At 39.0% G+C, this 288,358-nt stretch overlaps 2 protein-coding genes across 11 annotated transcripts; both read left to right on the forward strand.

Moving 5' to 3' along the window:
- The first annotated feature begins 5,826 nt into the window (after positions 1-5,826).
- LOC114664956 (phosphatase and actin regulator 4-like) lies at positions 5,827-145,910 on the forward strand. Of its 9 annotated transcripts, none has more exons than XM_051918857.1 (16): positions 5,827-5,988; positions 35,414-35,599; positions 37,378-37,420; positions 98,747-98,923; positions 99,833-99,913; positions 108,862-109,563; positions 111,284-111,661; positions 114,118-114,210; positions 119,765-120,236; positions 130,244-130,485; positions 131,040-131,193; positions 136,091-136,146; positions 137,536-137,597; positions 140,704-140,841; positions 144,007-144,083; positions 144,491-145,910. In XM_051918857.1, the coding sequence occupies exons 3-16, from the start codon at positions 37,405-37,407 to the stop codon at positions 144,504-144,506; spliced, it is 2,664 nt and encodes an 887-aa protein (XP_051774817.1). In that variant the 5' UTR covers positions 5,827-5,988; positions 35,414-35,599; positions 37,378-37,404; the 3' UTR covers positions 144,507-145,910. The 9 variants fall into 9 exon arrangements, with proteins under 9 accessions (XP_051774817.1, XP_051774818.1, XP_051774819.1 ...); XM_051918858.1 differs by lacking the exon at positions 5,827-5,988 and adding an exon at positions 15,155-15,358; XM_051918854.1 differs by lacking the exons at positions 5,827-5,988; positions 35,414-35,599; positions 37,378-37,420 and adding an exon at positions 80,810-81,318.
- Positions 145,911-154,826: 8,916 nt separating this feature from the next.
- Positions 154,827-174,739, forward strand: rcc1 (regulator of chromosome condensation 1). 2 transcript variants are annotated; one of them, XM_028818886.2, is made up of 10 exons: positions 154,827-154,914; positions 159,659-159,737; positions 161,792-161,979; positions 164,516-164,695; positions 165,881-165,977; positions 168,376-168,498; positions 170,419-170,565; positions 170,700-170,819; positions 172,354-172,506; positions 172,824-174,739. In XM_028818886.2, the coding sequence occupies exons 1-10, from the start codon at positions 154,861-154,863 to the stop codon at positions 172,997-172,999; spliced, it is 1,317 nt and encodes a 438-aa protein (XP_028674719.1). In that variant the 5' UTR covers positions 154,827-154,860; the 3' UTR covers positions 173,000-174,739. The 2 variants fall into 2 exon arrangements, with proteins under 2 accessions (XP_028674719.1, XP_028674721.1); XM_028818888.2 differs by lacking the exon at positions 154,827-154,914 and adding an exon at positions 154,978-154,996.
- Positions 174,740-288,358: the final 113,619 nt, after the last annotated feature.

Below are 288,358 nucleotides of genomic sequence, written 5' to 3' on the forward strand. Positions count from 1 at the left end.
CGCTCCATTCTTCCCTCACTCGTGAACAAGACCCTGAGATACTTGAACTCCTCTACTTGAGGCAGGATCTCGCTCCCAACCCTGAGAGGGCACTCCACCCTTTTCTGGCTGAGGACCATGGTCTCGGATTTGGAGGTGCTGATTCCCATCCCAGCCGCTTCACACTCAGCTGCGAACCGATCCAGAGAGAGCTGAAGATCACGGCCTGATGAAGCAAACAGGACAACATCATCTGCAAAAAGCAGTGACCCAATCCTGAGTCCATCAAACCGGACCCCCTCAACACCCTGGCAGCACCTAGAAATTCTGTCCATAAAAGTTATGAACAGAATCGGTGACAAAGGGCAGCCCTGGCGGAGTCCAACTCTCACTGGAAACGGGTTCGACTTACTGCCGGCAATGCGGACCAAGCTCTGACACCGGTTGTACAGGGACCGAACAGCCCTTATCAGGGGGTCCGGTACCCCATACTCCCGGAGCACCCCCCACAGGATTCCCCGAGGAACACGGTCAAACACCTTTTCCAAGTCCACAAAACACATGTAGACTGGTTGGGCGAACTCCCATGCACCCTCCAGGACTCTGCTAAGGGTGTAGAGCTGGTCCACTGTTCCGCGACCAAGTTGAAAACCACACTGTTCCTCCTGAATCCGAGGTTTGACTATCCGACGGACCCTCCTCTCCAGAACTCCCGAATAGACTTTTCCAGGGAGGCTGAGAAGTGTGATCCCTCTGTAGTTGGAACACACCCTCCGGTCCCCCTTCTGCAGCTTACTTGGAGTCCACCTGTGGTAAATTCAGTTGACTGGACATGATTTGGAAAGGCACACACCTGTCTATATAAGGTCCCACGGTTGACAGTTCATGTCAGAGCACAAACCAAGCATGAAGTCAAAGGAATTGTCTGTAGACCTCCGAGACAGCATTGTCTCGAGGCACAAATCTGGGGAAGGTTACAGAAACATTTCTGCTGCTTTGAAGGTCCCAATGAGCACAGTGGCCTCCATCATCCGTAAGTGGAAGAAGTTCGAAACCACCAGGACTCTTCCTAGAGCTGGCCGGCCATCTAAACTGAGCGATCGGGGTGGAAGGGCCTTAATCAGGGAGGTGACCAAGAACCCGATGGTCACTCTGTCAGAGCTCCAGAGGTCCTCTGTGGAGAGAGGAGAACCTTCCAGAAGGACAACCATCTCTGCAGCAATCCACCAATCAGGCCTGTATGGTAGAGTGGCCAGACGGAAGCCACTCCTTAGTAAAAGGCTTCATGGCAGCCCGTCTGGAGTTTGCCAAAAGGCACCTGAAGGACTCTCAGACCATGAGAAGGAAAATTCTCTGGTCTGATAAGACAAAAATTGAACTCTTTGGTGTGAATGCCAGGCGTCACGTTTGGAGGAAACCAGGCACCGCTCATCACCAGGACAATACCATCTCTACAGTGAAGCATGGTGGTGGCAGCATCATGCTGTGGGGATGTTTTTCAGTGGCAGGGACTGGGAGACTAGTCAGGATAAAGGGAAAGATGACTGCAGCAATGTACAGAGACATCCTGGATGAAAACCTGCTCCAGAGCGCTCTTGACCTCAGACTGGGGCGATGGTTCATCTTTCAGCAGGACAACGACCCTAAGCACACAGCCAAGATATTAAAGGAGTGGCTTCAGGACAACTCTGTGAATGTCCTTGAGTGGCCCAGCCACAGCCCAGACTTGAATCCGATTGAACATCTCTGGAGAGATCTTAAAATGGCTGTGCACCAACGCTTCCCATCCAACCTGATGGAGCTTGAGAAGTGCTGCAAAGAGGAATGGGCGAAACTGGCCAAGGATAGGTGTGCCAAGCTTGTGGCATCATATTCAAAAAGACTTGAGGCTGTAATTGCTGCCAAAGGTGCATCGACAAAGTATTGAGCAAAGGCTGTGAATACTTATGTACATGTGATTTCTCAGTTTTTTTATTTTTAATAAATTTGCAAAAACCTCAAGTAAACTTTTTTCACGTTGTCATTATGGGGTGTTGTGTGTAGAATTCTGAGGAAAAAAATGAATTTAATCCATTTTGTAATAAGGCTGTAACATAACAAAATGTGGAAAAAGTGATGCGCTGTGAATACTTTCCAGATGCACTGTATGTTCTAGTTCCCTCGTACCCCCGAGTAAGATAAAATGCGGCCACTAAACAGATGAATATTGTAAAATGATATATCCATCCACCTATCTGTACATATTCTGCACCCACTCATGTTTGTCCTGTTATAATACATGTAATGCATATTATGTTATAATATGATATGTATTGCTGCCTCAAGACAAGTTTCCATATATGTAATTGCGAATTGACGTATTGACAGGTTAAGAGACTTGATCAGGGTCAAAGTATGAGTCAGTAGTTGAGGACTAATCATTCAACTGTGCAACTTGCAGTTCAAAGCTTTTGACACTAACACAACTCTCAAATCCAAATCTGCCAGTTTCTCTCTGAGAGATTTTCCTTCCAGTCAAATGCTGCGCTATCAGATTGATTGACAAATATAAACAGTCATAGTGTGATTGTTTTCAATGCATCAAGCAAGGAAACAAAGTACTCTTTGGTGCTGACTTTATTTTCCTCAGATAATCTGATTAAATGTGCATCAATTAATTTTCTAACCTGCTTGCTTACCCACTTCAGGGTCATGGAGAGCTGAAGACCATCCCAGCAACAGTAAGCACAAGATAAGAACCAATCCAGCACAGGACACCACCACAGATATATATCCAAAGAAAAAACTGTCAAATGTAAGGTGGCAATTTTACTTTAATACTCCATCCTTAATTTTCTTATCTTAATTTAGCCACCACCGGCTTAAGGAATTCTAACAGAATATTTTAATCTTGATATTCCTGAATGCTCTTTATTACCACATTGTGTCATTTCATACTTTTTGAAGCAGTATTTGTCTATGATATCTCTTCTGTTTTCATAATTTCATAGTCTGTTCAAACTGCTTTAAATCTAAATAGACAGAACAGTGTATATTAGGAATACTAGGCACCATGAAAATCTAAAGGATTATGTCAATACCTGTAACTGTACTCTAGAATTTTCAGTTTTGTTATAGGTTGTAAAAGGAACGAACAACAAAGAAATGAGAGTTGTGGGGTTCTGCAGGATGCCTCATTTAATTTGGGTATTGTGAAAAAAGGTAAGCACACTCGTGCAAAATTGGCAATCAACTCAATGCCATCTTCACAGAAAAGGTCTTCAGAGGCTTGAAGGTTGATGGTCCTCAGAAGCTGCTCTGTAACTGAAAGCCAACATCCAGTGGGACTGTAGATTGCAGAGGTATACACAGGGCTGACGACACCATTAAGGCAAAGTAGGCATTTGCCTTGGGTGCACATCATAAGGCAAGGAAAAACCCAGCTGCGCGGGTTAGCTACTGAAGAGTCGGATGGTGCACTAATAAGCTTGGCCTAGGGCACAAAATAACCTAGCACTGGCACTGGGTATACATTGAAAAATTTGTTTTATTTTATGTAATTTTTATATATTTTTGGACACTGACTTCAAAAATAAAAACCATTTTTCTCCAGCACATGTCCATTGTCAACATTTTTTAACAAAACACATCTTTTAGCTGTCAGTTATAGTTTTTTTTTTGTTTTTGCACTATACTTAATTACATATCAGTATTTTACTTTATGATGATTTGTTTGCATTTAATATTTTATATTACTAAAATAAAATCTCTGGTTAAAAATAGTTTTTTATTTTAACATATATTAACTACGTTGAGCACCATTGGTTCATATCTGGGGACCTGAAAGTTCTTTGTATTTTACTGGGTCCACAGCTAGGACAGACGCAATCCTCCTGTGTTTCCTGTGTGAGTGGGACAGCAGAGGACTGATGGCGGACCACCGCTGGATAATTCATAGGGACACGCCAGAAAAGGTGGACAAGTGATGGGCCACCAAACAAAGATTTGGATCAAAAAAGCTAAGAAGTGACAAAAGCTAGAGAATATCTATGTAGGTCATTGAAAATATATTTGTTGTGGACTTTCCCGGTTTCTCCCTGTGTGGATAGCGCTTTGAGTACTGAGAAAAGCGCTATATAAATGTAATGAATTATTATTATTATTAATGAATTATTAGGAGTCCCAATACGAAATCCCAATAATAGTCAAAAAACAGCAATAGGTCAAAAATCAAAAGTCCATCAAATCATTAAGCACAAGAAAAACAGAAGATCTAGCCACTCCAAAGCACATTCACAATGAACCACCAGAAATTGTAGAAGACCCTCTGGATTTATAGGGAGAAGGGCAGTTTCTGGTGGTGCTTGGAAGGTGGCTCCACCTCTTGGGGAACCACGTACAAAACACATGGAACATAACAAAGGTAGATTTTATATATATACATACACAAAACTGAAAATAAAGAATGATGCACAAAAACAACATAAAAATGATAAAAAGTAAGACATAAAAAATGAATTTGAGCCACTGCCAGGGAAGGAACCCTGGCTGAGAAATGACAGTATTGTTGTTTTTTTATACATATATGTTTAATAATATTAGATTGACTAAATATTTTCATGTTAAATTGATTTAGAACAGTATTGTATACATGAATATTGTGTAATTTGTTAAATTTTAATTGGATTTATTTTACATTTTGTAGTGAAATGTGATGGAAACATTCTAATTATATTTTATTATGTTCATGAATTCAAATAAAAATAGGTATTTACAATTAAAATAATTGTTTATGAGTTAAATTTTGCAGGCCTGTGTTATATTTCAACATGACTGGAAAGGGAGAGGCTTCAACCAATAAAGGAAGTTACCTCATTGGTCCTCCTCCTCCTCCTGGGTTTTCTCTGCCTCCATTCTAGTGAGACAGACAGACAGAACAAAGGTTAGCAATTGTGTCACACTTAATTTGTTCCCTATATTTCGCAAGCACAAACTCCTACAACACTCCATAAGCCCAAGTGAAAGACAAGGTACACGTGTAAGCTATAGATTGTACACTTGGACACATTACTCTGTACATTACTTTGTATATCACACCATATATAATTGTTTATGAAAACAATGTTACTGAATGGTGCAGAAACAATAATCTTTCCCTTAATGTCCTTGCAGATGTACTAACATCTACAGACACACAGAGCAGAGGGTATACTAATTTCACACACGCATAATTATAGCAGGAAATGATAACAGAATCTATAATCGGTCACCTCTGACTCTACATAACCCAGCACTCCCTGCCATTCACCGAGCAATATTGTGGCAATCATTGCAGTAACTTCAATGCACAAAGTGTTTTTTTATCCCTGGGCAATCTGCTTGATGTGATCTGTGACTAAGACTCAACTGCACTACAATATCAGCACAACTTGTTTGAACCTTATTTATGGAAAGAGCCCTGAATATATCGATATTCAAGCAGTATTAAATGAGGAGCATGGCCCCCTGTTATGCTGATAAGATTCTCAAAGGGTGTTTATTAGAATTCCAGTCTATAAGTTTGTACATGTAGACAACTTAATTGGAACCTCCATGTGAAAATTAGGCTCACCACATGTATAAGTAGACATTTATATTTAAACATGAAGAAAAACATAAAAGTATTTGACGTAGTGTTTTCACCTTTAAATATGCCCTTCGGTCGATCTTTTGTATCACCTTCGCTCACACCACGCCCAATGGCTTTCGTGCTCGCCCCCACGTTTAAAGGTACAGTTCGCGGAGCATCCTGGGGAATGTAGGTTTGCTGCCTTCCGAGTGAGGCGAACTACACCTCCCGGTACCCCGTATGCAAACTTCCGGTCGAAAAGGTAAAGCGCAAAGCAGCGGCGCTGGGCAACAGATTTTTTTTTCTCACAAAGTGGAAAGTGAGGAAGTGTGGTATCGTCTTTGTAATTGAGCAAATTTTGTAAAGAAAAATTGAAAAGCAGCAAACAAGGAACAGGAGGATACTGGTGACAGACATATCAAGTAAGTAATTCACTTTTTATATAAGAATGTGATTTTTAACCATAGAAACTAAGCGAAGAGGTTGGTCTCGGGAATTCTAAGAACACAAAGCAAAGTAAGTGGCAATAAACTCCTCTCTGCTGTGCATACATTAGCCGCTCTCCAAGTTGACCGCATTTTGGCAGTTTACAAAGCGCGGATTCTTCTCGGCCGGGTTTAGCCGAGCTGTCTAGAGCGATCGCTCGTGTCCCCGTGCGACCCACTTTTGTGCTTGTGGCGGTGGCGAGCTGACCCCCAACAGACTCCAGGCCAGATGTGCGATAGACAACTTTTATTTTATCTGAGTCTGAATTATGTTTTTAATGTAACTGTTAATGCTTATGACTTGAACATTATTCTTGCTAAGTATCGGGTCAATGTTTACGGTAAAATTAATTTTATCGTTATTATTATTTTAGATGTTGTGCACCATTTCATTTTAAATGATCCAATTTGTCTAGATCGTGAAATTCTTCAGCATAACTTTTTGTGGTAGTTGAGTTTATCGTTTTGCTTCAGTTTTGTTTGTCGCTGACATGTCTCGTATTCCATTTTTAATAAACAGCAGGTGACAGTCACACGTACTGAGACGTTATATCAGCCTCACTGTGATACGTACAGATGCATTATACAAGTATTGTGCAGGCTTCTACGTAGTTAACGTTTTATTATTGATATTCGACGTTGCTTGATGCATATTTTCTTTTTGCTTGTGTCCCTGAAACTGAAGTGAGTGCACACAAAATTAATAATTAAAATAAGAAATTGACAAACAGTCACAAAAGCTGACCTCTTTTTGGAATACTTTCCAAAATATGTTCACTCAATAAATGCATTTTTACACTGAAATCTGTACCCTTTAACTATTATATGTTTATAACTAATTTTTTTGTCATTGGTCCACTGATAGAACATCTTTGTCTCCCACCTTTAACACATTGCTTTTCGTTTTTTTGGTATGGAACTGCCGTCCGTTTAGTACACAAGTACCAAACTAATAAAAAAAATCTTGAAACCGGAGTATTCACTGCACCATTACATTTCTTATGTTTAATGCAATAGTTTTCAGTAGTAATTTTCTATTATTTGTTTCATTTAATGTCAAACTATCCTGCTCAGTAAGATGTTTACAACCATTCCTACTGCTAAAAACAGGAGATTGAGCTGGAGGTGGCAGAGTTAAAGATGCTAACATTTGCATTGGGTGTGACAAGATGGATATGATTAGGAATGAGTACATTAGAAGGTCAGCTCAAGCTGGACAGTTGGGATACAAAGTCAGAGAGGCGAGATTGTGTTGGTTTGGACATGTGCAGAGGAGAGATGCTGGGTATATTGGAAAAAGGATGGTAAGGATGGAGCTACCAGGCAAGAGGAAAAGAGGAAGGCCTAAGAGAAGGTTTATGGATGTGGTGAGAGAGGACATGCAGAGGACAGGAAGATATGGAGAAAGATGATCCGCTGTGGCAACCCCTAACGGGAGCAGCCAGAAGAAGAAGAAGTAGTAGTAGTAGTAGTACAGGTGCTTGATGGAATGGTGACATGAAGTACAGTTTCTGAAGCCGTGTAATGCCATGTTGTCTATATAATATGTTGGTATCCAGAAATTGTCAACTGTCTGTGAGATGTGATCTATATTGTTCTCAGTTCCGCCTCAGAAAATACTTCTGCTTTTTATCTCCAAATAACTGACAGCTGCATCTGTGCTTGTGCATCTTGTTTTCCCTAGTTAATTGCTTGTCTAGTTTTACCTCTTTAGCTCCATTAAGAACTGTACAATTTAAGATTTATGCGTTGCATTTTTAATGAGGTAAATATTAAAGTGAAGAGTGTTTGCTTCTTATAGCCTTGCTGTTGTGTCCTGGAAAGCATATCATTTAAGAAGATTATGATGCTTCTATAGTATGTATGTGTGTTCAGTAACACCATTAAGAACAGAAGGGTGCAAGAAGATCCTTGTTTATTGCATTATTCACAGAACTACTGATAATAGTAGCTTAATGGAACATATTATTATTGAAGCACAAAGAATTTCAAAATAAAAGCAATAAAAATTACACTTGCATTTTACTTAAATGAATGGGTAGCGAATTTAGTTTCTTTCCTGGGTTTCTCTGTACAATAATTCACTCTTTCTTCCATGTTGCTAGATCAGGTTTATCAAGAATTACACTACGTTCAAACTTTAAAAATGAAATTTGTGTCTTATCCTGTAATTGGGTAAATTATGTTTTGTAGGAGTTTACAAAAGCAGCCTAAAAGTGCAGCTGATTTGTTTCAACTGTTCCCCATTTGTCTTGTTTTTGGGCATTACTCATCAACCACTTGCATGTTCTTCCATACAGTTCTCCGCCACCAGGGCCTGTTTAACCTTTTACCAGAGCAGTGAGTTGCTACAGTTAGCTATTTATTTCTTAATGTGTTTGGAAGCCACCTAATCAATGCTTATGTTCATTGTTATCAAATGAATAAAAGTACACTTCTTACTTTGTTATGGAGCTTTTTCACATTTATGGACATTTAGGTCTCTAAAAGTTTTTTTTACCCATTTGTTTTCTCAATTTTGATTCTGAACTACATTCAACTTAGAATTTTTTTCTATGTGTTTTACAAAATTTAGTTAATGGAAAATATGAAAAGCTTTTTAGCAATGTAAAGAAAAAAAGAACTAATGAGGTTAAAAAGTTGATTGCATTTGTGGAAATTAAGGCTTGCGCTTACAATACCTTACATTCCTCACATAGTCATTTAGACTCTATCTTCAAAGCAAATTAGAGGATCACAAGTTTAAATGAATCTGTGAGCATAACAAACCCCCTGCTCCCATAGTATGGCCAAAGAAAATTTAAACACAACATTCTGAGCAGTTTATATCAAAGTGCAAGTCTAGGGAAGGAGAAAAAATTCAAAAGCGTGTGTCATCCTTTATTGTGCATTATCATCATCATCATCATCCCTTTGCCAAGATCTGTCCTTTAAACTTTGTTGCTGGAAAACAAGAACACATCTAATAACAGCCACTGCAAGACCTATGGTGACTCTGAATGTGTTAAAGTGGTTATTAGCTGCAGTGAAAAATGAGGTTCATTACTAAATAATCTCTAAGATATTCCATGTGAAAACGCATGCACACTGTTTAAAATTGGGCCTGGAGAGCACCAAAGTTTTCTGTTTCTCTTTGTTAATCATAGATGGGGAAGATGTGGAGGCGGTTTGTGACATTAGGGCCCTTAAGATTGCCACACAATCCCAGCCTCTGAGCTTAAATCCTGCTTCACCCTTCAGTTGAACCCCTAGGTTGATACCTCCCACTGGAACCTCTGAGACTAAAAAGAGCTCAAGAATCTAGAACATATTAACAGTTAAAAGCCTTGTCTCTTATTTATTTTTGAGCTATTGCTAGTGGGTGAAGATAGCTTGTCTTCCTTGCAATACTTCACTTCAAATTGTTTGTAAAATTTTACATTGAAGTTCAGGCAGATATGTAGAGAAAAGTCTTGTAGTCCAGTGAGGGTTTTTTTGCCCTCTATTATAAAAATGATATACAGTGCATCCGGAAAGTATTCACAGCGCATCACTTTTTCCATATTTTGGTATGTTACAGCCTTATTCCAAAGTAGATTAAATTCGTTTTTTTCCTCAGAATTCTACACACAACACCCCATAATGACAACATGAAAAAAGTTTTGAGGTTTTTGCAAGTTTATTAAAAATAAAAAAACTGAGAAATCACATGTACATAAGTATTCACAGCCTTTGCTCAATACTTTATCGATGCACCTTTGGCAGCAATTACAGCCTCAAGTCTTTTTGAATATGATGCCACAAGCTTGGCACACCTATCTTTGGCCAGTTTCGCCCATTCCTCTTTGCAGCACCTCTCAAGCTCCATCAGGTTGGATGAGAAACGTTGGTGCACAGCTATTTTAAGATCTCTCCAGAGATGTTCAATCGGATTCAAGTCTGGGCTCTGGCTGGGCCATTCAAGGACATTCACAGAGTTGTCCTGAAGCCACTCCTTTGATATCTTGGCTGTGTGCTTAGGGTCGTTGTCTTGCTGAAAGATGAACCATCGCCCCAGTCTGAGGTCAAGAGCGCTCTGGAGCAGGTTTTCATCCAGGATGTCTCTGTACATTGCTGTAGTCATCTTTCCCTTTATCCTGAGTAGTTTACCAGTTCCTGCCGCAGAAAAACATCCCCACAGCATGATGCTGCCACCACCATGCTTCACCGTAGGGATGGTATTGGCCTGGCAATGAGTGGTGCCTGGTTTCCTCCAAATGTGATGTCTGGCATTCACACCAAAGAGTTCAATCTTTGTCTCAGCAGACCAGAGAATTTTCTTTCTCATGGTCTGAGCGTCCTTCAGGTGCCTTTTGGCAAACTCCAGGCGGGCTGCCATGTGCCTTTTACTAAGGAGTGGCTTCCGTCTGGACAGTCTACCATACAGGCCTGATTGGTGGATTGTTGCAGAGATGGTTGTCCTTCTGGAAGGTTCTCCTCTCTCCACAGAGGACCTCTGGAGCTCTGACAGAGTGACCATCAGGTTCTTGGTCACCTCCCTGACTAAGGCCCTTCTCCCCCGATCGCTCAGTTTAGATGGCCGGCCAGCTCTAGGAAGAGTCATGGTGGTTTCGAACTTCTTCCACTTACAGATGATGGAGGCCACTGTGCTCAGTGGGACCTTCAAAGCAGCAGAAATTTTTCTGTTACCTTCCCCAGATTTGTGCCTCGAGACAATCCTGTCTCGGAGGTCTACAGACAATTCCTTTGACTTCATGCTTGGTTTGTGCTCTGACATGAACTGTCAACTGTGGGACCTTATATAGACAGGTGCACGCCTTTCCAAATCCTGTCCAATCAACTGAATTTACCACAGGTGGACTCCAATTAAGCTGCAGAAACATCTCAAGGATGATCAGGGGAAACCGGATGCACCTGAGCTCAATTTTGAGCTTCATGGCAAAGGCTGTGAATACTTATGTACATGTGCTTTCTCAGTTTTTTTATTTTTAATCAATTTGCAAAAACCTCAAGTAAACTTTTTTCACGTTGTCATTATGGGATGTTGTGTGTAGAATTCTGAGGAAAAAAACGAATTTAATCCATTTTGGAATAAGGCTGTAACATAACAAAATGTGGAAAAGTGATGCGCTGTGAATACTTTCCGGATGCAGTGTATGGCATGTGTCATATGTCATACCCTGCATACCAGCAGTATCATGCCAGCCACACCATAATGTATGGTAGATATATAGCTATAGCACAATATTATGGGAAAGATTTTCATTCATGTTAGACCTAACACCACAATACAAAAAAAAAAACAAAAACAATACTAGCAAATATTTCTGTTTTTCCAAGACAATTATCCAAAGCAGATAGCAGGATTAAGGTTGCATTGGACTTGACCTTATTCAATTGAAAATGGAAAGACCTCAAAATGTTGTTCATCACTTTTCATTACCTAGTCTATTAAAGGTGGTTCATCATTGTGCTTATCCAGGGAGGCACATTTTTCATAAATTCATTTGTTTTTTTGTGTTAGTTTTCATTTTTGTGTTTGCCTTTCTTTTTGGGAGGCAATGTATGAAGAAGAAGAAAAAAAAATGTGTATCTCAAAAAAATAAAATTTGCAAGTCTAATACATCAGAATCTCAGGCTGTGATAATCTTCAATATGAAGAAAGGTTTAAGAAGTGTTAAGAACCAGAAAAAGAGAGCTGTGATATCAGTGTTGCTTCTTGGTCAGGCATGCAAATAAGAATTTTATTGTACTCTGTGTACTTAACAATACTGCATGTACCACTACTATTGAAATAGAGGTAAACAAATTGTTTTTTCTATTTGTCCCTCCTTATTAATGTATTCTTCCAGCATAATTTTTTATCATTTTGTTCAATATTTAGTATTTCAGTGGAAATGGAGTGCAGGGTATTGCAGCAGACATAGATTATAAGCAGCATGTAAATTTAAATCTTTTTTTCTCATGAGATTAGAGAAAACAGATGATTGCAACTTCCTTATCTAATTAAAAATTAAAGACAAAAATAAATAGTTTATGTGCGCACTGTGTTGCAGTCTGAAGGAAAATTCTTTTACCTTTCATAGTGTCATGAAGCTAAATGTTTTTTACATAATTTTAGCTATATTTTGCTTAGCAAAATGTCACAAAGCTTAATGTTTGTGTGAAATTTTAGCTGTTTTATTTTGTGAAACATGGGATTAATGTTGAAAATTGTTTATTATAAATGGAAGCAGGCATTTAGTTTTAGAATTTAAGAAAATGACTATAATTATTTTAGATTCATTAAAATTATTTTCTGACTTTAATTTTATTGAGCAAATAAGTTATTTATCCAATGTTGTACTAAGCCATATCTATTGCATTCACCTTATTCTGAGTTCGAGCTGAAAATGTGATGTTGATATATTATGCATTAGGCTTTTTTTCTCTCCCCCTGTTTTGCACCTCACTGCCTCTTGCAGCGCCACTTCAAAAATTCTGTGAAATCACTTCGTTCAGCACTGATACGATGATGTCAATTAGTATATACATATATTTAATGTAAACTAATAATCCCTTTTGACATAAAACAACAATAACATTGTTAAGATGCTCTTTACATTTTTGTTATATTTGTTTTATGGGCTTATGTACAGTGTGTACGTACGTGTGTTTGTGTGTGTATGTATGTATGAATGTGTGTGTGTGTGTGTGTGTGTATATATATATATATATATATATATATATATATATATATATATATATATACACATACACACACATACACATACGTACAGGGATGGGCAAAAGAAAATTTTTATAATTGTTTGTATGGAAAAAGACATGCAGGTAATGATTATTACAATAGCTTTATTAACTCAAAAAGTCACAATGGTGCAGTGCACTTGGGTACAAGTTTGTACGTGCTCAAATTACTGGCCTCACATACTTGCAACTGTAAACCTAGTTTTGCCTATCCCAGTATATGTACACACACAGAAATATAAATGTATTTCTTTTATACATATATGGTATTTTCCCTTTTCTTTTGCTCACATTCTACCCATATAGCACAAAAGGCTTAAATGATAAATGTGATAACCACAGCTTTCAAATGAACGTACCATGCCTCTTCAGTCTCCATGCTAACAATGTGACATCATCAGAATCAAGATGAGCATCTTTAGCACTACATCGTTCAAGAGAGAATGGGTTCAGAATAGTCCTCCGGTGTAGAGGAGAGAGATTTAAAAATCAGTCATGTGCGGACCTTTTGTTATGTACGTACAACTGTGGACCCAGAGGGAGAGCCAGGAAATAGAATATCTCTTCTGATATACTTGTGGGTGTGTGTTGTGTGGCAATTGGACATTTTACTCATGCTCTTTAATGGTGCTTCTGATGACCGTTGTGTATAGCCGATAAGGTGGACTTAGCAACAATCTTGTCCCTCTTCAGTAAATAGGAAGTTGATTTTACAGGCTTAAAACTTGCTTGCATTCAACTTCTGAGTTTTTCCAGACTTTGATATTGACATTGTAGAAAAGGATTTTGTTGGGGGTTGTCATACACCAGGCTTGGATAGTGGATTTTTGTACTCCGTATTTACTATTTTATGTAAAATGCTGTACATAGTCAAGGTGAAATAGAGAAGGTTACTGAAATAGAATTCCTTCCCACAAACCGCGTCAATCATATAAGAGAGCTAGACATTATCTAACCATCTGTTTAGCTGTATCTATCTACCTAGCTATCTATAGCATATCCTTGGAGTAACTCTAAAACCGAAATTGTTAAAGTACTTCAGAATGAGATCTGGTTCTGTGTTTGTCATTGGCAAGATTTACTTATATCACAACCAGGCCTTGCCTGCTTTCAGAAGCCTCCATGGAGAGCTGTGTGACATCAGCTAAGTGCTCCAGGCACCTTGACCCTATTGATCGAGCACTTCTTTCTTCTTGAAACATGTAAATAATAAATGTCAGATTGTTGGTGTATGATTTCTTAAAGTAAAAGTGATCAGCAGGTAGTATAGTGTAATTTGAATGTTTTTTTGGGTAACTGATGCAATATGTAATTGTAGAAGATGCAGAATTAAAATATTTGATAGACAACATGGTTTGTGGCTCACAGGCACAGAATTAAAGTATTAGAAATGCAAAAAATGTGTATTTCAGTATTATACATATTTTCCCTTAAACAAATGCTCTCTACCAGATATATTGATTGAAAAATATCAGCAGTTGATTTCTAATTTAATGTTGTGTGTCCACTGCACACTGCTATAAACAGCACATATAGGGTGATCATCTATGAGAAATCCAGAAAGCTAAAATATCAACATCCCTATTCTGTAAAGTATAGCAGCTTGTTGTGAATAGCCTTAAACAACAAAAATGGCATTGATATGAATTTCATTTTGGCATATTTTTAACATGTGTTAAAATTTTTGTTCCAGCCATTGGCAAATTATTTATTTTTTTTCCCAGTGCATATTCCCTCTCTCCTGTTGCTAGGGTCACAATGATAAAAGAAATATGGACTTCATGTTCATTGAATTCCGTAGAATATTTAACCATAAGGAGCCACCAAAAAAGGCAGTATAGGGATGTTACTTGAAAAACCATATCCCACTTAATTTAAGATTGCACACAAGTATTTAAAGTGTCCTTTATTGCACATGCACTCATTTTCTTCACCCACTCCACCAGTATAAAAATCAAAGCTACATTTAGCACAAGGTAGAAAATTTACTTGGCTGGCGATGCCAATCTATTGTAGAACACACACTCGTACCTACATATACTCTCTTTGGCCTAATTTAGCAACTAGTCACACTAACAGAGTGTCTTTCCATCGTGCAATTTAGTAACCTATTTTTTTCCAGTGGTGCTTTAACATTTTCATACTTAAAAAGTCTTGACTTGAATGTGCATAACTTCATTGTCCTGATCAGTCAGATTTATTGGCTGTGAGTAGCTTTTGGATGTGTTGTGAATTACCAGTATGATCACAGAATCCCACACCCCTACCCAGCATACCTGCATGCCTTTGTGTCTCTTGTTGGTGCATGCCCCAACAAGCTAACTGAAAACTGACTTGGCATTGGCAGATGTTTTTTTCACTTCTTTCTTTTTACTGCAGTCTGTGTAGCCCTTCTGCATATTTTTCTGTCGTCCAAGGAGCGTGTCTTTTAGGAAAAAGTCTTTGTTTCTGAAGATATTAAATATAAGGTCAACACACACAAGTAGCTGCTTCTTCGTTAAAACGACTTGCAGAATGCTGCAGGATAATTCTCGAGTCAGACAGCCTTAAAGAAGCAAAAAAATCAAATTCTCCAGCAAAAGTATGTGTGCATCTCAGTCATTTTATATTTTAAATGTTGTTTCAGTCTTACAAGATTAGCTTCTGGGCAGTATAAGATGAGTTCTGATTACAGGTGTGTAGTGAAACTAATAACTGTTTAGCTAATTTAAAAATAAAAATGCAAACGTGATATAACTTTTTAAAGTGAGAGCATAAATAGAATACATCTGGTTTAAAAACAAATGAAATTTGTTTTCTGTTGATTATATATGTATTATATGTAATTTTAAGATCACTTTTACAGATGAGTCACAAAGTACAAAATGGCTCATCGTGTACTTTACAATAACAACAAAAGTATGTTTTCTGTGCTGTGCAGTTCCTGTTTACATGTGTTGGAAGTAGTTTCTTTATTCTACATAGGTTCCCTGTTGTAATTGACTAAATCCCTAAAATATTTGGTGCTTCATTAGACATGTGAGTGTCTATACCATTTAAATGAATAAGTCAGTATCTAAATGTAAGTGTAGCTCTACCTGTTGCCCATGTGAGTGTATGTGTTATGTATGTATCTATTTGTTTCTATTTATAATGTGCTAACTGAAAAAACAGAGTAAATGTGGGTAAATGTGGACTTTAATTTCTATTAAAACAAGGTAATCTAAAACAGTTGTGGTCATTGAGATAATACAGTAATCAACTTTATATCCTGATGTTTATTTTGTTGGCCACCCTGTCTCAAAGATAATATCACAGAGATTTTGAGGGACAGCTGTTTGGTAGGAACATCAACAAAGATATCTTCTCAGATTCCTTATTTCATGAGTAATAAAGACTAGGATTTCTTGGTTTTCTGGGGGTAAAAGAGCAACTTCTTTGGCAGTGATGTCCATGCATTGATTTGAGATTCAAAGGAAAACAGAGAAGCAACTCTTGATCATTTGAGTGAAATCATCATTATATGGCAGAATTTTTAATTAGGTAGTGATACCAAGACATCCACGAGTAAAGATGCTATTGTTAGCTTGCAGCTTCTAAAACTCCTATTAAACCCAAAAATAGTGTTAAACTGGGATGGTACTGCAAAGAAAACCAGCAGTTTGGTGAGCAACTGCAGAAACGTTGTATGGTCAAATGAGTCATGCCTCTAGTTCTTAATGTTTATTTTCACAGTAAGGCATGCATCCTCAAGTCCATTTAATGCAGTGGAGTTCAAAAGGGAGTCATAGATCATCTTGGCAGGAACCAATCCTGGCATGTATTCCACTTATCACTAGACCCACACACAGTCCCACACTCACTTTCATGTTAAAATACAAGTTATTGACATCTTCAGAAGATTGATCTTGTATACTTATAGTGCAGATCAAAAAACTTGTAGAATCTATATCAATGTGCACTAAAGCTGTTCTAAAGACCTCTGTTGGCTTTGTTAGGACACTTTACCTAAGTCTGTAAGTGTATTTATATGCATGTGTCTGTATGTTTGTTGGTCTGTAAGCTTGTGTGCATTAAAAGTTGATGATCAACTGAATCGGAGAGCAAGTGTATGCATCTAGTTTTGGGAAATTATAAAGTACGGACAGGTGTTGAATTTCTAACACCTTTTTTTTTATTTGTAACAGTCCTGGTCATCCATAATGAGCAACTGCTGAAACTGATAAAATTAATAAGCCATTTTTACCAAATTCTATATTTGCAGATGTTTTTTGTTACTTGTGTAATAAGTGAGACCTTGTGATTTACTGATAATGTTCCAGAATATTGGGTATCATTGATGATATTCATTTCCTCTTATTGTTTGTATGTGTTGCCAAGTTACTCAAGTGCTCAATAATGTGTTTTTAATTTCATCAGGGTCATGCAGTGCGTGTCAGCATTACTGATCCTGACCTGCTGATGCTGTGTAGTACATTTTACAGCATAGCCATGTCTCTGTTCTTCTTGCTGACTTTGCTTACTCATCCTTCCTAAATAGCACAACATTTTTAATCAGAATATAGCTATCATTAACTCCCCATCCCCCTTTTTTTAATCAGCTGCTGCAAATCTAGCTTCCAGACGGGTTAAGACTGACCTGATATGTTTTATTACATGAAAAGCAGGTCAGTCTCCTTAGAAGTCAAAATATAACTGTGGAGAAGTCTAATTTTGCTCCATTTGTAGTAGTTACTAGTGTATGCTTTTTATTTACAGGTTTGCATGTTATTGAAATATGTATATTTATTTGGGATTCTTCTTTACATTTTGTGTTGAAAATTCTCATAGTGAACTAAGATTCTCTTTGTTGTTGTGAGATACAGATGGTCATGCAAGTCAGAAGCAGCCATTGCGCTTTCTCTTTTGACGGAGTATTTTACTGCAGTATGTCTTAATCTTCTCACTTCATCCAGCTGGCATTAAATCTTTGCTGCCTTTGATGATCTAACCTTTGGTGGTTAGTTACAGTAAAAAATAAATGAGTTGCGATTGTTTTTTTTAAACTCTGATATGTGACTGTGTCTTCTGCTGCACTCTTAAACAATTACGCTAAAGGTCAAATGGTTTTCAGACCAGCGTAAATGAATGTAAAATTAGATTAATCCGTTCCATTTTATGTCTCTTATTGCAAAGGATGGTCAGAAAAATGGTACAGACCTTTGGTTTCATGTGATGACAAATGTTTATAATGCAGGATGATCGTATGGGGCAGTTTGAAAATGTAAGCTCTTAATTCATTTAGAGTTTAATTAAATTACAATACAGTAGTCAAAACAGGTGCATCTACTGCAGATCAACTTTTTTTTTTTATTTCAAACAATATATTTTTTTCTTCTGTATTTATTTTCCTGTTAGTTCCCTTTTGTACTATTTAAAGTTTATTTCAAGAGCATAATTACAGTTGAAATAGCAGGCAGACCTGTTTCTGTAGGCATTTGTTTCCACAGACAAGCTAATCTGGGAATGTAAAAGAACTCCTTGCTTAATTCCAGTGTCATTTGTCTTTTAGAATATTGGTACAGATTTATTTTACTAGGGTTGCAGAACTGGTTGTCTGTTCATATTTATTAACCATGCATTTATTTTAGTGGTGCATATTCCATTAGTTTAGCAAATTTTAAATAAAGTGAAATAGATGATACACAGTAACGATTGTACCACCCATGTCCATTTATCTGAATTACCCAGACTTCAAACATACCAGTGGTACAATCAAAACTAAAGTGAATGAGTAGAATCTTTTGATCTTCAACAATATTTTGTAATGTATGCGCAAGACACAAAACCCACCCTGCTTTGGTTTTAATAATTAGGTAAAAATGATGCATTGACTTCTTTACAGATATGGTGGACTGATTTTGAAATTTGCTTTGATGAAATGGTATATAGATGGCACATGGTTATCACTAGTATTGATGGACAAAATTGGCCAAAGCATTTTTTTGCAGTGGATTTTCTGGGTTTGTCAGGGTTTTTCCCTGAAAAGTCACGTTGCTGATGGCTTAGGCAAATGGCTTTTGTTTTTCCCCCAGTTCCCCATGATGCTTTGCGAGGCCAGCATGACTTCACAGAGCCATAGCAGCCAATGTTTTATAAGCTTGTGTCTACGTGATTTGTGCTGCCTGTTTGATTTGTGTTGTGCATGCACAAAACTTTCATGTACAGTATGTGTGTACTGTACGCTTCATGCATTTGTGAATAATTTATAACATATAGTACATATATGCACAATGTCTCTACTTGATCGGTACTCCAGTTGGATTAGCACTCCACATGCATTTTTGATTTTATATAAAAAAGAACACCTTCACTCAACATTGCACTTTATGGTGCAAGCAGATATAGAACTCACTGTATTTTCATTTGAGCGGCACATTAGTGGACCATAATGAGAATATTTATGAAAATACTTTGTTGTTCTGCATCAATCTTTTGTCCATTGTGTCTTTACTGCTGGATTAAAGGCTCCTTGCTATGTAGCGCAGACTGGGAACTGACAGGGAGAGCCCCCAAAGTTACAGTGATAAGAGCTCAGGAGATGCAGAGAGTGATAAAAGCCTTGTAGTATAATTTTATTTTGAGAAGGCATGGAGGTGCAGTGGTTAACAGTGCTGCCTCACAACTCAGGTCATACTTTTGGTCACAATAATCAGTCTAACATACAGTAGTTTGCAAAGATTTCCCTAGCTCTCTGAGACACTTTAAACATCATTGTATCATTATAATCCGCTCAAAACTAGTTCAGTGTCTCCCTTTCCATTGACTTCAATGCATTTTGACCAGTTTGATTACTGAACCTTTCCACGTTTCCACTGAACTTGAAGCAGAGTGAACTTAGTTGGGTTTCCTCTTTACTAGTTATCACTACTGCTTCATTGCTTTATAGAGACCCATATTCACCGATTCACCTGGAGCTGGCAGTGTGAAGTTTGCTTGTTATACCTGTTACCGTCCATATGATCAGAATTTATTAAAGTGGCACATAAAAATGTAGTGTATGGATAATAGTATCTGTATATATCATAGGTGATGAACTTGTACAGTCAGATTCATGAAGAGATGAAGGTTTCTGCAATGTAGTTTTATTTCCACAATTTCTCCTTTCACTTTTCTGCTGCCACTGATCTGTATCCAGAGGGCATGTCCTGCCACCCTTGTGAGGTGCTTATGTGCAGTCATTCTAAAACATTAACTTTAGCAAGGACAAATCTATGGGAGGGGGATGGAAAGTTTATGCACAATCTTTCAAGTACGTGCTGTGTAGCACTTCACTGTTAGCTCTTTTACAATGACTTGAGAAATATAAAGCTATTTAGTGTCCAGAAGAACTGTCAATGGAACATAGCTGTTAGTTCATAAACATGTAAATGTTTAGGTGTTAATTTAAAGCTGACGAAGTGTCTCTTGTACTTTGTAAAAAGTGTATTCATTATTTTCTTATGTTACTAGTTAAGATAACTTTCAGTATGAAAGAGCTTTATATACAGTTAAATTGCAGTTTGCCTTTTTTGTAGTCCTCTGGAATGTTGGCACCTTGTACAAAATGTTGTAAATATCAGCTAAAGATTATTCTTGAAAAATTGTAGGTCAGTGGTCTTGCTTCATAGTTTCTTTCACTTACTTTTTTAACATCGGTTACTCCAGCACGTGACTGTAGAATATAGTCATGTTGGTAGAGCATGTAATTTGCCACTGTAAATTATCCATGTGTAATGCATTGATGAATATCCTCTAGGACATTTATGTCCCAATACTAAAAGGTAATTTTTGATGGAGGGTGTTTGGTGGCTAAAAGACAATTTAGAGTATACTTCTGTAACAATTTTCAGCCGAAGACAGATTTCCTTCATTCTTCTTTAAGTATAGCACACTACTGATAAAGATTAAAATAAAATCCAGGTATATGTTTGAAAACACACTATACTATGTCAACAAAACCACAGATCTCTAGAAATTGCTGGCCTACTTAAACAAACCTGATGAGTACATGTTTTAGGCCAAATACCCTTTTAGAATCAAGCAAAAACGGACAATTCTTTCAACTACAGAAAAGGAGTATCTTGAGAAAAAAACACTGCATCCATCTAGAGAACAGTGGAACTCCAGACAAACGGCATCTGGGCTGGACCTAAAAAAAAAAAAAAAAGGCCAATAAGCTGTGAGGCAATACCAGCACTCTGCCTTGTTGCCATGTAAAATAAGTTTTAATTAGAATAGAACAGTAACAGATTTTTCACTGCTTAATGTGTCTGTTCTTCAGGTTATATGCAGAAGCAAAGGTGTGCACTTGGTTTAAATTCCATAATGTGGTATTATGAAGCAGTTGTGAATGAATGTGCAATACGGTACAATGCAGTTCTTTTCAATATACTACCAAATAACATGTTGGCATCACTTGTTAATTAAAATTGTTCAGATCATCATACAAAATGTGTTTGGTGTAATAAAAGGGAGCATTTTGGTATTGGCATGTGTTTAATGAACCGTTTCCAAGGCAGTCCTTGTTATAGCTTTACCTTTCTTTAGTTAGTCAAGGATAATTCCCCCAGTATTCTACTAAAGTAATGAGTAAGCACAACCAGACGGATCCCAGAACATCATTAAAGGATCAGTAGTGGTTGAAAGGGAAAGGGGCTTTATCAGCTCTAATATAACTGTTGATATTTGCATGGAGAGCACTTCTGCCTCAAGGTGCCCCCACTGGGCAACCTGGACATTAACTTGTGTCATGTCCTCCTTACAGAGAGCAAAAGTAACAGTCCCTAGCGAGCTGAGCCAAAGAAGAAGTAAACTGGCGGAAGTGAGTAATCGGGTTTCTTTTTTTTTTTTTGTAGTAAGCTCACTTCACTTAACCATTTGCCATGCTACCTTATTGTGAAATCTAGCAAATTGATATCTGGGATTCTGAACAAAATTATTGTAGAAAACTGGATCTTGATTAGTGCCACCAGTAACATTTGATCCAGATAGGAATGTAGTGTAAACGATTGGTCCAGATTAATGTGTTCCCAGTCATGGGATAGCATTGATCTGAATTAGTTTAATGCAATGCCATTTTAACCTTGTCAGATGATAGTAAACATACGCTTCGAAGTCATCTGAAGAAAGCCCAACAAAATTTCTAAGCTTCCACATTTCCCTGCTTTCTGTTTCTATGGGGGTGGAATTACAAAAATGATGTGTGCGTATGAACACGAACACCATTTCTCTTAATTGATGACATACTGTATGTACTCTATATGAAGACCAACACTGTTTTTCTTAATTTAACACACTACAAAATCAGGCAAATAGGTTTGCCAAAAGAAATCCTTTTTAGAATTATGTGATGCTAGTTACATTTAAAATTATTAAGCTTTTCTGTGAATTATTTTTTAACCTTTATAATTATCAAGACAAGTATTTTTTTATTATACATTTTATATATATCGGCTTTCAATTTTGTCTGGTGTTTTGTGTAAGCCTGCTGTGAGTACCTAAAGTTAAAACCCTCAATTAACATTAGTGCTGGAAAAAAAAATTGTTTTAGTGCTCCTAAGGCGCGTTCCTACTACAAGAACTTTTTTGAGAAACCAGGAACTTTTGTAGCATTCCCACTGCAGGAACATGGGTTATTTGTAGTTCCTGATACTTTTATTTTAGTCCTACTCCACGGTATGTACATCTCGTTCAACTAGCAGCTATCATGAGTGGGGCTTGGGCAGTGAATTGTGCTGATTGGTTGAGCAAAATGACTGATACCATCTTACAATTCTGGTAGTAGTTTGGACTTTGGAGAGTTATCTGTGAAGCGCTGCACTTCACAACATATCACTCTTCACAGCCGTCTCCTTGGTACGTCCCATCACACATTGCATTGATGTAGTAAGTCTCCTGTAAACTCCTGATCATATTGCACTTTAGGACTCTTTATAGCCACCTCCCTGGTACACCATGCCATGTACTGCATCAAAACAATAATCTCCCCCATGAACTCCCAAACTCATAACACTTTGCACTGCATAACTTTTCATAGCCACCTCCCTTGTATCCCATGCCATGAACTGCATCGAAGCAGTAATCTCCACCATGAACTTCCAAACATGCCTCTCTTGGCACTCCACATATTTTGCATAAAGGTTACAGTTCCTGTTGTATGGTGGGAACACAAGACACGCAATTGGCCAGAGACCACAAGTGGCCCATGGCCTGCATCGTACAGGATCTCATGTGTTCCTGAAAGCAAAGTTCCAGCGGTGAGAAAGCACCCCTAGATGTCATCCTATTTTCTGTATTTGGTTCAAAAGTTTAAGACTTGCTTCTGAATGCTGGACAAACTGGGCAGCCTCAAGTAGGAAATGCAAAAAGCAACCCATAACATATACTACCAGAAAGCCAGACTCAATTATTTTTAGTAGTTTACAACCAAAGAAATCAAGCTTACTAACTCATTGCAGATGCTAATATAGTAACTCTATGGAAAACACATTTCAGATTTCTTATCAGTTAATGAAGTATCACCTGATCCTGATCCAACATACAAGTAAGTATGCGTAATATACACACGAGTAAGTGTTTGATCACTTAGATACAACTGGTGAAGAGAGAAGGGGTGCGTCTCCAGCATAATAAGTACTTTTCCATAGTGACAGGAGCAGTGCCTTTTCTTTTTTCTCCATGCAATATTCACAATGAGCATGCTGATGGCCTCAAGCATTCTTTATTGTCAAGGCTGTTTTGTTAGGAGTGTTCATGTTTCCTCTTGTAAGTAAAGTTTTTCTTTTATTTTTTTTTTTTTTTTAATCTTGACCATGCATTTATATTTTTGGTTTCTTAGTTGAACTGCTCATGACAACTAGCTAAAGACCTTATTTGGTTTGAAGTTAAAAGGGACCCAATATGCTAGATTTAAGTCATAGATATTGCCTGCAACAGAGGTTGATCAATGAGTCAACCATGATATGCTGTGAATGACACACAGTGCCACTGGCCCTAACATGAGGACTTGCCTTCTTTACTTACTTAGGTGTGTCTTTGAAACTGGTTATGTATGTCAGTGTTGTTTGCTAAGACGAAAGGAAACTTTTTTTTTTTTTTTTTTTTTTTGCCACCTTTGCAAAATTAATGTGGCACCAGACATAGACTGCTGTGAATCGTCACCCCTGACACAATTCATTTCTTTATTCCACTTCATCTTTTTGTGATGATTGGTTTAGCATTTCAGTTTTTGTGGGTATTGTTCTGTTTTTGACGCCTGCTTATTTCACAAAATGTTCTTCCATTCCTCTGTGAATTACAGTTTTATTTAAAGGGTTTTGTACTGTGTTAGCCATTATGGATGCAATGAGAACTCAAGCAAAATTACATCTTTTATTGGCTAACTGAACAGATTACAATATGCAATCTTTCGAGGCAGCTAAGGCCTCTTCTTCAGGCAAGAAAAGGTGTCATTTTGCGTGACTTCTTATTTCAGTTTTATTAAAAGAACTACATCTGCACAGACATGATTAACAAAATAGAACTGTATTTGTCTGACAATAGATGCCTTGAAAATAGTCTAAATTAACACACTAGATTTAGTTAAAAAGCCTAGAGGTTTTGTTGTCCTCATATATAGTGTTTGATCTTTTTGGAATTGTGCTTTCACAGGTGTGTATATATAACCCTTCTGAAAATGAAGCTGTCAGATTTGTAGTTCAGTGTTGAACATTCACCGGCATTATTTCTCTTTCTTCCTCTCGGTTTTTCCTCACTTAACATCAGTCTGCTAATTAACACACTATCACTTTAGCTGCTATCTATAGCCAGACTGAGTTTATATTCCTAAAGCTTGTAGGTGACAAAAGAATTTTTCCCCCTCTCTGCAAATACCTTGATTTTAGCTGGATTTTCATACATGTTGTACTGAAGTTAAGATGATCCTTTTGAGTTTTGAATGTACAGTAAATGACCAACTAAAGTAAAACTAATTTTTCTATGGATATTAGCTTAGTGTAAAAGGATGAAAATAGTGTGTGCACAAAGGTGTTTTTATATTATGTCAGTTCATTTTTGTCTTTGTTTTGTGATGTATTCACATTCTTAATGAAGTTCTCTGACAGTTCTGTGAAACGTGTCTGACAGAATTAAGAACTGGCTGAAAGATTACACTTGGGAGAGGCCTTTGCTTGCTTTTTTTGTCAAAAATTATTCAAAGTGAAATTGTCCTTTTCAATTATTATCTGGGCTATTGTTAAAGCAGTATTTGTCACAATTACTGTGTTAGATTTTTTTTTTATTTGCAGAAATGTTTTTGTTGAGATGCCTTGTAATTTTAAATTTTAGGTGAAGTTTTAATTTTCCCACTTCTTTTTATGAAAAGGCATATAGCAAAGACAACACAGAACTTCATGCTCTGTTTGTTATACGATATTCCTTACTCACATCAGCATTTCAGCACAAATGCCTTCCTAATATTGCAGGACCTTAAATATAACCTGCTAAGAGATTAACCTAAAAGTTGAATCAGAACACAGTATTGTGTAAATGGCAGCTGATTAAATTGTTTTGAGTTCATGCTAACAGCCAGCATGAACAATGAACCTTGGACTGGAGTGATCCATAAGGCTGTTTTCACTGCTGCCATCAGTATATATTAGATTAGTTATTCATTTTATTATAAATTGTATTTCATCATTTTATGTGTTTTTGTTTTGTTACTCATTTCATTTAAAAGTATACTTGTTTAGAATTTTTAGAAGACTCTTACACTGGATTAAGCAGTTTCAGAAAATGGGTAGATTTACAGATACAGTTTGTTGTTGATTCCTTGCTTAAGAACATGTGGATTCTGCATTGCCAGGATGTTGGCCATGCCTGTAATGTGAAATGTGATTATTACCTCGGAGTAGGAACGAGGTGAATCATGTTAGCTGATATTAATAGTAAGTAACAATATTTAGGGAAGTTCGTAGAGGCCCACCATGTTCTTAATTAGTAAATGCAATATTCACGATGAAAGTTTGCCTTATTACTATTGTTTCTGCAGTATACAGTGGCCTTTGATGGAGTAAAAATGCAAGTGCGCAATCAAATTTTAGTGCCTTAACTATATTGTGTAGTGAATTATATTCACTTACATAGTAGATATCTTTTGTTTACATATCACACCTATCCTGGCAGTGGACTTTGAAACTTGGAACCTGGCTCTTTGGTGTTACTTTGCAAGCAGTTCTCAATAACAGAAATGTGGCTTTTGTATAAGATTGCACTTTCAGTATGTTTTTAAGGCTTTTGTTGCTTGCTACCTTAACAGTTTAAAGTAAACAATGTATAGGCAAGACTCTCAAAGTATAAGTGTTTTTAACTTGCTTTGTCACTATATACAGCACTTTTATAGTCATGTGAAAAAGGAAAGCATATCCCATGAATTGATTTTCTTTTTTAACACTAGGGGGCTCCGCCCCCTGCTCGCTTCGCTCGCCAACCCCTGGCGTTGGGGCATGATAAAGAGTGAGATGTATGAATTAGATATAGAATAGTGTGCAGGTTTGGATGATGCCTATATAAATACAAAATAGAGTGTTTGGCATAGAGTAATGTTTTATTGGAATATTTCTCTGTATACAACATTAGTAGTAAAGATGGTGTCTTGTCTTTGAATGAGTCTTCCTTGGCATGGATCATTTTTAATTTTAACTTTATTGTGAGATGAACGTCGAACACATGAGAAGGCAAAATAAAGTTGTGCATGTCCAAAAACGGGTTCAGAGAGGTAGATGCCAACCTTGTCCATGGTTTGTCCTTGTGATTTGTTGCTGGTCATGGCAAATGCAGGTTTAATGGGGAACTGTCGGTGTTTCAATGTAAAAGGTAATTCTAGGTCAGAACTCGTAAGGTCAATTCCAAGAATGAGAACAGTATTGTTAGCATGTGAATCTGAAAGAACTGTTGCTTGAATAACATCGTGTGTTATGGTGTTGACGACTAACCGTGTGCCATTGCATAAACCCTGTTTAGTGTTAAGGTTTCTTAATAGCATGATTATTGTTCCGTTTTTAAGGGTAAGGTTGTGTTGTGGTCATCCATCCGGGTTAATAGTGTTCAAATATTCTAATGGGAAATTCAGATGTTCATTGTCGTCATCAGAGTCAACTTTGTCAGAGCTTAGAAAGAGCCGTGTCTCTCCAGGAAGTAATGAAATGACCTGGTTATTAATGTGATTAACATTAATATTTTTTGGACATAATATAGTGCGTTGTGTTAACCACATATGCGAAAGCAGTATGGGCCATTGCCTTTTGGTGGCCTGATATGTACTCCGGTAGATGCAAAAGCAAATGAACTATTGTAGGATCTAATGTAGTTCATAAAGTTTTTACTTTCAGGCACATCCTTAGTTAGAAGCTTCTGTAGATATTCCGGATATGAATGTAAAGGCTTTTTAATCTGCCCCTTTTGACAACAACGTGTAAATTCATTATTTGTATTGCCAGTTGTTTCTTCTGTGAAGTTAAGTGAATGACAATGATTGCAAATGACATTCATTAATCCCAATGAATTTTCCTCAATAGTGGACTCATTATTGAAAGCGTTGTCAGCCAACTGGCGTAAGCGTTTAGCAGACGTCTGGCGTTGATGTCTGCGACGGGCATGTTTTGCTTGTGGTGTTTGAGTGCCGCGTTGTTGCATGTCCATTATTTGTGACGCGCTATTTTTGAGTTTTAATTGATCCGCCTCCGCTTTGCGCAAAGTCCGTTTCACTCTACGTCGTGCATTGTTTGTATCGTGCCTTGTTCGTTTTTGTATGTCGGTCAGTTGAGCTTTCTGCTTTTTGAGTCCTGCTTGCTTGTTTTCTGGCCGGTCATATGCGCGTTGCTTTGCTCCCTTTTTTGTATGTCTGAGACGCGAGCTCTTTCTTTTGAAATCGTGCTTGTTTTGATGCAGCACTTTGAGACGCGCGCTGTATGCATCTACGTTCAATGTGTCTGTTCATTTGGGCACGTCTCTGTAACGGGGTTACTTGAGCTTTGCGTTTTTTGATCCGAGACATTTTTTCTCACGTATTTTCCGAAGCGCATTGTATGCGCCGCCGTGTATTCTTTTTGTTTCATTCGTGTTCGTGTGTTTTGTTCCGTTATCCGATCCGAATAGTTTTGTACCCGTGACCGTGTATGCATGACTTGTTTGTTCCTCAGCGTGCGAAATATGGATAAGTATTTAGTAGGATCGCACTCACTGTTAATATGGAGCCTTTTGTCCAGTTGAACGGTTAATAGTGCTTTATTTTAATGAGATCCACCTATGCTGCCTAGTGTGAAGGTTTTGAGATGACGTATGTTTAATATGGACGTTTCCTTTAGATATGTGGCTTTGGGTGTCACTTCTTATTGATTGGATGGGGGGGGGGATGGGGGGTGTGTGGGTGAGGATTGTTGTTGAGCGAGCGTCTTCTTTCGTTTTGTGTTCCAGGGGCTTGTTGAATCCCCCTCTTTGTGTGTGTCCCGTCCGTTGCTTGTAGGGTGTGTGGGGCGGTTTTGTGTTCTTTTTTTTGTGTTCCAGGGGCTTGTTAAATCCCCCTCTTGGTGTGTATCCCGTCCGCCCTTTCTTGCGCCTGCGCAGTACGTCTTTTTGCAGCTACGGCCCATGGCCGGATGTGCCTGCGTCCATCATCCGGTTTAGCATTCTCGGTTAGTAATATGGATAGCTGGACATATCAAGATTTGATTTTTGTATAAACAGTATCTTTAGGTAAACATAATATAAGTAGGAAAACAAAATTGAAAATTTGAGTTTCTAATTATCTATATATATATATATATATATATATATATATATATATATATATATATATAAAAGTCTCTGTATGTATGTATGTATGTATGTTCCAGCATCACTTCTGAGCGGCTGGAGCGATTTTTATGGAACTTGGTACACATGTTTCTCATTGGTTGACTAAAAATACTGTAGGGTGAAATCAACCCTAACCCACCCCCTTCTGGGTAGGGTGGGGGGTGATCTTGCAGTCTTGTATGCATGTTATCATCCAGTTGACACTCTGAATGACCACCAGAGGGTGAACTGGAGGTGACTGCCACCATTCTTTGTTTGAGCACCACTGTGTGCCTGTTGGTTTTGAAATTAAATAGAGTTGGCTGGGTTGGAATCCCAATTATTTTTGTGACTCATTCTGTCTTTATGACACGAACAACCATATATATAAATATATATGTATGTATGTATATGTACATATGTATATATGTGTGTGTGTGTGTGTGTGTGTGTGTGTGTGTGTTGCATAGTTTACTGTCAAATAATGCTAAGAGTACGCATCACGTGTTTCACCCTCATTTGGGCTCATTGGGCGTACACACTCTACTGCTCCCCACTCGGGGATCGGACATCAGCGTCAGAGACGAAGCCCCTTTACGCTGCGCCACGGTGTGTGGTTCGTTTATTTGACATCCTGTAGGTCCAGAGTAATTACATTCATTGCATTCAGAGTCTGAGTCTCGACGACCTGAAATGTGTGGGTGGTTACCTACCAGGTAACGCTTTGTGGTTGGTCTGCCATTCGGCAAACATCCACCTCGATGCCCTCTTTCAGTTGCGAGAAGCAGATCATGGAATGTTGCATAGTTTACTGTCAAATAATACAAAGAGTACACGAATGCAATGAATGTAATTACTACGGACCTACAGGCTGTCAAACAAACGAACCACACGCCATGGCTCAGCGTAAAGGGGCTTCGTCTCTGACGCTGATGTCCGAGGTTCGATTCCCGAGAGGGAAGCAGTAGAGTGTGTATGCCTGATGAGCCCAAATGAGGGCGAAACATGTGTCGCATACTCTTAGCATTATTTGACAGTAAACTATGCAACATTCCATGATCTGCTTCTTGCAACTGAAAGAGGGAACCGTGGCGGATGTTTGCCGAATGGCAGACCAACCACAAGCGTTACCTGGTAGGTCGTCAGGACTCAGACTACGAATGCAATGAATATATATCTCTCTTATATATATTTCTCTTCTGGTTTGTCCTGCTTCCACTTCAAAACCAGTCCTGCCCACACGCAGCTGACACGGCATTTCTCGATTCCTATTCGTCCTCTTCCATGTCATGCACTATACTGGCCTGCTGAGCGTAATACATCCAACAAGTACTCGAGGTGCTGCCACAACGGTAAAGTAGCTTTACCTCCTTTGCGGGAGCCACCTGTCTTTACAATAGCTTCTTACACAGCAAACATCAGAAGCTAAAAATTATCGTGAACACATCTGAGAATACAACTCTTCTCTAGCGTTTGCTTCCATGGCTGCACAGATAACTCAACCTCCTGGCCACGGACCATACTGTTTTAAAATACACGAGCAAATTTATCACCAAATCTCTCCACTGTATGCTAACACTTCTACCTCTCCAGGATATGGACAGTTGTATGGTTTGACACAGCACAAGCTACTGAAGTCCGCTTACAAAATAAAGCAAACTCTGCATGCAGCGAAAATGTACTTCTCCAGCTGGATTCCATGCTCAGAACCATCAACCCCTTCGCTAAATCATACAAACACATGCATGAAATCGCTCAGTCCAATCCAACAGCATCTGTACGAATGGTTTTCAAGGAAAACCCTAGGCAGGATTTACGACGATACAATGCCGAAAGGGACATTTGCATCTATCCCATAGGCAACTCCTGTAAACAGATTTCCACGCTCAATATGAATTGTGATCCTATGGTTTACCCACTTTTATTACCCACTTTTCTTCCCTTACGGAGACATTGGCTGGCACAAAGATTTACAACATGTTCCCGATAAAAGAACCGCCAAGCGAATAAGGCTTACTCAATACCAATTTTTACGCGTACAGATTAGCAATGAGGAATACATTTAGTATTTTGCACTCCAGCGGCAAACTATTCCAACAGTACATCGTAGATGCATATGTTAAAACGGAGGGTGCGCGTCTCAACTATCTCAGATTACATCAACAAGATCTGTGTGTCGAACTATCAGACGCACTGCAAGCAAACGCTGAAAATAACAATGTACGTGTAGGCAAAATGATCATATTACCGTCCACATTTCCAGGAAGTCCAAGATACATGCAACAAAACTATCAGGATGCCTTGGCCATAGTATGTAAATTCGGAAAGCCCGATTTATTTATCACTTTCACATGTAATCCTGCTTGGCCGGAAATTCTATATGCACACTGCGTCTTTCAAGAAGTATTTATTTCTTCTTGATTTCCGAATTCCTTTCTCACCGTTTTCCGTTCCTATTCTTACACCGCCGTATGCTACAGCAGGCGTCGGCTATATATATATATATATATATATATATATATATATATATATATATATATATATATATATATAAGATAAGATATCTTATATATAAAGCAGACTGTAACAATCTTGCAGTCTTGTATGTATATGTATGTATCTAGTTGACGCTCGGAACGTTTCTGGTGTGCTCCGTAAAAGCAGTTTTACCATGAAAAATCTGTTGTATTATTTGTTTGTCGTTTAATGTTTGTTTTTGTTAATTATATTTACATTTTGCATTATTCTTATTTAAATAAAGGTTGTCCATTTTAAATGTTACTAAGTTGACAGCATATTACTTTGAAAAAATATTTAGAGTTCTGACTAATTCTATAATAATACTGAATAACATCCTACATTTTGCTCTCAGATATTTTTATTTCAAGGAACTGAACCACAGTTTCTTTTAATGTAACATTGTTTTATGTTAGAAAAAAATCATATGACTAGAAAACACATATGATGTGTGCAGTAAATATGGTTCTAACTTTGCATGCTATTAAAGAGTGATATTCTGAGAGGATTTGTTGCAAGTTGTCCACGTTGCTTGGATGACGTTTGTAAAACTATTTTCAAATAGTCGTAACGTACTCAGTGAATCGTGGCTTTCACTGGACCATTGCAAAACATTCACCTTTTCTCCATCAGCCACTCTAAGGTTACTTTGACCTTGTGTTTGGGATTTTTGTCCCACTGAAAGATGAACTTTTGCTCAAGGTTGAGTTTTTTAGCAGACTGATATAGTGCTCTTGTAGTGTTTTCTTATATTTTCAACCCTCCATTCTTAATTCTGTTTCAACTTGATGCCCATGAAAAGAAACCCCACAGCAAAATGTTACCATCCATATACTTCAATGTAGATGTGTGTGAGTAGTGTTTTATTTGTACCATGTATATACAGTATCTCTTTGAACAGAACGTTTTGTCTTTAGCTCATCTGACCACAGAGTCAATCTCATGCTTTCTGGCAAACTTAATACCTTTTTTTTTTATTACATCTTGCCTGAAGAAGGGGCCTGAGTTGCCTCGAAAGCTTGCATATTGTAATCTTTTTAGTTAGCCAATAAAAGGTGTCATTTTACTTGGCTTTTCTCTACATTCATAATGGCTAACACAGTACAACACCCTAGTACTACCTTTTTTCTCCAAAGAAATGACTTTCTACCTTACAGAACAATGTTATGCAGACCTGTTGTGCTGACTTGTGTACCTTCACTTTAGCCTCAGCTACCATACTTTTTACCTCCTACAAAGTTATTATTAGACTTTTTGTGGTTTTGTTGTTTACACAGACACTTCTGAGGCATGGCCTTTTGCTAGGCAGCATTTAGTTGGTTTGATGTACCTTACGCTTTCTGAAATTTAAGCCAAGAGTGCTTAATTAAATACAAAAACACTTGGATACTGTTTTGTACCCTTTTCCTGATTTATGTATTTATAGCTTGTTAGGAATGCTATTTAGTCTTTATTTTCACTGCTGTCATTCAAATTCAACCTGGATAATGACTCCTTAACTTTGAAGTGTTTATCACAAAATGTAACCATTATTTTAAATTTTAATTGGCAGGGGCCAACTGCAACACATACATGTCATTTATAATCCATTAGACTTGTGTGTAAACCTCTACACCAATGATTCAATACTTACAGTGCATCCGGTAAGTATTCATAGCGCATCACTTTTTCCACATTTTGTTATGTTACAGCCTTATTCCAAAATGGATTAAATTCATTTTTTTCCTTAGAATTCTACACACAACACCCTATAATGACAACGTGAAAGAAGTTTACTTGAGATTTTTGCAAATTTATTAAAAATGAAAAAATTGAGAAAGCACATGTACATAAGTATTCACAGCCTTTGCCATGAAGCTCAAAATTGAGCACAGGTGCATCCTGTTTCCCCTAATCATCCTTGAGATGTTTCTGCAGCTTAATTGGAGGCCACCTGTGGCAAATTCAGTTGACTGGACATGATTTAGAAAGGCACACACCCATCTCTATAAGGTCCCACAGTTGACAGTTCATGTCAGAGCACAAACCAAGCATGAAGTCAAAGGAATTGTCTGTAGACCTCCGAGACAGGCTTGTCTCGAGGCACAAATCTGGGGAAGGTTACAGAAAAATTTCTGCTGCTTTGAAGGTCCCAATGAGCACAGTGGCCTCCATCATCCGTAAGTGGAAGAAGTTCGAAACCACCAGGACTCTTCCTAGAGCTGGCCGGCCATCTAAACTGAGCAATCGGGGGAGAAGAGCCTTAGTCAGGGAGGTGACCAAGAACCCGATGGTCACTCTGTCAGAGCTCCAGAGGTCCTCTGTGGAGAGAGGAGAACCTTCCAGAAGGACAACCATCTCTGCAGCAATCCACCAATCAGACCTGTATGGTAGGGTGGCCAGACGGAAGCCACTCCTTAGTAAAAGGCACATGGCAGCCCGCCTGGAGTTTGCCAAAAGGCACCTGAAGGACGCTCAGAACATGAGAAAGAAATCCTCTGGTCTGATGAGACAAAGATTGAACTCTTTGTGAATGCCAGGCGTCACGTTTGGAGGAAACCAGGAACCGCTCATCACCAGGCCAATACCATCCCTACAGTGAAGCATGGTGGTGGCAGCATCATGCTGTGGGGATGTTTTTCTGCGGCAGGAACTGGGAGACTAGTTAGGATAAAGGGAAAGATGACTGCAGCAATGTACAGAGACATCCTGGATAAAAACCTGCTCCAGAGCGCTCTTGACCTCAGACTGGGGTAATGGTTCATCTTTCAGCAGGACAACGACCCTAAGCACACAGCCAATATATCAAAGGAGTGGCTTCAGGACAACTCTGTGAATGTCCTTGAATGGCCCAGCCAGAGCCCAGACTTGAATCCGATTGAACATCTCTGGAGAGATCTTAAAATGGCTGTGCACCGACACTTCCCATCCAACCTGACGGAGCTTGAGAGGTGCTGCAAAGAGGAATGGGCGAAACTGGCCAAGGATAGGTGTGCCAAGCTTGCGGCATCATATTCAAAACGACTTGAGGCTGTAATTGCTGCCAAAGGTGCATCGACAAACTATTGAGCAAAGGCTGTGAATACTTATGCACATGTGATTTCTCAGTTTTTTTAATTTTTAGTAAATTTGCAAAAACCTCAAGTAAACTTTTTTTCACGTTGTCATTATGGGGTGTTGTGTGTAGAATTCTGAGGAAAAAAATGAATTTTTCCGTATTCCATTTTCAAATAAGGCTGTAACATAACACAAAATGTGGAAAAAGTGATGCGCTGTGAATACTTTCCAGATAATAATAATAATAATTCATTACATGTATATAGCGCTTTTCTCAGTACTCAAAGCGCTATCAGATGCACTGTATACACACAGGATTTTTTTTTCTGTCTTCATGTTGTGTAGAACTTACTTTTTGAGTTCATTGCAATAAAGAGAAAAGTATATTTATGACTCAACATAGTGTCAGTTTGTTGTAATAAATTGATAAAATGAGTGCCAGCACTGTCACAATGAGTAATTACACACCACCACTTCAGAAAAAGATACACAGTGACTGTGTCATCATTTTAGTGAGTCAATTATGTTAACTGTACTGAACAAAACTAATATAAACATATTGTTCTTTATCTGCCACATATATTAACTTGATATTTAGAAAGTTGTTCAAGACGTTCTTTCGCATTTAATCTTTTTGTTCCTGGTATACAAAGGTAGACAGTGTGGCGCAGTGGCTAAGTATCTGGACTCTGACATAAGGTTGCTAGTTTAGTTCCCATTGTTTGCTCACTTTGTGACTCTTAGCAAGGCATTTAATCAGCTTGTGTTTCAAATAAATATAGTAGTCATGTTATGGATCTTTACATGTAAAATGCCTTGGCATGGTGTTCTGTATAAAAGGGACAATTAAAAGTACAAGATTTTGTTATTTATTAAAGAAAATAATAACTTTGAATATTTGCAGTATGTAAAAGGAATGAAATTTTAAATGACACTGTCCAAAAATCTAATTGATTGCAAGATTCTAGGTCAAAATTATTTTATTAGTCAAGAAATTAGCTGGGGTGCTTTAAAAAAAAAAAACGTGATTTTTCTCAGTGTAGTTTTTATTTCAGAGATAATGATGTCTTGGCTTCCTGCAGTACTGTCTTACTGTTGAAGTCCTGAAATAGCTCCAAAACAGAATAGTTAAATTAGGCTATTCTTATAAGGCAAAGTTTTCTAAGACTCCTCTCATCTGTCTCACTGCGTCATTTTTTCACTTGTGTGAAATATAGCTGATTAAAATGCTTTCTGACACAAGCACACTAATGCTTTGTTTTTCTCCTTTCAGAAAACAACACATCTCCCGTTGCCTAAGCTGCTACAGATTGCCTTTCTGCAAAAAGCTACATGTGCGGTGTCCTTAATCATTGATAATAATTTATCAAGCTGAACTTTTCTCTTGGAGGAGGGGAAATGCTGTAGAAGCTAAAGACAGCGACGAAGGAGGCAGTGGACTGAGATTTTCGTGTGATAGGTAAGCCATTAAGCTCATTGAAATAAAATGCTGTATGTTTTAGCACAAACTGTTCAATGTATTTTAAAGAAATTGTGGCATTATTATTATTTGTTTATAATTTGTTCTTTTTTATTAATTGTTTTAAAGATTTCTTTCAAATTTTAGGTGATGTTAATTTAATCAAATCCATAACTGTAATTATGAACTATCTTGGCTTAGTTGTTGCAACGTGTTTCATGGCTGTTAAGATAATTTTTTAAAGTAAACTTTAGGTGTCAAAAGGTTGAATGCCTTCAGATTTCTGACTACTTGTCCATTTCACATTGCCAATATTTCTTCAGATTTTGTTGAGATCTGGAACAAAATCTTTACAGTCTAAGTAATTAAAAGAAATATCTCAAGTAAATTTGAATAACTAATGTACTGTAAATATAGGCAGTGCAGCACAACTGTTTCATATTTGTCACATGTATAGAGGTACTTTGTGTAAACATGTTTGGGTACTTTATTTTAAGTACCAGCCAAAGTACCCTGCATTGACTGGTATATTTGTGGAATGTGTGAAGTAAAGAAAGCAAAGGTTTAAATGTTTTTTTTAAATGGTGACCCTATTGTTATTGATAGATGTCCTGTCTGTCATCCACACTGTCCCTCTATCAATGTCTCTGCTCATATGAGTTGAGAATTTGTTTCTTTTTGGGTCTGATTAGATTCCAGAATTGCAGGAACTTCTTGCTGGGTTGTCACCATAAGTACTTACATGTCTGACTAGTCCTCTTAGTTCATGGTGGACAGTTTTAAATTACAAAGAAAAATCGATAAAGCAGGAATTAAACAACAACCCATTTGACTCTCCTTTGTGTTGCGCAGAATTGGGATTTAAATTCAAGATGTCATCATATTTGGATGGTATTAAACACTCAGGGTAAATTGTTAATGTTAATTTAGCCTTTCATTTGTGTAAATTATTTATGTTGTGTATTTTCAATATAAAATGTAATGTCACATGCACAGAGTACAGTAATATTCCTCTTTCCTCTTGCAAACATTAAACTCAACAGTACTTCATGATCACTAAGCATGGACCTTGCCTTGAAACTTTGGGATTCTTCCTTTTCTCAATGGCACTTTAAAGATAAAAAGTCAATTAACAAATTAACACCCTTTAAGTATGTTATTTTACAAAGCAGACACTTGATGAGAAATTGTTTCTTCTCCTCACTATTAAGATTGTTTGGAGAATGGCCTGTGTAACATCATATAACTGCAGTTGAGTCTATTGTACCCATCTTAAAAGATTTAAAGTGATCTTAGAAACCTAAAACCTGTATCATAATGGATATTGAAAGATCTTTGCTTTCCAAACATTAATTTACAGTTAATGATTTTTCTTTCAAATTACATTTTTGATTTGTGTGCTATATGGAAATTGTTGGAAGATAATGATGCTCTTAATGGCTTTCTGTTCAACTAAGCTACTTTTAGTGATATAATTTGCAGTGAGAGTTGCACTTTGTAAGATTTATCCAAGAGGAAGTAAAATACTTGTGTGGCTAATATCCAAGGACTTGTTTAAATAGTCTCCCTTCTGTTTTGTTTATTTGCTGTTTGTACTTGTTAATTTTTAAATGAACTTGTTTGTACTTGTTAATTTTTAAATGAACTATATAAACTCGGGCAAAGATAAATGTGTGATCTCCTAATGTTAATTGAAAATACATCATAACCTCATTTTTAGAAATTGTTTTCAATATTATATAATTACATATTCTCAATTACATTTTATCCTTTCTTAGGTGCTGCTTGTATTTCTGAACCCTGTAATGGAAAAGCATGCTGGTAAGTGCTGTCTGATTTTAAAGGGATAATTTATAGGACCAGCCATAAGTCTAATGCATGCTTGGTTTTGCAATGAAATCGACATGGATGTACAGACATTTTAAGATCTCTTAGGTGCATAGCTAAAGCTACATCATCTGCCTTACTCTTTGTGCAGAGCAGAGCAGTGCAGTGCAGGACCCAGTTTTGCTTCCTTATCCAATTTTCTTTCCATTTATATACTTCTCCAATTTGATGTACTGTAAATGTTTTGTACTCTTTTGTTTTATGTGCTGATTACGAATATATCCTGTATATATCTCATAACTATAAATTAGTAAAAAAAAAAAAAAAAAAAAAAGAATAATGCTGAATAAAATCATTACCCAGTAATGACTTATTTTAGTCAGAATTTAGTTTATTGCATATCTCGGGATTCTACGGACAGATGCTATCAGTTGTCACTGTGTCAGCTAGTGACTGATTATAACTGGAACACTGTATAGTAGCTTCCTAATTGCATTGCTCTTGTGAATTAAGAGTTTGGTGAAATCTCAGAGGACAACAAGAAAACAATTTCTCATAAAGTATAAAAATTAAAACCATATTAAAGATATTTTTTTCTTATTCTATTGAGCTTATTTATTTTTTATTACAAAATCTTCACCAACAGAAAAACAGGCTGCCTTTATGAAATGTATAGTAATTTGATTTTAGTTTCTTTATTGATTTGAGGCCTCTTAGATGTAGGTTGTTCTTTTAAAAGTGCTTTGGCAGCAGACAAACATAGATGAAATCAATTTTTGGCAGGATCAAGTGATTTTCGGTTGGTAGGTTTTGATTAAAATCAAGGTTATGTGTTGGACTGTTGGATGCTTTTCTCAGAACATAGTGACACATTGTTCATGCTGTATGGGAATTCTTCTTTAAATTATGACTTCATTAAGAGATATATTTTAAAAGTTTATATAAATATGATGATGATAGGAAGTTGCATGCTTGAATCAGTTAATGTAATTTATTGTGAATGTCATATATTCTTCTTGCCCACATTTGTTTATTTTCTTAAATAAGATATCCTGAAAATAAATAGCTTTGACACACAAAAAAAGGTTTGGGGCAGCCACCCGTATACTTGAATCCTGGCTGCAAAAGGCAAAATAGGTTGCACAGATGTGTACAGAGTTGAATCCAAGATAGAACTGAATACTTGGAGGTTGCCTTCCTTTTAAGGCAGGTTGGCGAAATTGACGTCATCAGGGTCTGAAACCGGAAGTAAAGTTCTTTTGGGTTTGTGTGGAACCTGAAGTGATATTCTTGGGGGGCCTGGACCGGAAGGGATGTCATCAGAATCGGGCAGAATTTCCCATGTCTGGTCTGCAGAGATAAAAGAGGAAAGTTTACTGCACACTGCCACCCCCTGGCCTTGTGTCAAATTACCTTCTTTTGGTCCTTCTAGCTGCCTCCCATGCGCATGTGTGACAATATATATATTGTAATGAAACAGGGGTGTCAGAGAGCCCCAAAAGAAACACACCAGCACAGTCCCGGGTTTAAATAATGGAAGATTTATTACAAAATACCTCCAAAGTAGCACAAACACAGGTTTTCTTTTCTCCAGAAATCAATCCTCCTTACAATTCCTTTCCTCTTGCCACCTCAGTGCCCTCTTTCAGTTGAATGTTGCCTTCCTTCCTCCCAGCTTCCACTTGCCTGGTTAAGGGAGTGCGGCCCCTTTTATTGAGTACCTGGGAGTACTTCCAGTGTCAGGGCCATTGCCCGATGGAAGTACTTCTGGGTCATACGAAAGTCCCATGAATTGGGGAGCGCATCTCATTACAGCGCCCTCTTGCGGCACCAACAGTCCACAGCAGGTTCCAAATGGACCCTAATATGAAGGGCTGCTGCCATCTATCACCTGGGGGAATTAAATACGCCTCTGAGACAGTCCTTCCCTGTCTTCTTTTCTCCTGGCCAAGGAAGGTATTAGGTACATATCTGGTTGGGGTGCCTATCTGTTTGGTTGGGGCCTCCCATCTAGGTAAGGGACTTTCCCGACTTCCTGTCAGGATGCCTGTCCATCCTGTGTGACTCCTAAAAAAAATACATATAGAGAGTAATAAGAATGATTAAAGAGTCACAGAAAGGTTTGGGGGTGGCCACCTGTGATGGTGTGGGTCAGTCCCACACTACCAGGTCTCGCCAGGATGCCCTGAACCCGACACCATCAATAATCATGACCAGGATGAGCTTTGCTGATGAGGACAAATACACACATAGTAAGGGGAAGATGTAAAAAGTGCTCTAATGCTTCTATGAAATATCAACCAAACAAAATAACCAAAAAGAGTGCAGTGCAACAAAATGTTCAATAAATAAATAATCCAATAAAAAGAAAGTTGTCCATGTGGACGTTAAAATCCATCAATTAAAATATCCGTTAAAATATCTTTTTAGCTTATCCCGTTAAAATATCTTTTTAGCTTATCCCTATTCAGCCTCTTGCAGTGAAGGAAGCATCTATTCAGCAGTTCAGCCCACTCTCAGTGCTGCTCCTAGTCTTGGGCCCCTGCTGCTGTCTATGGCCCCAGCAGGGCACTACACCAAAGCCTCCAACTCCCACTGCCAGGATTGCTCCCCTGTGGTCCATGGCACCACCCGCAGGACGCCTCTCTGAGCCTTTCACTCCCCTGCAGCCACACTGCCTCTCTTCGGCCAGTCACTCCAACTAAGCAGCTCTTTAGCCACTCTAGCTCCTACGTCACTCAGCTGGAGTGGCCATCATCCCCCTGAGTGCTGTTCACATGCTCCCCTAGCAACATTCCTCACAGCTATCTGACTTCTCCACCTTTCATCCGCTCACTTGCACCGGATCTCTTCTCTTCCTGCCTTCCCTCGCTCCATCTTTAAACCTCTGTTGATCAGCACTCACACTTTCCTTTTAATATGGGGGGGGGTGTAGCACAGCATTGGAAATCATCAGCTCCCAGTGCCAGTTTGGTTCCTGGGCGATCCTACACCTGTGCACTAAGTGCAAGGCCGTCCGCTTCCACATCGCACACAGGAACTGCTCTCGTCACACTTCTACGCCCATACAAGGACGTAAGTGCGGCAATTAGAAGTATTTATTTAAAACTCCAACCAGCTGCGGACCCCACTTTACCACACTACCCTGTATACTTGGGGGAAAAAAATAAACATGTCTTAACAGACAAGAGTCCGAAACCAAACTGTCTTAACAGGTTGATAGCTGACCTATAAATATGGCTGAACGGAGAATGAGGTGGAGTCAGGGAGGCCAGAATGGGAACTGACGTGGCAGGCAGATGTATTCTGGGTACTGCATATGATGTCATCAGTGGCCAGACTGGTGGTGATGTCATTGAGAGGCAGGTTCTTCGGCTGGTCTGCAGCGGGACAAAAGGAGAAAGGATCGGGTGACAGTGCCAACCCTTGGTCCGACTAGAAATAACATTATTTGAGCCTGTAAACCATCTCCTATGCACACATGTGTGATACGAAGGGTGAACTCATAGCCCAAGAAGTAGTACCTCAGTTGTGTTACTGCCCATTTGATCGCCAAGGCCTCCCGTCCCACCACTGCATACATGGTTGCCCTGTCCTGCAATTTCCGGCTCGGGAACATGACTGAGTGTTCAACAGTTTCAACACTTTGGCTCAGCACGGCGCCAAGTCCTGTGCCTGAAATTTCAGTCTAGGATAAAAAGCCAGAGCGAAGACAGAAGCCATTATAACGGGTGCCGATATAACGGCATAAGACGTAACGGTGAGCGACAATAAAGATGTTGCTGCCTGTGTCTGAGTGCAGTAACCCTATAGCCATTCACCGCCACCCTGGATCCAGGGAAAAGGTAAGGTGTTATCAACAGCACAGTACCTTTCAGCTCTAGTCCAACTACAGTCCATTGGCACACTGAGTTGCAGGCAGTTGGGGATTGTGCACCCTGGCTCCCCGCACTTGAAACAGCGTAGGGTTGCTATGCGCTTCTCTTTTGGACAGGTTGTGGACCCCACATTGCAGCGAGAAAGTTGAGGGTTAGAGATACTCCTCTTTCTGCACGTTTTGACCTGACTGCCGTCCTATGCCTCTCCACCATATCAATCAAGGCATCCATGTTTTTATATGCTGCTTGTGGACTGGCTGGGTGAGGAAGTTGGGGAGGGCGTTACCAGGAGGTTGCAGGCAACTTGCTCAATGACTTGTTTTGAGTTGTTAATGTCTGGCCTTAGCCAGTGCTCTGCTTTTCCCCACAGATCATACACCTGAGGTTTTGTTGGCAGCTCTGGGTCCAACCACCACTCATGGCAGAGCCTTTCCTGCTGGTCTGCAGAAATGCCATACCTTTTTAGTATCTCAGCCTTGAGAGAATCATAGTTGGCAGCATCTTCAGTCTCGAGGTCATAATCGGTCCGTTGTGCTTCACTCAGTGTATTCCCAATGGTATCTTATAGCCGTACGTTCAAAAATTAAGAGAGATGACTCTATGTCATCATTCTCTTGTAACGGCATCAGCATTTGGGGAAACAGCCCTTGACTGATCCTGTTGGAGGGCGATGCGTGCTTGAGCCTGTGCTTCCGTCTCAGCAAGCTGGGTTTAGGTTTCACCCAATTGGACCTTGAGTCCCTGTATTTTTAGGGCCGTGCTGTGTAGCAATGAAGTCAGGCCTTGCTCTTCAGTCATTTTCAAGCAATACTCCTGCCAACTACACCAATGTAATAAGAATGATTTAAGAATTACAAAAGGTTTGAGGATGGCCACCCTGTATAGTTGAAAAACGTTTGAGGAACAAAATAAACATATCTTTATAGACAGGAGTCCAAAACCGAATTTACTAACAGGTTGAAAGCTGCTCTATAAATATGGCAGAATGGAGGAAAAGGTGGAGTCAGGAAGGCCGGAATAGGAACTGACATGGCAGAAAGACAAAAGGAGAAAGGATCAGGTGACAGCACCAATTCCTGGTCCAACTGAGAAATAACACTTATTATATAAAAGGGCTAAGAGTTGTCTGACTGTCATATAAAAACTTGTGCACCTCTGGCCCATGAAGCTTCATCTTGGTTTCAGTTGACAGCTTATGTCATGATGCACACAACACAACTCATGGATTAGACATTCTGCTCATGGCGGCCCCGAATTTGGGATGCGGCAAATTCTCATGGCCAGCGGAGATGTAACAGTGTGACTTGACTTGCACATGCAACGTAGCTGAAACGAAAACAATGGCTGAGGCTTCACGCCTCAAGTCTGGCACAAAAACAGAACGGAGGCATTGCTGACAGGAGCCACAACAAACACAGTGAAGCACGGGCATCTTTGAGTCCTTCTCACTACATCTGGCATTGTGGGCACATGCCTCACTTGCCATGGTGGTAATCAAAGCCACAACACAGTGGCCACAACTACACCTGCAACCACCATGGACATTGTGACTCGCATGTCAATGATACACACATCAACTATAGGTCATACAGTGTAGGCATGTTAAACACTGACAACTTCCTGTACACACTTACAGTCTAATCACAAAATAAAGTCATGCACACTGTTTGGTTAAGAGAAACAACTGGGTTTGCAAAATCAGCTCAGCAAAAGCCATTTCACTAATGATGTTTGATGCATCCGTGTTTACATGAGTTGAGGAAGAAAAAAAAAAAACAAACGCCATGCACAGACACCTGATAGGTTCAATAACCTATCGTGTGCATACTTGTTCACATGAAATGATTAAACAAACACTTCGATGGCCTGAAAATAAATGCATCTCTTCTCATTTGATTATAAAAGTACAGATTTCATAAACGTAAACAGCTCTTCCTCCCTGGTCTATAGAAACAGAAGTTGAACAAGAAAATAAATAAATACAAGCACAGATAGACTGGTTCAAGAAGTTACAAAGTGCTTCCCCTCTACTTTTTTTCAAGACCAAAGCTGTTACAATGCACACAGATTTGAACTTTAGGTGAGCACTGTTTACCTTCTTAAAGGCCTTGTAAGTTTCACAAAAAATGCAAGACATCACTGTTCACAATACACATGCAGTATCAACAGCTCATTATTTGTTGTAACCATGGCAGCTTCTATTGATAATTCCCCAGCCCGTGATGCTTTTGTGTTCAAAATCCATAATCAATTTGATTATATTGGTAGACTACACCCCTACAAAGACCAACTACCTTCCTGTCTAAGCTAATCTTGAAGTTATAGATCCTTATGAAGCGCTTACGAAAAGACTTTGAAAGCTTGAAAATAAACATTTCTGTCTTCATTTGCTTTGAACACTACAAGGTTACATTAAAGCTAGCAAAACAATTAAATATGAGAAAAGGTTGACAAAAATTACAGACACAGGGCAGACAGGTTCAGGACGTACAAATGTACTTCTAGACTGATTTTACACAAGACTTACAACATTATTATGTTCTAACATCAAATGCTACTACTGCTGTGTTCACTACAAACAAAGGATAAACAGTACATTTAATATTGTTTTTTGTATCGGTATACTGCTGCTGGAGTATGTGAATTTCCCCTTGGGATTAATAAAGTATCTATCTATCTACCACCAACAGATTTACTCATTTACTCTAAAGAGGACAGACTCTGACGTTTATCCATTTTAAGCCCTCATGTTGATCTAGTTGTTTTCTGTTCCTTTTTATTTGAGGAACAGAGGTCCACGTGTTAAATTGTGTTCAAAATAAGATTAGACAAAAAGTCGAAATTTTTTGTAAAATAAAATTGTGCCATTCACCCAGCTGCCAATAAATCTTCACCCTCTTCATCTATAATGAGCATACATATCTACTGTAACATAGCAACTGAAAAAGAGAAAAAATATTAGTTTATACACACACATTAATTTCAACTTAAATTAATGTTGGTTTGTTTAAAGCTAATTTTGATTCAATTTTTTATTTGCATTAGGTGCCATTAACAATGGCAACACTAACCTTTGTACGTTAATTTCCTTTAGTGCGACTTTATATAGTTTCTTTGTTTAATCTCATTATGTGATTTTTTTTTTTTTTCAACATTAATATTGAGTGTTTCTAGAAATGAACCGACATACCTATATTTGCAGTGTTAAAATAATTATTCAATAATTATTAATTATTTACATTAAATTTAGTCTATCATAACTGGAAAATACTTATGGTAGAGATCTGCAGCATAATGATGGGCTGCACAGAGAAGCCAGCATAGTAATTTCCAACAAGGAATTAAAAAAAAAAAAATACTGAAAGAGTCAAAAGATCGTTGTCAGTTTCTTTTAAATTCATATACATGTACTGGAAAACAGTATCAAAACACTATTCTCATCATCTAATAATGATATCAAGAAGAGAACCCTAATGCTTCTAATAAATGACAGTGGTTTTTACGGGATGAGTAAAGAAAAGGCTTCACCTTCCATATATCTGTATGCAGAAACTAAGACATTTTGTACAATTTCTGTTTAAAAGGATGTCCAAATCAAGGCCCATCCACAATCCATCTTCATCATCACCAGTTTAATGGCCATTTTCCAAGGTTGATCAGGTTAGCTGGTTGCCTCTGAAGTCTATTTTGTCTTCTTTTGTACAGTTCATTGTTCATTCCATACCACTTCCAGCCACGTCATCTTCAGGCTGAACATCTTTCCCTCTATCTCCATCTTGGTTGACCTCTTCAGCCAAGCATCCCATGACCTTTTCTTTTCAACCTAAAACAACCACAGTATGTTTTTTCTTGGATTAACACCTATTACCTCTTCCTTCTTCCTCTTAACTCTGCATTAATCATTTTCTCATACCAGGACACTCCACACATCCACCTGGTCATTCTGATCGCTCGTCTTTCCAGTTTTGCTTCATATCTGCCTTAATCAGCCAAGTATCACTGCAATTGAACATGCTCCCAAAGCTCCTACCTTATATGCCACATGGAGATGCACTCATCACTTTCACGCATTTTGCCCCATCACCTCCAGCCATCACCTTGGTCTTTCCTATGTTTACCTTGAAGCCTTCAGCTTCCAAACCATCTTTCAACTTTACTTTTTACTAACAATGCAACATCATTAACGTACAAGTATTCCCATAGAAATCCTTCATGTACTTCTCTGGTTACTACCTACATCACTATCACAAAAATTCAAAGGGTTCAAAATGGATTTATGGTGTAGCCCTAAATTTACCTTGAAATTTTCAATAAACCCATCTGCTGTCCTGACCTGTATGTGCTTCTTCATACATTGACATCACCACAGACTCATAGCCATTCGTCCATACCTGACTTTCTCAATGCCCATCTCACCATCTCCCTGGGCACTCTATTATACACCTTTTGCAAATCTACAAATACAAAATGCAGCTTCTTTCCCTTTGTCTATTGCTTTTTCTGGATTTGCCATACAACCAAGATCACTTCTGTTGTTCCCTGTATACCATACTGTATTTTGTAACTTTTATCAAGTGTCCCCTTTTTTTAATCTAGAACTCTCTCAACCACCATCATTGCCTGCTTCAAAAGCTTGATTACTCCATATGACCCACCTGCTAATGCTGATTTTACCTGTCTTCATCTTTATTCAGTGTTCTTGCCACCTCCTCTTCATAAAACTTAAAGCTTGGTTCTTCTGTTCTCTAGTAGTGAACATTCTTATTCCATTCATTCTCCTCATTCAGTAACTTGTCCATATATAGTTAGGTCCATAAATATTTGGACAGAGACAACTTTTTTCTAATTTTGGTTCTGTACATTACCACAATGAATTGTAAATGAAACAATTCAGATGCAGTTGAAGTGCAGACTTTCAGCTTTAATTCAGTGGGGTGAACAAAACGATTGCATAAAAATGTGAGGCAACTAAGGCTTTTTTTTAACACAATCCCTTCATTTCAGGGGCTCAAAAATAATTGGACAATTAACTCAAAGGCTATTTCATGGGCAGGTGTGATCAAGTCCGTTGTTATGTCATTATCAATTAAGCAGATTAAAGGCCTGGAGTTGATTTGATTTGAGGTGTGGTGCTTGCATGTGGAAGATTTTGCTGTGAACAAACAACATGCGGTCAAAGGAGCTGTCCATGCAGGTGAAAGAAGCCATCCTTAAGCTGCGAAAACAGAAAAAAACCCATCTGAAAAATTGCTACAATATTACGTGTGGCAAAATCTACAGTTTGGTACATCCTGAGAAAGAAAGCAAGCACTGGTGAACTCAGCAATGCAAAAAGACCTGGACGTCCACAGAAGACAACAGTGGTGAATGATCGCAGAATCATTTCCATGGTGAAGAGAAACCCCTCACAACAGCCATCCAAGTGAACAACACTGTCCAGGGGGTAGGCGTATCGATATCCAAGTCTACCATAAAGAGAAGACTGCATGAAAGTAAATACGGAGGGTGCACTGCAAGGTGCAAGTCACTCATAAGCCTCAAGAATAGAAAGGCTAGATTGGACTTTGCTAAAGAACATCTAAAAAAGCCTGCTAAAGAACATCTAAAAAAGCCAGCACAGTTCTGGAAAAACATTCTTTGGACAGATGAAACCAAGATCAACCTCTACCATAATGATGGCAAGAAAAAAGTATGGAGAAGGCGTGGAACAGCTCATTATCCAAAGCATACCACATCATCTGTAAAACACTGTGGAGGCAGTGTGATGGCTTGGGCGTGCATGGCTGCCAGTGGCACTGGGACATTAGTGTTTATTGATGATGTGACACAGGACAGAAGCAGCCAAATGAATTCTGAGGTGTTTAGAGACATACTGTCGTGCTCAAATCCAGCTAAATGCAGTCAAATTGATTGGGCGGCGTTTCGTGATACAGATGGACAATGACCCATCATCATGACAGCCAAAGCAACCCAGGAGTTTATTAAAGCAAAGAAGTGGAAAATTCTTGAATAGCCAAGTCAGTCACCTGATCTTAACCCAATTGAGCATGCATTTCACTTGTTGAAGACTAAACTTCAGACAGAAAGGCCCACAAACAAACAGCAACTGAAAGCCACTGCAGTAAAGGCTTGGCAGAGCATTAAAAAGGAGGAATCCCAGCATCTGGTGATGTCCATGAGTTCAAGACTTCAGGCTGTCATTGCCAGCAAAGGGTTTTCAACCAAGTATTAGAAATGAACATTTTATTTCCAGTTATTTAATTTGTCCAATTACTTTTGAGCACCTGAAATGAAGGGATTGTGTTTATAAAAAAAAAAAAAAAAAAATGCTTTAGCTGCCTCACATTTTTATGCAATCGTTTTGTTCACCCCACTGAATTAAAGATGAAAGTCTGCACTTCAACGGCATCTGAGTTGTTTCATTTAAAATTCATTGTGGTAATGTACAGAACCAAAATTAGAAAAAAGTTGTCTCTGTCCAAATATTTATGGACCTAACTATTTCTTTCAGGTATCCTTAATCCCATTACTATCACTCACAACATTTTCTTCAGTGTTTTTCAAGCAATTTTAATTCAGTACTTTCTATCTTTTTTGCTTTCCACTTTACCATCCTAAAACATTCTTCTTTCCTTACTCATTTTACAGCTAACCTGCAAACTCCTGTCTCTGGTCTTGTTATGCTCTTGCCATTGCTTTTCTAGTGTTTCACTTTGCTTCCTTTTGAATTCTGACACTCGTTATAAATCTCCACTTTTCCTCAATTGTCATGTTTACTTCAGAATTCCACCAACATATTTTCTTTTGACTTGGTGATTCTTTTGTCCAGTGGCACACTTCTGTTTGTTTTCAACCAGATACTCTTAATCACTTCATCAAATTTATTGCTCACACTCTCCTCCTTTAACTCGGGTTTGCAAACAAAGCAGGTTATCCTTGTTATCTTAAATGCAGCACTAAGTTTAAATCCTAACCACAAAGCTGCTTAAATTTGCTGTGTTAAAGAAATGAAAGAATCAGCACATCAATATAAACATAAATATATTAATTCACTACTCATGTTTTAATTCAAAGATGTATTATTGTTAATATTAAAATATTTTAGATTTGCTACAGTCAAATCATATGCATTGAGGGGGTCTGACACTTTGTCTGAGGTGTTGCCAAAGTGTTCAGTAGAATATACAGTGAAAATCCTTAGTTTCATTGCTATCATTGCATTGCTTTCCTGTTGCACTTAAAGTATTTTAAGAAGTTTTTAGACTGAAGTTGATATAATGTCTTATGTTCAGAAAAGTAGTTTACTCCTTCATGTATTTGTTCACCACCTACTGTGGTATTTGTGTTAGTGAAGTGGTATTTAATTAACATTATTTGTGTGTATGTTTGGAGAGCCCTGTGAAAAGTTCAGAATGGCCTAACAAATAGCAGGACACAAAAAATTAATTAAGAAGTAAGTGATTAAATTGTTAACACGTCTCTAAAATATTCCTTACCTACTGTTTCTTCATATTAAAAAAATCTGAAGAACTTTCTCTCCCTCGATCTTGGTACATCTTGTCAACCCATCTTTTAATATTGTATGTACAGTGGTGTGAAAAACTATTTGCCCCCTTCCTGATTTCTTATTCTTTAGCATGTTTGTCACACAAAATGTTTCTGATCATCAAACACATTTAACCATTAGTCAAATATAACACAAGTAAACACAAAATGCAGTTTGTAAATGGTGGTTTTTATTATTTAGGGAGAAAAAAAAATCCAAACCTACATGGCCCTGTGTGAAAAAGTAATTGCCCCCTGAACCTAATAACTGGTTGGGCCACCCTTAGCAGCAATAACTGCAATCAAGCGTTTGCGATAACTTGCAATGAGTCTATTACAGCGCTCTGGAGGAATTTTGGCCCACTCATCTTTGCAAACTTGTTGTAATTCAGCTTTATTTGAGGGTTTTCTAGCATGAACCGCCTTTTTAAGGTCATGCCATAGCATCTCAATTGGATTCAGGTCAGGACTTTGACTAGGCCACTCCAAAGTCTTCATTTTGTTTTTCTTCAGCCATTCAGAGGTGGATTTGCTGGTGTGTTTTGGGTCATTGTCCTGTTGCAGCACCCAAGATCGCTTCAGCTTGAGTTGACGAACAGATGGCCGGACATTCTCCTTCAGGATTTTTTGGTAGACAGTAGAATTCATGGTTCCATCTGTCACAGCAAGCCTTCCAGGTCCTGAAGCAGCAAAACAACCCCAGACCATCACACTACCACCACCATATTTTACTGTTGGTATGATGTTCTTTTTCTGAAATGCTGTGTTCCTTTTACGCCAGATGTAACGGGACATTTGCCTTCCAAAAAGTTCAACTTTTGTCTCATCAGTCCACAAGGTATTTTCCCAAAAGTCTTGGCAATCATTGAGATGTTTCTTAGCAAAATTGAGACGAGCCCTAATGTTCTTTTTGCTTAACAGTGGTTTGCGTCTTGGAAATCTGCCATGCAGGCTGTTTTTGCCCAGTCTCTTTCTTATGGTGGAGTCGTGAACACTGACCTTAATTGAGGCAAGTGAGGCCTGCAGTTCTTTAGACGTTGTCCTGGGGTCTTTTGTGACCTCTCGGATGAGTCGTCTCTGCGCTCTTGGGGTAATTTTGGTCGGCCGGCCACTCCTGGGAAGGTTCACCACTGTTTCATGTTTTTGCCATTTGTGGATAATGGCTCTCACTGTGGTTCGCTGGAGTCCCAAAGCTTTAGAAATGGCTTTATAACCTTTACCAGACTGATAGATCTCAATTACTTCTGTTCTCATTTGTTCCTGAATTTCTTTGGATCTTGGCATGATGTCTAGCTTTTGAGGTGCTTTTGGTCTACTTCTCTGTGTCAGGCAGCTCCTATTTAAGTGATTTCTTGATTGAAACAGGTGTGGCAGTAATCAGGCCTGGGGGTGGCTACGGAAATTGAACTCAGGTGTGATACACCACAGTTAGGTTATTTTTTAACAAGGGGGCAATTACTTTTTCACACAGGGCCATGTAGGTTTGGATTTTTTTTCTCCCTAAATAATAAAAACCATCATTTAAAAACTGCATTTTGTGTTTACTTGTGTTATATTTGACTAATGGTTAAATGTGTTTGATGATCAGAAACATTTTGTGTGACAAACATGCAAAAGAATAAGAAATCAGGAAGGGGGCAAATAGTTTTTCACACCACTGTATGTATGTATGTGTGTGTGTGTGTGTGTATATATATATATATATATATATATATATATATATATATATATATATATATATATATATATATATATATATAATATATAATATCCCGGCCGGGATGCCCAGGAGGACTGGAGGAGGGCTTGTGCCTCCTCCAGATCACGAGGGGGCGACCTCCCTGGTTGCTTTGGGGGCCACGGGTACAGGGCTTAGAAGCTCAACCCTGTAGGGGCCTGTGGCCACTGCCAGGGGGCATCCCCATGCCTGATGGACCCTGGACCCCAGCACTTCCGCCACACCAGGAAGTGCTGGGGGGAAGAAGAGAGGGAACACCCGGAGTGCATCCGGGGAGACAGCCGGCACTTCCGCCACACTGGGGCGTGTCAGGTGGACGATTGCCAGTGCACACCTGGAGCACATCCGGGTTTGAATAAAAGTGGCCGCCTCCCTTCATTCGAGGCTGGAGTCGGGTGGAAGAGGACGAGGTCTGGAAGGAGAGAGAAGGAGGCGGTCTGAAGGAAAGGCGTTGTGGTATTGGCCTGGACTTTGGGGGAGTCTGTGGGTTGTGTGGCACAAGACTTTGTAAATAGTTGTATAATAAACATGTGTTGGGTGAGAAAACGATGTCTGCCTGTCATTGTCTGGGCTGTTTCCCACAGTGGCATCCCAGATGGGACTCTCTGCCTGCTACAAGGCAGGGACCCCGTAAAAATAATTTTGTGGGCAGTCCGGTACAGCAGACAAACCCACACACGCGTCACGGGAGCGGCGTGCCCACAGCCCCGCGAGAAAGACTCGCCCCACAGACTGCTAACGGGCCATGGTCACAAGGTTCCCTCCTGGTGCGGCGGAAGATCGACGGGCCTTACCTGGGTGCAGCGGGCTCCAGGGAGCGTGCTGTTGCGGAAGGACAGACGGGACCCGTGAGGTGAGTGCCCTGCTTGTCGGCAACCGGCCCTGTGGGGCCGCATGTGTTCTATCTTTAGCAGGCAGGCACTGCCCGGATCCTTGTCGGTGGCAGACTCGCGCTGGTCTGCGGGGCTTCCAAGAAGCGGCAGCAGCAGAGGCTGCGGAAAGGGAGACGCTGTAACCCAAAGAGCCAGCTCGTCACCGCACTAGGAGGAGGAGAGCCAAAATGGCCACGAACCAGAAGTCCCTCCCCGTGACAGGCACGGGATTGGTCGGTGTGTCTTGGGCTCCCGCCAATGACTGTATAGAGGTGGGACCAAGAAATGCCAGTCTCGTGCCGGGGGGAGACCCGATTGGGCTAGAGGAAGTGGCCCACAGGAAGCAGTCGAAGCAAGGGGCTGACAGACAGGTAGGCTCTGTGCCGGCTGACTTCCTGTCTTTGCCAGTAGTGCTGCGTGTCTTGGAGGAGTTCCTTCAGGCTGCAGCGTCGCTGTTACAGGTGCTACGTACATTCTGTGCAGACCTGCCGGAGCTGGAGGGGAAGGCGAGCGCGTTGTTACAGACGCTGCGTGCTGTGGTGGAAGGGCGCGTCGCTGGATCCTTTGGCCGGAGTGGTACGGCCGAGACGGTGAGTAAAGCCAACTCCGTAAAGCATAAAGGAGAGCCCACTGAAATTGGCCGTGATCCAAATGACTGGTATCGAGTAGAGGGATCTCCGACAACAGATGCGGCGGTGCAGGCTGTTCACGAGGTGAGGGGTGCAACATCGAGAGGGCAGGCAGGACAGGGGCTGATGAGTGCCCCGGGTCCTAGCGCCCGACGCCCCGAGCCTACGACAGTCTCCCGTCATTCTGTATGGACGCAGACGGGCTTGGATCTGTGCGTTTCTCATGCGCAGACCCAGACCATCGGGGCTTCCAAGAATGATAGGAGGAATCGAGGGGTGAATGCCGGTTCCTCCGATAGGAAGGGACGTACAGCTGGGTGCGCACGTCCAGAGAGTGGCCGTCCTCTGCGGAGGCAGAGGGAACCTCCAAAGCCGATGGGGGAGACGACAGTGCGAGCGGACCCGTCAGATACCATCAGATGGGCAGGGAACCTGCGGAGGAGGTGCCGAACAGGCAAGTCGCGGGGTGCCGCTAAGGGGGGAGAGCGCTGCCAGTGCGTGGCACAGAGGGATGTCAGGTGGTGGCGTCCAGGCAGCGCTTCTGCCCCTCTTTCTGTTTTGGTTACAGGAACGGACCCTGGATGCGCAGTAGGGCCTGCTTCGTGGAGGACCTGCCCTCCCGGGACAGACTGCCGCACTGGAGGACTCTTTGTTGGCGATGGGGCAGCCCCACGACCGGCAGAGGCTACGAAGGCGCGAGTGGCGCAGCACAAAGGGGCGCGAAGACCTCGCAGGGGATGCCGAAAACACAAGTTCCAGGGTGCCAGATTGGACCCTGGACAAATAATAGGACCCACTTCGGGGTTGAACCGCCCTCACGGGTTGTGTCGCTCAGACCGACGTGTCTTCGCTGGCGATGGGGCACTGTGGCACCTGGACGGGGCTCATGCCCGGCCGGGTTGCACAGGAGGACCGGAGGAGTGCTTCTGCCTCCTCCAGACCATGAGGGGGCGACCGCCCTGGTTGCTTTGGGGGCCATGGGTACAGGGCTTAGAAGTTCAACCCTGTAGGGGCCTGTGGCCACCGCCAGGGGGCGTCCCCGTGCCTGATGGACCCTAGACCCCAGCACTTGCGCCACACCAGGAAATGCTGGGGGGAAGAAGAGAGGGAACACCTGGAGTGCATCCGGGGAGACAGCCGGCACTTCCGCCACACTGGGGCGTGTCCGGTGGAAGATTGCCGGTGCACACCTGGAGCACATCCGGGTATGAATAAAAGGGGCCGCCTCCCTTCATTCGAGGCTGGAGTCGGGTGGAAGAGGACGAGGTCTGGAAGGAGAGAGAAGGAGGCAGTCTGAAGGAAAGGCGTTGTGGTATTGGCCTGGACTTTGGGGGAGTCTGTGGGTTGTGTGGCACAAGACTTTGTAAATATTTGTATAATAAACGTGTGTTGGGTGAGAAAACGATGTCTGCCTGTCTGTGCCTGGGCTGTTCCCCCCAATATATATATATATATATATATATATATATATATATATATATATATATATATATATATATATATATATATATATATATATATATATATATATATATATACACACACACACGTGCTTTCTCAGTTTTTTTTTTTTTAATAAATTTGCAAAAATCTCAAGTAAACTTTTTTCACGTTGTCATTATGGGGTGTTGTGTATAGAATTCTGAGGAAAAAACTGACATAACAAAATGTGGAAAAAGTGATGCGCTGTGAATACTTTCCGGATGCACTGTGTACATACATACAGTACTGTGCAAAAGTTTTAGGCAGGTGTGAAAAAATGCTGTAAACAAAGAATGCTTTCAGGAATATAAATAATGATTGATTGTTGTTAACAATTTACAAAATGCAAAGTGAGCGAACAAAAGAAAAATCTAAATTAAATCAATATTTGGTGTTACTACCTTTTGCCTTCAAACCAGCATCAATTATTATAGGTACACTTGCACAAAGTCAGAGATTTTGTAGGATTATAGTCAGGTGTATGATCAACCAATTATACCAAACAGGTGCTAATGATCATCAATGTCACACGTAGGTTGAAACACCGTCATTAACTGAAACAGAAACAGCTGTGTAGGAGGCTTAAAACTGGGCGAGGAACAGCCAAACTCTGCTACCAAGGTGAGGTTGTGGAAGACAGTTTCTTGTCATGGCAAGATTGAGCACAGCAACAAGACACAAGGTAGTTATATTGCATCAGCAAGGTCTCTCCCAGACAAAGATTTCAAAGCAGACTGGGGTTTCAAGATGTGCTGTTCAGGCTCTTTTGAAGAAGCACAAAGAAACGGGCAACGTTGAGAATCGTAGATGCAGTGGTCAGCCAAGGAAACTTAGTGCAGCAGATGAAAGACACATCAAGCTTATTACCCTTCGAAATTGGAAGATGTCCAGCAGTGCCAGCAGCTCAGAACTGGCAGAAACCAGTGGGACCCAGGTACACCCATCCACTGTCCGGAGAAGTCTGGCCAGAAGTGGTCTTCATGGAAGAGTTGCAGCCAAAACGCCATACCTCCGACGTGGAAACAAGGCCAAGCGACTCAAGTATGCACGAAAACATAGGAACTGGGGTGCAGAAAAATGGCAGCAGGTGCTCTGGACTGATGAGTCAAAATTTGAAATATTTGGCTGTAGCAGAAGGCAGTTTGTTGGTCGAAGGACTGGAGAGCGGTACAATGAGTGTCTGCAGGCAACAGTGAAGCATGGTGGAGGTTCCTTGAACATTTGGGGCTGCATTTCTGCAAATGGAGTTGGAGATTTGGTCAGGATTAATGGTGTTCTCAATGCTGAGAAATACAGGCAGATACTTATCCATCATGCAATACCATCAGGGAGGCGTATGATTGGCCCTAAATTTATTCTGCAGCAGGACAATGACCCCAAACATACAGCCAAAGTCATTAAGAACTGTCTTCAGCGTAAAGAAGAACAAGAAGTCCTGGAAGTGATGGTATGGCCCCCATAGAGCCCTGATCTCAACATCGAGTGTGTCTGGGATTACATGAAGAGACAGAAGGATGTGAGGAAGCCTACATCCACAGAAGATCTGTGGTTAGTTCTCCAAGATTTTTGGAACAACCTACCAGCCGAGTTCCTTCAAAAACTGTGTGCAAGTGTACCTAGAAGAATTGATGCTGTTTTGAAGGCAAAGGATGGTCACACCAAATATTGATTTGATTTAGGTTTCTCTTTTGTTTATTCACTGCATTTTGTTGATGATGAAAATAAATGATTAACACTTCCATTTTCGAAAGCATTCTTTGTTTACAGCATTTTTTCACACCTACCTAAAACTTTTGCACAGTACTTTATATATAATATATATATATATATATATATATATATATATATATATATATATATATATATATATATAATATTTAAAATACAGTGCATCCAGAAAGTATTCACAGCGCATCACTTTTTCCACCTTTTTGTTATGTTACAGCCTTATTCCAAAATGGATTACATTCATTTTTTTCCTCAGAATTCTGCATACAGCACCCCATAATGACAACATGAAAAAAGTTTACTTGAGGTTTTTGGTTAGGGTTGCAAGCATAATCTCTCACCATTACAACTGTTTCTCCCCCAACATCTTTGCAAACAGCCAGCCACTGTTTCTGTGTCGTATTTGAAGCTGCACATATCAGATTTTTTTCAGTTATACCTTTTAAGTTTTGGCCTTTCCCCTGGCTTAGGGTTGAAGTGAGTGGTTGTAATCCTACTGGTTACTTAAATATCATAAAAAAAGTTGGATTACCATTTGTATTCAGTCTAAACACAATATTTTTTACCCATTTTAAATGGAGACAAAGGTGTCTAGAAATAATACCTAGACAAAGTTAGAGGCAGAGTGTTATAAAATACTACAGAGTGGTTTATTTATTGACAAAAAAACAGCAATATTCCGGTGGGATGGCTATCATACGTGCCATTTAAATAAAAGATCTTGGTGAGATACCTGCCCTTTACGTTTATCTTTTTCTTTAATCAAACATTTCTTTCACTGTTTGTGATCCCCAGTTGTCCTTGGAGGGGACATATTGTTTTTAGAATTTTTTTTTTTTTTTTTTTTTTTTGCATGAATAAAAAACAAACTGAATTGTACACAAATAACTTTTTCTGTACTAATGATAGGTATGTACTAAATGAAATAAGTTTAAGAATAAAACAGTTTGGCAATATGTAATTTGTTAATACTTTTACATTTCTACTTTCTTACCCAGGCAATGCCAGGTAACACAGCTAGAAACAATTAAAACGAGGGCAGCATCTAAGTTAAACACACCTAATTATTCTACCTTTTCTTTTACTAAACAAAAATAACTGAAGTTAGTGCTAAAGTTGGAACTCTGGATAGTAAACAGCATGTGACTTCTACAGAGGATTTCTTCACCTTGTTTGATTTTTTTTTTATTTTTGTTGCTGGTGGCTTAAACTGGGACAGGACTTGTTTACCTATGCTGATAAAACAGTAGCAGATTAGCAGGCTAGAATTGTACATGATAAAAATTTGCAAATTAGCAAGGCAGAGTTGTTTAGAAGTGCAGGTACGTGATCTGAGACAATTTTCTTTTAAAAGGTAACTGTTGCAATTTTGCATTACTACATACTGTACCTGTTATTTTTATCACTATGTCAAGCAGTTAAGTATTTCTTCATTATTATTAAATTATACTCATGGAATATTTATTATGAAAGAAATTGTGTAATTGTGCCATGCTCAAACCAAACATGTACTGTTTTCGTAAATATTAGATGAAAGGACCCCTTCTACCTGATGATTCTGTTTTTCCTTTATCATAGATAACTTTCCCATGACAGGCAAACAACTTGGCAGTAGAGCAGTGGCACCAAGTGCCACACGTGAGTACCGAGAAGAGAGACAGGATAGACATGTTAGTAACAAATTGTTTTTAGTACTAATGACTAACAGAGATGCAGTATGCACAGGTAATCGGCAGCTCTGCTCAGGGTATGCTAGACTGAAGTAATGAGTCTTCATCTTGATTTAAAAGTTGAGACTGAAGGAACACCCTTTATAGTAGCTGGCAGACCATTCTAAAGCTTCAGGGCCCTGTAACTAAAAGCTTGCACTGTTATTTTATTAATCCTTGGAATTATTAGCAGAATGGCATCTTTAAATCCTAATGTGCACTCTAGTTTGTAAGTAATGATAGTTTCAGATAAGTAAGCAGGACCTTGACCTTTTAAGGCTTTATATGTTAAAAGGAGGATTTTCCCTAAAGTTAATCAGAGTTATGTGCTCATATTTTCTTGTTCTTGTAATATTCTTGGAGCAGCATTTTGAATAAATTTAATTTCTCGGTATCCTGCATATGTAGAAAAAACCTTAATTACCCAACCTTTTTAAGATGGAAAAAACATGTTTTGGATAATTTTGTAATGTGCGCCTTAAAAGACATGCAGTCTCAAAGATAATAATACATTTTATTTATTTGTAGGTGCCTTTCTAAACTCTCAAGGACACCGAACAATAGATAAAGCACAGATTATAAACAAAACTAAAATACAAAAATTAAAATCAGACTGAGCAATTATAATCAAAGAGAAAAAGCAAATGAGTTTTAAGTTTAGGTTTGAAAAGTGAAAATGATTCAATATTTCTGAGTTCAGATGGTAGTGAATTCCAGAGCTGGAGAGCGGAGCAACTGAATGCTCTGTTCCCCATAGTGGTAAGACGGACGAAGGGGACCGACAGTTGGATGGAGGAAGAGGATCTAAGGGTACGGGAGGGAATGGCAAACTGGAGGAGGTCAGACAGATATGGAGGGGCAAGGTTGTGGATAGTCTTAAAAGTTAACAGAAGAATTTTGAATTGAATATGGAACTTAACTGGAAGCCAATGAAGCTGTTGCAGAATGGGAGTGATATGGTGAATAGAGTGGGTTCTAGTAATGATGTGGGCAGCTGAAGTCTGGACCAGTTGAAGCTTATAAAGAGATTTGTGAGAAAGACCAAAGAAAAGGGAATTGCAATAATCCAGACGAGAAGTCACAAGGCTATGAACAAGGATAGCAGTGGTGTGAGGGGCGAATACAGTGAATGTTATGCAAGTAGAAATATGCAGACTGGGAGATGTTATTGATGTGCCTAGATGTGATAATGCCTAGATTGCAGCCTGATTCAGTAAAACTAATGGTGATTCCACCTGAGCTAATTAATAAGAAAATATTGTTGCAACCAGCATCATTCCCTCCAATAATTAACATTTCTGTTTTATCTGTTTTCAAAGACAAGTAGTTCTCATCCATCCACTTCTTTAACTCACTAACATATCTAAAAAAGGACAACATTGGAGAAACATCATTTGGTCTAAAAGATTGGTGTAACTGGGTATTATCTGCGTATGAGTGAAAATTAACATTATGTTTTTGAATGATAGTTCCCAGTGGAACCATGTAAAGTGAAAACAGTAATGGTTCCAGCACTGAGTCTTGCTGGACACCATATCTCACATCTGTGTATTATGATGGAATACTGTCAGCAAATTTCTGTATGTACTGGAATCGATTTGATAAATAAGACCTAAACCAGGCAAGGACAGTTCCTGTAAGTCAAATGTCATTTTCCAGTCTTTGTAGTAAAATAGAATGGTCAGTGGTATCAAACATGGCACTTAAGTCTAACAACATAATTACAGTGGAATTTCCTTCATTTGCAGATATCAGAATGTCATTTACAAGAGGGTATTTGTGCCGTTCTGTACTATGACCGGTGTGGAAGCCAGACTGGAATTTCTCAGATTTCTCAAATAATCTCAACCTTTATTAGTAGAATAGTTTCACAACCCACTATTAAACCTTAGACCATTATAACCGTAACTTTCCTACAGGAAAGGATATTAAAAATATGATTTAAACACAAGTTGAGGCCTTTTCTCAGCAGTGATGAACGTTGGATTAAAAATTGTATTGAAAGTGTTAGGTTTTTAAAATATGATTAAAGTTGCTAAACATTTTTCGCTGAAATGTTAGAAAGAAATGATGCATTTAAAATGAGAATTCACATTGGATTCAAAAATACCTGTTTACAGATAAAAATGGCAACTTAACAGAACTGAGGACAATGCCTTTTAATAATTCTATATTATTTTCAGTATGGTCTTTGCAACTACTCCTTTTATTATAGCTGTAGCATAAATATTCTTGAAAATGTTTTTTTTTTTTTTTTTGGGTTGTAAAAACTGTTTTATCTGATCTGTGTTTATTTTGACTGCTGTTTGTCATGAAGCTTAGTGAAGTTTTCTTCTCCACCCAAACCCCCTCATACCCCCCAAACCACCAATATAGGTAGATACCTACTGTAATCATTAACAGGCTGTGTGGTGTTGTGTGCAAGGCACTTTAAGGCACAAAGATGCCTATTCAATTACTACAAGTGACTCACCTTGTGACCCTGGGCAAGTCACTTAAACAGTTGTAAAATATTGTAAACAAGTAAATTACCTTTTAATAAACTAATCATCCAAAAGTAATAATAGCAATCATAATGGTAAGTTGTTTATCTTAAACATATCCTAAACAGTCTTTTCCAACTCTGCTTTAAGACTAACTGAGGGTTTTAAAATAATCAACAGAGGTTGGGACACCTGTGCAAAATGTTTGCTTGAACTTGCAAGGGCTTAATTTACTTTAGTTGTTTCAGAACATCTGCTTGTTGTAACCTATTGATTGTTCCCTGAAGAAGGTGTATCTGTAATATTCTGAAATTTCCTTTTTTTATTGGGGTGTGGGGGGTTCTTAAACTAAACTAAACTTTAAATATAAACCTCTGGCAGTTTCCTGCTTACCTTTTCATCATTTTAGGTCACTCATTGCATTTCAACTGATAGAATTTGAAAAAGAAAGTGGAAAAACTAAAACATCTGACCAGTAGTTTATTTAAGTATTCTGTACTTATGAATTAGAATGGGTACAGGCTAAATGTGGACTTCCTGTATACAGTATATTCTTTGTGTACTGTACAGATGCATTTGATTATAAATGTATCACTTCCGTGTTTCTTTTAGAACAGAACCTTCTCCATGCATTATCTGCAGATAAAACAACTGCAGGTTTCTGTTCTCAATTTTTAATAAAACTGTATAGAGAAAGAAATAAAATTTGAAGATAGTTATCAGACTTCTCATAATGTATTCACATGTTTTATGAGGAATAACTTTTGTTCCTTTTTGTTTATGGCTCAATTAGAATTTCTAATTCTACTAATTCTGTATTAACAGTGAATGAATCTGTTATTCTGAGTCTGCTCATGTCTTAGCAGAATTAAACTGAATCTAATTTTAAATCATCTTAAACAAAAATACTTTTTTTTCTCAATTAGTGTGCCACTGCAAGAAAAATCATGAATTTTCTATATCTTAATACACAAATAGTTTTCCTAAGGTATGTTTCTATATAGAACATCAGCACATTTGACAGAATAATAGTAAACATGCCAGCCAACATCGCATTAGTATAAAATTGTGTTTTTGTCACTTTAGGCAATATATCAACTAATAGTTGATTTCATTTATATTGTTGATACTTTAAGATGGCTTTTTGAATAACAACAAACATACTCTCAACTTATTTAAACTAGTTAAGAGATGTGGTGGGTCAAAGCCTGTCCTAACAACATTAGACAAATTGCAGGAAACAACTTCAGCTACAGCAACAGTATTCAACAGGGACCACTTACATACACATCTTGTGGTCACTGACACAGGACCAACATAGAATTGTTAATTAACCTTAAACTGATGTCTTTGCAAAATGGGAAGAAAAACCTTAGGACTTGGGGCAGATCCCACAGAGATGGTAGGGAAAACACATACTTTCAAACAAACAACAACAGGTGTAGGTTTGAACATAGGACGCTAGATCTGTGAGATGGCAATGGTAATGGCTCTGTCACTGTTCCACACTTCTTTAAATAATGTAACGGGTAAGCCTGACTTTAAAAGGATTAGTGAATTACAGATTTCCAGTATTTATGGTGTATAGTGTAGGTCTCATGTTTCAGACCCAACTTAATTTTAAATGCTGAAAACAGCAAAATAAAGTATCATGCTATTGTGAAATTTCTAATGATAGAGAACTATATGCCTTTAAAGATTCTTCTCTCCTAGTCATTGTGTACCAAAACCAGTTTCCTAAATATGTCACAGTCCTGAAATGGGCTACAGAATTCCTTAATAGCAGAACATCTCCCGAAGATGATGTATGATCATGCTAGCCTTTAACTTCAACAGGAGAAATTCTTGCCACAATAGGGTGGCATAAATAATGATGTGGGAGACAGTTCATGATGATGTTAGAAGTTATTGATCAATTGAATCCATTCCTCATGAACAGTTTTAACACGATCAACGTCTGTGCACGCTGGGTGCCCAGCATGTTGGATCAGAAAATAAAGCTTCTCTGAAATCAATGTTCCAAGAAGAATCTTAAACTAATAAATTTGAAATGAAAGAAGCTTAAGCAGTGTTGCATAAATAAATCAGTCATTTCTAAGCCGCTTGGTCGTGAATAGAGTCTTCGGGCATGCTGAAGACTATCCCATCTAGCATAGGGTGCAAGGCAGGAACAGACCCAGGACAGGGTGCCAGTCCATCACAGAGCAAGCACACACACAAACCACACCCTAGGGCCAATTTAGTATCACCAGTCCATCTAAACTGCATGTCTTTATATGGTGGGAGAAAACTGGAGTATCTGGAAGAAACCCACGCATTCATCAGGAGAACATGCAACCTCCACACAGGGAGGACCTGGGATGCGAACCACGGTCTCCTTACTTTGAGGCAGCAGCACTACCACTGAACTACAGTGCCACCATGTTGCATAAGTCGAAATGAAATCTGTGTGTTTCTGTGACACAGAGTCCAAACGGCAATTAAAATAGTGGATGCATGGTGATTCTCTAACAGCAATAAATCTGAATTACATCCAGTCCCAGCAGGGTCATGTGAACAGTTTCTGTTAAGCTGAGGGTGCATTGAGGTGTATATTAAAAATGTCTAAAAAAGGCCCCCTTACCTGGTTAAGAATATATTGATTTGCTTTGTTTTTTGTGGCAGTTTGTAAAGGAAAAGTAGTGAGGAAAGCTGACAACTATGCAACTTCACCACAATGCCCCAGTTCACACCACAATAGATTGTAAAGACTGCTTAGCAAAACTCTGTATTTGAAGAGATGATACGCCCATTATTTCAATGATGAAAGAGCAGAACAAAAGAATGGTTACACAAGCAAGACAAAATGTTTTATTTGTGTGGCATACGTAAGTTTTGTGAACGGTAAAAACGAGCATATTAATGTTAACTGGGATTATATTGGGTGTTTCTCTTAATAGGTCAGGCTCAAAATATTTTGATCAGCCTCTTAATTGGTTTTAATCCCCTGCCATTTATATGTCTCTTGTAAACTCTAGAATATACCCAACCATATTATAAATGCAGAAGTTGAGACTTTTACTTCTAATGTTTTCTAATCTAAAACTGATGTCTTGTCTTGCAAAGCTTCCTCTTATTATCTCATGTATTCTTTTAGCTCCTGGCAGACACTGATTTCATTTATTTTTAAATATTTTAATGTGTTGTGTATAATTTTCACATCCATATGCCCAACTGAAAAGATTTATTGGTAATCTCAAAATCAGCTTTCCTTTTATAACCATATTTAATCTCTCAAAAGCCTTCCATCCCATTTTTCCCTTGTGTTTTTGCAGTTTTATTTTTCTTTTCAGTATTTCTAAGTGCTTGACCAAAATACAGAACGGAAAGATGATGATCTTGAGTTAGTTTTATTTTTCCTTTGTGCTTAAATAATTGTGTGTCTCAAATTGAACTATGAAAATACCTTGTATATAATGTTTGTGAACTGGAGTGTGTAGTTTAAATCATAACATATGTAAAATGCATGATTCCATAATGGTAAAGGCCAACAAGGGCAGAGAAAAATATTTAAAAACCCCAATCTTGTATGTTCACCTGTTCAGTTGCACCTTCTCTCATCTCCTATACTGTACAAGGAAAATATACTGAAAGTTGGTGTATGTTATCATCTCAGTAGTCTCTTCACATATACAGGCTGGTGCAGTGATAGGTTTTTTATGTATACATTTTAAAACCGATTAAATAATCCAAGGGCACCTTTCTGATTTTGTAAGTGGCCAAAGATTAGTTCCTAAGTACTAAATTATGTGGAAATTTTTTGGCATCTGTGGTTTATAGCAAATGTTTCTAGTTTCTGTGGAGCATCAGTGCTATCATTTTGCACCTTCATTTTACTGAAAGTAATTATAGAAAACTATTAAGTCAACAGCACAGTAAAATCCTGCTTTTTCCATCTCAGGCGAATTGCCAAACTCAAACCAATTCTGTCTTACCACCTCCTGGAATCAGTAATCCATGCATTCATTACGTCCCGGCTCGACTATTCTAATTCCTGCCTATATGGTATTAGTAAAGTCACTCTTTCTAGACTCCAATTGGTTCAAAATGCGGCTGCAAGGCTTTTAACTGGAAGCAGCAGAAGCCAACACATTACACCGATTTTAAAAACCCTACACTGGCTGCCGGTTAGATTCAGAATTGATTTAAAGATACTCCTCTTAACCTATAAGGCACTAAATGGTCTAGCCCCTGCCTATTTGAGTGTCTTGCTCCATCGTCACAATCCCCCTCGTGTTCTTAGATCCGCAGATCAGCTGCTCCTAACCGTTCCCAAGGCACGTTTTAAAGTTCGTGGTGAAAGGGCTTTTTCCGTCTGTGCACCTAGGCTCTGGAACTCCTTACCTTTAGTGGTTTGGCAAGCCGCTTCAGTCGCCACATTCAAATCACACCTAAAAATGCACTTCTTCACATGTCTTATTTCCACTTGCTTTTTGCTATTTCTCTGTTTTATTGGGTCCCCTGACCTGTTTTTAGTGTCTCTGTTTTAATTCTCTCTTAATGTTTGTTTTTAATATTTTGCTTTTAGTCTTGCTTGTTTTAACTGTACAGTGCTTCGGTCAGTTGTAATGCTGTGTTTTTAAGCGCTTAACAAAAATGGTATGGTATGGTAAAACCATTTTAGGAATATTCAGTTATTAGACAGTGAGCAAAATTGAACTATGGTTTTAGGACCCTTAACTTTTTTTAATGAAAAATAGATTAATTTATTTGTAGTTGTTTTTTGAATTGGACAATTCAAGTTTTTTCAGACTTTCCTTTGCACAACATTAACACTAAAGCCAGGTTTGGTTATTGTGTATTGGCTCCCTGCTTGTCCCTTTGATTGGATGTTGTGCAATAGGAGATTTAGGAGATGAAAAAGAGGCTCACTTCAATGCAGTTAGTAGCTTTAGAGAGGTAAATCATTGACTGTTAGTTTGCATGTTTTTACCTAAACATTATTTAATACATTGTACTTTTGTGTTATAGGCAATTAAGTGTTTGAAAGGACACCACACATTGACTGTTAACTCAACTTTCAGCTTTCCAGATGTTTGTGGGGAATAACAGAGATAATTGATCACCAGCTTTACTGATCTCAGTCTTTGTAATATTTTGTATTTAAATATATGTGCTAGTCATAGACTGAAAGCTCAATGTTATAACCTCTGTTATACTCTTAAATATCACTTTTACCACAGCACCCAAGACCCGAGGTTGTTCACGTATGAAGGATAATTTCGACCAAAATTAAGTAAATAAATAAATATGCAAATAACTAAATGTAGGGCAGCATTGGGGATCAGTGGCAGTGCTGCTACCTTGCAGTAAAGAACACCGAGGTTCACGTCCTGGGTGTGCCCAGTGTGGAGTTTGCATGTCCCCCCCCCCCCCATGTTAACTTTGGTTTCCTCCCATAGTCCAAATTACACTAAATTGCCCTGTGAGTGTGTGCATGTGCGCACATGTGTCTGTGTATGTGAGAGTGTGTGTGTGTGTGTGTGTTTGTTTGTCAGCAGCAGAGACATGTAACTCGATTTACAGCATACCATATGATTCATGTCCAGCTGTATATGTGTGAGAAACATCAAAAACAGTTGTCATATACAGGAACATTGCAATGCAGTTAGAAGAAAGGACCCACAGTCTCTGATTTACACATGTGCAAGTTCCACCTGCCACACATTAAAATGGGACTCGGTGCAAGTAAAATTCAAGGCTAATACTTGAACTGGCTGATGAAATGTGGCTATCTAATGAAAATGCCATTAACAGACATTAGGACATGAACCGAGCATATGCAAGCTTGAAAATAAGAACATGCAAATAATAAATAAGTATGACCAACACCCTCTGAACCCCACCTCATCAGCTTACATATATTTTGTCTGAAAAAATCATCCAAACTCGTCAAAGTTGTCCATGCATTATGTCCTTTAGAGCTTTCCTAAGGAAGAGGACCCTTTGCTGGACATGGTTGTTCCTGTTACATTTCTGAGATCTTGAACTACCATGTTTTTATTTCATTTTGTAATGTTTTCACATAAAATTTATTTGCCACTGGTATTTTCAGTGCTATCATTCAACTTTTTGCTTTCATTAGTTTTTTAATGACAAGTATTGTAACTTATTTGTGCACCATAGTCTTTTTGACATTAGAACATCAGTATTTTTCTTTTCCATATTTTGAAGGTTTGCTGGTTTGATTGATTTTTGAATCAGTTCATAAGTGTATGGGTATTTCTGTGATTTTGCCCAAAGATGGACTAACATGCGTTCAAAGCCTAAGACCTCTATTAGAACAGATAGTTCGACTTCACAAAACTCTGAATTGAAATAAACATATTAAAAAAGGAATGGAATGGGCAAATGCCAATTAATGTAAATAAATGCAAAATTGTATCACATAGGGAGTAATGCACTCCTTGGACCACATATGGAGAAGTTTTGCTCACATGTAAGGAACAATTTCTTCACACATAGAGTCGTGCTTACGTAGAAATATTACTAAACAGTGTAGACAAAATTAGCACAGTGGTGTCTTTGCCTAGACTATTATAATCAAGCTTGGTGAAATGTTCACTTCACCAGGAGGTCTGTTTTTAGGAGTTAAATAAAACTAAGAAACTCTTGAACATACCATACACATCCTCCACAGAGGAAACTAGAACCTTAATTGTCTACTGAGTTGCATTAGGCAAGGCTGTAGAAAGAATGAGATCTGACCAGACATTTTGAAATGGATATTGATGGGGAGACTTGGTTAACTCACTTTTTTTTAGTGTTGACTAGAAGGTATAAATAGTGTCTTTTTGAACCGATATCCTCGGTTATTCAATTCAGTTGTTGTCCTCTAAATTGACCACAGTTACAGTAAAGCTGCTTTTCTTGTTGTTTGAATGGTTCTAATATATAGATGAATCATATTTGTTCCATTAAAAGAATAACATATTTTTATACGATTATTAAAATGTCTTCTAAGCAGTCTTTACAATTGAAGACCAAATATTGGTATTTTACTTTGATTTATTATTTAGATTTGTCTCTGTGCAAAGCAGCCCCAAAGACTGCTTGTAAATGTGCAGAACTCAAAAAATATCTTAGACAAATTGTTGGTTACCTAGCACACTCAAGTTTCCCCCACAAGGTGGCAACATTTACTTCTACAGAGGAGTTATCAAACCGATCAAATTGGAATGCAAATAAGCAGTCAAAGCTATTTTCTTTTTCTATGCAGTTGTATTCTTTCATCTTTAGGGTACACTTGTGTAAGTTTTGCATTTCACTGATTTAGAATGAGCAAATTTGCACAAATATATCCCACTGATAAATGGGAGAGGTAAGATCTTATCTGAAAGCACTCATAATTCTGAATGCTTAAGCTGAATTTCTGCTTTGGCAGAAACATTATCCTTTGAAATTGATAATTACTTAAAATATGTACTATATCATCCCTTTCTTTGTTAATAGCATTATGTGTGAAATTTGTGTAATTGTATGTTTTTTAAATTACAATTTGTTTTTTTCAATCAGCAAAAATCAAAGTTTACGTCTATCTGATGCCTGTAGAGGAAAGCATACATCAAAGTTTGTCACTTTCTGAAGTGTGACTTTCAAAAAACTCCTCCTTTTTTCCCCAACCTTTAATGCAGATAGAAGTGAGGTTTCTGCATAAGCCTCCACTTTACAGTGAAGCGGCTTCATAAGGCTCCATTGTTTACTCTTTGGTGCAAAATCTCAACCTGCCAGGAAAGCAGCCAAGCCTGAATATTCCATGTGTGTAGTCACTTCAAAGGAGGACTGTTGACGCAGCTTAGGCAGAACTGTTTCCAGCTGGAACAAGAATAAAATGGACAAAAAAGCCAGAGGTTGAGCTGCCTTTTAAAATCGGGAGTGATTCAATTTTTCTCTCCTTCCTTTAGAAATTTAAGGATTTGTTATCCTGTACAAACAAGGAGCTAAAAGTCTAGAAATTGATGGAGATGAAAAGCAAACGTAGAAGTAAAATAATTAGCAGAGCATGTGTGATTTATTGAAACTTTGTTTAATGTTCTCTTCGTGTCTGTAGCAAATATAGATTACAAATATAGATTAATTATATATATTTAAACTGTAATTAGCTTTGAAGGACAATGTTTGAGGACTCTTTTTTTTTTTGCTAAGTACCTATGGCTTACACAAATATTGTTTGTGTATGTGATATTCCAATTTAAATATAGCATTATTGCAAATTTTATCCTAAAACTATATTATTTATCAAGTGAAATAAGGCTCTGAATACAAATTAAAATAGCATTTCTATGAATGTTTAAATTATTTTTGCACCACTTGGGTGGTACTTTTAGTCAAGGTTGGACTTACCGAGGTTGGGGGTATTTGGGCTTGAGCTATTAGTCCGGCCACACCTAACTGTTCTAAGGGAACCATGGAAAAACTAGTATGTAATGACTAGGCTTTGGAGTTGCCTAAACTTGAAAAGGAAGCACTGTGATTTTGTAAGAGATTGTCTGTATCTTAGGGGTCTGCCTTGTGCCCTGCAGGTCAGCAGATGGCAACTTTGAAAGTTACCCAGCACTCTTGTTATGTTTGTTGTCATAGTTTACCATTTGAGCAAAATCATTACCTCCATATGCTTTGCTGTCACTAAAAAATGCATTTTTCACACTGCCCGTGACCATTTCTGAAGAACTGTTACTATTACAACACAACAAACAGCTTTCGTCTTCAGGCACTTTATCTGCTGACGGCCTGTATTAAGCACACCCTGCTCTAGAATTCTGTGGTAACAAAACCTCAGTGTGAGCTACAGTTCACTGGAGACATGTAAGCTCCCGGATGATGATGGTGTATATGTGAGTAGCAGTGGCTGAGTTATCTTAGGAATAATAGTAAAAGGGTTAAAGAGGACTTGATCAATGAGGCTAGTGGCTACATACAATGTTTGAAAATCAAAGAACGAATATTTGTTTATACATTTTGAATTTAATTTTGTGGCTCCTGTGGCCATGCATAAGTCCAACCATGCTTTGCTTTTAATACAAAAAATTTTTGTTTTTGCCTTTTATTTTTATTTAAACTGATTCATACTCTCCTCAATGACAATATTTGACAGTATTTCAGCAGTGTTCCTCTACTAGAGAGTTTATTTAAATAACATTGTGTCTTTATTTGATAATTATGCCACAGTTTCTAGTATGCATGTTTTATACTTTGCAAGTCGCTTAAATTAATAGTACTTGATTTACGCTTTACAAGTTGCTTTGAATTAATTTGCCATCAATGCCTTTAAGTATATTAAAGAGTTAATTAAGCAGCATTAACTTTTAGCTTAAATGACTTTCAGAAGGATACACTTTTGAAAATCTGATTACAAATAATTGTGTAATTAATTTTGAACAAATTAAAAAAACATTTTTTTTTTAATTTATTAAAGATGTACCAAATTAATCAAAGTGGTTTCTATGTTATACTTTTTAATTAGTTATTATGCAGAATGAACAAAAAGTTTACATTCTTCGTTAGATTGATCAGATTGTGATGGATAGCTTGGCTGAATTTAAGATGTGGAGCTTTGGACTTATTAATATAAAATATAAATTTAGAATTGTTATCACTTCAGGAGGAGGGATGAAAGTATGGCACTTCTGGGGCAAAAAATGGCACTGCTTATTGTCTTCCTACAGCAACATGCCAAGACTGCCGCATACTTTACAGACTAGTGCCTAGGTTTACTGTTCTTTATTTGGGTGACACCACTGATTGAAATGACAAAGAGGAAGGCAAAGGTCTGTAATTTTCATCTCCGCGTGTACTATGCTTTGATGCAGAACATTTTCTAAATTGTGCTTACCTAATGTGGTTTATCTTTGAGTTAAATGTTGGCATTTCCACCTGCTGAGGAAAATTTCCTCTCTCCTTTTAATTGACTTGCTACATTTATCCTCGGGCTAACAAAGATGTGGCCCTTAATACTTTTTAAAGTCACTTTAAACACAAGTATCTAGAGGCTACCATTTTCGTGCTGGGGAACGTCAAATATTTATTTCAATAAAAAAAAATAATGTCAGCAAAGTACTTTCAGGGGAAACAATGTGTTGGGTGACAGATATTCCCTGATATAGGTGATATACAGTATCTCCTAAGTCAATTTAGCATATCTGACAATGTCTCTATTTTTTACTTATTATAAACACAAGCAGAAGGTTTCCAAGTATAAGATATATTTTCAATGTTGGTCAGAGGGCACTAAACAAATGTACTGAGATACTTCATGAATTTTAATAAATATACATTATCAGTCAATTTCTGTACTAATATAGTGTGGACAGCTGTTTGTCTATCTGCAAGATCTGGTATTATGATTTTCATATCACTCTTAAAACCATAGAGAGGGATTTCATTCCACTGATGTAAAACTGTGAAACAATATCACAAGTATAATCTTTGAATGCTAACAGAGGGACAAAAATGAAATATATGAAATTACATTTTACTCAGACCCAGATGATTAATGTTTGTTCCCAAAAGCTAGCAAAGTTCAGTCATGAGTCCTTGAGATCCAGATGTTTGTTTGTGGTGATCATGATGTGTGCAAAACTGATAAAAGCACAGATGTTTCACTCCACTTCCTATTAACCTTGGCAGATCAGCTAACTCCTGTATTCACAGACACTGACAACCTGACCCTGTCTCTCTTTGTTGTGCCTATGTGCTTTTAAAGGAAAAAAGAAATATTATTGGGCCAATACCCAAGAAAACAAAAGTAGCCAGCCTGAATTACTTCCACGCAGCACCATGCATTACATTGATCATGAAGTACTTGGTAAAGTTTGTTAAGGTCCACATAAACAGAACAATCCTTGACATCCTAGGCCTTCTAAGGATATTTTATAATGGGTACTGCGTCAATCTTTTTATTTATGCATATGCATGAGTGTACCCTACCCTGTCCAGTGCTGTTTGTTGCATTGTACCCAGGACCCTAAGTACCTTTTACAGAATTAGGTTATGTTACGTTTAGTTATTGCCCAACTTGTAAATTCAGCCTCATTAAGAGGTTAGTGTGTTTTTACAATCTAGTTTTACTTAACCAAACTGTCCACAGTATAAATATTATTTGGCCCTTAGAGTGAAGTTATTAATAGAGATGCATGGTGAAGGCAAAAAAAAATTTTCATGATCCTTCAGAAAGTCTATTTACTCTGTAGTTTTTGGCATTGGTGGTCTCAATTAAACCAGGGTGAATTTCTTTATGCTCTAAATATTGTTGTTTCCAGACACATTTGGAGTTCACCAGAATTAAATTTGACTTTCTAACATTATCTAAAATTTTGATTTTAAGTTTAATTTGATGTACAGTTTATAGCATAACAATCCTCTAGTACCAGTTTCAACCTTCAGGACAGCATGAATTTGTCTGGGCATGGATTTTGCAACATTCAGGATTTGTTTTTCAGGAATATTGTTCTTTGTGGTAATTATTGTGTTGTGAATTTGCTGTAAATTGGACAGCTACACTCTTTCTGCGAATACCCCTTTCCACTTTATTTCAAAGACACTTGATAAAGTCGCGATCTTTCGACTGTGCATGTCACTGAAGCATTGAAAACTCATGTTGCCAGAACCAATTGTTGACAAAATGTGCCTTCTGACATGAACCATTTTCCTTCTGGAAACGTCCATCCAATTGTGCATAGTAGCCATGAAGGAATGATTGACAACAATATTCACATGTGCCTTGTGTTTCAGACATGCTTCCATGAGTATGAGTGTGTCAGGAAAACATTTTCTACAGCACCACCTGCCTTTATTATTTACACTAAAAGGACGACTCCAAGGACTCATGTTGCTTGCACCAAAGTCTTATCCTTCAATCAGCATGATTCAAAAAGAACATGCAGGGGACTTTTTCCACATTTCAAGGGTCTAATTTCAAAGCATCTTTATCCAGTAGAGATACACTACATTATCAGCACCCAACATGGACTTTAGCAGTTTTTGTCCATTAATGAGAAAGTCTAGTAAGTGGCGAGTGTTTTGAGAAGACATTCTCCTTGCCAGTGTTGAATTTGGATGTAATTTACATTTTTATAGATCATTAATTTGCTTGTGTCATTCTCACCATTCTTTTTGTCCACAAAATCACCTTTTACTTGTGTTTTTTTGCTGTTTACATCATTTTTGGTAAAACCTTAAAACATTTACTATATGTATGAAAAGCCTATAATAGCAGTCATTTCGTAAATGCTTGAAATGGCACGCCTAGTACCATATATGTTGAAAGTCACTAATTTAATCTATTCCAACTGATCCTTGAAACCATACATTGCCTGATTTATTTCAAACACTGCTATCAAAGGGCACTTATACCATGTTATAATGTAGAGTTTGTGTAAAGGTGTTCAATTTATCTAATAAACTGATAACTAAGTGTAGATGTCACACAATTCTTCTTTCTTTAGTATGTTATTGTATTGGTCAGGACAGGAATAAATCAAGTGTATTTAAACATTGATCACAGGTTATTTCCTTTTGTGGAATAATACTTACATTTAACCTCAACACCATAAGTAATAATTGAATTGTGATTCTGATAATAAGTTGGATATTAAACAATCTGGCAAAACCATACAGAGTTTAGCAGGTGTGTAAAGTAATTGATAAATATATTAAAAAAAACAAAAAAACTATGTGATAATAATTTATATCAACTCCAGATACGTAAACTACTGAATATAGTTATGAACAATGAATATGACTCAGGTTATCTTTAAATTAGTACTTTAAGTGTGGTAGATTCTGTTTCTTCTCATAGCTTAGGTGCACACAGGTACAGATTTCCTCCTTAATGGTTACAAATAGCAATAAGGTGGTTTCGTCATCGAACTGGGAGTCAAATTTAGCCACAGTGCTAGAAACCTTGACATCTGGGAGACCTTTTAATTTACTGCTGGATATACAGTACAAAGTTTATAATTCCATTATTCTGCTCTTTTGAATTGACAATTATGACCATTGTCTTATTTTCAGCCCTGATGTGCTGCTGCATAGAAAGTACCAGTTCTGGAGCCATACAGTATTTGTGTCCTTGTTACCCATTCAACCTACTGCCAAATTTGTGCTTCTGACTTTGGCTGTGCACTTGCAGAAGTGCCTGGAGAGACTGAACTGAACCAGAAATGGACAAATTATTTGAACAAATCAAGTAAATCCAGTTTTCAGTGTGACTAATTGTTATCGGTTTCCTAATGCTGATCAAAAGCATGTAATGTTCCCACCAACTTGAGGTTATCTATGCATTTTTTTTTTGATAGCAAAGTTAACTTCTTCATATTGCACTACACACAACATGGAAAAAAGCCCCTCAACAGGTGTTGAAAAATTAGAACTACCCTTTAGCATAGAGTCCATTTTCAGCTAATTGTAGGTCTTGTAAGAGATTACCATTGATTGGCTGCAAGGCTTTTCCTTCAGGCAGACCACATGCATCCTACTCATTTATTGCTTTTTATTTTTTTTATTTATTTATTTTTTTCCAACTCCCACTGGTTTCTCTTGATTATCTGCTTTTTTGTAAAGTTATCTATGCATTCTGGAAAGTTAATGCTAGTGATCAGCAACCCAAGTGGCTGTCCATTTGTTCTTACAATTTTCTGTACAGCTGAAGGTGTCTAGAAGGCTGGCGTCCTTCAACATCTGCAATAAGATGCTGCAGATGTTCTATCAGACGGTTGTGGCGAGCGCCCTCTTCTACGCGGTGGTGTGCTGGGGAGGCAGCATTAAGAAAAAAGACGCCTCACGCCTGGACAAACTGGTGAGGAAGGCAGGCTCTATTGTTGGCATGGAGCTGGACAGTTTGAAATCTGTGGCAGAGAAACAGGCGCTCAGCAGGGTCCTATCAATTATGGAAAATCCACTGCATCCACTAAACGGTATCCTCTCCAGACAGAGGAGTAGCTTCAGTGACAGACTGCTGTCACTGTCCTGCTCCACTGACAAACTGAGAAGATCGTTGCTCCCCCAAACTATGCAACTCTTCAGTTCCACCTGGGGGTGTAAACATTAACAATATACAAAGTTATTGTCTGTATTTACCTGCATTATAATCAATCTTTAATTTAATATTGTTTTTTGTATCAGTAAGGTGCTGCTGGAGTATGTGAATTTCCCCTTGGGATTAATAAAGTATCTATCTATCTATCTCTCTATCTCTATCTCTCTAAAAGGGGATTCTGTCTGGAACTGTAGATTTAGATCTGAATATCCTGTAAGGACTCATTTACTTATACATAGGTTTCTTTTTGACAAAGTAATTTTTATAGGGAAGAGCTGATTGATAGATACAGTGCTTCCAGAAAGTATTCACAGCGCATCACTTTTTCCACATTTTGTTATGTTAGAGCCTTATTCCAAAATGGATTAAATTAATTTTTTTCCTCCGAATTCTACACACAACATCCCATAATGACAATGTGAAAAAAGTTTACTTGAGATTTTTGCAAATTTTTTAAAAATAAAAAAATTGAGAAAGCACATGTACATAAGTATTCACAGCCTTTGCCATGAAGCTCAAAATTGAGCTCAGGTGCATCCTGTTTCCCCTGGTCATCCTTGAGTTGTTTCTGCAGCTTAATTGGAGTCCACCTGTGGTAAATTCAGTTGATTGGACATGATTTGGAAAGGCACACACCTGTCTATATAAGGTCCCACAGTTGACAGTTCATGTCAGAGCACAAACCAAGCATGAAGTCAAAGGAATTGTCTGTAGACCTCCGAGACAGGATTGTCTTGAGGCACAAATCTGGGGAAGGATACAGAAAAATTTCTGCTGCTCTGAAGGTCCCAATGAGCACAGTGGCCTCCATCATCCGTAAGTGGAAGAAGTTCGAAACCACCAGGACTCTTCCTAGAGCTGGCCGGCCATCTAAACTGAGCGATCGGGGGAGAAGAGCCTTAGTCAGGGAGGTGACCAAGAACCCGATGATCACTCTGTCAGAGCTCCAGAGGTCCTCTGTGGAGAGAGGAGAACCTTCCAGAAGGACAACCATCTCTGCAGCAATCCACCAATCAGGCCTGTATGGTAGAGTGGCCAGACAGAAGCCACTCCTTAGTAAAAGGCACATGGCAGCCCACCCTGAGTTTGCGAAAAGGCACCTGAAGGACTCTCAGACCATGAGAATGAAAGTTCTGTGGTCTGATGAGACAAAGATTGAACTCTTTGGTGTCAATGCCAGGCGTCACGTTTGGAGGAAACCAGACACCGCTCATCACCAGGCCAATACCGTCCCTACAGTGAAGCATGGTGGTGGCAGCATCATACTGTGGGGATGTTTTTCAGCGGCAGGGACTGGGAGACTAGTCAGGATAAAGGGAAAGATGACTGCAGCAATGTACAGAGACATCCTGAATGAAAACCTGCTCCAGAGCGCTCTTGACCTCAGACTGGGGCGACGGTTCATCTTTCAGCAGGACAACGACCCTAAGCACACAGCCAAGATATCAAAGGAGTGGCTTCAGGACAACTATGTGAATGTCCTTGAGTGGCCCAGCCAGAGCCCAGACTTGAATCCGATTGAACATCTCTGGAGAGGTCTTAAAATGGCTGTGCACCGATCCTTCCCATCCAACCTGATGGAGCTTGAGAGGTGCTGCAAAAAGGAATGGGCGAAACTGGCCAAGGATAGGTGTGCAAAGCTTGTGGCATCATATTCAAAAAGACTTGAGGCTGTAATTGCTGCCAAAGGTGCATCGACAAAGTATTGAGCAAAGGCTGTGAATACTTATGTACATGGGATTTCTCAGTTTTTTTATTTTTAATACTTGAGGTTTTTGCAAATTTAAACTTTTTTCACGTTGTCATTAATGGGGTATTGTGTGTAGAATTCTGAGGAAAAAAATGAATTTAATCCATTTTGGAATAAGGCTGTAACATAACAAAATGTGGAAAAAGTGATGTGAATACTTTCCGGAAGCACTGTATTTGGTTTTGTGAATTAAACACAGTAGAGTTATAAGCAGTTTAAAACAGTGCAGTGAATCGATTAACAGCTACAAGAATAGTTTTGTGGATATGCTACATAAATACCAAAAATCTGGAATACTTTCTAGTTAGTCTGGGAGTAGTTTATTTTGTTATTCTAAACTGTATGAAGTAAAGCAATTGCTCAACATGAAACTGTCAGGCACTTGGTTTTTGAATAGCTACGGGTTGAAAAGGGTAAATGAAGGATTTAGAGACATAACAATGGAATGGAATGGAATGGAAAAAGGAAGAACATCATATTGTTCCACCCTTCTAAAAAGGCTCTTCAAGCATTCCTCCAAACTGCTTTATGTGTTATCCACAGCAACAAAAAAAGCAGCATGGCTCATTGACTTCATCTTTGTTACACTTCAAGACATTTGAGTCACTGTTAACAGTGGCATACATTGCAATCACACATCTTAACTACTGTGGAAACCTCTGTCCATTGTCCATTGTCTTACAGGTTACTCCTAAATATATACTTAACATTCCTCCATGGATACTGCTTTGCTTTTGCCTTGCCCTTATTTTCTGTTAGCTGAAATAGGATTAGACTTTTTTGCGAATGTATTATGTATATAGGTAGCTTCATCTTTATTCTGAAAGGTTTTCTGATAAGGTACAATAATAACATAATAATAACACATTGTTGTTCCTGCTAGATTTATAACACTCAATTGCTGTATATTTCTTTCTGTTTGGGATGCACCAGTACCATTACTTTTTTACAACCGATTTTTCCCCACTGGATTAATAAAGTTTATCTAATCTTCTAATAATACAAAGTATTTAAACACTGTAGGCAGACACAGAGTACTGAATGAGTACTTTTATCGGAAAGAAAATGATGCTGCGCTTTCAACTAAACTGCAGTAGGCTGGCGCCCTGCCAGGTGTTTGTTCCTGCCTTGTGCCCTGTGTTGGCTGGGTTTGGCTCCAGCAGACCCCTGTGACCCTGTGTTAGGATATAGAGGGTTGGACAATGACTGACTGACTTTCAACAAAAATATATGTGAACTATACAGTTTTGTTTAATTAGTCATAGTTAGTTAAACTTGTGATTTTTGTTTAAGAAACAATATATCTGTATAGTTTTTAGAATATATATTGTAATAAATAATAATTCTTGAACATTGTTTTATTATTTTGCCAACTTTAGACACACTCTTAACAAACTGGAATATTGAATAAAAAATATCTTGGGTGTAATTCTTGCCAAATGAAATAATATTTAGCTGAATTAGGCTCTCAAATATTAGAGGCAGGTTATATTTTAAAAAAAATAACATTACAGCTCTCTCACAGATCAGCCTATTTCTTCTCTTATCTATAACCCTAGGAGCTGCACTAAAAAGCCTTTCAATGACCACAGTTATACACAGTACTGATAGAAGCTTTCGTGCCAAGGTGGGTGGGAGGATCAGAATATTTTCCTTAGTCAGTAGTGGAGAATGCTCTCTGATCCCAGGATATTAGGTTCAGACAGGTACAGTATTATCCTATTTGCATATCAGCTCAAGATAGTGATATAAGACAAACAAAAGACACACACACACGCAGAGAAGAATCTCTACAAATAAAAAGTGGCTTAACCACAGTGAAAGTGTTCTGATATTTTTATCCTACTGTAACGGCACATTCTGCTGTCAGAAAACTGCTAGATTTACACTAATATAAAACTTTTTTTTATTGTTATAACTATAGTTAATTACATGTGCATCAGTAATGTAGGACACACATGTCTATGGCAGGTTGCTTCTCTAAGTCTCTTATGTATAAATTGAGACTCTTTGAATCCTTTAGTGCTTTACAGATGAAGTAAATGAATGTAGAAAAGATTTCATTGTGATAGTCTTACAAGTATTTCCTCCTTATTATCATTATTTATTGCAGAGAACAATAAAAGCTTAGCTAAACAATCAAAAACACAAATAGACTTAATCTAGACGTGATGAGCCATCTGATTGTAATTGTTAAGATTTATGGAATTGGCACCTCTCCTCAAATTTTCGCCATCACATAAATTATATTTTGCAGGATTGATTACTTTTGTTATTCGAAAAACCTCCAAACGGCATGTGTAACTTTTTTTGCATTTTAAATATATTTGGTGATTTGGTATATCTGAAGTGCAACTGGCAGAGAATTAAAGGCAGTGCAAGCAAAGGTTAAATAAGGGTTTGGAGAATAATAGCATGCAATAGTTGGAGTAGCAGCAGTGTGTAATATGTTGTATACAAGATGAAAGAGCTCTCATATATTCAAACACTTGTCAGTTCTGCCTCACAATATAGGAACTGTCATAGGGAATGTGACGAATAGGTAAAATAATCTTTTTTTAAACTTAGTTTTTAGCCTAAGTACGTTGTGGTCACTTCATCAGTAGTGGCATCTCTGAGTAATAGTTCAGTTACAGCCTGAACTTGATTATATACCTTCACGCACAGAGCATTCCTCCAGTAAATCACAGTGTCAAGTGCAGTAACATGACTTGAGGAATTTCAAACTTATTTTATTGCATATATTAAAGGGGTGTGTAAAATAAATTATTTCTTCAATTTTATTTGAAGCAGAACTCCACTTTCTACCCAGAATACCCCTAAATCAACACAAAGATCTAATACAAAGGGAAATCTGACTGCTACACTAGCATTTATATAACGTGGCTTGTTTTTAACAGCTAATGTTTTTGTTTTTCTATTGGGGAAAATTTTTATTTAATTTTTCCACTACTACATACTCTTTCTGCTTTTTGTAGGAACAAAAGATTCCAGTCACCTACTGATTTAATTCCTGGCTCATTACAGTTTTGCAACTTCTTGTCATTTTACCTCAATTCATGTTTAAATTATCTGCTGCCTGATCACTGAGTCCATTACCCTTTTGGCACTCGGAAAAGTCATAAGATGGAGCTGGTACAAAATATGAATACTGTACCAAGGGGACATCGCTGACATTGTATGCTTTGGAGTACTTACCTGCTCTGCTAACAAACCTGTGTGCTCCCAGTAATCCTTAGAATTGTATCTATTTTAAAGCCTACATGTGGAATTTTGATTTGTCATTGCTAAGTATGGGTCAGTTTTTGTTCAGTATATTTACTTTTGTGTATGCACTTACATTTGTACAGCATAGCATTCTCTAAACCATTTTAATCCAGTCTGGAGTTCAGGGGATGGTGTCTGCCTGACCATAATGGGAGCCCCTTGCACATTGTGCCTGTTCATTGCAAGGCCCACTCATACATATAATTACACAGGACTGTGATGCACAAATGGAGCCAGTTAGGAATCCTCAGTCAAACTAATCATCTGTGGATATGTATGGAAAATCCATGCATATAAGAGGAGAACATACAGTACAAACCCACTTCATCCAGTTAACTTTCTCAGAGGGCCAGGTACCATCCTGGCATCATTGGGCAAAAAGCAGCAGGAGTCAGACTGTAGCAGTATTAATGTATGTATAATGGCATACATTTTGTATGTTTGCATCATCCCACTTTATTTCAACTTTAAAGCAGGTAAGGGGGAAGGTGAAAAAGTTGAATTAATGTTACACTGCAGTCTTGGCAACTGGTCTGGCGGCTGGGCTTAGTAGTCCATTAAAGCCTGGCAAGAAGAGATTTTCCTTGTGAGCATAACCAAAAGGAGTAATTCAAATAACACTGTGTTTCTTTTTATGGTTGTATGTATTCTGTCAGCCTGGAGGTCCAGAAATTTATAGTGCCTAATTTCCAAACATAATTTTTTAACAAACTTAGTTAGACTTTCTATAAGATTCAGCCCTATGTGAAAGCAGGAGCTACAGGACAGAAGTAGAAAACATTGTAGCAGTTATTAGAGAAGATGCTTTATCAGAAGCATTTTGCCCTTTTTGTGATCATCCATGTGCTTTAACTGCTCAGCCTATCCAGATGAACCTGGCAGAGTGTTTGCACTTTTGATTTACGGTACACTGTATGTACAATATATATGAAATACACACACACATATATAAATATGTGTATATTCACATATTAAACAGATGAGCAGCTGAAAAACAACTTTTTTGCTGAAGATTCCTATTACTTCAATTTTTTTTTCCATTTTTTAATTTCTGCACACAGTAATTTAGCAAACTACAAGGTAAAAAATAAGATGATTGCTCCTTTGTCATTTTAAAGAAAATGACTTTTTACCAAAGAGACAGTTTTCTGGATTCTATTTTATTTTTCCTCTTTGCTGGACTGCTTTTAGTTATTTCAAACCTTGATGGTCACTACCCTGCAATTCACTGTAGCATGTAGCATTAGGCTGTGATTTTTGCTCTGAACTGTGAGATGGTCAGATTCCTGTTAGGGCTTTATTCAATCTTATATGAAGTTGTTATAGTCGTCTTTTTGTGAGGAAAGAAATCTACACAGTCAATATATTGGAAGACATTAGTGTATTTGTCAAGGTGTTAGACTTAAAAACACAAAGTTTCTGATTTTATCTCCCCATCTACAGAATAAACATGTTACCCTCGGCTACTCACTTTACTCTCACCTACTCCCACCTGGTGAAATTTAGGAGCAGTTATTACACTCTATAAACCGCTTTTGATAAAATATCTTTTTAACATACAGAAGGATAAAAAAGTCTTAAGTTAGTGACATACTATGTTTAAAAGAAAAAAATGGTCCACCTACCTTGGCAAACTCCATACTCCTTCATTATCTAAATTAAACTTAGTCATTTGACCTTTATCATTAAATTAGCTCGTTGAAATTTATAACCTTCCTAACACAAACTGTTAAGATCACAACAAATTTGAAAGAATTTTTTCTATTTGAAGCTGTTTACTAGTCTTGCATACAAAGATACCCATTCCTCAGATCTTTTGGTCATATACAAAAGAGTAACTGTAATCTGTGGCAGAATTAGTTAAGAAGCTTCCTGATTATTTTTCTAATACTAAAATGAATTTTAAACTAAAAGAAATGTGTTCTGGAAATGAGAATTTATAAAATCCAAACAACTTTACCATAAAGTATTTTCCCATAGAAAAAATAATTTATAATCTCTATGCAAAGACCGTAATATATCATTTGTTGCCTTGTAAACATTGTTTGTGTAATATTTTATATGGTATATAAAAATTGTATTCCTATTCTCGGATTGCTGTATCAGTTCGCTTTTTGTGCATTTGCTTACCTAGGGAAAGGCTTTCTGTAGCACAGAGAAGGCAGAGCAGCGTGTCGGTGAGAGCATTTCCTGTTACAGGAGGTCAGCTCCACCCAGGCTTTGACTCACCTGAACAGCACTCTTGTTGATCCCGACGGACCACTGTTAATAGCCCTGCCTGCTATTTATTTGTCACAGTGAGCAGACCAGAAAGTGCTCAACACGAAAAAGAGCGAAGAGCAGACTTTTTTTTTCAGCTGAAGCTACATTTTCTTCTACTTTGAAAGACGTTTGGCTTGCTACAAACGATATGCAGGAATGATAGGCATCCATCTGTTAACATCGCTGGCTTGTTACCTTATTTATGAACACCTTTCTGAGATCCAGGAAGAACACAGATGAGGGGGAGAGTGAGAAGGAGGCTTGGCTGTCTAAAGTTACAGCACACTGCCATGTTGCAGGTGGAAGGATTTTTTTTGTATTTATTTACCTAATTACTGTTTCCGCTTATCTACATCAAATTCTAGTTAGCTTGATCAATTACTGAGGACTATTAAAAAGACCTAAGTTATCATGGGACAGGCAATCGATTCAGAGCCAGCAGTGGAAGAGTCTGAAACCCCCCCTCTGTCATGTGGTGAGTAAATACTTTTAAAAACGAGAGAAGGTGGAAGGGAGACTGAATTAGAGTAGAACTGCCAGTATGGGGAGTTATGCAAGTGGTATGTGGCGATTGTGAAACTGCCAGGATTCGTCTCCAGTTACACCAGCTGGTTTCTTTCAGCTAGTTTATGTAGATTGCTGTAGAAACATCTTGGCAAATGGCATGCAAAAGAGTGAAACAACAATACCTCCCTTACCCTGGCAACATATGTTTTGTTTTTATCTGTGTGTTGTGTTTTTTTTTTTGTACTTTCCCATGTGATTGTGTCTCTGTCAAGTCAGAGCGAATTGCTGTAAAGTGACTGGGTGCCACATGAAAATGGATGCAGCCAAACCTGCTTGCCTTATTTTTGTTTTTTACTCATTAGTTTGTTTACATTACCATTCTTGTCTACATGTATTTTTTATATACACATGTGAAGTAAAGCTTTAAATCTAACATATGGTATATCAGTATTTACTGTATAGAAAACAACTTTGTTATTAAAATAAAATGTACTATACAATTAAAATAATTTGTAATGTATAATGTTTTGTGTATATATGGGCATATGTGTAGTTTTTATTTTTCAGTATAATTTGCATGTCCACAAATATATAGGTATGCAAGTTGTTTTTTTTTTTTTTACATATACACACTGTAAAAAAGAAATAAATACAGGCAGTCATGCTGTATACAGTAAATATTTAGCTGCATAGCCCCGTGTTTGTGTATGACGACCTACGGTTTCATCTGGGACCAGCTATTAGCCGAATGTCAGTAACAAAGTGTATAGGCCCTTGCAAATGAGGCTCTGTGGGTCTGGTGTGTGTTACCAGTATGCATACTGTAACTGCTGTTACGATGTAGCACAAACTGATTTGTACGTTTCAGAGGCCGCATGCTGCACCTGTGTAAGGCAATGTTTCTCAACCACTGGCTCGGGCCAACAGTTTGCCGTGGGTTGCAAATCGATCACCTAAGCCAGTGTTTCTTAAACCTTTTTTTTTTTTCATGACCCAATTTTGCCTTGTTTGTGTTTTCAACACCTATGATCAGACACCTGCCTAATGTTTTGTAGGTCCCCCTTGTTCCGCCAAAACAGCTCTGACCTTCTTGGGTCCATAAGACCTATGAAGGTGTCCAGTGGTATCTGGCAGAAAGATGTTAGCAGCAGATCCTTTAAGTCCTGTCAGTTGTGAGATGGGGCATCCATGGATTGGACTTGTTTTTTCAAGCACATCCCACAGATGTTTGATTGGATTGAGATCTAGGGAATTTGTAGGCCAATTCAACACCTTGAATGCTGTGTCATATTCTTCAAATCATCCATCCATCTATCCATTTTCCAACCTGCTGAATCCGAACACAGGGTCACGGGGCTCTGCTGGAGCCAATCCCAGACAACACAGGGCACAAGGCAGGAACCAATTCCGGACAGGGTGCCAACCCATCGCAGTCTTCAAATCATACCTAAACAATTTTTGCCGTGTGGCAGGGTGTATTATCATGCTGCAAGAAGAGGCCACTACAATCAGGGAATACTGTTGTCATGAACGGTTGTATTTTGGTGTGAAACAGTCTTTAGGTAGGTGATACGTGTCAAAGTAACATCCACATGAATGCCAGGACCCAAGGTTTCCTGTCCTCTTCCTATAGTGCATCCTGCTACCATCTCTTCCCCAGGTAAATGACACACACATAACTGGCCATCCACATGATCTAAAAGAAAGAATGATTCATCACACCAGACCACCTTCTTCCATGGTCCAGTTCTGATACTTATTTCCCATGGTAGGTGCTTTTGGCAGTAGACAGGGTTCAGCATTGCCTCTCTAATCAGTCTGTGGCACTGCAGCCACATAAACAGCAAGCTATGATGTGCTGTGCGCTCTGGCATTAAGTTTTTCAGTAATTTGTGCCTACAGTAGTTCTTCTGTGGGACTGAAACAGACGAGCTAGCCTTTGCTGCCTACGTCCATCAGTGAGCCTTGGGCACCCATGACTCCATTGCTGGTTCATCAGTTGTCCTTCTTTGGACCACTCTTGGCAGGTACTAACTACTGCATACTGGGAACACCCCACAAGACTTGTTGTTTTGGGGATGCTCTGATTCAGTCGTCTAGCCATCACAATTTTGGTCCTTGTCAAAGTTGCTCATATTCTTACGCTTACACATTTTTCCTGCTTCGAACACATCACCTTCAAGAACTGACTGTTCACTTGCTGCCTAATATATCCCACCCCTTGACAGGTGCCATGGTAATGAGATAATCAGTATCATTCACTTCTCCTGCCAGTGGTGCGTGTAAGTAGTGCTGTATGAAAGTGTTGTATACTTTATAATATTCTGCACTTAATGTGGGCATTCAGATGAGCATTTAAATATAAACAGACAAATAGTCATAGTAAATACTTATTAAATAAAAAGTTGAAGGTTAATATGCATGTTGTGTTAATTTTATTTATATAATTTTATTTATCTATACTAATAAAAGGTAAAGCCCTCACTCATCACTAATTCTCCAACTTCCCATGTAGGTGAAAGGCTGAAATTTGGCAGGCTCATTCCTTACAGCTTACTTACAAAAGTTAAGCAGGTTTCATTTCGAAATTCTACGAGTAACGGTCATAACGGTCGACAACATTCGCCATGTTAAACTTTCTTATTTATGGCCCCATCTTCATGAAATTTGGTAGGCGGCTTCCCTTTGCTAGCCGAAATCGATGTACGTACTTATTCGGTGGTATGACGCCACTGTCAGCCGCCATATTGAACTTTCCAACGGTCTTTGTTACTTATGGGCCCATCTTCAAGAAATTTGGTATGCGGGTTCCCAACACTAACTGAATCCTACTTACGTACATATATACGTCCATAGCCTGCAGCTCGGTCGCCATGTGAGGCGGTGTTGGGTCCCCCATCCCCACGCCTCCCACGTAGTTGGCTGCCTGCCTATATACTGTAAGGCCGTCTGTCGCTCCGGTCTCTTCATTCCCTTCCTTGCTTTGACATGGTATTCACGTCTCCCTGCTGATAACTGCAGCCTTTTTATTTAATCCACGGCTTCTCTGCTGTTTTATTGTTCGTTTATTATGATTATACAGTAGTTATTGTGTAGGTATTTTAGACTTAGTTTACATTGTTCAGGTGCCCATTTCCTTTATTGTTCCAACCGTACCCCCATTAACATGTCTATTGAGGTGATCACCATCGATCAAAGAACTGTCACTTACCGAGATGTTTCCATGCCCGGAGATGATGACTGCCTTTTCCATTCTCTGTGTTACATATTGCACGGCCATATCAGGCTCACTCTTGATATGCGGAGGAACATTGTGTCTTATGTATTGAATGACTGAGACAGGTTCAAGGTGTGGACTGATGACGGTACAGGAGATAATTATACTACACAGGAGCACTGTAAGAGTGAAATGCTTAAGCCCTTCACCTATGGTTCTGCATGTGAGTTGATGGCCAAATATTTTACACCTTTGGACAACCGCCAATGCCTCTTAAAGATCTTAGATTCACAGGTGACGATTTGAGTAGTGGACACTTTGATGTTTATGAATGTTTAAACTCTCAAAAGCTGGATGCGAAGTTATAGATGAAACCCATTTCAATTCAAACGCCTCCAATTTCCAGTAAGGCTCTGCTTCGCAAAGTCTCAGGGACAGACCCTACAAAATATTGGCATTGATTTGAGGCAAGATTGCTTTTCACATGGCCAACTAACGTATACGTTGCATGCTCAAGAGTAAGCTCAGCGCACAGCTTGGTCATATTACAACCGGAGGGCCGAACTGACAACGTGGTATACAAAGAGATCCTTAACAAATAATTATTGGTATATTTTCCCTCAGTTTAAAAAGGTTTACTTTTCTTCTTAATAAACATTTTAAAGCAGTACTTCGCCGCTGCGAAGCGCGGGTATTATTTTGCTAGTAATATTATATTGCAAAGGGCAGTTGCTTTTTTACCGTGAGACAGTAACCTTGATTCTTTCAAAGATATCTCTAGCATAATGTCAGATCCTTGTGATTTTTCAGCCCCTTTCTCATAAGCACCCCCACATTTCTGTAATCTGCTGCTGCTGCTTTTCCTGACCTGACCTTGGTGTTTTCTTTCCAAGTTCATTGAAAGAAAGTGAATTGTTTCCTTTATCAATGTGATAGGATCACACTTCATTGACTGTTGTTAACATGCACGAGTGTCATTTTTCTTGCATATTTTTTTTTTTCAAAAATAATATTAATAATACTGTAATAACCTACAATATTGAGTGCCACAAACGGGGAGTATTAATAAATCCCATAATAATAGACATTTAAAAAAGAAATGACATAGCAGTGTGTTGCATATTTAGATTATATTGGTATTAAATCCATTTCCATTTTAGTGAAATGTAGTTTGTTCAAACTGTTCTTATTCATCAAAAGTACTTATACCATCCATCCATCCATTTTCCAATCCGCTGAATCCGAACACAGGGTCACGGGGGTCTGCTGGAGCCAATCCCAGCCAACACAGGGCACAAGGCAGGGAACCAATCCTGGGCAGGGTGCCAACCCACCGCAGGACACACACAAACACACCCACACACCAAGCACACACTAGGGCCAATTTTAGAATCGCCAATCCACCTAACCTGCATGTCTGTGGACTGTGGGAGGAAACCGGAGCGCCCGGAGGAAACCCACGCAGACACGGGGAGAACATGCAAACTCCACGCAGGGAGGACCCGGGAAGCGAACCCAGGTCCCCAGATCTCCCAACTGCGAGGCAGCAGCGCTACCCACTGCGCCACCGTGCCGCCCACTTACACCATATATCCCGAATTTTATAATACATTAGAGTTGCACACTGGAAGATTTTTTTCATTAAATATAGCAGGTTATTAAGACCAAAAAAAAGAACAGAAAACACCAAGCGTCATCAGAAAGCATTATGATTGCTTACTTCTCTTATGAAATATAAATCTCGAAGCCTGCTATTTATCTCCTACTCTGTTGTATTATAATTGTTATCAGGTTAATATGTATGTGGCTGGTGTACCTAGTAATTCTTTGAAGGGCTTTATATAACTTCACAATTTCTTCTCTTTCAATCTGTGCACTCATCCAGCTTTCTCACATTCGTGTTGAGCTGGGCTGCATCCTGCTTGAAACTTTTTTGCAAAAGATGGCACTGATAGTTATCTTTCTGGCTTGTAATATTGTATTAATAAACAAATTGCCTTTATTTATCTAAACGGTTTATATCATGCCTTCTCTCTGTAGTCAGTTACACCAGTCATTCAGCTCCATCGTCTGGGTTGTCTCCTACTTCTGTTCTTATTTATCATTGCCAAATAATCACTTGATTTTCATTCAGCCTTAAGGACATTCTCTCTTATTTATTGTGAATCAGACAGGAGTCCTGGAAGGCCATATTTGTTATAGTTTTTCACACCAGTCCAGTTTTATTGGTAGGGGCTAGTAGTTAACTGTGTTATTTATTTATATGGCTTGTTTGAGCTCTCATTTTACTATGTTATTTATATCTATAGTAATTACTTACTGTTGTTGTGGATTGGAACAGAGTAGTACTAAATAGCTCTTGAGATTTTCTCTTATATTTCTCATATATTTAATTAGTTTAGGAAGGGTTGAGAATGTTATGCTGTTTTATTAAAATAGATACAGTAGGTTAGGATGAATGCACAGTGTATGTAATCAGTTGAGCTGGATAGCTTCGCCCCCCCCATCATTTGCATCTCATTGTTAATTGGCTACTGGTTAAAACAAAAAATGCCACGAGGACTCTGAATGTGGCTGTCTAATTGTATAACGAGCAATTAAGGGTTATGTATTATTAAAAGCAAATGAACTAAAATTTAGCAAAAAGAAGTGTTGTTCAATTAGCTACAATAATTGCTTAAAATTGTGAAATTAGCTGAGATGAGAGCATGCTGGCACTGTATCACTCCAAAAACTAAATTTTCAGATGTATATGCATATTTTGGGGAAGCAGTGCGGTCTGGATGATATCATAACATTTTGACCAAGCATCTGTCTGCAAGACAAAATAAACAGTTGATCATACAGCATAACAGTAAGCAGCAGTTAAAATTTTGTGATTTGGAATGGCCTAATTGAAATCCTGAATTTAACTGAACTGAATTATTGCAGCATAAATTAGAGAGCATATGTCTTAAGTCATACTCAAAAGCATAAATTAATTGAAGCAATTCATGATAAAACCAAATTGGTGAAAATGCCTTAAAGTAGCAGGATTGATAAACCAGTACTGCTAATATAGAAGATGCCATTAACTACTTAATTTAATGGTTTATAAGCAGTAATCTGTAACTGAGAGAGTAAATGGTAAATGAATGTGTTCAGTAAAAAAACTGACAATGTACAATTTTTGTAAGTTAATTTTTTTAAATTGACTTTATTATTAAGATTTAAATAAAAATCAAATACCATCAATAACATGCATCATCACAATGTACTTCATAAAGCAAGCAAGCAAGGTTAGATTAGTAGCAAATGTAGGAAAGTCATCTGATTACATAGCTTTTCCTTCACTACCATTCTAGTATAAAGGAAAACTGCTCCCTGCCCCTGTACATATTTGTTGAGGTTGTACTGTTCTTTACTTGTGGCAACTGTCGGCGCCCTATATCCTATTGTAATAAATGATTATCTTTCAGTAATGGGATATCTGTTACTGTAAAAGCAAATTAATTTATACTTGTTTAATTGAGTCAGAAATCTGAACTCATAAATATTGTTTATATTTGCTACCATCTGTCCCTGTCTCATAGGTGTACTATGCCATCAAGATGAACCACTTCTTGGGACCCCTTTCTTGTCCCAGGACAGCACAATTATAATATGAGCTACCAAGCCATAGAGCAGCAGCAAAAAGAAAAAGAAAAGAATAAATGATCCAGAGCATGAGTGACCAACTCTACTTCCCTAATAACCACACAACAAGTACAGAACGCACCAACATGATGTATGACTGTAGCAAAGTTATTGTAAACAAATAAATCGGTGATTTACAGAAATCCTGCACAGTAGCACACTCCCTCACACTGGTAGATTACAAGGCACTCCACTAATAAAATATGAATACTTGAATAACAATTATCATAAAGTATTAACTAAGAGACAGAAAAAAACACCTTTGAATGTCCCTTAGTAGAAATACTGTCTTTTTTTATGTCTGCTATTGCGAGCATTACGCCAAGCCATACCTCAACAATGGGAAAACATCTGTCCTGCACCGCCTCCTCACACAGACATGTTGGGCCCTCTCCCATGTTCCTCATAAGAAGGTAAAACGATTCTCTATGTTGCCAAGTCCTCTTGCCTTTCATGAATAAACCCGGGTTTACCTGACTCCCTCTGTAGGCAGCGTAGTTTTCCCCTTAATATCAACAACTTCCTCACTGGAGTTGTTCCTTGCCTCTCTTCTCACTCCTCTTTTGCTACTACACCTTCACCTTTTTAGATATGGTTGGTGCCTCCCTGTCTGTAGGTTTTATTAGCCCTCTGAGTCAGGTACTCCTTTCCAGGTAATTCATAGGTTTTTAATACAGTACCTATTTAGATTCTTTACTATAATGATAACAAGGTACAATCAGACACCTTGGAAAACAATTGCACTAAGTACACATAACAACTGTTACAGAGTTAGCATTAAGTTTAAGTGAACGTTTATTTCAGGCCTTCATTTGCAAGTTACTGAAAACTGGGATTTATCAATAAAAAAATAAACTTTGGTGCAAAATTCTATCAAATGATGAATGGTATGCATGAATGTTTTAAAATTTGTAACTAAAGGCTCTGCTAATAAAATGATATTATATATACAATATTCAATCACTAAACAAGTTTAAACAAGTCATTACATGATTAATCTGGAACAACTGTGTTCTGGTTTCATGTAAAGAAAATGAGCAAGCAAAAGTGGTGGGAACAATAAGATATGTTACAGAAGAGTAATAAAATGCCTAAAGTTTAAAAATCTAAATGTGGAAAAAATATGAATATATATTAATTGATATATACAGTATAAAAATGGGCTTTAAATTACTTTCAAATCAGAATAACAAACACTGAGAGATTCTAGACATGGCAACATAATATTCATATGGCAGTTTTTGCATATATCTGTTAAATCCAGATATTTCATAATCGGAAATAATGCCAGTTACTTTAAAATGAATTGCCCCTAACTATATATGTTAACAAGGGTAAAGGCTGTTATGTGTGCATGCTACATAGTGTACGAAGTACAACAATATCACACAAGCTGTTGCCTCTCAGAAATGTGTCCTCTGAATCTGTTGTGTCTTTGGTTTTGCCAGACCTGTTCTTGTCAGTTTGTTCCAGTTTCTAAGTTTCCTTTGATGGTGTAGGAAACTATACTTGCTGACACCTTGGCTTTCTTTGTAGTTTCTCCAGAAGAAAGACCTTTACATTTTAAGGGTTATAGTAGTCTGCCTCTCTTCTTTTGTTAATTTCCTTTTTCCTAGCCTTTAGGATAGCAATATAAATTGCAAAATTGTCCCAAGTAATTCTTCAGACTGTGTACCAACCCAGTTTAGTCCAGCACTGCAGTTACACAGACAGAGGGTTTGTTAGTAATCTACAAAAAAAAAAACTGGTAATATTTGAGGTTATGTGTGGTTATTCAGTAACCTTATGGCATATGCATTGAAACTGTTTGTAAATCTATTGGTATGAGTGGTAATGTTCCAGTATCATTTGGCAAAAGGAAGGAGTAAGAAAAGCAACTGTAGATGTCTGACATCTTTAATATGTTCGTTTTTTTAAAGCAGCGAGTGAGTGTTGTATATGTCCTCAACATAAGGCAGCTAGGTTTTGGCAATATTCTGTGCCTCCTTCACAACCGTCTGCAGTGTTTTATGATTTTCACCTGAGCAGGTGCTGTACCAGGATGTAATGCAGCCAGTGAGTAGGATCTGTACTGTACACCTGTGTATCTTAGTGAAAACAGATGGAGATATCTTCACTTTCCTCAGACATCTGGGAAAGAAGAGTCATTGGTGAGCCTTCTGCCCCATAGCCAGACTGTGTTGTGCCCACTTTAGTTATTCAGTGATTGTCACTCCATGAAATTTCGCATTGTTCCCAGTATCCCCTTCAATGTTGTTGGCAGTGTGATATGCCTTCTGCTCCTTAAAGTCTCTGAATAGTTCCTTGGTTTCGCTGACACGGAGTGCAAGATTGCTCTCTTGGCACCACTTGACAGCAGATGAGCCTGTTCTCTGTAAACTGTCTTGTCAGGCCTATGATAGTGGTGTCATCAGCAAATGTAATTATCGATATGCAGCTGTATCTGGCCATATGGTCCATATGTGAAGGAGGAGTACAGAAGGAGACTACTGTAACCACCCTACCCTGTGGAGTGCCATTGTTGCAGGTCAGCACAGAGGATGTGATGCTGGGATCAGTCATGCAACTTGTTTATCCGGGTTACAAAATCAATGGTATTTTGAAGATTGGATTACTTTCTGTCCCCTTACTAGGTAGCTTTAAGTATTCACATCTTTCTTGTTCCCTTACGTATGGTCTTAGAATAGGAACTGCCTTGCTAGGTTAGCAAAAACTTGTTGTTAATGAGAAGTACACATTCATGCAGGTAGACAGACAATGCGTTTACATACATAACGAGCTGTATATACCCGGCGTTGCCCGGGGCAGAAGTAACGTAATCGGTGAAACACTTACATATATACCAAAGTAAACCTAATCGGTCAAACAGTTACATATATAAAAAAACCGAACCTAATCAGACAAACAGCTAATCTATATACATAAGCAAACCTAATTGGTCAAACAGTTACATAAATACAAAAGCAAACCTAATCGATCAAACAGCTTCATATATACAGAAGCGAACCTAATTGGTCAAACAGTTATGCATGTGCAGAATGATTTTACAAACATTATGCGTGTTAACAATCATTAAAAAGAAAAGATTGAGGAACTGTTCTTCTATATGTGATGAAGCCACTAATAAGACAGATTTTTTTCAGGACCCAGCTGTTTCATAACTAAACTACTGCCACCCCAAAGTAATGCCTAATAGTGGTTTTTGGGGTAGCTGTGGAATAAAAAGGGTGTTTTTTAGTCAGTAAGAATCTGACACTACCCTTCAGTACGGGCTGAAGGGTGCCTATGTAAGGTTTTACATCCTTCCCGTATGGAAAAAAAAAACATACTAAACTTTTTTTTCATCATTACAGATAATCTCAGTCAAATCGAAGTACGCATTCTCAATTTATTTTTATGTAATTTTTACTTTTTCACAAAGCCATCCCATGCCAATTTGTATGAATAAACTTTTGCTAGAGAGTTAGCAAAAGTTTATTCATGCACATATTTTAATACGGATAATCTATCTGTAATCAAGGTTCTCATTTTCATTCTAATTTAAAATAATAATAGATACTCATTTTTTTCTTCTGTTTTAGAAAAACCAATCTATGCCACCTACGTCTTCGTCAAGTCAGCTTCATCCAGCTTCATCACATATAGAAGAAGAGTTCCTCAATCTTTTCTTTTTAATGATTGTTAACACGCATAATCTTTGTAAAATTATTCTGCACATGCATAACTGTTTGACCAATTAGGTTCGCTTCTGTATATATGAAGCTGTTTCATCGATTAGGTTTGCTTTTGTATTTATGTAACTGTTTGACCAATTAGGTTTGCTTATGTATATAGATTAGCTGTTTGTCCAATTAGGTTCGGTTTTTTTATATATGTAACTGTTTGACCGATTAGGTTTACTTTGGTATATATGTAAGTGTTTGACCGATTACGTTACTTCTGCCCCGGGCAACGCCGGGTATATACAGCTCGTTTCATATAAATATAAATTATTAAACAGTAAAATCTTCTTCTGTAATTTGCTACCGTGGCAATTTGTGTGTCTGTCCAGGATTTTAAATGACCTGTAGCTCGCAAACCGTTGCACCTATACACTTGAAATGTGGTACACATATAGTACGTCACGTCTACTATCCGCTTTATGGGTGATGATTGTTTTAGTCTTTTTATCTTTATTTTATTTTATTGTACAATCAAGTCCTATCTGCGCACAGCAGGGCAGCCGTGGGCGGATGCGTATGGTGTATTCACTCGATGTTATCGTGCATTGCGCTGTCAGTGGTATTTTGATAAAAAGAATTTGAACAACATATAAGAAGCGTATAAATTATTAAACAGTAAAACATTAACATTTAAGAAGTAAAGTTACATTAAGTACTACTGCTGTGCCTTCGGGTATACCTCATTTTTTGTTTGCCCATTACATGCTTAAATGTATAAATTTTTTGGTGCACCTACCCGAGAACACGCGACATATAACCGAGCGTGGGAGAAGCATGGATTTTAAAGACGCGTTGAGTTGATGTGCTGGTCTCCCTCGTGAAATAACTGGTAATGTTTGACTAAAATCTACAGCGAGTAAAACGACATTAGCTCCTATTTTTTTTTTTACGATCTCTGAGATGTTGCTTTTTTTCGGTTCAAGGCTTCATAAGCTCTTTTATGTTGTATGGTGTACTTATCCCAAACCATCATCTTTGAATGTTGCAAGACTTTCGCCTTGTATGTAGATCGGGGGTAATTACATTCATTGCATTCCTAGTCTGAATCACAATGTGATTGTATGGGTGGTTACCTGGCACTGTAGGGTTGCCACCCGTCCTTTAAAATACGGAATCGTGCCGCGTTTGAGAATGAAATTGCGCGTCCCGTTTTGAATCAATACTGGACGGGATTTATCCCGTATTTTTTTTATCATTTTTTTTTTAAAGCAGCGTCTCATGCAAATCATCCCACACGCATTTTATGAAGATGCCTCCTTTCCTACTTTTGATTGGGTAATACTTGATGTCATCGTTAGTTTGATTGGTGTTTTTAACTGTCCAGTGAGTAGGGCGTGTCTTTCAACCGTAAGCAGATTTTTTGCACTGGTATCACTGACCTCGACGACGGCGACGTTATACGTCAAAAATAAATTACGATAAATGACGATTTTAGCGATACTTTATTACGACGGCGGCTACATAGACACGATCAAATAAAAACAAAAAAATCAAATAATCATTCTACATTTTCAAAACGTCGAAAAAACGACGGAATGAAAAAAAGGCCCACCCGACGACCCACCCATTCCATTTTTATATATATAGATTGGTTTAAGATGAATAACCCGGTTAAGGCAGAGACCTGATTTTTTTTAATAATCCACTTTTCATGTGCAAGTAATCTTCTGGAGTTCTCCTTTGGAAAAACGATCCAACTTCAATAAACTGCAGAAAAGAGTTAACATCATCATCTGCTACTGTGAATTTGACGAGGCATTTTGTGTTTTATGAATATATTTAGTCAAATTGACACTTTGTTTATAGGTTTTTGTAAGGAGTTCTCACTGCAGACTCTTTCTGCTTGGCTATGCAATTGACCCCTGCAAAGGACTGGCATACATGTGCTTTTGGCTAGTGCTGCTAGAATAATAATAACCCAGGAATGTTTACTGCGGGGCGGAGTGGTGGCTCTGAGGCTAGGGATCTGTTCTGGCAATCAGAAGGTTGTCGGTTCAAATCCCATAAACGCCAAAAGTGACTCAACTTTGTTGGGGCTTTGAGCAAGGCCCTTAACCTGCAATTGCTCTGTCCTGGGTATGATGTTAATCTGCATCCAGCCCTGCATGTAGGCCCTCCAACCTCCAGGGAAAAACCTGGGGGTTGGTGGCAGAATTGGCACTCCAGCCACCATAAAAAAAACCTCGCACTGTTCCACTCCATCTGAACTAGTGTAGTGCTGAGGTGTCACCCATTGCATGGCTGCACTTGGGTCCTAATCTGGAATCCTGAGTTGGTTTGTCATGTGGTGGTTGCAGCAATGCGCTGTATCAATGTGTGCGCCTAACCTCTGAATGTTTACTTTAATGAGAATTATTGTGTTGGGTTACTCGTTACTTTAAAAAGTAATTGGACTACTTAACACATGTTACTTTCAAAGTGTTACCCTACTGCTTTCAAGATTATGTGCACTGTACATTCAGCACTTCAGCATAAGTTTATTGATTTCTGAAATACTGAGACAGATTATTTCATCAAGGAGGAAATATATTTTGTGAATGTTCCTACCCGTGACTGCTGAAAGTGGTTGGGGAACATGCCCTGGTACAGCGTATTACCACACCCATCTCACAACGAAACACCTTGGGTTCCCGGTCGGCAGACCCACAAGTAGACATGTGTTCCAGTCCCACCGTCCGGAAATGACCATCTATCTGCTGCAGCCAAGTGTTACGTGGGCGTCCCCTTGACCTGGTCCAGCTATTTGGATCTTCAACAATGAATCTGGGAATCAGGCCACATGGCCATAGTGCTGTAACTGATGCTCCCTCACAATGCAGGTTTCATTCAGGACTTCATGAGCAACTACTCATTCGACACAAAGTCAAATCAGAGGTTCCCAAAGATTCTCTGAAGAGACACAGTACCAAAGGAGTCCAGTCTTCGTCACAGGTCACTGGATAGCATCCATGTCTTGCGATCCTACAACAAACAGGAACCACCAAGACTCTAAAGAGTTGAACTTTGTCCTTTTACAGAGATATTGGGAGCTCCACACACCCCTTTCCAGCAACCTCATGAACTCCATGCTCTTCCAGTCTGTCTGTTGACTTAATAGGTAAAGTCACTATAGACATGAATTTCACTGCCGATGTAAGTAAATCTCTCGACAAGGTTGACATTCCCTCCTCAAACAGACACACTGCTGATGGCTGTGCCCAAGAGGTCATTAAAGGCCTGGATCTTGTTTTATATCCAGGACACTCACAAGCCCAGACACTCCTACTCCTCTCTGTCTCTAGAGAGCCCAGATCAGAGCCTCAATTGACTCCACAAAGATCACAGCATCATTGGTAAAGTCAAGATCAGTGAATCTTTCTTCCCCAAAAGATGCCCCGCTGACTCTGGACCTCACAACCCTGCCCAACACCCAGTCCATGCAAGTATTGCACAGAGTAGGACTAAGAACACACCCCTGACGAATCCCAGAATTAACAGGAAAAATGCAGAGGTTCTGCTTCCACTCTGCACAGCACTCACAGTGCCAGTGTACAGGCCAGCTATGGTATCCAGCAACTTCAGGGGGATCCTGAAGTCTCTGGATGTCCCACCGGGCAGCTCAATCAACTGAGAGACATACATTCTTGTATGACATAAAAGAAATATAATAACAAATATGGTTTTTAACTGAATTTAATGTGAATAGGAGGCAATATCATAGACGTTGTTGCCAGGTGATAGTGAAATTATATTGCATGATATTTGGATATTTCACTGTTTGTGTGTTAGTTTTTTTTTGTGTGTGTTTATTTTTTTTGTTCATGTTGTATTTGTATTTATAATTTTATCATGCTCATAACTATAATTGAGATTAATAAGAAATTTACATTTAATAATTGCTGTTAAATATTACATTTTTATATTGAGCCCCATTCCAAAGCAACGGACACATTCAGAACATACTGTTTTTGTATAGTTTTGGATTTAAATCAGTTAAGATGCTTTCCTATTATATTGCTACAGGGATATGGTGCTTTAAAAAACACATAACTCCTTTCATTAAATGCTCTGTACTACTAACTATTTTCCTATGTAGAGGTATTAGCATTAATATTACTGATTACTTCTACTACTATCCTGTAACAGATGTAGCAAGAAGTGTATGCTGTGCAGCAATTTATTGCAGCAAGGAAAAAACACATCGGCCTCTCATCATTTCCTCCAGCGTTATCCAGTTCCCAGCCAGCTCCCGGGGGGGTGGGAAGTTTGAATGGTGGGTGCGGTGTGGGATTTTATTGTGCAGTTTCCTGCAAGTGGTGTGCTATGCTACATGCATTTTCCCAAGTCCTGGTGGCTTTGAGGCATGCATTCAACTGCAGCCTGCCTTCGTTCTGATGTTTTTCTAGTTGATCTGGTTCAGCTGGATTTATCCCTCCATGGCACAGAGAATATTTTTTTCAGAATGCTGCTTTATTCCAGGTGCTGTACAGATTGTTTTCTTACAAATCTTTTGCTAGTTAGGGCTGTTCATACTCACCTGTAGTTTCAGTGTGAGTAAACCTGTTTCTTAAGACTCTTAAATGGAGAAGAACTAACTCGCAGTTCTTGCAGATTTGGCAGTTCTTAAATGCCATCTGCTGCAATATGTAGTTGCTCCTGTATTGGCAAAAATATAATTTTGTCTCTCAGCTTGAGAAGTCTGTTGTTCTGGTGATACAGATTTTAAGGAGGAAATTATTTAACAGTGACTACTGAAGCAGGTACATGTAGCGATATGGAGTGCCTCACAGTAAAGGGTTATGCAGCCTTCTTACTATTTAATCATTAGTTTTATATAACAAGGATTGTGATGTAAATTATTTCTACAGTAGTTTAACAAAAAAGTGGCTTTACCCTATTTAGTCCTTGGTCCAGTTTAAGTCTATTAATATCAATACTAAAAGCATGATAACTGAAAAATAAAGCTTCGGTTATAAACATATATGTAGTACATGTAGGTGGTGAAATATGATTTAAAAAAAAAACAAACTTTTTTTTGAGTAAATATACTAGTTATATTTGACTAATAGAATCTGTTGTTCATGCTTACCTTCTTCTTGCATTTAGCATGTTGAATTTTATTATTATTTATTCTACGATCACACCAGTTAAAGATTGTAATATCTTGCATTTTTGGTTTTACTCATGTTTGTTTGTTAGTTAGTTTGTTTAATTGAGCAAATTTGTAATAACTAACATGAGTGTATTGTTCAGTAGTCTTTGGGACAAAGGCTACGATTACCCATCCTTGCTTATGGTATTAAAAAAAAAAAAGAGCTTCTGTCTATTTTGATTTAAAATGTAGTTGCTCAAAAGATCCTGTTTAATTTGCCAGCCTAGCCTCAAATGTCTTTAAATAAAATGCTTTTTAAAGTTAACAGAAGTGGATGACGACCACAGACTGAATTTGGAGAAGGTGTTGATTCTTCTGGATTCTGGAATATTGTGCCCCGTGATCCATTGAAATGTTTGGCTAGATCAAGTATACTTTGCTTAGAACATCCAGTAATTGCTGATGCCATATTAAAACCTGGAGAAACAGGATGTTTGGATATACTGCAGTGAAACTGGACATGTGACACTTCCTGTTAATTATGTCTACAGTGTTATGTATTGGCTGTGTCTGTCACAGTTGAACTACCAGTCATGTCCCTTTGACATTGTCTTAAAATCTGGTAATTCCCCCCAAATTCAAGTGACTGACAGGCAAAAATGAGTTCTGACAACTGATTTGCATCTGTCACACATGACCCTGTATCCTATTCCAGGACCATACCTGACAACAGACACTTAAGCAAATACAAAGAGGCTCCTAAATTGCATACATTTAATTAACTACCATAGTGAATAGTTAATGTTTTTGTGAAATTTATGTCTTGTAAGTTTTTAAATTGTTGGCGTGCATAATGTTTTCTTTACGATGATAAGTGGGAGTAAATATTCTGTTTTCCTTGTGAAATATGACAAATAAAGAAACTTACATTTATTCAAGTCACTTGGACATTTTCTTTTTTGAAAAGTTGTCTTTTATTGTGAAGCAGTAATACAGAGTCACAAACATAATGTCCAGAATTTGAAAGAAAATTACTTTTTTCAAATACAGTACAAAAGTTATTTTTGTGACTTTTGTGGAATTGATGAAAATTGTTATTTTGGTCTCAGTGGGAGCAACATTAGAGGATTAATCTCCCTTTACCTTCTAGTGAATGAAATGAGTTATTCTGATAGTTTCTAATGTAAGGTGACTTTGTGTTCATCTCCAGAGAAATATTGTGCATCAACAATCAAGTGTGGTTTCTAGCCTTGCTCTGGGATTGTGAGAATGAAAAGTTGAGAGCTTTCATTTATTTTTGGTAATGCTTGCTGGAATAGGTTCCAACTTCCCCATGACCAAGCCCTGAACAAACAGGCTCAGAAAATGGATGGATAACATTATTATATGTTAAAAATACACATGTATATGTAATATATATGTAATGAAGTCTCTTATATCATTTCGGTAAGCTGCGAGTCAATGTTAACATGTGACACAGCTCATTAGAAGAAGTCCCAGGACACAATGGAGACTGGGAGTGTCTGGGTATTCCCTATTAAATGCTTAATGGAAGTTGCTAGAAACAGGGAAATGTGGTCAGCCCAGCTCAGCGTGTTGCCACAACAACTCACCAGAAACACCAAATTCAGAATGATAATGGTGATTTTTTCTTTTTCAACCTTACAGCATCTGTTAAAAATTAATTTTATTTTTTGGTCCTTTGTCATAGATGATGAGATTGACAATCATCATCCAGGATCAGGTGTGACAAGTGAGGAGACTGTTTCAGGAGATGGCACCCCCCCGACTAAGCGAAAAGGAAAGTTTTCTGGTTTTGGCAAGATATTTAAGCCATGGAAATGGAGAAAAAAGAAAACAAGTGAAAATTTCAAGCAGACATCTGAGGGTATGTTTCTTTTAGTCTTTCATTCATACAGAACCCCACTTATTTTATAGTATTACAATCTTGCACTTCCATGTATTAACATTACACCATGAAACATAACTGTGCTTTCAGTCAATTTACTTTATTTGAAAATTATTATTAATAGAAAAGAGTTTATGCTATCAGTACATTTAAATACAAAATTTAAAAATAATCTTCATGGTTTGCCTTTGTGATCACAGCCAGTAGTTGGAATCTGGTGAAAATTGCTGGTTATGTGGTCAAGGTCAGCCTTTCCCCATTTCTTTTCAAAACTTTGCTGTCACATTCTGTTCATTAGACTGATCAAATACTACCTGAACGTGATGCCTTTTGAAATGTGTTGCTTTTATTCTTGACAGCAGGCGGTTTGTGCATTTTGATAGGTGCTGATTATGTGCTGCCTGGCACCTGCATATTTTGTCCTCCATAGGATGCTTCCCTACACCATGCCAGCATGTAGTTAGTGTGTGTTCATTGGACTTGGTTATTCATTTTCCATTGTCACAACATGTTTTAATCCAGGATTTTGAGAGGCAACTTTCCCCAAACCCATACACACCCCTCTGCATAGATAAATTATACGTAATGAATGGGCATATGATTTATCAATTATCTTTACATATCCTTAAGGAATCATTAATCATAAAAAATAAATAACCAAGGGTTTATGCCATTCTAAAAAAACAATATTTTTACAAGATTTATGTAATGTTTAGTACCGGTTATCTTTAGGGCTGGGCTCTATATTATTTCAACATTACATGAATAGGAAGTGACATTTCTTATTTGTTTTAACAATGTATTGATTTCATTTTTCCACGTCTGCCTTTGTTCTTTGCTTGCATATGGATAGAAAAATAAATGCGTATTTATGATTGTATTTAACAGTATTAGAAAGGAAAATCTCAATGAGAAAGCCCAGAGAAGACCTTATCAAACAAGGAGTGCTAAAGGAACTGCCAGAATATGGTCAGTAATGTGGTTTACTTTGAAATATTTTATAACATGCCGCTTACGAATTTTAAATGCAGTACTTGGAATGAAAAAAGAATTTATGCAATATGAACCACTTTTGTTTTTGTCTGCTTATGACAATGCTTTGCACCAACTACGACTTTTAATAACTCGAGATATGAACTTAATGTTATAATGAAAGTAAAATAAAAGTATTGTAATTTCTGTATTTAGAATATATGCAGATGAAGACCAGGGGCCTCATGTATAAATGGTGCGTACGCACAGAAATGTTGCGTACGAACGTTTCCACGCTCAAATCGCGATGTATAAAACCTAAACTTGGCATAAAGCCACGCACATTTCCACGGTACCTCATACCATGGTGTACGCAATTTCTCTGCTCGGTTTTGCAGACTGGCGGCACCCAGTGTCAAAGCAGTGCTACTGTTCCTGTATGATCATCCTTCCTTTCTTAGATTCACATTCCTGACGCGGCTTTATAAATACACTGAAACTAACTGGATATTGTTTATTAGTGTAATGCATCTGATTGTAATTAATCTGCAGCAATATAATGGTCCAGGGAATAGCCATAGTATTCCAAATACCATAACTGCTTTAGCATTGTAACTCTCACTGCATCTTCTTCCATATTACTCTCACTGCACCACTCAGAGTGTTTATATCACTGTATCTGAGTGGGGAATCACAGCAGCAGCTGATCGGAAAGAGAATTATCGGTACACAGCATGAAGCAGATGCTGCCTGAGCCACGGCAAAACGCTTCAGAGACTTCCCTGTACGGACTTCGCGGTTTAGAAAAAGTTTCACAACAAGAACTATAAACGCACTTAATCAGTCCATTAAGTGCTCCTTGTAGAACTGTTTGTACTTATAAGTACAATCACCTCACTGTAAACTTGCACTACAGTTATAATATTGCACAACCTGCGCCACTTTATAAAGCGCGTATTTACATATGATGACGATATCATTTTTAAGATGAAATGCAGCAAAATATGTTGATTATATTATACAGATAAAACTTTAACTTCATTTAAATAATCTGTATTGTTAATAATTAAACATGTGAGGACACGGTGCCACAGTGCTAGCTAGTTCAGGGATTGTTCCTGCATTGCGTTGTATTCTTGCTGGTGCTGACACGACACTGGAAGGATAGACGGATAGAATAATTAAACACGTACTACGAAGATATTTCAATGTTCCTTAAAAGTTTTGAAGAATCTGTGTTTTAAGCTTACAAATGGCTTCACGTCTATTACATAGCTGATTGTGTGGCGATTGGGTTTTTGGAGAAAGAAAAGTAAGGACAGGAATTGGAGGTTAGTACGTTTGAAAGAGACAGTATGTAATTAATTATTTCATCGAAGGTCGCGCATGGCGCAGCAAGCCTCTTGCGTGAGACATGAACAAGCACTGCGCCACCGTGTTCCCATGTTTAATAACATGCTTTCATTCCTGTCATCATGAAAAAGATATCACGTATGCATCTCAGTATTTTAATTATTCAGAGAGCTGTAATATCATGAATGTAATGGATTATGTGTCCTGTCGGAGAAAGAGAAAGCCTGTTTAAGAAGCAGGTAGTGATTCTCACACACACAGAGCACATAGAAGATCAAATACAGAACAAAGCATTTAACGTGCCACTTTAGTTACAATGGGATTTGAGAAACTAGTAAATTAAACGATTTTAAGATGAAGTTTATGATGTTCTACTTTAATGGCAAAATAAACTACATGATTGAAGTGGAAATTTCGAGATTAAAGTTGACATTTCGTGCTTTTTTTCCCCACTGTGTGCCTATTTTTTTGGTCTGTACCCTAATAAGCTTTCATATGACACTCAGACGGTGGGCTACGACTCGCCTTTTTACGGCGACTTTGATATGTGATTTCTTTTTTATTTCGGGCACTGTGCGACTTTGTGAACTTGAGCCTTCGAGTTTCTCTGACACTCTGTCACTCGATCAACTTCCTTTTGTTGATTATACCACTGTTTAAACCAACAAATAGTACGTTTTTCCTTTGCCTCCACTTGGTATTCGCTGAAATTCTTATATTTCCCCCCGTGCTTTTCCCATTGTCTTTTCACAGAAGGCTATTTATATTGATTTGCATATTCAAAGAGGCGTAATTCTGGGAGGATTTGGGGCGGGACAGAAGGCGCGTACACGTGCGTTGCTTTTCACGCTGATCGGGATTTATGTAGCGGAAGAACGTGGAAATTTGCGTATGTGCAGATTCCTGCATCTGGATTTTTCTGTGCGAATGCACATTCCCACTTTTGTGCTTACGCCATGTTATAGTGTGAGTTCTACGCACGGCGTTATACATGAGGCCCCAGATGTTGCTGTATTTAGATTTGGAGCCAAAGATGTTGAAAATAATATTACTGTGTACAGTTACCTCCTGAAAAATGTTAGTTTTTAATATTTGTATTTAAACTTAATTTACCATGAATATGAAGTACATAGCTTATTCTTATATCTCTTGATATGGGTGTCTATGATTTAACCTGCAGCTTCTGGAGTATCCTGTTCTAATTTAAAGAGATTGCAGGGTTTAGTTGGAAGGGTTTGACTAAATTAAAGAAGTAATGAAAAATAAATATGTATATTTAGCACTCAGTGCAGCCAAACATTAATACTAAGATTTATCCTACAACAGACTTACTATGCTTTTTTAATGAATATTAGTCTTTCCAAACATTAAACTCTTATTCTTAACTGCTTCATGAGTAACATGTCTTCTTTGATTAAAGTGTTCTTTTTTTCACAGTAAAACAAGCAAATTCCTTTAATACCACCTTCCTGTTTTATTCTAGGGATTTACATTTCCCACACACACACTTTTCTTTACTTCAAACATAATTTCCTTAGGAGTTATCTTAAGCTCTTTGGATTGCAGTTATCTATGATTCAATTTTTTTTTTTTAACTTTCTTTCAACCTCTTTTGAGCTAGCCATTCGTTGCACTTCCTGAGTCTTTTGACAGAAGCAACAAAAGTGTGTGAAATACTTGTCTAGTGTGTATTTTTTCCTCTGCTTATGAAATTGTCCATCCACACACATTAAGGCATTTCTTGTTAATTATCCAGTGTTTTACTTGGGGGCAAACTGTAAGATTTGTCAATCTTAATGAACTGATTTATCTGCTGACTATTATGATTTACTTAACTCAAAATTCTTGGTAATGAAAGCACAGCAGCATAGGCCAGGCTAATTTTCTACTTTTAAGTCGATGCTACTTACAGGCCAAAACACTTTAACACTTGACTGAAGCGCTTCTGTATATCTTTGCCATAGAGGTCCAGCTCTAAAGATTAAAAATCACATCACACTCTGAACATTTGGAACTTTCATATGGGCAAGTACTGAACATTTGGAACTTTCATATGGGCAAGTACATCTTCAATGAAGTGAATGAAGGACTTGTAAAATTCCTTCAGTCCCACTTAATGTTTTTTCCAGCAATCTGTCATTCTGCTGATTAGTATTCTCTGTTCTGGGAGGTGTAATTTCTAGTATGTACCATTTTATGGAAACAGCATATTTATTGAAATTGATGCCTCCTGAAACTGGTATGATTAAAGTTCACCTGTATTGGGCTTACAGATATAAGGTTTTGCATCAGACTTGGTGCATTTAATTACTACACTGGAAACTGGAACTTTCAGAAGTATGTTTAGGTATTCTTAAGTTTTAAATAACTGCACATTCTTTGAACTTCACTTAACTTTCCTTCATCCATGTCATAGCTCATTTTCTATGCAGCTTATCACACAGTTTCTTTATTCCTTGCAGCGCACCTGCCCTTCTTCACTCGCCACCAACCCCATTTCTCTGCATGATTATGGCACCTACTTGTTCAGTGGCACTTTTCTGCTTGTGAAGTTCATTTCCATGAACTGCAAGGGTCATTTCTTTGCGCAGTCACTTCTTAGTGCTGAGTCAAAAAAAGATTGCAGTACCTAAAATTAACCCACTCACTACAGCATTATTACCGACAAATAGTCGACAAATTAAAAAAAAAAAAAAAAAAAATGCAGCTAATTTTTTTTGAAAAGTCACCAAACTTCAATCAAAGCAGTTAAAATGTTTCTGAGATTTTGGGGTTTTCGGTTTTTCTATTGTGTTTCACCCCTAAATGCTAATTTATTGAAATGTCCTTGTTTAGCAGATACCTGCCCTAGATATATCATCCTGCCAAATTTCAGCTTTTTAACTAAACTGTTTTTGTTGGTGATTGAGTGAGTCATTCAGTGCAATTTGATATGTGTATATATATATATATATATATATATATATGCACACACATATACTCACTGGCCACTTTATTAAATACACCTTGCTAGTACAAAGATTGGAACTTTTTGCTCTCAAAACTACCATAATTCTTTGTGGCATTGATTCAACAAGTGCTGGAAACATTCATCAGGGATTTTGGCCCATATTGCCATGATAGCATCACGAAATTGCTACATATATGTCGGCTGCACATCCATGACGCGAATCTCCCGTTTCACCGCATCCCAAAAGGGCTCTATTAAACTGAGATCTGGTGACTGTGGAGGCCATCAGAGTAGAGTGAAGTCATTGTTCTGTTCAAGAAACCAGATTGAGATAATGTGAGCTTTGTAACATGGCACGTTATCCTGCTGGAAGCAGCCATCAGAAGATGGTACACTAATGCCATAAAGGGATAGACATGGTCAGCAGCCATACTCGGCTAGAATGTGGTATTTAAATAATGCTCATTTGGTAGTAAGGGACTCAGAGTGTGCCAAGAAAATATCCTCCACATTATTACACCACCATCACCAGCCTAAACTGTTGATACAAGGCAGGATAGATTCATGCTTTCAGGTTGTTTACACCAAATTCTGACAGTACCTTCTGAATGTTGCAACAGAAATCGAGAGTCATCAGACCAGGCAACGTTTTTTAAATCTTCTATTGTCCAGTTTTGGCCAGCTCATGTGGATTGTAGTCTCAGCTGCCTGCACCCGGTGTGGTCTCCTGCTGCCTTAGCCCATCTGCTTCAAGGTTCGACGTCTTGTGTGTTCAGAGATCCTTTTCTGCATATTTCGGTTGTAATGAGTTGTTGTTTGATTTACTGTTGCCTTTTTATCTTCTTGAACCAGTCTGGCCATTCTCTGACCTCTGGCATCAACAAGGCCAGACAACTGCCGCTCCCTGACTATTTTCCCTTTTTCAGACCATTCTCGGTAAACCCTAGAGATGGTTGTGATGTGAAAATCCCAGTAGATCAGCAGTTTCTGAAATACTTAGACCAGCCTGTTTGTCACCAACAACCATGCAACATTTAAAGTCACTTAAATCACCTTTCTTACCTATTCTGATGCTTGGTATAAACTTCAGCAGGTCATTTTGAGAATGTCTACAACAACAACATTTATTTATATAGCACATTTTCATACAAATAATGGAATGTCTACAACAACAACATTTATTTATATAGCACATTTTCATACAAATAATGGAATGTCTACAATAACAACATTTATTTATATAGCACATTTTCATACAAATAATGTAGTTCAAAGTGCTTTACATGATGAAGAAAAGAAAAATAAAAGACAAAGTAAGAATTGATATAAGACAACACTAATTAACATAGAGTAAGAGTAAGGTCCGATGGCCAGGAGGGACAGAAAAAACAAAAAAAACTCCAGACGGCTGGAGAGAAAAAAAATTAAATCTGCAGGGGTTCCAGACCATGAGACCGTCCAGCCCCCTCTGGGCATTCTACCTAACATAAATGAAACAGTCCTCTTTGTATTTAGGGTTCCACTGGAAGGACTCGATAATGATGGTCATGTAGACTTCTGGCTTTTAATCCATCAACGTAGGAACATCATGATTCTTTGATTAGGTGGTGGTGGTGCATTGAATTGCATTGAATTGCTGCCATGTGATTGGCTCATTAGATATTTGTGATAACAAGAATTTGAACAGGTGTACCTAATAAAGCGGCTGGTGAGTGTATATGTATTATATATAAAATATGTATAAATATGATATTCTAAATAATAAAGATGTATTGAGTGTTTAGACATATCTTTGTTTCATCACTGAATTTTATTTTCTTCAGTAACTGGTGAAATAATCTGTCTGGTTTCATCACCTAACATATGTAACTAATTTCTAGGGGATTACTGGTACAATATATTTTTAATTTAGTAATATTAAACATTTAAAAATATATTAACATTTCCATTAAATTACTTAACTGCTGTTCTAGAGTTTAGAAACGCTTCATAAAGACCAACTTGCCCTAATATGCTGTGAACTGTTTTTAATAATATATTTCATATCTACAAACTTTAAGAATCATTGATGTGCAAATCGAAGGTCCTGAATGCTATCAAGCAATTTATTTTTGAAAATTTCTTCAGTGCTAATGGTTAAGTGTATTATCGGTTATACTCCAAACACTGACTGAAACAATGACTGAAGCAGGAAGGATTTATTCAACAATTTTAAGATCTTTATCTTTGCCACAGTAAATTATAAAGTTATATAACCTGTTATTGTTGTTCCTCTGACAGTAGATCTATGCTCTGTTTTCATGACTAGATTCTTTTCACCACCAACCATTTCTTTTAAGTTTGCCATAGAATTACAATGCCATTTAGATGTATTAGCCTGATTTTAGGCATCATTACACAGTTTTGTACAGTAACTTTGTATCAGATTGCCCAATAAATGTAGTATTTAACAAAGGGACACTGAAGGGATAAGAAACTTGTGTTTTTTTAACTCAAGTTTTATTCTTCTTTTTAAAGAAACTTATTCAACATTAAATTACTCATTTGAAAAATTACTTGTCAAATAACTGGTTATGCCATCTTCTCCACCAGTAATCAAAACCAGACATATAATGTACTTTTTCATCAGTCTCTCACGGTTTTGGTCAATTCAGCTCAGGGGCGTATATGGGGTTTCAAGCGAGAACTGATTGTTTCCAGCCCTGCCTTAACAAATTAATGAAATATTAATATGTATTTTAAAATTCCACAGTTCTGTCTTTTTTTTATAACATGCTGATAGATTTGCCTGTATGCTTCAGATCATTGTTTTCCTGCATAACCTAGTTGTACTTTACCTTCAGGTTCAAATCTCATCCAGATTAGCAGACATTCCACTGATGAATTCCCTGAATGAAAACTTAATTCATTATTCTTTTAATAATGGCAAAGTTTTCCAGGCCTTAATGCAGCAGATTTTCTCAACATAATATAAATGTCACCCCCCATGATTGACAACTGATGTGAAGTTTAATTTTGGAATGAAATGTTAGCTTTACACCAGACATGATACATTCCATTTCAGAATACAAATCCCACATTTAACTCATCTGTTTATTGATCTTTAGCTTCAAAACTGTTGAGAATTTCCAGATGCATGCTAAAAAACCTTTAATGAATCCTTGTGTGTTATTAGTGAGCAGTGGTTTCCACCTTCCTGGTATGTAATGGACTTTTTTTTTTTTTTTTTTTTTTTTTTTTTTTTTTACACTTTGTGTCTTTCGTATGGTGAAGTACTGAGTATTGATCTTAGCTTAAACAAGGCTTGTTTATCTTCAGGTGTTCCTTGTGCAGCATTTTATACTTTGCTCTTTTAGAGATTTTGAGAAAATAGGTGATGTTTGAAACATTTACTATTGCCAATAGAATATTAAAACAACTATGACTAGAACAGGCAATTCCGCACAACAGGCTTGACAATATTATTCACCTAGATTCTCCAGAAGGACAAAGTTTAGATTTGTAGGTTTTTAAAAGTTCTACTGTCTGCCATAATGCTTGGTACTTTATTCCATGTGTCTGTGGTTCTTGAGTGAAGAAAACCTTTTGAACATTTCTCTGAAATTTGCCCTTTCCTGCTGTGTTCCATTGTTCTTATTGCAAAATTTATCTCACAATAAAAGCTAGGATCCATTGTACTGATTCCCTTTATATTTTTAAACACTTTAGTCATGTCACCTTAAAATTGTCAGTCTCCTTCAATCTTTCTTCATAGCTTATTGTTCTGAGTCTTTGAACTAGCCTAGTTACTCTCCTTAGGACTTTCTCTGGTGTTACTATGTCTTTTTTGTAATATATAAACCCAAACTGAGCACTGTACTCCAGGTGAGACCTCACTAGGGTATTATACATGTTAAGTGTAATCTTCCTTGATATGTACTCCACATTTTGGAGGCACCATATAACCTTGCATCCTATTAGCCATCTTGATCACTTCTCTTCAATCAATATGACTCCTAGGACTCATAAGATGTGCTATCCAGTCTCAGAGTTCTCAGTATGTGTATTCAAATTTAATCTTATTACTTCCTATGTGTAATAACTTACATTTACTTAGATTAAATTTAATCTGCCACAAATCTGTCCAGGTCTGTTGGCTCTCAGGGTTTCTCTCCATAATAGTTCAGCTGATTTGGCATTATCTGCCCCTGTACCTAATTTAAAATTATCTGCAAACTTAACCAGCTTGTTCTTATCTAGATCATCATAAACTTGTGCAGTTCTGTCCCAAATTTATGCATATGTTTGTAATTATTTCCACACTAAAAATTAGTGAGTTTTTTTCTGGAATTTGTTTCTAATCGTAGTATGATATGGCTATAGTAAGAACTAACAAACCTAATCTGCTGCATTTCTTAACTGATAACAGGCCTAACTGATTTTTAACAAAAGTGTTTTTTATTTTTATTTGACTATTTATAGAATAAGTAAACCACAGAAATGTATGCAATTTGTATAAAATGGCACTTTTTTTCTTCTGGACTTAACACAGTTATACTTAAAACAACTGAGCGCGCACGAACCTATTTATAACAGTAGAAGAGTTTAATGTTTGCATGTGTCCATATTTATATTTATTTCTTTGTTTTCTATTACATTACAGAGGGGGAGGAGCAAAACCATTTAAAACAGCCAAACATGAAGAATGGCCATACAGTACCATTCAATGGGTCACAGGAGTTGGATTTAGGGCATACTGCTTCAGGGACGGAAAGAAGGGATATGCTTTATAAGACACCATCGGCTGATGATGGGAAAAAAATTGCACTTTCTGAGCTGGAGAAGAGAATCAGCTTCAATTATCAACCTGCTGAGGCAGATAAGAAGACATCAGTTGCTTTACCATCCTATGAAAAAGACAAGGACAAGAGGATAACCCTCAGCAAGACTCCATCTGAAGCAGACAAGAAAACAACACTCAGCAAAGCTCCATCTGAAGCAGACAAGAAAGCAGCACTCAGCAAGGCTCCATCTGAAGGAGATAAGAGGGCAATACTCAACAAAACTTTATCTGAAGCAGAGAAGAGGGCAACGGTCATCAAACCTTTACCTGAGGCAGACAGTAAAGTGGCAGTCACAAAAACTGTTTCCTCAGAGGATGACAAGCGAAGTCGACCTCAGTCTGAATTTGTGAAACTCCCTAACTTCCAGAAACCAGAGTCTCTGGAAAATGACAAAGTAGGTTGCCCTGCTTCAGATACTGAGAAGAAAGCACTTTTCCCAAAACTGCCCTCTGGAGAGGAAACAAAAAAGATACGATCAGCTTCCGAAGCAGACCGGAGGGAGGATGGGAGAAGGAACCGGGGTAGGTAGCTACAAGTAGCCAGCACGCTAATCTGTGCCATGCTCCTTTGTCTGACATTAGCTTTTTAGTAGGACAATGGCAAAAGTATTTGGTGGAAGAATGTGTTCTCTTTCAGTTTTCATTGCTCTGACTTTAAAGAGCTCATCTTAAATATTTTATAGGTGTATTTCATTTAAGGTGCAGTGTTTTGTGCTCTTGACTAACAGTTCCAGCATCCGGGGTTTGAATCCTGATCCTTATGTTTTTTCTTTCTTTCTTTTTTTGTGGAGTCTGCTTATTTTCTCAATGTGAGTGGGGGATTTTCTTATAGTATTCTATTTTTCGTTCTTCATGTTAAACACATGAAGTTATTTGTCTATTGCAGATTTGTCCTGTGTTACATATGAGTTACAATGTGCATGAATTGTCTAGCAAAAGACTGGTGTCCCATTTATGGTTTGTTCATACCGTTCTCTTTTTATTTTTGCATCAAGTCTTGCTTTTCTCATCTGCTTTCCTGCTCAATTCTCTATTTAAGTATTTTTTTTTTTTACTTTGAATTTCTGTGGAACACAGCTGATAACTTCTCTTGGCTATATTCATAATTATGGTTATTACTACTATAATTTAAACTGTTAATTTTAAATCCATTCTCACTTTGGTTAGATTAACAAAAGTTTTGGTAATGGTACATTACAATTATATTTTAGCGTAATGTTCAGTTTTTAAGGAAATAATAGGTATAAAGCACAACTAGTAAAAGTATTAGAAGGTAAAAAAGTAAATTCCGGGTGTGTCTAGTACAACAATCTATCTTATTCAGTCTTAAGGGATTAAGTTTCAAAACGTCACTGTCAGACAGGTTTGGGATGTCAATAGAAACAAAAATGCATCAGCTGACTCTCTTTTCACTATTTTCAGCCACAGCTTAAATGATATATATTTTCTTTTTCTAAGTACTTACACTCCTTAGTAGTAATGCATATGAACATTTTTGTAATAACCCAATATATATGTGAATTTCCCCTTGGGGATTGATAAAGAGTGTGTGTGTGTGTGTGTGTGTGTGTGTGTGTGTGTGTCTGTCTGTCTGTCTGTCTGTCTGATAGTATCTATCTATCTATCTATCTATCTATCTATCTATCTATCTATCTATCTATCTATCTATCTATCTATCTAGTATTTTGTCTGCCAATGTATTATCCACTTACTATAAAACCTTTATTTGTTTTTACTTATTTTGTGTCCGCCTTAAATATCACAAATACATGTAGGAAAAAACTTGCACTTACTGTCTTCTGAAGTTTTTGACCTGTGATGGGCATTTATATTTAAAGCCTGCCTAGCAGAATTTTCATGTTGGCTGACACCTGTATCTTCTTGGCAGCATTTTCACTAACAGACTATGCTTTTTGACTGAGCAGCATGAGATCACTTTATAATATTTTTTAAATACAAAACATTGCCCTTCAGACCTCTAGTTAATAGTTGATGACCTTTGGACATCATATAATATTAAATTTAATATACCAGTTACTTTATCTTATTCCTGTCTATAGTCCCTATCTTTAGCATGAGAATTTTTTTTAGTTTTGTGTGATATAATCGATGACTGATTTAAAAAAAAAAAAAATGATCCACATCAGCTTTGTAAATGCTTCTATGACAGTATGTTTTTGTTCTGTGCTTTGTGTAATGTGGCTGTGTCTTTGTCTTCTTGCTCTGCTACTGTCTTGTTAAGCAGATGTCAATGGGAGCCGCCCTTTTTCTGACATGGATCCAAAGTTGGATACTTTGAGAGAACCTTTGCCACCCAAGCAGGTTATTCATCCTCCAAAATGGTTGGTGTTAGCAGCTGCCTCCTCCCAAGAATCTGGGGGTGATGGACAGATGAAAGACTTCAATCCTGAAAAGAATGCTGCCACTAACTCTGTTGGTGTGGGTGGAAAAGCTGTAAGGACTCTTTCTGCCAACACCACTCCTGCTAGCATTAACCCTACTGTAGCTAACAGCACATCCAGCAATACCAGCTTAAATGCTACTTCCACTGCACCTGCCAAGCAACCGCCTGTCCCACCTCCCAAGCCTCTTAATCGGAACAGCAACCCTGCACTCCTAGGTGAGTTTTCTCCTTCTTGTTTAAGTTGTGTAGAATGCTATCCTCAAAGCTTTGCTTTTTCATCTTTGTAAGTGTCCTTTTACCCAGAGACGTTTTCTGCAACACCATGTTTTGCATTCAGTCAAATGAGTTGTATCTCAGTGATATAAGTAATATAGTGGTAGATTATATTCCACTAAAATGTCATGGTCATGAAGGAAAGGTCTACCTAGTTTATTATTAGGAGATTCTTAGAATAGGTTTTGAGTGAGTCATGTGTACAGTATGTAAAGTACTACTTGCTATATACTCTACAAGAATATTGGCTATAACTCCTTATTTAGCCAGAAGATGAATCAATAGTATGGAATTAAACTGTTCTACAGTAGATGTTGTTTCAATCCTGAAATACTGTACTGTCATGGTGACGGGTTAATTTCTGGTTAAAAAGTTCATTACTAGATTGTATTGTATGAGCGAATGAAGAAATGTTAAAAAATAGTTTTATGTATGTTTAATTGTTTTAGTACTCTTGTTCTCCTAATCCTTCAAACCAGTGTGCACTTATATAGTGTGTCTTACTCATGATAGTCAAACTAACCTCTTCTTGAGTAAATTAGTTTTTATGTGTTTACCAATATTCTGTTACATTAATGTTGTGACAGCAAACATCTTTGACACATGGTATGCAGCTATATTTATTTTTATCTGTGTCCAAGTTTATACACAGCGCCCTTTTGAAAGTTTAAAATCACCGTGGACTTGATTTGGCAATTTTAACACTGTTCAACAGAAAAGAAAAAGTCTTTAATATAAAAGTGAGAACAGATCTCTGCAAAGTGGCAAACATTTCAAAAGTATTCTCCCCCTTCAAGTCTGTATTTAGTAGATGGACCTTTAGTAGCCGTGACAGACTTGAGTCTGTGTACACTGGTCTCTCTCTGTCTATCAGGTTGCATGGGGATTGTGAGTGAACAGTGTTTTTCAAGTCCAGCCGCAAATTCTCAGTTCTGGTATATTTGTAATTATTTTAGACTGCTCTGTATAACAATAAAATGTGAAAACTTCCAAGGGTTGAAGACTTTGTATAGTCACTGTACATTCATACATGAAAACACATGTATTTGTATAGATACACTTGGAACAACTTGAGAAATTCTTGCCTTGCTAAAAGTGGCATTCATGTGTTCACTTGCATAGCCTTTGTTGAGGAGAGAACTGATAAGTTTCTTATTCTCTTTTATGGAAAAGGGTACATGCTTTTCAATGACGGGCTTTGAAGTCACTAAAGTGATCAGTGCTTTCTCTTCAAGATTGTTTGATATTTTGAGAGTAGCAATTCAAATGATAAAATTCACTCCTCACATCTTATTAACATAGTTTTGGTATTTCTGAATGATGAGTTTTATATAATATTACTTTTATGAACCATTCAAATCTACCAAAATTACAAACACTATATAAATTGTGTTAACACAATTATAAATTACAAAACACATTATAAATTAATTATTTCAAAATTTGAAGAAGAAAAAAAAACTAAAAACACATCTATTTTAAGAACTTTTTATTCATCACTTTCAGCAGATGAGTGTACAATATGCTTGTGACATTTACTTTTTTGAAAGATAATTTAAGCGAAGTGAGGACAACAGTCCATTTTATTTCTTCTGTTTGTTTTTAATGTGTGCAATTTTTAGTTAAGTGCAAGTAAAAGAATACTGCTTTGTTGTACTAAGTTTATTATTAGCATAACTTACACTGCTGTTTGAAAGTTTATTTTTTAATTTTACATAATTTTCTGTTTACCTTAAGTCTTTATCTTTCTAAAATAAGCTGATAAACCTATATCTTTATAATTATCAAGGAACTAGTGCATGCACCTTTTACATGACTATAGAGAGCTTTACAAAATCTCAAGCAGCACTATATCCATTTCACTGAAGTCACCAAGTCACCTGGCATTTTATTTTATGTTCTTGGGCAGAGAATGTAATATATTGTAATAATGTATTTTGGTTTTGTCTTTCAAATCCTAAAAGATAGCAATACATTCAGCTCAAATTATGCATTATGTAAAAATGTGTTAACCTAAATGGTCAGTTAAGTGGGTTGTCTTTTGATATCTTCTGCTTAATGTTAATTTTTTTTGCAGTGATTACAGATGCTGATTTGATGAACATGTTGTGTGTGGTAGAAGCTAGCACTGTGTGATTCCTGGCTGCTGTTTGCATGTTCTTATATCTGTGGGGAATTTCTCTGGGCACTCTAGTTTACTTCTAACTGTAAAAGATATGAAAAGCAAGGTAGATGAATAAAATGACAACAAGAGGGCACAATTAAATTCAAGGTTCATTAGTTCAAAGTAGGAAAATGTTTAAGTTTCTCCACTGCTTTGATCATTTAAATTCCCACTTCATATACAGAATGATGTGTAATGAATAATCTATATTTTTTTTCCTCCCCTCTATCAACAGAAAAAAACAAAGCAACTTTTAGTTACTCTGCACCTGTTTGGAACACTCTACCACTGGACATTAGAATGTCCCCCAAATATAGGTTATTTAAAGGTATTTTTTCCGTTGCTTGAAAGAAGTATTCCTGGTAGTTCAGTAAGGCAGCAGTTTTTTTCTTTTTAAGGACTTATTGTTGCAGAGAAACATTGTACTATAATGCAGAAAGCATGTTTGCAAAGCTTGCATGATAACTTTGCGTTGAAAACTTATTGGAACACTCCATGAATTAGCCAAATCATTTTTGTACTCCTGAAAATTACCAGGTTTTACTAATTCTCAATCCATTTAATAATAATCTTGCTGTTATGACATATATATTAAAATATATATAAAATAAAATATTTAGGTGCATGATGCTGAAGATATTTAAGCCCAGTCCTATCTAGGAAATAACAGTGTAGCCATTGTTTCCCTGGCTCAGTCAACTTTTATATTTTCTTCTTAATGGATAATTAAATTTACATTGGAAACAGCTTAAGTTGCTCAAGTTTGTAATACAGTTTGTATGTCAATATCTTAACAAAAGGCTTAGACCAAAATGTATTTGTTTAGATACTTTTGAGTTTTCTTCTTTATTCTATTATCATTCCCTTATATGCCAGTGAAGGTCCATACCCACGGAGATTAAGACTTAACATTGTTCATTGTTTTTTTTTTTTTTTTTCTTCATTTACAAGTATTCATGCTAGAAAAAGCTTCTCTTGATCAGAACATTGGAGCCTTCACGTCAAAGATGAAGGATGCTCCTAAGATGAGACAGATGAATAAATATGTTTTGACTGCCAACAACCCCTCTAGAAACATTATAGCAAAGAAATGTGATTTTTAGATTCACTCTTATATTGATAGTCAGCTAGGTAATATGACAAGAAGAAGAAAAGGTGAGGAATTAAAAAAGGATAGGTGGAGACTTAAATCAAATAATGGACTCTGGTTTGCAATTGCTTATCAGTGTAATCCATCAAACTAATGTCTTGGAATGTTCCTTTAAGTCGTTACTTGAGAACACATTCAAATGGCATGACAATCCACCAACAAATCCATGAAAATCATCATCACCTGATAATGCATTGATATTAACCTGTTTTGTTATAACAAGCTTTTCATGATCAAGGCTATTAACCAATTATGATAAAACAGAAGTATTTTATTTTAAAAAAATTCCGTGTACAAGTAAACTATCCCTAGATTTGAAGATTTATATGAGGCATTATTCTAAATATATTTATTTTCTTTAGTAATTTGTGAAAGAGTTAGGGTTTGATAAGAAACGGTTGTGTTGTTTATGTTCTGTTACCAAAAACTAATCCTTTTATGTACACAGAAAAAATAAGTAAACCGTGATTCACTTTTGCTGTTAATTTTGCCCTAAGATAATTTTTCTTTGTTTTAATCTTGCTGTATAGAACAGATAGTTTGTAATAAGCTTTCACTGTTTATTGCAGATGATTGGTTAGTGAGATCAGCTAAAGGCAATTCCTTTTTTTTTTCTACAAACCACCATGTTCAGCCAGTTTGGATACTTCAGGGCTGTTCAGCTCTCAGCTGGTGAAGATTGCATCTCAGAGTACTGTTTGTCTGTATGAAAGCATGTTGATGCAGTCGTTAATTCCCTGTTGCAGTTCCAACAACTTGAGTTTAATTTTCAGCTTTGCCACTGTCTGTATGTAGATTTCACATTCTCATTTAGTCAGTGAGGAATTTCTTTGGACACACAGTCTCAAAGGCATTAATGCTCATTAGCCATCTCAGATCTGTCCAATTTGTGTGCTTTTCGGCTTACTTCCATCACTTCCAGGGTAGGTTCCTCCTTTGCATCCTGCAACACTGTATTGGACCTTGCAGATTAAACAAAGAGCTAATTTATATTAGCATTACACTCGCACACTTCTCACGTTTTGCTTTCAAGTATAGAAATGTTAGAGAAAGATTGTTGATCATTTTATCTTCAACATGAAGTTTCCCCCCCCCCCATTAATTAGGTATTTTATAAATCATTTGAATGCTTACATTACTAACAGTCAAATACAGTCTGTTTCACTATTGTTTTCTACGAACAAAGTTATGTAAAATAAATTGTGTTTTGGTTAGTGTGTCTTTGTTTGCTCATTGTATATGTATTATATGAGGTTTTGATTCATAAGGATTTAGAAAAAATAATTTCTACTTAATCTATTTAATTAAAGTCTTCTCTGGAGGTACTTTTTTGAACACTTTTATTGTGCTTGCTTGATTTTGCTTGTTTTGCTTAACAGCCTAACCTTCTAACAATTAGGCACTAAATTATACTTTTTTCTGTCTTGAAAATGACAGCTGTTACTATAGAGAAACAAAGAGTTACTTATGTTTGCAGTGACACTAGCATGTAGACAAGATATACACCTGCCTGACAAGCATGCAAATAGAGACTGACCAAAATTTGTTTTCTTTTTTCAGCCAAAAGTGAAAACAAGCCAGAAACATAAAAATGATTGGGTCCTAAAGTACAAATGAGCAGAATTCTAACTGTAGTTACTGTTGTTGTTGCCAAATACAAAAAATGGAACTGTTCAGTAAGAACAATTGTTGCTCAAGTAGAACTAAACCACACATCTTTTGCTTCTAATTTAAGAGCGAAACCAAAAATTAAGGATGTATTTTTACATTAGGAAAAAAGGTGATCTGAAATGATGCTGACACGTTTCTAGATTATATGCAACCCCACAAGCTCTCCCTCTAATGCACAAATACACACTTGATCACTCCATTAGGCAGACCGCTTAATCCCCCTATTTCAGAATTAAATGTAAATTCAGGGTAGGCTGTAATTTAAATTTAAATTTGTAATGTTAACAGATTAAGATGGTTTTAGTACGTTTTGTACATAAGTCTAATAATATTATAATTTTCTCCTTTTTGAAAGGTCAACTCATAGGTGCATAAAGAATCTAAATTAATGAAACGCGGAAGGCATTAAGCACACTGGCATTAAGTGGAACTAATGTAGTGAAAAATAGCCTTAGCAGCAAACTTCTGCAAAGATTATGTGTATGGACTGTCACTAGTTGCTGAAGCAAGAAGTTCAGATTCAGTTTTAAAATTGTGTTAAACACTACACTTTGCCAAAACAAAGGTCTACTTGTTATCTCTGCCCTAGCTTCGCAATCCTTCAGATTCAATACAGTAGAACCTTGCACAGCTGTCAGATAAACAGCTCAAAAATGTATTTATATACAAAGAATGAGGAATGTGCCAGTAAATCTATACCAAAACAAAAAGAAAAACATTTGTAGGATGAATAAATGGCCTACATTTATCTTTCCAGATAGCACGATTAAGAAGAATACTCACAAAGATTGTTCATTAATACTAGGTGTTTAAAAGTAGCAAGGTAATAATTTGTAACCTGTAACAATTATTTTTCTGATGTCTTCAATTGATATAAATTTGGATTGTTCTGAGGAAAAAGTGTCTACTGAGCTTTATTGAATACTTTGACTGCTTTTTCTCAGATTCTCACTGTCTTTAAATGGTGATTTGTTTATTTTATTTAGGCATGCCAAGGACACATCCAGCCTTTTTGACCCATCATGCACACACTCAAACACAGAGAAGAAGCAATAAAGCGGCTCAAAATGAGAAAAAGAAGAAGAGTATATTGAATATAAAAGGGAGACAAAAAAAAGCAGTTAATTCAACAAACAATGTATACGCAAAAGTCCATCCAGATTCCTCTGGCTTCAATAATTATTTAACAAACACTGAACAAATGAAACCGAATGAAACACTAGGCACTATACAATAAATGGTTAACACTTAAGACACAGTCCAGTACGTGTGAACAGCCTTATAAATGAAATGTATAGTTTTGTCCTACCAGGTTACAGTTGTTACATGAAGAATTTAGTGTGATTGGAAGCGCTCCCTAGACGGAAGACATATCCAACCATGACAAAATCCTGTGGACAAGCAAGCACAGACAAGCACATACAGTAAATCCAGAAAGAACTGTAATTCACAGTTGTTAAATTTGTAATCCAATAGATGAGAAGCACAGAAACAAACAGACAGATGACCACGATCCATCTCCACGTCTTTCGATTCCTTTTTTAACGATAATGCCAAATCATCCTTCTTCCCAGTAACTCCTTGGCTCTTGAGGTGGACGTCAAGTTGGATTTAAAAAAAAAAAAAAAAGCATCCACATATTGAAGTTAGGTTGAAAGGGAAAAAGACTGCATGTTTTAAGAGAAAGAGAGGAAGCAATCACTATAACCATACAGGATCAGATAGGGCAGAAATAAAGTAGAGGTTAAAGATTATTGTCTATATATAAAAAAAAAAAAATGTCAGACAGGGCTGTCCATGGTCAGGTTTTCATGTGGCCTTAACAGCAAGAAAGTTCTTTTAAGAAAGATGACTTGGTGAACCCACACACTACTTGCCATATGCTCACAGACCATCAGTGGTCCATGGATCACACTTTGAGAACAACTGTTCTATTGTATCTGAAGTCTATAAAACAATGTAATTTTATTTCATATAGCACACAGGCAACATTATCATTAGCACTTTAACAAGTAAACAAGGATACAACCAAGTCATCTTTTTTGAAAAGTTTGCAAAGTTAGGAAGTTGTTGGACTAAATCATCATTTGTAAAAAAGAATATTAAATCATTTCAGACAACTGAAATAAAAATGTTGCAATTTTTTTTCTTTTCGCTTTCCTTGTTTGTATAAAGTAGACATTAAGTTGACCTATCAGTTAAAAACAATGCCACCTTTTAACTTGCTAAAATCATAGTATTGCTCACTTATTTTTGTCTCATAATTATAGTCTAATCTCCTGGATTACCTGTTTATATTCTCATGAGTCATTAGTTTCTAAACCCAGTCAATCTGAAGGCTGTATCAATTTTAGCATCACTAATGTTGAGGATTAAATCTTATTATAATCTTTTTAAAATACATGCCAATTCCCAAAGTGGGTCATTGCACCGGTAATTCAGAACAACTGCAGATTAACAAGTAATCTTGCTATGAAACTGGATTTTAAACATGTTCAGCCTGAAAATGTTTTGATCAGGACTCATGTAATGAGAACTTGTGTCTGTACTTCCAGTTTGCAGTTTTGCCCTCAGCAGCTCCATATCAAGACACCAGTAAGCTAGATGTGGTGCTACTTTGGTAAGTGACGTTCACATACACAAATTTTCTGATAACCGCCTGAGCTGATGAGGAAATTAAACTTGAAAAACAATGAGCACAATCCTCTGTGTGAGCAAGCATAATTATATGTTTGTCCACGCAGAAGATTAAAAATAGTCACATTTTTTTTAGCTTCTTCCTCCAATGATGTTTTCAATTTGAGCAGAATATACAGTAAATACAACTTCAGTAAAATCAATCTTCTGAATTCTGAAAGTAAACTCTTTCATTTGCCTATTTTAGCAAAACAGAAATGGACCAGAATCCTAAAATTCATTATTTTATGCCTCTCACCTGAAAAGGACATAACATTTTGGTTGGTCTCTACATGCAAGTTATGATTTGACTTATCTATATATCTTGAAAGGTTTCTTCATTTTAAAATACTTCATACATAATCTTGCTTCCATTGCCTTGCAGCGGAATTGACCCAGGCAGTTGGTGGTGGTACTCTAATGCCTTCCAAGCCATCACCACCTCTTCCTCCCAAAAGAACGACACCTGTCATCAAGCCTGCTCCACTGAATACCACAATTACTGGTCAGAGTCAAGAAGAGATCCATGATCCAGTTCCAGTCGTGAATCCCCCTCTTCCTTCTCCTTCACCCCCATTGCCTACACACACTCCTCCTTCCCCACCACGTACTCAGTCCCTGTCTGTTCAGCCCCAGTCTGATTTCAACAACATAACTTCTGAGCCAGGGCAACGTATGTCACAGCTGCCACTTCATATAATGATTCAACGAGCCCTCACCAGTCCTGGTCCAGCCATGCCCAACCCAGAGGGCTCTCAAAGGGCTCATTCTCTGCTGTTTGAGACAAATCTTGACAACCAAAGTGAAACTGGATCTAGAGGAAGAGTCCTACCTGTTACAATAGAGCCACTTAAAGTGTGAGTACTTCTTCCTTTTTAATTAATCAATATTTCTTTGCATGTTATGATCCATCAACAATCTATCTTCATTTTATAAGGACTTCTATTTGGAAGTATAATTCTTTAAAGTTTTAAAGCTTGACTTTAGATTTGGAGAATAGGTGCTATAAAAATTCCTGCTGTGTTCACACTGTGTAGTATTGATATTTTAATCACAATTTTTTTTAATCTTTAAAACATTTTTGGAGTCTACATTTATATCTTACTACAACGTGCAACCTAACAGGAGTACATACCAAAGTTTTTAAGCATATTTATGATTAATGCATATTATACCAGTTATATTTAAAAGCATTATTCTTGAAATGTTTTCTTGTACTTTTTTCAAATAGATACAACTATATCAGAATCTAGTAGGTGTGCTGCTAAATTTACTATGTGTACACAAAACAATTACTTTAGAAATAATGTTAGTCTTAATATCACATTCAGCAATAAAATTTTGAATACATTACATTGGCCAAGGAGATGATTGTTGTACCAGTTAAAGTGATCTCCTATTTCTCAAAAATAACCTTCTAGGAGTAATTATTCATCATCTGTTATTATCCTCGGTTTAGTCCACTCTTGTTTGAAACAAATTTCACTGTATGCCATCAAGCGTTCTGAAATAATGTTTGGTTCCTCCTAATCTGCCAGGAAGTCTTGTACTGGAGTGCACCAGGGACATTTTCTTATTGACCATCCTTTACAACTTAGATCTTCTTCCCTTCTGGTATTAGTCCTGTCAAGCACATTGGTGGGAAATCTTGAATTTCAACTTTACCCATGACTAAAAACAATTACAAAAAAAAAAGCCTTTATAATATATTTTCAATATTTTTTAATTCGTATAGTATTTAGTGACAGAAACATGAAACTGCTGAAATAATCATTGAATTTTTTAACAGAAGCTTAAAAGACAGGCAAGGTTTTTGTTCATTTTTACTATTTAAGCAAAACAAATAGACATCTTTTACCAGCAGCCAACTGTTCCTTTAGCTCTTCAACATAAGGCATAAAGATCATACAGGATTGCATTATACAATGGGAGTAAGTCACATTACTGCTACAGAAAAGTTAATGTTTGTATGTTGTAAATAACTGTATATATGTTAAGATTTATCATGGTTTATGCATTTTTTCTGTGCTTTTCTAATTTGTCTAATGGCTACTGTAAATCCCAATAACACATCACCAGATAGCTTGCTTTCATGAGTTTAACAGATTCATTTTCAGAGTATCGAGTCTACTTTAGCTTTAAGCCCTTAGTGTATTAAGTTTCATGAGATCCTGTTCCCTTTATCACAGCACTAATATTTAAACACATATTCAAATTTAAATGATGATAGTAACTCCAAAAACACACTGTAAAAATATTTTTAAATTTCTCATTCTGCAGACTGTCGTTATGTTTTTCACCATCAGCCGCATACCTTGTAGCGTTTTTTTTCCCTTTATTATAGCAAATCTAAAAAAAAAAAAAAAAAAAAAAAGGGGAGGGGGTGGTGGATGACTAAACATGTAAAATGCCTTTGTTTCATAGTGATTCGGGATAAAGGCAAATAAATTATTTATGATTAGGCATATCATATGATTATCTAAGCATCTGCATTATTAGTCCATAAACCTTTTAATTTGTGCACTTTATTATAATTTATTTAGGCCACATGATTTGGCAACTTTTTGAGTAGCTATTGGGTGCTTATTTTTGAAAGAAAAATGAGAAAGATATACACAGACCCAAACGTGGTTGCGATGCTAAGGCAATCAGTGAGACAAAAGTAGGACACATTTTGACTGAAACAAAGATTTCTTTAGGCTGCTTGGTTAAAACAGAAACCAGATCAAAAGTGTCCTGTTAAATAAAACTCAATCTATAGTTCCCAGATGTGCTCAAAATTAATGTTCAGCCTTGAATTGAAAACATTTTACTGTTCATCCGAAATCTTTTTAATTTCTTTAATAATACTTAATTAAAAACACTTATCTTGTTAAAGAGAGTTGCTTTAAATGTTTGTTAATAATTACTTTTAAATAAATGTAGAAGATCCACTGGTAATTTCACTGTGTCTTTTCTTAACTGCATGTACTCCTCATCAAGTAGCTACTTTCACAATGAAAAATCTGAATGTTGTTATTTCAGCAAAAACATCTATTATTTCCTTAGTTTATTAGAAAGATCAGAAATGATCAGATGAAAATTTATAACTTGAAGATACAGTATATTTAAGAAAAAAATCAATCATGGTAGCAAAAGACAACAAAGATTAAGTTACAGAATAATGTTCCACATTTAAAAGTGATATTATAAGGAAAATGTGTAATCGTTACTGAAAATATAAAGTATTCCAAGGATTTTGTTATAAGAAAAGATTTCAGTTTTGCCATAAATATACTGTATACATCTCATTTTCTTAACTACCAGTACTTTCCAGTGTTAACCCTTGCTATACTACTCTGACGGCCTTAGAGAGTTAAACCCTTTCAGTCTATATGGGGACCTAATGCAGGCTTTCAAAATTCTCAAAGGAATTGATAAAGTAGATCCAGAAGAATTCTTTTGATTTAAATGGTCCCAAGGACACCAGCAGAAATTAAGTGAAAGTGAATTTTAAGACTAAGGCTGGTAGATACTTTTTTACCCAAAGAGTTGTGACATTCTGAAACAAACTACTGATCCTTGTAATTAAATCAGAAGCTAACATTTAAGAAGTATCTGGATGAGATATTGGGGTATCTTAGCTAATAACTGAACAGACTAGCTTGATTGACTCAGTGGTCTCCTCTCGTTTTTGACATTTCTTAAGTTCTACATTGACAATGTTTTTGAATAATCTCTTTACACACATCACTCATGTTTTCATCTTTTTTTGAAACGTACCATAGTTTGTATTCCTGGGGGGGTAATTTCAAGCCCTGTAACAATAATGCTTATTTGTTGGAATGTTTGCTCAACAGCAAGAATCATCACCTCACAGGGCTGATCTGTTCAGTCCCTTGCTGAATGCCTTGTGTGGTTAAGATTTAATCTGATCTTTCCACCGCCCAAAGACAGGTGGTTAAATTACTTAATGAAACTAGAGTTGTCCACAATGAGCAATAATGGGTGTGGACAACTAGGCAGTGGAAAAAGTGATTTAAAGATGGTAGGTGGATTGATAAATGCTTATCTGATGGGTTTTCCATTTTTTATCTAGTGTTGAAATGTGTCAGTGTTTTAGACCAGTGTTTCAAATATACTGATGTACATTTGGGCCAATTGTTTCTACTTGTGATTTGAGGCTGCTTGAAGCTTTCTCAGTTGCAACTGAAAAGTCACCTGAACTGGAGCTGTCATTAAAAAAAAGTTGGAGGGGGGGAGTTGAGGGGGTATTATTTACAATAATAAATCTCAACAAAATATAATTTATAATCCATAAAGAGGATAATAACTTTGTCTCACACAATTAGGGCTTTTGGTTTCCCCTGGAGAAATTTGAGATTTGTTTGATGTAATTTAGAGAAGTTCTTGTTGATAGAAATTGTTAGAGTATCTGAGTAAAAAGAAAAAAAGGCCTGCATTAAAAGTTTTAAATTATTAGTGTATAAGAGCTAATAAAGTAATTTAGACTTTAAATAGGCCTATATTAAAACATCTAAGTCATTTTATTATGTTGCATAACAGAAATCTTATTCACCATTATCTTTACTCTAAAAACATTAATTTCAGTTAATATTAAAAGATTCGGAAGATTGTCAGGTTTTGTTTTATTCGCAGTCAGTACTGTGTTAAGAGCAGCAAATTTGGGAAATGCATTTGGTAACATTTTCCTTGATTGTGGAAAATTTGCAATTCACTGCTGTAGATCATGCTTTTTTAAGTAGTATAAAGTTGCATTTCCCTTTTATTACTGCCTGTATGAATATCTACTCAATTAAATTTTACATTAAATCATGTTATCATATGTTAGTAAAAAAAACTGCACTGTTGTAGACAAACAAGGTCAATTGCAATGAACTGAAAAGTAATGTACAAACAAGATTCAAACTTTCATTATTACGCAACTGATCACTAAACTTGTCTCTGTATTATAAAAAGAAGTCCTGTCCTCTGTCCTGATAGTCTATGATATGTGATCCTCTCGGAAGATAATTTAAAGACCCGCGAGATGAAAGAGACCTGCCACGGTGCGTCTCACGGGAACATAGAACGAGAGTCTTGCAAGACACACCCTACTTACAAGCAATATAAAAAAAACAAATCAGTAGTGTAAAGGCAGTCATGCAGCACACACAGCTCCAGGGCTCTCAGTGCATATAAAGTGTATAATGTGTAGCAGTTGAAGCGTGGAGCCACCTCTAACACCCTCAGGTACCACTCGAGACACGAGGTAAAAGTACAGCAACTATTTATTTTGTTGTCACACAGTGCACCAAGCACCCTCCACTCCACACTCATATAAACTCTCAATAATACAATTACAAACTCTTTCCTCCTCGCCCAGACACTTTGCCACCCTACCTCCCAGCTCAGCTCAGTGTACTGGGCTTCCCACAGTCCTTTTATAGCCCCTGACCCGGAAGTGGTTCCTGGCACAACCCACAAGTCCGTTTCCTTCCGGGTCAGGGCAAACAGTCCTCTTCTTCATCCTGGGAGCACGTTGTTTCCTCCAGTCACATGACTGTGACGCACTCCCGGGTTATAGGGCACGCAAGAGCCCACTAGCCCCCCTACAGCGACTCCCGGTGGCCCCCAAGGTATCCAGCAGGGCTGTGTGTATAAACTACAAAGTCCATGAGGCCGTGCTGGAAGTCGGGGCACCATCCTGCTGTCCGGAGGGCTCCTCCTAGCGGCCTGGGGGTGGCGACCGGAGTCCGTAGCCGGTCGTCCATCACAAAGGTCAATACGGTAGAAATGAAATGTCGACGATTAAACGAAGAAGAAAAGCGTGGAGAAAAGAGACCCAAAAGCGATGGAATGAAAAAAAATGGGTTCAAAAAAAAGTAAAACGTCATAAACATGTTAAAAAACAAGGGGGCAAAAAACACACAGATCAGGTGAGAGATAATGAAAACAGTGGAATTCAAAAGACGCAAAAAAAAAAAAAACGGAGGCGGGAAACACATGCAGAGCAAGATACAGAATATGAAAACAGAAAAAAAATAAAGTGTCAAAACAAAGAAACTAAAGATCGCATTAGCGCAAACGGCCAGAGTTATTTATTACAATGATGTGCAATCCACAATGGCCAGAAATTCGGAGATTCCTGAAAAAAATGCCACAAGCTACATCAGCACAAGATATTCCAACGTTCGTAAGTAGATTGTTTTATCAGAAAGTATTAATTTTATTGAAAGAACTCGAAACAGTATTCGGGAAAATCCGAGCATACAGTTACACAATCGAATTTCAAAAACAGGGTTTACCTCACATGCATTTATTGGTTACTTTACAAAAAAAATTATTAACTGCTGATGATATTGACCGTTTTGTCTGTGCTGAAATTCCAAACAGAGAAAGCTATCCTGAATTATGGTACAAAGTCATTAAACACATGTCTCATGGGCCTCATTTGAAAGATTCAGCATGTTGGGACTCGAAAGAAAAAAAGTGTTTAAAAAAATTTCCAAAAGCTTTCGTTCAGACAACAGATATGACAATAGCTGGCTTTCCAGGCTATCGCCGAAGAGATAATCGTCACGAAAAACACACTTATCACGGAAAGAGGTGAAAAAATTGTGATGATCGATAATTCAATGATTGTACCATATAACCCGTACTTACTAAAAATATTTGACTGTCATATTAATGTCGAGTATTGTGCATCAGTGATGAGTATTAAATACTTCTACAAGTACATTCATAAAGGACACGATAGAGCACGCGTAACTTTATCGAAAGAACAAGTACAGGACGAAGTTCAAGCATATTTAGATACTCGATACGTTTAATGGAATTACCAATGAACGGACAAAGTCATTCTGTCTACCCGTGAGACCAAAGACACGCCCTACTTACAATCTATCAAATAGGACAATAGGCAGCAAAATATTCAGTCTTGTGAAGGATTTGAGCACACACAGATCCAGGGCTCTCAGCGCATAGAAAGCGTATAAGGTACGTTATAAATTAAATGGCGACATCTAAGCGAAGAAGAAAGCAACGCGGAGAAAAGAGACTCATGCGTTGGACAGAAAAAAGAGCAAAAAAGAATAATCGAGGTGCAAATTCAGAAAATAAGGAAAGTAATTAAATTTAAAGTAATTAAATGCTAAATACATGCAGAGCAGGCTAGAGACTATGAAACCAGTGAAATTAGAAAGGCTCAAAAAAAATGTTTGCGCTGTACACATGTGGAGAAAGTTAAATATAAAAAAAGAAAGTAAAGATCGCAGTAGCGCAAACAAACAAACTGCCGCATTTAACTATGCACCAGTCTAACTTTGGCTTTGCACAATAATTACTACATTATTGCACCGTAACACTTAATTCTACTTTATTTACATAATTGTACTTATTTATTATGTTCTACTATACTGTTACCTTTCTATCTTTTTGTTAATCTAACTGATATTCTTCTAACTTTGCACAGTTTTTGATAAGTGGATCAGGATGCATTTCACTGCATGTTGTCCTGTATAACTATGCATGTGACAAATAAAGAATGTTGAGAATTTCAAACAACGGAGTTTACCGCACATGCATTTATTGGTTACTTTGTTCATGTATATATGTTTATCAATCAGCTTATTTAAAAAGCTACATTTACCCCAGGAGTCAAAAATGTTCTGTCTAGCCCTTGTACAAAAACCTAGACAAAAGCTGGGGTATCACCTTGGTTAGCCCTTGTACAAAAACCTAGACAAAAGCTGGGGTATCACCTTGGTTAGCCGTTGTACAAAAACCTAGACAAAAGCTGGGGTATCACCTTGGTAAGCCCCATGTACTGTTTGGAACTGTGAGAGGAAAATAGCACAATGTTATAGACAGGAATCCAATGCAGAACTCTACTTACTTTTTTACTTTGTAAAAAAAAATTAACTGCTGATGATATAGATCGTTTTGTCTGTGCTGAAATTCCAAACAGAGAAACCTATCCTGACCTCATTAAAAAGATTCAGCATATTGGGACTCGCATGATTACAAATATTGTTTTTACAGAAGTTCTGAAATATAAGTGAAACTAATGAAATAGCAACAATTCAAAGAAAAAAAAATCTTAAAAGTGTGTATCCGGAAAACCAAACACGGGGGTTGGTGAGCGAAGCCCCCTAGTACTCCAAATTCCAGTGAACCTTACCACTGAGCTTACAGTAGTCCACAATGTTGTAAACCTGTTCTGATCTGCAACATAACCACAACAGCTGCTGCCCTCTGGAGGTTATTAAAATAGTGAATCAATTTAAAGTGCACTTTCTGTGGTGAAAGTCAGGGATTTTCAAGTTCAGTCCTGGAACCCCATTCGCTGCATATTTTACAAGACACTTCACAAGACTTTGACTTTAGAAAGGACAGACTGTGTGAGCCTTTGAGCATTTAGTTTTACATGTTAAGTAACACATTTTAAAAAACATGGACATGTACCTAATGGCAAATGTATTTTGTTTAAGATTGGGTGATTTATACATGCTTTTGTGAATGAAAAAGACTAGATCTTTTTTTTCCACCCTGCAAATTGGAAGTTTGTAGTTTTTGTTTGTTTGTGACCTTTATTGCTTATAATAATAATAATAATACATTTTATTTATATAGCGCCTTTCCCATGCTCAAGGCGCTTCACAGAGTCTTAGAAAGTATCTGACTTTCCAGGAAAAAACAACTTTAAAGTTTTTCCAGGAACAACAGAAGCATAACCTTATCATATCAACCATGTATTAACAAAGCAATAAAATATTAATAATTTCACTCTTTATTGGTAGCTGTGAAATTTAAATATCTTGGGGGCATGAAAAGAGCAGACCTTGAAGTAGTTATATAAATGGAGTGTGAACACTTAAGTTGTTTATAACATCTGATTGCTAACTGAATTCCATTGTTCTCCATATATTTATCATAGGAAAGCAAGGATAATGGGAGGACAGAGAATAGTATGAGTAGGCAAATGCAACTCTAATTAAAAAAAATGTTGAGTGTTTGTTTTTGCTAGTTTTTTGGAAAACTGTCTAATTTTTGGCCTGTGATTACGGTACAAAAGTAATTGTGCTGAAAGTGCCAGATTGTGTGTAAATGCGTTAGAGATTTTATTTGAGGAAAAGGTGAAAGCTCTCAAAAGCAAGGCATGCTGTGCTAAACAAATATATTATCTTTTAAAAAATTACATTCTTAGAAGGTCCGAGTTGTGTTGTTTTCACTTTGGATATTTTAGAAGTTTATCTCCCAAATGTGTTGAAAATAAAACTAACAGTTAAATAAACAGTTTAATAAAACTGGTGAATAGCCAGTGTCTGTAATAACCATTTAGTATTAGCAATGTGTTCAGTTGTTCATCTGGAGTCTCTCATTAAAAAAAGAAAATAAAAGCCGTAATAATCCTGCAGTGTTCCATTTCAAACCTGTAGCTGTGGTTTTTGTTTTTCTTGTTTGTTTCATTTGTTACTCCATACATTTATTTGGTATGTTAGCATTGATTTTACAAGGAGAATGAGAAAAAGTATCATTATACATAGTAATGTGTCCTTTGTTTTAGTTTATCAGATTAATTTAAAAATATGAATGCAGTTTCCTGCAGTTAGGCCCGATCGAGGGAGGGCGGAGTACAGCATGGAAGACTGATAGCAGCGCGACAGCAGATGATCCGCCAGCACCTCCTTAGCATGCGTTCAGCCGCCTATATTGACAACGCACGCAGCATTATACGATCTGAGAAAGAGATTTAACCACGGTCGGGGCCGGAAGTAAAGGACAAGTATTGTTCTTACAACGTCACGTAAGACATCATTTAAAACAAGTCCACAGATATCTAACCTAGCAGTTGTTGGATTGCTGTTGGCAGACACGCTTCATGTGCTCCCAGCTCTTAAAACAACAACAAGAGACAAGCAAAACACGCAGCTCACCAGCAGCAAAAAGCCTGCAGATGATCAAACTGCTTCTCCTTAGTGTGTGTTCAGCCAACCTAACCCTCGCCACCCCCTCCCCCACCCCCTTCACAACGCAAATGACAGAGATGTGAAGTGGCAAAAGGACAGCTGCTGTACAGGCTTTGAAATGATCGGGCAGCGAGACAAGCAGAACAGGCAGCTTGCCAGCAGCAGAAAGACAGCAGATGATCCGACAGCATCTCCTTAGCGTGCGTTCAGCCACACCCCCTTCACAATGTGAGCAATGTTGTACGTCCTGCGAGAAAGAGATGTTACCACGCCCAGGGCCAGAAATAAAGTATTGTTTTTACAAAAGTTTTAAAATAAAAGTGAAAATAATGCATATGTAACAATTCCTATGAAACTAACAATCTCTTTAAATTGTATATCCGGTAAACCAAACCCGTGGGTGGGTGAGTGAAGCGAGCAGGGGCTGGAGCCCCCTAGTCACTAGAAGAATTAAACACTGAGCCCCTTGAAAGTAGACTAAGCACAAATTCAATAAACCTCAAATTTTGTTTCTCACTTACTTTCACTGCATTTGAATTCAGCGATGGACTTGATTTCCAGAAACTGATGTGCTACCTAGTCTGTAACTTTGTATTTTAGTTTACAAAATAATTTGGTTGAGTTCTTAAAATTCTTGTGCATGTATACTCATTTCATTAAATACATAATCCAATTGCATAAATCAAATACAGATTCATTACAATGCTTTTTCCAAGGTGTATTACTTGTGAAATATTTTAAAATTTTAAAAAATCTATAAAGAATGTCCTTTCATGATTTTGCTTGCAGTTTTGGCTTGTTTGTGTTTAATTCAATTGAAACATTTGAAAAGACAGTGAACATTAACAACAGACAATGCTTTAATTTTTTAACTTGTCTATGTTTCCATCTTATTATTTTTTTATTTATAAAAGCCCTGATGATGAAGAGGATGAGGAGGAAGAGGAGGAGGAAGAGGAGATTAAGTTAGTGCCTAAACCAGGGGGGCATCATGTTTATATTGGAAAGCACCTGTCTGTGACTGTAATCCCAGAAACAATTGGTCCAGGGAGTAGTGAGGAAGAGGAGGAGGAGGAAAGTGATTCTGATGCTGATGGTCCAATTCCATACAAAGATGATGACGACGACGATGATGATGATGACCCCAGCCACAACAGTATGCTGTTATATGATTAATAAATAATTACTTATTTTGAAAATGGGAATTAGTCAGTTAAGTAATATAACATCAAAATATAAGCAAAGTGCCAGATTGAATATATTTGATAAATATAATGCATTTTATAGGTAATGTCTGATTCAAGTGTATTTGAAATATATTTTTTTCTGGTTTTGCATTTACATTTTGTATTTGGTATTGCAGCAAAAATACTGCTGTTTCTTTCAGTTAATGTATCCTTTGGTGAACAGCATTATCTAGAACATTGTTTCCCATCCTTTGTGGTATCACAGCCCAGTTTTTGACATGCCAGTGTGTCCGTAATCCACGGGCGTTCCCCTACATAAATTTAATGTGACCAAACATGATTGTTAAAGTGTGGTTGGGAAGTCCACTTGATTATCAATGCTTTTTCCTTCGTGGTGAATTTAGCACAATCATCAAAGCGGGGTTGAAGAAACTTGCCATTGTATATGGGTAATGTCCATTATTGGCTTAGGTTGTCATTTGTTTATTTTTAATTAAATTCCTTTATTTTTCCCTTTCTGCAGGCTCCTTGGCGAATAAAGTCAAGCGAAAAGACACCTTGGCACTAAAGCTAAACCAGCCATCACAGCGGGAAGTGGAGGAAATGAGTGTTGTTCCCAGGCAGACCAAGGAGGAGTGGGAAGCTTTCCGCACTCAGATTGGGACAGCACTTACACGGTACAAAAAATGTATTCTGTTCCCTAGGATTATGGGTGTTAAGGGTACTTTTTTTTTTTTAACTTAAAGATTACATTACAATATGTAAAACATAATTCAATGAAAAAAATTACAATGCATTAAATCTTAACCAACACTTAAAGCCCACCACTATTCAGTTTGAAGAGCTATGTGAACAAACAAATAATTGGTAAATAGTTTCTCAAATATATTGAAACATCACAACAAAAATAAAAAGAGGCACATGCCTGGCAGACCACAAATCTATACCAAAATAACTGAAGCACACTTGTTTTAAGAATCATCCATTTTCCAAACCTGCTAAAACTTGAATAGGGTCATGGGGAAGATGGAGTCTGCCCCAGCAGGCATAGGACACAAGGCAGGAACAATTCCTGAACAAGGCACCAGTCTATCACAGGGTCAACACATAGACCCAAACACGTAGAATAATACGGTTTATTGGTATACATGGTTTACTGTAATTGGGTAATTATATCCTATTTTTATTGTTCATGTATGTCTTAACAGATAACACAGACAAACCTATAGCAAAGATGAGTCTTTTTTTTTCTTTTTTGCGTGGTAAGAGGTTGTGGATTTGCTTGATTTTTTGTTTTGTTTCAATCATAACATGATATCACAGTCTACCTACTCATGCTGTAATTTACAACCATGAGGGAGGGATGGCTGACCTGCTGTGTTGTAATTCAAAGCTTTTTGTCTCTAAATTAGTTAAACCTTTGTACAAGGTGGAAGTTTACCTAACAGAGTTAATCAAGAGCTTGTTAAACGGTAACAAACCTGAGAAAGCTTATCCTGAGCCAACTGCTTTTGGCTGCTTATTGTTCTGGTATATCTTGCCATAGATTAACAGTTTTATGATACCAAGCCTTTAAGGGTGATGTGTGATGCAGTGTGAAGCTTCAAGTCATTACTCCGGATTCACTTTCTTGTAATGAAGTAGCTTCCAGAACATCAGTGTAATGGGAGAGCTGATGCACCTCCTGGCCGATAGAAGGTATTCACAGCCCTTTGTCAGGAGACGAGGGACCAGGTTGTTCTTTTAAAATTGAGGCATGAGAGATCTGGCAGACGACGTAGTACCCTGCAGGTCAAAAGGTGGTAACATATAGTTCCCGTTCTGGAAGGAGGACATTAAAACATCGCCCAGACCATTCAATTCAATACTTTTCAAAGTTGTATAATTTGCACCTGACCAGCCTCCAGGATGAAAGACTGTTCTTTTAAACCATGATAATTGACAAATGTCAGCAATTTAGAGCACATTAACATCATCAAGGAAAAAGTAATAATCAAGTAGATTTATGCTTGTGGTTGTTTTTGTCTTGGGCATATAATCCATCACATTAACTCAAATTTAATTTATATAGTTACAGCACAATTATTTACATGTACAGTATTTCTTACTGTTGGAGCCCAAGAAACTAAGTGACTTGCTCAGCTTTCTATATTTAGAGCAGGTATGCATAGTGACACTAACATTTTATAAAGATTCTGTGCCATTATGTTTCTGAAAATTATTTTGTGTTTAAAGAAATCTTAATATGTATTAGTTGAGACAGTTACGCACAAGATACCCAAGTGACAAAGCTGAACACATTGTCTGGGAAATACTGTAAATGTGTCTTGCTGCTTGCATACTGTGTCTCTCCACACTTTATATTTAAGGCCAATAATACAACAGTGCGACTGTGAACCAAAAGACATAAAACATGACAATTCCAAAGGGACAAAATGTTTGAGCAGAAAAATGTTTTGTGACCAAATATATATATATATATATATATATATATATATATATATATATATATATATAAAACTGATTTTTGACACTTTAATGAGGAAAGTATATCAGTTCTCTATGCTGTTTATAGCTGCTACTGTAGGTGGATATTTCATGTAAAGAAATATACACATGATGAATAGAACAAATAATTTTCTATAGCTCAATAGTACAAGGTAGTGATATATCAAAAATGATGTGTAAAGCAGATATCTATAAAGTGAAGATGAAATAAGTGAATAATGTCACTACACTTCCAGGAAACTGATCCAGTAATCTCTAAAGCTGCGGCGAGAAGCTGTTATAGTGACATAGACTGGATGTCAGTAACTCAATAAACAGTAGTGCATTGGAAAATTTCAGAATATGTGTAATGAAACCAGAAAGAAAAAGACAGTTAATTGTGCAATAGATTACTAAGATCAATAAATGGATTTAATATAATGAAAGTTGTTAATTTCTTCTAGCTTTGATTGTGTCTTTTACTTTCACAAAACGGCAAAAGGATCTTTCATACTACATCACTGGTAATGGATGTAAACCCCTTAGTCACAAAAATGGTGGTGTTGCACTGTAGAGTGGGGTTGTAGTCAGACATGTTCATGTTTTCTAGGTGTGGTACAGAAAGCCCATCTCCTTTCAGCACAGGCATTTATTCTTGGGAAAATATATAATTTAAATATATATTTTGTGAAAAGACTTTGGATAAGAATATTTTCATATGTGTACAATCTCAAGACATGAATTAATATGTTTGAACATTATCTGCTTTAAAGTAGAAGTGATTAGTAAGCTTCTTTAGGAGATTTTTTTTTAAGATTACAATGTGCAATATTACCTTCAAAATAAGTGAGCTCGGCAAATGATAAGATACTGCAATTGTGGAATAACAGCCTTTTCTGTCTTCAGAAATACCAAACTTTGCACACCTCATCTCTCACTGTCTCATAAGGACTAACTGTTCATTTAGTCGCACTACAAGTATTAGAAAAGTAGAAAGGTTTTCAAATGTGAATAGCCACTTAGCTAAATAAACAATAGGCTGTTTCACAGTAGCACAGTCTAAAAATGCTTTACATTTTAATATGCATATTTGTTACATATTTATCTCCCAATTAACATTACACATTAAGGGCTTGTGTTCTAATGTGCATCATCACCAGATAGTAGCTTTTAGAGGGGACAGTTAAAAGTTGCACTGAACAATCAGCCAGTGATTATAATTGTTTAGCTGAATGATTTATATCAGTGATTTTTATATTAAAACATTTAACCCAAGTGCGTTTGCAATTCTAAAATGTCATAATTTGTTCTGAAACGCTATTCTGAAACACTCCTTCACCTTTATTTACACAGGACACCTAGCCTCTATTTAAAAAATACAAAATTAAAGGAATACTACACCCAAAAAAGTTTTTCTTAATATGTTACTCACGCCATGTAGTATGTAGTATTGGCCATGAATTTTTTTCAAGCTCATGTTTTCTTGGAGAAAGTACATAATGAAGATTCATATTCAATGGGAGCCAATGTGTGTTTCAACTGAATACCTACCTCTCCCCCTCATTCATTGGTTAAGAGTCCTGTCTTCAATTCAAATGCACAGTTTTTTAAGATTGTGTCTTTCCTGTTTTATCTTGTATGCTGAGTTTTCTGGAAGTAAATATGAATGATATTTTGGCACAAAATGCACATGTTGCATGTTTTGAGCATCTAAATAGATAACAGACATGTGGATTTTGCGGCCCAAGTTAGGAGGGAATTTTTTTTTTCCATGGACATTTTTCACATCATTTGAAGTGGAACGGAACAGGTCACCATTGCGTTCCATTTTGTCATGAACTGTTTTCTCCAATTCCCACGAAAACATTACATTGAAAAATTCCTCAGCCTCCACTTCAAACTAAATGGGGTAAGTCACATACAAAGAATGCTTATTTTTAGGTATTCCATTAAAATCAAGTAATGGTATGCCACTAACCTCCATATATCAGTTAAATTACAAGGGGATTCTTAAGACAACACAGTCTGAGAAATGTTATACAATATTAGTAAAATAAATGAGAGCCCAAATTCCCAAAAGAGCATTTAAGGTATATATAAAAGTCTTTAGGGACGGCACAGTGGGTAGCGCTGCTGCCTCGCAGTTGGGAGACCTGGGGACCTGGGTTCGCTTCCCGGGTCCTCCCTGCGTGGAGTTTGCATGTTCTCCCCGTGTCTGCATGGGTGTCCTCCCAGTGCTCCGGTTTCCTCCCACAGTCCAAAGACACGCAGGTTAGGTGGATTGGCGATTCTAAATTGGCCCTAGTGTGTGCTTGGTGTGTGGGTGTGTTTGTGTGTGTCCCGTGGTGGGTTGGCACCCTGCCCGGGATTGGTTCCTGCCTTGTGCCCTGTGTTGGCTGGGATTGGCTCCAGCAGACCCCCGTGACCCTGTGTTCAGATTCAGCGGGTTGGAAAATGGATGGATGGATAAAAGTCTTTACATAGAATCTCTTTGTGCTCTCTAAGTTAAAGAGTAATGGAGACAAAGACTATATAACTATTAATCCAAAAACCATCACTGTTGTACCAGCCACAGTTATATACAAATTCAAAACAAAGACAAGCATGATCATTTTTCAAAAATCTATGTTCACATATCAGTCATTAGAAGTTCACAATTACCCAGCCTTCTTTCTCTTTATACAGTCTCTATAACCATTTTCTCTAGAATTTGACTTTTTCATGAGAACTGTTGACACTGGGACACTGGTGCACTGATACTATCTGATTTACACCACTAAACATCATTTCTCTATCGAAATAATTCTAACACTTAAGCAAGCAACAAAAACTTCATTTTATCTTGTTCAGTAAGCTGCATTTAGGTTACTAGTCATGTCTATTATGCAGTAGTTTTTTTGCTAAGATTTATTTATTGCTATCTGCATTTACAATCCATGGGATAAATCATTTAAATATTGATTTGTTTTAGTCTGGACAGTGAGGTCTGGATTTTGAACAGGAAATGTATATATTTTGAAGTAACCTTAAGATTTGCACATTTCACTTACTATCTGGAGGTGCATAATTTGACCTTTTGTATTTTAGGAGGCTTAGTCAGAGACCAACAGCTGAAGAACTGGAGCAACGCAACATTTTGCAGCGTAAGATACTATTTTATTTTGAAGTTCCATTCTTTTAATGACTCAAACAAAATGCTTCACAGATGGATAGGTGATTTTTTTATACACTTTGTTAATCCCAGAGAGCAAATTGTTTTTTCCCATGACCTTTGGGAGTAGGTAGACTGACATTAGAACTTTCCCATAAACATTATTCAGCTTATAGTTTCCATTACACATAACAGATATCATAATTAATTTGCAACTTTGCATCTTATTTCAAAATGCAAGAACAAGATATATTTACTGTTTTGCCAGTTGCCATCTTGATTTTTTTTCTATGTAGCATTACATTAGAGTATTACAACCCTTCAATAAGCTTTTCCATTTGTTTTTTTTTTTTTGGTAACCCTCTTTGCTGGTTTTGATTTGCACTGCAACACAAGAAACAACTGGTGGCTTGCAGTGCTGGTCAGTAGAGTTTACAGAAATGTAACATGCTTAAAACATGTGTTTCCACACAATAGAAAGAAGCAGTGGAATAATTTTTCATTATTGCTTAAAATGTAAACTGAGAGCACAGCGATTGATGCATCCCATGGACACAATAATAGAGTCATGTCCAGTTTTAAGCCAAAATCAAGCACTGCACAAAATATGTGTTGAAGAAATTAGTACTTAATAAAATTAATTTAAATAAAATGTTTTTAATAAAAAAAAATTCTGGCAAAATATTGGTAGTGAAAAAGCCTTACTTAACCGCAGTTATTCTTTTATATAAGTAAAATGGTAATAACAAATATTTGTCCATACTGACAAATGCTGATGCCTGAAAAGATATTAACCAAACATCTAATGTGGAAAAGTACATGTGCACAACCAATAAATGTCACATGATGATCTGTTCTTTTTAAAAGACTGCCAGGTGACAGAGCTAGAATGAAAATTCAGAAAATTAATTTTGAGTGGTTTACAGAAGCAGATAAAAGGATTTTTATGTCAAGTTCCAAACTTTAAAAATAGTACAGAAGTGATGAGTGCCCATTAATTTGTGCCTTTTTTCTTAGTTATTAGTGACTAGTTAACTACCTTACCTTGATAGATGGATTGATGGATTTTAATAAGTAAATGGTTTTCACTGTATCAATGCACTATACAGTACTTCTGCCAGTTTGCTTGTAGCCCATTCTAAACCTTCTATATGTTAATTTATTTTATCAAAACCAAAAATCAAGCTGTAAGTATATATTTTTTCCAGTTTCTGCACCAAAAGCAAATACTTGTCTGTCTCAAATGCCTCTAGACCTATTGTATTTTTGTTTTTTTATAGTCATAGGTGCCTTTGTTATGTTTGTTTTTGTGTGTGAATGATTTTGTTATGAGATCTTTCAACAATTTGCATTTGATGTTAATGGGTATTTTTTGCCTCAGCAAAAAATGAAGCTGACAGACAAGCAGAGAAACGAGAAATCAAGAGAAGACTGACCCGGAAGGTAAGAATCACTGATTATTGTTTTATCGTGCTGCTATGTTTTTTGTATTTAGACATTGGGATATTTCCCCAAATTACAACAATCTATAGAGTCTTTCAGTATACAGTGATCCCTCGCTATATCACGCTTCGACTTTCGCGGCTTCACTCTATTGTGATTTTTTTCTCATACACGCTTATGTCACTACGCATGCGCTTTTTGAGAACTTTTATCTAAGCCCCATGATGGCTCCTAAACGTGCTGTTTTTTCTAAGCCTTCTGACAATGAAACTAAGCGCCGGAGGAAGATGCTTACCATCTAGGAGAAAGTGAAACTCTTGGATATGATCAAAGATGGCAATACCCTACAAAAGCCTCCTCACGCATATGAAAAGACAGCGCCAGCAACTGCCTATCAAGATGTTCTTCAGCCGCGCACCCAGACACCCACTCCCTACTCCTAATACTCCAACGACGCACCTGCTGAAGATACTGCACCACCTTGTCACGCTTGGGTCACAGATTTGCACAGAGACACAGGAGGTTGTAGAAAAAAAAAGAACTTTATTCAAAGCACTGCAAACAAACATTTGTTTAAGTTTAAGCTTGCTCCATGACAAGTCAGAGATGACAGTTCCGCCAGGAGAATGTCTGAGAGAGAGAAACAAAACAACCAATTCCAAAGCTGAGAGGCGCTGCACAATACTTTTAAGTAAGCGGAGTACCGCGTGAGAGGTTTATTGCGCGTTATAGCGCAAGTAAGAAGGGTAAGGAGCAATATGAAGGTAGACTGTCAGCTGTTTCAGGGGTTTTCCCAGGGGCGTCTGTGTCCTCTGAGGGTGCGATCAGCGCTCCAGTTTACAACCTGAAGACTCTCCTACTGAGCTTGTGCCTTCATAGGTTAGTGGTTGTGTGTAAGAACTGTGTGTGTGTGTAATTAAATGTACAGTACAATAATAATAATGTGATATTTGTAACAGCTAATATGTCTTATTTTCTCTTATTTTGTCTAATATATTGGGTAATATGAGTGTAATGTTGACTAAAGGGTGTTATTTCATGTTTAGAGGGCTCTAATAATGTTAAAAAACGTATTTAGAAGGTCGTAAACAGGTTTTCTATACTGTAACTGCGAAAATAATTTGATTTATAAATAAAGAATCCTACTTGGCAAAAATTCATTTATCGCAGTAGAGTCTGGAACGGATTAACCGTGATAAACGAGGGTTCACTGTATCAGAAAATACTAAAATGCAATTGACCTGGGTTAATTCCCCCATACATGTTCTTCCTAGGTCTGTGTGTTTTCTCCTCTTAAATTTGGGACTCCAGACTAGCCCTACATGAGTATCTGTGTAAACTTTGAATATGTTCTGTGATATTCTCGCTTGTTATGTTGTTTGTACCCACCCTTGTGTCAGATGCTACTTATATACTGTAGGTTTAGACCATATAATGGACTTGTACATGGTTAGGTGGAGAGAAATACAGGAAGCCTAGCAATATAGTATTATTTACTATACGATGTCAAGAAATAATAACATGTTTTATATAGCACCTTTTTCTATACCCAAAGTGCTTCATAAAAATGAATAATGGTACAATAGGAATAGAAACACAGAAAAAGCACGATAAAAACACATGAAACCAGTGTCAGAACATTAAGCACCTAGTAAAAGAAAAGTGCACGATAAACACAATTCTAAGACAGAACCAAAAACAATTAGCAGGAATAAACTGCATAATTTTGTAAGACAATAAACAAATGACATATTTTCAGATTCTACATACCGCCATAAACACTTGAAATGAGAGAATGAGAAAGAATGTCGCCATAGGTTAAATGCTTTTCTGAACAATGTGTTTTAAGTTGATTTTGAAAAGATTGAATTGAGTCAGCAGGCTGGAATACTTAATTGAGGCAAACAGGACTGTAGTACTGTAGCAGGTTAGTGTAGTCTGGTGCAAGGTCATTTAAAGCTTTATAGTTTAGAACCAGGATTTCATATTCTGTCTTACAAGGCACAGTCAGGGAAGACTGAATAGAGCAGGCACTTTGTGTTGAAGGTCTGAATGATGATGCTTGTGCAAAGTTTTGAACCATCTGAAACGAGGATAGTACATTAGTAGAGAGTTACAGATCTCCATGCAGGATGTGATGAAAGCATCACTTCTCTGTATCAGAAAAGATCATGTGGAAAAAGTGATGTGTTGCAGAGGTAGAAATAAGAAACTTTATGCGAGTTGAATAAGTGAATAATCAACAATTACACCAAGATTGCTTGCAGAAGACAAAGGTGTTATAGTATCACCAGCTAGACTGAATGACAGGGATTTCTTTTTTAACAGCCAGCATGAGTTAAGTCATTGTAAAGAGTTGTGTGCCAGGAGATCTCTGATGAATATCTGCTTTTAACACTGAACTTAAAATGAGCATCATCTGAATAAAAATGGTAATCCAGTACAAATATTATGGCCAAGGGGAAGCATATATAATGCAGAAAGTCAAAAGGCCAGGGACAGAGTCTTAAGAAACCCATTGTGAGACTGGCACAAAGCTGGACGTGCTGCAGAAAGTCTGACAAACTTTTACCTGTCAGTTATATAGGACTTCAACCACTGGAAAGCATTGTCAGAGATACGGTGGGTAGTCTCTGTTGTGGATAGTAGAATATTATGATTTTTATAGTATGCGATACTACACCAATGTCTTAACTGAATGAACTTGCTTATTTGTTCAGAGTCTGCTGCATTAAGTACATGGTTGTCTGTTCTAAGCAGTGTAGTTTCATGGAAGTGCCGTGCACTAAAAACTGACTGAAAAGGAAGCCACAACAGACCTAAGAACTTTAGACAGAAAAAAATAAGTGAGTACCAGCCAGGACTTTAACAGAATATACATTCTTGGCTGCAGTTAATGCATCTCTATAAGACCTTTGATGGCCAGCAAAGCTAGTCTTGTGCCACAGTCTCAAGCTGTTGGGCAAATTCTTCCATTGATTGTGGCTCAGAATTATACCCAAGATCCAAACAATTTTCTTAATATCTGATAAACATATAGTTGAATCTATGTTGCATTTTAACATTTCTAACATTTTCTCAATGTTTTTACTACTTTTCTTTTCAGCTTAGTCAGAGACCCACCGTAGCAGAATTGCAGGCACGGAAGATCTTGCGCTTCCATGAGTACGTGGAGGTTACAGCTGCACAAGATTATGATCGCAGAGCAGATAAACCATGGACAAAGCTGACTCCAGCTGATAAAGTAAGTATAATTTCTTGGTTACTTTTCTTTACTATTTGTTATTTTTCTTCCTTTTCATGGAATTTATGATAATTTCAGGCCTCTTGTATTTTTAATGTGCTCTGCGTAACTCTACAGAGCATAAATCTAATTTTAGAGGAAGATTATATGTGAACATTGATCTCCCATTCTTCATGGCCCTAGCCTAGATAAGCAGGTTCACAAAACAGATGGATGAATGAATATTTTTGAGAATTGCCTTTAGCCTCTAAGAAAAATAGTGTTCAATCATTACTAATGCATTACATTTTGTATACTTAAGTATTCTCCATACATTTTCCAGCTTGCAGTTATTTTGACTGGACAAGTTTAATGGTGGTATGGATATGTAATCTTATTTGATCAAAATCACAATATTTTGGTCATAAAAGTGTATTATCTCAATTTATGTATGGAAAAGTAAACATCTATTGATAACCTAGTTCTAAACCTATCACAGTGGAAACATTAATTTTAAAAAGCCAACACATAAAAATGACAGAATGAGCCTACTGTATATCAAACTGAAATGCCAAATTTCACACCACTTCAATATTTTACAATTAAATGTCCATTTCTTAAGTGAAATTTACTTGTAAAACATGCAAATGTTTCAAGGCAAACAAAGCCTTCTTTTTCTTTGCATTTCAAAAACCATTGAAAAGCATTTAATAAAAGAATGTCATCAGTTTTTAAAATTTGTTGTTTTACAACAGTTTTATAATATCTATGAAGATAAAATTTGAATATGAAAACCTTTAAGCCTATTAGTAATAGCCACATTTCCAAAAACTTTGTATTGCATTGTTTATTGTTACTAAGATGCCATACTTCTAAGATCGTTACATTTCTAGGGCTAAAATCTTTGATGAATTTTTTTTTAAACAATGCATGTTTGTTTCCTGTCTTGTGCCCAGTGTTGGCTGGGATTGACTCCAGCAGACCCCCGTGACCCTGTAGTTAGGATATAGCGGGTTGGATGATGGATGGATGTTTCTTACTTGTTGGACGTGATAGAAAATATTGTGTTATGTTTGATTTTGTATTATTTGTTAAGTATAAGAAATTTATAGAATGGATAATGTAAAACTGATTCTAGGGATATCCTCAAGAGTGGTAAAATTAAGTGAAAATCTGTGGAAGTTGAATAATTAGAATCAAAGGGCAGGAATATTGTTTAAAGGTTTCAGAAGGAGAAATGCTGGCTGCCTAGGGGCAGTGAGTAGAATGAAATAAATTGCCATCATTTCACATGGAAAAGATTAGTGCATTTAAACATTGAAATATAAATATATTGTGTAGGTGAGGTAACTGATTACAGGAATAAGGAGTACAAGGTTTTGTAGTTTTGCCTTTATAATCTGACATATGTACAGCGGATTCAGGTGTGAGCACAATTTGGAGTTCCACGGTAGAGGATCAAAATCCTTACATAAGTGAGAAATTTCAGGTTTTTTTTTAACAAATTTACAAGTCTTTCTAAAAAATTATTTTGTTTATAGATTTATTATGGGTTAAATCAGTGGGCAAAAATGGTATATTTATCCATTAAGAATGAAATCTACAACACAAAAAAGTGTGCAGAAAGTGAAGGGGTCTGAATACTTTCCGAAACAACTGCAAAGTAGATTGTGGAATGATTTTCTATTACATATTGAAATTACTCAATCAAGCACCTCTTGAAGATGTATTTATTTACAAAGAGTCTCTGGGCTGCTTACAGGTAGACGTCCAATTGCTGTGCTGTCCTCTTGGGTACCTGCAGCTGTATGGACCTAAGTGACTGTCAACAGCTTCAACTTTCTTGTACTTCTTGATTTTCAACTAATCTTAGGACTGACTATATAATGCTACACTTCTTCTACTTTAAATTTTGTTCCCTGTTGCTTGTGAACTTTATACTTACTAATCACTCACATTATATGTTTGCTTTTTAAGTCATGTAGCATACAGGCCTGTGCTAAATTAATAGTTAATGGAAAGTGCTACTTAACTTGCGTTCTGTTAGAATATAAGTGAGCATTGTATGTAACATTCCTCTCCACCACCACTTCATCATTTCTTGAACAACAGTTCTGATGTATACAGTACACTGTTAAGATACTGTTTGTATGACAATGTATGTGTAGACGCTGTATGCACTGTATATGTATGTACAGTATATATGTACTGTATGTATGTATATATTTTATGTATGTATTTATGAAATTTCCCCCAAAAAAATTTTACGAGTTACAGTAATTCCATGTTAGTCACTGTCAAAATACTTGTCTTGAGTTTCAATAAACTTGTCCCAGTGCTGCTTCCATTCCTAGAAAACTTTCATATACTCATCTTTTGTTGCTCTGCCTAGAGCTTTCTGCAGTTATTTTCTGAATTTCTTTTACAGTAGCAAGCAGTCTTCCCTTCAGTCTCAATTTTACTTTTGGGAACAAAAAGAAGTCACAGGGAATGAGATCTTTTATATTTAGGAGCTGCAAAGTAACAACCACATTGTTTTTGGTCATTGACTGACAATGTGGTGTGTGCAGATGCACCAGCATGGTGCAGTGGTTTGTGCAGATGCACTGTTGCGGTGTCAAATGCAGTTTTGCATGTGCGTTACTGCTCAAGATGCCCTAGCAGTTCAGTGTAATATTGCAAAACTCTTTATTTACAAGTCTGTAAATATATAAATAAAAAAAGATCATCCTTGTCATCTTGTTTGATATGACCTATGAGGATATTTTCAAATTGGAGAAAGAAAATAGCTGAAGTACTCTCAAGAATAAATGTCAGAACTAAGCACTCAGATCAAATCAGCAGAATGTCACTTGGCAGACTGATTAACAAGATTGTAGGCATACGATACCTAGCAGCATATTAAATAATTGCACCCCACTCCTGTGCTATTGACCGATTCTGAGAGTTTTTGCCCCCCCCCCCTTGTATATGCGTGTGTGTAATATATAGTAATTTTTATAAATATTTTGTAAGTCAATCTTTAATTGATTAATGTTTTAAATTAATGTAGATTAATACTCGTAGTTTTTTTTTCTTGATCCCTTTTTAATCAATAAATAATTTTACTTGTTTACTTAAAAATTAGAACATATGTCAAAATGATGGCTGACTATGATTGTTTTGTTTTTAATTTTGTATTTGTAGGCTGCTATTCGAAAAGAGCTCAATGAGTTCAAAAGCTCAGAAATGGAAGTTCATGAGCAAAGCAAAATATATACAAGGTAAGTAAATAATCGTTTACTTGTGTAGGTTTTATCATTTTTATTTGAGATTTATTGTGTATTTCATAGAGAACACTTTCCATGATAACACACGTGAATGGAGCTACCAGCCTATTTAAAGACTTATTTTTTGTTCTTATGCAGTATGACAGGCCAGATTACATTGCACTAGGTCAAGCAGTAGGACAGTTTGCAGATTTTTTAGAAAGAGTACTTTTTAATTTTAAATCTTAAAAGTGCTACAAAATATGGTACAGGTGCTTTAGTTTTAAAAACTAGGCATAATTGTATATTACAATTAAATGTACTGTACATCATAATAATTAGTAACTAAAATATTTATTTGAAGCTTCATAAAAAAAAGTTTATTAAGTGTGCTAAATGTTTTGTTTTATTTCTCTTGTCAGATTTCACCGGCCTTAATTATGTCTCAAAACTGGAACTAAAAGCACTTGCACTCCAAATCCTGCAAAAAAGAATTTGGTGTAATGTGAGGGACTGCCTTTCTGAATGTACTTTTATCAAGAATCCTTGAACATTTTTGACTTAAAAAAATAAACACTTTTTAAAGGAAGATGCTGTGTTTCCCTCTTGAGAAAGGATAATATTGTGCCAAGAAAGCTGAAAGAAGAGGCGAAGCTTTCAAAAGCGGATACTGTACTCTTGAGGATACACTGTGTTTCCCGCAACACAAATCAGGATTCTTTTGTTCATTGTGTATCTCAATAATGTCTGCTTATCTCTACTGTGTACAGTCTTTTTTTTTTTGGTTACTTTTAATTTACTTTTGGAGCAATTCTATGTAATCAGGAAAACCTTGAAGAAAGTGCACTGGAAATACTTGTATATGAGCTGTAATGTTTTATAGCAGGGTCAATTATGAATAATACTCATTACTCATCAAAGTCATTACCCATAATCATAATAACAAAGATGCAAATAGCAGTATTGCACAGAAATGTATAGTAATTATACATATCTATTTTTACAGGTGGTGGTAGATGAGCATGAGGAATTTTTTTTAATTTTTTTTTTTATTTACACATCACTACTGATACATTGACTATTTGTCTTTAGCTTTGTAAACTGAAATAAAATTGTGGTTTAATATTTTGTTGCCATCTTCCCAAAATTAGGAGATTGTTCAGAGTTTCAGAAGACTACAAAGCAAACGTTCTGCTTGTCAGGTGTAGTCTGAGCCCCCCTACCTGTTTGTAACTTTTTTCGCTTTTAAATGGTCAGTCTGTTTTGCATTGTAACTGTAATGAAGCAGTTCTTTCAAGGGAAGCTTTTTTTTTTAAATTCGCATTTGTTTTAGTTTCATCCTCTCAATCCCCACTATCTGTAACTTTTTTTTTTCAGTGACAGTCACATTTTTGCTGCCCCTACCCAGTTTCAGACAAACAGGTGTTAGCTGAAAGAGATCTTTTTAGATTTATTTTCTGTCTAAAACTATATGTTTAATATTGTTTTGGTCAATATAAAGCCAGTTTTTTTTTTTCACCTTTAATTTTTTTAAATAATTGTGCTGTAAATCTCGTCTTCCAAGTCAATGGGAGGAATCTTAAGAAGTTTTTATTCTAATAAAAGTGTTACTGGCATTTTCTTTCCCTTTTTAAAGCACAACATATATTAGACCATTTGATGACACTACTTAGAATTGTAGGCTGACTTATGTGCCTCTGGTGTATTTTAATCTCATGGATGTATTTTTTTTTGTATAAAAAGAAAAACCTAAAATGCATTATAGAATTTTAGAAAAACTGAGGATTTTTTTTATTTAGAAATTTGATGCTATTAAAATAATTAAAAGCTTACAAAAATGTTCATTTCTGGCATTGTGGTTTGTTTTTCATGCTGCATTAATTTGAGTTGATTATCTGTCATTACTTAGTGACTGGTCCTGGTGGGCTGCAGCAAGTGCCTGTTCTCAGGTCAGCCACTTGCTGCTTCACTTAGCCCCCCTTTGGTGTTAACCCTCAGCGTCTCCTGGGTCCGGAATTCAATGTAAAAACAGTTATGCCTGAATTAAGCATTTATGATCCGATGTAAAATGTGGAGTCTAAATAATGTATTCTTCTCCTAGGACAACATCTTTTAAGCATACAAAACCATGAAGTGTGATGTGTTGCTAAAAATTCACTTTCTGCCTTCACACTTAGACTTATTCCCTGAACAACTTGGTGCAGTAAGTGATGAACGTAGAGAAAAGTTTTACCAGGGCAATAGAACAATGAAAAAGGGCAAGTGGAATCCATCAGTGCTGGCCAGATGAAAGAGAAACATCAGATGTGGAGTACAAACAAAAATCAGCAGTAAATTGTACTAATGCGATGTGTCCGCCTTATGAAGTCAATAAACACGTTAAATTTAATTCAAGTTCATTTTGTGTTTCAGCAAATGTGACCCACTCAATCTGGAATTATATTTGCGTTCAGCTTATAGCTGTCTGTAACAATCACTAAATATTTGAGGCCAGTGTTTCTCTCCTGGATCTTGAGTTATACCACTGAGCATTTGCACTGCATCCAGTATGGTAGTGGATGGCCCTAATGGATTGGGTTGTGTTATGGGGTGGTGGGTGGATGTGGAATATTGAGATTTTTTTACATTATTGTACTTCTGGACAGAATGACTTATGCTCTTCTTTGTATTTTAATGAAATTTGATCACACACAAAAAAACACTGCAGGAAACAAAACCTTTAGAAATTACAAACAAGAATCTGGATTAATAAAATATAATATTTTAGGTACAGAATGGGAGCAGGATTATTCATTGCATATAAACAAGAAGCCGTACTGATTAACTGTATCTAAATTGTGACAAATTCAAACCATTCTATTTTTCAACTGCAATTCTTTTTGCGCAGTGCTGCGTTCAGACGCGAGAACGTTTTCACGGCCCTTGTCTACACCGGGCATTCAATTATTAATCCATATAACATTTATATACATAAAGACGCAAACTGACTATAACACACAATAAAACAAAAGTAATCTCAAAGAGGAGTAGAAGGCAAAGTAAATAATTATAAACCAGTAATATATAGGCGTAGGAATCTAGGACGCTAGTGTTCTTTTCATTAAAAGAACTTAACGTCGGAGGAAATTTCTAGAGTGAGTGGCACAGAAGCTGTGAGTAGCTTTGCGCAGGCGTGAATACACACGCCGAGAGAGAGAGAGAGAGAGGCGCGCGGCAACGCTGATGATGAGTAGGGTTTAAACCAGGGATGTGCAAAGTCATTCCTGGAGGGCCGCAGTGGCTGCAGGCTTTTGTTCCAACCCAATTGCTTAATAAGAAGCCCTAATTGCTCTAGAAACACTTCTGCTTCATTTTAGTTATCTCCCTCGTTAAGATTTTGAACCCTTATTGCTTATTTAAGTCTTAAACAGCTGCATTCTTGGTTTTTAATTGCTCCTTATTAGCAATAAGATGCAAATGACAAAAGAAACCAGCAGTTATCCATTTTGCTTGTTACCCTTTACACCTGTGTGTATTTATCATGCACTATTTGGTTTAATTAAATACTTGGAAGGAAAGAGAAGACAAAAAAGTCGAGGACTGAGAATTACCCATCCGTTTTACACTTCAAAATATTTGGATATCTTTAGAATGGAAAAAAAAATCTAGGATTTGAGAATGACTTGACATAGCAGAGTTAAAGCACTAAAACGCCATGAAATGTAATTATTGGCAAGGATTGTTTTCTAATTAAACAACTGGGTTGGAATAAAAACCCGCGGCCACTGCGGCCCTCCAGGAATGGCTTTGCACACCCCTGGTTTAAACGTTCCAGACTCGCGATAAGGGCGAGGGAACTTTTAAAGAAACTAAGAAGATAGAAACTGACGACTGGTAAGTGTTAGGTCACTTAATAAAAAAAAAAATCAGAAATAAAGTAGCGTTTAAATGAATAAATGCAGCATCGCCGAGTAAAGTAAGTGAGGCTGGGCATGTGTGCTATGCAAAAAAAATGCGTTAAAAACAAAAATCGTCAGACAGAGGGCAATGAAAAAAATCTGTATAAAAAGAATGCCTATTCATGATTTGATAGCTGAAATAAATTACCTGAAGATTTTTATTATTATTTTACTGTAATTCTAAAAGACAACTTTTCTTACTTTGTAAACGTTTTTTACCCTGCCAATATAAGAGTGGCGAGATGAGAAGAAGATACTAAACGAACTGTAGACAAACGGGACTGATTTAGGAAGATTTTTTTTTCGTTGTTGTTACAGAGACCCAAATAAGTAGACAATGTTATAGTAATTTAAGCAGGAACAGAGACATGGAATACTAAAAGTGACTTTTATTTTGATTCTTCAACTTGTTTTTGAATTAATTGGATTGATATTGAGAGAGAAAAAAATTAAATTGTTAGACGCATTTGTTAAAACTTTTGGCGTAATTAACTGTACATTTATTGAAAGCTTTGTATATATATCTGCATATTGTACTTTTTCCTATTAACAAATTTGGTTGGAAATTACAAGCCAATTGTGTATGTGTATTATTTTAGTCAAACTATATATAATTAATATATAAAAACCAATGGCTAAAAGTGCAACCATTTTATGTGACTTTTTAATGTCACGTTTTTTGTCACACTTTAAATCAGGCTTATTTTAAAACATATATATGTTTGGTATCATTCTTTTCAGAATTTATCGAACTTTAATGTGATGTTAGATTTTCAGATTTATTCCTTTTTTAAATTATAAAGTAAAAAATATCAAGAATTCATGTCCCACGGAATGAGACTTTGTGCCAAAAGATTTAACCATTCCCGGGCCCGAAGCGCCATGCGAGATGCAGATCATGTGGCATGGTGGCAGCAGCAAGCCAGCAGCTGATCAAGCAAAGAGGAGGTAAAAAGAAAAACTTTTGGCTTCCAATTGCATCATCGTTTAAGAGGGGGTTTTGGAGGAGCGACTGTGTCTCCCTGGGAACTTGTCTCCTTCAGAACACGAGCGGCAGAGGCACGAAGTGGCTGGCGCACAGCGCAGGCCGGGGGGGGGGGGTTGGCAAGCGAAGCAAGCAGGGGGAAACCCCCTAGTGTATCGGGGCTCTTAGAGATGAATAACATTGGACATTAAATAACACACCCTAAAATTTAAGGGGATGTTGTGATAATTTAAAGTTATATTCTCATCGTAATTGAGATTTGGCCATTTGATGATGGATAAAAAGAAACCAAAATCCAGTTCATAACATTCCTGGAGCAAATAAACATATGGTTAGGGTTCTGGGATTAGTTATGAAAAACAAAGTCACCGTTCTGATGGACATTAGCCAACTGCCCACCCTCCCACTCCTGGACTGGATTCTACTGGTTAAATCACAACTGCACACCAAGGAGATAAACCGACTGATGGAGGGCCAATGATAATTTGTAACAATTGTTTCAAGAAGAGGTCGGGGACACAGCTGGAAACTTGCTTAGGGCAGATTTCGTAGAAATGTTAGAAAGTAGTGTGATGAACAGGACCTTCAGATTTCAACTTGATGTTTTATTAGAGCACATGAGTGAATAGGGTGGACAAGCTTGCTGGGCTGAATGGCCTGTCCCCATCACAATTCCTCTAATGTTCTTTGCTGTTATTTTTGAGCAGGTGACTTAACACGTGGTTGCAGTACATACAACCAACAGCTTCAGGTACAGCAAACAGACAATTGCACAGCTTTGGGGCCCCACTGTCATTTTATTTATCCTTGGATCCACATAGAGCATGTCACATGTACCAATCACAGTTGTGGCTCTTGTCACAGGATAACCTTCACTGCAATTCTCTCATGCCAGTCTAAATCAGTGGTTCTTAAACGTTTTTGTTCTCAAAACTCAATTTGCCCTTTTTGTGTCTTCATGACCCACAATCACCACAGACCATCATCCAAGGGATCCAATTCCCCATGTGGAATTGCCACTGATCATCATCCCCGGGGACCATGGGAAAATCTCCAGTGATCATCAATTGTCCCAGTTTGGTAGTAGGCTCCCCTTGCACACAGCGACCCTTTCCTATGTGGTACCATTGCAATTCACAACTCAACGTGACCCAAGTTCAGACATCTCACAATGCATTGGTTAAGAAACACTGGTCTAAATGACTGAAAATCGCTGCACGTTTAGTGACTGAGTGGTGACTTTCCAGCACACTGCTGCTGGCTCCTTTTTCTGACAGCTCTGCCTGATAGAGATGGTGCTGTATGAAGCGTTAATAGCCACAGTGAGTGCCACTGCAGTCTCACCCGTTTTTTTTTTTCTGTTTTCCATTGTATTACGGAAGTAAAGTGGGAGACATCAGACATACGAGCATCTCTTCTTTTTATGAGGTCCAAAATACTTGTGTTCCTTATCGCTGAATCCTATACATTGTTTCAGTTGAGCGCATATTGATTATCAGCTCTTGTGCACACCGAGCTCAATCCTGCAACTAAAGACAAAATATAACCTGTTTGACTTCATTAGGGCAAGTTTGCCCTGTGTTGGCTGGGATTGGCTCCAGCAGACCCCCCGTGACCCTGTGTTCGGATTCAGTGGGTTGGAAAATGGATGGATGGATGAAGTTGCAGATTAAGTTGGAGCAAGTTGCTGAGCAGTGGGTGTGTCACTTTACTCACCAGTCTTCACAGGAATGCGCCACCCCCAACTCGCTAGCTAATATTATGTAAATGATGATGACAGCTAAAAAGTCATGTCATGTGACATGGCCTTTACCAGAGTCCAGCACTGGTTCTTTCTCAGCTCTTGAGTGACCTCATTGGCGTAACAGAGAACTCCTTGAGATCGAGAAGACCGCACAAAGATGGCCAACCCAGCTTGTGCGCTATTTGGCAATTCTTTTAATAAGACAAACAAGAATGTATAATGCTGAGTTACACCAACTCTATCTTTCTTGTTCCTTTCTGCCACTATACTGCCGAATATCCCCTCACTAGTTGCTTCTCTTTCCTTTTTTAAATAATCCATCAAAATTTGATTAATGCTATGACATCAACTGCATCTCAGTGGGAAAAAGGTGGTACTGTCCTGGCCAAGTGAGAGGTGAGGTACTGCCTCAAGTGGGGGAGTTTAAGCACCTCGTGGTCTTGTTCACCAGTGAGGAGAAAAGGGATGGTGAAACTGACAGATGGAATTGTGTGGTGAGTGGAGTTACGGGGTTTCCATGCTGATCCTTATAGGTGAAGAAGGAGCTGAGTCAGAAGACAAAACTCTTGATTTACCAGTCCATCTACATCAGTACCCTCATCTGTAGTCATGAGCTAAGAATGAGATTTCGGGTAAATGTGCATTCTCTGCAGGATGGCTGGGCTCGCCCTTGGAGATTGGGTGAGAAACACAAACATCTGGTAAACACCCTCTGGACTGAGAGGAGTCCATTGAGGTGGTTTGGGCATCTAATACAAATACCATCAGGATGCCACTCGGTGCAGGTTTAACAAGCACAACCAAGCTGGGAGGAGGAGACCCCGGGGAAGACCCCATGCTCACTGGCTGGATTGTATCTCCCAGATGACCTGGGAACACCTTTGGATCCGAAAGTAGGAGTTGGTAAGTGTGGCTGGGGAGTGGGAGGTATGGGCTTCACTGCTAAGACTGTTGCGTATGTTACCCGGCTTCAGTTAAGTGGTGGGAAATGAATGAAATGCAGCTCTAGGTATTCTAAACAAAGTGTCAATCATTCTGAGCGATTGTAATAAGGCCCATTATTGATCTGTTTCTGCCATCCAGAAGATACAATATGTCATGCAATAAGATGGTGTAAAAGAGGACAAGACAGATAAAGATTTGGAGTGACACTAAGACCTTGTATATTGTTAAGGCAAAAATAATAATGCAGATTTTTAGCAAAAGAACATCAGTAAGGACACAGGTCCCATATCAGACTATCCAAGATGGCAACACTTAGATGCCAGTCAGGCAAGAAGAGGCGGGTCCAAGTGGATGGACATGGGAAGTCTTGTCAGAGTTGGTCAGGTTGTCAGTCAACCTGTCTTTAGAGCAGCAGTTGGCAAAGTCATCCATTTTAGACTTCAAATTATTCGGATGATATCCTTAGAAAGGAAAAATAATCTAGGATTCGAAAATGACCCGATATGGCAGATTTAAAGCACTAACAAGCCATGAAATTAAATTATTGGCAAGGATTGTTTTCTAATTAAGCAAATGGGTTGTAACAAAAACCTGCAGCAACTGCTGCCCTCCAGGACTGACTTTGCCCAACCTTGCTTAGAGGGAGGAAGAAAAGAGTTGTTAGAGTATAGCACCACCCTGTGGACTGGCGAAGAATTACTACCACCAGAGCCTTTAAGCTGTCCCGAAGGCACAAGTGTGTGACACTGTTAAGGAAGATGAAGGGATGGATGATTATTTGTGAAAGTTCATTTCCTTGTCTTTCAGAAAACCACACACCTATTGTATGTTTACATGCATATAAAAAAGAAAAGGATTCTTTATTGCCAGGTCCAATTTTGTGTTAGAGGTGGAAAAGAAAAAAAATAAATAAACTCGCTATTTTGAAAGATTTTTCGTCTCCTCATCTCTGTCCTGGAACCTGCAGTGGGTTCAACATGCCTGCCTCAGCAGTGAATAAATCTGAAGGCTGCCCACGGAGCAATACCTTCTTTTTACAGCTCTGTCTCCTATGGGTTTGTTAAGTTTTGAAGTTACTTGTGACGGGATGCAGAAATGCATTTGCTAGCTTGGCATACATCTGGAGGTCACCTGCCATACGTCTGCAGTGTCACAGCAGGCAAAAAGTTCAACAACTTTCCTGAGAATAAAATGACAACTCCAGTCTGGAATACTTTGGAGCCTGTATGTGTTTGTAAAATAAAAAAATAAACAAAAAGCTGATATTGATGAATGACTGGTTTGCTGTTTGAATGAATCACTGGGTAGCAGTTGCCGGCTGCACGTGCTCCACCGTCTAATCACAAATGAACATCCAAATGAGCACATTGTGAGACTTCATGACCCACAATCACCACAGACCATCATCCAGGGCATCCACTTCCCCTTGTAGAATTGCCACTGATCGCCATCCCTTTCAGGTTTCCTGGAAGAATCGCCGGTGATCATCAATTGTCCTGCTTTGGTAGTAGGCTCCCCTTGCACACAGTGACCCTTTCCCATTTGGTACCATTGTGATTCACGAATCAACTCTTTGTAATTGAAGCAGTATTTGTAAGCATTATTTATTAGAATGATAAAAACTAAAGGCAGGGTAATAGCATTTCAAAATTAGCAATGCAAATCTGATGGTGTGGCTTGTGGGCCTTTACTGACATCTAATGGCAATGTAGAAAATCTACTGCTGCATTTAACCCAATAATCTAATGTCTTTAAATACTTAGTTTTAATTCAATTATTATTTATAATACTTAATTACATTTATATAACACTTTACATAGAGAAGAACCAAATCAATCACCACTAATGTGCAGCACCCATGGCAGACATTTTTGTGCAAGTAAACTCACCACACATGAGCTAGGTGGTGAAGGGGTGAGAGATAGTTAGCAAATTAGGGACAGGGGATGATTAGGGGGCCAGAATGGACAAAGCCATGGTGGGCAATTTAGCCAGGACATTGGGACACACCCTGCTCTTTACAAAGTATTCTCAGGGATCTTTTATAACCACAGAGAGTCAGGAGCTCGGTTTAATGTCTAATCTGAAAGACAGCACCATATTTAGATTCAGTTCCCCCGTCACTGCACTGGGGCTTTGGGGTCCATACACAGACCACAGGGTGTGCGCACTGTGCTATACTACACTGGTGCCAACCTTCGGATGAAATGTAAAACAGAGGGCATCTTTTAAAAGGAGTAGTGTGTATCCTGATGCCCTGGCTAAATTGCTCACAACAGCCTCATCCATTCTAGCACCCTAATCACTCCCTGCCACTAACTGGGTCTCTCTCCCTCATGTGGTGAGCATACCGTTGCATTAATGGTTGCCATCACATCATCCAGGTGGGTGCTGCATATTGGTTGTGTTTGAAGTGGTTTCCTTCTTTCTGAGAAAAGTGCTTTGAGTGGTAAAAAAAAAAAAAGTGCTATTTAAATATAATTGTTATTCTTACTCTTTGGATGATTCTCCAATCAAAAAAGCCCACCCTTGTAACTTTGATAAGTGAAAGTGACAGTTTTCATTTCAGGGCTTATTTTATGTGGCAAAGGTGTTACAAAAAATAAGAAACGAAATAAATACGTGAAAAAATAAGCAATAAAAATATATATTTTGTGATGCATTTAATTATGTACAGAATACTCACAATTCATGTTATTTATTTATTGAAACATTTCATAGTACTTTAATTTATTTAGCACTGTCCAAAATATTCCTCCATAACAATAAAGACAAAACTGTTAGTCATTATGAACAATGCAGCACAACCTCTCTTTGGCACCCCTAACTACACACTTTCAGTCAAGTCACAATTTTTGTAATTCTTGTGTGCTTTTGCTGGGAGCTTGTTGTTATTTGTTACAATATTTCCCTATAGAGGTAAATAAAGCACCGTCTGTATATATTTACTTATGGAGGTCGAAGTAATAACTACATTTCCCCAGCTTAACGCCCTTGGCAAAAGAGGCCCAGATCTATGCAGATAGGCTTACATGTAATTAAAATGGGGCGTGGTGTTATGCTAATTAAGACGAACCTTTTGCTCCGTAACTGGGCGAGATTAAAAAAAATAATGACAGCTGTGGCTTTAAGGCGCGGCGTGACGCAGGGTTTGACGGTGCATTACGTCGTGTCGTGCGCATGGCGTCACAGGTCATTCGAGTAGGAAGCGCGATGGCTGCTAAGGCAGAAAAGGTAAAATTGTGTATGCTGTTTTACTCGTGATACTTTTTATGGTGTTCGACGTGGTTTTAAGCATCGCAAGAAGAGCTTTCTAGTAATTAACCTTTGAGTTCGGTTTTGCGCTGGGGAGGCGGCATCTTTTTGTAGTCCTACTAAATGGCTTTTTTTTGTGTGTGTTTAAAAGCACGTGTGCTGTACTTTGACTATAACGCTGACGTTGTGGGGTTTTTTTTTTGTATTTTTTAATTAGGGTGTGTTTAGTGACTAAGCGTTCTACATGTACGGTTAATATTCTGTTGTTTCTTGTTCATATTGCCCCCCCCACCACCATGTAACCGGCGATTCCACGCAGGGTTGAATCCCGCGTTGTGTTACGGCTTGCGCAAGCATGTGCATTATTGTAAAATCGAAATCCAGGTTGTGGGGATGTGAAATTATCGAACAAAATCTTTACTAACTTTTGGCTCATAAAACACAAACCTGAAGAGGGCGTTGCTTGGATTCACATTGTGTGTACGCGTGAGGGTTCACAAGTTAACGTGCTGAGTGACTTGTGTGACCCGGCGGGCCTTGTGATTTTTTTTTTTTTTCCTGCTCCTCATTCTGTTGCCTGTGTGTGTTTCAGTAGCTGATTAGTCGCATTGGTGAAGTTTTGCCTTTAAGTTTTCATTGTTCTGTTTTGTTGGTAAGTTAATTGCAGGCTCTGCTCAAACACTGGCGCTCCCATTTGTTTTTTTTATTATTATTATTAATTCCTTGATTTAAATTGAGTTCGTTGGGTCGTTGCACGCAGCTGGCCTAGTAGCAGCTGCGATATTCCCTAAGCATAGAGAGATTTAGCAGAACAGCGAACGTTTGTGTGACTTTTATTTTTATTTTGAGCGAAGAGTTTGGCATCTCGTATGAAGACAGCTATCAGATTCTTGAGCCCTTTCCTTAACCGTCCGCAGCTGTGATTCTTTCCATTTGTCGTTGTGTGTTTCATGGCGCTTTTTTCGAAGAGTGCAGTACGTATCGTTTTGAAATTTATAACGATTAGAAGGGAAAGTGATTTTTATATCCCCTTTCTCAATACTGACTTAAATTACTTCAGTTGAGTTTGTGTAGTTTCAAAGCTTTCACTTATTTAAGTGTTAGTTGTGTACAATATTTACAGTGATTTTTTTCCGAGTAATTAGTTGGAACTGGGACAAATAGAAGAGCACAACATTTGGCTTGGGAAACGAATTAAGTGAGTGGAAAAAGTGACCCAATCTGGGAAAAAAAAAAAACGCGTCAACGTTTGACACTGACCGCTCAATCGGTAATATTTAATGGTATCAAAATAAGTCGATTTCAAAAAGTTTGTGGCAGATGAGAATAACTGCGGTATGATGATGGTCGGGATTCAGAAGTTAGCCTGCAGGGAGAACTATTTAAAAAGTTGGTAAGTTCACATATCTAGAATCAGTTGTACTTCATGATGAAGTGAAAGCAGATATAACCTATAGAGAGTAGTGTGGATGGAACAATTGGAAGAAGGTATCGGGAATGTTGTATGATTGAAGAATTGAAGAATTAAGTCAAAGCTTAAAGGTGAAATTTTTAAGACCAACAATGATGTTTGGAGAGAGACCTGGGCAGTAAAGGGAGCGCAGGAGAAGTTTGATGTGGCAGAAACGAGAATGTTGAGATGGATTTGTGGAGCTACCAAAAAGTCCAGAATAAGAAATGAAACGGGTTCCACAAAAGTGGGAGAGATGTCTAAAAAAAGTACTGGAAAGTAGAATGAAGTGGTATGAATATGTGTGCAATATAGTGATGGAAGTGGAAGTACAGGGGAAGAGAAAGTGAGGGTGGTGGAAGGGTAAAGTAAACTAAGATCTGAAGAAAAACATTCTAGATAGGAGGTGGAGGACAGAACTGAATGGAGAAGGTTAATCAGGCACATCTAACCCACCTAGAAGTTGGGGGGAGTGGTGAATAAGGATGAAGACACAGATAGTCTTTGCTGATGAATAAGTGGAGTCATTTTAGCCATTTTAGTTTTCTGTTAAATGTTGGGTTATTCATGAATACCAGAACCCAACCAGATATAACTTGTCATGAGAAGTTCAAGCATTCGTCTGATTAAATTGTTTTACTGAAATGTAACATTTCTACATATTTAATCGAAGAGTTGTTCAGTCAGAATACCAATTTTCTCAATGTGTGGACAAACATCTGAGAGGATGTAATGCAAGCTTTAATTTGCAATTTGAAGTACTAGGGTGTTGTACCGTGTTAGTCATTATAAATGTAGAGAAAAGCCAAGCAAAATTACACCTTTTATTGGCTAACATCTTGCCTGAAGAAGGGGTCCGAGTTGCCTCGAGAGCTTGCATATTGTAATCTTTTTAGTTAGCCAATAAAAGGTGTCATTTTGCTTGGCTTTTCTCTGTTTGCAGTTTGAGAAAGGAGACGTAGACTAGAATCACTGTGTTATCATATGTGACTGTAATGAAGTTGGGCTTGTTTTGAGATCTGAGTTTGTTTTGCATGCATTCTGTAAGTCAAATGAGCACACCTTTTTACAGTTCATATTCATGTAATATATTAAATGTGATGGGGAAATACATAACACTCCATTTTCACCATGTTACTTTTGCCTTATCATTCTGCAGTCAGAAATGCATAACTGAATGTATTTGTTTGTTACAAAGTCTATGGTGAAATTTATTTTTGTGCTTGTATCTGCAGAGTATTATTAGCTTTTTGTAATTTCGTTTTATTTTTCTAAAGTTGAAAATGAAAGTTGATACTTAAAGCTACAGATTTACTAATTGTCACGTGTGTGATCATTAACAGGTGTCCACTTGAATTACAAAGTTTTTTTTTTTTTGTTTTGTTTTTTAATAAGGGAATTAAATGTTAACCAGCATGTTTTGGAAAGCTGAACCCACTTGGGTACTAGGTATTGAAACAAGTTAAAAACTGAGACGTAATGCCATGCTTAATATAAAGATAAGAGTTCCATTAAAACTGATTTAGTAGGAATTCACAGTTGTAACTAAGGTAGGCAGGTGTTTTGTAAAATACACGAAAAGAAAGCAAGTCTTGTTTATAAAATTAGGGTGAAAGCTTAATAATAAGGAATCAGTATTTAAAACAAACATAAAAACAATCATAATTATAAGGCCTATTTTGAACCCTGGTTGGGTTTTTTCATTGTTTAAAAAATGTCATTGAAAATGTCAATGAATCTCAAACTGTAATAAAAAACTTAAGCACAGTGTCTAAGAAATTAATCTGGCACAATGTTTGTATTCCTTTTGTCTCTACAATTAGTCCGTGGAGAGGATGGGAAACATTTGTGTCTCCCTTTTATAGATCTGTGCAATCCTCAAAATAAATACATTTTTTAGAAGATTATGCCTGGTACATTTGTGCCTCATGTATTGCCACAAATGTTTTCTTTCAGAGCAGGAAACTGGAATTATCTTCACTTCCTAGTCGTCTTGTTATGAATAAGGTGAAACAGTTGTTTCATAAAATGAATGTTTATGAGAAAAGTGGAAATTTGATTTTTTCAATGGAAATGGAACCTTTAAGTTGCCACATTAGTCTGGCTTTCCAAATAGACTGACTCTTCTGTTGATTTCACTTGTAAATTCTATCAGTTTTTACAAACATGAGGACATTGGTTTCAAAGCAGCTGCAGTTATTGTTTTTTATTGCTTTCAGTTGTAGTCTTATTTTCTATGATGGTGCCATTTTATCATCAGCAGTGTTAACGTCTGTAGGTAGACTGCTTGATTAAATGCAAAGCAATTTATATTCATACACACACACACACATGCACACACATTTTGAAAGCTGGCTTGGTGCCTATGTTGGCCTTTTTTTGCAAGATCTAGGTAAAGTTCATAATTCAGCTGTATTGTGCTACCCTTGTTGTTTCCATTTCCTTTTGTGAATTTCAGTCTATGTATAAATGCAGTTCAGAAACCAATTTTCTGATATAGTGTGCTTATCTGACAAACTAATATAACAATATTACATTACTGTTTATTATTTTAATTGTTAAAAAAGCTTGAATGTCAAAGTGAGATAGTAATCAAAATCCTGCATGGTGTAAAATAAGTGAAGTTCAAATGCCCTTTTAGGGCACAAAGGCTTTTGATGCTGTTCTAATCCTGTTATGGAATTAGTTCGGAAATCAAATAGTGGTTCCTGCATGTTTTGAGAGTGTGATATATGATCAGTTAGCTGTGAGCTGAAATTGTTTAAAGTTTTAGCATCCTGCATATGAATCGAGGTAAAGATGATAGCGAGAATAAATCGGTGTTCAGAAAATGTCACTGGATGTGCATAGTTAATGTGCATTTTAAGATTATCATGGACTACATGATTATATCATTTATTATAAATCTTTGTCACCTCCCCAATCAATTTTTGTTGGGTTGAAGGAGACAGTTTGTCAACTTGATCCCAAAGGCGCCTCAAATGAAATTCAGGCAGTGCTAAATAACAGAATTTATCATGAAATTAGTGGGTGGTGGTGTTTTTTATTCTCTTGCACAATATGTTTTATAATTTTTATGTTTACTTAGTTTTTTGTAAATGTGTACTGCTTTTAAATTATCTTTACCTTGGTCCATGAATAATATGTTAACATATTACTACTATGATAGAATTATCTTAGAAACCTATGATTTTAACATGGTGCTGTTAAAGTGTAGTTTTTGAACTTTGCATTATTGGTGATTTATATACCTCTCCTTTTATTACCTTAAAGAATAAGATGCCTCGGAAAAAGGCAGTGAAGCGAGGACATCCAGCAACAGAAGAAACAAAGGCATCTAAAAAAGTTAAAGGTATTTTACATGATGAAAGCATATACTGAATGGGTAAATGGAGTCCAAACGTTATTTTTCAGTACCTGCTTATTCTACCCAAGGTCATTTGTTACGAAGCTCCTGCCAGATCTGTATGCAGTGTATGAGAAAATCCTGAACGGAGGTTCCATTACATTTTCCAACGCGCATGCAGTGTCTTGCCATTTTATCATCAGTTAACCTAACCTGCACATTTTTGAAATGTCGCAGCAAAACCCAAACAGAATAGCAGAATATGTACATTCCATACAGATGCTTATTAGCCTTGGAGTCTTCTTGATTCGTGTGTGTGTAATATATATATATATATATATAATGTATATATATGTGTGTGTGTGTGTGTGTATACAGTACCGTGCAAAAGTTTTAGGCAGGTGTGAAAAAAAAATGCTGTAAACAAAGAATACTTTCAAAAATGGAAGGTTAATCATTTATTTTCATCAATCAACAAAATGCAGTGAATGAACAAAAGAAATCTAAATCAAATCAATATTTGGTGTGACCACCCTTTGCCTTCAAAACAGCATCAATTCTTCTAGGTACACTTGCACACAGTTTTTGAAGGAACTCGGCTGGTAGGTTGTTCCAAACATCTTGGAGAACTAACCGTGGATCTTCTGTGAATGTAGGCTTCCTCACATCCTTCTGTCTCTTCATGTAATCCCAGACACACTCGATGATGTTGAGATCAGGGCTCTGTGGGGGCCATACCATCACTTCCAGGACTTCTTGTTCTTCTTTACGCTGAAGATAGTTCTTAATGACTTTGGCTGTATCATACGCCTCCCTGATGGTATTGCATGATGGATAAGTGTCTGCCTGTATTTCTCAGCATTGAGAACGCCATTAATCCTGACCAAATCTTCAACTCCATTTGCAGAAATGCAGCCCCAAACGTTCAAGGAAACTCCACCATGCTTAACTGTTTCCTGCAGACACTCATTGTACTGCTCTCCAGTCCATCGACGAACAAACTGCCTTCTGCTACAGCCAAATATTTCAAATTTTGACTTATCAGTCCAGACCACCTGCTGCCATTTTTCTGCACCCCAGTTCCTATGTTTTGGTGCATTCTTGAGTCGCTTGGCCTTGTTTTCACGTCGGAGGTATGGCTTTTTGGCTGCAACTCGTCCATGAAGACCACTTCTGGCCAGACTTCTCCGGACAGTAGATGAGTGTACCTGGGTCCCACTGGTTTCTGCCAGTTCTGAGCTGATGGCACTTCTGGACATCTTCCGATTTCGAAGGGTAATAAGCTTGATGTGTCTTTCATCTGCTGCACTAAGTTTCCTTGGCCAACCACTGCGTCTACGATCCTCAACGTTGCCCGTTTCTTTGTGCTTCATCAAAAGAGCTTGAACAGCACATCTTGAAACCCCAGTCTGCTTTGAAATCTTTGTCTGGGAGAGACCTTGCTGATGCAGTATAACTACCTTGTGTCTTGTTGCTGTGCTCAATCTTGCCATGACAAGAAACTGTCTTCCACAACGTCACCTTGGTAGCAGAGTTTGGCTGTTCGTCGCCCAGTTTTAAGCCTCCTACACAGCTGTTTTTGTTTCAGCTAATGACTGTGTTTCAACCTACGTGTGACATTGATGATCATTAGCACCTGTTTGGTATAACTGGTTGATCGTTCATCTGACTAGAATCCTACAAAATCTCTGACTTTGTGCAAGTGTACCTATAAGAATTGATGCTGGTTTGAAGGCAAAAGATAGTAACACCAAATATTGATTTGATTTAGATATTTCTTTTGTTCGCTCACTTTGCATTTTGTAAATTGATAGCAATAAACAATCATTTATATTTCTGAAAGCATTCTTTGTTTACAGCATTTTTTCACACCTGCCTAAAACTTTTTGCACTGGGTGTGTGTGTGTATATAATGTATGTATGTATGTATGTATGTATGTATGTATGTGTATATAATATATATATATATGTGTGTGTGTATAAAAAGTAAAAATTTATTTAAGTAAAGCTATGAAATACTTTTAAGTTAACCTTTTCTGTCTCTCAATCTCAAATTATAGTATCTCATAGGTCTCATAGGACAGTGCCTGGCCAGGTCCTGACATTGGGGCAGGGTGATGTAGGTCAGCTTGGCTTGGGAGTGGATGTCTTGGAGAGAAAAAAACCTGCTCTGGTCAGCTTACCCGAAGAAATAGTACAAGCTGAAGCTGGTGGAATGCACACTGTTTGCCTTGGAAAATCTGGCACTGTAAGCATCTTTTCTGTTACGTACAGTATTGTGTAGCAGAATGCCTGTTAAGATTGCAAAATCTTTCTCTAGGTACTGTTCAAGAAAATCTTTGGAATAGTTTTGTATTTGGATCGCTACATATGGTTTAAAGTTAAACCATTTCTTTAAAACAAGAACAGAGAGTTTTGTAAATGTACAATGATACTACCAGCTGTGTGTTTTTAATATAGTTTTTTGAGCAAGTGTGTTTCAGCTAGCATACATGTATAACACAAGAGCTTTCCAAAAAAAAAAAAAGTCTAGTTTCTTGTGCTAACAGGCCTTTCAGTTGCATCTCTGAAGCAGATTTTTTTAACACTCATGGCTTATTCAGTTTTAATTCAGTGCTGCCTTGTATCAGTCTTTTTTAATAGTGCCCTTTCCATGGTATGCACCTTACTTAGGGCCTTATCCTATTTATATTGTGCACTGACTTAAATATGCCTACTTAACACAGACCTTGAAATTTGGTATAGAATTTTGGGTATAATGGCAATTTAAAACTTCTGTTGTCCTTTAAAAAAGCTGTTTCTTTGTTCCCACTTTTATCCCATTATGGCTGAGTGTACAAATTATGTATTTTTATTAATCAGCTTTTAGTTCCAGTTTTTTACCTTGTCACAAATTTGAATGAGTTGAAATGATGGCGATATTTGTTTAGCAAAGGAACATACATAGCCTCCATAAAATAATGAATGATTCGTACCCATACTTCAGGTGTTATGAACATGACTTCAACTATCTATCCAACCCACCATGTATTTTCTAACTAGCTTATCCAGTTTAGTGTAATTGGGAGTAGATGCCTTTTTTGGCTATATTGGTAGCAAGACAGGTTCCAAACTTGGACAGGGGGCCACCCTCGCTCACATCTGCACATTTTTCTACAACGGTGACAAAAAGAGCTGCATCATATGTTCAGTTTTAAAGTAAGATTTATTTAGTGTTTGAAAACTTCCAGATTGGGTAGACATTCATTTGACTTAGCTCTTAATGCTTTGAAGCATGAGGGAAATCTCTCCAATGTTACTATATCTAATGTGTGTAATTGCAGAGATGTGCACTACAACACTGTATTTAATTGCTGAAAATTAATAAGCTAACTTTTTTTTGTTAACTTTTTAAATTCTTAAGTTTTAGTATAACCAGTAAAGTGGAACTAATGCAGTGAAAGCACATACAACACACATTTAGATGAGTCCAAGCAATGGTGTCTCCAAGCAGAAGTAATTATTGCACTTGCCTTCAAATTCAGTGGCTAATTCTGTATTTGTACATAGACGTAAGCAATTTAAAAGTCTGATCACCTATGTGAGGTAGCATGGGAGAAACTGAACAGCTGTTTTATAGGAATTATGAAATACTTGAAATCTAAAGTGATGTGAAAAATTGGTTTTATGGCATTTGAAATTTGATTTATCCATTACTTGTTACTCTATTAACTAGCTGATGTTTTCTTGGTATATTGATGCAAACAAAACTTGCAGTATCATACAGACCTGTGAAAGTACTTTTGACAAACCTGATTTGAAAAGACTATATGAAAATATCCTGAATAATTTTGGTTTTCAGTAATTCATGTGTCAGATATATATATTAGCATGCGTTCAGCTACCCTAACCCCCCCCCCCCCCCCCCCCCCCCCCCCCCCCCCCCCTCACAATGTGAGCGGCAAAGACGCGAAGTGGCAAAAGGACCGATGCTGTACTGGCCTTAAAATGATCGATGGGCCGCGTGATGGCAGCAGAAAGACAGCAGATTATCCGACAGCATCTCCTTAGCATGCATACAAGCCCCCCCCCAACTGATTACGCAAGCAGCATTATACATCTTGCGAGAAAGAGTGTTAACCATGCCTGGGGCTGGAAATAAAGGACAAGTTTTGTTTTTACAAAAGTTTTTTAAAGTAAAAGTGAAAATAATGCATATGTAACAATTCCCACGAAGCTAGCAATTTCTTTAAATTGTATATCCGGTAAACCAAACCTGGGGGGGTGGGCAAGTGAAGTGAGCAGGGGACAGAGCCCCTTAGTATATATATTAGTGTGTATATATAATAAACACTTATTTCCAGCATTGTGAAAAAGGTGTGCAAGGAAATTAAAGACAGTCTTGTGTAGCTCCTACTATTATTGGAGGTCCACCCTGTTTCACAGCTGTGTGTTTAAAGTTGGACTCTTAAATACTTCAATATTTTTGATGCATGTGAAGGTGAAAAATTACCCAGAGTTATCAGACTTTTTGACAGGTTATTGATGCAGCATTTCAGTAGAATCTTGGTGGTCTGTTGACAAGTCTCATTTAAAATAAGTATGTCACTGTGTCATTAGCATAGTTCAGACAAGATTTGAAAAAATTGTATGAATCATTTTGAATAGTTGGCAACAAGTATTTGATAACTAGCAATACTTTGCCACCTGAGGGGTAATTTTGTTTGAATTGGTAAATAGATTTTTCATTCATTGTTGGTTTCTAAACAAATGTAATTATTAATTTTTTTTTCTGTTTACTTTAGATTTATACCTTTGGGTGCAATGATGAAGGTGCTCTTGGTCGTGACACTAATGAGGAAGGATCTGAAATGATCCCTGCGAAAGTTGAGTTAAACGAGAAAATTATTCAAGTATCAGCAGGTGATAGCCACACAGCTGCATTAACAGAAGATGGTAGAGTTTACATCTGGGGGTCTTTCAGGGTAATTATTTAATTTTCCTTAACTTCAAAATAAGCTAATGTTCTGTTAGTAATTTTACCCATATATTGTTGTTGCTTAACCTCACACCAAAAGTCCAATAGCCATCCTCATTTTGCTTGAAAACTATTCAATATATTGTAATTTTGTTAGGCAAGCAATATTTTTTTTCCTAGTATGTTTCCACTGGTGAAAACTCTAAATAAAAATGGCAGTATTACTAAGTGGAGCAATGACACTATGAAAATAGTTATCCTGCATGTTCTTGTAGTAGTTTCAGTTATAAGGAGTTTGACTTGGGGAAGCTTATACAAACTATCAATACTTAAATGCTCCATAAAGACAGCACCAATCATCATTTCCTAAAATCTTCAGACAATTTAACAAAAATACACTTCATCATATTCATCAAACAATTGCAGTGTAAAAACTTAAGTTGATGTGTACAGCAGCTTGCGGTACTTTTCTGAAATGTGTAGTCTTAATTTTGATCTGCCTCACCTATTTAACAGACGGAAGAGAGAATCACCAGAGTGCAACTGTTTTGAAGAATATCTTAATGGCTTTGTTATAGTCTGGCAAAGTAGAACAAGTTCACAGTGGGAATGTATTAACAAATGAGTTGGGAGTGATGCTTCCTGTCCTCAGTCAAAAGTTTGTCGTGCCAAACTGAAGGAGAGGTTCAGAACCATAATGAAGCTTTAGAAATTGGTCATTGTTTCATGTATCAAACAATAATGGTCGGTGTGCTTTCTTGACCGTAATGGAGTTGTTGATCTCCAATGCTGGAGTTCTGGAAATGATGGTGTTCTGGAAACCGGAAGTTACTGCTACTTTTATTGCAGTATCATATTACGCGTAAACATCGCATATAAACAAGCACACAGAACAAGTAACAGCTGGACAGTGCAAGAAACAGTTTTTAATGTTTAATTTATATACATGTAACTGTCAGTTTATGGGGAGTTTTAAGTTAAATGATGGAGCCAAATATCACATAAGTTAGAGAATCTGACAATCGTATTACTGTTAGCCAGAAATTGTTTTATTCCTTTATACTTTTGTAATCTTGTGAGTTGTTCTGAAAATTGAGGGCTCATGTTTTCTGAAAGTGTGTGACCTGGGTTGATTGTGTGTCATTTTTCAGTTCAGTATTGTCAGTAATTCTAACTTCATATTTTTTTGCAGGATAATAATGGGGTAATTGGTCTTTTAGAACCATTGAAGCCATGTGCCAAACCAGTGCAATTTAAGATGGATCATGCAGTTGTCAAAATTGCCTCAGGTACATAAATTCACACATTATAACAATCTAGACAAGAGCAGGCCACTTCTGCCCAACAAAACTCGCCAGTCCTATCCACATATTTCTTCCAAAAAAAACATCAAGTTGAGTTTTGAAGGTCCCTAAAGTTTTAATGTCTACCACACTACTTGATAGCTCATTCTAAGTGACTATCGTTCTTTGTGTAAAGAAAGACTTGCTAATGTTTGTGTGAAATTTACCCTTGACAAGTTTCCAACTGTGTCCACGTGTTCTTGATGAACTCATTTTAAAAGAAGTCTTGATCCACTGCATTAATTCCCTTCATAATTTTAAACACTCACCTCTTAATCTTCTTTTGCTTAAACTGTATAGGCTTAGCTCTTACATACATAGTGTGATCAGAAAAATAAAAATCGGTAGCATGTTCTAATTTTGTTTGAAAATACTTTTTAAGTATTGGCTTTTTACATTGTATGTATACAACTCTTAGAATATATATACAGTGGATCCGGAAAGTATTCACAGCGCATCACTTTCCACATTTTGTTATGTTACAGCCTTATTCCAAAATGGATTAAATTCATTTTTTTCCTCAGAATTCTACACGCAACACCCCATAATGACAACGTGAAAAAAGTTTACTTGAGATTTTTGCAAATTTATTAAAAATAAAAAAACTGAGAAATCCCATGTACATAAGTATTCACAGCCTTTGCTCAATACTTTGTCGATGCACCTTTGGCAGCAATTACAGCCTCAAGTCTTGTTGAATATGATGCCACAAGCTTGGCACACCTATCCTTGGCCAGTTTCGCCCATTCCTTTTTGCAGCATCTCTTAAGCTCCATCAGGTTGGATGGAAAGCGTCGGTGCACAGCCATTTTAAGATCTCTCCAGAGATGTTCAATCGGATTCAAGTCTTGGCTCTGGCTGGGCCACTCAAGGACATTCACAGAGTTGTCCTGAAGCCACTCCTTTGATATCTTGGCTGTGTGCTTAGGGTCGTTGTCCTGCTGAAAGATGAACCGTCACCCCAGTCTGAGGTCAAGAGCGCTCTGGAGCAGGTTTTCATCCAGGATGTCTCTGTACATTGCTGCAGTCATCTTTCCCTTTATACTGACTAGTCTCCCAGTCCCTGCCGCTGAAAAACATCCCCACAGCATGATCCTGCCACCACCATGCTTCACTGTAGGGATGGTATTGGCCTGGTAATGAGCGGTGCCTGGTTTCCTCCAAACGTGACACCTGGCATTCACACCAAAGAGTTCAATCTTTGTCTCATCAGACCAGAGAATTTTCTTTCTCATGGTCTGAGAGTCCTTCAGGTGCCTTTTGTCAAACTCCAGGCGGGCTGCCATGTGCCTTTTACTAAGGAGTGGCTTCTGTCTGGCCACTCTACCATACAGGCCTGATTGGTGGATTGCTGCAGAGATGGTTGTCCTTCTGGAAGGTTCTCCTCTCTCCACAGAGGACCTCTGGAGCTCTGACAGAGTGACCATCGGGTTCTTGGTCACCTCTCTGACTAAGGCCCTTCTCCCCCGATTGCTCAGTTTAGATTGCCAGCCAGCTCTAGGAAGAGTCCTGGTGGTTTCGAACTTCTTCCGCTTACAGATTATGGAGGCCACTGTGCTCATTGGGACCTTCAAAGCAGCAGAAAGTTTTCTGTAACCTTCCCCAGATTTGTGCCTCGAGACAATCCTGTCTCGGAGGTCTACAGACAATTCCTTTGACTTCATGCTTGGTTTGTGCTCTGACATGAACTGTCAACTGTGGGACCTTATATAGACAGGTGTGTTCCTTTCCAAATCATGTCCAGTCAACTGAATTTACCACAGGTGGACTCCAATTAAGCTGCAGAAACATCTCAAGGATGATCAGGGGAAATAGGATGCACCTGAGCTCAATTTTGAGCTTCATGGCAAAGGCTGTGAATACTTATGTACATGTACTTTCTCAATCTTTTTATTTTTTAATAAATTTGGAAATATCTCAAGTAAACTTTTTTCACGTTGTCATTATGGGGTGTTGTGTGTAGAATTCTGAGGAAAAAAATGAATTTAATCCATTTTGGAATAAGGCTGTAACATAACAATGTGGAAAAAAGTGATGTGCTGTGAGTACTTTCCGGACGCACTGTATATATATGTATATATATCAGTATATGTGTGTGTGTATGTATATATGTGTGTGTGTGTGTGTATGTATGTATGTATATGTGTATATATATATATATATATAATATAATAAATAATTTTTGTGTGTTAATAGAGCTGAGCAAAGTTCAGATCATAATACTGCAGGTTTTTAGACAGTCTTATGGTAACACATATATGTTAAGTATAGCTACCTTAGTATGTTTTCTTGTGCTTTTTTTTTTGTTTTTAAACCTTTTTTTTTTTTTTTTTTTTTTTTTAAGGAAATGATCACCTAATGATGTTGACAGCTGGTGGCATACTTTATAGTTCAGGTTGTGGAGATCAAGGGCAACTGGGAAGAGTTCCTGAACTGTTTACCAACAGAGGAGGCAGGAGAGGCTTAGGTTAGTTTTGATCATTTGTAATATGAGTGTTTGCTATATTATGAAATTTAACAAAAAAACTTTTTTTTTCTGTTAAACTACTTTGTTAAGCGTGTTTCAAATCATGACTATTAGAATGAGTTTCACATGATAGCAATTAAACATTTTTATACATGTTTTCATTATTTTGTAATTGCTATTTGAACTTTTTAAAGTGCAACTATTATCAGTAGTGTTCAGGCTTAGTTAAGAGTGCATAACTGGACATTGCACTTGTAAAGCTATCCATACCTTACATTTTAGTGTACAGAAACACATGGTGTGTGTGTTTTATTTTTATTTTTTCATAAGTGGAAATAAAGCAAAGACTTTAGTAACAGTTTTTACTGTTAGAAACAATGTGTACAATGTGTACAATGTATTTGCATTGCTTGCAATGGTACCTTTTAAGTTTTCCTTTGTATGCTTAAATGGCTCCTCAGTAGTTAGAGCTAGCAGAGGGATCAAGGTGAACCTGTCCATTTAGTGGTAGGAATTGTCAGATTGCCAGACATGCTACAAAGTGATACATCTCATGATGCCCAAATCATTGTTTTTATTGCACAGTATTGAGCTTGTATCGCCTGAAACAAGCTCGCTTAAAAATGGGTAAACCTGCCATGCAGTGCTGCTGATGGTTGGCCTGTGGGTAACCTAAACAAATTATGGCAACCTGCGACTGAGTGCTTGAGAAACACTAATTTAGGCAACTCATTGCAGCCCTCTTGCAAACCAGCACCAGCAACCTGCAACCTAGTGGTTGAGAAACACTACCTTACATGGATCCTGCATACGTACCCATTTCAAAATTATTAGTTAAATTTTCATACATTGAGGATTTAAATCGGTGCCATGACCCAAACAAAGTGTGAGCACTGATCAAGTGGAATATATAATTACAAATTTAAGGTTTACACTTCACATTAAACCACATTAGCTGTCTAGGACTTGGCAAAGCACCCACAGAGGATGCATGTGAACACCGCGTCTCTTAAGCAAATTCAGTGAACTACTCCATTTGTGGTTTCATCTATGCCAGCTTCACACAGACTTGTTCTTTGCCGTGGAAGAATGAGGCCCATTGCACAAAATGTGTACTGATTTTTTTTTTCCCCTTCCCCAAACCACCCCACACCCCCCCCCCACCACCTTCTATATAAAGTATAAATCAGTGAATTTTGTACTAGGAGTTCCTGCAGACTTGCTGATATTTGTAGTTGTCATTGTTCCTATTAATAAATGGAGGCACTGTCTACATTTGTGTTCATGGAGAGAACAACATTAGCACATCTTCTGATATATTTAAGAAATAATTTTATTTATTATTATTGCCAGTACTAAAATGGATTAAATTTGAAATGGTAAACTGCTATTATGAACTCTATTCTGTATATACACAAATACATGTTTGACAGATATGTCAAAACAAAATAAGTTAAACTGAGAAATTTTCTTCAGTTTTTAATTTGAATATATTAATCAGAATATCTTTTGATTACATCATTTGTGGTAAAGTTACAGTGGCCAGATACTGCTGTGGTGGTTATTTTGATGAGGACAGTTTTGTGGATCTGCCTTACTTGAGCTGTTTTTTCTGAGTGGCCAAAGAAATAATAAACACAGCTATCACACACTTAGCCACACAAATTATAGTCTGTCAAATTAAATAATCAAAACATTCATGGTAGATTATATGAATTGTACTGACAGTTGTTTTTTTTTTTTTTCCCCCTGCCTTTTCCTCCTATGTTCTCGAATTTACTATACCAGGTGGTCTACCTCACCAGCCATTTCTCCAAATTTGTATAGGACGGTGTACAATATAAACATTCAGCTGTGTGTTTTATATACAAATATTTGTAAACTTATTTCACCTGATAACTCTAATGTATTTTGTTTTAGAGCGTCTTCTTGTTCCTCAATTCATCAAGTTTAAAGGCAGAGGAAGGGTGCTTTTCTCTGATGTGTTCTGTGGTGCTTACTTTACTTTTGCTGTATCTAGAGAAGGTCATGTGTATGGCTTTGGGCTTTCAAATTACCACCAACTAGGCAAGTATAAATTCACAATATTCATATCTAAGCCATCTATTGTATTAGTTTTTTTTTCTTCTTTTACTACAAACTTCCAAAAATGTGTTTTGATTTATATTTAGCTTAATTGCTTCGTTGTTTTTTTTTTGTAGGCACTGTGAGCAATAATTCTTGCTTCACCCCAATTAATCTAACTGCTTTCAAGAACTCAACAAAATCATGGGTAGCATTTTCTGGAGGACAGCACCATACAGTGTGTCTTGATTCTGAAGGTAGCAAAAAGAGACAAAAGAAATACTGTCCTTGCAATGTGCATACTGTATATGTCTGTTTCGCCCTTTTATATAGTCAGTGTTCACTGTTTTTATCTGTAAATTTTAATGTTTTTTGTTTTTGCTAAAGTGAGCAGCAGTAAAAAAAAAAAAAAAGTATTCAGTTTTACAGTATGTAGTTAAACTGTTCCATATGTCTGTCTGACCAAAATGTCCATGCACAATGCAAACCTCTTAATTTAAAAGGAGGCATGTGCTGCAACTGGGATGTTGCTTACAAGTTCTTTTCATTTTGACAAGAAATTTGTATTAAAATCTTAGTCGTAAGAGCTAACATTATTTTGGAAGACTTTACATGTTAACATGAAACATATCTGGCTCTCTAAATTGGGAATTTGTTTTCACATTTTACCTTATTGCCAAATATACAGTTCCTGGCAAAAAGTATTAAAACTTCTTTTTTTGCCACAGATACCTAATAATAATTTCCATTTTTTTTATTTAAAGTAGGACTACTACAATACAGAGCTAAAACATTCACTGACTTTTAACTCGACTGTAAAGAGCATGCTTTATTAACCACTGAATGATAAGCGCAAAACAAGAAAAACAAGAAAAAGGTACTAGAATCAAGCAAAATTATCTGCCAATATAGTGAGAAAGTTTAACTTGTTAAATTTTCTAAAAATTAGATTATATATCTTACACATACAAATCTACTCAAGTCAGTTATTCTTAAAATAAGAAAAACAAGATCTATTATCACTTTTCAAGATTGTCTGGCTTGTTAAGATTTCATTTTTTGCAGTGTAGCTCATTTTCAAGATGATGGATTTGCTCATGCGTACCAGAGGGACCAATTTTACCAATCTCACAAATACAAATTAACTATTTGGCCTGTATTCAGCAGTTCAATAATTAATACATAACCTGTTGTACCTCTAGCCAATGACCTTTTGCCTGGGGGGTGACATGTCCTTCATTTTAGGCAAAATTGTGTTTTAAAAGTGTGTTTGAGAAATTATTCAGCTTTTTCTTTAAAAGATAGGCAGAGACGAATAGTTTGAAATGTTTAATCTCTTTTGATTGTGCTTGTTAAAATGGGTAAATGTGACTGATGGAATATTTTTACAACTTTTTCATTATACTATTAGGGGCCTGTAGTGTGTGTCTGTAATTTTGTAGTCTGGGAAGGTGTGGTCCACATCCTACATGGCAGGAATTTTGTTCTTTAATATTGTCAAGTGTTAAAATGAGTGTGATCCTTTTTCACTGGTCAATGATTTAAATGTGAAAATCTAGGCATTCTAGGCTGAAGCTGTTTTATGTTTAATTTTCTAACCAGAAAAACTTTAATTTAGTTTAGAGGTCTTCAGAAGTAAAATGAGGGAGTGCAGTTTGTTTGCAAGTCTTGATAGTTTGCATCATCAGCAATTTACCAAATCTCCTGAATACTATGCAGTGGCAAGAATGCTTTAAATGTGCTTTTTTACATTATACAATGTATTAATGGGTTGCTTTTTCCATTCTCAAGGTAAAGTATATAGTCTGGGCAGAGCAGAATATGGAAGACTTGGTCTAGGAAAAGAGGCAGAAGAAAAGAGAATCCCCACTCTGGTTCCTGTTTTGACTGATGTACTCTCAGTTGCATGTGGTGCATCTGTCAGTTATGCTGTCACAAGGAATGGTAGGATGTACTTCTCAAAGTTTTACTTTTTGCCTTCAAATTGTATTAGTGTTTACAAAAATTAGTTTTTATAAAAGCGAAGAAGAATTCATATTGAATGATTCCCAAAGTAAATTTCAATTTCAGTTGGCGTTCAGACTGGAGATTGTTGGATGTTCATGTTGTCATGTATTGCCTCTATAAACAAAAATCACTTTATGTGAAATCCAAGGGTTCTGCTTGGCTTTAATCAATATTAAGTCATTTCTAATTCAGGAATGTGAGTGCATTATAAAATATGTACAACAATGTGTCTTAATTAAATTGCTGTTTTGCAGGACATCTCTATGCATGGGGAATGGGCACAAACATGCAACTAGGAACTGGAGAAGAGGATGATGAATGGAGTCCTATTGAAATGACTGGGAAGCAACTTGAGAAAAGAGCAGTGCTGTCTGTTTCCAGTGGAGGGCAGCATACAGTTCTTTTGGTTCAAGATAAGCCACAGAGTTGATGCTGTTAAAATGGAAGAAAATGAGAGACTGGCAATATTATCTTGAAAGCAGTCATCACAAAAATTATTAAATGAGGAGTTGCTGTCTGTGAATATTGTTGCAAAGTTTTGTTTTTAATGTATGTGAGAGCAGAAGTTAGAGATTTGTATCTGTGTCATCACATGTATAGTTTTTATTTTTTTTTAAGTTTTTATTTTTTTTTTGTTTGGAACCTTATTTAGAACATGGAAAAAAATTGACAATTTTTAAGAGTTTGACTTTGACCCATTAACCAAAGTATTTTTTATCATTTTCAAGCTATGCTTTGCAGTAAATTGAAATTGTTGGTGTAGTCCTTGTCCGACTATAAAAGAAAGTTAACACATTACTGTTGAATCTTAGTAAATCCTGTAGCTTGGTTAATGTCAAGCAAGTTAGAAACGCCAAGAATGCTAAAGAACAGTCTTTGCTTGTATATGAATGTTTAGGAGACGTGCATGTAAACATTCTGATGACTTAAGCAGAAAAAAATGTTTTAAATATTGTAGACAATACTAATATTCAGCTAGTATAATGTGCTAGCACAGCTTGATGTGTCATTCTGGTAGGAGGACTCTTTATTTCCTTTTTCCTATAGCAATTCAGTCTGCTTAAGAACAAGATGATGAATTAGAAGAGCAACTTATGCTTGTGAATACCACTTTTTGGATAAAATAGAATTTAGTTTTAGAGTTTTGCTGCACAAGCTGAATAATATCTTCTATTTTTATGTCTTAATGATCAGAGTTGTCTATCTGTTCAGCAAGATTTTATTTTAATTTAATTTTAATGTGTAAGATATAAAGCCACTTGCAGAAATATTACTTTGTTTTTTGATGGTGCTTCATCTGTGTGATTAATTTAAATTCATTACACTGGTCAATGGGTGGCCCTGTGAGCAAATTTAAGTGCCTGATTAACAATGATGAAAATCTGTAGCATTTGTGTAGTTTCTGTGCAGTTTTAAACTTGTATAATGTCAACCTGGATTATCTACAAGTGCAAAGGAAAATTTCCTATCTTGTAAAATTTAAACATGCCAAGTTAAAAATTGCAGTAAACTATAAACAACTAAACCTGGCAATAAATACAGGGAAATTAGTGCGTCATGTTTTTAATGTCTACTGTGATGTACCGGATATACTCGTAAGTAAATGTTAATTTAAGACAAATTATGAATGGCAAATTGGTGGTATGGCCATTTGTTTTAATGCTATATTTCCAGTAAAATTACGTTTTACCCGTTTGTGACAACGTGGCTTTACGAGTATATGCGGTCATATTTAGAGTAATTATCGATGTGGTATAACTTTTAGCAAGTTAATATCTTGCTGAAAGCATCCTTCAAAAGGATGTGATCGAATGTTTCTTTCAGGGGAATATAGGCAATAATCAGTATTTTTGATATTTGAATAAAGTTTTTCAAAGATTACATTGTGGTGAGTTGTGCTTAGGGGAAATCTGAATTTATCAGCTCTGTGCGCTGCTTACATTTAGTATTTTTACTTGTATTTAAAACAATTGTATACTTTATACTTTTTTTTATTGTAGCTTGAAATGCATGACATTTCTGTACTCTAATCAGTACAGAAATGGCATGCATGTTCTTCGTAATTGAACTGCTAAGGGAAAGGAAATGGACCATTTTCAGGTGCTGCTTCAAAGCACAAATTCATTTTGTTGTGTTACCCTTATTTGGGGAATTTTGTAGGTCCTGGTTTTTTGTTAAATCCCCCCCATCTCCCACCCATCCCCATCCCCAGGGAGGATTGAATAATGTATTCGTTTGACTATTAATAAATTTGTTTTTAATAACCCTGCTTTCCATTTATAATTCACATTGCATATCTAAAGCTGTCCTGGTTTTGTAAGCTTTGCACCAACACAATGTACAACATGGAGTTAAAAATGCTTTTAAATCTGCACTTCGGGCATTTTTGGAATTTTCTATGTCATCATTTGGTTGGAACTTTCTTTTCCAGAAGTCTGAGAAAAGAGTTCAAGATATTCAAATTCCAAGTTTCCTTTTTTGTGTTTTTAATAGGAACTATAGACGTTCATGGTAAGGGTAGTAAGCAAGTTTTAACCAGTGCCTGCAAATTATTCATCTTTTGGAAGTGTCCACATTTTATTACTATACAGCATTTTAATCCACTGTGATTCATTTGACATTTTTGTCACTGGGGTTAATTGATGTGGCCTCCAACTTCAGGTCCTTCTGAAGTTGAGAAGACACCTATTGGTTTATCCTTTATCACAACAGTGTGATTTTGTGCACAAAAGATTCTCCCAAAATAGTCTTAAAATAAGAGAATTTAGGACCTCTAAACCTGAAAAACCATGTCTTGCATAACTAGACAAGAGAACTAGTTGAACAGTATATCATATATGTGGGTTTTTTCATACTGTTGAAACAAGATGTGCCAGACAAAACAACTGAAGCTATTTCAAAGCATTCTGAAGCAATTCTTACAAATACATGAGTATTTTGTGTGTGGCACAAAAACACTCCTGCCTAGGCCTTTTAAGGGAAAACGGCTGAATGTTTAAGATGTTTTTTTTTTGTTTTTTTTTATTTGGAACCTGCCTCAGTCCATCTTTTGAAAATTTTCCTTTTGTCGTCTTACAGGCAGAGCACTTCACTTGTTTCTGGAGGCACAGTTCTTTTCAAATGGATGGAGGAGTTTCGCCTTTAAAAATACCCGGTGACAAAGAGTTTTGATTTTATGGTTGGATTGGTGCCCTCTTGTGTTTTGTATTGAGCACTGCATCAAATGAATATTCTTAATAGGAATTGATGGGATGTGGCACTTGACCTCTTGCCTCTGGTTTTGTAATTGCTATCCTTCTCCATCTTTACCCTAAATCTGTACTTAAATGCAATATTTTGCCACCTTTTGCTTTTACCCAGTAGGTTTCACATTAATCGGCACTGTAGGATTTGCTTGTTTATAAGTGTACTTAATGTGGCTTAGTTATTTTTATTTTATTTTTTGTTTCCCCTCCCCAAGAGGTGCCCAGTTACATGTGGAGGCTTTTTTCTTTACTTTTTCTCCTTTTTCCCCCCGTAGCCTGTGGTATCTGAGCAGCTTCTGAAGGGTGGTAGTGGATGGGGTGCCAATTGTTAATGATCTGCTTAATACATAGTGCCATAAGTGAAAAAATTTTGAATTTCGGCAAAAACTGTATGTAAAAATACACTGCATGACAGATATCAAATGTCACTACAAAGCAATGCGTGAGGTACTGTATATTCATTGTGCTTTAATCATTTATAGTCCGAAGCATCTGATTTATGGCAGGCTGTTCTGTAGGGAATATGAAACAAAATGACTCCATCACTTGGATTTAATTAGCAGATGGAGGTTTATTGAGTTTTCGTTTGACAGTTTCCTCCTCGCAGAGAGAGAGTAGTGGGTGCTGGCTTTACCTGGAGATTCACATGTCCTTTATGTTGGCACTTCGTTATTTATGTGTAAGTTATAAAGGGTGTCCCAAAATTCACGCAAGATTTGAATTTCATGCCATTTGTGAGGTAAAGTGTTGCCAACAAAAAAAAAAAGACAGCATGACAGCTCACAGTTCAGGGTTATTAAAAATGGAGCGCTACACGAAAGAACAACGCGTTTTCATTGTTGAGCAATATTTTTAAAATAATGAAGGTTTGGCAGCTACAGTTCGCAATTTTCATACAAAATATGGTTGGAATAGTGATTTAACTTCATCAACAGTGAAGAGATTAATTAAATTCAGGGAGACTGGATCAATTAGTGATCTTAAACACTCTGGCCGTCCTTCAACAAGTCGTTCAACACAAAACATCGAAGCAGGTCGTGAGAGTGTTGCTGAGAGTCCAGGAACATCAATTCAGCACCATGGTCAATTATTGAACATTTCCAGAAGCTCTCTACGACGTATTCTCACGAAAGATTTGCATCTTCATGCTTACAAAGTTCAATTGAGTCAAGAACTGAAGCCTACTGACCACGCACAGCGAAGAGTTCGTTGAATGGATTTTGGAACAACCAGTGAATGCCAGTTTTTTCGAACAAAAATCATCTTCAGCGATGAGGCTCATTTTCATCTTGATGGCTTTGTTAATCGTAAAAATTGTTGCATTTGGGGTTCAGAAAATCGATGAGTGATTGTTTGAAGTCTTAAGGTTTATGCCATCAAGCCCACGACCACCCACACCTTGAAGGAGGAAATTGAGCGCTGTATCAACGAAATTCAGCCACATTTATGCAAAACGCTCATGGAAAATTTTCGACAAGAGTGCGTATGTGCCAGCAAAGCCGTGGAGGCCATTTACCCGATATGCTATTCCATACATAACCCTATACTGTATACTTTATGAATCAATTAAATATTTACAATTTTTAATTAAAAACCTGTGTTCTCTATCAAAATTACTTGCGTGAAATTTGGGACTCCCTATATGTCTTGTTTAGAGCAGCAAGAAGCAGTCCATTGTGTAGATTTGGGCTGAGGGCAATAGGGAGCTTAGATCTCTTAAGGTCCTACCTGCTGATCCAGCTTTCTGGTGCCGATAGTTTTGGTTTTGGTGCTGGAAGCCAAGATTCAAAGAATGGAGATCCCTGTACTTTGTGTTGTCCCTTTTAAATTAAATTTACATTTGCTTTTGCACCTCAATCTACACTCGACCCATATTGAGAAAGTGAAAACCTATTTTTGGAAAGGTTTGCAAATTTATTAACAAAAACTTGAGATTTCTCATTCATAAAGTATTAAAACCCATAATTCAGTACTTCATAAAAGCCTCCTTGTAAGCAATTCTGGCTTTTGAATCTTCTTGGGTAAGTCTCTAGAAGCTTTGCACACCAGGATTTGGGCAGTTTATCCCATTCTTCCTGGCAGATTCTCATAAACTCCGTTAGATTGAAAAGGAAGTTTCTGTGAACTGCCATCTTCAGGTCTCTCTGCAGGTGTTCTAAGGGTTTAAGTCTGGGCTTTGGCCCTGCCACTCAAGGGCACTCCAGCAGTGTCTTATTGTTTTCATGAAAGGTGAACCACTGCTCCAGGCCGAGGTTACATGCACGCTGGTGCAGGTGTTCATCAAGGGGCTCTCTGGATTTGGCTGCATTCATCCTTCCCTCAGTTCTCACCAGTCTCCCTGTCCCTGATTCTGAGAAGCACCCCTATAGGATGATAGTGCCCCATCAACATGTGTCACCGTAGGGATGGTATTAGGCAGGTGTTGAGCAGTGCTTGGGTTTTGCCAGACATTGTACTTCGAGTTCAGCGCAAACAGTTCATTGTTTGTGTCCTCAGATGAGAGAATCTTTTTCTCTGCTCTCCTGATGTCTAAGCCCTTCAAAACAGTTTTCCTTAACCATTTGCTGCCAATGGGGCATGGTATGTCTTTGTTGGGTTGCCTAAGCATTGGGCAGCACTGTGGGAAATGTCTCCCAACTGCTGCTATTGGGTTGTAGGTACACTTAAAAAGGCAAACATGCGTTGTGGGACCACAAAGGTTGAGAAACATGCCTTAAATGGTGTCTGGCTGCTCTACGATGAATACCTAAGTGAGGGAATGTTGCTGAGATGGTCGTCCTTCAACCAGATTCTCCAAGTTCAGTAGAGGACTTCTGAAGCCCTGTTAGAGTGACCATTGGGTTCTTGGTCACTTCCTTGCTCTGTTATTTAGTTTGGGTGGTGTGGCGCAGTGGTAGCGCTGCTGCCTCGCAGTTAGGAGATCTGGGTTCGCTTCCTGGGTCCACCCTCTGGGCGCTCCAGTTTCCTCCCACAGTCCAAAGACATGCAGGTTAGGTGGATTGGCGATTCTAAATTGGCCCTAGTGTGTGCTTGGTGTGTGTTTGTGTGTGTCCTGTGGTGGGTTGGCACCCTGCCCAGGATTGGTTCCCTGCCTTGTGCCCTGTGTTGGCTGGGATTGGCTCCAGCAGACCCCCGTGACCCTGTGTTCGGATTCAGCGGGTTGGAAAATGGATGGATGGATTTTGGGGCCTTATTCTGTCTTTGTAAACTATGACCGTTCAGTTGTGCTTGTCACAGGTAGGCTACATAAGTGAAGTGGAGAATAGACATGAGGAGGTTTTGAGAGAGAACAGTAGCTAATGGTTACCAATGCTGGACAATTACAAAAATGATATAAGAACAACCCAAAATAAATCTCCTGTTACTCGTGTCATATAATCCGCAAGACAAGTCATCCAGTGACGTGCAAAATACTTGGATATTTTGCTACGTCATTGTTAACAGGAAGCCCCATCACAGGGGATTTTGAATTGGAGACCTGCCTGTCCCGCACCTCCATTGGTGAAGTGCCTTGTCTTCAATTCAAAACTGTTAACTTGGTGTGATGGGGCTTCCTGTTTGTGAACTACTTTTATTTTCCAAATGTATTTAACAATATTATACCAAAACAAATACACACGTTGTGTATGTTGTGAGCACACAACGAGATAACTTAACGTGCCGGATTATGCAACATGACTAACGTCTGCTTTTCATGAATGTTTCTGATTTTGTTTGCTGTTGTACAACATTGGACACCATTGGCTCCTGTTCTATCAAAATCTCTCTCTTCTCATTTAAACCACAAGATTAAAATTATTTTCGCCCATCACTACAAACTAGAGGGGGTAACAAAAAAAAATGTGGTTTTGGGTGGAATATTCCTTTAAATGGAAAATGGCAGCAAAGACGGGTGCCTTTTTCTTCCAAACAAGATGGACTGTCCTTTATTTCACTACATAATAATACACAAACTATCGCAGCAAGCTGAACTTCGTGGTCGCCCACCATTGTTGGCGAGAAGTTCGGTGAGGTCACCCTTCAGAGTTGGGGCTGAGTCGCGAGTGTAAATCCGTTAATGTGAGAAGTTCTTTGTGGACGTCACCTCCCAATGTCTGTGCTCCAGAAACTGAAGACTGACTGGCGCACACAACATTTGCTGAAACCTGTGGCTCGCACTTTCAATATTGACTCGATGTATAAAAAAGCTTCTAGTCTGTCCCAAGTACAATACAGAAGTTACTAGCTGTGTATGTAGCCATTTGTTTTAACTGTCTTTTAAATGTTATATTTTCCAGTTCTTTGAGAGTAATTTTGCCCCATAAACAATCCTAGTAAGCACTGAACCCTCAAATCAGAACAGACAGTCCAGAATGATAACTGCACAAAAGGTGAACAGCACACTGCCAGCCCAGTGGAATCTGGAATAAGAAAACTGCTTCAGCGGAGCATCCCTCAAAAATGGCAGAAGAAAAAGTACATTTGTGAAGTCCATTTCAATGGAATCTGAATGTTGCTTGCTGTCCGCCTGCTTCTCTAGTCAGTCACCTTTGGGCGCGGCTCTGGAGATCCTGAACACTCGGAAGGGCTGCCGCTTCTGTCACCGTCATTTGTGCACTTTAACGTGCGTTCGCATATACTGCACAAAGCACCTATGGCGACAGCCTGTCTCTGTCTGACCGCACGAAACAACACTGCCTTCCCACACATACGTGGACCAATTTTGTTGAAATGTGGCATGCTTATTCTTAAAAGAAATTTGTCGAGACTCTTCAATTTTCGTTGCGATATCTCAAAAACATCGCGTTGTATGCAGTTTTGATATTTCCCAATCTGCCATTGAAAAGCAAGGGCAAATCTGCGAACTCGTCCATCTTCAAACGAAAAAACATTCCGCGCAACATCAACTGGGAATTAGATTACTGCATCAGTTTTATCTTGACAGCGGTTTGACTATCTTGTATATATGTTGCTGTTTATCACCTCAGATAGCTGCTACTAACTGCAAGCAGATCCCCAACTCCACCTAATCCCTCCAGCCGATGCTTTAATTCGTAACACGAAAGTTACACTGACTTGTATATTTTGCTGTTTATCACATCCGATTGCTGCTGCTGATTGAAAACAGACACCCAGTACAAATTAACGAAGCACCAGCCGACTGCGTAAGGGAGTGGAAAGTCGCTATCACGGGCTGATTGCGCGCGCGCCTGCGCGGGACACTTCCTGAGCTCGCGCGGCTTGGGCACACACAGCAGAGAAGCAGTGCGGTGCACGAACACCTCAGTCCTCCGGATGATTTAATTTGTAACAGGTGAGTTAATGGTCTTCTTAACTGTGAAAATAAAATATACAAGCATGAAAAATAAAATGTTATCTAGTTATGAATTAAGTCATCATGCACAGAGTACACACACATTCACTGTGTTAACACTCCTCTAAACCACCATCGCACCTCAGATATCTGAAGCTTGTGAAGATCGACTATTTAACTGACCCAGTAATTTACTCGGGTGACCTGACGTGGCAGGGACAGTCAAGATTTCACGGTGTGCGTCCCGATAAACAACTGAAAAATAGCATGATGTCCCGGTTTTAGCAGGCTACCCATCTAATAGTTTTTCAGAAAGTATACTTTTTGTTTTCAGTGCTGCAGACGTCGTAACGGCACGTTTACAACAGAACAGGACCCCGGCTTGATAAGGAACTTGTGTTAAATTGAAACATCACGTGGAGGACCGATAAGCACACAAACATGGACAAGTACGCTGCCATTTATTTGTTTCCACTTTAAGCCCACTGTGCAATCATACTTGTTTACTTGTGCCATGTTTTGTTTTGTTCCCTGATCCCCCTCTAATAATAATAATGATGATGATGAGAGGCACTAATCAAACGAGGCTTTAGGACAGGTTTATACTTCACGTGACGCTTGCACCACGGGACGCTCCTGCTACGCAAGCGTTTTACTGTTTATACTTGCGCGCGTACTTTACGTAAATCTGGAAAACAAGTAAGCCCCTAGCGAATCGGAAATCCAAGAATGGCAATCAGTTTCTGTTCCGTCCGATATTTGGATGGATGACATATCATGGAGGGTGGGTGCGTCTGGGGAAATGTAATTTAATTCAATAAGCATCTCTGTACTAAAGCGGTTTCGTTTTGTGGAGACGTGATTCTGTTGCCTTTGCTGACACCGACTGCTGGCAGAGTGGAGCACAGCAAGTTTAGTTTACAGGTTGTGGTGTCCGTGTGCCAGCCACTGAGTCTGGGAAGCCGCTGGGTTTGAGTCTGTGACCGTTATGTGATCTATATTACTGGCACAGTGGATTAGAGCAAGTGTAGTGAACAGGTTGTGTCGTTTGGGCGCCACCTACTGACTCTGGGAAGCCGCTGCGTTTGACTCTGGGGCGTGCGCCACGGCTCAATATGCGCCTCGGTGAGAAGCCGCTGCGTGATGAAATATCATGGAGGGTACATGCGGTGGTGTGGGTGGTCGCGTCCGTGCGGCTGTACAACCTGGCGTGCACGCTTTACCTCAGGTGTAGTTCACAGGTCGAAGGCATGGCAAAGTTTCCATTTAATTCACTAACCCTGTTTGAACTAAAGCGGTTTCTTTGCGTGGGCGCCTTCGTACATTGTTTGTATCCATGACTGCACAGGTTGTGTTGTCTGGGCGCCACCTACTGACTCTGGGAAGCTGCTGCGTTTTGGGAAGCCGCTGTGTTTGACTCTGGACTGGGGTGGGCGCCAAGGCCGCAGTGCGCATGCGTGCGTTTGACGCTGGGGCGGACGCCAAGGCCGCAGTGCGCATGCGTCTCGGTGCGTCTGCTGTGCATAAATTAACTGTGGCTTAGTAAGATAGATCCAGCAAGTGGCAGTGCGAGATATCATCACGGTGAGAACAGGTTCGGCTTCGCTGTGTTGTTAATTGCCTGGAATACTCATTAAATTCCGAGGCCACCTTGCTGCAATATCTCAGAAAAGGTTGTTTAATGGTTACATCCATCAATCCAGGGATGCACCCATTCCAGCTAGCATTGGGCACAAGGCAGAAACAATCCCTGGACTGGGCATCAGCTCATCACAAGGTGAATACAAGCACACACACACATTGGCGTCGTTTTAGTGTCACCAAATCGACATATATTTGGAAGGAAACCAGTGCACATGGTGGAAACACAGCAGAAAAACACGCAGACTCCAGGCATGGAACAGAAGGGACGTGACCCACTGCTAGGCAGACCGTGCGGCCACAACATGTGTAATTATTACCAGTGTTCATTATTTAAATGAAGTTAACGACTTATCTGTAAAATGTAACATACACACTTTAACACATTTCATTATGAAAGTGATATCAAGTATAGATCTAAGGATCCTAAATGTGCAGAGAGTTGGAATATCATACATTTAATGTGTTCTGTGTGCTGCTGTCAGGTCAGGAGGAAGCCCCAGAAGCTTCATTAACAACTGGGTCAGTTTTAAGATGACGTTTACGACGGTCAACTTTAATAATAAAGTAAATTACCAGGTTAAAGTGGACATTTCGAGAGTAAAGCCGAAATTTCCACTTTAATCACAAATCAGATCTTTTCACCATGTCCTTAATTTTTTTCTCTGTGGCTCAAATATCCATTCATCCATTATCCAGCCCGCTATATCCTAACTACAGGGTCACAGGGGTCTGCTGGAGCCAATATGTTCTGCCATATATTCTGATGTTGGTGTGAAGGTGCAAAAAAAAAAAAAAAAAAAAAAGACCTATAAAATGTATCCAAGAACAGTTTGGTGACCCACAATGCCTTTTCCAGCATGATGGAGCACCGGGCCATAAGGCAAAAGTGAGAACTAAGTGGCTTGGGGAACAAAACATCACAATTTAGGCCAGGAAACTCCCAGACCTTAATCTAATTAAGAACTTATGGTCAATCCTCAAGAGGTGGGTGGACAAACAAAAACCCACAAATTCTGACAAACTCCAAGCATTGATTGTACAAGAATGGGCAGCTGCCATCAGTCAAGATTTGGTCCAGAAGTTGACTGACAGCATGCCAGAGTGAATTGCAGAGGTCTTGAAAAAGCAGGGCCAGCCCTTCAGATATTGACTCTTTGCATAAACGTCATGTAATCCTCTTTAATAAAATCCCTGTGTGCGTCCAGGTGTTCGTGTGTGTGTGTCTTCTGGTGAAGTGCGCATGCGCGGGGCACGGTGCGATACGCGATATTACTGTCAGAGAAAGTCACAGGCGTTTTACGGAAATACAAACCAGTATTACTGCGAGAGGAAATTAAAGGTACACAATACAGTGACGTATATTACAGCCACATACAAGCCAGTATTACTGTCACAGGAGATTAAAGGCATATTACTGACGCGCACGCCTGTATTACTGCCAGAGAAAATTAAAGATATATTACGGACGTACAAGCCAGTGGATGTACAAGACAGTATTACTGTCACAGAAAATTAAAGACACACAATACACGGCGGCAGCCCACGAAGAACGGTCAGCTCAGCAAGTAAACATCAACAAAAGAAAGAAAAATACGACCAACAAAAAGAATGAGGTCAAAGTCCCTTGCCATTTAATATAGACTGTTCTACTAATGTTTATGGACTACTGTTCTAGCGCCTGTTATTGTAACGGGCTAAATGACTAGTTGTCAATAAAAGCCTTTGAAACTTATGAAATGCTTGTAATTACACTTCAGTATGCCAGAGAAACATCTGACAAAAAGATCTAAAAACACTGAAGCAGCAAACTTTGTGAAAACCAACGCTTGTGTCATTCTCAATATTTTTGGCCACGACTGTATCTATCACAGATGGATGGATATTAGTTTGGAGAGCTGCGTTATAAATCGACTGATTTGAGGTCCCAGCAGTCCGACATTAAACCTTAAGCATGTACAGTAGCACTGATATAAAGTGGACCAATGCTGCCTCAGATAGCTGAAAACTTAGATGGCCGCTCCAGTGGTGACACTGTGCAGAGAAGGCTGGGCGCTGATGACACCAGAGAGAGTGCGCGGCTTGCAGCAAAACAGAGATGGGCTCTGCGCGGTTAAGGGATGAAGGTGTGATGCCACACGGTGGCACGCCTTTGAGCTACAGACCGCGTTTACAGCTCAAATCTCTGTGGTGTGAGTCCGCAGCAATCCAGTTGGTGTTAAGGGTGGGATCTGCACTCTCGATGGGTGACGTAGTGATGATGCTGCACAGAGAAGGTAAGGGCCGACACAGAGAGAGAGAGAGAGAGCGAGATTGATCAGCTGACGACACCAGGGAAGCGCACCGCTCACATTGGTCAGTGACAGCCTCTCTATCTAGCGGATGCCACAGAACGCTCACCTCTGAGCCAGAGGACACGGGTACTCCGTTCACACCAGCAGTTCACCACATCGCTTTGAGATGTATAAACACAGAAATTGTAAGCGAACAGAACAATAGAGTATGTGTCATGCTGACAATAGCAGACTTCCGAGGTGTGCAGATAGGGAGGGGAGAGTGCGACACACCCACATTCGTACACCACGCCTGCTTGCATAGTGCAGTTGAGGGTTTACGGGCTTGGTTCACCATCCACGGTAAAGCTTTTACGTATTATAAGAAAAGCAGTTTATAACACTTCCAGGTTCACTTTGGTAAGTCGGTGGTACAGATAATCAGGGATCTTCTGTACCTTCTGTGGATTTCTTTTTTCTTTGAACCCTTGCGCAGCAGCAATCTTGCTATCACAAGGCCCCACAGGAGAAAGTGAGACAGAAGCAGGCAAAAGACGAAGGAGATTCCATGTGCTTTGTCTCATCCGTCAAACCAACGCTGTTAAATAAGCCTGAAGGTCACCCCACAATGACATGAATCCTAAAGCCGACCACCACCACCACTCCCTGATGGTGTCCCAGCATCCTCCACTTCACTTCTCTTCATTACAAGGTTATTCAGTGGTCTTGCCAGCTCATACAATGCTCTGTTTCTTTGGACGTACAAAGTGAAGGTGCTGATAGAGCAGCATCTGCTGGCCAGAAGTGGGAGTGCAGTGGGGCTTTAAGAAAGTAAAACCGGACATTTAAACACCATAGAATGATTGGTTTTGGGATACACTAATATACTTGGTTGGGGTTATGGACCCTACTACTCTTAATTTTCTAAAATACTGTGACATCTCAATTGTCTGCATTTTAAGACAGCAGAAGCAAATATGATCAGTGAAAAATATAAAAGAAATATAAAATCTTCTAGAACTTTCAGTCAACTTAATTCATAATTTAAGTGGGTTTTGGAAATTTCTCACGTTTGGTACACCATGAAGTTAGAGTTAAAAAGTGATTTGAGCAGTGGCAGCCACTTCAACTCCAAGCAAGAAATGAGCCCCTCTTCAGACCCTTCAGCTGCAGTTCAATTTCTGTGTTTTCCGAGAGTCACAAATGACAGGACGTGGACGAAACTTAGAAATCGATGGCAATACATTGCTCCGGCAATTATTTGTAAATACGTTTCGGAGGTTGAGAGGCCAACGCTGGAGCTAATGGGGTCTCTAAGTGTCTATTACACCTGTGCGGATGGGCAGCTCTGCCAGAGCACCATCAGGTTGTTGTGATCGGACAGGATTGGGCTGCTGATTGCTTTTCATTTAGAATGATTTATTGGAGCGGTCACCTTCTCCTCCTGATGTGATTTCTTTCATGAATCAATTTGGAACGATCTGAAATAAATGGCTTATGGACATATTGTAGCTCTGCCCTGTCCAAAGAAAATCCCCCAGGAGACGAGGAGTCCTGTGACGGAGGACAGACTTTCAATACTGTCCGCCCGTCCCCCTTCATGTTACTTCTTGTAGTAATGGACTCCTATCTGTAAATGAGGTCGACTCTGGTCCCCCATGAGTCTGAATTGGATGAAGTGGGTGTAAGAATGTTCTGTTATTATTAAAATGTGATTGTCATTAATGATTCTTATCACATATGCACTTCACGTGATTCAGGTCTCCAGATGTGCTTGGCCGCTATGCTTCACTGTTGGACATGGTGAGGAGTCGTCTAGACGTGATGCTGACCTTTGTTTCATCCTGTTCCTCACACCCTGTGAACCCTTCAAGTGCCTTTTTGCAAACTCCAAGTGTCTTTGTTGAGATCGGTGGAGTGCTGCACTGATGGTTGCCCTTCTGGAAGGTTCTCCCTTTCCACACAGGTTCTCCGGAGTTCAGCCACAGTGACCAATGGGTTCTTGGTCACCTCGCTTTCCAAGGCCCTTCTCTACCGATTGCTTAGTTTGACCAGCCAGCCAGTTCTAGTAAGAGTCGTGGTTGTTCCCAAACTTCTTCTTTTTAAGAATTATGGAGGCCACTTTGCTCTTCTGAACCTGCTGAAGGATTTGTTTTGGTATCCTTCCCCAGATCTGTATCTCAACACAATCCTGTCTCGACATTCTGCAGGCTTGATTTTTGCTCCACTGTGGGCCCTTCTGTAGACAGATGTGTGCATTCAATCGAATTGACCTCTGATGGACTCCAAACAAGCTTTAGAAACATCTCAGTGATGATCAGTAGAGTGGGATTCACCTCAAGCGTATTTCAAGTCTGAATACCTGCGTCAGTGTGATATTCCAGCTTTTTAGTTGTACTAACTTAGCAAATACGTCTAATATCCTGTTTTCACGTTTGTCTTCCTGGGGTATTGAGTGTTGCTTGAAGTGAGGCAACAATGAATTTAAATAATTTTATCACAAGGCTGCAGCAGCAAAATGTTAAGAAAGTGAGGACATCTCAATACTTTCTGAAGATGCTGAAGAGTGAAAACTGACAGAAACAGCTGATTCATATCTGTGTTATCTGGGAAAGAACATACAAATGTGACAAATGAGAGGGGGACATTCAGTCCATCAAGTTCATTTGTTTAGCTAAGAGTTACGTTATCCTAAAATCTCATCCAGATTTTTCTTTAAGGGTGTTAAGGTGTCTGTCTCGATAGCTTGTTTTAGATTCCCACAACTCTTTGCATGAAGATATGCATCCCGACTTCATTCTCAAGTGCACTTCCCCGTATTTTCCACTGGTGCCCTCCATTCGCCATTAGGCTGAGTGAATTCTGCTGGATAGGCGGCCTGTTGGCACAGCAGTTAGCAAAGCTATTTACTCACAGCCCCAGGGACTTGTCTTGAAATCCCCATCTGGTCCCGTTTTTATGCATACTCTCCCTGTATCTGAGTAGGTCTCACACAGTACTCTGGTTCTCCTCCAGGATCACACTGGCTGGTGTGCAATCTTAAATTGGGAGTGTGAGTTAATGTGAACTGGCAGCCCATTCATAGGTGGTTCCAGAACAAAATTAGGCTATTTTATTACAGTCAACCCAGATTGGGTTACAAGCAATAACTGAAAGGAGACAATTGACTCAAATACAAGTTAAATCTGAAATAAAAGCTGGGGTATAGCAACTCGCTGGCAAATAATACTGGAAGAACTGCTTGAAAAAGTAGCCATTACTTTATATAGTGCAGGGGTGTTGAACTCCGGGCCTGGAGGGCTGCAGTGGCTGCAGGTTTTCATTCTCACCCTTTTCCTAATCAGTGATCAGTTTTCAATGCTAATTAACTTCTTTTCCCTTCATTTCAACAGCCCTGTTTTTAAGGATTCGGTCCTCTGAGTTGATTCCTTTCTTCATTCAACGATAGCCAAATAGAATTGAGATGCGAAACGAGCCGACAGACGACCAGCTAAACTGGGATTTCAAACTCCTACCAGTCTCTTAATGAGAAGCCGATTCTTGCTGTTAACTAAGCCCGTTATTTAATTCCATGGCTTGTTGCTGCTCTCGTTCTGCCACAGCACAAATTTCCAAAACTGTTGATTTTTCATTTTTTTCTAAGAACGCCATCAAGATGTTTTGGTGATCTGAGCAGACCAACATGACCGAGACCATCACCTTTCTTCATTTTCAGATATTGTGTGATGGCCACAGGTGAGCCATTTATGTGGCGACTCATTTTGTTTCTCATTGTTGTGTGGCTGTTGATTAAGGAATAAGAAACAACAACAACATTTATTTATATAGCACATTTTCATACAAAAAGTATTTCAAAGTGCTTTACATAATGAAGAAAAGAAAAATAAAAGACAAAATAACAAATTAAAATAAGACAACATTAGTTAACATAGAAAAGGAGTTGAGGTCCGATGGCCAGGGTGGACAGAAGAAACAAAAAACAAACTCCAGAAAGCTGGAGAAAAAAATAAAATCTGTAGGGGTTCCAGGCCACGAGACCACCCAGTCCCCTCTGGGCATTCTACCTAACATAAATGAAATAGTCCTCCTTGTAGTTAGAAACAACTAAGGGGCCTGAGTCACGTTAAGTAAATCTAAAGAAAAAGAAGTTAATTAGCAGCAAAAACAGGTCACTAACGAAGAAGATGGTTAGAATGAAGACCTGCAGCCACTGCGGCCCTCCAGGCCCGGAGTTCGACACCCGTGATACGGTGCCATCCCAAGGCATTTCAAGTGCAAAGCAATCATATAATTATTGACATAATTGTACAGTTTAAACTCATGACTTACAAATGTAACTGTACTCTGTACGAGTGGCAGTACAACAGTACTTCTAGCAACCCAGGTACTCCGTGATGGGCACTTCAGCCAGCAGCCATGCCACCCGCACTTCAGAAGAGGTCATCCACCTGAAGCTAACCAGGAAAAGCTTGGGTTGCTGCTGCCTGAAGAGGTGTTTGGCGAGGCTGGCACGGGTGCTTACCCTGTGGTGTGAAAGTGGATCCCAATGCCCCCAATGCAGTGACGGGAAGACTGTGCTGTGAAAATGGTACCGTCCTTCAGATGAGGTCCTGACTCTCTGCGGCCATAAAAGATCCCTGGGCATCCTTTGTAAAAGAATTTGATTTATCCTGATGTCCTGGCTAATTTGCCCACCATGGCCTGGTCATTCTGACCCCTAATCATCCCCTGTCTCCGACTGGCTAACTATCTCTCACACCAGCTAATGTGTGGTGAGTGTACTGGCACAAAAGTGGCTGACATCGAGTCATCCAGGTGGATGCTGCACATCGGTGGTGGTAGTTGAAGTGGATCTCTACTCACTATGTAAAGCGCTATATAAATGTAAAGAATTATTATTATTGTAGGGGGCCACACTGCCTGCCTGAGATGTACCCATGAGTGACATCATTGATTCTGTTACACGGCCGCTACTTTATTTTCCTGTCTGTTTAAATCAATCTGTGTCTTTACTCATCAGTTAGATGCAAATACAAACTTTACAAATCACTACCTGTGAACGTGTCAAGAGGTCTCTCAGCCTGAACTCGGTGAAGTGCGCTATACTAAAATAGACACGGTGACACTGTGAGTGTGAGGTGGAAATTTATTCTGCAACCTTGCAGACCAAAGTCCACCACCTTAACCAGCAGGGGCCACAACGCCAGCTTTCGACTGGTGCGGTGGGCTGCTTCCATACTTGTATAGTCTGAACCCTGGCTGGCTAAGTGACTTATATAAGGGTCAGTCATGGGGATTGAAGTGCCCACCTCCTCGTGTTCTTTTCTAATTCAGTGGGGGGCCACATTGCCTAGTGTTGAGGTGTAGTACAATCATCTGGTCAATCTTAACAATGTAGGTGAGCTGCTCAGAATCATAACAGCAAGACGGGGCACACCGTCTGTTGAATTACCAGAGGCATTGGGGGCACACATTGTGAATGTGAAACTTCACGTTGTGCTTTTCTATACAGGCATGATATTCACCCTAGAACCTTTGCATCGGTATTTCTGAAGCAAGTTTGCTGTTCCACGTAGGATTAAAGTAAAACATAAATGCAGCTCTGGACACTTCAACAGTGTAACCACACGTCTTACTTAGCACACTGACTTCTGAACTCCCATACTGTGAGCCCCCGCGGGTTAATCGACTCCGTTAGGACCATGCAGACCATTAGAGGAAGGGGTTGAACTGACACCCCACTGCCGAGCAGTCTTAGTGAACTTGGGGGGCCGCACTGCATGCTTTACAGTCATTTTTAACTTCTCGGCGTTGCCTGGGTGTGTTAGTAATATGGGCTGATGTAAAACAGTCAACATTTCTGAGTTTTTTGTTCTTTTGTAAATGTTGACCCTTTTGTCATCTAAACTGCCCTTCTACTTTCATTGCTCGAGAGTTTGTTCTTTTTGTGTCTGATTGGATTCCCTAATTGCAGAAACTTCTTGCTGGGCTACAACCATGAACTCTGAATCCTCGTATTTCCTGGTTTAGTGCGCTTTCATTAACAGATGTTTAAAGAACTGGATGACTTGTTGAATAATTCAATCATCAATACGGCATGTACAGTAAGTTGTACTCTCTAATGAACCCCTATTTACAATGAAACCTTTGAAAGTCCTTAAACTCTGTATGTTAATTTGCGTTAACTGTAATGTATGTGTGCAAAATTTCATGAATGTCCACTTGGCTGTTTTTTTTAGTAAGGCGTGTTTGTCCCTCCCATTGCAACTCCCCAAGAAGATTCTGGAAATTCCATCGAGCCCGTGTTTTAAAACCAGCTGTGGGAGTGCCCATCATTGACTGGAGTGAAATAAAATGCAGGTGTGGTCACTGAAAAAAGTTTCATAAGGGGAAAACGTTCGAACGGAAAACACAGCCTGTGGTCCTGCGTGGGCTCCATATTCACGTTTGATGTCTCGTTTGCTTGTTTTTCATTCTTTCTTTCTTTCTTTTTGTTTTTACTTTCTTGTATACGAAGTGTAAGGAAAGTATTGTAGTCTTCCAAAGATTCAATGTCGAGATTTTGATGAATGTCAACATTTTAGAATTCCCTGACTTTCTCACATACAAAGTATAGGGAAAGTATTGTAAAAAAAATTCAATGTCGAGATTTTAATGAATTTTGACATGTTAGACCTCCCTGACTTTCTCACATACGAAGAATAAGGAAAGATGTGGAATCTTCCAAAAACCTCCCTGAGTCCAAAAATACCATTTTTGAAATTATGTCTGAGTGTCCATCTGTGTGTGTGTGTGTGTGTGTGTGTGTAAACATGATAACCTGACTACGCTTTCACTTCGGTCAACCACATTTTGCATACAAGTATTTGATACAAAATGTTGATTTCTATCAACTTTTGGTCTTTTTCTGCTAACCGGAAGTGGTTCTTTACCTTTTATTCATGCAGCTGCAGAGTCTGATTTAGTCAACTTTACTTTTGTAATAATTGTTCAATATTTTATTGATTTGATTTGTTGTTGATGGTTCTTTAATGTACGTAATATAAAAATATAATCATTGCCTTGAGGTTTACTCCTCAAATATCCATCCCCAGTCTCGGGGAGAGCACTCCCAATTGTTTTCTATGTATACGAGCGACCTGTTTTATGCTCTCACTTGTTTTGTAGATGGTCCCCCAAGAGGCGGGACCAGATAAAGATAGATAGATAGATAGATAGATACTTTATTAATCCCAAGGGGAAATTCACATACTCCAACAGCATCATACAGATAAACAAAAAACAAAAAAACAAAAGCAATATTACATTAAAGAGTGATAAAAATGCAGGTATAACAGACAGTAACTTTGTATAATGTTAATGTTTACCCCCCCCGGTTGGAATTGAAGAGTCGCATAGTTTGGGGGAGGAACGATCTCCTCAGTCTGTCAGTGGAGCAGGACATTGACAGCAGTCTGTCACTGAAGCTGCTCCTCTGTCTGGAGATGATCCTGTTTAATGGATGCAGTGGATTCTCCATAATTGACAGGAGCCTGCTGAGCGCCCGTCTCTCTGCCACGGATGTCAAACTGTCCAGCTCCATGCCTACAATAGAGCCTGCCTTCCTCACCAGTTTGTCCAGGCGTGAGGCGTCCCACTTATTTATGCTGCTTCCCCAGCACACCACCGCGTAGAAGAGGGCACTCGCCACAACTGTCTGATAGAACAGGACGCTAGCCTTTGATTGACCACCAGTAATTGCCTTCTGCCTTATAAATGTGAGGATTTGTAGAAGTTTTGAGTGCTCCCAGACAAAGACATTTTCCAACTCAGACAAAATGTGCACAGGACAGGAACATAAATCCAGAGGAAACTGTAATCTGATGGGTGTAATTGTAATCCAATTGTGCAGTGAAACAATGAAACAAAGAAACAAAAGACAACTAATTGCTATTCTGCTGGCTTCTTATGGCTTGCTTTTAAAACTTGCTCCCTCAGTCCGTGTTTTAAACTAGCAGAGGTGCCCTTTGTTGACTTATAAAACTAGCACCCTCATCTTTCAGGCAGCGGCCTTTGCATCAACTGCCATAGCTTCCCAGTGATGCAGTACTCCCAGGGTTGCTGGGATTTGCAGTCCATTTAAGTAGCATTGTTGCAGCATCATCTGCGGTTTTCTGCAATACTCGCAAAACAATTTCCTTAATTAAAAACCCGCGAATAGTGCCAACCTGTACACACACGACTATATAACACGAAATTGGGCCAAACCTGAACAATATGCCAAGTTCATTACCATCAGCTGAACCATTTTGTCGTAATAACACGGTTCGGATTTTGCACATCACCCTCCACCATTTTAACCCTGTTTCTTGAATGAGCTTTTTATAGGCTTTAAAATTTATATTTGAAGTTGTATCAACAGTAAAAGAAATGCTGTATTTTATGAACTTTGAATCAGATATTTTAGAGTGGTGCATTTTTTTTGTCTAATTTCCATCCCCATGACAAAACATCTTGCAGTCTTGCTGCAGGTAAGAAAACTAAAAAGGCTTCTAAAAAGATAGAAAAGAAAGCTTTACTTACTAGAAAGTATAAACCCAAAGGCAGTGAACTCTCCATCACAGTAAGGAACACAACAAAAAAAATGCAGAATTTATAACAAACGACAGACTTTGTTTCAAGGCTTTAAACCAAAAGCCAATAAATGTGGCATACAGCCACAGCGTTATTTTTTATTTTTATTTTTCACGGTGATTTAATGGAGTTGTTACATTTCTCATTTTAGTAGTTGTGTGCATAAAAAGAAAGAAAAAAGTCATAAATACCACCACTATTGTCGTTGAAGGCCTGGGTGTGATGGTACATCACTTAGATTGGTGCTGGCAGTGCCAATTTGCTTATTTCTTTGCTCTGCCATTGACTTAAGTCAAGAAGAACTCTCCTTTGTACTTAATGAATGTTGGACTCGGACCTCAATGTACAATAACAAGCAGCTCTAGTTTTTTTGCTTCTGCCTTCACAGATTACACCAACGTGAACATAGAGAAGAGACGATCAGACCTGACCTTTTACCAGAGGCGGGTAGAGTAGCCAAAAATTGTATTCAAGTAAGAGTAGCGTTACTTCAAAATAATATGACTCAAGTAGAAGTTAAAAAGTATTTGGTAAAAAGACTACTCAAGTACTGAGTAACTGATCATAATAAATTATTTATTTTTTAGAAATGTTGTAATAAGACAGACAAAAAATATAAAATAATTCTGCTATTTCCAAATAATAAAATTAAAAATGAATAACATCTTTACAAAATAAAGATGCACAAATAACACAAAGTTCCAAATCTCAGTTTTTCACAACAAAGCTTTTGAAGCCAATACCTACAGTAGGTAACATGTATGTTTGAACAGTGCAAACTACTTACAGTAACACAAGATATACTGTACACTGCTCTCCAAACAGCACAGCTGATAGAAAATAACATTAGAACAAGGCAGCTTGTGCACGTACAAGAAGTCTCACTTTATCATGACTGTCTGTGTCTGTGCATGTTTAGTTAAAACGTGCTTGAGCTTCACTCAGTGAAGTGATGGTAAAGCTTCAGCAGGAGTTGGCTCTCATTTTTCATGTACTGGATTGCGAGTAACTTAGTTTACGAGTGTTTTGCAAGACAAGCTAAAATTTATAATAAATGTTGACTTGATAAACGAGCGAGGTCTTGCAATACGAGTAGTCTGTATACGCTTTGTCTGCCGAGCGTCACATCATCACAACTGAGCTGATGGTTCTTCTCTCTCTCGCTGCGGGATTGTGGGCAATCATCAGTCGGTGTGCCTCACTCATATAGTCAACATCCGTACAAGCGCACAGTATACTGTTTACTACAGCATTGTGACCACGTGTTTATGCTGTGACGTGTGAGTCCGCGTCTTGCATCCCAAAACACGAAGCTGAGTCTCAATACTTTAGCGACACCATGATTCTTTTCAAAGGTAAAGTGCAGGTTAATTTGTTTTATGTATTTTTACTTTATATTTTGTATTAATCATTTTTATATGAATAGTTTTGGGTTGTGGAACGAATCATCTGAGTTTCCATTATTTCTTATGGGGAAATTCGCTTTGGATTGCGAGCACGTTTCCAGAACGAATTATGCTTGCAAACCGAGGTTCCACTTGTATTCTTTCTTTACCTGTCCGCTGTCTGTGAGGAGTTTGTGCCGCTATGCCGCCACAGTTTGTGTGTGGTCATGTGACTGCATGGCCACGTCTGATTGTGAATTTCCCATTGGGATTAATAAAGTATCTATCTATCTATCTATCTATCTATCTATCTATCTATCTATCTATCTATCTATCTATCTATCTATCTATCTATCTATCTATCTATCTATCTATCTATCTATCTATCTATCTATCTATCTGATTTGTGAAACGGAGTCATGTGATTATTGTTTCTATGTCTGATTGGGGAAACAGTCATGCTGTAGATCCACTGGCAGCTTCTCTCTGGCAAAAATATAGCGTATCTAATGGAAAAAAAGTAGCAATTCAAGTGTTGCCTAATGTAGCGGAGTAAGAGTAGCGTTTCTTCTTCACAAATGTACTCAGGTAAAAGAAAAAGTATGGTGTAGTAAAACTACTCTTAGAAGTACAATTTTTTAAACAAGCTACTCAAGTAAACGTAACGGAGTAAATGTAACTCGTTACTACCCACCTCTGCCTTTTCCAGATGGACAGGCCCTGCCTTCCTTGGGAAAACAAGCTGGTTTTTACCTTCAATGGAAATGGTGCTTGTACTTCACTAACCCAACAATCCGCAGGATGGTCGTTCCAGCCGGGGTGTAAACATGGCTAGACAGCACACTGATGGATATCCTTCAGTATAATAAGAACATAAGAAATTTGACAAATGAGAGGAAACCATTCAGTCCATCAAACTCAGTTGTTTAGCTGATAGCTGACCTGCCCCAATATCTCATCCAGGTTTTTCTGAAAGGTTGTCAAGGCTTCTGCTACAACTCCATGACTCAATAGTTTGTTCCAGAGTCCCACAACTCTTTGCGTAAAGAAGTGCTTCCTGGCTTCAGTCTTATATGCACTTCCACTTAATTTACACTGATGTCCTCAAGTACATGATGCACTTTTAAGAAGAAGGAATGTTGCTGGATCTACTTTATCAGTGATTCTGAATCACGGACCACCTTAATCTGACATAAACTGCTCAAAAGAATTAAAGGAACACTTTGAAAACACATCAGATCTCAATGGGCAAAAAAATCCTGCAAGCTATCTCTACTGATATGGACTGATATGGTAATGTGTTAGAAACGACAGGATGCCACATCATTTGATGGAAGTGAAAATTATCAATTTACAAAGGACTGAATTCAAAGACACCCTGAAATTCAAAGTGAAAAAATGATGTTGCAGGCAGGCAAGCCCATTTTGCCGAAATTTCATTGCAGGAACTCCAAATCATGCTCAGTAGTTGATATGGCCTCCACGTGCTTGTATGCATACCTGACAATGTCCTAATGATACGACGGTTGGTGTCCTGGGGGATCTCCTCCCAGATCTGGACCAGGGCATCACTGAGCTCCAGGACAGTCTGAGGTGCAACCTGGTGGCGTCGGATGGACCGAAATATAATGTCCCAGAGGTGTTCTATTGGATTGAGGTCAGGTGAGTGAGCGTGGGGGCCAGTCAATGGTATCAATTCCGTCATCCTCCAGGAGCTGCCTGCATACTATCGCCACATGAGGACGGGCATTGTCGTGCACCAGGATGAACCCAGGACCCACTGCACCAGCATAGGGTCTGACAATGGGTCCAAGGATTTCATCCTGATACCTAATCTAATTGTGAATTTCCCCTTGGGATTAATAAAGTATCTATCTATCTATCTATCTATCTATCTATCTATCTATCTATCTATCTATCTATCTATCTATCTATCTATCTATCTATCTATCTATCTATCTATCTATCTATCTATCTATCTATCTATCTATCTATCGGCAGTCAAAGTGCCGTTGCCTAGCCTGTAGAGGTCTGTGAGTCCCTCCATGGATATGCCTCCTCAGACCATCACTGACCCACCACCAAACCGGTCATGCTGAACGATGTTACAAGCAGTGTAATATTCTCCACGGCTTCTCCAGACCTATTCACGTCTGTCACATGTGCTCAGGGTGAACCTGCTCTCATCTGTGAGAAGCACAGGGTGCCAGTGGTTGACCTGCCAATTTTGGTATTCTATGGAAAATGCCAATCAAGCTCCACAGTGCCGGGCAGTCAGCACAGGGGATGTCGGGCCCTCAGACCACCCCCAAAGGAGCAGATACCAGTGGGTCCTACTGATGGGTTCAGGACCTTCTACGGCCCCGTCCAGCTCTCCTAGAGTAACTGCCTGTCTCATGGAATCTCCTCCATGCTCTTGAGACTGTGCTGGGAGACACAGCAAACATTCTGGCAATGGCACCAATGGAGAAGTTGGACTACCTGTGCAAGCTCTGTAGGGTTCAGGTATCGCCTCATGACACCAGTAGTGACACTGACTTTGGGCCAAATACAAAACTAGTGATAAAACAGATGAGGAGGGAAAAATGTCAGAGGCCTCCCCCTGTTAAACCATTCCTGTTTTGGGGGTCGTCTCATTGTTTCCCCCCTCGTCCACCTGTTGTTAATTTCATTAACACCAAAGCAGCTGAAACTGATTAACAAGCCCCTCTGCTACTTAACTGACCAGATCAATAGCCCAGAAGTCTCATTGACTTGATGCTATTCTCTGATTAAAAAGTGTTCCTTTAATTTTTTTTGAGCAGTTTAGATTTTAATGGGCTGGTGTCCTGTGCTGTGCTCATCGTTGCCTTGATAGCCTTACGGTTTCCATAATCTTGAGAGGAAAATTTCATCCACCCATTATCAAACTCAATCCAGGGTTGTGATGCCTTTGTTGGCAGCATTGCAGTTGAGGCAGGAACCAACCTTGGACAGAGGGCACCAGTTCATTACGGGGCAGACCCAGACTGGGCCTTTTCAGGCTAATATGTGTGTGTTTGGGATGTGCGAGGAGAAACCAGAACACTCCGACGAAAGTCCATGTCAACAAGTTGAGAACATGCAAAATCCAACACAGGCAAGGACCAAGTCCAAAAGTTTGAAGCTGTCAAGTAGTAGCGCCACCCACTATTTAAAGATTGGAAATAAATTGACACTAATTTAGCTTCTTGTTATTCTCATATAAGTTAATAGAGTTGCTAATAGGGGTTGGAATACCAGAGATAGAAAGAAGACTCATAAAAGCCACCCCTGACATAGAAGATGTAGGACACGGTTCAGAGCCCACAAGCGCTTTTTTATTTTCTTTTTCCCTTGTGGGAAACGCCTTCCAGATTCCCCACAAGTATAACACACAGTCGCCAGCACAACACAATACTTTTCCTTCTCTTTTCTCTTTCTTTCTCCTCCACTCTCCCTCCAGCAGTCCTTGTCCTCCTCCTCGTCATCGTCCTCCTCCTCCTCTTGACTCTGCCTCTCTGAGTAGTGGCTGCTGGCTCCTTTTCTAATGCCCCCAGAAGTGCTCCAGGTGCTCGTTCGCCTACTTCCGGCACCCCCTGACCGCACCTCCGGATCCCAACAGGGCTGTAGATAACTCCAACTCCCATGAAGCCTTGCGGGAATCCAAGGCACCACTGCAACCCATGGGGGCTGCCATCTAACGTCCGGGGGGAGATACTGTTCTGCCCACACTTGCTGCCCCAGTCTTCTCTGTGAAGAGGCGTCCCGGCTGGATAAGGACCCTGGCCATCTGTGACACCTGTTATATCAGAAAGTTTGTTATTTCTGTTTTGCATGAAAACATAAGATAATTTTTTTTCAATATGAAAAATAACATTCTAGGTGGAATTTTCCTTTAAAGAATATCCATCCATCCAACCATTTTCCAACCCGCTGAATCCGAACACCGGGTCATGGGGGTCTGCTGGAGCCAATCCCAGCCAACACAGGAACCAATCCCGGGCAGGGTGCCAACCCACCGCAGGACACACACAAACACACCCACACACAAAGCACACATTAGGGCCAATTTAGAATCGCCAATCCACCTAACCTGCATGTCTTTGGACTGTGGGAGGAAACCGTAGCAAACCCACGCAGACACGGGAAGAACATACAAACTCCACGCAGGGAGGACCCGGGAAGTGAACCCGGGTCTCCTTACTGCAAGGCAGCAGCTCTACCACTGCGCCACCGTGCCACTTAAAGAATATAAATTCATTTAATTTTTAACAGGCTTTTGCCACATACAGTAGTTCCCTTTTGACGTAAATATTAATCAGCATATTTTATACATAAAAAAAATTGAATTAAAAGTTAAATTAAATTGGTGCTTAGCAACTGGGCAGATAGACATTTCCAAAAGGATTAAAATTAATAAGTAACAAATGAGCTGTAACTTTTATGTCAGTCTGGGCAGGAGTGTCCCAGCTCTCATTGACCCTCGAGGCTTCCTTCAGGACTGCGCTGCTCACCACCTTGTCAGACTCTCCGCTAGAAAGATTGTGCAGTGCCAGGAGGTGCCCTGATGTGCCAGCCATTCACATCATCTTGTTTAATGGCAGATCTGCAGCTGTGAATTTAAAGGAGGAAAGACTGGGAAAAATTAAAGTCAAAAAAAGAAAAATGATGATTCTGCACCCCATTTTTCCTTTTTTTTTGACTTTTGTTTGGGCTGTCTTGGTTGACACGTCTCTGCAACATCGCATGGACATCAGGGACAGTGCCTCTGGATTGGCAGACCGGGGTGGTGGTCCCCCTCTTTAAGAAGAGGGATCGGAGGGTGTGTTCCAACTACAGAGGGATGACACTCCTCAGCCTCCCTGGAAAAGTCTATTCAGGGGTCCTGGAGAGGAGGGTCCATCGGATAGTTGAACCTCGGATTCAGGAGGAACAGTGTGGTTTTCGTCCTGGTCGCGGAGCAGTGGACCAGCTCTGTACCCTTAGCAGGGTCCTGGAGGGTGCATGGGAGTTCGCCCAACCAGTGTACATGTGTTTTGTGGACTTGGAAAAGGCGTTCGACCGTGTCCCTCGGGGATTCCTGTGGGGGGTACTCCAGGAGTATGGGGTACCGGCCCCCCTGATAAGGGCTGTTCGGTCCCTGTACAACCGGTGCCAGAGCTTGGTCCGCATTGCCGGCAGTAAGTCGAACCCGTTTCCAGTGAGAGTTGGACTCCGCCAGGGCTGCCCTTTGTCACCAATTCTGTTCATAACTTTTATGGACAGAATTTCTAGGCGCAGCCAGGGCGGTGAGGGGGTCCGGTTTGGTGGACTCAGGATTGGGTCACTGCTTTTTGCAGATGATGTTGTCCTGTTTGCTTCATCAGGCCGTGATCTTCAGCTCTCTCTGGATCGGTTCGCAGCTGAGTGTGAAGCGGCTGGGATGGGAATCAGCACCTCCAAATCCGAGACCATGGTCCTCAGCCGGAAAAGGGTGGAGTGCCCTCTAAGGGTTGGGAGCGAGATCCTGCCTCAAGTGGAGGAGTTCAAGTATCTTGGGGTCTTGTTCACGAGTGAGGGAAGAATGGAGCGTGAGATCGACAGGCGGATCGGTGCGGCATCCGCAGTAATGCGGGCATTGCATCGGTCTGTCGTGGTGAAAAAGGAGCTGAGCCGCAAGGCGAAGCTCTTAATTTACCGGTCGATCTATGTTCCTACCCTCACCTATGGTCATGAGCTATGGGTAGTGACCGAAAGAACGAGATCGCGAATACAAGCGGCTGAAATGAGTTTCCTCCGCAGGGTGTCTGGGCTTTCCCATAAAGATAGGGTGAGAAGCTCAGTCATCCGGGAGGGGCTCAGAGTAGAGCCGCTGCTCCTCCGCATCGAGAGGAGTCAGATGAGGTGGCTCGGGCATCTGATCAGGATGCCTCCTGGACGCCTCCCTGGTGAGGTGTTCCGGGCACGTCCAACCGGGAGGAGGCCCCGGGGAAGACCCAGGACACGCTGGAGGGACTATGTCTCTCGACTTGCCTGGGAACGCCTTGGGATTCTTCCGGAAGAGCTAGAAGAAGAGGCTGGAAAGAGGGAAGTCTGGGCATCTCTGCTCAAGCTGCTGCCCCCGCGACCCGACCTCGGATAAGCGGGAGACAATGGATGGATGGATGGATGGAAGAACTGATGATTTGTTTGGTCATTGGGTAGACTGATCAGGTTGCTTTTTTTAAACAACATGTACTTCTATAGAAAATTTTTAAGGCAGTGTTGTGTAGTGATTAAGGCTTTGGACTTCAGCTCTTGATGATGTGGGTTCAAAACCTGCGACTGTGAGCAACTCACTTAACCTGCCTGTTTTTCCAATTTTGTGCTGTTTCAATGATGCTTTTTTATGAATTCCATACCAAATGGCATATAACAGAGACATATGGATTGCATTTGTTATTCCAACAGATGGCTCATCCCAAACATTAACACTGCTTTTATGAATCCCATACTAAATGGCATATAATAGAGACATGTGCATTGCATTTGTAATTCTACCAGATGACACATCACAAACATTTTTAGTAATAAAATGACTTACATATGCCATTCCAACTGATGGTGCCTCACAAACATTAACACTGCTTTTATGTTATGTTATGTTGCCATTCTTAATGATTAAGAACTTGGTAGAATGACACAGAAGGTAACTGCTAACAAACTCTGTTTTGTGCTTTTATTTCTTTTAGCAGCCTGAGGCCTTGAACTACAAATCACAGAGATGCCAGTTCATCTTTGCCACTGACTCCCTGCGTGACCCTAAATTAGCCACTGAAGCTGCCAGCTCACACTGCAGTGACATACAGACACGGTAAGTCTACTGCACCCAGTGGTCTCAGGGTTGAATGCTAAGTCCAAAGGTAATTCACTCCGCTAGCCGTTACTTTAAAGGACAGTCAAAAGTATTAAAAAATCTGAATTTGTAGGAGTGGTCCCCTGAAAAAGAAATTTAAGAATGAAGTGTTATTAATCACTCAGTTTGTAACAAAATGTTGTAGCTCAGAAAACTCTTCACATGCAGAACTGGAAGGCAGTGGTCTTTGAGTGCAGCAGATGCTGGATGGCGTTAAATGCTTGAGCAGTAGAAGCCCCTCAAGCAAGGAAGGGGAGCGCAGCCTCTAAATCCAAGAAAGAGATGGTGGAGACTTCCATAGGAAATGTGATGATGGTGATTGCTCATCTCGTGATTCTGACAGTATTCAGGTTGGCTGGCCATGTCTTCTTCCCAGTTTGTATTTGTTGTTTTATTCTTTTCCATGAGGAAACAGGAAAGTGAAGTCCTCCGTCTCGCTGGGCTCTTAGGATGCGCTGTCACTGTTTGTTTTTGTAGTGCTGGCCACATACAGTACATCAGTGTTGTCATCTTTCCCAGTTGGTTGACTCCCCATTTGACTGTGTTTACTCACCCAAAGTGGAGGTGAATCCTGTCTCCTTTAATGGAGGACATGTGCTGAGGACTTTCAATTTAACAGCTCGTTCGTGAGACCTGCTTCGATTCTCCCGATGGCTGTGTCTCTGTGTAGTCTGCATGTTCACCACACGTCCTCAGGAGTTTTCTCCAGGAATTTCAGTCCCTGTCATATCGTAATGATTTGCACATTAGTTTAATCGGTCACTCCAAAGTGGTGGGGAAGTAACCCCTGAGGAAGACAGGAATAGTTTAATCAAACAGTCTTTATTCAGACACAGATGAGTATGCAGATTCATGCTTTGCAAATCAGAAGAGCCAAGTTTTCCGGTTTCAATCGGCTTTAATATTCATTTTCCTCCCTCACCCTTAGTTATGAAACAGCATCTAAGCATTTCATCAATTCGGCCAACTGTTTCTTTTTTGTGTACGTGTCAAGAGGGACCCCAAAGAAGGAAATGGTCATCTTTCCCATGTCTAACGGACGCGTTCCTACAGGAAGTTCCCCAAGTTCAGCTTACTTCACTTTATCTTATGACAGACGCCCGTATGAATAACCTGCCATTATAATAAAACAGCTTTTAACCCTTAGTAGCTTGCAAGCAGTTCAATTTTCTTTCACAGTGGTCCGAAGGGGTCTTGGTGACTATGCCCGGCAATGCCAGACCCCCTCATTTGGGACTGCTTGCTGGCAGAATGTACTCTGGACTGTCACATCATGTGAAAATAAGCTGGTTTAATAAAATAATAATAATAATAATAATTCATTACATTTATATAGCGCTTTTCTCAGTACTCAAAGCGCTATCCACACAGGGAGGAACCGGGAAGCGAACCCACAATCTTCCACAGTCTCCTTACTGCAGAACAGCAACACTACCACTGCGCCACCTGTGAGGACGGATGCATTCATCTATAGATGGATATGTGACTGAAATGATTTATTAGGCTTAGCCAGATGTGCGTTGGAAATAGAAAAGACAGTTCAAGGCTGACCATTTTTATGCTGTCTGTCGGTGGTGCTGTTTACCTTGGAAAAGATGGAGAAGCTGCTGGAAGCTGATAAATTGCTCAATGCAAAATCTCAACATTTCATTTTTTTTAAGGCGCTCATAACAGCTAGAAAAGACAATCCATCAGTTTCGGGTTCTGGAAGAAAGAAATCAACATTTGTGTTAGTTACACTGCCTGACTGAAAAAACAAATAAGAGCTAAAGTCTGTTTATATGACAAGCAAGCAAAAAAAGTCATGAAATAAGCCGATTGTGAATGTGTGCCCACTTTGACAAGTGACTGCAGAATGTGTGGTGATGACACATAAAGGGACAAGTAAAGTGATACTTTGAATATCTGTAAAAAATTAAGAACTAGAAATGGCGCTTCGCTGTTCATATCTGGCATTTCTGACAAAGGCACATTATAAATTCTTCCTCTTCTTATTATTATTAAAATAGATTGCAAGTTTACAGCTTTGTAATTTTATTCACACCAATCAAACGTTCTTCTTCGACACCCTTAGGGTTACATTTCACACTCATCCATCCATCCATTTTCCAACCCACCAAATCCGAACACAGGGTCACGGGGGTCTGCTGGAGCCAATCCCAGCCAACACAGGGCACAAGGCAGGAACCAATCCCGGGCAGGGTGCCAACCCACCGCAGGACACACACAAACACCAAGCACACACTAGGGCCAATTTAGAATCGCCAATCCACCTAACCAGCATGTCTTTGGACTGTGGGAGGAAACCGGAGCACCTGGAGGAAACCCACGCAGACACGGGGAGAACATGCAAACTCCACGCAGGGAGGACCTGGGAAGCAAACCCAGGTCCCCAGGTCTCCCAACTGCGAGGCAGCAGCGCTACCCACTGCACCACCGTGCCGCCCCATTTCACACTCATTAAGTTTTAAATTAGGTTTTATACCTGTTACACTTTGTACATATGTCAACAGGTAACAGCTCTTAATTTTCTGTTTTCTTTGTCACTTATGAATATGAAAGTCCTCTCACTTTTTTCTTGATATATAATAAATAATGTGAGTTGGAAAGTATCCAGTCCAATTATTTAAAAATTCTTCTCCTTTTCAGGCAAAGAGCTATGAGGAGAGCCTCAGAGTCAGCATCCCTGAGACTATAGCTAGAGAGACTGAGCTCAGAGTGAGTCTCCCGCTGCTACATTTCTGATCAAAAACGCCGTCCACACTACTCCTGCGCTTTCTACCTCTGAAAGCGATGCCTTAGTGTCGCAAAGTGGATGTGTGAAAATGAACAGTCTGGCAGGCCCGGGGACCCGGCTGGGACGCCCCTTCTACATATGCATCCATGGGCTTCTCAGTACCTGCCCTGGGACACTTGGTGGCAGCCTCCCTGGCTGACGATGGTGCCTCAGTTTCCCGCTGGGCTCCATGGGAGATGGAGTTCTTCACAGCCCTGTTGGGATCAGGGGTGGCCGCCAGGGGGTGCTGCATGGGACCCTGAGCCAGCCTGGACGACTCTACAGCCCCACCCGGAAGTGCAATCGTAAACAGGTGATCAAGCACCTGGAGCACTTCCGGGTGGGCTATAAAAGGGGCCAGCAACCACCACTCAGGAGCCAGAGTCGGGAGGTGGAGGACAAAACTAGATGGGGGGAGTGGTGGTGGAAGGAGGAAAGGGTTGTGATTTGTGTGCTTACTGGGACTGTGTTGTGCCTGTGGGGTTCACGGGGAAGATGTGCCCCTCAGGTGAAGAAAAAAAAAGTCTTGTTGTGTTTTTACACGTGCCTCAGTGTGAGTCTGTGCCGGGTCGGGCGCAATATATCGCCTTTATCACAACAGTTTTGAAAACGCAGGCTCTGATTGGTTCATGGCCCTATCCGGATTGGATCCTGCTGATTAGAGCTTCTCAGTCCCTGATTGGTCACACTTCACAGAAGAAAGCTATATTTCAATACAGAGGAACCGCTTTCCATGGAGCTTGTTGTGTTGCTTACCGTCATGCATCTAAATTGTGTTTTTGTAGTTTTTGAATGCTTCTTATACACAGAAAAAAGCAAAGAATTTACAGAATTCCAGCAGTGTTACCGTCCCTTCAAGGAGGACACTACCTCTTCATGTTTCTGACAGTTTGCAGATGCCTGTCGTAGGTGAACGGTTGTGTCACATGTGTTTTCAGGGGTTTTAGTGTGGACGGAGATACTTTCATCAACAACAAGAAAATGCTAGTATGGACAGAGATCATTTTTGTTTAAAAATGCCATTTTTAAATGAAAATATAGTAGATAGATAGATGTGAAAGGCACTATATAATAAATAGATAGATAGATACTAGTAGTGTAAGTGTAGCCTGAGACTGTTTACAAGTGAAGCCCCAGTCCTGCCACACTCCCCCCAGGACAAGTTCAAGTCAAGTCAAGTCAAGTTGGGCAGCATGCACTGGTACAGCAAATTGACGCACCCACCACACACGAAACAGCTCAGGATCCTGGTTGGCAACCCCCCAGGCAGACACGCGCTTCATTCCCACCTTCTGGAAATGACCCTCTATGTACCACAGCCAGGTGTAACGTGGGTGAGACCTTGGCCTGGTCCAGCCACTCGGGTCCCCAACAATGAGGATCCTACGAGCCGGATCACCCTCACATGGCTGTAGTGCCGTAACTGACGCTCCCTCACAATGCAGGTAATGTGCCTCATTTGGGACTCCATGAGCAACCACTCATTAGACACAAAGACAAACCAGAGGTACCCAAGGATTCTCTGATGAGACACAGGACCAAAGGAGTCCAGTCTTCGTCTCAGGTCACTAGATAGCGTCCATGTCTTGCAACCATATAGCAGAACAGGAAGCACCAGGACTCTAAAGACTTGGACCTTCGTCCTTTTGCATAGATATCGGGAGCCACACACCCCTTTCTAGCGACCTCATGACCCCCCATGCTCTCCCAATCCATCTACTGACTTCACAGGAAGAGTCACCAGAGACATGAATGTCACTGCCCAGGACACCAGCTAACTGCACATCCTTGTTAAGGGTTTTCCTTTTTAAAACCGGGCTATCTTGGCTTTGGCACAAACGTAACATGGATATTCATGTAAAACTTCAAAATAACATGACCTTCTCAGTCCTTCTTAGTCCATTTCAGGGTCATGATAAGGCAAAGCCTGTCAACTGAAAAATATTATCTTACAATAGACAGTCATAATCTTGATCATGAAAAATAAACTTAATAATGTTGGATATTGTGATGGCATGGTGCCTGTTGACTTGTGGACAAACTACTATCAGTGTGGAGTCTGCACAAGTGTCCCTGTATCCCTAGAGGTTTATATTTTCCAGTAATGTTGTTGTTAGTTTTGTCCCCTTCTTTTTAAGTACCGTATATACTCACTGTGACACTAGAGGGCGCTGTCGCTCCTCAAACCACGCAGACAAAACGTTCAAGACACCGGGTAAAAGCACTAATAATATTTAAAATTATTTTCTTAAATAAAGATTGTGTCACAGTAGACACCACAATCACCCCCAAAAACAATAAATCAATAATCAAATATATAATAAATCAATCCTCCTCTCCTCCCAGCAGCTCTGTCACACTCCCTCCCAACTCCAGCTCATCTTGCTGGGTCTGCACCAGTCCTTTAAATAGTCCTTGACCCGCAAGTACTCCTGTCCTTCTGTCCATGTGAATCAATGGCACTTCCGGGTCAGATAAAGACTTGTATTTTTCTTCAGCCCGGAAGTACTTTTGTTCTTCCGTCTCCGTGACTTGGGAGTACTTCTGGGCTACAGGGAAAATAAAAATCCCCGCGTCTCCCTGCAGCGTCACATGATGGTACACACGGCACCCAGCAGGGCAGTGAAGCCGAACTCCATCTCCCATGGTGCCCTGCGGGAGTCCGGGGCACCTCCATGCTGCAGGGAAGACGCCATCTAGCTGCCTGGATGTGTCAGCTGGGATGAGCTGCTGGCCATCCCATCACATCACGTATAAGTCGGGTCTTGAAACTTCAAAGATCCTGACTTGTACGACCTTTCAAAAATGCGACCCTTACATTTTTTTTTAACATCTTCTTGCCTCCTCCAATCTCACATCAGTTTCTCAGACGTATTGAATTTTGTTGCAGCAGCGCAGTTACCAATTTCTTTCGCTACTTCAACGACATTTAATTTAAAACCAGCTTCATATTTTCTCCTGATCAAACGCTCCATCGCAGATAAAGGATGCTCTTACGATAAAGGTGTATGAGGGTGTGAGATGCAAAAAACACAAAACAGTGCAAACGTCGCTTCAGAGTAGTTTGTGTATTACCGTGTGGTCACGTAGGCACAATAGAGTGAGAGTGAGGGGTGAGGAGCACACGCTGATACAGCACATTGCCGCACCCTCATAAAAAAGCCGTGTGCTCCGTGGTTACTCTCTCAGGTGAGTGTTAGCATATCACCAGTAACCCTGTGATTCTCAAAAGAATCACAAATCCAAGAATGGCAATCACTTTCTATTCCCTCCAATATTTGGAGGGATGAAATATCATGGAGGGTGGGTGCGTCCTGGGAAAGTTTCATTTGATTAAATAAACATATCTGTACTAAAGCGGTTTCTTTTTGGAGCTGTGACTCATCTGGTTCTAGTGTTTCAGAAGCGCGTTGTAGGCGCCTTCGTTTATTGTTTTTATCCATGCAGTCTCTTTTTTGTTTTTCTATGGTTGTGTCATCAGCTAGAAGCCGTTTGCCGACGGTGCCGGATTCGCGTGCTGAAGTGACCATGGCGGCGGATCCGGGCTTGGAGTGCTACATTAGAATTACCGTTATGTGATTCACATATGCCACACTGACTGCTGGCACAGTGGATTAGAGCAAGTTTAGTTTACACGTTGTGTTGTTTGTGCGCCATGTCCTGACTCTGGGAAGTACGGGCTCAGTGTTGTATCACTAATCATTGAGCTCTTTCCATTTGGAGCTGTGACTCCTTTACCTCTGCTGTGTCAGAAGCGCATTGTGGGCGCCTTCGTTCATTGTGTTTATCCATACGGGCTCGTTCTTTTATTTCCGTTAGTTGAGCTCTTTCATTGTGGAGCCGTGACGTATTTGCCTCTGGTGTTTCTGAAGCGCATTGTAGGAGCCTCCGTGTATTGTTTTTATCCATGCGGTCTCGTGTTTGTTTTTCTATGGCTGTGTCGTTAGCTAGACACCGTTTGCTGACGGCGGCGGATTCACGTGCTGAAGTGACGATGGCAGCGGACCCAGGCCTGGTAGGGCACATTACTAAACGAAGGTGGTATATGTTGTGGTGTGTGCGGTCGCGTTTGGGCAGCGGTGGTAGTGCGTACGGCTTGCCTGTTACCTCTGGCATCTGTGCATATATACTGTACAACCTGGCATGCACCCTTTACCTGAGATTTAGTTTACAGGTCGTATCCATACTGTTTCAGAAGTGCGTTGTGGGCGCCTTCGTTCGTTGTTTTTATCCATACGGGCTCGTTCTTTTATTTCCGTTAGTTGAGCTCTTTCTTTCTTTTTGGAGCCGTGACTTCTTTGCATCTGGTGTTCCTGAAGCGCGTTGTAGGAGTCTTTGTTTATTGTTTTTATCCATGCGGTCTCGTATTTGTTTTTCTGTGACTGTGTTGTTAGGTAGACGTCGTTTACTGTTACCATTATGTGATTCAGATATGCCACACGCCCTGCGGTGGGTTGGCGCCCTGCCCAGGGTTTGTTTCCTGCCTTGCGCCCTGTGTTGGCTGGGATTGGCTCCAGCAGACCCCCATGACCCTGTAGTTAGGATATAGCGGGTTGGATAATGGATGGATGGATGGATATGCCACACAGACTGCTGGCACAGTGGATTAGAGCAAGTTTAGTTTACAGGTTGTGTTGTTTGGGTGCCACCTACTGACTCTGGGAAGCCACTGGGTTTGACTCTGGGGCGCTGAGGCGCAGTGCGCATGCGCTTCGGTGCGTCCACCGTCCGTGCATAAATTAAACTGTCGTTTAGTAATGTAGATAATCCCTTGTACCAATAGCGTGAGTTTTACACATTCGACTTATACAACCGACATTATAAAATACAGGAAATTACACGGTAAAATCAAGTCCCGACTTATCCGCGAGTATATATACGGTAATTGTTATATCATCTGTAAGACCACGCTTACATTAACATGACTTCCTGTTGCTGTTTTATACGTGTATAAATCAATGTATAAAGGAAATTTGAAAATTATAAAGAGACGATCCCTTGGCCCAATGAAATGTCACTACGGTGTGTCGTTCAACAAGGGTGCCATCCTACAGTGGAACATTCACATTCATTTGACCCTGGCTTCAACTAGACTAACAGCACAATGCTGTGCTCTGTGTGTGTGTTCAAACTACCCATAAGTCATTGTGGACATGTTGTATTACTTCAGCTTCTAACCATTGCAGTTACCACGTAATTTTAAAATTGTCTTTAATTTTTGATTTAGCCGCAAACGTGTAACTTGTTAGCAGCGAAGGGTGCTATATGGTGTCCTATTTCACTCCTTATTGGTAACACAGGGAAAGCCTCTAAAAGTAGACTGAAAGCTCAGGACACTTCAGAGTGTCTTCTGCTCTTCAGCAAAGATCAGAATAGTTAGGGGATGTGCCAGGGAGCCAGTCCAGCTCATGCAGGTCATAAAGGAGGAGAAGCAGACTGCCCGCTCAGGTCTTGTGGAAAAATAGGAGGCACTCTGTAAACCAGAAATGGACACCCGCTAAGTGTTTGGTTTTATGAAATGTTCTTCACTCTGGTAAACGCGAAGAGAGTTCACTTTGTACAAATTGAGAAGAAGTGGTGTAAACAAATCTGGTATGTCTGGACTTAGGAATTTATTGAATTATCTGCTTTATGGTTTGATCAGTGGTCATAATAGGAATACTATGAGTTGAAATGCACTCTTGTTTTTCTTTTTGTCTTTCCTTAACTGACATCCCTAAATCGGCCTTGTGCAGATTTGTGGTTTACACGTGATACTGTATACTGCTGTCCCATCCAGGGTTGGCTCCTTTTCTGTATCTAGGATTGTTGTATTGTCCATGAAAAATAAAACATTCAAATTGCTTGTGTCACATATGCTAGATAACCAGTCATATGCTCACTACATCCCAAGCTCATCTATTTTTACTAAACTATTGTTAAGTAAATTGAGTTCTGGAGAATCTCCTCATGAATGAAAGTGGAATGTGCTGAAACGAGAACAAGCTTTTGAACTGAAGGCCTATTTCTCCCCATTCATTCACTGGTCAGAAGTCCTGTCCAGTCAGAGCTCGTTCAATGGCTGCCATCTGCTTTGTATGATATCGGTATTGTGGTGTGTAGTCTGAGAGACACACACAACTAGAGACTGGAATACTAGGGTGTTGTACCGTGTTAGCCATTATGGATGTAGTGAGAAGCCAAGCAAAATGACACCTTTTATTGGCTAACTGAAAAGAGTACAATATGCAAGCTTTCGAGGCAACTCAGGCCCCTTCTTGAGGCTAAAACGTTAACATTATTTAAACTTATTGTCTGTCTGTATACCTGCATTGTTATCACTCTTTAATTAATATGGTTTTTTATTAGTATGCTGCTGCTGGAGTATGTGAATTTCCCCCTGGGATTAATAAAGTATCTATCTATCTATCTATCTATCTATCTATCTATCTATCTATCTATCTATCTATCTATCTATCTATCTATCTATCTATCTATCTATCTATCTATCTAAAAGTTAAAGAAAAGCAAGTGAAAATATTATTATCAGATGGAAAATTTGCCTCCTATTTTTTGCATATCTTCAACAAACAGATTCAATTCAAACAGCAGTCGGTTCACCACGGTAGTTTCAGCAACAGCCAATGAAATGCTGAATTTGTGTCCTAACAGCCAATGAATGAGGAAGGGGGTGGGTCTTCAGTTCAAAAGCTCTGTTCTGTTCCTACGCACTCCTGTTTCCAGAAGGGCCTCATTTAACACTTTGACTGCCAACTACAAGAATTTTCTGTTCCAAGTGCCAACTACAAGTTAATTTGATTTTTTTTTTTTTTTTGGAGAAAATAACTTTTATTGTGAGTTTTGCTCAATATCAACAATGTATTTAATTAGTAAATTAAAATAACACTCTAATTTTACAATCAAACAAATGTACCTATTGTCTACTGTGGCAGTCAATGTGTTAATAATATTTTAGGCAAAATACACATTTGGAGCAAATAGCTGGACACAAGCAACTTGACTTTTTTTCATGAACGCTTTTGATATTGTTTGGTTCCCATTGACGCATATTGTATCAGGACTTTTGTTGTGCATTGAAAACATGAGTCACTCGTTCATTTTCCACTGCTTAACCGAAACTCCGTCACGGGGCCAACAGCCTTAGCAGTGAGGCCCAGACGTCCTTTACCCCAGCGACACTTGCCAACTCATTCTGTGGGATCCCAAGGCATTCCCAGGCCGTTTGGGTGATATAATGGGTCTGTGTCTTCACCTGGGTCTCCTACCAGCTGGTAATGCCCGTAAACCTCCACAGGAAAGCATCCAGAAAGTATTAGATGCCAGAACCACCTCAATTGCGGAGAGTCAGCAGCTCTACTCAGACTCTTTCCTGGATGTCTGGGCTTCTCATCCTGTCACTAAGGGAGAGCCCATCCACCCTGCAGAGAAAGCTCATTTCTGCTGCCTGTGCCCATAATCTCATTCCTTCGATCATTTCCCAAAGCTTATGTCCGTAGGAGAGGGTAGGGATGTAGATCGACGGGTAAAGTGAGAACTTCATCTTCTGACTCAGCACCTTCTTCAGTATTTTGACCTCATAACTGCGATCACCGTCCCATCTGTCCATCATTCTCACCATCCCTTTTCCTCTCACTTGTGAACAAGACCTTGAGGTATTTTAACACCTGTACATGAGGCAGCAACGCACCACCAACTCAGAGAGAAGAACAATATGAAAGCGTGACATTACCAATGTTTCATTGTCATAAGTGCACACAACACGTAGTAAGTAACAGATAAAAAAATGATAGCTTTTAGGTGGAGAATTCCTGGAAGTGGTGAACATAGAGGATTTTGCAGTAAGTAATAAACCTTTTGGGTTAAAGTGGCACTGCTAGGTGTTACTGGGCATGGGAATTGAATATCCCAAGGGCTGCGTGGGTGTAGGAACACTGAAAGTACAGGCTCTGTCACTTCAGCCCTTGTAAAAAGAACCAATATGGTGGTCCACTGGATGATGACCCACGTCAAGTAACAACAGCGTTTCAGAATTCTGTGCTCCTTCACTTAATAGTGCAATGCACTCAGGTACCACTAGCAGGCAGTGCGGTATATTAGCCTAGAGGAAACAGACCATTGCTTTTAAATATAAATGGCCACCAAATGCAGAACTAACTGTAATTACTTTGGGGAAAAGATCAATAATGGGGACTGAAGAAGACCTGGCAGTGTATTGAACTGAGAGGGAGTTTTAAGATTTTTTGTATGTCTGAATGCTGTAATTGAGCAGATCAGGTGTAATAAGAAATTTAAAACAACCTTAAAATGTACTTTTCTCTTTGTTAATCTCCTGTGGATGAGACTTGAGGTCATTGGCAGCTGCAGTACAAATGCTACAGTAAAACGTATGTTGCTGATGGCCGTTTGTCACCCATGGTTCATTTGTTTTTTATGTATCTAATGGATTAGCTGAAAGCTGTCAATGGTAGTTATCGTGTCATTAGAAAGCCTGTTGGTTGCTTTGATTGATTAGGAATACAGGATATTTCTGAGATTCAACAGACTAATTGGAGGTAGTGGATGTCCGATATTATAGAATATCCTTTAAATCCTTTCAAGTGTCAGTGAAGTAGCATCCACAGCAGACCAAAAGCCTCTTAAATAACAAATGAAATATTCTGAAGCACAATAGTACTTGTGTGATTGTAGAAAATGACAATTTTTAACTATGTATGTGACATATGCTTTTGAAAACAATACGAAAATAAATAAATAATAATAACTTTCCCACCCTCTTTTTAAAAATAGAAAACAAACCGAACATTGGGTAGTCTCCTCAGTAGAGTAATCACCCACTGTGCTGCTCTTTCACGTTTATTGCCAGTCAACTGTCATGTGGCTAGCGTGTTTGCCACAGATTTTAATTCTACGTCTCGTACAATAACACTTCATTAAACATGCCGTTTCAACACAGCGTCTACTAGTGAACACTTTTGTGCCATTTTCATGTTTTCTTTGGATTATGTGAATTATTAAATCACTCATTAAAATGATCTCTTATTCTGCATTCAAGCCCTAAAAGTTTTGAACCTTATAAAAGCAACACCCCAGCCTTCAACTGAACTGCATTTAGACCTTGATACTGTATCTAATCAATAATCATGACCACCTGAAGGCAAGTTTCAAACTTATGAGAAGAACTTAATCAATCAATAACTAGAATCTATACTGTATATCTCTCAATTACCATATATACTCGAGTATAAGCCAACCCAAATATAAGCCGAGGTACCTAATTTTACCTACAAAAACTGGAAAAACTGGAAAAACCTATTGACTCGAGTATAAGCCTAGGGGGGGAAATGCAGCAGCTACTGGTAAGTTTCAATAAGCAAAATAAATACCAATAAAATTACCGTACATTAATTGAGGCATCAGTAGGTTAAATGTTTTTGAGTATTTATTTCTAAGAAAAACAGTAAACTAGCTCTGTAAGTGGAGAAGAGGATCAACAAAAACAATATGGTATCTCACTCACTCTCTCTCTCTCTCTCTCTCTCTCTCTCTCTCTCTCTCACGTGCACGCGCGTGTGTCTCTCTCTCCTGTGTGTGTGTGTGTGTGTGCACGTGTGCGTGTGTGTCTCTCTCTCTCTCTCGCAAGCGTGTGTGTGTGTGTGTGTGTGTCTGTCTCTCTCTCTCTCGCGCGCGTGCGCGTATGTGTGTGTCTCTCGCGCGCAAGCGTGTGTGCGTGTGTGTGTGTGTCTGTCTCTCTCTCTCTCTCTTGCGCGTGAGTGTGTGTGTGTGTGTGTGTGTCTCTCTCTCTCTCTCGTGTGTGTGTGTGTGTGTGTCTGTCTGTCTGTCTGTCTGTGTCTGTCTGTCTCTCTCTCTCGTGCGCGTGCGTGTGTGTGTGTCTCTCTCGCGCGCAAGCTTGTGTGTGTGTGTGTGTGTGTGTGTGTGTGTGTGTGTGTCTCTCTCTCTCTCGCTCGCTCGCTCGCGCATGTCTCTCTCACGTGTGTGTGTGTCTTTCTCACGTGTGTGTCTTTCTGGCGCGTGTGCGCGCGCATGTGTCTCTCTGGTGCGCGTGCACATGTGTGTGTCTCTCTCTCACGCGCTGCACAGGGAATGCACAGGAACTAGCTTATTCTTATACCGGGAGGCAGCGGGACCTGACTCGAATATAAGCCAAGGGTGACGTTTTTCAGGATATTTTGGGTACTGAAAAACTTGGCTTATATTCAAGTATATACGGTATATAAAAAAAAAAAAATCCTGGAACGAGACAAGACTTTTTCAGAGAGATACTTTCATGTCCCGCGAGACGAGACTTTGCGCCAAGAGATTTAACCACACCTGGGGCCGGAAATAAAAGACAAAGAGTAGATAACAAAGTAGAATTTCGTAAAGAATTCAAAAACGTTGGCGCGATACACATGCAGAGCAGGTTAGATATAATGAAAGTACTAAAATTCGAAAGTCTCAAAAAAATGATAGTAAAGATCGCATTAGTGCAAACAAACAGAAATTATTACTCTGTGAAATAAAGGAACAGTGAAAAGAGATTGAATATATTGTTCGGATTTAAACTTTAAGGCACACACTCGTAGATCGTCTAATTCGTGTTGCCATCAGGGAAAAGTAGTGTTTCTTCCCAATGAAGAGGCCTATCCGCAAGAATGAAAAGATTTGTTGTTTGGTGAAAGTGAAATCCACATACGTGAGCGGCAGGGATGCGAAGTGGCTAGCGCGTAGCCCCCTTGTATATACTGTATATATATATATTGCTAAGGTCTGTCCCTTTCTCGTGCTATTACCCGAGGATAACTCAGGCTAGAACCTTGATTTTAGTTTTAATCGAAAGTATATGACCTGATACATTCTGGATGTTTCAGGTAGTGACAATTTTGGCAAAGTGACCTGTATTCATGTGTTTATTACGGACAAGTGATCGCAAACGCAAGTGACATGGTGGAAAGAAAAAGAAGAGCAGTGACATCTGCAGGCAAATCACAAAGGATGATTACATGGTGAAAAACACCATGACAGTTAGAAGAAGAATAACGGCAGCACCGTCTGATGAGCATCAAGTACATGATACAGAATGCAAGAATGACAAAGATGAAGAAATGAGTGCTGACAATCGTGTAGGGAGTTTACTGTTGTTTATGTCTAGACTTTAGTTGGGTCACACATCCTCCTTCCATAAGAAGACAAGACACTCAAATACATTGAACAAGCTAGAAGTAATCCTGAATGTGGGGTCGTTTAACAGCACATAAACACGATGGCTCATGGGCACGTAAGGCAGAATCCAAGATGCACATCGGAGTGCAGGAACTCCCCAAAGACAGAAATGCATGGCCACAATCAAGAAGATTATTGGTTAGTCAAAATGTCCAGCCATATGAAGGCATTGCTTTGGCTGATCCCACTCTACAATGATGGCATATTTTTTTTTACTCTAATGCATGTGGTATTACTGTTTCTTATGCTGTACTGTATATTTAACTTCTCCTTTTATAATTTTCAAGTTAGGCCCCTATTAATATGAATCCCCAGTGCCGTTACGTATCCCCTACTTACGTTGGATATCTGTAATTACACAAGGAGAAGGCGCAAAAGTGCACAACACTCAGCCTGGTCAGTTATCAAATCAGTAAGACGGTCCTCTCAGCCATCATTTCACCAAAGTAATCTGAAGGGATTAAAATCCCCTGGCTGTTTGAGTTGTGCGTGGCTCACTGTTCTCACTTAGGATCTGAACATAACAATGTGCTCTCATTAAACATACAATTTCATTTCATCCCTGGCCAGTTCTATATGCCTTCTCTGTTTGAATTAGTCACATTGTTTCATTTATGACCTTCCTGAGTAACCCCAGGCTCATCTCACTTACATGCAGTAACTCCCACGTAGTGAAATTAAAGACGGCCTCTCGGATTCCTTAGAGCTCCATCATGAAACTATTAATGATGTAGAAGTCATCACTTACTTTTTGATTAGGCCATAAAGAGGATCTCCATCAGGGACAAAGCATTTTAAATTAAAAATTGATTTATAGCTTTTACATGATTTTTTTTTTCCTGGCAAGCAAAGAAATGGAGAAATGATTTTAACAGCTTCCAGGATAGTGGGAACTAGGGACCCTGACAGTGGTGGCTTCAGCCTTGTACCCAATGGCTGCCTAAACCCTAACACTGGATTAGGTGAGTAAATGGGTCACACTGTGCTGTTTCACAGTTTGGTTTAAATATGGTCATGGAGTTTGTGTGTTCTCCTAGTTTCTCTTTGGGTTTCCCACCACATCCCAATATTGGGTTAATTGTCAACTCTAAACTGGCACAGTATGATTAATTGTGGATGTGTCCATGAGTGTGCCCTGTAAAAATATATACAAGGTCCGACACAACAAGACTAACCGTATAGCTTGGGAACCGAGAGTGGGAGGGAAGGAACAAAGAGATGGTTCTAGAACATGTACTATCCTGTCACAGTAAGAAAAGGCTCAACTTGATTGCTTCACTCAGTGCGAGTGGACACGTGTTCAAATATAGACGTTTTCTTATCTTCGTTCAGAAAATGTCGGAGTACAAGAGTGAACTGTGAGTTAGCATCAAGTTTCTTGTGATACTGAAGAAATCCATGACGGAACCTTTTCAATTATTGACTGAGGATTACGATGAAGAGTGCATGTCTTGTGCACGTGTTTTTGAATGGCACAAGTCGATGCTCAAAGGAGCCCATTTTATTTTCGTAGAAGATGTGGAAGCAAAAACGACGGAGATCCTCAACAGCCTTTCGGAAAATGATTTGTGGAACTGCTTTGAACATTAGCAGTGTCATATGCAGCTGTGTGTCAGCTCAAAAGAGAACTATTTTGAAGGTCATCGTAGTTAATTTTCTTAATTTGTAAATAAAAAGAGTTACAGGCACAGTCTTGTTTTCTTTTTGTGTCAGAACTCTATATGTTAGGAATTACTCGAGATCAAAACTGTCAAAACACAATAAACTCAAATTAAATGTATAACTTAAAGAATTTTAAAAATGTAACAGAAGCTCAAAGTCCAATTTTTAAAAATCAATTTTCAAAAGTTAAAGCTGAAAAAAAAAAAGAAAACTAAAATCAGAAAATCTCTAAAGAATTCCAAAATGCTTCAAAAATAAGAATAACAAATATAAGCCATCAAATTAAAAGAAAATATACACATTTCAAAGTGCAATCTTCTTACATATATAATACGCTACCGTGGCTGTTCGTTTGTCTGTCCAGGATTTTAAATCACCTGTTGCTCGCAATCCTATTGACCTGAAAGTTGGTACACATATACTACGTGACGTCTACTATCCGCTTTCGGGGTGATGATTGACCTCCAAGGTTATTCCTCTTTTTATTTTATTGTAGAATTAAGTCTCGGCAGCAGGCAGCAGGGCGGCCGTGCGGCACATGTGTACGGGCGCCGTTCTCATCCCTACCACCTTCGCCTTCACTTCCCCTACCTCTTCATGTCTTAAATCATTCTTGAGGCAGATTGAAGACTTAAGTGAAAAATTAAGGAAAACATACTAAGTAATTGCACCACAAACACTGACTTACCGCATATACTCGCGGATAAGTCGGGTCTTGATTTTACAGTATAATTTCTGGTATTTTATAATGTCGGTCGAATGCGGAAAACTCACGCTATTGGTACAAGAGATTATGATACGCTAATGCCCACCTGAGAGAGTAACCACTGAGCACACAGCCTTTTTCTCTATGTGGGTGCGGCAATGCGCTGCATCAGCGTGTGCTTCTAACCTCTCTCTCTCGCTCTCTCTTGTGCCTACAGTACGTGACCACACGGTAATACCCGAACTATTCCAAAGCGACGTTTGCACTGTTTTGTGTTTTTTGTATCTCACACCCTCATACACCTTTATCATAAGAGCATCCCTCATCTATGATGGAGCGTTCAATCAGAAGAAAATATGAAGCTGGTTTTAAATTCAATGTTGTTGAAGTAGAGAAAAACATTGGTAACTGCGCAGCTGCAACAAAATTCGATGTGTCTGAGAAACTGATGAGAGATTGGAGGAGGCAAGAAGATGAAAAATAAATTGTGTTGCATTTTTGAATGGGCATACAAGTCGGGGTCTGATTTTATAATTGATTTTTTAGGTTTCAAGACCTGACTTATATGTGAGCATATACGGTAAGCAGTTTTAACGAAAGAAGAGAAGAAGTGGACTACCAGGGTGGAGAAAAGAAGAGCAGCTCAGGAAGCAACAAGCGCATCAACCTCTGAGCAAATGAATGCTAAACGTACAGAGAAAGAGGATGAGAACTACGAATGCACAAGTCAAGTGTATTCACTGCATGTTATCATGCAGTGCGCCGTTACTGGTATAATATAAAAAGTATTAAAACCAGAGCCTCCAAAGCAAATTTCCTGATTGACATGATGATAAAATGACTTGTTAATATGAAGGCCTCACAGGTCTTATACTAAATATGTAATACCAACAGAGATGTTTCTCAGTCAGACCACCTCAGACCACTCCTAAGTGAAGTTTTGTTAGCAGGTCAGATTGCAGAGTTGAACAAACTCTTTACTGTTGCTCTGTAGGTGTTATGAAGACCCAAAGAAGCGTTCGTTAAGGTCTTAAGTTTACGTAAGAGTAAGTGAGTGATAGGTAGAGTACCCAAACTAGAGTGTTACATTATGGTTTGTTGTCCATTGTTGTGTTCACATCTTTAAAGTGTTTAAGCCGTCCTCCGGTGCTGTGGTTGTCTGTGTATGGACACTGAAGTTGTGCAGGAATGTCAATCATTTGGATTTCCTCCTTCACAAGAAATGTATTTTCCACATGTTGCTGAAGTACCCTTGTCAGGCATTTTCACACACTGAACTGTGAACATCTAACAAAGAATGGTGAGAATCATTTTTCATTCAGTTGTGAGAGAGATAGATAGATAGATAGATAGATAGATAGATAGATAGATAGATAGATAGATACTTTATTAATCCCAATGGGAAACTGCAGATTCTGGGCATTTAAATATTGGAAAGCATTTTTTTTTCATGTGCTAATTACTTTTGGAAAGTAAATTTAAGCCAATATGTATGAATTGTTTGATGACTGTTCATTTTATTAAATATCTCCTAGTGTCCCATCCGTTATGTGTGATTCTTGCTGTGTGAGTGTGCGCCCTAGTTCAGCTTTGATTGATGCATCTCCTTCATTAAATTATCATCACTGTAACCGAATGATGAATGCCATCTGGCTGGCTGTGTTTTTTGTCGTGAGACAACAGATCTCTTCAGGCATTCCCAAATGGAATGGGGTTTTAATCAACGAATGCGTTCAGTGAAACAGTTTCCTCAGCAACAAATTGTAATAAGGACAGTTTTAAATATTTTCTCCTCTTCCTGTGACTGTAAATTTTTCTAACCTCTGTCTTTGTACTCTTTTTGAATTACCATCATACACCATATACCATATACCGTCATATTTATGTGTGTGGTCAATCAGTCAAGCAATCTTTATTTTATGTGGCTCGTAAAGTAAGGACAGATACAACTGAAAATATGATGGTGTCCCAAGTGAATTTTTTAATGCTGAGGTCCAGTTGAAGGATATTAATAATATGCCCAGCTGGTGTATAACAGTAGCGGAGTGAGTACAGACGAATATTTTAGATAGATAGATAGATAGATCTTTATTGTCATTGTCACTTTTAGAATGGAACAACAAAATTGAATTTTGGACAAAATGAAATAAAAGAGTAAAGCTGCAAATATAAAAAATATAGTGTGAAATGTGACAATAAATAAATAAAAACACAATGACCTAAGGGCATGAATAAATGTTTCATGAAATGCATTTTTATGTTTCTAATTTCTTTATGCATTTATTTATTTCTGTGACCCTGCACACAAGATGAAATATGCAATGAAATGAAAACTGTTATTGTCACCTGTCAAAGTTCCCGAAGGTGGGCTGTATTTTGATCGATGAATCATCGGTTGAGTGGGTGTAACTCTTCGACCATCAAGGGCCACATTTACAGCAGACACTTCAGAGGCACAGTCTTGACGATGAACTTGGAGCTTCTCACTTCACGCCGTCATTCTGGCCAACTTTTCCAGCCCTCATGTCACAGACATGCGCAGTCTTGACTTTGAGCATGTGCATCACTGAGGATCTACCAATCAAAAAACAGTACTCTCTAGAGCCCGCCCTCTTCACTTTGGCTGGTGAAAATGACAGTTCAGATCCAGTACATAAAGATGCATATGTCAGGTTGTGTGCAGCGTAACTGAAATTTAATTTAACACATTTCATTATTTATTCTCACATATCATTTTATTGTGTACTAATGAAACACGTGGACTTACGATTGTAAAATGAAGGTGAGCAAGCTGAAGTTTTCCACGTTGACAAGACGTTTGTTTTCACCATTAAAAAATACATCTTCACAGTGATCACATACTGTATTTGATCTTCGTAGTCTTCTTCAAACAAACAAATAAAAAAATCAGTCTAAGGATGTCAAAGCAATGTCTGCATATGCTCAGAAGTTTTGAGTATTTGACAATCCAACTTTTCTACTGTATTTTCTTTAAGATACTTTTGTTTTCAACATTAAAAAAATAAAGCATGACATTGATCATATTCCAGATGTTACCTTGATAAGTATTGCTCTTCAAAAAGATGTTATTACTGTAAATCAAAGTTTTCATATAAATGGAAGTTTCTGCCTTTGTTGTTGTGAATTTCTGTGTATAAAAACCAAATCACAGAAAAGGAGTTGTTGACACTTCTTAGATTTTGTTAATTGTTAATACCAAAGGGTTCACTTAACAACAACAACAACAACAACAACAATATTTATTTATATAGCCCATTTTCATACAAATGATATAGCTCAAAGACAAAAAAAGACAAAATATAAAACTGAAATTAGCCAATACTAATTAACATAGAATAAAAAGTAAGGTCCGATGGCCAGGGGGGAAAGAAAAACCAAACAAAAATACTACAGAGGGCTGGAGAAAAAAAACAAAATCTGCAGGGGTTCCAGGCCATGAGACCACTCAGCCCCCTCTAGGCATTCTACCTAACATAAATGACCTCAAATGATCTTCTCGATTGTTGCTGTGTATTTCTCTCCCTGGAGTGTTTGTCCACTCTGTTTCCTAGGCTTTGTCTTGCATGCCTACAAATCATCATGTTTGTGTGCTGCTCAATTCTTCTGTATTCAGAATTACTTATTGCTTGCCAATGTGGTTCAGCATTTTATGTGCTTATCGCCGGCTGTGTTGTGCTTGATGATCAGCAGATGTTGCTGCTCTTCTTTATCTTTTCACCATGTGACTTGGTTTTGGGATCACTTTGTTTTAAACAAAACATGACCATAAAGCGGCTGGCACCCTGCCTGGGGTTTGTTTCCTGCCTTGCGCCCTGTGTTGGCTGGGATTGGCTCCAGCAGACCCCTGTGACCCTGTAGTTAGGATATTGTGGGTTGGATAATGGATGGATGAATAAAGCACTTTGCTGAGACTACTTAAAGTTTCCAGAATAGATCAGGTCATAAGCTTTCGACTAAGACTAAGATCGAGGTTTTAGCTCCAGTAGTTTGTGAGTAATCATGTGAGAAACAGACAGACCTTGGTATTTTGTTATATATGATTTATTTTCACAGTTCGTATTTCTATTTATTTATTTCATTTTGTCCAAAATATTCCTCCAAAAGAGAAAAGTCTTCTTATAGGTGATCAGGGAGAGATGTGAACCATTGTGGATATAATTTTGAATGGACCAGTGGTGAAAGCGGGAGTAAGCAATGTGTTTTGCAGAGGCAGTGGGGAAGCTTATGGATCTTCTTCTCCAAGTTAGTAACTTTAGAACTGTAAAGGAAGCAGTCAGACACACTGCTCTGATTCTCTCTACTGACAAGACTCATAAAGATGAAAAGGCATCAGAAATGAAAGTCATTTCTGCACAGGTCTAATTCAGAATGGCAGACTAGCCCCAAACTCAAGACGCAGACTTCCAGTCTTCACAGGCCCAATAGTGGACCAAAATATCGCACAGAGTTAGTGGAACAATGTAATTAAAAAAAAACAAAAAACTTTGGCCTACAAAAATTAAACAATGTTTCTTGAATATTTTAAAGATGTATTAAGAATTCAAAAATTGTACAAAGGAGAACACAGGAAAGATTTAAGAAAAATCCAAGATGAAATCTGGAAAACAGTACCTTAAAATGAAAACCAGAAGTCGATAAACCAAGAAATATAACCACAAAAGGCAAAATCCAAAGCTAAAGAACAGGAAATAACCACAATGCTAAAACAGCCATTTAATGTGCTGCTAGCTCGCAATTTAGCCTGGGGTGGCCCCACCCCCCTGGGCTACTCATAAAGAATACAAGGAACAGAATTTACAGAATGATTAAACTCACTAGTCATAAATAAATAAATAAGACAATTTTCATAACAACACAAGTCATGACAAAATACATCAAAAGGATAACAAATAAAAGAAATTCTGTCTGAACCAGGGAATGAGTCCTAGTTAAACCATAACACTCATGGGCTGTTCTTCCAGCCTCAGATGAGTCCTAGTGTGCTTGTGTGGATTATAACACCGTCGATAAGGGCCACTCATCAAAAATGCCATCATAAGGTTATTTACAGGACACTTTTTGTTACACTTCAGAGCTTGTTTTTTTATTCCCAAATGTCATGTTTTTGTTTGTGTATGTTTGATGATTCTAAAGTAGCTCCAGTGTGAGTAAGGGTGATGCCGGGGTAGGTAGGCTCTGGCCTCCCATGACCCTCAGTTAGGTTAAGGGGGTTGTAAACTGTGTTCAGGTGTGTACATAATGTGTAAATTCATAAGGAATAGCTGATTAGTATTGTGCAGAATGGCTTAGGAGACAGCAGACTGCAATCAGGAGTAATAAAAAATGGAATAAGAATGCAAGACAGAAGAGGTAGAGTCTTTAAATGAGAATATAGCCCCTTTCTTGATCATAAAAATTCCTAAGCATTTGACATTTTTTAATAACTGCATCAGTGCACCAGAGGTGACATATGAATTTATGGCCACTATGTTCAGCTTCACAGCGCCTGCTTAATTCAATTTCTGGGGAGCAACCAGACTCATTTTATTGATTTGCAGATTTGCCTTCATAATAGCCACATGGTCAATATATTCAGGTTTATGCTTCTAAATTTCTGAAAACATTTGGAGGTGAGCATCAATGCACCAATAAGATGCTTGAAATGCCTTTAATATTTATATTTAAAAATTAGAATAATATCTGTTTTTTCAGTACAGTTGGTAATACAATCGCAACCTACTGGGAAAGAATCCAATTTTAGAATGAAAAGGTAATGCAGCACTTAGCAATTTTATATTTATTAAAGGTTTCATTTAATGTACTCTGCCACAGAAAATAGTTACTGTGGCAACAGGATATGTGGAGTTACTAATGAGCAGTTAATATCGCAATCTGGATTTTAACTCTTGGTTGACACGTACTGTATATTTGGGAGAGGATCTCAAGCAAACTCATAGCACACAGCAGCAAGGCCCACGACTAGTATACCAAATGCAACAACAGCGGGCAAGTCAGACAAATCACGCCCGGGACAGACAAAGTCTTTCCTTCATTTTGATTTTTTTTTATAAATTCCCAAAGTGGATCATGCACAGTGTGGACATTGTGAGGTGTCTCAGACCCCAAATCCAGACCACAGCTACTCAAGGCTCTGGTTCCAAAGACACTTTTATTAGAAAAACCTTTCCCAACCCAGGATTTCTTCACAAATGTATACAACAGTCATGATAATCTTTCTCATTCTCTTCTTTCTCCACCTCCACTCCAGATGAGCTTTGTTCTCACTGACTCCTACCTCTGTGACTCACCCGACTGAAGTCAATTCAAGTCAGGTCAGGTTTATTGTCATGCATACCGAGCGATGAACTTCTTACTAGTATATTACTGTCAGCTGTTCTGAGGAAATATAATACAAAAAAGTAAATAAATATATAGAAAGTATATATATATATATATATATATATATATATATATATATATATATATATATATATATATATATATAGCATGCAACATTATACATATATACAGCAGTAGACAGAGCCCATCCTTTGTTTCACATTTTGCTATGTTGCTGCCTTGTGCTAAAATCACTTAACTTCATTTTTCTGAAATTAAGCAACACTCAATACTCAGAATGAAAAAGTGAAAACAAAATTCTAGAAATTTTTGAAAAATTACATGAATAAAAAACTGAAATATACGAGATATCGACACAAGTATTCAGATCCTTTACTCCTTTGAAGCCCCTTTGGCAGCTATTACAGCCTGGAGTCTTCTTCGGTGTGACGTGACAAGCTTTGGGGATTTCTGCCATTCTTCTCTGCTGATCTGCTTAAGCTCTGTCTGGTTGAATGGAGACTGCTGGTGGATGGCTATTTTTATGTGTCTCTGGAGAGGTTCAGGTCTGAGCTTTGCCTGGGCCATTCAGTGAGAGTCACAGAATTATTCCTAACTTACTCCTGTGTTGTGTTTGCTTTGTACTTAGGGTCACTATCCTGTTGGAAACTAAACCTTGAGGGCAACAGCACACTGGAGCAGGCTTTCATTATAAGGATTCCTCTATACTTGGCTACTTTCAGCTCTCCCTCAACCTCATCTAGTCTCCCAATCCCTGCCACTGAGAAACAATCACATAGCATGGTGCTGCCACCACCACACTTCATCACTGGTAACGAGTGGTACTTGATGACTTTCAGTCATGAAGAGAATCATATTTTTTATAGTCTGAGTGTCCTTTAGGTACGTTTTTTGCTAATTCCAAGCTGGCTTCCATGTGTCTTTTATTGAGGAGAGGATTTTGTCTGTCCTCTCTGTCATAAAGTCCAGATCAGTGGAGTGCTGCAGTGACGGATGTCCTTTTGGATGTTTCTCTCATCTTTACACAGGTTCTCTGGAACTCAGCAAAGTGTCCATTGGCTTCTTAGTCACCTCTGTTATCAAGGCTCAGTTTGATCGGATGGCCAGTTCTAGAAAGAGTCATTGTTGTTCCAACCTTTTTACTTTTAAAAATTATGGAGGCCGATGTGCTATTTTGTACCTTCAATACTGTACATTTTTGTAGCCTTCCCCAAATCTCTGTCTCAACACAATCCTGTCTCTGAGCTCTGCCGGCAATTCCTTTAAACTCATGGCTTGGTTGTTGCTGAGTGGCGTGACCTTCCATAGACAGGTGTATGCCATTATTAAACGCGCCAAGTCAATTAAATTGACCACAGGTGGACCCCAAAGAAGGTGTGAAACATCTCAATTAAGATCAATAGAATGGGATGCACCTGAGCCATATTTCAAGTGTCATTGCAAAGAGTCTGAGTATTTTGTGTCAATGGGATATTTCTGTTTTTACTTTCTCGTTTACAAAGTATAGTAATCGTCTGAAGATTCGATGTCGAGATTTTGGTGAATCTAAACGTTTTAGACTTCCATGACTTTTTCGTATATGAAGTATAGGGAAAGTGTTGGAATCCTCCAAAAATTACATTTCGAGATGTTGATGAATCTCAACGTTTTTGACCTACCTGAGTCCAGAAATACCATTTTTGGAATTGTGTGTGTGTCTGTATGTAAACACAATAGCTTGAGTACAATTTCACTTAGGTCAACCAAATTTTGCATACAAGTATTAGGTACAAAACATAGATTTGTATCAACTTTTGGGCTGTTTCTGTTAACCGTAAGTGGTACTTTGCAGAGTCCAATTTATTCAACTTTTATAATAATTGTTCAATAAATTATTAATTTGATTTGATTTGTTGTTGATGGTTGTTTAATGTACATAATATAAAAACATTATCATTGTCTTGCGTTTACTCTTCAAATTTCCATCCCCACATCCAACAGAAAGAACCATCACTGCAACACCCCACCAATCTGGGCTTTAAAACAGAGTGGCCAAACAGAAGCCTCTGCTCAATAAACGATTCATACAGTCCTGCTTGAAGTATGCAAAAAGGCACTTAAATGACTCGCAGACTGTAAGAAATAAGATTTTCTAGTCTGAAGAAACCAAGATTAGCATCATGTCCAGAAGAAACCAGGCACCGTTCATCACCTTTGCAGTACCATTCCAACGTTGAAGCATTGTGGTGGCAACATCAAGCTGTGGGGATATTTTTCAGTGGCAGAGACTGGGAGACTAGGCCAGGCTGAGGGAAAGCATGAAAACATGAAAAATGCAATGGAGTCTAGGGAAGACCACTCCTGATTTTTTATTTTTAATTAATTTGCAAAAAATTCTAATATCCTGAATTTGCTTTGTCATTGTGGGATGCTGAGTTTTGCTGGATGAGGGAAATAGTTTTAACACAAGTTTGCAATATAGAAACGTGTAGAAAAGTGAAGGGTCTGAATATTGATATTTGTTCTAATGATTGACTGTGAAATTGTGAATCTACTGGTGAGAGTGCCAATGGCTCTGTCCCATTTGTCATACTAGAACAGGGAGTATTCTGTAAAGCCATATTGCTTTTAAGAAGCTCTTTTGGGTCAGGTGGATCCTTCTTCCATCACCTTCCTCCAGTGGTACTCAAGGAACTGAACAGCATTGCACATTGGAACTATAACTCCCATGCTGCCCTGCAGGTGTCCAAATGGCAGCTCCACCAGAGAGATGCTGCTATACAGCGTACTATGAGAATCCATGTCTTCTTCCTGTTACAACAGATAAATCAATCAAGCTGTTTATTACATTGCACAGTGCATATCATCACCAAGAGGTCATATAAGCACAGAATCAGATCTTTCTGTCAGTGTCCTCTTTAGTAGGACGTTATACCATTACTCAGTGTTTTTCCCCAGACTGCTCTACAATGTGCACTGTACAATTTGGTGTTATTCTTTTAATATACGTTTTATGTCGATTTTAATCTTGGTGTGGCCCTTTGCGAATACCAGTACCCCTTTTTTGCATTTTGTGTTGCAGATTCACAACACTGAGGATGCCAAACTACACAACTAAAAGACACGGCACATGCCGTAACCGTCCATGACTCACTAAGATTATGTAAATTTTGACTCTGACTAAAAATTACTGGAATAATGGTGGCTCAGGTCTTGAAGTTCACTCCTGTGTCCCTGGCCAAACTGTAAATGTACATCAACAGAGATGCCCCAGGAGATTGAAAACATCTTGAGGAACTATTGCTGTCACCATCAGAATCTCCAGTTGACATTACGGTGTGTTTTTAGATTTTGAGAGAAAATCCAAATGCAACAAGAATATGCAAACTCCACCCAGAAGGCTGCCCTTTGTACCGATGTGTCACCAATGACTTGTCATTGTTTTTGGCTCAGTTAACGCTGAATAGATGAATTATTTAAACTTTATATACAATACAATACAATACAGTTGTATTTTTGTGTAGCCCAAAATCACACAGGAAGTGCCGCAATGGGCTTTAACAGACCGTGCCTTTTGACAGCCCCCCAGCCTTGACTCTCTAAGAAGACAAGGAAAAACTCCCAAAATAACCCTTGTAGGGAAAAAATGGAAGAAACCTTGGGAAAGGCAATTCAAAGAGAGACCCCTTTCCAGGTAGGGTGGGCGTGCAGTGGGTGAATATATTCCTAGACATTGCCGGTTCACCTCCCACACAGAAATGAGCCTATCACCCTGTTAAAAAACATAGCGTATTTCCTGTCATTAATCGATTCAAGGTCAAATAAAAGGCACAAAGGCAAGGCGCACACAGAGTTTAGTTGCTGCTCAGTTATTCAGTGTGCTTTCACACATACAGTACTCGTGTCAGGTAATTAACTCTACATTTACTGAGAGGCAGCTTCATTAGCTTTGTATAGAAACGGTTCCAAGAAGAGCAAAAAGGCCCAGTCGAGGATAGATGCCTCTGCTTACAAATTACGTACGAGAAAAACATTTCTTTGCTTTTGTTGGTAAGGAAGAAATGACTTCCTGGAAAACAGCCATTCATCCAAAGGACTCAAGGCCATCAGTTAGACTGAAGGTCCATTGCCATCTATGTAAAATGGCCCTAAGGAAGAAGGGGGCTGACAGTGAAGAGTGCTGCCCACTATCCCACACCTTGTAACGATGTGCTGTCACTCAACTCTCCCACCTTTTGATACAAAACATGTGGAGACACCCCCCACTTTCAAACAAAAACCATTAATGTGTTACTACTGAGCATATTTTGTGTGCATTTTTTCCTATTTTCTGTCACTACTTTCCTTTAGTTTCTTTAATTTTTTAAATTTTGAGTCATTGGGCTATGGCATCATGTTGTATTAGAGTTGTGGGGCATGTCTACGTGAGTCAGGATATGCCATTACCGTCAAGGTTTTCCTTCACTCTGCAAATGGTGACAGTCGCTACATTTTAAGCAGTGCTGGATACATTCAAACTGACGTCTGTGTCTTTGTGTGCCAGGATGTGAGTCTGGGGAATGACAAGTGAAAAACGAATCACTCAATCGAAAAGAAACATGGCACTAATTAATATTAGTAATACAAAGTGCTGAAAACCTGTTGATTTTGATCAAAATTGTTCTAGTAGTTCAGCATAGTGCTAAATAACAGCTTTACGTAGGAAAATTCATGTGCAGGACCTATCACTTCCGCTGTGCACGTGTGTGTTTTACACGCTATTTTGAGCTTCTGGTTTTTGTATATGTTTTGCCTTTTCCTTTACCAGCAGTTTGATGTTTTTTTGTTTGCTCTTTAAGAGCCAGTTAATATTAGTTAGGCACAATTTTATGTTTCGTCTCACAGGGAAAGCTGAGAAAACCAAACCACGGCTGTTACACCTGTGTCCTTGCTTTTCTAGTGTTTTTTATTTTGTGTAAATTATGTAATTTTCCCATGCTCCTTTGTTTGTTCTCAGTGTATATTTTATATTTTGATTTATGATTGGATTTTCTGTTTTCACCTTCTGTATCAAGTATTATATTTTATGGATTCTGGATTTGACACCTTTTTGAAGATTTATAGTAACAATTTTAGTATTTTGAACTTTTGGTCTTTTATCGTGTGACTATATTTTGAACTTTCCTTTTTTTGGATCATTTTGAATTTTGGACTTTTTGCGGAATAAGGCTATATCCACAATTTACATTAAAAAGATGGACATTAGTCTGCATTTGCACCTTTCTTCCATACAACCCTTTTAGTGTCATGTTTTTGATGCTTTGCCTTTAAGAGTAGCCATATTATGTACTGTTGTTTCTAGGGGCGGAGTCTGCGGGGTTGTGACCTTGTCTTAATCAGCATCCGGCATAATAGATCAGCATTGGCCATGATCCGATTTGCGGATAAACCCTTGCTTCCTTTTGATTGATTGTGTATTTCATCTTCTAGTTTTGCCTGGTTTTCAAGTCTTATTGCCTGTTTTTTTTTTCTTTTTCTTTTGCTTCTTATCTGGGTTTCGGTCACTACTGTTTATTTTTATTTTCTTTTGTTTTGCCTTTTGCTTGCTTCTCCCGGTTTACTCAGAAATTAGTTATCCTGTTTTCATGCCGAGTCAGAGCAGCTAACATAAACCCCCTAAAGTGGAGAGTTTTGAAAATGCTTCACAGAACTGTATACTTCTGAAAATGCTGGTCTGACATTGCAGTGTTGGATGGGTGAAAACATAGACTTTTGAAAACACAGACTGTAATCTCGCTCTGATTTAATGGAGCTCTTCCCTTATTGCATCCTTTATTACAACGTCTCATTTCCTGACTGGTCACCCTTCACAGAAGATAACCATAGTCCAACATAGCAGTCATGCAGTAGAAGAGTTACTTTCCATGGCACTTATTGACTTGCTTACCTGTATGTGTCTAAATGATATTTTGTACAGTTTGAATCCTGTATACATGCGCCAAAGTCAATTAATATACTTACTGCTACAGTTTTGCAATAAATCCTGTGGCCGGTGGCGTTACCATTCCTTCAAGGATTCTTCTCCTGATTTGCTCAAGCCAAGTGTAGGCAAAGGTCTATATCATGTACATTTCATTATAGTGTGGGCAGGAATTCTATTGTGAAAGATGTGAAACCTCTGGTGTAGAGAGAGAATCTTTGTGTTTAAAAATACCATTTTTAAATGAAAATGCAGTAGTGAGGACAAAGCCATAGTCTTAAATAAATTGATGTAAAAATTATTTCTATGACTCCATTCACACAGAACAAATTAATTATCTGAATGTTATATAATGGGACACACTCAAACATGACCAAGCATTTGAATTGCAGACCCACCTCGCCTCTAATTCATCGAACAAGAGTCCAGCCCAGTAACAGCATATCCATTGGCTAACGTTGAGCTTCACGAGGAACAAGTACAACTAAAGATTAAATGTTAAGGAAAAGTGAATGAATGCATTATCAGGAAGAGAATCTGCCTTGGACTTGTGCATATCTGAGATGATTCAGCAGTCAGAAGGTCAAATCACCAATGCAATGAGCATGTGACTAGATGACTTGATATGTTATATTATGGATATGTTCGATATTGATTCTCATCAGAAATGGCAATCACTATAAACCACTTGGAGTAAGTCATGTCGTGTCATTTCCTAACCTTATTAATCCCAACCGGGATCTTGGAGGGATTGCTGGAGCCTAGGACAGGGTGCCAGTCTATTGCAGGGTGAACGCCATCACACACATAGAGACACACTACCGCTATTTTTAAATGTCACCAAGTCACATAACCTGCATGTGTTTGGACAGTGGGGAGGAAACCCGGAGAGAACATGCAAACTCCATGCAGGGAGGAAACAAACCTGGATCACCTTACTGCGAGGCCGCAGCACTATCACTGTGCTGCCACCCATTAACATACATTCTGTACTTTGTTATTACTGTAGATTACCTATGGCTCAAATTAAGAATTGTAATAAAAACGCATAATTCAAAAGAGCTGGATCTAATTAACTGTTATGGTTTTACTAAAGTGGAAAGGCCAAAACCTTATAAAAACCCTCCCCGAAACATAGCTATAATTAAACTTTTACTGGTATGCTTCTCTTTCTTGCCTTTGTCTATGTCGGGGTTTACTCTGCATATTCTGGTCTTCCAGATTTCCAGGATGGCCAGGTTAGTGTGATTGGCCACACTAGTATGTATGAGTTTCTCCTATAACTGACCGAGTCCAGTCCAGGTTTGGTTCCTGCCTCTATCCCATGCTATTGGGCCCAGATTCCCCACAATTCTGAATAAGTAGGTTATAAAGTGAACAGATAGATGGTGCTGTATATCCTTTATGTCAATATTTTAAAATGCATTAAAATGAAGAAACAGATTGTGTCGCTGCTGTGGCCTGGTGGTTGCTTGACTAGCCATACAGCCACTGTGCTCCACTGGCTTCCTCACCCCAGCCACCAGACAAAAAACAAAGCACAGCATCATGTTCCCAAAATGAATATTAATGCTTTTTCTGTGGTCCCATTGAGCACGATAATAACTGCAGCATGTTAGACAGATTGATAAAGCAGAAATGGTTTCAGCCTCAGGGCAAAGTTGCTTGGTGGTTTTCAAGCCTTTTGTTTATTTCCTGTATTACAGTTATGTTCACAATTTTTGTTAACAAAAATCATGAAGGTACTGCAGGGATTTCAACGTCTCCTGCTCACCCTATCCCGATCAGTAGTGATTCATCCCATTACTTTATTTAGTTGAAATTCATATTTAAAAACCTGAGGAATTAAGAAGAAAATAACCACAGACAAAGATATCAAAGCATCAGGTTTGGCGTGACTGCACTCCATAATGAACTGGCATCCCAACCAGGGCTTGTTTGTGTCTTGTGTGAGTTGCTGCTAATGATGTTTGGTTTGAAAAATAACTGGATGAAGGAAAATACAATATCCTGTGTTACATGCCTGTCGAGGTAAGTGGTACCACCATACAATGAGAGGGGCCGCTGTCACTGACTGACTCGGTCTCCTTGTCTAACCCACAGTTTTGAGAGACAACCTCAGGAAGACACCTAAAGTCCGCCCTCAACCCCAAGTTGGCCTCACCTCTTCCAGATGGGACATGATAACAAGAGGTGTTCCCCAGAACATGGTGCTCTTTATTGGTAGCCAGTCCATGAAGCAATAAACCCAATTTGCTTGTTGTCAGAACGGCTTCGATTTTGTTTAAGTCTGCTTGCTCACAGTTTCCTAACCGTTCCTTTTGGCTCCTGCCCAAGCTGTCACACCTGCCAGAAAGAGATGAAGAAATGTTGACATATTATACATTACAATATTCATGAAGTTCTTATAGTATGTCTCTCTATTATAAAAAAAAAAATAGTCTTGGAAGGAGACGATACATGATTTTCTCGAAGACACTTTAACGTCCCATGAGACAAGGCAGTGAGACAAAAGAACAGGTGCTGCACAGGCTTTTAAATGATCGACGCACAGCGCGACAAACAGAACACGCAGCTCGGCAGCAGCAGGAGGAAGCCAGCAGCTGATCCAACCGCATCTCCTTAGCATGCGTTCACACCCCCCCCCCCCCCCCCCCCCCCCCCCCCCCCCCTCACAACGCAAGCGACAGAGACGCAAGGTGGCTGGTGAGTAGAGCCCCCCAGTATAATATATATAAATTAATGAGGGGCAGGAACTTGCACACCGCTGGTAATTCAGTTCCCAGCATGCTCAGGCTCAGGATCATTTCTAACATTCATACCTAGAACCACAGAAACATGGGATAAATGACTACGTTTTTTCAAATGTGTGTTCAGCATGGAATTTGTGAAAATATGGGCGTCATGAACACTACCCGGCCATTTCACTACGACATCAATAGATAAACACTTGTAATCACAGGTAGCTTGTATGTTAAGAGAAAACCTTCCCTTTCTGTTCAAATAATCCATGGAATTTGTGCATGGTCGCTTTATTTCTACATGTGAAACCCTGCTACAAGTTCCTCTACTTTGGACTCAGTGACAGGTAATTGTATACACTGTGGAGCACCGGGGCTGTGTACAGCTGCACTAACCTGACAAAGACAGGCAGACACACGACTTTCCACACAGCACACGTTTCTTCTTCGCTCCTCAAAGTACAGCGCAGTCCATCCAGCACCACAACACAGTCCTTTCTTCAGCTGCCAATTCCCAGTCCTTCCGCCTCCACTCCTCCCTCGCAAGTTTCGTCCTCCTTCCTCTCGACTCTGGCTCTCCAAATGGAGTAAGGCGACTCTTTTTATGATGGCCGTGGGAGTGTTCCAGGTGGCTCATTAATCGGACCTGGAATGAGTCCCAATGTAGGGCTCTGCAGCTTCCCCTGGTGGCCCCCATGGAACCCAACAGGGCTGTGCCAAACTCTAACTCCCATCCTGCCCTGTGGGAATCCATGGTGCCACAGCCACCCAGGACAGCTGCCCTCTAGCGTCCCGGGGAAAGAAGGTATTGCGCTGTCAATGCTGTCTCCCCCAGTCCTTTCATGCAGTTGGCCTCTGGTCACAACACAGAGGGACCAAGTGGACTGTAACTGCTTCACACACTTGCCTTACTATTTTAGAAACCACCTGTCTTGACAACCCAAAGGCCTTTGCCGTCTTGTGTAATCTCTGTGTTGGCATCTGTCTGTTGTGTTTCACGGGGCAACAGCGCCCTCAAGCGTCCACTCATTGACACTGTATAATATAATAAACATATTTTGCTGCATTTCATCTTAAAAATGATATTGTCATCATATATAAATACGTGATTTATAAAGTGGAGCAGGTTGTGCAATATTATAACTGTATCGCAAGTTTACAGTGATGTTATTGAACTCGTATAAGTACAAAGCATTCTACAAGGAGCACTTGATGGACTGATTGAGTGCGTTTATAGTTCTTGGGATGAAACTGTTTCTGAAATGCGAGGAAAGGCTCTGAAGTGTTTGCCATATAACAGCAGTTCAAATAGGAAGCATAGCTGAGGCAGCGTGTGCTTGATGCTGTATACCGATAATTCTCTTTCTGATCAGCTGCTGTAGAGCTGTGAATTCCACTCAGATACAGTGATATAAATAATCTGAGTGGTGCAGTGAGAGTAATATGGAAAAACATGATCCGCTGTGGCAACCCCTAAAGGGAGCAGCTGAAAGATGAAGGTGCAATGAGAGTAACAACGCTAAAGCAGTTATGGTATTTGGAATACTTTGGCCATTCCCTTGACCATTATATTGTTACAGGTTAATTACAATCAGATGCCTTAAACTAATAAACAATATGCAGTTAATTTCAGTGTATATGATAAAGCCGCGTCAGGGATGTGGATCTAAAAAAGAAAGGGAAACCACACTGGAAGAAAAGCACTGCTTTGACGCTGGGTGCTGCCAGTTTGCAAAACCAAGCAGAGAACTTGCATACGCCAGGGTTTTAGCTAGCGTGAAAATGTGCGTGGCTTTACACCAAGTTTAGGTTTTATACATCACGATTTGAGCGTGGAAACGGGAGTACGCAACATTTTTGTGCGTACACACTGTTTATACATGAGGCCCCTGGAACTCTACACCGACAGTGTATTGTGCTACATCAAAACCTGTATTGACACTGTCACAGTGGAGAAACATCCGTGTTTATCCAAACCAGAAGCCCTGGATGACAAGAGAGGTTCAGCGGCTGCTAAAGGAAAGGGACACTGCCGTTCGGTGCGGTGACAAGGCTCTCTACAGCATGACACGATCCAACCTGAAGAGAGGCATCAGAAAGGCTAAGAGGGACTACAGGAGAAGAATTGAGGAGCACCTGGACAGTAATAACAGCAGGCAGGTTTGGCAGGGAGTCCAGCACTTCACCAACTAGAAGGACCAGTCATGGAGCTGCTGAAGGTGATGCCTCAATGGCAGTGGAGCTGAATCACTTCTTTGCTCGCTTTGAGGTGGAACTACCAGAGGCAGCTGTTACGCACGCAGTAGCAGCTCACAACAACATCACCCCCTCCCTTAGGTTGAGCGAGTTGAGACGCTCGCTCCAGGCTGTCAATCCTAGGAAGGCAGCAGGTCCCGATGATGTCCCTGGACATGTGTTGAGGAGCTGTGCAGAGCATCTGGCTGGGGTCTTTACAAAGATCCTTAACCTGTCACTGTCCCAGGCCTCAGTTTCTACATGTCTGAAATCCTCCATCTTACTCCCTTTACCAAAGAAATCACCCATAACCTGCCTGAATGACTATAGGCCAGTCGCGCCCACCCCGGTGTTGATGAAGTGTTTTGAGAGACTGGTCCAGAGTCATATCATGTCCTTCATCCCTCCCACCTTTGATGCAAACCAATTTGCTTACAGGGCCAACAGGTCTACTGAGGATGCTGTTGCTGCTGCTCTCCATGCTACCCTGTCCCATCTGGAGCACAAGGGGAGCTACGCACGTCTCCTCTTTATTGATTTTAGCTCTGCTTTTAACACCATCCTCCCTCACAGACTGGTGTGCAAGCTGCTAGCCCTGGGACTCCCATATTCCACCTGTATATGGATTAAAGACATCCTGACAGACCGCGCACAAAGGGTTAGGGTGGGCCCTCACATCTCCGCAGCCATCAGCATCAGCACTGGCTCTCCTCGGGGGTGTGTGCTGAGCCCCCTGCTCTTCACGCTGTACACACATGACTGCACCCCCGCCCACCACAGCAACACCATCATCAAATTTGCAGACGACACCACTGTGGTGGGGCTCATCTCTGGGGAGGATGAGTCCACCTATAGGGACAAAGTGGAGCGGCTGACAGCATGGTGCACTGACAACAACCTGCTCCTGAACACAATTAAGACCAAAGACCACGTTGTGGACTTCAGGAAAAAGAAAACGGACATCAGACCACTCTACATCGGAGGAGACTGTGTGGAGAGTGTGTCAGACTTCCGCTTCTTGGGAGTTCATATCATGGAAGACCTGTCCTAGGGTGCGAATACAGCAGAGCTGGTGAAGAAGGCTCAGCAGAGACTTTATTTCCTCAGAGTCCTCAGGAAAAAATAGCACACCCCAAAAACTGCTGGTGTCGTTCTATCACTGCTCTATCGAGAGTATCCTGTGCTACTGCCTCTGTGTGTGGTTTTCCAGCTGCAGAACAGCGCAGAGGAAAACACTTTAGCGGATCGTAAAGACTGCCCAGCAGATCATCGGCTGCTCTTTACCCTCTCTGGATGAACTGCACAGCTCTTACTGCCTCAGAAAAGCGGAAAACCTCTTAAAAGACTCCTCACACCCCACTCATGACATGTTCCAACTGTTGCCATCAGGCTAAAGATATAGGAGCATCAAAACAAAGACTAAGAGACTGAAAAACAGTTTCTACCCTGTTGCTATTAGGGCACTGAATGCCACCTCATCACCTCCAATGCAGCAGTGCAATAGATGACACCTTGTGCAATAGTGTTCATGTGCAATTAAGGTCTTATGTTGAATGTTTGTGTTCTACCTTATTTCTTCTTATCCTTTTGTAATTATATTTATTTATATTTTGACACCGCAGGGACTGCACCTAATTTCACTGTATTTGTTACAATGACAATAAAGATATTCTGATTTTCTGATTCTGATTCAAAGTAATTGGTATTGTAATTTCTGTTTAGTGCAATTAATTAATTAAATTAATTGCACAAGTGCATTCAAAATTCATGGGGGGTTTGGATAAAAAATGTTCCCCAGCTCTGTATCATCCCGGTAGTGAATCTGCTCTTTAATAATGCGCTATGTTTCACTTTTCTTGGACCCGTAGCACTTTCACTTTGAGCCAGTGGTTTCTTTTTATGAACTCTTTTTCTTTTCAGTATTTTTCCCTGCCTGAAACTATGACTCTGATGCTTGAAGATTTATTATTTATTCAACAGCTGACACAAGCAGAGAAGAAATTGGATTCCTCAACACTTTCTACCATTGGCAATTTTACAAAGCATGCTGGGACAGGTATTAATACATAATACCCTAAAGTATTCAGACCCTTTCACTTTTACACATTTTACTGTATGTTGCTGTCTTATGCCAAAATCAAGCAACACTCAATACCCCTGAAGAACAAAGCAAAAACAGGATTTTAGAAATGTCTGCACATATATTAAAAAAAAAGCTGAAATATTTACACAAGTATGAAGACCCTTTACTCAGTACTTCATTGTGTAGCGGTCTAAAACCCAGCTAAAATTTACACTGCCTGAAGACGGTGATTTATTTATTTTTTCAGTGGGGATCCCAGGGATACACCCACCCTTGGCCCAACTCACACACACTCCCTCACAGAGACAAAAAGCAAAAATAATTAAAATAAATTCACGAATGTATTAAACAATAATAAAGAAAATCTAACCACATGAACCAAAACAATTCCATCCCAGTTCCCTTTCCGGCGATACACAATAAACACAAATTAAGCAACAATGAACAACTAACAAAAAACACTCATGATGAAGTCCATAACAAAGTCCACAGTAAACAGCAACCAATGTACTGAAATGATGAAGTTTGAATAATCCAGAGATCAGCTCGCTGTAAGTATATGTAAAGAACAGTCCTACTGGTATATCCTGATGATGAAGAGTGATGGGGTCGGGAGCGCTCCTTCTCCGAAGGTCAACAACCAATTCAGACAGTCCATACACGTGAACAGGAGATCATCCAGGACAAGAACAATAATCCGTAGGCCATGAATGGAAAGACAAAATAGACGGGTAACTCCAGATACAAAACAACCTGTCTTCTCTGTTTAACCGCCTCCCTTTAAAACTTGTGCTGGCCTTCTTGTCCTCAGCAGCCCCTGCACCATTAGCAGGCGTCCAATCAGATCAACTGCAGGGACTGCTGGGAGTTGAAGTTTTTACTGCCCGGTAGCACTGCTACAATTGAACCCCTTTTGGCAGTAGATCCAGGCTGGAGTCTTCTTGGGTATGATGCCACAAGTATGACATGCCTAGATTTTCGAAACTTCTGCCCATCTTCTCTGAAGATCCTCTCAAGATCTATCAAAATGGATGATGGCAGCTGTTTTCAGGTCTCTCCAGTGATGTTTAATTGGGTTGAAATCCAGGCTCTGGCTGTGCAACTCAAGGACATTCACAGAGTTGTCCCTAAGCCAATTCTGTGTTCTCTTTGCATTGTGCTTAGAGTCTTTGGTCACCTCTGTTATAAAGGCCCTTGTCCCATGATTGCTCGTTTGACTGAGTAGCCAGCCCTAGGAAGAGTTGTGATTGCTGCAGATGTCTTCCATTTAAAAGTTATGTAGGTCACTGTGCTCTTGGCAACCGTCTCCAAATATATGCCTCAGCACAACCTTGTCTCTAAGGTCTTCATGCAGTTCCGTAAATCTCCTGGCCTGATTTTTGCTCTGATGCACATTATCATCTGTGGGACTTTCTACAGACATGTGTGTTCCTTGTCTAGTCAGGTCTAGTCAATTGAAATGACTACAGTTGGTGTCCAAACAGGTAGTAGAAACACCTCAGTGATGATCAACACAATGGGATTCTCCTGAGCCAAATTTCAAGTGTCATAGCAAAGAGTCTGCATACTTGTGTCAATGGGATATGTCATACATTTGCAAGCTTTTTTGAAAACATGTTGTCACTTTGTCATTATAGGTTATTATGTGTAAATCGATGGGCAAAAACTGCAAACTAATCCATTTAAATCAAATCTTTAACACAATAAAGTGTGCAGAAAGTGTAGGGGATTGAATACTTTTGAAATCCAGTGAATACACTTTATATTGTTATCTACTGTCGTACATGGCTGGGGGTCAGACCCGGCCGAGATGCCTGGAGGGACCGAGAGGTGGCATATTTGTCCTCTGGGCCACGAGGGGGCAACCGCCCTGGAGCAGAAGAGGGCCACGGAAGGGGAGCAGGGAGGCTCAAGTCTGTGGAGGCCCGTATCCACCGCCAGGGGGCGCCCCGAGCCTCATGGAGCCCGGGACTTATTTACTTTCACCACACCCATGGAGGACGATCCTTCCAGGGTCACCCGGAGTGCTTCTGGGTGCTCTCCTGACGCTTCCGCCACACCAGGACCTGACATCAGGTAGAGCACCTAGAGCTCATCCGGATGAGGATAAATGGGGCCGCCTCCCTCCTATCAGGGAGCTGGAGTCGGGAGCAGGAGCAGGACAAAGCTCCTGGAGAGAGAGGACAGGTGGCCCAGGGACGAGGAGAGAGAAGGCCCAGGAGAAGGGTGACTGGGGCTAGAGGCACTGTGTTGTTGTGTTGTGGGAAGACAAAGAGATTTGTTTAAAGATGTGGTTTTCGACTGGTGGTGTCCGGGCAAATATCACACTACACATAAGTCCATTTTCTGCACCACTGTTTCCACAGGGTGCCTACCTTGTGGCATCAGGTGTAAGGCAGGAACCAACCCATGGTGGGATGTCATATTAGACAGTTATTCTGTTTTTTGCTCTGCGCCCTACCACACCATAACCTATCGTCTGTGGGGGAGGAGCGAAAGCTTTAGATTCATCAAAAATTTCGATCTCTGGTTTTCAACGTAGCTCGACGTTTTAGGTTCCCTGATATCGAAAACATCGATATCTCGATGATGGGTGTGTGTGTGTCTGTGTGTCACATTTTCTTGAGGACAGTCTAGCTAAAACGGCTAGACGGAAAAATACCGAACTCGAAACTTGAGCCTGTTATGAAGTGACAATATGCTTATTAGTTTTTGAGCCATATTGTGCAAGAGAAAGAGGCACATTAGAGGAACCCTCAAACGAATTTTTGATAATATCTCAAGAATTATGGCAAATACTGCAACTCTGCAAATAGTTATGAATTCTTTTATGATCAGAAAGATCAGCATCAGAGCAGTAAATAATTACTGAAATGTTACAGAATAGTTCGGGTAACTTGGTTCCTAGGGTGCAAAGCTACTGTCACTGACGTCCAATTTTTTTTTTTAATTAGAGGGGAATGTTATTGGTAACTACTGGCCATGGCACATATTACTCTTCTCATCTACCACATTCTCACAAGTGCTTTTTCTTTGATTTTTATCCTTTATGTCTGTCCTCTTTTCCTCCTACCCTGAAGAACTTGTCCACGCCTGAATAATTCATCCAAGTTATACATACCTGTAATGTGGCTACCAAATTCTAGTGGCATCCTCTACATGCCAGATCCCAGAGTTGCTACACCCCAGGTAATGGTTCAGTTCTACCCACCTTAATTCTAATGAGGTGGCTAACTCAACTAAGTATAATTCACTATTGTCAATATCAGTCGCTGTTATGTTACCTTTATACTCTTTAATTAAATCAAAAACTTTTATTAACAGTTGCTTTAAGACACACATCTGACAATTTTAATAGCAAGAAGTTTTTTTCTGGTCTCTTTTTGGTCACAACATCCTTAAGTTCATAGTAGAAGAAACCAAAGAAGCATGAAAGATGCTAAGGCTCTGAATAGCCGGTTGTCATGGCAGCTGAATAAAGCCCTGCAGATGTGTTTGCTCAAACCACAGTCCAGATGTACGAAGAGACAGATGCTTTAGCAGCAGCCCCAACATATGGGAGAATTGAAGTGAAAATGTAGAATTCTTTACATTAATTTTGTAAGACATAGCTGGCAATGAGGGGCTCAGTGGTGTGATGCTTGGTGCTGCTACAGAAGTCAGGGCTTCTTCATTCCTGCGTAACTCACTGGCATTCCACATGGGCTATGCCTGCTTTTCTCCCATATACCAATGACATCTAGTTTAGTTTATTTGGTGATATATAAACTAGTTTATAGTGTTAGTTAGCATGTTCTGACCCAACGTGTTTATTCCAACTATTATTGTATTTAACATTAAGGTTACTTTATAGCTGCTGCCGTCATATTCCATAGTAAGGTTGAATTCTTCAGGTCCGTACAGTCATAACAAACTCCAAATATTGAGGTAGTGTGGGCATTATACCGTATATCCTTTGCTGTGAATGGATGAGCTTCAAGATTGATACTTTTCTTGTACCCACAGCTGCCAGGATAGGCTCTGAGTATTAATTACATTGCAATGGAATTAGAAGGTCCAGAAAATAAACAGACATAAGGATGACTAGATGATTAGATGGATAATTCATGGCCTCCATCAGTCGAAGGTGACTTTGGAAAGGTGTGTTCTAGTTTCTCTTGCTGTTGTTTTTGTTTATTGTTGCAGCGTTGTTTATGACTGATGAAGCCAATGTGGGTGTGGCAATCTCTTTGGCAGAGGTCACACTTGTGGGTGGTCTCTGCTGTGTCTTTGGGCCAGTGTTGCTTTCTACAGGCTCGCTTATCCCGCTACTACTTTCTGGAGTGTTTCTTCTCTGGAATTGAGGCGCTGCTTCAAGATGCCTCTCCACATTGAATGATCAGCTGCAGGGACTCTGTGCTAATGCCCAGGGTATTCATATACTGCCTGCAGATGTCCCAGTAGTACATCTTAAAGCAGCCTGCTGTTCTCTTGGCTGATGCCAGCTGGTCAAAGAGAATGTCTTTTGGGATGCGGCCATCATCCGTACAGCAAACTTGACCAAGTCAATGCAGTATGAGTGGCTGAGCCGGCTGTTCATGCTGGCTAAACCAACATGGAACAGAACCTCAGTGCTGGTTGCTTTGTCCTCCCAGGAGATGCCCAGGATGTGGCGGAGGTATAGCAGGTGGAAGATGTTAAGTTGTTTCTCCTGCCTGGCGTATGTTGTCCAGGTCCATTTGCCATACAGGAGTGTACTGTTCACACAGGTGCTGTAGACAGCCATCTTGTTCTTGATTATCAGCTTGGTGTTCTCCCAGACATGTGTAATGAGGTTGGCAAGAGTTGTTGTGGCCTTCGCAATGCATTTGTTGTTTTCGTCATCCAGGGAGAGGTTGGCACTGATGGTGGAGCCCAGGTAGATGAACCTCCAGTTTGTAGTTGTCACTATGGTGATGATTGGTGTTACCTAAACATCCTGCCCCATTACACTGGTCTTTTTCAGACTGATGGTCAGACCGAAGTCTTGCCTCCCTGAGCACAATGATACATCAGGCTCTGGAGTTCCAGCTGTGAGTGGGTTCCAACTGTTGCATCATCAGCGAACAGCATGTCTCTGATGATGGACTCATGCACTTTGGTCTTGGTTTTAAGGCGAGCTGGTGTGTAGTAGATCCCTTCCCTTGAGGAGCCAAAGAAGTGCTTCAGGAGCACAGTAAAGAAGATACCAAACAGTGTTGGAGCAAGAACACGGCCTTGCTTCACTCCTCTGCGGATCTCAAAGGGCTCAGAGGTACTGCCATCATACTGCACTGTCCCCCTCATGTTGATGTGGAAGGATTCTATCATATTATGTAGTCTGGGTTGGAAACCTATCTTAATGAGAACCTGGAACAATCCTTGTTCATGGCAAGGTCAAATGCTTTTGTCAGGTCTATGAAGGCAAGGTAATGGGGCTTCTTCTGTTCTCTGCACTTTTCCTGGAGTTGCCGGAGGGAGAATATCATGTCTACAGTTGAATGGCCAGAATGGAAGCCGCTCTATGACTCTAGATAGATGCACTTGGCCAGCTTCTGCAGACATGTCAGGAGGAAGCGGGCGAAGAACTTGTTGATGATGCCCAGCAGGGAGATGCCCCTTTAGTTGATACAGTCACTCCTGTCCCGTTTGTTCTAGTACAGGGTGATGATTCTGGCATCTCTCCTTTTCTGTGCTATAGTTCCCTCTTTCCAGCACTGGCACAGGACATCATGCAGTGGCTGCAGTAAGCTGGTCTTGCACTGTTTGATCAGGTCTTGGGGGGGTCCTGTCACTGCCAGGTGCCTTGCCAGGGATTAGGCTGTCGAGAGCCTTGCTGAGTTCTCCCAGAGTGGGTTCAGCATCCCACTCCTTCATGGTCCGCAGGCCCTTGATGGCCTCGAGGGCTGAGATAGTAACAGAGTTCTTTCTGAAGTACAGGTCAGAGTAATATTTCACCCAGTTCTCCATCTGCTTTCCTCTGCCTGTGATCACCTTCCTGCTGCTTGACTTTAGGGTTCTGTCTTGATCTGAGTGGGGCCTATTGCTTTCTTGATGCTGTTGTATATTCCTCTGATGTTGTCTGTGTTTGCTGCTGCCTGGATGTCTTTGCTGGACCACATCCAGTACTCGTTAGCATAGCCCCTGGTGGTCTGTTGGACTTTGGCAGCCCTGAGTAGGCTTCTCTATGTCGGGGAGTGCTTATATTCAGCCAGAGTAGCACGCTTGGTTTCCATAACGGGAACATATCACCGGACTTGGCTTCAAACCAGTTGGTCGTTTAAGAGGTCTTTCTTCCGAAGGTGGCCATGGCTGTGCTGTAAATGATGTCCCTTAGGACTTTCCATTGCTCTGTGGCTGAGTTGCCAGGTTGTGACGTGCTCAATTCCTTATCAAGGGACTCTGCAAACTGATCAATCAGGTCTGAGTGAAACATCTTGCTGACATCGATGAGTATGATTCCTCTTTGCTTACCTTGATGGAATTTCTTGGGCTGCATCATAATCTTGCAGCAGGCTAAGGAATGGTTTGTGTCGCAGTTGGTGTTATGGTTGGAGCGTGTCAGCAGGATCAAGTGAAGCTGGTGTGAATGCTTCGAACAAGGGTGTCTCCACCCTGTGTATAGGCTTCATTCGGCAGTATGTTCATAACTCCAGCAGTTGCTGTCTGTTGTCGTTCATGTTGGCTACCCCATGGCATCGGAGGCAAGAGGCTGGAATGTCCTCTCCAGTGATATCCAAAGAAAGAGAAGAAAATTCTAGCACAGGCCAGGGCAGAAGGATACTGTATATGGAGAACAAACTGTTGCCCATGCAGCAGGTTCCCCATCTCCACACTGATGATGGGTCCAAAGGAGCAGAAAAGACCACAACAGTTTGGCATCAACCGTGTCACAGGAGCTGCCAGCCAACGAGCAACAGTCTGCCTTAGGGACTCCAGCTCCTGATTTTTTGTTTGGGTTTACTCCCAAAGCCTTTATCTGAACAAGGACTGCCCACAAGGAAGTGGGGGACTCATGGAGGATGGGAATGTCCATCTTCCCCATTGCAGGGCCTGAGGACATGCCCATTGCTCTTTAATGGATATGATGGGTAATTATATCAACCTTTAAATGATTGCGACCCTGTGTCCTATTCTAATGAAAATTCTCATATGCTGGTTGTAACTGCCTCTGTGTGATCCAAATTACCATCAAATAAAATGATGATGTCTCCTGAAAATGTACAGTATATGCCTTTAGCAATGGCTCAATAAGCATTTCAAAATAAACAGATAGTTATAATAAATGATCAACATACCAATTGTTACCTCTCCATTCATTTCAAATCAGGAACATTCCTGACAACAGGTGATCACAAAGCCTGCTCACGCATATTAGAACATCAGAAAAATTATGATGAGAAGGGCCATTCAGACCAACAAGCTTGTCTATTCTATTCACCTAGATTGTCCAAACTAACATCAGGCTGAGTTTTGAAGGTCCCTAAAGTCCAACCACATTACTTGTGTTTCTTTGCATGAGGAAAAACTTTCTAACATTTGAGCAAAACGATATTCTCAAAAAGTTTACGGACATGTCCCTTTGTTCTTGTTGAACTCAATTTAAAGTAACAACTGGGATTCATCGTACTAATTCCTTTCACAATTTTGGACATTACAATCCTGTCACTTCTTAATCTCAGTTTACTTACACTGAAAAGGTTCAGCTCTCCCTGTCTTTCCTCATAGCTCATACCTCATACCTCAATATCTCTGTCCACAGTCAGGATGTAGATAGTGACAAGACCATTATGACTCCCGGGTCCTTCTCATGAGAGGTACTTTCAAGTTTCAGATGTCTCATTGTGTATTCATAACTAACATTTTTAATTCCTACATGTCATACTTCACATTTTGTTACATCAAATTTGCATTCTATTTAACATCAATGTTATTTCCCTCTGCTGCCATCATATTCCAAAGAATCTTTGAACCTTTTATAACATCTTTAGATAGACAGATAGATAGATAGATACTTTATTAATCCCAAGGGGTAATTCACATACTCCAGCAGCAGCATACTGATACAAAAAAACAATATTAAATTAAAGAGTGATAAAAATGCAGGTAAAAACAGACAATAACTTTGAATAATGTTAACGTTTACCCCCCCGGGTCGAATTGAAGAGTCGCATAGTTTGGGGGAGGAACGATCTCCTCAGTCTGTCAGTGGAGCAGGACAGTGACAGCAGTCTGTTGCTGAAGCTGCTCCTCTGTCTGGAGATGACACTGTTTAGTGGATGCAGTGGATTCTCCATAATTGACAGGAGTCTGCTCAGTGCCCTTCGCTCCGCCACAGATCTCAAACTGTCCAGCTTCATGCCTACGATAGAGCCTGCCTTCCTCACCAGTTTGTCCAGGCGTGAGGCGTCCTTCTTCTTAATGCTGCCTCCCCATCACACCACCGCATAGAAGATGGCGCTCACCACAACCATCTGATAGAACATCTGCAGCATCTTATTGCAGATGTTGAAGGACGCCAGCCTTCTAAGGAAGTATAGCTGGCTCTGTCCTCTCTTGCACAGAGAATCAGTATTGGCAGTCCAGTCCAATTTATCATCCAGCTGCACTCCCAGGTATTTATAGGTCTGTACCCTCTGCACACAGTCACCTCTGACGATCACGGGGTCCATGAGGGGGTCTGGGCCTCCTAATATCCACCACCAGCTCCTTGGTTTTGCTGGTGTTCAGGTGTAGGTGGTTTGAGTCACACCATTTAACAAAGTAATTGATTAGGTCCCTATACTCCTCCTCCTGCCCACTCCTGATGCAGCCCACGATAGCAGTGTCGTCATTGCATATTTACATATATTTGATATTACATATCATTACTTTACATTACATATTAACACAACAGGTCATTTTAAAACTATCAGTGAATCAAAGCTGAATGTCCTTGGAAAGAAAATGGGTGTACTTGGAGAAAATCTGAACAAAGACATACCAAGGACATACAAATTCCAAAGAATGACTTGGCTGGCTGTGACTGGGAAGTTGTAGTGCTAACTGTTGCATCTCCATGTTGCCCAGCCGTTGTATTTTATTGTAAGCAAGTATCCTGAGCAGTAGTGACATTTTAAGGCATGAAGGGCCTGCGTTCTGCACCATTAAATTTGGTCACCATATATGTGGCAGCTGGGTTCTTGCTATAGATGATGAAAACCTGATTAACTCAGTAAGCCATCCTATAAGACAAATGCATTGTCAGGTCTAAAAAATGGTGACGATATTGTCAGTATCGGAAATTGATGGTCTTACTGAGAGCTTTGTGTCATAGAGTTCCGAGATTATATGTGATGAGGTATTGCTATACAGTATATGCAAAGGTAACATATACAAATTGTTTGTCACACCGAGGACCATAGACACATGGAATAAATTGCCAAGTAGTAGCTCTGGCAGGACTTTAGGAACATTCAGAACTCAACTTGAAGTCATTTAGGTGAGATTAGGTAGAAAGGGCTGCAGAGCTTGTGGGGCTATATGGCCTGTTCTCATCATAATTATTCTAATGTTCTAATGCCCTTATTTTTCCAAAAATACACATATTTATTAGGAATGAACACACTCTGACTCTAATGTCCATATTGGTGTGACCACAAACAATGTGATGGGAAGCTCCAAGCTATAAAAAATCCATATCCCAGATTTGCCCCTTTACTTATATAATAAAGATATGATAAAGGTTTTAGGGGGTGTACATTACAATTCTTGGGCAACTCATATACAGGTATGGCTGGTTCCTCCCTTTCACAACGTGCTTCCAGATTTACTCCAGCCATTGAAATTCTGATGTAAATGGGCAACCCTAGTAGTTTGTGATTTAATTTTGCTTAAGAGAAAAATCATATCCTACCTACTACACTACAATGAGAATTAGATGTAGTGTACTACTTTCAACTTGAAGAAAATTGTATCTTTTTGTGAGAAACTATTAGCAAATTCTTCAGTGTTTGGCAGCCCTTAATCATCATTATCTTCAACCAGCACACCTCAGTCTTCAGGGGCTTCACATTTAATGGTCATTTTATTGACCTTTGGCTTGACTATCACTATCATTATTGCTATACTTCTCTTTTATTCTTTCTGTCTTCCTTTTAGTGAGGAAAGGGGATCTGAAAAAGAACAACATTGACATTTCAGTTATAAACCATCATTTTCAAACATGCTTAATCAAATTCAGGGATGTTGGTGGCACTGTAGGATGGATACATCACAACCATTTTAGGCCCAACCCTGAAAATGATACCAGTCCATTGCAGGCCTCACTTTGGTACTGTCCACCACTGGGCCAATTTTGAATGACTAGTCTAACAACATGCATGCCTGCTGTTGTGAATATTAAGTGAATTTGTGAGTTTTGATTTGATATGTGATTAATCTAAAATGGTTATTTTGTTTTTAACTGTTTATTGTGTGACATTGTTGCCCCCTCATTGTAGTAAAGGTGAGATCAGTACTAGTGGTATATGTGACATCATTATATCAGTTCTATTTGAGACGGTGTGGCACTTTGCCATTTGTGCAAGTTTCTGGATAAACTAGAAGGACAACTCTGTCTCAGTGTTAAAATAATTATTTAATTAGAAAACAAATTAGTAGTTATGATGTAGGCTTTTTGTTTCAAGCATCTCTCTTCTCAAACTCTGTTTTTGTTTCAGAGCTCTGTCTGTTCATTTTGGTTGGTCTCTTGTCTATTTCTACAAGCACTTTCATCCCTTAATCCTCACATCTTTAACGTCCATAGTGACCCTAAAATGGCTGTGGTGCACCTATCTTAGGGTGCAATTCATTATTCCATCTGGCCTCAATATCTTTTGGATGTAGGAGGAAAACTGGAATACCTGGAGAAGTATTTGCACCTACAGAAGGATACTGTGCTAGTCTCATGTGGCGAGATGTGATTCTCGAATGACAGCACGCATCTGCAGAGAACTTCCTAAAATGTTTGTAGTGAATAGTGGCAAAATTACCTGCTGAAAGGCTCCGCCCGCAGGGTGTCTCCCTAAAAACCTGCCCCACCCTGATGCTACATAGTCCCTCGCCTACAATACAAACAGCTACATCCAAGACACCACTGATTTCCTAAAAAAACTGTCAGCTCTAGGCTCCTTACCTGAGGGAACCTTACTGGCCACAATGGATGTTAAGGCCCTTTACGCAAACATCCCCTATGACGATGGCATATTGGCATGTGAAACGTACCTAAAACAACATGATTTACCCACGGAGTCAGTTATACAAATGATAAAATTCACTCTGACACACAATTTATTCTCATTTGGACAAGACTTCTACTTGCAACAAATGAGGACTACAATGGGCTGTCGGTTCACACTCCACTATGCAAACCTATTTATGGCAAAATTGGAGGAGAATTTTATGTCCATGTGCATCTTACAACCAATGTTGTATCTCCGTTACATAGACGACATCTTCATAATATGTACTGCCGGTGAGAAGGACCTCCTCCATTTTCATAAAGAACACAATTCTTTCCACCCCAACATAAAGCTGAAGCTGAATTACTCAAAAACAGAAGTCATCTTCCTTGACACCACCATTCAACTGAAAGATACCACCCTTGTAACTTCTGTTTTTCACAGACCACTGGACAGACAGACCTACATGAAAAGTGATAGTGTTCACCCCAAGCATATAAGGTGCTCCATCATTTTCAGCCAACCAATACGTTACAATCGTATTTGTTCAGACCCGACCGACCGAGATAAACAACTGCAGGAGCTTAGGCAAGATTTCATTAGACGAGGATTTACTCTCAGAACAACAGACACTCAAATAAGAAGAGCTACTGCCATACCCAGAGACAACCTTCTGGAATTTAAAAACAAAGACAACAAGAACCATATCCCGCTTGTTGTAACCTGTAACCCACATCTTGAAGTACTTATAATTAATTATAAAAGAACATCAGCCAATACTAAATAATGATGAAACGCTGAGAGATGTATTTCCAGAACCTCCCCTCCTGGCAAACAGACAACCACCAAACCTGTAGCAACTAATTGTCCGAAGCTCCGAGGGTGAAACAACAGATAATGGTAAATCTTCCGGCCTACAGAAAAGATGTAAAACGTGTGCTCACATTTATTATACGGTTTGTGTAGTTATACCACACTGACGAATAGAACATCACATAAAGGGATAATTTTCCTGCAGATCACTTAATGTGGTCTACCTAATTCTCTGTATGAAATGTCCCGACACTGCCCTGTATGTGGGGGAAACTGGACAATCACTCCATTAAGAATGGATTTACACAGGTTGCTCATTAAGCATGGCAATAGGGATATTGCAGTAGGAGCTCACTTCAGCAGCCATGGACACTGTGAGATGGACTTTAATGTCACTGTGTTCATGGGCAGCATCAAGACAGAGCAAGAGAGAAAAGAATGGGAAGTTAAACTGATGCTAAAATTTAACACATTTACAATATGGTTTAAATCGAGACAAGAGTTTTATGGCCAGATATGACTGACCCACCACAACCTGATTACAGATCCGCATTGTATAGAAAAACCCATCAAAAACTTCAGAAGACTTTGTTGGACAGTTATCTTATCCAAAGATCTTGACTATACATTGTTCTCCTCTCTGCTAAATGAATTAGGGTTAGCGGTTAGGGTTAGGGTTAGGGTTACGTAAAGGTTTTCCAATGCTGTATTAGTCCTGGTGTCTATCTAAACACAGGGAACTCCAGTTTCTGTATTACATCTTACCTGAAGAAGGGGCCTGAGTTGCCTTGAAAGCCTGCATATTGTAATCTTTTCAGTTAGCCACCAGAAGGTGTCATTTTGCTTGACTTCTCATTGCATCCGTAATGACTAACATGGTACAACACCCTAGTATCACAACATGGCATATCAGAAGCAAATAGTGTTCAGAGAAGCATTGTATATGCTGTATATTACATGTTAAGAATCTGCAGCCATATTCGGGTATGGTTTGTTTGGCATTTCCAATTAGACAGTAATGTTAATGGTTTCTTTTCACCTCCTTTTAACTGGATGTTATGGCAAAATGTTTATTCCATCCTTCCATTCATCTACCCTTTTTCTTAATCCACTTATGCAGGACAGAGTTATGGGGCAGCTGAGCTGGAACCTATCCCATCAATCATTGGGTGCAAGGCAGGAACAACACCTGACAAGGTTCCAGTCACACCTTTTAATTCAAATGCATATTTTACAGTTTATCTTTTTGAGGATGTAGCTGTCATTTCCTTTAACCTCTCATTGAGTAAATTTTAATCAAGTATTGTTGTAACTGAGGGAGACCAACACCATATACAGCCGGCAGCCATACATCAATTTCTTTTACAACTAGCACAGTGATGTCTTAAAGGGGTTAGAAAGAAAGGATTTTCCTTTGCAACAGGTTGTTAATTTTTAACACATGCAAAGTGTTCTCTGCATACATGACTTGACACACAATTATGTATAATGGGGGTCTTTCAGGAGAATTTTCAGCCATAGAAAAGCTGTAGATTTTTTTGTTTGTTGTTTCTGTCCTCCCTGGCCATCTGACCACAGGATCGGACTTATCTTAATGGACTTAAAAAGCTTATCTTCAGATTAGGATTCCACTACTTGTATATCTGTGTAATGTAAGCACATATTGATTCTTAATAATTAAATTTTTTATATATTATTTATTTAGTTCGCTTGTTAATCCCCCGGCCTGCGCTATGCACCAGCCACTTTGTGTCTCTGCCGTTCGCGTATGTGGACTTCACTTTCACCAAACAACAAATCTTTTATTTCTCGCGGATACGCCTCTTCATTGGGAAGAAACATTACTTTTCCCTGATGGCAACACGAATTAGACGATCTACGCGTTTCCGACTTAAAGTTTAAAGCCGAACAATATCTACGTACTTCTGTCATATCACCTATGTCCATCCATCCATCCATTTTCCAACCCGCTGAATCCGAACACAGGGTCACGGGGGTCTGCTGGAGCCAATCTCAGCCAACACAGGGCACAAGGCAGGAACCAATCCCGGGCAGGGTGCCAACACACCGCAGATATCACCTATGTCCATATATTAAATCTCTTTTCGCTGTTCTGTTATTTCACCAAGTAATAATTCCCGTTTGTTTGCGCTAATGCAGTCTTTAATATCAGTTTTCTTAGAGTTTAGAATTTTAGTACTTTCATAATCTCTAACCTGCTCTGCATGTGTATCACGCCAACATTTTTGAACCTCTTTAAGATGTTCTACTTTGTCTTCTACTTTTTGTCTTTTCTTCTTCTACTGTTTTTCTTTTATTTCCGCCCCCACTTGGACCTGTTAGGTTTTCAGTTCATCTCTTGGCACAAAGTCTCGTCTCGCGGGACATGAAATTATCTCTCTGAAAGTGTCTCGTCTCATCTCTCTGAAAAAGTCTCGTCTCGTCCCAAGAATTTTTTTATATAATAGAGAGATCTATTTCTAACTTGTTGTTTTTTTTCTCTTGTTAAGCTTCTTTTATATTGTGTAAAGCAATTTGCGCTACATTCCTTGTATGAAAATGTGCTATAGAAATAAAAATGTTGTTGTTGTGGTACAGGGTTTATCCATTGTGAGCACAGGCCTGCTGTCTGATGGACCAGGTTAACAAGCACACCATCACTCTTGGTTGTTTAAATCCCTGCCTTCTTTGTTAAATGGCTGACTGTTGACCCTGAACTAGTGCAGATGTTCAGACGGACCTGCAATTTATTGCTACACTTTCTAGTGATATTTTTAAACCTTGTGAAATATATAAAAACAGGAAAAGAATGGGTTTGGGAGATGGCTGGCTGGGTGGGTGGAGAGTATCATATATATTATACTTAATTCCCTCTATGGCGTCCAAGCTAAATACGTTTCAGTGATGGATAGCTATAATAATAAACTATAAAATATAAACCTGCCTATCCTGAGAGAAAACACAAGGAATTATAGAGAATCTTTTGAAAACAGAAATCGGTGGATGCTTAAGGTGTTTAATCCTTTACAGCTTGAATTGAGACACTAAATGGCGCATTCAGTGAAGAGTAGTGTGGAAACTTCAGAGAATACGGAAAGGGTCAAACCTACAAAAAGCATCTTTAATCATTGTGGAACTAGAATAAATTATATCGGAAAGGTGACATTCAGATAACTAGCCATCTCTGCTGGAGATGGGATTATAGGAGAGAGACCGTGACAGATAAAAAGATAAAGAAAACCCAAGTGGGGAAGTAAGATTGCTGCTACTTGCAAAGTTAAGTACTCAAAGAAGGTGAAGATAGCTTGAAAAATTTAAAGGATTAGTTACTGAATAAATATTAACAAAAAAAATGCAGAAATGATTGAGAAAACAGAATTTTTAAAGGGAGATTATTTGTGTGGATGGGATTGGTGGTGGCAGAGGATGATTATGATGGTGTATTCTTTAGAGCATAGGTTCTTAAACTATGGGTCGCGACCTGTCTGATTTTATTTCTTATTGTGTTATGGCACAATGTTTATTCCATCTGTCCATTCCTCTACCCCAGGGGTGCCCAATGTGTCGATCGCAAAGGTAGTGCAGGTAGATCGCGTTGCATTCAAAAAAAATTTTTTTAAACGTTAGTCAATCATATATCCTCCCAATGGTATTTGCCACTTGATTTACATACAGGGCGGCCAGTCTGAGATCTCTTTTCTTCTAACACACTGGTCATCCCGCACGCACGATCAAACGCACGAGCTACTGCAAAACTCCGGCTGTGATCTAGTTAACCTTCCAATTTATATCGACTAAAGAAGGGATTTTAAAAAAATTATTTGGGGAGGGTATGGGCTGGATGTGGAATTGGAAGAGGATTTTTTTTCTCACAATGTCACAATCAAAGTGCGTTTGTCTGATCTGACAATCTATCATTGCTATTCCAAAGAAGGAACATGTGGAAAGGCACTTTCGATCTGTTCATAAAAACTACGAAACTGAATTGAAAAAAAGCAGGTCCAATCGGGACGTTTGCTCTGTACACATGCAGAGCAGATTATGAAAGCAGTGGAATTCGAAAGGCTCAAAAAAAAAAAATAGTTGGCGCGATACACATGTGGAGAAAGTACAAGTCTGTGTGCCGCCTGAACTACACATCACCCTTTAATCAGGTTGTATGGTTGCCAATATTCAACTGTACTTTGCATATTGTTATTATTTATGAATATTATGCAATAATACATTGTTTTATGTGTAACTTAATTCCTGCTTGTCTTTTTACTACACCTAATTGCCTATAAGTTAAATGAAGTTAAAGTTATATACAATAATACCTTATAAACAGTGGTAAGTCTGTGAGATTAGGCATTTTGACAAAGGCTACTTATTAATAATACAAAAGGGGAATGTAGAGCAATATATTACTCTACCAAGACAAAACAACATCGTTTGATTTTGTCTAAGTATATAAGCTGCCTTTGTTTTGATATTTTGTGGATGGTCCTCCAAGAAGCAGAGCCAACTGCCAATCACCACCAGGAACAGCCTCCCCCACCTATAAATCTGGTGGATCTTCCACAGTTCTTGGTAGTTTATTTCAAATACACTTAGGAGTGGTGGAAAATAAATCTTTTATTTTATTAAGACTAGGGGGCTTGGCCCCCTGCTTGCTTCACTCACCAACCCCCAGGCTGGCACTACATGCAAACCACAGTTCTGCAGCTTGCGTACGAGGATGTGGATGTACAATTTAATCAGATTGTTATTTTCATGGGAATTGTTACATATGCATAATAGAACTAATTATTTTACAATACAGGGAGATATTAACCATAATAAAAAATAGTAAAACGTAATAATTTTGAAAGTAAATTGTGTTTCATGTTGCGTTCAAGTTTTTTGTTCTGTTTGGCTTTGAAATTAACATGCAAATATTTTTTAAACTCACACTTTTACTGTAAAACTTAAGTAAAAACAATTTTTTTAATTAAATTTTCATCAATATCGAAATGAATTTTGATTCTGTGTTTGGATTTACATTGTGACAACGAAACATATAACTGCCCGTGAGAGAATATAGTTTCTTTGTCTCTAATAAATAAAACTGACTTTTTCGAATGTTTGTCTCTGTGATTTGTAAATTTTCTTTGTAAAATCTATTCTAATGGGAAACTGTTCACGTTTTAATAAGAATGGTAAATCAAGATCTCCTTTGTTGTTTAATGTTACCCGGGGAAGTAGGTACTACATTACCTTTTTTGGATACATCCTTCTTTCAACAGATTTGGACATAATACGTCTTCTTTAATTGGGAACTTAGAGGGAGGAAAACGTTAACATGTATAAGAGCTGAGAGAACAGGAACTGTGTCTGTTGAAAGCATTCACACGAATGAGAGGTGAGACTACCATGTGCGTGTTTGAATATGGTTGAGAGGAGGGCAGGACTTGAAACAATCTCATGTCAAAAGTCTTGTCTCACAGGACTTGAAAAAATCTCTTCCAAAAAGTCTCATCTCGTCGCAGAATTTTTTTATGTAATAGAATGATTCTATGAGGCTCTTTTTTTATCTAGCCTGGGTTTTTTGACAAGAGTTTCCCCCTCTAGTGGGCATGTTTGGAAGTGCTTTTGGGAAATCAATATTAAACTTTTTTTGAACTTTATATCAAATTTGCTACAGATGGAAAAAAATATCAAGGTTTTGTGAATTTCAGATGCCATATCAGTGAATTTTTTTTACAGCTCTGAGGTGCTCCAAGGACACTGTGAAGGTTGTAGGACTTATTGGTAGAGCATGAAGCACTGCAGTCCATGTGAGATGTATAAAATAGACTCAGATCACTAAGGACAGGAAAAAAAAACATGGCAAGGCAGTTGTCAACTAGAATACACCACATGCAAGTAAGAACTTCACTGTACTCTGTATGCGAGACAAAAATGGCCCTGTAATCCTGAGTGGCTGTCCGTCACGGAGCTTCAGGCCAATTTTAAGTTGCCAATCAACTTAACGCTCATGGCTTGTGTGGGATTACTTGAAGGGTACTTGAAGAGAAAGGGTAGAGGGATAATATGCAAACTCCACACAGGAAGATGTATTAGTAGAGAGGAACAATGTATTTAGTGTGTGAGCCATAAAGAAGTCTAACAAGCCATTAAGAAGGCTAACAGAATATTAGGATATATAGCATGATGTGTGGAGTACAAGTCCAAGGAGGTTATGCTCAACCTTTATAATGCACTGGTGAGGCCTCATGTTGAGTACTGTGTGAAGTTTTGGTTTCCAGGCTACAAAAAGGACATAGCAGCGCTAGAAAAGGTCCAGAGAAGAGCGACTAGGCTGATTCCAGGGCTACAGGGGTTGAATTATGAGGAAAGATTAAAAGAGCTGAGCCTTTACAGTTTAAGCAAAAGAAGATTAAGAGGTGACATGATTGGAGTGTTTAAAATTATGAAGGGAATTAGTGCTGTGGATCGAGACTGTTATTTTAAAATGAGTTCATCAAGAAAAACGGGGACACAGTTGGAAACTTGTTAAGGGTAAATTTCGCACAAACATTAGGAAGTTTTTCTTTACACAAAGAACGATAGAAACTTGGAATAAGCTACCAAGTAGTGTGGTAGACAGTAAGACGTTAGGGTCTTTCAAAAGCCTCTCCCTGTCTGCCATGGTGCAGCTGCTGTACCATACTGTGATACAGTACGTCAGCAGGCTCTCGATGGATGAGCAGTAGAAGGTCAGTAGCAGGTTGGAGTCCAGGTTGTGCTTTCTGAGGACCCTCAGGCAGTGTAACCGCTGCAGAGCCTTCTTGATGACTGCTGTGATGTTGTCTGTCCAGGAGATGTCAGTGGAGATAAGGACGGCGAGAATCCAGAAGGTATGGACCCTCTCCACACACTCGCTGTTGATGTAAAGGGGGGCTAAATCGGTGCTGTGCCTCCTGAAGTCAACAATGATCTCCTTGGTTTTCCTGGTGTTCAGAGCCAGATTGTTCTTTGAACACCAGGCTGCCAACTTCAGGACCTCCTCTCTGTAAGCTGCCTCGTCTCCCTTTGAGATGAGTCCGACCACTGTGGTGTCGTCAGCAAACTTGATGATAAGATTGTTGTTGTGGGCCGGACTGCAGTCGTGGGTGTAGAGACAGTACAAGAGGGGCCTCAGCACACAGCCTTGTGGGGTACCGCTGTTCAGTGTGCGAATGGAGGAGACATGGGGGTCGAGTCTCACAGTCTGGAGCCGGTTGGTAAGAAAGTCTTTTATCCAGACACATGTGAGAGGGGAGATGCCAAGAATGACCAGTTTGGTGATGAGAATGTCAGGAATGATTGTATTAAAAGCTGAGCTGTAATCCACAAAGATCATTCGGACGTAGCTCTGCTGCTGCTCCAGATGGCTCAGCACAGAGTGGAGAGCTACGGCGATGGCATTTTCTGTGGATCTGTTCGCGCAATATGCGAATTGGTAGGGATCGAAGTCTTGGGGGAGGTAGTCCTTGATGTGCTGGAGAACCAGTCTCTCGAAGCACTTCATGATTACCGGAGTGAGGGCCACAGGGCGATAATCATTTAGTGTGGTGATGGGAGACTTCTTCGGCACTGGTATGATTGTGGCTGATTTTAGGCAGGACGGAATGACTGCCTGGGCTAGGGAGATGTTGAAGATTTTGGTGAAGATAAAGGTGAGCTGGTGTGCACACGCTCTGAGCACCCTACTAGGTACTCCATCTGGGCCGGCAGCCTTCTTGGGGTTCACTGCCAGGAGTACCCATCTGACATCGTGCCCCTTTACAGTGAGTGGAGTGGTGCAGGAACCCGGTGAGGGTGAGAGCAGGGCTGGAGCAGGTGAGTGCTGCTGCTGTGATGATTCGAAGCAAGCAAAGAAGCAGTTTAGCTCCTCAGCTAGCAGCGCTCTCAGATCTCCTGTTGTTGCATCACAGCCTCTGTAGTTTGTGATGTCTTGTATTCCCTGCCACACCTCCCATGTATTGTGGCTGGACAGGTGGGATTCTATGCTCCTCTTATGGTCCGTCTTGGCTTTTACAATTCCACTTTTCACAGCGGCTCGGGCAGCCCTGTACAGAGCTCTGTCACCTGACCTGAAGGCAGCGTTGCGGGTTTTGAGGAGTGTACGGACCTGGCTGGTCATCCAGGGTTTCTGGTTTGGGAAAACCCGAATGTTTTTGTCCACAGTCACATTTCTGATGCAGAACCTGATATAGTCCAGTACCGTTCCTGTGAATGTTTCCAGCTGTTGGTGTTCAAATATGCCCCAGTCTGTCTGTTCGAAACAGTCCTGTAGTTTGGAGAGTGCATTTTCAGGCCAGGTTGTAACAGGTTGTAAGGTATATGGATGGACGAATGAACTCTTTTCCATGGTGAGCTCTCCTGCTCATTTTGCCTACCTTGTCTCATCCTGACTTTGAAAGGCCTAAGGACATCAGGAGTCACGAATCTGATGTTTACAGCACCTCAAGAGATTGTATTTTTACATCTCAGGCATTGCATAATCAAAAAACACACCCATTACTTACTGCAAAGGGCACCAACTCATAAAAAGCCTCATTTCTGGAACAAAAAAATTAATTATCTGAAGCATGTCTCCTGAAAGAATACAGTGGAGAGATTTCTTGAGTTTAAAATTACAGCTGGATTCAAAAATGAATCAGACCCAGCCAATTAAACTGCTTAGACAATTGCATATGAAAAATAAAATATTTATTGAAACACATGAAGGCAACATAAACAGACTGATTGCTCAATGCTGGCTTTGAGTGTAATCACCTCACCAAAAATCATAAAAAGGGAGCTTTTGTATCAAACAAATCAACCATCACCGTAACATTCAACCAAACTGGGCTTTATGGCAGAGTGGCCAGACAACACGTGAACGTCTTCTAGGAGTTTGGTCTGATGAAACTATGCTTACACTGTTTGGCCTCAGTTTTAAGCATCATGTCTGAGGGAATCCAGGCACTGATCATCACCCGCACCCAACGGTGAAGCATGGTGATGCCCACATCATGGGATGAGGTTATGTTTCAGCAACAGGGACTGGGATTCTAGAAGGGGTTGAGGGAAAGTCAAATGGAGCAAAGTACAGAGACACCCCTAATGAACACCTGCTCCAAAGCACTCTGGCCCTATAACTGGGATGAAGGTTTACCGTCCAATGGGACAAGGCTTTCCCTCAACCCCTTCTAGAATCCCAGTCCCTGTTGCTGAAATATAACCTCATCCCATGATGTGGGCATCACCATGCTTCACCATTGGTGAGCTATTGTGTGGGTGATGATCAGTGCCCGGTTTCCCTCAGACGTAACACTTATTTGTGGACTACTTGAGTTCATGCTATTGTCTGGTGAGAATTTCATGTGAATAACCTCATTAGAAATATATTTACTGGACAAAAATGAATGCGTTCAATACTTATTTTCCCCTCAGTGTGCAGAGAAGAATGGCAGAAAATCCACAAATCCATGTGTGCAAAGCTTGCCGTATCAGGCCAAGAAGACTTCAGGCTGTAATCACTGCCAAAGTACTGAGTCGATGGAAAATTTCAGTTTTTTATTTATAAATTTTAAATAGTTTTAAAATCCTGTTATTGCTTTATCGTTCAGGGGTAGTAAGTGCTGCTTGCTAAGGGGAGAAATGAATTTAAATTACATTTCAGCCAAATGTGTAAATGAACTAAATACTGTATATTTCTCTTTAAAAAAATATTACAGTAATGGTTGGGCCTTTGAATAGGCGTGGACCCCTGAGGCCCCATCAGAATGACAGGTCTGATTTGTGGAAATGTAATCACTGTGTCTGGCCTTTTGGTAAAGGACTTATATCTCCTTGGCTGTTTTGTAGATGGGTTCTCACTAAGAAGGATGAGGAGGACGAGACTCAAATGTCAGGGCTGACAGAAAGCTAAAGCTGCATTGGATTCCCATAAATACTCGGTGTTCACAGAGGAGATGAAAGAAGGAAAGCCTTAACTGGACATTTGCAAGGTCAGTCTGTCTTTCACTCCCAGCCATTGACTTTTTTTTTAGGGACTTTAGTTAAAGTTACTTATCCCTTGAATGATCCCTCAGCCCCAAAGGTATGGGCCATGAAAGTGCACCTTCTTCAGATTAAACTAGTCAAAGCAACCAATTTGAAAAATGTACAGAAAAAGACATTGCAGTATAACGCTCTGTAAAGGCTGAAAGAACCAAGGAAGGCCGAGGCCTTCTCAATAGGAGAAATGACTGATTAGCTCATCTGACAAGTGAAGAAAAATGTACAAGTGAAGTCTCAGAGGGGTCGCTGCATATCACAAGCGGTAAATTACACCGCACTGGAGCTCCATGAGATAGAAAAGGAATAAGTGGCTGATGCATGGATAAATTACTGTTCAATATGATTGGCATGTGGCGCTTTTATTAAGAGTACTTACTTAAATATGCTGGCCTGAGAACACACTCGGGTGTTTCAGCCTTGGCTGATTCAATTCATTAACTGCGTCTTTTGATTTATTGATGTATTAGTAAGCCCGCACTACACCATTAATTTCTCTTGGTATATTGTGGTTGCTTGTGCTTTATTGAAGAATATTAATTATTTGCATTGAAACTTAAATCTTAAATTTTGTATTCTTCTTTATGAATAGACAGTTTTATATGTTTAGTTTTATATTTTTAGCCATAGACTGGCTTCCCATCTGGGGTTGATTCTTGCCTCTGTGACACTGAACTGTATTAAGGAGGACTGATAATGGATGGATGAATATAAGTATGGAGAAAAGTATGCAGAGAGTGTTTTGGAGTTTGTAACATTCAGGTGAAAAATATGATTGTTACAGCACATCTAACAGTCAGTGGTGGTCCTGGGTCATTTGGCGAACACAAAAATTACAGCAGGGGTTCCCAGTACTGTTATGGTGCCACTAAATGGTGTCTGTAGCCATAGGGCTGTGTTAGGTGATTAGGATTGAGTGGTGATCCTCTTTTGCCACACTCTCCAAACTACCTCTTGGACCCACTGCAGTCCAAACTATCTCTCGGACCCACTGCAGTTTGTCTACTGGACAAAAATTGGAGAGGAAGGTTCAATCATCTGCCTGCTCCACATTGCTTGCTGCCAACTGGACAAAGCTGGTAGGACTGTGAGGATGATGTTTTTTGATTTCTCCAGTGCCTTAAATACTATCCAGCCATCCCTCTTAAGGAACAAGCTTGGAGATATGCAGATGGATGGAGCCAATGACATCCTGGAATATGGACTATCTGTCAAGCAGACTGCAGTTTGTGTGTCTCAAGGACTGTGTCTCTGATGTGGATGTGAGCAACACTGGAGCACCACAAGGAACAGCCCTGCCTCATTTTCTCTTCACTTTCTGCACCTTTGACTATAAATACACCATCAGGTCATGTTACCTGCAGACATCTCAGATTATTCTGTACATATGGGTTGTATTGAAAATTGGGATGGGACACAGGAGAGGAGTCAGGAGCAGAACCTTGTTTCTTGGTGCAGAAAGAATTGTCTGCAGCTTAACATCCGCAAAACCAAGGAACTGGTTATTGACTTTCACTGCACTAAAGAACCTCAAAAGCACTGCTACAAGTACTTGGGGGTCCACATCAAACATAAAGTTGATTGGTCTCGTAACAAAGAGAAACAACAGAAAACCAGGAAGAGCAGGCTCTTTTTTCTTTGAAGACTGAGTTCCTTTAATGTGGACAGTGTCATCCTGTACATATTCTACAAGTAATTCAGTAATGGCCAGTGTGATCTTCTGCACTGTGGTGTGCTGGGCTAGTAACATCACTTCATAAAAGGCCCACCAAATCAACAAGCTGATCAAGAAGGTGGGCTCACTTATGCAAGGCAGTCTGAACCCCCTGAAGGTAGAAGTGGAGGAACGAATGAAGACAAAACTTAGTGCCATTATGAACAATTCTGAACTCTGACACACTAACACTGAGGACTTTCAGCCAATGAATTATTCAGCAGGTAAGAAGGATATTTAGAGATACTGTAAGTTCAGAGATTAGTTCAATCATTTTAGTTAATGTCTTGTCTTGGCATCTTATTAGTTATCAACTCTTATGCACACAGAGCCCCTATGACTTATGATTGTTTTTATTGGGGTTTGCAATGAGGCGCTGGATAAGTCAGACTACATGACTGGCAGTTATGGCTGCCTCTGGATCTGTAAGATTATGTAAATTAAATCTGTGACAAAGTGGCTTTTAAATCATGTAATGTGACATGGCCTTTAATCCGACTGACAAGTTCTAATTGTTCCTGTGTCAAGAAATGTGTTTTTGTGGCTTATAGTTTGTGTCAAAAAGTGGTTTATCCAGCCAAAGACAATCAAAGTGGAGAAATAAAATAATTCATGTTAGGTAGGCAACGAAAGATCCACAGACATTGATTTAATAAACAGCTAAAGTTCAAAGCATAATAAACAACACCGAATGAAAAAGTAAACTAAGCTGAAATGAAGGGCCGCTTTATTATGACACTCTGCAAGTTATACAGGCGATGATGTTAATTAAGGGCTCTGCCATTGCCACAAAAAAGGTCCAAAAGCCTTCAAAAGAAATGTGCAACCTTAATAATGGATTAAGGGAAGGAAAAAAGGAAGAAGCAAGTGATAGAGCATGACAAATGGATGTGTAGACAGCGGAGCACTCTTCTGCAAGGCCAGGCTTTTCCTTTAACCCAAGACTGGATAGTGCTGACACTGCTGGCAGTTTTCCTTTGTTTCTGATTTACCAAAGTGTTTCTTGGAACATTTATTGTTTTGAAGAGTTACTGCTTATCTATTTGGATATACAGTGGTGTGAAAAACTATTTGCCCCCTTCCTGATTTCTTATTCTTTTGCATGTTTGTCACACAAAATGTTTCTGATCATCAAACACATTTAACCATTAGTCAAATGTAACACAAGTAAACACAAAATGCAGTTTTTAAATGATGGTGTTTATTATTTAGGGAGAAAAAAAATCCAAACCTACATGGCCCTGTGTGAAAAAGTAATTACCCCCTTGTTAAAAAATAACCTAACTGTGGTGTATCACACCTGAGTTCAATTTCCGTAGCCACCCCCAGGCCTGATTACTGCCACACCTGTTTCAATCAAGAAATCACTTAAATAGGAGCTGCCTGACACAGAGAAGTAGACCAAAAGCACCTCAAAAGCTAGACATCATGCCAAGATCCAAAAAAATTCAGGAACAAATGAGAACAGAAGTAATTGAGATCTATCAGTCTGGTAAAGGTTATAAAGCCATTTCTAAAGCTTTGGGACTCCAGCGAACCACAGTGAGAGCCATTATCCACAAATGGCAAAAACATGGAACAGTGGTGAACCTTCCCAGGAGTGGCCGGCTGACCAAAATTACCCCAAGAGCGCAGAGACGACTCATCCGAGAGGTCACAAAAGACCCCAGGACAACGTCTAAAGAACTGCAGGCCTCACTTGCCACAATTAAGGTCAGTGTTCATGACTCCACCATAAGAAAGAGACTGGGCAAAAACGGCCTGCATGGCAGATTTCCAAGACGCAAACCACTGTTAAGCAAAAAGAACATTAGGGCTCGTCTCAATTTTGCTAAGAAACATCTCAATGATTGCCAAGACTTTTGGGAAAATACCTTGTGGACTGATGAGTCAAAAGTTGAACTTTTTGGAAGGCAAATGTCCCGTTACATCTGGCGTAAAAGGAACACAGCATTTCAGAAAAAGAACATCATACCAACAGTAAAATATGGTGGTGGTACTGTGATGGTCTGGGGTTGTTTTGCTGCTTCAGGACCTGGAAGGCTTGCTGTGATAGATGGAACCATGAATTCTACTGTCTACCAAAAAATCCTGAAGGAGAATGTCCGGCCATCTGTTCGTCAACTCAAGCTGAAGCGATCTTGGGTGCTGCAACAGGACAATGACCCAAAACACACCAGCAAATCCACCTCTGAATGGCTGAAGAAAAACAAAATGAAGACTTTGGAGTGGCCTAGTCAAAGTCCTGACCTGAATCCAATTGAGATGCTATGGCATGACCTTAAAAAGGCGGTTCATGCTAGAAAACCCTCAAATAAAGCTGAATTACAACAATTTTGCAAAGATGAGTGGGCTAAAATTCCTCCAGAGCGCTGTAAAAGACTCATTGCAAGTTATCGCAAACGCTTGATTGCAGTTATTGCTGCTAAGGGTGGCCCAACCAGTTATTAGGTTCAGGGGGCAATTACTTTTTCACACAGGGCCATGTAGGTTTGGATTTTTTTTTCTCCCTAAATAATAAAAACCACCATTTACAAACTGCATTTTGTGTTTACTTGTGTTATATTTGACTAATGGTTAAATGTGTTTGATGATCAGAAACATTTTGTGTGACAAACATGCAAAAGAATAAGAAATCAGGAAGGGGGCAAATAGTTTTTCACACCACTGTATGTCCCCACTGAGAATTTTTCTGTTTGCTTTGAATCCTAACTCTGTCAAAATGAACTATTTATCTGTAGATTCCAATCTTTGAACGTTTAATGTTAATGTTAAAATGCATATGGAGTGGGCGGCACGGTGGTACAGTGGTAGCGCTGCTGCCTCGCAGTAAGGAGACCTGGGTTTGCTTCCTGGGTCCTCCCTGCGTGGAGTTTGCATGATCTCCCCCCACAGTCCAAACACATGCAGGTTAGGTGCACTGGTGATCCTGAATTGTCCCAAGTGTGTGCTTGGTATGTGTGTGCGTGTGTTTGCGTGTGCATGTGTGTGCGTGTGTGTGCGTGTGTGTGTGTGTGTGTGTGCCCTGCGGTCAGACCCCCGTGACCCTGTAGTTAGGATATAGCGGGTTGGATAATGGATGGATAGATGAATGGATGCCCATGGAGTGTTTGCTTTATTTGATTAGAATGTGAGTTTCTGATAGCCAAACAGATAATGGACAATTCTGTTTAACTCCTAAAGGTAAATTGCAATGGAACTTCTTTTTTGCTCAGCTTTATCTGCAATCCAGTAATAGCATTTTGGTCAGACTTTAATTAGCTAGAAACATAACTGCTTTGATTTGCATTGTTTTCAGTGGGGTAACGATGGCCTACGGTTTTCTGATCATTCATGTTGTAGGACGTTTTGATGAATAATAACCAATTATATTTTAAATTGGTTAAATAATTATCAGTGTATTTGAATTTCAATAATAAATTGAGTATCAATTTATTGAAAAACACAAGAATTATGTAAGTATGATAAAAGCATATATATATTGTTACAGACGGGCAGGACGCCTCCACGTCGGGAGCAAGTGTGCCCACAGCGTTTCCTTCCCCGGAGCGCTCGATGACAGGCCCCCTGGGCTGCAGTGGGAGGAAGTGGACAAAGCTTGTAAGAGTGGAGTAGAGGAGAGAAAAGAGAGAGAAAGAGCAAGAGAGAAAGAAAGAGAGAAGAAGTAGAAAAGGGAAGAATTGTGCATTGTGTTATATTGTGCTGGTGGGACCGTGTTATACTTGTGGGAAATGGGGAAGGCGTTTCCCACAAGGAAAAATAACAATAAAGTCCTGTGTGCTGGTATTTGTGCCTGCTGTTTCTGTTTGTGTCGGGTAGGGTGGCAGGTATGCCCCCTGTTGGTGCCACAATATATATGTATATGCTATTTAGATGCTGAAGTTCTCTTCTTGAAGTAATGGCTTGTCAAACTTGTCAGACTACTGGCACACAGCGTTGACTTCACAGACTGGGTCTCAGCATCAGGTTCACAAAGGGAAGAGAACACCTTTTCAGCTCCTCATGGAGAAGGGTGGCTCATAGCTTCTTAGATATCAGAGACCAGGCTTCAGGAGGTCATTTGGCATATTTCCCCATCCCTGAGAGAGAATCCCAGAGAAGATAACTTGAAAGAATCCCTTGGGAGTGTCTAGTGAATATCCCAGAGAGCTTCTTCAGGATGGTGCAGAAAATTTTAAGGGAAAGTTGAATTTTCTCCTGATTAAACTCACTTCCAGTTATAAAAGCTGTGTTTTCTAATAGGCGAGTTCTTCTGTCCATATTAGTTGTCATCCCTTGAATTATCGGTCTTTTTCCTTACTTTAGTCCATTTCGTACCTTCTGCCTTAAGACATCTGCAGCGACATCTGGAGAGATGTCACCTTTGTTATCAGATGAGGCCCAGGCAGATCCTGGTACAAGCTGGAGTTCAGTCACTTAGTTTAGAAAGCAGGTGGGGGTTTTGTGCAGCGGGATGCTGGCATCCTTATTAAGTGTGCTTTCTAAACAGGCCTGGTATGCCATGAAAGTCTTGCAGAATGGACAAACCCCACTTTGTCTTACTATGTATCAAGTCTACATGTGTGATTTATGAACTGTGGAAGATCAGCGTTTTAACACAGACAGACACTGGACACACAAGTCCAAAAAACACACACTTTTTATTTTTCGTCCTTAGCACTGCGTGCAGTGCACAAATCACCAATCAAATAAGCTCACAGTCCTTCGCTCTTTTCCTTTTCTCTCTCTTGTCTTTTTCTTCTACTGCCACCTTCACTCCTCTCCCACAAGCTCTGCCCCTGTACCCGAATGTGCTCCATGTGCTCGTTGGTCTTCTGGCAGCACTTCCTGGTGTGGCAGAAGTGCTGCAATCCAGGGTTTAACAAATGTCCAGGTGCCCCCTGGCGGTGGCCAAGGGCCCCCACAGGGTTTAGCTTCCAAGCTCAGTTCCCGTGGCCTCGACACCCACCAGGGTGGCTGCCCTTTCGTGTTCCGGGGGAGATACTGCTCCTCTCCCTGTCCTTTCTGTCTCTGGGTGTGCCAGCTAGGCAAGGGCCCCAGCCGACCATTATGTTATATTGACAACTTATGAGAGAAAATCAAAGAAACATAACCAGATATATACACTTTGAACAGAAACCTCTTATGTAAGGACTTTTCTTTTGTATTATCAATTTTTCCCTTTATTTTTGTGAAAACTATTTTGATTTGAATTTTTACTAAATCTTTTAAAACAAAGACACTTGAACTGTGGAATTATTTTCATGCATACTTGTCGACGAGTCACACTTATTGCCTAAACCCCCATGAGAAAGCAGAAGCTGTGGAGTTTTTGGAAATCAGATGAATGTCAATCAGCCATTGAGAGAGAGGGAGGGAGGTTAGGAGCATGAGCCGATACAGCGCATTGCCACACCCACCACATGACAAACCAACTCAGGATCCCAGATTAGGACCCGAGTGCAGCCATGCGACGGGTGACACCTCAGCACCACACTAGTTCAGATGGAATGAAACCAGTGTGAGGTTTTTTTTATGGTGGCTGGAGTCCCAATTCTGCCACCAACCCCCAGGTTTTCCCTGCAGGTTGGAGGGCCTACATGCAGGGCTGGAAGCAGATTAACATCATACCCAGGATGGAGTAATTGCAGGTTAAGGGCCTTGCTCAAGGGCTCAACAAAGTAGAGTCACTTTTGGTGTTTACGGGATTCGAATCAGCAACCTTCTCATTGCCAGTGCAGAGCCCTAGCCTCTGAGCAACCACTCCGCCCAATTAGCCATAGTTTAAAAATTCATTAATGGACAGACATTGTTTGGCTCCAGTTATATGAATTTCTTTCAGACTGCTTTGTTTTTCTGTCTGTTATAAACAAATTTGTATCTTTCTGTGTAATCATTATTTGAATTAGCAGTTTGAAATATTTTTTATTTGCTTGTCACAGCACTCAGTGCCTGCACATTTATTCAATGTTGATATGCTTTATACCACAGAATGTACTAGCTTCAATGGAAAATGTCCATTACCATGTGATAAATGAATATTCTTCCATCTCTGTATTGTAAGGCAAGTGCCCACTATGTGAGAGGCAGGCTAGCTTATGTCCTGTTTGCAACTCTGGTCACGCTACCAGGGTTTGGATCTATAAAAAGGCTGACGAGAACTAATTAATCAAATTCTCTAATTAACAAAACTAACAATATTTACAGAGTGGTATGGAATTACCATTTGTATCCTGCTTTTCTTCATTGTTTTACAAACTGAGATTTGTGCTGTCAGCGAAAAAGTCCTCTGTCCGTGTACAGCATGATGTAAGTCAGACTAGGAAGGGGGTTGGGGGGTGGGGGCATTGGGGTCAGGGATTTGGGTGGATTTCAGTGGATGTGAATACCTTTGTATGCAATAAACTGAGGAGAGGATTTACTTGAACTCTAATAAGAGTTTTTGAATCCCATTGATGCACAGTAATACCATTTGTTAATTTATATTACATTTCCTTCCATAATTGTCATAATCTTTATAGTAGCTCAAACATGCCAGAGTCATCTATTCATCAGTTTTTACTACCTGCTTAATTAATTTCATATTTGTGAAAGAGAGGACCTGTTCTAGCAGTGTATGGTAAAGCAGGGCCAAGATAAAATTTGGAAAAGAAAGATACAAAGTTAATTTTTTTTTATTGCACATAAATTTTTGAAGGGTAATAAGAAAACATAAAATAAGAAATGTTCTCTGTACCAATCTGAATGATTCAGACACTTACAGTAACTTGTTTTAGCTTTAAGATGTTATCTAAAGATGTTGTGCTGTTCTTTTCACATAAAGCTTTCCATTATGTTTTACCACCAAAGTGAGAAATAAGAAAATTATATTGCAGGCTAAAGCATTTTCAGCTACTAAAGAAATAACCCCTCTACCCTTTACCTAGTTTGTATAATTTCTTTTTTTTGTGATCAAATTTTTTCTTTTGAGTTCAAAAAGCAAGAACAACAATCAGCAATCACAGAAAAAATGTATTGACAGTAGGCAACCATAACCCCCTGTGGCGAAACCTGTCCTATATAGGATATATAGGGTCATATACAGTATACTGTATATCCTATAGAGGGTCCCTATAGGATTAAAAATTACTGATGCTTGTGTACACCGATGAAAGACACCGAAGAGGAGACAGAAGAATTGTAAAAGGGAAGAAATGAGGATTAAGATTAGCTGTATAATTCAACCATCTCCCCACCAAACTCACAACAGCTTGCCACTTTGTTACAGTGTATTGGAGCCAGATGGTCCTTTTATCTATATCTCAGGAAGTTCACTGCTGTTAAGCCAGACCCCTCAAATAACATTGTTGTTTGTAAAAATTGCAGAGTGCCACAATTACAAAGAAAGTTTCAAGGAAGATAAGATTAAAGAAAGAGGATTTTCAGAAGTTTACAGGGAGAGAGTCAGGCTGTTTAGTTTTGCCGAGATGATACCCAGAAAGAATAACCTCTGCTGGTCAGAAGTCAGGGTAAGAGAAGACAGGTACAGAGGAAGAAATATACAATATCCTGGAAGTTTTTACATTGTATTGTTGTGCTTTTTTGACATTGATTAGCAGAAAAAGACTCTTTAATGTCAAAGTGAAAACAGTTCTCTGAAAAGTGGTCATCTCAGACATCTGATAGTCATGAATCAAGATGGACTAGAGCTACTGAGGAGACAGGCAAGATTTTATATCCAGAAGTGTATTAAAAACAATTTAAATGACACAGTGCAAATAATTGTTCAGTAGATAGTGGATCTTTCAAAAAGTGTGCCCATAAAATAATTGTCTATAAATTGTATATGCCTGAGATGGAATCAGAGATCAATATGGCTGGTAGAAAATAACAACACCCAGTATGGGAGATTTTTGAATGCAATATTGAAGGCATTCATTATAAGCACATTATCTTGGAGTAGGATATGTTATATGCTGTAGACATTTTGAGTAAAAAACACTCAAACCTTAAAATTCACCCAGATTTCATTACAAATTGGTCCATTCTGGGCAATAAAAGGAAAAGATAGAAAGTGCCAACAGTCAGCGCAGATTTGTTCAGCACAAATGACATAGAAAATATTTTAAAAATTATAAAATTCTGTAAAATTGTTCATATTCAGTATCTGGTTTTGATTATGCTTGTAGTATAGTAAGCTTCCACTAACATTAAACTCATATCCAAACCCGTTAAGTGTACGGTTCTGTCTGATTGTGAGACAAAACTAAACTCTGTTGGAGATCCATGCCATAAATACTAAAACTAAAACTGAAACTAATAGATATAAAAATAAAATAGAAATGTCTTTACGAAATAAAAACTAAATTAAAACTAAAAATACACTATGAAGGAAAACTAAAACTAAACTGAATTTCCAAGTAAGGTCAGAAAAAATATAGAAATAAAAACTAATAGAAAAAAGCAAAAAAGTAATAACCTTGGTCAGGACCCAGGGACACATCTCTAATGCTCACTCTCTTGTATCCCAGTCCACTTACGATCCCCATGCAACATGACTGAGCTAGAGCAGAAGAATGGTGGGGGGGACATCAGTAGGCAGATGGACAAATCTGATAGGAAGGGAGACCTGTGCACACATACCTGAGGCTGGCACAGCTTTCAAAGGTGCATTTAGCTAAGTACTAACTTAATGCAATCCATTATTTTTTGTTTTATATTTGTAATTAATTTAGAGCAATTTTCAGAGATCTGTTTTTACTTGAACGTTAAAAAAGTCTTTTTCTGTTGAGGCATTTCCAAAAAGGCAAATTAAATCTTTTTGTGGTTCAGTGTTGTATAATAATAAAATGTAAACATTTCAAGGGGGTGAATACATTTTATAGGCACCGTGTGAGGCAAAAGAGGATTAATAACAGAGAGAATCCAGGACAATCGCAAAACATATGGAGACAAGTGCCTGGGACATTTAAAGAATACAAGTGGCAGATGGGATCAGCGACCAAATGAATCAAGTAAAGTTTATGAGTAGTGAGGTTCCGGTCACGTACAAGTTTAAGCTGAGTATGCTGGTAAATTTGGGTTTTTACTGTGGAGGATGCAGATATATTGTTAAGTAGTCGTACTTTCTTTTTTAATTTACTTTGACTTACTTCCCCCTCTTTGGATTAGCCCACTTTCTGTACTGTGGACTCTGTGTGGGTGCTGATGATTTTATATTGGTTTACATTCATCATCTCGGTTTATATTCTTATGCCACGTGTCTTTTCTGCCAAACAAGTTGTCGCCAAATCAGGATAATTATGTTTTCTAAAAACCTTGAGGTTATATCATTATCAGAAGTATACAATTCATCTTAAAAGTTCATAAACCTGTTACCTTACAAATGATAAAATCTTTCTTGTGACTCTAGTGTCCACCTTTTCAATGTTTCATTTCAGAGCTCTATGGTGGTAACATTACATTCAGCGCTATCAATCAAGTTCAGAACTGCCAGATTTCATAAATGTATTCTGACCGACAATCTGTGAGGTGCGTGAACTTGACATGTTGACCTTAAGGGGCTTCTCCATTAATCTGACAAATATGTCAAAGCTTTGTTTGTATTAAATTAGCTGTTTGGGTGCTGAAGGAGAATGATAATTACTCTTGACCTTATGTTGCATGGGTGTTTTATTTATATGAGATTTACCAAATCTAATTGCACGCAACCTACATTGTTATGGTAATAAACGTATATCATCTTCATTTTTTGTCAGACTCTCTTAAAGCAAGTCAGGGTCACAGGGGATGGAGCCTATCCCAACGTAGTCTCACAGAATCAGACGTATAATACATACAACCACATGGTAATTTTACTTAAAAGTGAGTGGGAACAATTAGAAGGCCCACTGAGCGTCACTTTTAAAAGCCAAGCCAACCCCTCATGAAGGCAACGATCACAGCAGTGGCAGTGATTTTAAACTGTAAAGAGCAATGGGGTTCTTGTTAACCTGGTCTGACTGAGAATAAGCTTCTAATTATCTAATTACCATCTACAGCCAAAAAGTCTCTTAAAAAGACCCCAATTTAACATATAAATGTGTATCACGTGTGCGGAGAGCACATTAAATGTGTTAAAAATAAGCATAACCTGCTGCAAGGGAAAAACCTTTCTGTAGTGTCAGATTATATATTGGCATTTGAAGACATCACTGGACTGGTGGTAAAAGTGAACGCTCCATTGTCACATTTACTGTGTGTGTGTCTGTTGATTAGTTACGATTATAGCATCAGGGTAGATGTGAGGTTTACTCAACTGGCTGCTATGTTTGTGAAAATAAGAATTGCAAAGTATGTGTTAGACGTAAGTGGTGTGTCATGCCCCATTAAAGGTGGTTGAAAAGGACTGCTATTAAGAAAGTTGATTATGAAAGCCACAGGAGATAAATATTTCGGTTCTCTAAACAACTTAATCAGTAAATAAGCCAGATGACACCAATAGAACATGGGCAAGGCTGCATAGCATTCACCTTCTGACTGCACACCTAAACAAATAGCTAAAAAAAGTTAACATTACTATCCACAGTAGTTAAAAATGCAAACATGCCATGCCATAATGCGGCTGCAACATTTTAACTCGCTGTATATCCACAGAAAAACAATGCTTATCTAGAACTAATTTGCTATTCTTATGCCATACAGTGATGCGATAGTCGAAATGACAGAAAGACATCGAAGAAGACAGAAACACTTCTCAAACACATGGGGCCAAGTACCTGCAGCGGTCCATGTGTGTGTGTGTGTGTGTGTGTGTGTGCGCATATTAATTAATCAGTAAGCTTCAGTTATTTTGTGCTGCTAAGCTCATGAATTTACTACAGCAATTTTACATTTGTATTTTTTCTCAATGTCAAGTCACTTGTCCCTCTCTTTTCATAGATATTTTACGTGTTTGTCTAATACATGAGTAGAAATAGGACAGTGCAACCCTAAATGCATAAAGTGCACAGACTGGAGTAAATGGCGGCGACTTTTTAGGAAGGAGCCCTGTGTGTGGCGCCTTTTCAGCAGCTGATTTCACCACTGTCCACTACAAAAGTTTTAGCCAGTTGTCCCCAGACATGATCTCACATTCTAGAATCTCGTCTGGCCGTGTGAGGACTATCCAAACAGCAATGGTTGCCCATGGCAGGGCCCACTCAGCCATACATCCCAGTCTGAAATCTCCATTTCCAATTAATAAAACCAAAGTGCATTTGGCACTGGGGGAGGAAAACCAGAAGAAGACAGAGCATATGCAGACTTTAACACCGCAGAATTCAACCTCAGGACACAGCGTTGGTGACGCAGCCATGCCACCCTTATAGCATCACGAGACCACTGCAAATATTGTATTCATTTAACAGCTCACCTCATTCATACTGTAAATCTCTTTCCATATCAGTGACAAATTTAGTATGTCACAATAAAACCAAATGAGCACATTTATTTATTTTTTTTCTTTTGCTCTATTTTAATCATGTGCACTTTGTGCACTGAACAGTAATAAAATTAATTAAATGTGTTTTATACATGATGACTCTACAGAATTATTGCTTATATTATGCTTGCGTTAACTGAATCTGAGTACTAGTTTATTAGATTAATTGTTGGATTCTGCATTACTTTCGCATATTATTTATCCTGAGTGTTGTTCGTTGAATTATAATTATATGTATTGTTATGAATGCAGGCTGTTTAAACCATGGCTTGATTTTATGATTCTTCATGTTGACGCCAGTGCCCTGCTGTCTAACCTGCAGTGAACCGAAAGGAGAATAACTGCTTTGAACTTTTCTTTTAATTTTTTTCTTACTGAACAGTTAGTTTAAATGTTCTCCAATCTTTTAAAGTGGCATTTAAAACTTTTCTTCAAAATTCTGGGCCGTTTTATCCAAATGAGAAAGATGACAGGGAATGTAATTAACATTTAATTTTTTTTCTATTTTTGACCCATAACTTGCGTCCATGCATCACAAAATTTCACATTTCCAGAATTTTCCAATGTCCTTATTTGCGTGATGCTAAGTGAACCAAGCGCAGTCAGAGCTGATCAATCAATTAAACTTTATTTAAATTGCTGCTTTTTTCAAGGTGTAACGTGAGATGCTTTATATCTGATGCAATCAAGTCTTTTAATCTGACTGATTCATCACAACATCTGGGTAATGACATTTTGTGGAAATAAAGACAACACTTCAAAGCAGTGGAAGTGTGACAAGGTCAAAAGTAAGAGTAAAAAGAGATGACACAATATGGTGTTGTGATATTGGGTATTGATGGTAACTACAGGAAAGTGCAGTAAAGCTCAGGTCATAGCTGGGTTGGTAGTTGTGGTATCTGGCTGGGGTTCATGCCCAGATGCCCAGGAGGACCGGAGGAGGGCTTTTGCCTCCTCCAGAACACGAGGGGGTGTCCTCCCTGGTTGCTTTGGGGGCCACGGATACAGAGCTTGAAAGCTCTACCCTGTAGGGGCCCGTGGTCACCGCCAGGGGGCGCCCCGATGCCTTGGGAGCCCTGGACCTCAGCACTACCGCCACACCCGGAAGTGCTGGGGGGAAGAGGATTGGGGACACCCGGAGGACTTCCGGATACACCGCCAGAGCTTCCGCCACACAGGGGTGTAGCCACAGAAGCTCAATGGGATGCACCTGGAGTCCTTCCGGGGTGGATAAAAAGGGGCCGCCTCACTCCAGTCATTGGCAAGAGTCGGGTGGAAGTGGACGAAGCTTGGTGGAGAGGAGTGGAGGTGGACCAGAGACTGTGAGAAGGCATTGTGTTGTGGCCAAGGACTTGAGGGGTGATTGGTGCTGTGGCACTGGGTTTGTGCTCACCGTTGTAAATAATTATGTATAATAAACGTGTGTTGGGTGAAACCATCGTGTCTACCTGTCGGTGTCCGGGTTGTTCCCCACATAGTGTAATACTGTGCTAAAACCTACAGTAGCAAAATGCAAACAAAAGGATTAAAGTGCAAAATAAAAATGAAAATGTAACTAAATAAATGATTAAAGTGAAAACAAATGAAGGTGCAAACAAAAAATGAAAACATAATAAACAACAGAAGAGCAAAAAAGAATTAAAGTGCGAAACAGCAATGTAAACAAAAAATTTAAGTGCAAAACAATAAAAAAAAGAAATGCACAAAAACAAAGAAAGCACAAACAAAAAAATTAAAATGAACAAAAAATGAAGGCACAAACAAGAAAATGAAGGTGCAAGTAAAGAAATAAAAGCAAAAAATAAATGAAAGCACCAAAAAATTATAAGTGCAAACAAAAAAATGCAAAAAAACTGAAAAAGCAGAAACTCGTAAATGGAAGCACACAAAAAATTAAGGAGCAAGTGAAAAAACAATGAAAGCACAAGATAAAAAATGAAAACAAGAAAATGAAGGCACAAAGGAAAATGAAAGCATAAACAAAATAATAAAAGCATAAAAAAATAAAGTGCAAAAAAACAATAAAAGAAACCAAAAAATGAAAGCATAAAAAAAAATGAAGGCACAAACTAAAATGTTGAAATGCAAAAAAATGAAATGAGAACAATGCCTAAGTGGGTGGATTTGTGCTGAGGAATAGCAAAAGCCCAGGAATTTCCTTGAACTCATGTGATCTTCTAAAGAAGTTTCCCCCACTTTGCCAGGTTGCCACTTAAACTGTAAGCAGCAGCGCTCCTTGTTGACAAACAGTCATTGACATTAGTCTGAAGGCAGCTGCGTTGCTTCAAAATGGACACATTTATCTGCTGCACCCATTCTTGCAAGAATCTCTGCTTGTGGGAGGGGAACAGGCCTAACACAGTATCACACAAGCAAGCCTTGTGGGTAGAAACGGGTTATTGCTCCCAAATGACAGGGTATCTTTAGTATATAACTGGTAGGGGATTGGACTACGTTTACCTAATATGCAGCTACCCCTTCTTTTGCTGTTCATATTTAATTGCTTGTCTGATTTTTCACTCTTTTACTCTATTAATGTCATTAAGTTCTGTTGCCTCACAGATCCACAGTCCTTTGATTGAATCTAGTCATGGGATCTGCCTGCGTGATTTCTGCATGGTCATCCCATGTATGCATGAAATTTCATCCCATTTGCCAGGTACAACAGGGTGTGTGTTGTCTCACCCAATACCGTACTTTATATGAGTGAATGTGAGTGTGTGTGTGTGTGAGCATATTTTGTGATGGATTGATGACCATGTCTGGCTTAGCTACAGGCTCCCTGTGACCTGGAAATAGAAATACAATGCAAGAAGCACCTACTGAGGTAGCCATATATGTCTGTCCACATGAAACAATTCAGCTCTCAGTGGACTGATTTTGTGGAAACTTATTCTTCAAAGTAATTTGTCAAGGTAGGTCCATTTTTTTTAGATATCTTGATAAAAGCACGCTGTACATACTGTATTTTTGAAATTTAAAAATCCCCCAATTGAAAAGCATCAATGAATTTGTAGACTCATCTATCTTAAAACATAGAAATATTTGACTCCAATTAACAGCCTGTTTACTGTTTCAATTTTAACTTGAGAGTGATTACATCAAATTGTGTATTTTTATACTTTTTCTTTTATTCAGTTAACAGTCGCTCTTGATGGCAAAACAATGAAATGCCTATAGTTGTGCATACTGGAGCAGGTAAACCTCACAGCAGGATGAAGGAGACATATTTGTATTTACTTATTCAATTTTCTAATAATGACATTCTTTATTTATTAAATATTGTAGTAGAAATGTTTTTTATTCTCTCATTTATCCGTCATCATCATCATCATCATCGATTTCTGTCTCAGAGTGCCTGGGTAGGTCTCATTATATACTAACAGTCTGCTTCTGCCTCCTCCTCTGCCAGTTCTTGTCTATATGGCTGCACCGGGTCTTCCATCACAGCAGCTCACTTCTCTTGCTCCTTGAAGCTGAAGCAGGTAAGCAGAATGATGTTCATGTCCAGAAAAGTAAAAAATTAAAGCAGTTTAACTCATGAAAAAATTTATGAAAGATGGCTTGGTGATGCTATATACTACAGTGACTGAATGCGTACTCTGTATTTCAATCACACTAAAACAACCTCACAGCTGCATTATCTATAAATATAAATTAGAAATGTCTGTCTGTCTGTTTCTTATACAATTCTACACCATTTGACCCATGTAGACCAAATTTTGTATAGTTGCTCTCTAGAGCCACACAGACAAGACAGACTACTTTGGACTCTGGGGGTCCCAGTGTTTTTTTGTTTTTTTTACTTTAGAACCTAAAATTTTGACCCTGGGGGTCCCAGTATTTTTTTGTTTTTTTTACTTTAGAACCTAAAATTTTGACCCTGGGGGTCCCAGTATTTTTTTTTTTTTCTGTGTGATACAGAAGCAAGTGAAATATCTGAACACACTAAGCCAGACTAGTAGACAAAATGAGTAGAGTTTAACATGACTTACCCAGGCAATGCCGCATGCTGCTTCTATCTGCTATAATATAAAATGGAGTATCGTGTGCTTTTGCACGAGGGATGTTGGGTGAAGCTTGATTGAGAATGAAAATGCAGCACAACACAAAGGAGAATCAAAGAATTGAGGTTTAACTCCTGCTTTCTTGGCTTTTCTTCATAATTTAAGCAATATGATCTGTCCAACTTAAACTAAGAGGACGAGACAGACAAGGAGTTACCGCAATTCTGGAATCCAGTCGGACCAGAAAAGAATCAATTCTCGAAACGCTGCATGCTGCTTCTGTCTACAGTACTATAATATAAAAAGCACTATCTAGTGCTTTTGCACGGAGGGTGTTGGGTGAAGCTTTGTCAGTTTTTCTTCATAATTTAAACGCACTGAACTGTTAACTCTGAATTAAGAGGACAAGTCAAATATGACAGCGCTCAGGATTACAACCCAGCAAGGAGTTCAATCAGACCCAAGAAGACCAAATTCTCAACTCACGAGAGCAGAGACTTATGGATGATGGATGAGGCAGCTCTCAATAACAACAGGGTCACAATATAAACAAAAAAACACATAAACATTTTCTTTTTTTCTTTAATCCATTCTACTGATAAACATAAGCAGGTTTGGCTAGTTTAAATATGATGAAGGACAATAACCAAATGAGAAAATGCCACATGAAACAGAGAGGAAAGTCCCTAATACAGCAGAGCCCTCCCTAGGGCTTGCAGTGGGCACGTCTCCATTTTTTGCCGCTGTATACTGGTAGCGTTTGGTGTACATTGGCATGCATAGAGCACCCCAAACCCCCCGCACTGATCTCCTCTCAAATGTACGTAAATGTTCACGCTAAGAAATACAGTTGGACCCCCACTCCTCAATCTAATGTACATAAATCATGGCACTCAAATCTCCAAGCCAGCCTCTCTTTATGAACCTCCAAGGGGGACAATCCCCCCCTTCTCTTAAGTAATCCGACCTAAACAGAGTAGATTGTCAGCACTTACATGTCTTCACTTCTGGCACTGTCCCACCCCACCTCACCCCATTTGGAGATGGCTGAGAAAATAAGAAGAGAAACCAAAAACTGCCACCCTACACATCCTGATTAGAGAAAAATAAATGATTTTTAGTAATGCAATATCTTTTTCTAATGATGATATAGTGGATGGAAAAGAGGAATTAATACTGGCAGCTGAAAGTTCTAAAAGAACTAAATTATAAAATAATTTCCTCCAGGCATTTTATTAACATTGGTCTTAGTTTTTCCAGCGAGATGCCAGGAAGATCTTGGCAGCTAAAGAACTCACTGAAATCAATTTGCTATTAATAGATGAAAAGGAGTACAATGAAAAACCAAGATGTAGAAAAGTTGCAGAGAAGAAGAAATAAAAACAACAGTAGTACCCAGGAGTTTAACAAATGGCTCTTAAGTTTAGCTAGCCTGGGAGGACACCCGATTTGGAGGTTGCAGGTTTGGCTTTCAGTTGAGGATGGAGGCAGCAGGCATGGCTGATGAGAAATCTGTCACATTAGCAGGAGGCGAAGGCCTTAAATTTAAGGACCATACAAAACTACTTTTCAACACACATTTTATTTTTTGTGAATTTTTAATGTACTGTGAGGCATTATGTTTCTGCCTACTTTAGATCTGCAAAAAATGAAAAGTTATAAGAGCTCAAGAGCCGTCAGAAAGGGGGTTGACAGCTTTTCATGGTAATTAGTAAGGTACAGTGGTCCCTCACTTTTCAGTACTCAATGGCTGACTAGCCTTGTTTGACCAGACTGTGACAAGCTTATTGTAATTTCTCATTTTTTATCTTCTGTATTTGTGCAGAACTGTGGTCCTGACCTTATGTAAGTGAATGTCATTATTATTCTGAGCCACACTTGACATTTTTCATCCAATAGCTGTGGCGTCTTTTTAATTTCATTAAGAAAGCATTTCTGTACACTGTTGGAGTGAGCTGCATATAAAATGCCAGGCTCTAGTTGGGTACCAAGATTGGTCCTGAATGAAATGCCACAGCTGTACCCTTGATAATGTCTTGGAACTGTGTGTCTTTTCAGAGAGATCTACAATAGAAAGCACAGAGCAGAACTGTAGAGTGACAGAACACTCGGCAGGCTGCCATGTCCTCCACAGAACAGATGGAACCTGGCAGACACTGGCGTCCATATGTATTATCCTGGGACCAAATGTGTGACTGCACAGTAAAATTATGCAAACACCAGGCTACTAAAGGCAACCGAAAATGTTAAAGAAGGAGCATCTTTACAGAAATGCACTCCAGCCCCCGAGAACAATTAATTACAAGCATAGGATTTTCATTTAAGTTTTTAGCTTTGCTAAATTATGCAGAGTACCTCTAGGGACAAATCTGCAGAAACTGGAAATATTTAGGATATCTGATGAGTGCCTCTTAATAATAAATGGATATAAGATGTAAAGAGTTAATGAGAATTCAAAGAGGGCGTGTTTGTAAAATCATCCTAAGATATTATTGCAGAGTTAAAAACGCTATAACATTCAAACCATTGACAGGTTTACATTGATGATCCCATTACAATGGCCTCCATCAAGGGGTGGGATATATTAGGCAGCAAATGAGCAGTCAGTTCTTGAAAGTGACGTGCTGGATACAGAAAAAAAGGGCAAGTGTAAGGATCTGAGTGACTAGATGGCTGAATGTCTAGGTCAGAGCTGAAAAATGAAATGCTGGCTACTAGATAGGGATGTCAAAACACACTTTGTGTCACAGCTTGGTGCTTATGGGGCTGCATAGCCACAGACTGGTCAGAGTGCCTATGCCAACCCCCTGTTCACCACCAAAAGTGCCCACAATGGACCTATGAGTGTGAGAACTGGACCATGGAGCAATGGCAGAAGGAGGCCTGGTCTGTTGAATCATATTTTCTTTTAGACCAGGGGTCTCCAACTCCAGTCCTGGAGAGCTACTCTGGCTGCAGGTTTTCATTCTAACTCTTTTCTTAATTAGTGACCAGTTTTTGCTGCTAATTAACTATTTCCCTTTATTTTAATTGACTTTTCTTGAGACTCTGACCACTGAATTGATTCTTTTTTTCTTAAATGGCACCCAAACATAAATTTGGTGTGAAGTGAGCCAACAGATGACCAACTAAGTTGAGGCCTCAAACTCCAACCAACTTCCCTTCATTCAGTTTCTTAACTTGAAGCCGATTCTCGTTGCTAATTTAACCCGTTATTTAATTCCATGGCGCTCATTCTGCCATGGCAGACATTTCCAAAACTGTTGATTTTCTTTTTTAAGAGTATTGTCAAAATGTTTGGTGGACCTGAGCAGATCAACATTTCTGAGGCCTTCACCTTTCTTTATTTTCAGCTATTGTGTGATGGACGCAGGTTATTGTTTATGTATTGGTTCATTTTGTGTCTTAATATTGTTTGGTTGCTAATTAAGGAAAAAAGAAATAATTAAGGGGCCTGAGTCTTAAGTTGTGCATCAATTAAAATTAAAGCAAAGACTTAATTAGCACCAAAATCTGGTCACTAATTAAGAAAAGGGTTAGAGTGAAAACCTGCAGCCACTGTGGCCATCCAGGACTGGAGTTAGAGACCCCTGTTTAAGATCATGTGGATGGCTGAGTGTGTGTGTGTTGTTTACCTGGTGAAGAGATGGCAACAGGATGCACTGTGGTAAGAGGAAAGCCAGCAGAGGCAGTGTGATGCTCTGGACAATGTTCTGCTGGGAAATGTTAGGTCCTGGCATTTATGTGGATGTTACTTTGATGCGTATCACCTACCTAATGATTGTTGCAGGCCACGTACGTGGCTGTTAATAGATTATTATCCTGTCCTGGCTGGGCATTATTACTTTACAAAAAGGCAAGACTTAAATGACCAATTAAATAAAGATTTAATCAAATAATGACAGGTTTTCAGAGGGTAAAGCAAGAGAAAAGTCGTTATTGAGGCAGTGATCTCAGCAAGTTTAAAGAGGAAAAGTTTAAATCAGAAACAATCTGGGGTTAAAAGTGCTAAATCTTACTGGTTATCCCTTCAGTCTCTAGCATGAATACTTTATCATGTTTTGGGTCTTCAGTCTAAAGATTGGACAGGGGTCACATAGTCCAGCTTACCAACATCTGCACAGGATGAACACCCACCCCGGCTACAGCTCCAGGAGCGAATCCCATTATCTCTGTGTTAGGTAAAGTGCAAATTGAGTTTTTAAAGAATTATCAAGAGAGTTTAATTATCTCTACTAATGGAAAAGTCAAACTCGTCAAATATGCTGATTACACAACTATCATTGGACTCATCAGGAACGGAGATGAAGCTGCATACAGATGGGAGGTTGAGTAGATAGCCCTTTGGTGTGGCCGAAACATCCTGGAGCTGATTGAGCTCAGAACTGTAGAGATGTCAGTGGGCTTAAGGGCCCCCCCCCCCCCCCTTCAATATTATAGCCTCTCAACATACTTAATAATAATGTGTCAGTTGTGGAAACCCTCATGTTTCTAAGTTTCATTCTCTCATATGTATTGACGTCAAAAGCTAATATAGATTCCATTATAAATAAGGCACAGCAGTGCATGTTCTTCCTGCAACAGCTGAGGGAGTTCAATCTCCCATTGGAGCTGCAGATTCAGTTCTACACAGCAATTATTGAGCTCTTCCATCGCAGTAACTAAATATGACAAGTACAGGCTACAATGAAGAGTCAGGTCAGCTGAAAAGATCATTGGCATTAGTCTTCTGACTTTTCAGGACCTGTACAATTCCAGAGTCATGCAATGGGCAGGGAGAGTCATCACCCACCCCTCACGTCCAGGCCACAGTCTCTTTGAACTTCTTCTATCTGCTAGACATTTAAAACTAAGCTAAGCTATGCCAAAGCAAGCAACTATAAGAACAGTTTCTTTTCAGAGGCCATCAAGTTCATAGATGGTTAATTCGGCTCTTAGCCTCCCACTGCCCCAAATATCTTGCAGTATTCTTTTGACTTTGTATTGAACAAGCGGCTGCTCCCAGAGACCCGAATGAGGCACATTACGTGCATTGTGAGGGAGTGTCAGTTACGGCACTATGGCCATGTGTTGCGATTCCACGAAGGTGATCCAGCACACAGGATCCTCATTGTTGAGGACCCGAGCGGTTGGACCAGGCCAAGGGGACGCCCCTAGCTACAGCAGATAGATGGTCATTTCTAAGGGGTGGGATTGGACTGCGTGTCTGCCTGGGGGGTTGCCAACTAGGATCCCGAGCTGTTCTGTCATGTGGTGGGTACGGCAATGCGCTGATCTGACCTGACCTGTTTCTTACATTTAACTGTTGTTTAAAATCGGGATTCATTTGGCATTTCTCATATTGCCTTGAACAATGCTGGCACATATTTAGTGTGCTGATCAATAAAGGATATGTTTGTCATGTAACAATATGTGGTGAGTCAAAAACAATAGAAATGCAATCAAATTCCTTGTATGCATGCATACTAGGCCAGTGGAAGTGATTCTGGTTCTGAGTGCTCACGCCTTCAGGAATTATAACACGTCTTGCATTGTCAGTCTCAAGTCTTCTCCTCCTACAATGGATGCCATCAAAAAGAAATCATTCAAACTGACTAGCAGGGTTCGAATGCGTTGGAATTATTAAAAAACACTGGGCAATGAAAATTTTGCTTCCTGAACATTTTTTGTCTGTAATTGGCTAACTGTCTCTCACCCCTTCACCGCCTAAGAGCTAATGTGTGGTGAGTGTACTGGCACCAAAAGGCTGCTGTTGCATCATCCAGGTGGATGCTGTACGTTAATGGTGGTTGAAGTGGCTTTCCACTCACTATATGAAGCACTATGAATAGTGAGAAAAGCGCTATATAAATGTAAAGAATTATTAATACCTAATGGATTTTACCTACACATTTTCCTACGTACTGTTTTATTGCAATTTCCCATTTTTGTGATTTCCTCTCATATTATCAGTACAGCATAGCAACTACAAATGGAACATCAGTGATGATCTAATAATTGGGGTGCTCTAGCTCGCATATCCCCAGTCCTGTAATTTCATTTGTGAATGGGTCAGCTGTGCTAAAGAGTCTCATTACATTACAAAGAACTGGCCACTCCGTAAGAATTTGATACCAGGGTAGAAACATGTGGCACTTAAACCACTTATTGACCAACAAAGATATTTTTGCCTCCTCTACATATAAAACTTGGTCCGATAAAATATTTTGTGAAGGTGATGATTAAGGGAGGTATAAGACTTTGATATTTGAGACCGATATTTTCACTAATTACTGCTGCGAAGATTAAAGAAGGCAAATCAGACAGGTCATCAGCAGTTTGAAGATCTGCTAGTGGGGTTGGAGGAAATCGCATGGAAGGCATTCAAGGATGTGGTTGAGAATTATCTTGGCAAGTACAAAACACTAAAACTACATCCCGCTGGTTGACAACATGTTTTCAAGCATAAAAATCCAGGAAGTGAAACATGTCGCTAAAGATTCACTTTCTGTCTTCACATTTGGACTTCTTCCTTACTTACCTTGGTTTAGTCAGTGATCCATCAAGTGAAATCCATCAATGCTGCCCAACTGTTGTTGGACACTGATATGAGAAACATCAGCTGCTGAGTCCAAACGGGAATAAGCATAAAACATTTTGAGATCAGCTGAACTTGTGCAGTGTGTCAGCATCATTAAGTGATTAAACACACTAAATTCAATGAAGGTTAATTTCATGTTTCTCCAAGCTCCTTTGTGATATGGCCAATCTGAAATCATAATTGTGTTCAGCTTGAATCTGTCTAGTATGATCAGCAAAAACATTTTCAGGAAACAAAACTTTTGAAAGAATGTGTGGTCCACTGCTACCAATGAACCTCCATACATTTAGCTGTCATCTAAATCGGATTACACCTCATGTCGAAGCATTTGGCCAGTGGAATAAAGCCTGGGATATACAGGAAAAGCCGTAAGCTGTGATGGACTCCTTTAGCTAACTCTGTATGACTCCCGACAACATAGAGAAGCAGTCGAGGCCATACAACGTAGCAGTCACAAGCTTAACTTCTTATTATAATAAACTGTTTAGAAAAATCAACATAATAAATGAACAATTCCTCAACAGAATAAACAGAAGTAGAAATCAGAAGGATCCCAGTTATATTTTGAATGCGTGATATTGTAGACTAGTGGGTTTCATTTAATTCCCCTTACCTACTCATCAATAGCCATTGTGTTTTCATACAGTATACTTGTATACTTATACTTCTGTAGTCTTTTTGACAATTATTGGTATTTAAGTTTTGATTTATAAAAATAACTTAGTGTGGTGTAGTGGTTAAGGCTTTGATGGCTGGTTGGTTGAAATCCCACTACTGACACTGTGTGACCCTGAGTAAGTGCCTGTGCTCCAATTGGAAAACCAAAAGATATGTTACCAGTTGTATCATAAATGTTGTAAGTCATCTTGGATAAAAGTATCGGCCAAATAAATAAACGTACATAACGTAGTTACACCTCGGGTCAGCAGTGGGTGGTAAATAAGTGCCGTTATGAAATGGTGTCATGGCTAAAGCAGCACCACTAGACTGCTGGCTCAGTTTCCTCCTCTGCCTCAATGTGTGCCCCCCAGCACATCATTTAACCTACCTGTGTTCCTGCTGAAAAATGATCTCTAAGCACATAAATCTTAATCTTGTAAGTTACCTGAGATAAAGGTGTCAGCAGAAAGTGTGCACTATATATATTTTGTTTTTTTTCCAGTACAGTAAACTCAATATTCATTATTTGGTTTGGTACTCACTTAAGTTTTCCAGTAAATTATTTTTAATAAAAGTAGAAAGGGTTTTAGCCTTTAATTTAAATAATATATGCACAACTAATTACTACTTCCTTTTAGTTTTAGAAGTATATATGAAAACATCAGAAAAAAAAATCCACTGTGGAGTGTTGAGGGTGTGAAGAAAACATAATGAAAAAATCTGAACCCCAGATATGAAATAATACATAACCATATTAAACACATATACTCTTTGTACACTTACCAAATTCAAGAATTTGTCTAAAATGCAATGATAATTTATGATAATGCCTGCACAATGTGTGAAAAATGACATGCATTAATAGCTCTAATGCACTTCCAGAAAATAAACCTTATGATAAGAACATTTTCAGTCAATGCTCTAATGAATAGACTCTCCATTTACAGGACCATTTCTCGAGACACAGGATATAAAGTATATACTTAGCAAAAGGCTTTTTGTTTTTTTTGCATAGGCTATTGAATACTTTCAGCTGAAATAAATAAGCTGGTGGAGCAGCTTGCTGTGATGATAGTGAAAGTCGCTTTTCAGAGACCACTTTGTGTCTCTGTAAGTGTTGCATGTCAGGATATCATTGGAAATCTGTGCATTAATTAAAACATTTAACCACCCACTGGGCTGTGCTTAAACTACAAGGAAATAAAAAGGAGCTCTTAATATACAGATATAGCAGCTATTTACACAAGTCCTTATGTTAGTGGTACAGCTCAAAATATGCCCAATTTATTCAGAAATGGCTGTGTGTCCTCAGGATGATCACCAGGTGGCATCTGCAATATTGAGGCAATAGCTACATTTCACTTTGAATTACACTCTTCATAAGCAGAATTATAAAGGAAGAGATCCGGGCAATTTGGTTTTCTTCTTTTTGTGACTCCCAGAGTGTACTAGGCTAACCAATGGACTGGACACAAGGAATCACACTGAAACCCAACCAGGCGGCTGGGGTTTATTTCTCTATAATGTGTTCTGAAATGCATTAAGCCACCAACACATTCCAGTATGGTTTGCTAAAAGGTGATACTGGGACTCGTTTTGTTCCCCACAACCTTAAGGCCATGTAAAACCACCTCAGTTGTTCCTGTCTTCACCGTAGCCATTTTAAATAGGCACCTTTAAATATGGCAATGTTAATTTATTGACATTATACAACAGCCAGTTAATGTAACAATGCATGTGGACTGAGCTTCAGATCTATCTATCTATCTATCTATCTATCTATCTATCTATCTATCTATCTATCTATCTATCTATCTATCTATCTATCTATCTATTATATGGTGCCTTTAAGATCTATCTATCTATCTATCTATCTATCTATCTATCTATCTATCTATCTATCTATCTATCTATCTATCTATCTATCTATCTATTATATGGTGCCTTTCAGATCTATCTATCTATCTATTATATAGTGCCTTTCAAATCTATCTATCTATCTATCTATCTATCTATCTATCTATCTATCTATCTATCTATCTATCTATCTATCTATCTATCTATCTATCTATCTATCTATTATATGGTGCCTTTAAGATCTATCTATCTATCTATCTATCTATCTATCTATCTATCTATCTATCTATCTATCTATCTATCTATCTATCTATCTATTATATAGTGCCTTTCAAATCTATCTATCTATCTATCTATCTATCTATCTATCTATCTATCTATCTATCTATCTATCTATCTATCTATCTATCTATCTATCTATCTATCTATCTATCTATCTATCTATCTATAATCAAACCCTATACCATTTATTGGAGTATTCATTCACATCTGACCCATTTTGAACAGTTTACACCAAACTCTCAGCAGACACAGCACAGCCAGGCTCAGTGTACCGTTACTACAGAAGAGTCCAAATAGAAAACGTGTTAAATTTCAGGATAGAAAAAGTGAGCTTTTAAAGCATGTCTCCTCCAGTCTTGATCTTCTCTAATAAGAATCTTTTTTGACTGCTACATCCTTCTCATGGTTGGCCGTGTTCTCCACATCAATGAACGAGTCACCACCCAATGAAAACATAATCATGTGGCTTAAAAAGAGATTTAAGCTCCATTGTGAGCTGAGTACATTGTTCAGTGAAATAAGAGAGGACAATAAAAGTAATACATGTAATAAAAGTATCACAAATTCTGTTGAAATTGTATTTTGTAAGCAAGTGTGACCCCGAATGTGAACTGTTTGATAAAAAACAAAATGTTCATTTATTAAAAGTGCTAATAAAAGTTCTTTTTGCCTTTGTATCTTGCTGCACACATTAAGCTCTTAATTAGAGGGACGTGTTTGCACATGAAGGTGCCAGGCTGACCTATCAGTCAACCTCAGACTAAGTGAAAGAGGGGAAATTATCCTCCTGATGTTCTGTGGTAAGATCAATAAAAAGAAGAGACAAGTGAGAGTGGAGAAGAATTAAAAATGCTATGAAAAGAGTTAAAGCCTTCAATGAGGATGTACATCAAAAGACATCTTGTAAACAGTAGCAAATAATTGCTGTTCAGGAGTCATGCTGCCCTCGGCAGATCAAAGCAAGCTTACACAAATTTCCTTCAAGTGGATTGCATCATGATTAATTTGCTTTAGTCTCTTTCGGCGCAGGTAGATTAGGCCATTAATCACAACAGTACCTCAGACAGAAGATACGGAATACAGTATGGCTACCCGAGCACAGCAAGAAGATGTTGCATTAAACTCTTTAACTGCTGTGCAACAATTTGTATGATAAATGAAATATCTTGAATCAGCTCCTCATTCTTGGACCATTGATAAGACAACATCTCTCAGTGGAAATGAGAATTCAGTTAAACTTGTAATGTTAGCTGTTACACGTGAGGCTGCTAATGTCCAGCTGACAAGTTTTTGAGACCAGACGATTAGCATCTTTTTATCTACAAAGAGGTCATCCACAACAAAGCACTGTTTGACTTGTTCTCATGAATTACTGGGTCAGAGATTTGCTGGAGAGCTGCATAACTTCAAAGACGAGCAACTCACCAATTTTCAGAAGTCTGAAGACGATTATTTTTAATCAGTTTGTTGTAACTCATATCCTTACATGCATTTTCAGACCCACTTGTTTCAATTATTAGGTCACGGAGGTCTTAGGAAAGCTTTAGGCACAAGGTAGGAGCCGATCCAGAAGGAACTGAATTCAAAGGTGTAAGAAAGGTTTAATCTTACTTTTCCCTTATTTTTGAACCTTTACCTCCAAGAATTCTCTTCCCTCCTGTATTATTACCTTTTAGTTATAATAATCCCCTTGTCGTTTGTTTATTTTTTTGGTTCTTGGGATTGGAGTCTGTGAGAGCAGCACTTTCTGACCACAATACAAAGCTGCAGAAGACATAGAAAAGAACTAAACTCTTAAAGACAATTGCACTTCATAAGCACCCCAAGACAAGGAATGCTCTCCACCACAACATGTAAGTTCATACAGCGTTGTACCAACTCTTGCAGGAAACACACACCATCTCAGAGCCATCCATTAACATTAACTGCATTTGCAAGTCATCATCACATATGTTCAGGTGAGTGAAGCAAACCTTTGCAGGCTCTACCTACATTTGGACCTACAGATCCATTTCAGAAATTTGTTATGTCTTTTTTCAATATATTCCTGGCAGTCTATATATAGAATCTGGGGTTTTCATGTATATGGTCAGTAAATATTTGGTCAGAAGTGGTATATCTGGCTTATTTTAGAAGTACTTGGGGGCTCTGCCCCCTGCTCCTTTCGCTCGCCAACCCTCGAGTGGGC

Source organism: Erpetoichthys calabaricus, chromosome 14, assembly GCF_900747795.2.
Source record: "Erpetoichthys calabaricus chromosome 14, fErpCal1.3, whole genome shotgun sequence".
Taxonomy (NCBI): domain Eukaryota; kingdom Metazoa; phylum Chordata; class Cladistia; order Polypteriformes; family Polypteridae; genus Erpetoichthys; species Erpetoichthys calabaricus.

Coding starts and splice junctions, on each gene's coding strand:
- LOC114664956 (XM_051918854.1), top strand. CDS start 81,255: ATGGGACAGGCAATCGATTCAGAGCCAGCAGTGGAAGAGTCTGAAACC. Junction 120,237..130,243: donor ACAATAGAGCCACTTAAAGT/GTGAGTACTTCT, acceptor TATTTATAAAAG/CCCTGATGATGAAGAGGATG. Junction 131,194..136,090: donor ATTGGGACAGCACTTACACG/GTACAAAAAATG, acceptor TTTGTATTTTAG/GAGGCTTAGTCAGAGACCAA.
- rcc1 (XM_028818886.2), top strand. CDS start 154,861: ATGGCGTCACAGGTCATTCGAGTAGGAAGCGCGATGGCTGCTAAGGCA. Junction 170,820..172,353: donor AGTGTGTCTTGATTCTGAAG/GTAGCAAAAAGA, acceptor TCCATTCTCAAG/GTAAAGTATATAGTCTGGGC. Junction 172,507..172,823: donor TTATGCTGTCACAAGGAATG/GTAGGATGTACT, acceptor GCTGTTTTGCAG/GACATCTCTATGCATGGGGA.